Source organism: Neolamprologus multifasciatus, chromosome 17 (genome assembly GCF_963576455.1).
Source record: "Neolamprologus multifasciatus chromosome 17, fNeoMul1.2, whole genome shotgun sequence".
NCBI lineage: Eukaryota > Metazoa > Chordata > Actinopteri > Cichliformes > Cichlidae > Neolamprologus > Neolamprologus multifasciatus.
The window spans coordinates 13,038,624-13,326,981 of record NC_140455.1 but is presented as its reverse complement, the minus strand read 5'-3'; the positions used below and the strand labels follow the sequence as shown (position 1 = coordinate 13,326,981).

At 40.6% G+C, this 288,358-nt stretch overlaps 6 protein-coding genes and 4 long non-coding RNA genes across 12 annotated transcripts in view; 6 read left to right on the top strand and 4 right to left on the bottom strand.

Moving 5' to 3' along the window:
• The window catches only part of zc3h3 (zinc finger CCCH-type containing 3), a 70,516-nt gene extending 49,298 nt beyond the window's left edge, over positions 1–21,218 (top strand). The window contains exons 6-12 of one of the 2 annotated variants that reach the window (XM_085137576.1): positions 3,222–3,297; positions 3,647–3,802; positions 4,465–4,534; positions 6,499–6,630; positions 13,882–14,045; positions 14,152–14,309; positions 20,971–21,218. In XM_085137576.1, the coding sequence (XP_084993702.1) occupies positions 3,222–3,297; positions 3,647–3,802; positions 4,465–4,534; positions 6,499–6,630; positions 13,882–14,045; positions 14,152–14,309; positions 20,971–21,002 (788 nt within the window). In that variant the 3' untranslated portion in view covers positions 21,003–21,218. Of the gene's footprint in view, positions 1–3,221; positions 3,298–3,646; positions 3,803–4,464; positions 4,535–6,498; positions 6,631–13,881; positions 14,046–14,151; positions 18,335–20,970 lie in introns of those variants that run through there. The other variant, XM_085137575.1, reaches the window with a different exon arrangement.
• A 791-nt stretch (positions 21,219–22,009) lies between these two features.
• Positions 22,010–24,408, bottom strand: LOC146499058 (uncharacterized). The gene is made up of 2 exons (XR_014870143.1): positions 22,338–24,408; positions 22,010–22,164 (listed from the first exon to the last, which is right to left on the bottom strand). It is a non-coding gene; the product is annotated as an uncharacterized LOC146499058 (long non-coding RNA).
• A 15,622-nt stretch (positions 24,409–40,030) lies between these two features.
• Positions 40,031–43,899, top strand: mafaa (MAF bZIP transcription factor Aa). The gene has a single exon (XM_085139143.1). It carries the CDS (start codon positions 41,031–41,033, stop codon positions 41,958–41,960), a length of 930 nt encoding a protein of 309 aa, XP_084995269.1. The 5' UTR covers positions 40,031–41,030; the 3' UTR covers positions 41,961–43,899.
• A 104,995-nt stretch (positions 43,900–148,894) lies between these two features.
• Positions 148,895–283,839, top strand: LOC146499050 (uncharacterized). Its single transcript, XM_085137228.1, has 2 exons — positions 148,895–148,967; positions 281,900–283,839. Exon 2 carries the CDS (start codon positions 283,381–283,383, stop codon positions 283,789–283,791), a length of 411 nt encoding a protein of 136 aa, XP_084993354.1. The 5' UTR covers positions 148,895–148,967; positions 281,900–283,380; the 3' UTR covers positions 283,792–283,839.
• atpaf1 (ATP synthase mitochondrial F1 complex assembly factor 1) lies at positions 183,025–187,620 on the top strand. The gene is made up of 9 exons (XM_085137227.1): positions 183,025–183,257; positions 183,879–183,987; positions 184,201–184,263; positions 184,636–184,698; positions 184,793–184,843; positions 186,044–186,091; positions 186,410–186,505; positions 186,825–186,932; positions 187,076–187,620. Exons 1-9 carry the CDS (start codon positions 183,043–183,045, stop codon positions 187,256–187,258), a joined length of 936 nt encoding a protein of 311 aa, XP_084993353.1. The 5' UTR covers positions 183,025–183,042; the 3' UTR covers positions 187,259–187,620.
• rhpn1 (rhophilin, Rho GTPase binding protein 1) lies at positions 191,993–209,400 on the bottom strand. 2 transcript variants are annotated; one of them, XM_085137220.1, is made up of 16 exons: positions 208,880–209,400; positions 208,594–208,689; positions 204,110–204,225; positions 199,439–199,567; positions 198,796–198,871; positions 198,352–198,429; positions 198,055–198,179; positions 197,396–197,562; positions 196,180–196,367; positions 195,942–196,098; positions 195,230–195,355; positions 194,885–195,079; positions 194,725–194,801; positions 194,485–194,631; positions 193,865–194,017; positions 191,993–193,384 (listed from the first exon to the last, which is right to left on the bottom strand). In XM_085137220.1, the coding sequence occupies exons 1-16, from the start codon at positions 208,901–208,903 to the stop codon at positions 193,175–193,177; spliced, it is 2,064 nt and encodes a 687-aa protein (XP_084993346.1). In that variant the 5' UTR covers positions 208,904–209,400; the 3' UTR covers positions 191,993–193,174. The 2 variants fall into 2 exon arrangements, with proteins under 2 accessions (XP_084993346.1, XP_084993345.1); XM_085137219.1 differs by having other exon boundaries at positions 191,993–193,387; positions 208,880–209,396.
• Positions 215,536–226,130, bottom strand: LOC146499054 (uncharacterized). The gene is made up of 3 exons (XM_085138831.1): positions 224,910–226,130; positions 223,201–223,254; positions 215,536–218,833 (listed from the first exon to the last, which is right to left on the bottom strand). Exons 1-3 carry the CDS (start codon positions 225,322–225,324, stop codon positions 218,610–218,612), a joined length of 693 nt encoding a protein of 230 aa, XP_084994957.1. The 5' UTR covers positions 225,325–226,130; the 3' UTR covers positions 215,536–218,609.
• On the top strand, positions 226,190–226,716 carry LOC146499053 (uncharacterized). Its single transcript, XR_014870385.1, has 2 exons — positions 226,190–226,380; positions 226,462–226,716. It is a non-coding gene; the product is annotated as an uncharacterized LOC146499053 (long non-coding RNA).
• Positions 232,942–233,715, top strand: LOC146499052 (uncharacterized). The gene is made up of 2 exons (XR_014870317.1): positions 232,942–233,505; positions 233,581–233,715. It is a non-coding gene; the product is annotated as an uncharacterized LOC146499052 (long non-coding RNA).
• Positions 246,816–248,166, bottom strand: LOC146499051 (uncharacterized). The gene is made up of 2 exons (XR_014870316.1): positions 247,018–248,166; positions 246,816–246,930 (listed from the first exon to the last, which is right to left on the bottom strand). It is a non-coding gene; the product is annotated as an uncharacterized LOC146499051 (long non-coding RNA).
• Positions 283,840–288,358: the final 4,519 nt, after the last annotated feature.

Sequence of the window (288,358 nt, the reverse complement as noted above, 5' to 3'; positions counted from 1 at the left end):
CACATATTTAGTTTTTATTGCTTCTGGCTATGCAAGGGCACATACAGATAGCTTCCTTTCTGTCATATCTATTGTGGATACTTTGAATACTTTAAAATTACTTTAAAATTGTTAAATTTAATGCAAGAATTAACATCAGAACAAAGCATTTTATAGAATTATGGTAAACAAAACCAAAAGCTACCCTCAAATCTTCATTTATATATGTGCTGGTGTATTTATTACTAGGACGACTAATTGCTTGTACTGTAGATGGTAGACATAAAGAGAAATGGATTAGAGACAATCTTGAAGGAAGAATATGTGAATATTGTTGTGGAGGTGAAGCGTGTCAGACAAGATCATGAGTTTGAAAGGGTAATGTTGAATGTTGCCAGTTCATTGGCACCACAGATTAGATGTCAGTCAGAAGAGAGAAAGGAATTCTAGAGTAAGTTGGATGAAGTGGGAGCGAGTGGCGATTGGAGCAGACTTTAATGGACATAAAGGTTCAGGAAGGAGTTGAAACTGACTCTGGATGGTAGGGAAGACTTACCAGATAGAAAAAGTTGGAAATGTGTTAACAAGTGAAGAGAGGTTATTGAAAAATGGAAGGAATGCTTTGAGGAGCTGATGCATGACTAAAATGACAGTGAAGAGGGTGGCTTTTCAACAACAAGGGTGATGTGGAGAACTGTGGTAACTACAGAGTAAAAGGAGTTGCATTATGTCTTTGTGGCTCTCGAGATATGATAGGGTACCAAGACAGGAACTGTCGTACTGGACGAGGAAGTCGGGAGTAGCAGAGATGTATGTGAGGCTAATGCAGGACATGTATGAGGACAGTGGGACAGTGATTAGGAGTGACAGATGGGTTCAAAGTGGGATTTGATTATATCATGTTCCAAGTCCCTTCTTGATTGTTGGGGTGATGGACAGGTCAACCACTGTGATCAGGCAGGAGTCTCTGTGGACTATGGTAATTACAGATGACACTGTGGTCTGTAGTGAGATTAGGGAGCAGGTGGAAGGTGTTGGTGTGACCAAATAGAATGCTAGGGATGGAGTGAGATGATTCACTGTGGTGACCCCTAAAGGGAGCAGTTGAAAGAAGATAATGATGACAATAGATTTATTTTAGATAAAAGTGATGTTCACCCATTTTTTTCAGTTTCTAATCAGTTTGTGTGAAAGCATTTTGTAAAACAGCCAGATGTTTTTGGATTTTACATTACATTTTTATGAAAACGGTTTGATGCTGAATTCAGTTATTTTAGGTGGGGAAGTGGCATTTATACAGTGGGGCAAAAAAGTATTTAGTCAGCCACCGATTGTGCAAGTTCCCCCACTTAAAATGATGACAGAGGTCAGTAATTTGCACCAGAGGTACACTTCAACTGTGAGAGACAGAATGTGAAAAAAAAATCCATGAATTCACATGGTAGGATTTGTAAAGAATTTATTCGTAAATCAGGGTGGAAAATAAGTATTTGGTCAATAACAAAAATACAACTCAATACTTTGTAACATAACCTTTGTTGGCAATAACAGAGGTCAAACGTTTACTATAGGTCTTTACCAGGTTTGCACACACAGTAGCTGGTATTTTGGCCCATTCCTCCATGCAGATCTTCTCAAGAGCAGTGATGTTTTGGGGCTGTCGCCGAAGCAACACGGACTTTCAACTCCTGCCACAGATTTTCTATGGGGTTGAGGTCTGGAGACTGGCTAGGCCACTCCAGGACTTTCAAATGCTTCTTACGGAGCCACTCCTTTGTTGCCCGGGCGGTGTGTTTTGGATCATTGTCATGTTGGAAGACCCAGCCTCGTTTCATCTTCAAAGTTCTCACTGATGGAAGGAGGGTTTTGGCTCAAAATCTCACGATACTTGGCCCCATTCATTCTGTCCTTAACACGGATCAGTCGTCCTGTCCCCTTGGCAGAAAAACAGCCCCATAGCATGATGTTTCCACCCCCATGCTTCACAGTAGGTATGGTGTTCTTGGGATGCAACTCAGTATTCTTCTTCCTCCAAACACGACGAGTTGAGTTTATACCAAAAAGTTCTACTTTGGTTTCATCTGACCACATGACATTCTCCCAATCCTCTGCTGTATCATCCATGTGCTCTCTGGCAAACTTCAGACGGGCCTGGACATGCACTGGCTTGAGCAGCGGAACACGTCTGGCACTGCGGGATTTGATTCCCTGCCGTTGTAGTGTGTTACTGATGGTGACCTTTGTTACTTTGGTCCCAGCTCTCTGCAGGTCATTCACCAGGTCCCCCCGTGTGGTTCTGGGATCTTTGCTCACCGTTCTCATGATCATTTTGACCCCACGGGATGAGATCTTGCGTGGAGCCCCAGATCGAGGGAGATTATCAGTGGTCTTGTATGTCTTCCATTTTCTGATGATTGCTCCCACAGTTGATTTTTTCACACCAAGCTGCTTGCCTATTGTAGATTCACTCTTCCCAGTCTGGTGCAGGTCTACAATTCTTTTCCTGGTGTCCTTCGAAAGCTCTTTGGTCTTGGCCATGGCGGAGTTTGGAGTCTGACTGGTTGAGGCTGTGGACAGGTGTCTTTTATACAGATGATGAGGTCAAACAGGTGCCATTCATACAGGTAACGAGTGGGGGACAGAAAAGCTTCTTACAGAAGATGTTACAGGTCTGTGAGAGCCAGGGATTTTCCTTGTTTGAGGTGACCAAATACTTATTTTCCACCCTGATTTACGAATAAATTCTTTACAAATCCTACCATGTGAATTCATGGATTTTTTTTTCACATTCTGTCTCTCACAGTTGAAGTGTACCTCTGGTGCAAACTACTGACCTCTGTCATCATTTTAAGTGGGGGAACTTGCACAATCGGTGGCTGACTAAATACTTTTTTGCCCCACTGTATATTGTTCATATATAAGCAATTCCTGCATCTGACAACTATAATAAAGCCATGTTCTTCCTGCCCCCACGTGAGTTCTCTCCAGGGACTCTGGCTTTCTCTGACAGTTACTTTTTCACATGGGTCCAGGTAGCTTTTATCCTCCTAATGAATAAATAAATCCTAAATCATCATTTAAAAACTGCATTTTGTCATTACACGTTTTTTGTTTGTCTAATGTTAAAAATTAAAGTGTGACAAACATGCAAATGAATAAGAAATCAAGGTGGGGGAAATGCTTTTTCACAGCACTGTAGGCTTTCTTTAAATCACTCATTTGTCTCTTTCCTCCACATCTAGGAAGGTCTTCATCCTTCCAGGTCTCCCACATGGTTCCCGCCATGGCCAAACCCTCCAGCACTCGTCACTTAGCCAGGTAATGCTGATAGCTCCCATCTCTAATCATCAGACACACATATACAGAAATGGGCATGTATGCAAACCATCCTGTTTACTCGAAATCTTATCCAGCTAGGGCTTTTGCATTTGAGCCTCTGCACTCTCTCTCTCTGCACTAATATTATTTGCTTTTCATGACTGTCAACTAAGAAATGAAGCCTAATCTTGTAATATTAACATTGTATATTAAAATTGGTATATAAGTACCTTTACCCAGAAATGCTCGCAGGTTGTTAGCTGCGAGTTTAATCCTAACCTAGTTTGTTATTTAGTTACTACCAGCTGGTTATTACTTACTGTGGTTTGTGTGTGTTTCATAAATTCAGCCGTGCAGTCCAGCGGAGTCTTGCCATCATTCGCCACGCTCGTCAGAAGCAGCGGCAAAAGCAGTACTGCATGTACTACAACCGCTTTGGCAAATGTAACCGTGGAACCAGTTGCCCCTTCATACACGACCCAGACAAAGTGGCGGTCTGCACCAGGTGACTCAAACACACACTGACATCCAGGCTATAGAAATTAAATGCAAGGTAGAGTTGTGAATTACTCGCTCTGACCTTACAAATATCGTGGAGACTCGAGCACAGTATGGCAGGATGACCACACAGTCACTGCAAGAGAACAACATGACTCAACAGCAACTTGATTTTTGTGCATCATTTGTTGAGTGTTTTTTGGTTGAATTTGGATGTTTAGAGGCTTTGACGAAGCAGGTTCAGCTTTAAGTTTGTAGAGCTTATTGCTTTGTATACTGTGGATCGTGTGTCTTTTTTTTTTTTTAAATGAATGAATCCCTGCTGTAATTGGCATCTATTTTTCAGCTTTTAGCTGTGTCCATAGTGAGTATCTTTCCCTCTGCACCATCTTCTGAGCATTTCACTGGACAAGTTTACTAAATATACTCCGTAGAGAAACAGCATATGCTCGTATGTGCATCTTTTACATGGACACTGCAGTAGAAATAAGAGACTGTTTCCTTTATTATTACTGGTTAACTTGACTGTCAGCTGTGAGACAAGAGCAACCAGTGATCTCATGGTAGAAATAAATTAGTTCTGATCAAAACTGTAGTCAACAATAAAAACAAGCCTGTTCACCAATTCACCAATAATTTCAAACAACATTGTTTTTGCATTATCTGCAGGTTTCTGAGAGGGACATGCAAGCAGGCAGATGGCACCTGTCCGTTCTCCCACAAGGTGGCAAAGGAGAAGGTAACGCATGCACACAGACACATGCACACACCAACACACACACACACTCTCACTCATACTGGACAACATAATTTATAGCATTTCACTGCAAAGGGTTGGGTATAGTGTGAAACTATACGATGACACATTTTTGGTTACAGTCATCATGGATCGTATTTACACTCTTGGCATGCCTCCTGTTTCCATGGCACTGACAGGAGTGAGGAAAACCTGATTGTGGGGCAGAGTAGGGGTGGGGGGTCATGACTAAACAAGCTGCTTAAATGTTAGATGTACAACCTGTTCAACTGTTCCATCTGCAAACCAGCTCCTATCTTGGAAATCTGTGAGGGGCTGTCATGGTTTTAGTTGGATTATTGGTTTTCTCTAATGTGAGAGTGAATTGCAGTTTGTAACAGCAACATGGAACCTGAACGCCTCCTCATATGTCCAGGTTATTGGAGGAGAAAAACGGAACTACCCTGCAGGGGGGTCATGTGAGTGGTTTGATGGGTATTAGCTAGACTGATTAAAGTGATAAATGCGTTTGAAATAATTTTTTTCCACAGGTTGAGTTTGGCCAAATCTGGTGCTCTTTTTTTTTTTTATGTCTGATCTGGATCTTTTAGGAGGAAAAACAGCAATTTTATCTACTAACTACTGTGAACAGATAAAGGTTTTGCATCATATCTTCAGTACATCTAAAAATGGGGGAAAAAAATATTAGGAGACATTATCTTGATTTTCTCTTGAAAATATTACACACCAATCTGGATCCACAAACACAATTCATCTGTCGTTTGGAGGATATTGTCACCATGGCCAAGATGTGCAGTATATGAATGTTCTTGTAGCCAGTTTAAAAGAAAAATAGATACATTTTATTTGTTCACCAACACCAAACAGGGAAAGTGTTGAAACTAAAAAGGGGAAAGCTTTTTTTCCTCTCTCTTTGAGACAAGTAGCCCTCCAACAGGTGCTCTGCTGCCTCACCCTTCACACACACAAAGCTCTGCGCACGTGTGTGTTGTCACACCGCTGCCTGTAAGTGCTGAGAGCCCAGCTGTCTATTTGTAATGCCAGCTTCCCCCACACCCAGACCCCCACCCCAAGCCTTTGGCCCCTCCCTTCATGGGATACACCCGCTCTGATTTCATGCAGTTTCCTTAAGCAGGACTGTATGTGGACAGAAAGGGGGTGCAGGCTTATGCAGCTCCTCCCACCCCTCCACCCCTCCGAACTTGATCCAGGCACTAGTGTAGAATCCCAATTCCTGCACCCCACCGTCCAGTCTCCCCATTACCACAAATACTTCGAAACCAAATACCCCTGAACCAACTCCACCTGGCATGGCCCCCCAACAACCATCTCGCTCACCACTTGCTCTCCACCCTTGGCTCAGTCTGAGCACACATCCAGTTCACATAAACAAATAATGAGAGCTGGACGAGCTTCAGCCTGGATAAATATTTCTGTAGCAGTTAATTAGGTAGAACTGATCCTATCTCAACGAGGTGGAGTTCCTCTCACAATCCGCCTCCTCTCTCATCTTTCTTCACCGAATCCCCCTCAGAGGTATATTTAGACCGGTCACCACCAGGCTCACCCCTGCACCCAAATCAGTCGATCTCTCTGCACACATGCTGTCAAGACACACATTCACTCTTGCTCCGCTGCTGTCAACTGCAATTAAGGTCATTTAGCTGCTCGGTGTGACAGATCACTTGGCACACGGGACACGTCTAGTGGTGGTTTTAAGAACTGCATGTCTGTTTATAAAGTTGTATAATCTCATGTCACCTCATCAATCTTCCTCTCTGTGATGATGGTTTTACATAAAACACTGCTGTGAAATTATGTATTGTCATTGGGTTCTCTAATTCATAAACCATCCCCCACACTTTACTTTCTGCTTGTATGTACTAAGCACTGTGAACATTTGTCAGGTTCACATGGTATACACGCACATGTCTGTCTCTTCCCAGATGCCGGTGTGTTCCTACTTCCTGAAGGGCATCTGTAACAACAGTGACTGTCCCTACAGTCATGTCTACGTGTCCCGCAAAGCTGAAGTGTGCCAAGACTTTGTAAAAGGTTACTGTCCTGAGGGAGAGAAGGTAAAAACTCAAACAAATGCACAAAAACATTTTTAATTTGTTAAAGGGCATTAGATTTTACAGACTCTATGCCACCGTTTGTTTATGATCGCAGCAGGTTCTATCATGATGGTGCGTTGGTAATCTATAGATCTTAAACAGAGCTTTTTAAACCCATGTCCACATGGTGTAGGTATCTGCTGCACACTGCACATGGAGCAGCATCACAAATGTGTGAAACAACATCATTTGCACTTGAGCTGTTCATTAGTCCCTGCAGTCTAAATGACAGAAGTCAAAATAGACAAAAAGCTTCTTTCGGAGTGAAAATGAGTGTTTAAAAACTCCTCACTCCAGCCACCATGTATGCTTTTGGGATCTCTCATGTTTTTTGTTAATGTGTCACTCTCTTCATGGTGAACTTGGCTGTTTCTCTTTTCTGTTTAAGCCAATTTTTGAATTAAGTAATCAGAAATGAGTCTGGATTTGGCGTTACTGCCATCATTCTGCTTTTTTCATTCAGACTACACTGATAGAATTTGCTCAGTGGGTAAGCATGGATTCATGCTGAGTTAACTTCTCAAATTTAGATGTGAAGGTGACGTCTGTTTTAAAGCCATGACTGCCTGACCAGATTTAGCTAGGAAAACAACATCCATGAATGTCCGGTGCTTGGGGGTTATTGCCTGTCACTTTTGTACTTTCTCTCTCTTCATTGGTTGAGCTGGATGTTGTAGGGACACCTTTTGGCCGGTTATCAGTGCAGGTGAGATTAGAGACACGTGCAATGATTAGTTGAAACTCACAGGTTTAACGTGGATCACAGGGTAAGTCTAAATGAAATGATGGAAACAATAGATGACAAGTATATGATCTTGGTTTTATTTGAACTTGATGTTATTTGGCTCTAAATTTGGTTTCAGTCCTGCACTGACGCTGTTATCTGATTTCAGAGTTCTTTCTTTAAGCTGTGCTCCTCAATTTGAGCATACGGATTGTATAACATGTATAAAGTTTCCCTGAACTTAAGGCTTAGGTAAACAAGTGGTTCCACCCCCCCCCCACCCACCCAAACACACACACAGAAACGCACATGTACACACTGACACACAGGCAGGAACAGCTGCAGGGGGTGGTGGTCCATAATGGCATAACTGTAGTGTCTGAGTGACACATTGAGGGTCTGATGGGTAAGAAAACCACTTCCACAGAACTCACGATCCTTAAGTCACCACACGCACTCGCAGCCCTCGTGTCAACCTCAAACACACCCTCCACTCCTGCCCCCACCCCACCACCTCCCACCCCACCCTTGTGTTTTTGCATCCATCTCCGGCTCCCTTCTCTTCGTTGTGCTTATTTTTGAGTGTGAAACAGATGCTTTTTCACACTGTCAGACCTCATTTAAATATTGCATGGGGAAATGAGGATATAGAAAACAAAAGGGATATTAATATTTATTCTATTAGCTGAAGTGCTTAGGTCTGTGATTTTCCCCAGTGTGTGTTTGTGCCTGAGTGCGTGTGTGTGTGTTTATAGAGCGGTGCACTGCGATGCTCTGGCGGCTCTATGATGGATAGCAGGCAGTAATTATAGATGGGAAAACTGCTGAGGATGGCACTATGGGCCAGGCAGGCAGACACTTCAGCATCTCAGGGGTTAAGTCTGCTCCTGTCCTCCATCCTCCATCCTCCTCCCCCTTCCTCATCCTTCTCCTCGTAGACCCACTACCATCCTGTATCATCCCAGTGTTGTCTTATGTGCACTCCCCTTGCAGCTCTTTCTCTGCTTTCCTAAATTTCTCCACTGCATCTTACTCCCCGAATTTAATTTTTAGTTGGCTGTAGCTCCTTCATGAGGTCTATCTTCTTCCAGGTTTCTTAACACATGAAACTCACAGTCACCTGTGATTGTTGGCCGTGGCCAGTCATCCATAGTTTTTGGAAGATTGGCCAAATAGTTGGCTTTCATAGGCTCTTCTCTGCTTCAGGTGGTTGAAACAGCATCTGAGCCAGTGTGCAGCAGAGAGCTGTCTGAGCTGCTGTTTGGCCTCATGATAACGAAAGTGAATTGAGCCTTTTTATATGCACCTTCTTCCCACCAGCGGGGGAAAAACTGTATATATGCTATTGGTTTGCTCTCAGCTTCAGTCTTTCCTTGTCTGTTCAAGTGAAAATAAAAATAAATATAGGAAAAAAATGAGGAAAACAGAGAAAAAGTAGATATAAAATGTAGAACATGATGACAAAGTTAAGGGAACAAGCCCATAAAGATGAACAAACATAACTGATTTGACTTTGGTTACCAGTCAGGATCATGTTCTGTCTGTCCTCTCTGAATTCATTGTTCAGAGTGAGATTGTTGATACAGAGTTCCTCTGTTCAATGATAAAACATCTTGAAGTTTGCTGTGTGTCACCACACCTGGGTATGGGCCAGGACAGAGCCCAGTGAAAATCTCTAACATTATTTGGCAACTGCAAAACAGACTTTGCTCAAAAACTGCTCGAGGTTCAGTTTTCTTTTGTTGTTTGCTGCAAGACTTCATGTGGTTTGTTACTAATCTGCTACATAGAACCTGACTGAGTCCATCTTATAGAGGTAAGCATATCCAGGGTCAACACTTCGGTTTGAGCTCCTTGATGCACGGCCTGAGAGAAAGCTGGTTTAGTGTATGTATTTGGGCCCTATGCAGCTGCTTTAGAGAGCACAGCCTCTCTCACTGTGCGTTGTCTGTCTTGGGCTTCTAGTGGCGATGTTGTGTTGGTCTTTGAAGTTGGGCCACGCTCTAAGCTTTAACAACCCACTTTTTCTTGTACTGTGATATCCTGAATTTTTCTTTAACATTTGTTTTTCGTTAGTAAAAACTCAAAGGTTTGTCTTGATGCAGTTGTGCTGTTTATATAGTTTATACAGAGATAAGTTCTGGTCTTGGAGGACTCGCTTGAATTTCACATCCTTGCCAAATCCTGACACCAGGTGAGCAGATATTCCTAAAGATGTCAGAGCAGCTTTTATTTCCTCCTATCTAAATTATCATTTTGTAAATTAGTGAGCATCAAGAATGTTTGCTGTACATGAACGATAAACTAATCATAGGCAAAAAGAAATTAGAATTGTGCCCAACAAGTGAAGCCAGGTTCCCGTCTTATTCCTAAAATTCGATGCAACAGGAGAGCTTTGCTCGTTCTTTGGCCTAAGCCTTCTGCATCGGCACTCTCACTGCATTATTGAAATAAATTAGGAGGATAGTAATGTCGATCTGATCACAGCCTGAAGTGTAGCGACATGGTAAATTCCTCCTTTTTCTCCCTTTTTCAGTTTGTAATCTTAGTAATATGTCAACCTGTGCTCAATTATTGTTCTCTTCCATTCACTGTAAGTTGCTCTCAACGATTGTTGGCTTAATGCCCAAGTTGTAAATGCATATGATATCCTCTTTTTTCATTTTACTGTCTTTTCCATCTCCCACCCTCCCTCCCTTCTTCTCTTTCTTGCTTCTTTTGCGCCTTCTTTCAGTCTCTTGGTAAATGTGCTGACTCTTCCTGGTTTTGGCCCAGCAGAGAGCTCTCTAATAGGCCCCAGAGACATCCCAGCATTCCTTAAATCAAGTGGAAAATTGTTAACTTGGTGTGGGATAAAGATGTCCACTTTAGCTCTTTTCTCCCATTTCGTCTCTTACTCTCTCTCTCTCTTTCTCGCTCTTTCTGTCTTTTTATGAAAATGAGGATGTATGGAGCTTCAGGAAAGACGAGTGAGCTTTTACAGTCCATTTCTCTGACACTTTGTTTCAATACAACTACCTCCCCGTTTTAACTCTTCAGTTTTAACACAGCCTAGTCCTGAGGACTCTGTCCTCTTTCTTAATTTATAGATACGTGGCAGTTTTAAGAACTTTGATAATAGGGTTGCGAGCACATGCTGATGTTGATGTATGTGACAGAGACATGATCCTTTTATCACATACATTGTGTATTTAGATGTGCAGAGTTTCCCATCTCTGCATAGCTGATAACTGATCCTAGCTTTCTTTCAAATTGTTTTATATAAGCAATATGAAAGAAAGTTAGAAGGCAGTGTAAAATGTAAATCACAACACAATGCTATAATCCAAAAATTATTAAAGTCCTGTTTTTAATTTTAACTGATGAAAAAACAATACATAAATTTGATAAAAAAATTGAATTATTTTTGAAAAATATAATATATTTTAAATATGAGACTAGCAACACATTAAAAAAAAAACATGTGAGCAAAGGGAAAACAAAAGAAAACCAGTTATCCCTTTGCACAACTGGTTATTGTATAATTATTATCTGTCCATCCATCTATTTTCTCCCTCTTATTCACTGCAGTCGCAGTGGTGCTGGAGCCATCCCAGCTGTCACAGGGCAAGAAGCAGGGTACATCCTTGAGAGGTCACTAGTCTGTGGCAGGCCTAGAGACAGACAAGCATTCACACTCACACCTACAGCCAATTTAGAATCACCATTCAACCTAACATGCATGTCTTCAGACTATCGGGGGAAACCGGAGTACTTGGAGAGAATCCACGCTGGCACAGGGAGACCCTTGTCCTGCCCAGGACCCTTTGATTGTAAGGCAACAGTGCTAACCGCTGTGCCACCCTGTGTAATTATTAAAAGGAAAATATCAAATGTAATTCAGATTAGTGGGTAACAGTTCAAAGCTTTGAGCTGTCACCCACTGAAAACATTTAGTAACTTGCCAAATTAAAAACATCATGAAGCAACCTCTGAAATGTTGAGACACTGTAGTCTTTAAAAGAGGAGATGCAGCGCAGTAGTAAATATGTCCATGTTTCAACTTTTTTTTCAAACCTCTTTTTGGCATCTAAAACAAATGGAGTGCATTGATTTTTTTAAAAAAAAAATACAATTTATAGTTTTGACATTAGATTTGTTCTTTCTGTAAATGCAAATCATTTCATTTTGTTTTTATTTACGTTTTAAATAGTGTTAGAACAGCACTGAGCACTTTATCTGCTACCAAACTTTCTGAAAAATATGGAAACTCTTATTATAGCTAAAATATTTGCTCAAATTTGATGTCACAAGAGTCATCCAATATCAATGTTGAACTGAAAACATGACGTTTATATGTGTTAGGTAACTTCTGTCTCTTATAAACCAACTGTTTGCCAAATAGTGACAATTATATTTGTTTTGGGACTAATAAAGTATTTTAAAAATACAAATAGTATGCTTAAAAAGTGCATAACAATGTGCTTTTTGCAGCTACCATCTGCTTTAAGTTTTTATAAAGCAGAGACTTGTTAAATTTGGAGAGCATTAAAGCAAGTCTGTGATTAGTCAGGCAGTTTACCTGCTCGGTGCAGGTGCTCAGAATAATGCACAGCATCGCTGCAAACAAAGCTGTTGAAGTGTAAGAGAAGTTTGTGGTTTTGCAAGGCTTGTGAAGACTTGCCAGTGTTTCCGTCCATTTTGGTAATTTACGTCAAGGGAAAATGCAAAACAAAATCTGTCAAAGTCTGAAAATCTAGTGATTTGTATTTTATAGTAGTATAACTTGAATCTCTTTATGATTGCAGAATTGTTTCAGTACCCGTAAAAATGAGCTGAATCTATTAAAACGATGCCTTGTGGTACATCATAACAGGATTAGGTTTCATGGTGGCGTCATGCACCAAATGGGAATCGTCATTATGGGCCCCAGTAGAGGACCTGATTTGTTTAGAGAAATGTGACAAAACCGCAGCCCTATAAGATGATCCAGGGAAACATTTGACAGCAAGCTGATCCTGGGCCGTCCTGGCACCAAGGGGTGCAGGAACATCAGTGTGAGGATGGTGAGAGGAGCTCTGATGGCAGCAAGTCAGGGCCACTGGGCTCCAGAGAGAGTTGACCAAGAGTCCACAGTGTTCTTGGAAAATCGATCCCAAGATCCCTCACCCCTCAGCCCTACACACACACACAGACACACCAAACCTTGGTACACGCTATTTCTGGTGTGCTTCCCAGTCCTGCACTCGTCACCCCTCCACAGATGCGCACATACACACACGCGCGCGCTCCCTGCAGCCTGTACCCCCAGAGTGAATATAATTAGCTTTTCTGACAGGTGGGAGGGATCGGATCTCGTGGAGAATGAAGCTACCAATTTACACCCGTATTACACTGTCATACACACTCACTTGCAAACATGCATCGCTCTCTCTTGCACACTACTCCCCAGAATGACTCTGACCCACTTTCTCAGCTTGCACGTAAAAAGAGACGGGTGGCACAGACATAGTCTCTTTAAAAGAAGTAACTTACAAAGGAGGGTCATATAAAGCACCTAATCAGGAGGTGGGCCTCACTTTTACCACTTAAAATCCTGTCATAGGCCTGTTCAGTATATGTGAAATCAGCTGACTACTCAGAAATGGATTTCTGTCTTTTACGGTTTCCTCTCAGATATTAAGATTGAGTCATTAAAATGACTAAAAGGCTGTACAGGTCTTCATGAAGCAGTCTTTAATTACATCTCAAATAAAGTGTCATCTCTTACTGTGTTTTTATACTGGTGCTGATAGTAACTTCAATACCACTACAAATACAGAACAGTGTTGTTTAATATTCCAAGCTGCCAAAACCGAGTTTCATAATGTTTTAGATTAGTAAAATTTTGTATCACATCAGGAAGAAAAATAAACTATGGTCAGAAATTCATTACCATCCTCCAATAAGTGAAAGTTTTTGATACTTAAACCAGTCTGCCCCTTTATTTATGCCACCTGCCTGATATTGTGCAAGTCCCTCGCATGCTGCCAGAAAGCAAACTGACTTGTTGGGCATTGACGCCTGAAATCTGTGAGGGGTCCTGTGGTTTCTGGCACCAGTAACATAGGAGCAGATCTTTGGGAGGACTGAGTGGTGTGTGTGGTTCCTGGATTTGAGATGTTTTGGGGTGTAGAGTGTTTCTCTAAGAGACGTGAACCTGAGGAGTTAGAACGTGTGGACCATCCCAGACAAACTCAAAACAAAAACACCCCCTTAAATAAGTGGTTGCATTATGCAGTACTGTAGTGACAAGCATGACAGTAGTCAGCGTAATATGAATATTTAACATGTCTCTTATGTGGACAGACAGACTTAAACAAATAAAGGTACACTAGGTCACATGTTTTATAGATGTTAGACATTAATCCACTCATATTGACCATATTTGTGATCACACAAGTTGTCACTTTCTTCATGTCTGCAGTGGAACTACAAACCTGATTGTGTGTGTGTTTTATTATCACCAGTGTAAGAAGAAACACACTCTAGTGTGTCCAGACTTCTCTAAGACGGGCTCCTGCCCACATGGCTCACGCTGTAAGTTGCAGCACCGCCAACGAGTCAAACGCCGCGCCAGCAACAGTGTGACCCCTCCAGCTAAGAAAGCACGCACCAAGGATCCTCTGAAGAGGTCTAAAATTTAAATTGACCTTTATCATGACTTGTAAAACTTTGGTTATGTGACTAATTATGTTTTGTTTTGTTGGCTTCCCCCCCCCCCCCCCCCCTTCTGTCAGACCCCATCTATCTGTTGTGATGCCACAGGATTCTCAAGCATCACTGGGGATGCCCTCCACAGGTTCGTTGGTGCTGCCCTCATTTATCTCCCTCTCCAGCTCTCCAGAGGAGGCAGATGCACCAGACACACTTCCTACTGATGCAGTGCAAGTCAAAGGTATAAGCATCAACAACAAAACCCAGAGAGAGCAATGGTCACATAAGTTAACAAAGTGCACTGTATGGACAAAAAATACCGGGTCATTCATATTACAACTACAGGAGCTGCTCAGCCAAAGAAACAGATGTCATGAATCCCTCAGTTCAGTTTTTGTCGTTTATAGTTATTAAATCAGCAGAGAGTCAGTGACTTTTACAACTCAGCACTCTGAAACCCCGCTCTGTAACTTTACGTAGTGTTAGACTTCCTGTGGCTCATTAACACTTCACAATTAAACTGCTTACAGCTGATCGTGAGATATCTTGGAGAGAAGACATGTCATGACCTGACTTGTTGCAATGGTGGCATCCTATTACAGTATCAGAACAACCTGTTCTTTCACAAATGTTTGTAAGGGCAGACTGCATGGCTAGGTGCTTGATTTTATACACTTGTGGCAATGGGACTCAATTAAATGAACACCTGAATTCAAACATTAAGAGGTTTGGTAGAGGAATACATACAGTCTGACTGATGATTATTGAGGAGCCAGAAGGGACAAGAATAACCTTCTGGCTCTAATAATGCAGTCATTGCTGCATTATTTTTGCTTTTTTGCTTTTTATACCGTAACAAAGATTTTGCACTATAAATTGATGAGTAAAGGTGCATAGGTCTCAGTAAGCACTTAAGTCTTTTTTTTTTTTTTTGGACAGTTGGACGCAATTTTTGGAATTTTATCTCTGTATACCACCTTGATTGTTTTTCGTCAAATAATTAAGATGCAGTTGATTTGCAGTCCCTAGTTTTAGAGGTTCAATTGTAACTGAATAACTGATGGACACACAGTTTCATGGAGTCCTATTCTGTCATTATCTCGTGGCAAGCTGAGCAGATTAAATATCTGGAATTTATTCCAAGTGTTGCATTTGTTTGGGTCACTTTTCACTGAAGCTTTCAATATCAAGCACATATAGATTTAGATGTGAGAGAGGCAGTTCACTACACTGGAAAACCAGAATAACCATATCAAAGAGAGAGCCAAACTTTGGGAGTGGCTAAATCAACAATGTGGTACAATCATAAAAACAAGTAATGTACTGACCCTTGAAAATGTGGCCTGAATAAGAATGGGAGACAAATAAAGTAGATTATCACTGTATATTCCTATAATTAAGAAAACCCCGATCTTTTAATCTCCTGCTTCACTCCCTCACTCATCAAGAAGACCTGGAGATACATAAGTTCCTCCACTTACAGTAAAAACCTGTGCTGGATTCAAAGAGGGCACTCAAGCCTTTTCTGACTAAGAACCATGGTCTTGGTCTTGGAGGTGCTTATTGTCTTTCCCCTCACTTAGCGTTAAACTGCTGCAGTACAAGCTGGAGGTCACCACCTCATGAAGCTAATCAGAATCAGCATATTTTATTAATCCCTAAGAAAATTATTTGGGTTACAAAGAACCATATCAACTATAAAAAGCAAAGGCCATCAGAGGTAATGTCTACCACCTGGCTATGCAGGGCTCTAGACTAACATTTTGCCACGTTTGCACTGGCGCACCAGTACAAAAGTTAGGCGCACCCAAATTTTTAACCCGCATCACTTAACACCGCAGTTTTACATGTGCACTTTTTTGGGGGGAAAACTGCTGTCCATACAGACAATATGGATGTAAATGATTAACTAACAGTCTTGTCAACACAAAGTTCTTTATTTGGAGCACAGTTCTACAAGAAAGATAAGTTACTGAAAAAGTGCTTGTGCTTAAAGTGTTTTGGCACTCTTTGGCAATATTGTAGGCAATGTTAAACCTAATCATCACATCGGCCTCCTGTTACGACCTGTTTGGTGATTCGATTCAATTTTGCCTCAGACAGTCATGAGTATTATATTTCTGATCCTCTATCAGTACTGACACTGTGAGACCTCATCAGAGGTGTGAGCATCACAGCAGATGCTTTTGTGTCAAAGTAACTGAGGATAAAACAGAAAAACATGGATCAGATTTTCCTGGCCTGGCTTTTTATAGCAGATAACCTTAAAAATATTCTGCAATTTTGCATAATTTTAAAAAGTATAAATTGCTTCAGTATTGAACAGCAGAAATTAGGCTCTCTTGCCCGAGGCTATTTGAGTTCTAAAAAAATATATATAAATATATATATATATATATATAGACGGCGGCCGACAGCGCTGTAAACAACGGTAGACTGGTGTGTAATAAGTGAATGAATAATGCTGTTTTGCTTCATGGTGGAAGCAAAACAGCAGAAGTCAGAGGGAATTAATGATGACATTTATCAAATGTGAAGCACAGTTTGGATCTTCTTTTGCTGCTGGTTCAGTGAATTTTGGTTGGAGAGAGACAAAACCTGTAAATGCAAAGCGCGGACCCGCCGACACATCAGAATCAGTGAACTGTCGGCTTCCAGCCCCAAGGACGTGTCCGTGTACGTGCCATCGTGTGAGAAAGCCGAGAAAGAGAAAACTGATTCTGATGCGTCGGGTCTGCGCTCTGTGTTTACGTCTTTGTGCAGGATCTGCTTACCTGCTCTCATTTGCTGTTTGGTGGTTGTTGAAATAGTTTTGTGAGCGTTTCTGGCAAAATACATTTATATTTAAAAGTCGATTCAGGATTTAATGAATTGATATCGCTTTATTCAAGCTACTCACCTCCCTCTATCCACCTACACTTTTGAACGTACACACAAAGGACTACAGAAATATCTGGACCACGGCCAATCAGAGAGGTCCCACCGCTGACTATCTCTGATTGGTTTAGACCACGATAGAGGCATAATGTGTGTATGTTGTTGACCACACGGAGAATCGAACAGCTGTTGGTTGCACCGGTGCAACGTAGAATTTTTGTTAGTCGCACCATTGAAAAATTTGGTTGAATTTGCAATCAAATTGGTCGCACTTTAGAGCCATGCTATTCCTAGATATTCTGCCAGTTAAAAAATATGAACAGATTCAATGAAAAAGGGCAGCCTTAATGGAGTCCAAAACCCACTGGAAAGGAGTCCGACTTAATGCCAGCAACACGGACCAAACTCTCACTGCGGCTGTACAGGGGCCAAATGGTGCTTTATAACAAGCCGAAGTGCCTCCACCGGATACTGCGATGTCCAAGTCAGTAAGATATATGTAGACTGTGCAAAGTCTTCTTACAAGGATAAAGAGCTTGTCCAATGTTCTGCGACCAGGACAAAAAAACCCTCATTGTTCCTCCTAAATCTGAGGTTCAACTAAAGGATGGACTGTCCTCTTGAACAGGGAAGCCACCATTCAGATCTGCTAATCCAGAGGCACCGCCCTAGATTTGTATGCAGTGTTGCAGAGACGTGTCATACAAGACAGCCTCACAACATCCAGAGTCTTAGGGAATTGAGGGCGAATCTCATATACCTTCAGTTGAAGTCAGCAACATCCCAACCCCACTGTATGCAGTGTGATTAGAGTGCTACTTTTCACTCCTGACTCGTCTGACAGTTTGCCAGAATCACTTTGAGGTCAATCGAAAGCCTCGTTCCATTGAAAGTCTCGCTGAACTCCTCCCACACCCAAGTTTTTCCTTAAGGTACTTCCAGGGCAGCAGCCCCCTTATCCTACCAGTACCTATTAGTTGCTTCTGGAGTCCCGCAGGCAAACAAAGTTCAATCACAATCAAAAAAAGGTGGTGTACAGAGGCAAAACTGCAAAATGTGCCATTGTCCAAATACTTCTGAACCCATCTTTATGAATTATCTGAACTCAAAGCTTCTACACACTGGTTGTCCTGAATTGTCTTTTATTAATAGTTGTCCAGTCGTGTTCTGCTACAGTAATGTGCACACAATAATGTTTCATTCAATGTTGTGGTACTTCTAGATTTTTTTACAACCTTTTTACAACCATAGATACAGAGAGTCCTTGTTATTTTCTTCATATCTCCAAATGTGGTATAATGTTTAAATTAGCAGTCATGGCAAAAGGTAAGCTGTCATAGAATATTCCTTAAGAGGACTAACTGCGATTCATTTGGTGTAAAAGTGCTGACACAGAGGTGTATTGTCCACAGATGCTTTGTAGGAGGTTCTTTTTTGTCATGAATACATCATTGCTTAATTCGTGGGACTGGGGAGTGGTGGTCTGTCTGAGCTGTAGACAGATAATAATGATCAGGAGGTGAGCTTTAGAGTGTGTCTGGTGACGCTCAGTGGAGGAGTAATAATGCTCAGAGGACAGAGGTAATAATATTTCAGTTTATGGCTGGATGGCACAGCTGAGCTCTCTGTTGACAGACTTGAAAGATAGCGGATTAGGACAGAGGCCATCCCATCCCCCTCCCTTGCTTTCACCAGGCTTCACCCATCCACCTGCCCCTGCCTGCTAAACATACACATACTCACCAACTGGTTGTCACTTCCAGTGCAGCATTTGTTTGCATCTAACATCTGTGTTCAACCTGTTTGACCACACATTCCACAAACCTATCTTTTCACACAGTTTGTGTTATGATTTCACTCATTTTGTCTGATGATTTAAACAAGTAAAAGGCAATGGATAATTAAGAGTGACGGCAAAAATGACTGAAATGAGAATTGGACAGTTGGATAGTCCCCTTGCTCTAAGTATCCATTTAAAAATGACATTTTCTCCTTGATGAAGGCATCATGCTAAATAGTTCAAGTCATACAGAACCAGTCAAGACACTGAATATCAATAAGGCAGTTTTCTACTAAACAGTAGAAAACCACCATTTTTCTACTGTATATAATTTTAATATCACTCACTGCAATTCTAACTCAGCTATTCTGACTGAAGGCATGAAAAATGCTTTTGTCACTTTCACAGTGTGAAAAAACTGCTAAAAAGTTAGCTAAGCAAACTGTGGAAAAAATATGTAAAGTCTGTGTGCCACATGAAGACTTTACTTAGTCCAGTATGTTTAGAAATGTATGTCTTGATTTTTTTTTTTAACTTTTTTTTTTTTTGAATGTATGATGACAAAATGATGTTTCCATCAGTAAGTCGTTTAAGAAAGCCTAAGAAAGGTACTGCATACTCCTTTTATCAAATATAATCAAGCAACCCAGTTCATGCATAATGTGGAGACCATTTTCAGCCTTGGCACAGGTACGCCATCTCAGACTGCTCTTGCTGCCAGTTTTGATTAGCTGTTCATCATTTCATTGACTAAAGGGCCAATAAAAGGAGAAGAATCCTGCTGTTTGGGATTCTAATGACATGTCAACTTATGTCAGTAACTTTCACAGCAGCTTGTTCCTATTCCTGCTGCATATTCATAAAGCTGGTGTTTTTCACTTGAGAGAGTCTGTTTCTCATAACCATCCATCCATTTTTTTTAAAAATAATATAGGATTACAGAGGGGAGGGGGTTGTCATAGTGCAAGATGCAGGGTGTATACCTTGGACTAACAAAGTCAGAGTACACTAACATGTCTGTGTACTCTGACTTTCTCCCACAGTCCACAGACATGCATCTTAGGTTACCTGGCAGTTCTAATTTTACCCCAGATTTGAGTGTGAATTACCTGTCCAAGGTGTACCCTGCGTCTTGCTCTGTGACAGCCCCTCAAATAACATACATTTGCCACACAGAAAGGCCCCAGCCTCATCTTACTTGGAATCAAGCAGCACCATTGACTGACCTGAGTCATCTTGACCTCTCACCCTATCCAGTAATACATAGTCCCAGTCCAAATATTTTTTAATAATAATCTTGCAGTAGACACTGACAGGTTTCAGCATGGCTGCAATTTTAAGATCTCAAAATAAGTAAAGAAGTCACAACGACAAAGTGCTCAGGCAGTTGAGTATGAACTGAAGATTATAAGTTATGTATAGGTTTTGTTTTTAAAGGGGCTTTTGAAAACTTTTTGATTACTGCCTTCATATACAAGCGGTTTATATTTCCCAGTGATTAGTTACAATAAAGGTAGTTTAGGTGAATCAAAATGATGGTGTAAGATGTTTTAAGATGGCTGTCAAGACATGATTTTCGAAGGACTTCGGTGAGTATGGAAAGAAGTGTTATCAGCTGGAAGTTTCTCCTTGCAGAGTTCCCTCACATTGTAAGAAACATGTAGAATTACAGATTGAAGCGACTCAGAAACACCTGGAAACTAGAAATCAAAGAAGGTGCTGTTTTGTTTTGCGCTATGAAGAACATTTTAGACTAGGGCTTTGTCCTGTGGGTGCCAGAAAAACACACACACACAGACCATCACTGGCTCATCCGTCCGTTCCCCCCCCCCCCTTGCTGTCCAGTTGGTTTGTGCTCTTAAGTAATACTAATGACACAGTGGTCTCTCACTAACACACTGCACCACCCAGAGCCTCATTAAAGGTGGAACTGAGCCAAACAAGTTCCTCTTCACTTTGCATAAATTAGCTCAGATGCAATGTATCACTGCCAGGCTACACACACACACACACATATTCCCACCTACCTTCATTCATCGCTGTTGTACTGTTCCTATCTTCTTCCTCATTTGCTCATCAACTGAGATGTCATCACTCAATGTTTGAGCAGGATTCAACAGAGTCAGTTGCACATGAGCAAACACACAATTTGTCATTTTCTAACTGAACCTTTTTGTCATTTAATTTTTGCAAATACTCTCTTTTTTTCCTCCTAATCTTCAGGGTGGTTTTTTTTCTTCCACAGAGAAAAAACTGCAGATCAAGCCTCGTCTGTAAGATCACAGAAACCAGTGGGACTGGACACGAAAGGATTTTATCAGGTTTAGTGTTATGTGAGTTCTGAGCTCAGGTTTGTCCTGGCACATGTATCCATCTTGAATGAGTTCACTCAGGGCCTGAAAGTTTTATGCTTTTTGTCTATGAACATGTTTTGCATATCAGTTAGATGTTTACAATGCCAGTTTTGTAAAGAAATAAAGTATTAACTCTGAATTTGTGTTGTCAGTTGTTTTTTTTGGTTAGTTTTTTTAATCTGAATCCGGATCTTTACAGTCATCCCAAAGTGCTTTACAATCTAAAGCACTTTGGGATGACTGTTGTTGTGAATTGACAAGACAGAAATAAAACTGAATTGATTTGGAGTTGTGGTGTTTTGAAATGACCCTAGAGGGTTTGTGGGAGCTTGGCAGGTGGTGGCAACAAAAACGGTTTAAATTCTCGAGATGAGAAACATAAGCACACCTTCGCCACATTGTGTGCGCCTGTGTTTGGCTCCTAGCCACTACAGCTTTAACACATAAAGCAGAAAATACACTTTCTCAAAGAGGCTGAGCGTCCATACACACAGTAAATAAAGTCATGCTCAGCTCCTACAGTGGCTGCACATCGGCAAGACACTTTGCAGCTCATCTCCACCCCAGCTCCTCCTTTCATACAGTGCCTTACTTATCAAGGTTCAAGGTTCTTTATTCGTCCCATTGTGAGGGACCAAGCAGCCAAAGCAAAGAGGACACAGGCAAAAAATATCTTCAAAAAGGGTTTCCTTTATTTTAACCCTCAAAAAGTTCAAAATTAACAAAATTCAAAAACATACTTAGCAGGCCCATAAAAGAGGTCAACTAAATATAACTCTACGAAAAGTAATTTCCAGAAACTTAAACAAAACTAAATGAGACACAACTTAACTCACAAACTGACCTAATTACAAAGACACATGAGGATAGCTTTTATAATGATTTGGCCAAACCATTTGAACACAATAGGGGGGAAACAAAAACACACTAATATTAACTAAGCACAGAATAACCTAACTAAACCTAAAACACCCCTGCTCCTGGTAAGCCCATGGTTGGTCCTGCTGAGCAGGCATTTTGTTCACAGAGTCCTCAGCCACGCCTTTTGCCCAGACAGGAAACAGCCACCGCCCAAACCCAGGTAACTCAAAGACAGAGAAACATAATTAATATAACAAAACATTTTAGAAAAACCACACAATGTCATTATGTGCGCGCCTCACAATATCAGTGTTAGGTTTAACCAAATGATTAATGAATTATATTAATGAAGAAAACTGCAAAGCAAACTAATAAAGTGAAAAATGGACTAATTTACCCCTGTGTGGCTGATGCCATCACACACCCCCCCTCTTCAGGACTCTCGCTGGTACAGCGAGAGAGGAAGTCGGCAGTAACGTTGTTCTTCCCAGGAATGTGCTTGATGACAAACCGGAAAGGTTGCAGAGCAAGGTACCATCTTGTGATCCTTCCGTTCTTATCTTTCATCTTTTCCATCCACTGAAGTGCACTGTGATCCGTCTCCAGGGTGAATTCTCTTCCAAGAAGGTAGTACCTGAAGGAATCAAGGGCCCACTTGATGGCAAGGGCCTCCTTTTCCACTGTTGAATATCGAACCTCTCTTGGGAACAGCTTTCGGCTGATATAAGCAACAGGATGACGTTCTCCTTCCAAACCTTGAAGTAGCACTGCTCCCAGACCCCCACAGGAGTTTTATCTGCTGACAATGGCCTTTGATGATACATCTGGGCTGATCTGGGGCCTTCCTTTGGCATTTTATTTGCATTACAGGCCCAAGGTTGCCCTTTCCTCCTGGCAGCTACAAATACTTCTGCCAGCTCAGCTGCCTTCGCTGCAGAAGACGGGTTGTGCTCTCGAATCCAAACCTTTTGGCTGAATCCATTTCCCGTACAGATCTTTAAGTCGAGCATACAACTCCTTAGGGTTCTCATCAAGCCTGACTTCCAGTGAACGGAATCGCTGCCTGTAGGTCTCAGGGTTAACATCATACTTGGACAAAATTGCAGCTTTAACTTTGTCATAGCTGAGAGAGTCATCAATATCCATATGAACGTATGCCCCTCTTGCCTTGCCCGTTAGCAGTGGTATTAATCGAAAAACCCAGTCCGTTTTTTCCCAACGATATGCTAAGGCAATGCGTTCAAATGTAGTCAAAAAATGCTCAATATCATCACTATCAGTCAACTTTTCCAGTCTGGGTTCATGCAATGAAAACTGACCTGATAATGACTGACTGGATTCAGCTTGAGCTTGAGGAGAACTAGAAATGTGAGGTAGCTCCCTTGACTCTGGTGACTCTGTGGTAGGTAATGGTAGCTCTGGTACTGGTGATGTCCGGGACTGCACCTCTAACTGTAAAAGCTGAAACTGATGTTGCAATGCTTTGAATTTTTGTTCTTGTCGTGCAGTTACCTCTTCTTGCCTTGCTTCCCGAGCCTCCTGTTGACCCATATGAGCTTGCAATATTGACATCAGATCTGACAGAGATGGCTCCCTTTCTTCAACCTCAGTGCTCTCCACCATTTCAGAGATTCCAATTTCCTCCTCAGCATCAGCTTCCTTCTGAACAGTTACTCCTTTCTTCTTTTCCACCTTTCCTCCCCGATGCATTTTCCTTTTCCTTTTTCTGGGGGTGAAAAAACCTCAAAAAGAAAAAAAAACTGTGTCCTCAACTGGCAAATCCCACTGCTGCCACCAATTGTGAGGGACCAAGCAGCCAAAGCAAAGAGGACACAGGCAAAAAATATCTTCAAAAAGGGTTTCCTTTATTTTAACCCTCAAAAAGTTCAAAATTAACAAAATTCAAAAACATACTTAGCAGGCCCATAAAAGAGGTCAACTAAATATAACTCTACGAAAAGTAATTTCCAGAAACTTAAACAAAACTAAATGAGACACAACTTAACTCACAAACTGACCTAATTACAAAGACACATGAGGATAGCTTTTATAATGATTTGGCCAAACCATTTGAACACAATAGGGGGGAAACAAAAACACACTAATATTAACTAAGCACAGAATAACCTAACTAAACCTAAAACACCCCTGCTCCTGGTAAGCCCATGGTTGGTCCTGCTGAGCAGGCATTTTGTTCACAGAGTCCTCAGCCACGCCTTTTGCCCAGACAGGAAACAGCCACCGCCCAAACCCAGGTAACTCAAAGACAGAGAAACATAATTAATATAACAAAACATTTTAGAAAAACCACACAATGTCATTATGTGCGCGCCTCACAATATCAGTGTTAGGTTTAACCAAATGATTAATGAATTATATTAATGAAGAAAACTGCAAAGCAAACTAATAAAGTGAAAAATGGACTAATTTACCCCTGTGTGGCTGATGCCATCACACCCATGCATAGTTATACAAGTATAACACACAGTGAAATGTAACCTGACACGCTCCTCGACTTGTGCAAAAGCGCAGGGGGAGCATTATATATAACATATACATTAGGTGAATGTGCAGTAGTAGCATGTATGCAGCAATCAGGTGAATTCTGTACATTGTTTATTGTTATTTAATTCACAATCTATTTTACAAACTAGACAATATGAACATGTTTACAATTAAAGGAATTTGAAATGTACATTGTGCCAGTGGGTGTAGTGTCTAGAAGACAGTCCTGTCTTCTGGGGGGGGGGGGGGTTCTCCATGATGCGGGACCTTTTACCAGATTGCAGAAGTTGAAACAGTTTGTTGCCAGGATGGGACGAGTCCTTCAGTATCTGCGCTGCTCTAGTCCGGCATCTCCTGGTGTAGGTGTCCTGAAGCAGGGATAGAGCAATCCTGCAGCAGTGTTCTGCTGTATGGATCACTCTCTGAAGAGCTGTTTGGTCCTTAACACAGCTGTTTCCAAACCAGGATGTGATGTTCTATGTAAGGATGCTCTCCACAGAGATGTCATATCTGATGTCACTGACAGCTCCTCTGTTCTGTGCTGTGGTCACGCTGCTCCTTTTCCCACATTTAAATTCAATGTATGCGCTGAACTGCCAAATATATAATATTTCCATTTCAAATGATCTTTTGACTACAGTGGTCTTGACTGAAGTATACATGCACACTCTTATAGACCACTTTGTTAGGTAAACCTATTCTACCTCATCTCTAATCAGCCAATCACATGGCTGTGACTCACTGCATTTAGGCTTGTAGGAATGGACCTGTTTAAGTTCGAATGAAGCATCAGAAAGGGGAAGAAAGTAGGACATCGTGTTGCGGTATTACTGCTTCACATCTGTCATGAAACACTGTGGAGGAAAAGCTTTATGGACCCTAATGCAGGACTCTTGAGACGGGAATACACTTCAAACAAGCTTTAATGCTTCTTGCTCCAGAAAATCCCAAAGTCCAAAATCCAGATGATAATCGGGCACCACATCAAGGAATCCAAACATCCAGAAAATGCATTGGAAAGTCAGGGAAAGCAGAGCAAGGGAGACACACAGCAATGTGGACAACGCAAAGAAGGACAAGGGCAGACTTGGACAATATATACCCAAGAAGTAAAACTAATTACAAAGCACCAAAGACGCATGCCTTTCAAAATAAAACAGTAAGCAACTAAAAAGGAAACGCAAAGATGCATAAAAGAAAATACAATGGAGAAGATGGATTAAACTCAAAGAAGTAAATACAAATGAATACTTAAAAGTTAAACAGCAGCCAGAATATAAATGGAACCAGAACTAAAGATTTAAAATAAATAAATGAATAGGATACTAATGTTAAAACACTGGATGAAAGACTCAGGACTATGTCAGCATCGTAGATGTGCAGCCAACAAATATGCAGGAACTGTGTAATGCTATCATGTCAATATGGCCCAAACTTCTAGCTCACCCTCCATACAACACACAATCTCTCACACTCTGTATAGAGCTAAGATATTACACTTGTCCAGTATCTTATCTTCTGCACTTCTGTTTTGATTGTGCACTCTGTGCACTCTGAGCTGTTGAAATCATTTTTATTTTATGTATGTATTTATTTGGTTTTTAAAGGTACACCATCACCTCAGTTACTTTAAAAAGGTAACACAGTTAATCGCCATGTTAACCATACTCAGAATATTCCTGTAATGTTGAAATCACCCCACCTACAGTCCGAAGCCTCAACACTGACATTGTGTAACACAAGCACTACTCTAATATAGTATAGGATGCCCCCTAACACACAGTTAGGCACACTCTAAAGTATAATTATATAAGTATAATAATTATATTAAACCTGACTAAACCTATTTAGTCAGGTTTACTAAATATGGCAAAAAATTATTAACTTGAGGTCCACGTGTGTTTTCATGTTTAAGTGTTAATAGTTCCCTCTGACACTGAAACAACCTTCAGCATTTACCTTCCAGCCATCTCCATTTTTGTAATAAAACTCAGTTGCATTGAATCTGTAATACACACATTTTTTTGTGTGTGAGTGTGAGAAGTGTGGCACCTTATCCTGTGGTTTATGAGGCAAACCTGCAATTTAAACAAAGCATTGTGATGGCAACAGTCAGTGTGACACATGTACTACTTCAGCGGTCCCCAACCCCCGGGCCTCGGACCCGTACCGATCCGTGAGTTGTTTGATACCGGGCCACGAGAGTTGAGGCTCGGGTGTGAAATTTATGGTTTTCAGGGTTTTTATCGGTTTTTAGTGTTATTTGTTTAACACTAAAATGTTTATCATTAACTTGATTTCCCTGGGTCTTTTCCCGTGTGTATGAATAAATCTTCTTTTTTTTGGTACCAGTATTGGTTTTATTTTGTTGTATTTATCCGTGACACCTTGAAGGTCTGTGAAAATATTGTTGGACATAAACCGGTCTGTGGCGCAAAGGTTGGGGACCGCTGTACTACTTCATACCTACGTAGGACACCATAAATACACATACCAAAGGAAAACAATGGTGAACCTTCTGCACTAATTACAAACACTATTTCTAAACTTATTTTTTGAATTTTCAGGCACTTCTTACAGCTGCTTATGAGACTTGCACAGGACTGGGGAGGATTTCTGTAGTATCCCTAATACAAAACACTTCCCATGTTTCAAAACGGGCAAAGCAAACATGCTTTAGTCTTTTTTGTAGCTTTAATTTAATAGATTTATTTATTTTTTCTAACCAGATTTTAGAAAGTTACAGAGATTTCTGCTGGTGTTTTTCTGGGTTCTTTTTTTTTTTATCTCTGTCCAGATTTCACTCTGAGCTCCTGGGTGATCTTTGCTGGAGACCCACTACTAAGGAAAAATAACAAGAGTCTGTATTTCCATCTTTATTTGAAACACCTGACTCAAAGTAGCTATTATGAGGTCACTGAGACAGATACCCTATTATGTTTATCCCAGGTACACAACTCTGTAAGCGCAGTAGCCACACCTACATGTTGTTCAGACCATTTCTTTATGAGATACAACCAATCAGAAGAAAGCTGACTTACAGAGATATGAGCTGAAGCAACTTGTTTCAGAGGATGAATACAGTAAGTAAGGATTGTTTTAAATTGTGAATCATGAATAAATCTAATAACAATTATCTTGATGCATTCTCAATCATCCAGGAAAATAAATCTCCAAAAGTTGATTCTCTTCATCTGGACGTAGCGTTTTGTGGGAGAAACGTTTCGTCACTCATCCAAGTGACTTCTTCAGTCTCAGCTGACTGCAGGTTTACCCAATCTTATAAACAGTACATTTGCATAATGACTGACTGTGTAATAATGACTGTGGCTTTTAAACCCCAAAACACGCTGCGCCAAAAATTAGTCCACCCCAAGGATCGGGTCCCCCGACACAAACAGAGTAACATAGTGTACGCTGTTAAGTGCAGGAGGATTGCCAGGATTTATACATCGGGGAAACCAAACAACCTCTGGCGAAGCGGATGGCACAACACAGAAGAGCTACCTCGTCAGGCCAGGACTCTGCAGTCTATTTACACCTACAGGCCAGTGGACACACTTTCAAGGATGAGAATGTACATATCCTGGACAGGGAAGAACGCTGGTTTGAGCGTGGAGTCAAGGAGGCCATTTACATGAAAAGGGAAAGACCATCTCTGAATCGAGGAGGGGGCCTAAGGGTACATATTTCACCATCTTACAATGCTGTGATTGCAGCCATTCCCCAACTCTCTGTGAATGGGACTCATGGCCATTGATCAGTGGTCTTTGATCAGTGGGTTTTGGTCAGTGGTTGTTGATCAATGGTCATGAGAATTTGCATAATTATGATTAAGGAACTGACCTGACAGCCCATTGTTCCTTCAGTGGGCTGGTTTCAGTCATTATGCAAATGTACTGTTTATAAGATTGGGGAAACCTGCAGTCAGCTGAGACTGAAGAAGTCACTTGGATGAGTGACGAAACGTTTCTCCCACAAAACGCTACGTCCAGATAAACAGAATCAACTTTTGGAGACTAATAACAATTACATACAATTTTATATATCTAGTGCTATAGTAATTGACAACAATAGCTGCCCCAAGGTGCTTTAGATTGTAACAAAACCCCAACAGGTGACCCGTCTATGAGCAAGCACTTGGCGACAGTGGGAAAGAAAAACTTCCTTTTAACAGGAAGAAACCTCTGGCAGAACCAGGCTCAGGGAGGGGCATCCACCTGCTTAACTGTTTAGGAATTGCAGCCATTTTTCTACATAGTTCCCCATTTCTGTGAATTACTCTAGAGTCTTTACCTTACAATATAAGGCACCTTGAGACAACTGCTGTTGTGATTTGGTGCTATATAAATAAAACTGAATTGAAATTTAAGTCAAACTTTAATTTTTCAAGTTTTGGAACAGTGGCCTTCTTTCTTGGTTGGCTCCTTGGTAGGCTTCAGCATTGGTGGTTCCTGGGTTGTTAATACCTTAATTCTGACAGTCTAATTTAAAGTCTTACTGTAATTGAATCAAAACTATTAAAGACCATGTACCTCTTGAGCCAGTTCAAATTCTCTAAATTCTACCATACTGTTACACTCTGGTTGACTGTGTGTGTGTGTGTGTGTGTGTGTGTGTGTGTGTGTGTGTGTGTGTGTGTGTGTGTGGACGGGTATTAACATCTTCATGGGGACCAGAAATTGGTAGTTTACTATACTTGTGTGGACAAACAGTCCTTGTGGGGACCAAAATCCCAGTCCCCAAGAGTTTGAAGGCATTTTGGAGACTCAAAATGTGGCTTTAGTGTCAGGGTAACAATTAGGTTATGGTTTAGGGTAAGGGTCAGGGTTAGGCATTCATTTTTGATGGTTAGGGTTAGGGTAAGCGGCTAGGGAAAGTATTTTGTCAATGAGATGTCCCCACAAGGATACAAATACACACGTGTGTGTGTGTGTGTGTGTGTGTGTGTGTGTGTGTGTGTGTGTGTGTGTGTGTGTGTGTGGACGGGTATTAACATCTTCATGGGGACCAGAAATTGGTAGTTTACTATACTTGTGTGGACAAACAGTCCTTGTGGGGACCAAAATCCCAGTCCCCAAGAGTTTGAAGGCATTTTGGAGACTCAAAATGTGGCTTTAGTGTCAGGGTAACAATTAGGTTATGGTTTAGGGTAAGGGTCAGGGTTAGGCATTCATTTTTGATGGTTAGGGTTAGGGTAAGCGGCTAGGGAAAGTATTTTGTCAATGAGATGTCCCCACAAGGATACAAATACACACGTGTGTGTGTGTGTGTGTGTGTGTGTGTGTGTGTGTGTGTGTGTGTGTGTGTGTGTGTGTGTGTGTGTGTGTGTGTGTGTGTGTGTGTGTGTGTGTGTGTGTTCTTTACAACATAAACGTGCTATTTAACCTTGCAGGTGTGATGGCAACAAAAAAGTAGTTTGTCACTTAATACAACTTTGATACACAGCTAGATAGTGACTATACAATCACATACATATATTTATACATGTCTTGTGCCCTAACAGCCTCCATCCAGCACATGAAAAGAATCACATAGAGGCATTGAAGAGTGTTTTATTGTATGTCTGAGCACTTCTTCTTTTTCAGATCAGATATTGATATTGTGAGATGTGTTTGGCAAAACACGGCTAGGTGTCTTTTCACGTGATCCTATTATATCTGTGTTACTTTTAACTTTTTTATTCTCAACAGCAGCTCCTCTGAAAGTCAGCTTTTCCTTTTAACAAGTGTTTATGCACAGGTACTCACTGCTCTCCCCGGTTATGATGAACACAATGGAGTTTATTATGAAACAAGCCTCTAACTGAATATCTATCCTGGGAGAGTATCTGCATGACAGAATGTCACTGGACTTGATGACGCACGTCTATGTTTACACTGCTTTGCTAATTTGACAAACTAAATAAGTGATTAAGCCCCTCTGGTGTGTTGATGGCAGCAAGGGAACATGTCACCTAAGTGGTTGGGGGCGATCGTGGCTCAAGAGTTGGCAGTTTGTCTTGTAATCGGAAGGTTTCCGGTTCGAGTCTCGGTCGTTGTGTCCTTGGGCAAGACACTTCACCTACTGGTGTTGGCCAAAGGGGCCGATGGTGCGATATGGCAGCCTCGCCTCTGTCAGTCTGCCCCAGGGCAGCTGTGGCTACAACTGTAGCTTGCCTCCACCAGTGTGTGAGAGTAAATGAATAGGGGAATTGTAAAGTGTTTTGAGGGTCTTGAAAAGCGATCCATTATTAAGTTTGACAGTGTGGCTCATTTCTGAGTTTTTGAGTGGAGAACTGGAGTTGTTTTATTTTGTGATGTGACAACTTTGGAAATTAGTAGGCTATATTGAATCATAGGGTGTGACAATATACTGAAACTAAATGAATAATTCATTAAAACTATGCGTATGTGTAGTTAGGGTTATGGACACCTTCCAGTTTAGCTTTAATCTCTTTCAGTCACTACTTTCCTATAGCCTCACCGTATGTTTCTGTTGCTGTGGCAACTTGTCTAACTTCCCACAACAAACTAAGTCACTCACAGGGATGCAGCCAGGTTGCTGCTTGAGTCAAGCTCCTCCCTCCACCTTGACTCACAGATGGCTCTACAGTTGGTGCTCTGCTGTACTGTCATCATTTTTATGTGCAATTTAAGTACACCACATATTGTTGACGGTTGTGTTTATACTAGTAAAAAAACAACAACTTTTTATTGATACCATTATTTCACATTTTCTATAAACTTTGAGATCTATATCTTTTATAAAAATAAAATAAAAGAATCACTCAGTAACTCTTGTATTAAAAATCTGATATTGTGAGATGTGTTTGGCAGAACAAGGTATTGGAAAACTCTGTGTATCAAAGCTAGTTTTGCTTCGTACCCATCACTTAGATTAAATAATGTCAGTACCTTACAATAACCATTTGTAATTGTACAAAAATAGGTTGAAAAAAAACTGTAACAATGTTTTTTTTAATGTTTTTTTAATGATTACACAACAGTATTAAGTCAATACTATTTTACCCACTCAAGGTGTAATTTGGTGTTCACTATACACTGTATACATTCTCTCTTCGTCCTTCATGCTGCATAACCAGAGATTACACTATAGAAAGTATACAGTGCTAAAATCCTCTTCCCACCAATGGCAGTAGCCAACAGGTCTAGTTTGGTTTTCTTGATTTATTTCTTTATTTTTGTTTGGGGGGTTGTTTGTTTTTTATTCCTCCAAATAATTCTTCATAATAAAATTGGACCATCAGGTCCTGCTCACCAAAAGGATCATAAAAGCAGGAAGCTTACAACACAAGAAACAGATCTTTCAGATAGGATGTACTTACAATAAAACCTCCCCCAGCACCAGAGTGGCTGGAGAGGTGGTCAGAGACAAAGGAATGTCTTTGATCACACAGTTTGAAACAATGTAGAGATGGTAAGCATAAAAATGACAACATTTAACAATTCACTTTAACGCGGTTGTGTCCAGATTACAGTGCAGATGGCATTCTTAAGCTACCAAGCAGTATCCATTATACGCACAAACAGAAATACCTGCTAATTTTTGCCAAGCAACGGACCAATAAATGCATTAAAAGGTGCAAGCAGAGAGGTCTAATTCAGTCATTCAAATTAGCGGAGGTGAGGCCTAATGCAGTACATCTATCAATCAAAGTGTCCATGAAGTGAAGTGGTCGGTAGTGAAATTTTAAAATACGACATTTTTATTCCAGTTGTTTTCATTTTATGGTAAATGGCCTGTATTTATATAGCGCTTTACTAGTCTCTAAGGACCCCAAAGCGCTTTACATATCCAGTCATCCACGCACACATTCACACACTGGTGATGGCAAGCTACATTGTAGCCACAGCCACCCTGGGGCGCACTGACAGAGGCGAGGCTGCCGGACACTGGCGCCACCGGGCCCTCTGACCACCACCAGTAGGCAACGGGTGAAGTGTCTTGCCCAAGGACACAATGACCGAGACTGTTCAAGCCGGGGCTCGAACCGGCAACCTTCCGATTACAAGGCGAACTCCCAACTCTTGAGCCACAATCGCCCCACCTACTTGCCATCCAACTTACCTCACCTGCAGTGTCTCTAAGCCCATCAGTTTAAGAACCACTTATTCTGATCCACACAATAACGTGAGTCTGTTGTTTACTACTCTGGAAAGGTCCTCACTTTCAAATTTACAGCACTAGTGGATACTGAGAGTTAATGTTGAGTCCAGTTAAAAGTATTTCTATTCAAATAGACAAGAGAACTACTTTCTTTAGGACACTGTTTGTTTCATCAAGGACGTACTTGGGGTTGAGATCCTTCAGATGATGAATGTGACCAAGTTAAAAACTTTTGCTCATGTACAGATTGTCACAAACTGCCAGTCAGACTGTGATGAATACATTTTGCCAGGATAGGTATTTGAGTTGTGTGTGTGCATGTCACTTTTCACTTGACTTCTCTCTCAGTGGTATTGACAGCAGCGAGCGGAGATGGAGAGCTTAACATGTTTCTCAGAAAAAGCAGAAGAGAGGGAGCCATCACTCTTCTCTTCTCACCACACATCCCCTCCCTCCCTCCCCTTCCTCCCCCTCCTCACCCACGCTGCTCTCTTACGCTGAAGATGTAAGTGCCTTAGACAGATGTCTGCTGCTTCTTGTCTAAAACCCTCAACATGAGCTGCTGAGCTCGGCAAACTCTAATTAAGATCAATATTTCAATTTTTAGTAAAAGCGCACGAGATGGAGAGAAGACAGGGAGAGAAATCATCTGTCCATGGAGACTCGAAGAGACAAAAAGAAAGGTCAACTGTGATCCTTCATCGGGTGTGTGTTTGTGTGAGAGTGTGTGTTGGAGATTTGACAGAACTGGCTTGTGAGAAAGTGCTCAAGGGTTCTAAAAATCCTATTTATTTTTCTTCTGGGGTTTTGCTGTTTAGTTTAAGTTTCTATGCCCTGTTGCTATAACAACATCATCACTGAATGGACCGACAGGTTGAGCTGTCAAAAAGGAAAGCTGCGTGGCTGTTCTTGTACGATTACAGGAACAAGCCAGATAGATCATGAGACATGGACAGATATATGAATACACAAAATATTAAAATATATTGCAATTGTATACATGTGTTTAGACAGACATGGAATCCTGAGCTACAGTAACACATGCACTGCAGCCTGAACAGTATGCTAGCAGTACGCTAAAGGCGTGCCTAATCCAGTCAAACTGGACATTAAAAGTGAAATGTCACATACGCATACGCACTGATATGACAACTGAGTGGTAAGCAAAAGTAATTGTACTTGTTTGTTATTTGTTGGGCTTAAAAAAGTGCTATATAAGAATCAGTCCATTTACTATATCCATAACATGAATTAGATTGGTGTTAGCTCTGGTGGGATGAGCAGAGATGTTGCTTGTTTCAACGCCATAAACTGTATAAAAGATGGAATCATGTAATCATTGTGACATGGCACAACCATTAACATGGTTCTGCTAGAGGTTTCTTCCTGTTAAAAGGCAGTTTTTCCTTCCCACTGTTTCCAAGCACTTGCTCGTAGGGCATCATCTGAATGTTGGGATTTTCTCTGTATTATTGTAGAGTTTTTACCTTACAATAAAGCACATTCAGGCAACTGTTGTTGTGATTTGGGGCTATATAAAGATAACTTAATTGAATTGCATGCAGACAACATCTTGCTACAATCATCTGCTGGGATGCTGTCCATTCTTCCTAGGAGCTCTTGTTTGGAAAAGTTGCCAGGATAAAAAGGTCATGGCAGCACAGCTTTACATTGCAAAGTTGCACCTGAACAAAATGCAAAAATCAAACCATAGCACAGCACATCTGCAAAAACACTTCATACCAGAACCGTATCATACAGCAAACACGGTGGAGGAGGCTTGATGATTTAGGCTTGTTTTGCAGCCACCGTATTTGGACAACTTACAGTGATTTAATCGACTATGAACGCTTCTGCATACCAAAATACTCTAGAGTCAATTGTGAGGACATCTGTTCAGCAGCCAAAGCTTAGTTGAAACCATAACATGGAACAGAACACTGATCCCAAATACAGTGGCAAATCTGCAAAAGAAGGACCAAAAAAGAAAAGAGTGAATGTTTTGTAATCCCTCAAAGTCCAAACTTCAGCCTGATTGAAATGCTGTGCTGTGACCTTTAGAGAGCTTTGCATAAATGAATGCTCACAAACCGCAATGAACTGAAGCAATGTTATAACGAAGATTGGGCCAACATTCCTGCACAATGATGTGAGAGACTCATTGTTACGACTGATCTTAATCATATGCAAATTTAAGTGGCTGAAAAGCTAGTGGGAAAAGGTGTGCTACTACCACGAGGGGATGCGGAAAGCAAGCCAGTGAAAGGGGCAGATGGCACTGCATCTGAAGCGGATGCTAACGCAGTTGATGCGTCTGCTGCTGGCGCCGAGGCTGATCGGATTTCTGAATCCAGTGAAGGTACGTCCACTGAGGATCTGCGCCTCACGCTCCGCATAAGAGAGGTGGAGACCCGCAACAGGGAGCTGGAAGTGCAAGCTATGCATCTCCGTATCAGGGCTCTTGAGCTTGAAAAGGGCTCAGCTAATGTTTCCCCAACGTCATCAAGCACAAATGCTTCTTCTTCTGCTAGTTTTGATATAAGTAAGCACATCAAGTTGGTTCCCCCGTTTCGCGAGTCTGAGGTAGACTCCTATTTTAGTGCATTCGAGCGCATAGCCGCTGCTTTGAAGTGGCCGAAAGAGTTTTGGTCCCTCTTACTCCAATGTAAGCTTGTGGGAAAAGCCCAAGAAGTGTGTTCAAGCCTGTCTATTGAGCAGAGTCTAGATTATGAAATTCTTAAGAAAACTGTGCTGCAGGCGTATGAACTTGTCCCTGAAGCATATCGGCAGAAATTTAGGAATCTTAATAAAACTGCTAACCAGACTTTTGTTGAGTTTGCGCGAGAAAAGAATGTGTTGTTTGAGAAATGGTGTTGTTCATGTAAAGTTAAAACTGTGGAAGAGTTGAAAACTCTTATTTTGCTGGAGGAGTTTAAAAAGTGTTTGCCGGAACGCATCGTGACTTATTTAAACAAACTTTATGTCAAAGGTGTTTGCCCAGGTTTTGACGGAGTTAAGAATTAAACATCAAACGTCCAGCCCTTATCACCCGGAGAGTCAAGGTGCACTGGAACGATTTCATCAAACCCTAAAAACCATGTTGCGCAAATACTGCCTTGAATCAGGTAAAGACTGGGATGAGGGGCTTCCACTTTTGCTTTTTGCTGTTAGAGAAACCACTCAGGAATCCCTTGGATTTAGTCCGGCTGACTTAGTTTTTGGACACACTGTGCGCGGTCCCCTGCGACTACTTAAAGAAAAGTGGTTATCTGAGTCGCATCAAGCCGAACATAATGTGTTAGATTATGTTTGCAGTTTTAGAGAGCGTCTTTTCCGGGCATGTCGGCCTTTTAATAGACCTGTTAAAAGGGTATTGGCAAGTCCCGTTAACCCCCAGAGCTTCTGAAGTCTCTGCTTTTGTAACTCCAGATCATTTCCTCCAATACACTGTAATGCCCTTCGGGTTGCGAAATGCACCTGCAACGTTTCAACGTCTGATGCAGAAGGTATTGTTTGGAGTGAAAAACTGTGAGGCATACTTGGATGACATTGTCATTTATTCCCCAACGTGGTCAGAATATTTGGAAACGCTTTCTGAGGTGTTCAGACGTTTTTGTGAATCTTCTCTCACATTAAACCTCTCTAAGTGTGAGTTTGGTAAAGCCACCATTACTTATTTGGGGAAACAGGTCGGACAGGGGCAAGTGCGCCCTGTGGCTGCGAAAGTACAGGCCATTGTAGATTTGCCTGTCCCGCAGACAAAAAGAGCTCTGCGTTGTTTTTTAGGAATGGCCGGTTTTTATCGAGGGTTTTGCAGAAATTTTTCTGATGTGGTTAGTCCCCTGACTGATCTGGTTAGCCCTTTTAAGCCTTTTATTTGGTCTCCAGCGTGTCAGGTGGCATTCGAGTCCGCCAAAGCATTGTTGTGCAGTGCACCAGTGCTAGCAGCGCCGAGTTTTGAGCGCCCTTTTAAATTAGAAGTTGATGCCAGCTCGTGTGGCGCAGGCGCTGTTCTGTTACAGGAAGATGGTCACGGTGTAGATCATCCCGTCTGCTACTTCATGATTCATCCTCGGCCCAACCCGACCGACAGACCATTCACTATGTCACTGTGTTATGTTACTCGATGTAAGAGCACGTAGGGGTGGACCGCCTTTTCTTTTGATCAGTTTTCTCCTGTTTTTGTTAGGCAGGGAGGGAAGTGAGTGTGGTTTGGTTTAGTTCTTTTGGGTAGGTAAGTTGTTTATTTTTGAGATAGGTTACCCTTTTGTTTGTTGTTTTGGCTTTAGGTTCACCCTGACGTTAAGATGTGCTCCCTTCCTTGGTTTATCGCACTTATTGTAAATAAATCACTGTCACAAAAATATTAAGTGTGTGACGTGCTGCTTGGGGTTGGACGGGGATGGATCACCCCTTATGTTGTGGTCTGGCCGCGCCTAGACGGGCCATAACACTCATAAAGTCAAACAGCAAAAAATTACTTCAAGTTATTGTTGCTGAAGGTTTTCACAGTCACCTGTGTCCGCCACCCAAAAAACGTCACTATAGAATTTAAGAAGTCGACTCACCAAAACAAAAGAAAACCAGACAAGATATGGTATGCTTGTTCTCTGTCACACAAATAATGAGCGTTTGGATTTGCCACAAGAGAAATGTTTGTTTTTATTTTTATTTTTTTACTTTAAATATTAAAGTAGAAATTATAAATGAAGCAAGAGCAGAACTTTACTGTGTTTAGGCAAAAGTAAACATAACTCATTTATAAGAAAACTATATAAAGTATAAATATATAAAGTAAATTTCAACATCTTTTACCCCTTTAACTCTCAAATAATTTTACATTTTCTTAGGTATAACAATTAAACTTTAACAACAAAAAGCCAAAACTAATAAAAACAAATTACTTAAATAAATGCAGTTTGCTGGCACTGAACTCCCTCTGAAGTTGACACTCTGTCACCTTCATCTCTCCATCCAGCACCTCATCCTAATTTAGCTTTCCTTTCCTTGGTGTCTTTCCATTTTTCACACAATGCATTTAGCAAACTGAATGTTTCTGAATTTCTTCCGCAGGAAAACTAGAGTTTCTCTTTTCCCAAAGTTTCTGTGATCATCGCTAATGGATTTCTTAGTGTGCTGAGTTCACTCACTTGTTCGGACAGCAGCCATAAGAATGTGCATGCTGGTGGGAACAGTTGTGTTGTGTGATTTGGTCTTTCTACGAGTGTCTCTGGACTCAGTGATGGCACCGTGTGAAGTCTCGCACTGAGCTGAAATTCAGAGCAAAACAGATGTGTGTTACTAATTGTTGTTCTGCTTCTTTGAGACCTTTTCATCGCCGTGGGGAACAAACATGATTTCTATACATGCCAGGCCTTGGAAATGTGGCAAAACTTGCTGTCTAAAGTAAGCCCCCTATCTTCACTCTTAATGCTCATGCATGTGTGCGTGTGTGTCATATCCTTTCCTTGCACAATTAAATCTGATTCCTCTGCAGCGGCATTAGTGACAAAACCCCCAAAGGCCTCAGATAACCCTCAGCCACCTCCTGGAGCTGGTCTGGATGCTGGCTACCTTGGCTCAAAGTAACTGCACTTGCAGCGAAGTCCCAGTATGCAAAGACACAATGAAAACCCTGACTTCAAAAATTTATGTCTCAAGCCCTCGGCCGCAGACACTCCCCTTCCCCTGACAATGAATGGACACAGCAGATCTTCTTAAATGCGCTATTTCTATGCAGACTGCTTAGCTTGGCGTTTGAGGACCAGCTCCTGCTTATTAGATTTTTTTTTTAAAACCCTCTAATAATGACTTAGCACACCTAAACTTGAAATACCTTGATATGATTTCCGTCCCTTCATCTCACACTCTTCTTTTCATCGTTGCCAGCAGATTTGAGGCAGAGGGGGCGCGTATTTCATGGCCGCTTCGGACTGGAAGTTAAGCTCAGCAGCTGTGCAAGGTTTTGCTTTTCACATCTGACCAAGTTAAACTGACTGCCACCTGTTTTTCCCGCAGATCGGCACTTTCTCCCGCACATGTATCACTCAAGTGAAATGGTCCTCTGGGATGCGGCCACTGCTGAGGAGGCTAAGCGGGTCAGGTGCAGTGATGCCCCGTTTAAGTCCTATTCCCATGATGCTTATCGACATCTCATCCTGCTCAGCCTTGCTGTTATACCCCCGCCGAATTAATAATACAAAAAAAGACTTATGCGTCCCAGATGGAGACGCGCGCAGGGTTTAATTATGCGTGGATGTGCGGAGATGAGCTGAGATGATGCAATTTGTGCTTAATTGCGAATGAAAATAGAGCCTGTCCAATCTTACTTAACCCCGCGCGCAGATACTCCGCGGCCTCCTCGTGGACCTGCGGAAACGCGAATTGATTTCCCTTTTTGGCAAAGGGGCGCGCGGCCTTAAATCGATCGGTGATTGATAGATTTGGATGTGTGTGGTGTGTCCGGGATCTGGAAATGGACAGTGGGTCTGATTCATTCTTCTCATTGTTTTATGCGTTTGATGTGCGCTCCCACACGTAAACCTGGACTTTAAAAAAAATAAAAAATAAATTATTATTTTTCCAGTAGCAGTTTGAAATTCTCTCTTTGCTTTTTTTTTTTTTTTTTTTTTTAAATTATTTGTAATACTACTTAATCCATAGTTTAGCTGGATTTCTCCTGCTTGTCCTTTCTTTTACTGCCTTTTTTGAGAACTATGTTGTTCCACGTGGCCCATATTTTTTTATTCATTATTTTACCGGGTATATTCCCGGTCTTAAGGCAGTTCGTGAAATAGTCACAAACTGTAATCGATTCGTACTGGATTTATGAACTCCGTAAAAGTACTGGCTGTCAAATTCTATAAATGATTATGCAGTGATCCCGGGGAAACAGTAACACACACACCTTCTTACATTCATGAAGCTCAAATGTAAAAAGTGTAAAACGGGTATCATTACAGGAGCTCCCCGCCTATAAGGGGGTGAAACAGACCTCCATAAAGTTGCTGCATGTTTGCAGGATGTTGATATCAGAAATGAAAGAGGTGGATGTCGTTCTCCTTGCTGAGATTCTCAGCAGCCTCTTTACATCACAGACCGCTTCGCTCACAAGTCTTTCTCCTTTCTCAGTAAACATGTTTCCCTCCGAGAAACTCCGGTAGTTCTCCTCTTACTCCGTGCGCTCTTCCGTGCAGTAGCGTTTGCTCGGTCACTAGAGGGGGGGATCTGCTGCACCTGTTCTCCCCTTCGTGTCCCCCCCACCCCACCCACCGCCCTTCGGCTGCTTTCGGCTATCCTCGGCCGGCCGCTGCTAGACAATTGGGAGGCTCTTCCCTTATAGGAGAATGCAAATACGCGGCTGCCAGCTCCTCCTCATTGGCCCGTCACACCTCCGTGTGGGAGGGTCGTGGGGGCCACGCTGTCTTTATAAGTGCAGAGTGCCTTCCAGCGCCTCAGTTACACTGCGTTGTTGCTGTGAGGAGCTCTGTGAGGGCCGTCAGATACAAAACAGCTGGAATTTATCACCTCTTGTATAAAATTTCACACGAAAGGTCAACAGTGCGACCCAGCGAGAGAGAGAGAGGAGGGGGGGCAGCACCGAGGGGACCGAGCCTGTAAGTAGGCTGTTTAAATTCATAAATGGACTGACCACAAGAACCAGGGACAAGCCTCCTCCTGTCCCTGCAAGTAAGAGAACTGTTTGCAACTTCATCTCCATCCCCACGGGCTCTGTAACCATCTGCACGCGTGCCATACCGGCTCGTGGATTCCTGGGACTTTTTGGTAAATCTTTCTTTTTTTCCTTTTTTTTTTTTTTTTTACACGCAACCCCGAGCAGCTCCCAGCGCCACACTGCTAGATGTGACTGTATGAGAAAAAACTTTAAGTCCGGACCATGCTGCAGTGACTCGAGCCAGCAGCCTATAGGAGCTCGCGATCAACTTGTAAACAGCGGGCGGCGCGGAGGGATGCTTGGAAAATATTTCTAACACGACCGGAGAGCGGAGGAGAAGAGATCTGTTCCTGTCACTCGATCGAGCAGAACCGATGACTGTAAATCACAGGGAGGCAAGTGGGCTGCAGAGGTGAAGCGAGGACAGGACAGGTTGGTGGTTCCAAATTCACTGGGCTCGAGTTTCAAGCACCCCGGGGGGGGCTCCTGGTATTAAAGCGTGCATTTGACCTGGGATAAGTTGTCAACAAGAGCAGGGAGCGGAGGCGAACTGGCAGGTGTACAAGTTCATTTACATGCAGAGGTATATTCACGCCACTATATATAGAAGTTACTTAGGGACAAACAACCTTAATAAGTTTTCTACCCGCTTGCTGGCCCTGCAGTAGCCCCACGCACCGGGCGTGTGCGTGTGTCTATTTATACACCATACAACCTTTTATCCCTCTCCACAATCTGTATCCGAGAGGACTGCCCGCCGTCGGTTTGGCTGTGAGGGCAGGAGTCGTCGCATGGACTGACATGGCCACCGACCTCGCCATGAGCGCAGAGCTGCCCAACAGCCCTCTGGCCATTGAGTATGTCAACGACTTTGACCTGATGAAGTTCGAGGTCAAGAAGGAGCCGCCGGAGGCCGACCGCTACTGCCACCGCCTCCCGTCGGGCTCCCTCTCCTCTACCCCGATTAGCACCCCCTGTTCCTCCGTGCCTTCTTCGCCCAGCTTCTGCGCCCCGAGCCCGGGCGCGCAGCCGAACCAGGGCCTCGCCAGCGGTGTCAGCAGCAACGGCAGCAGCAACAACAGCGGCGGCAACAACAATCACAGCACCGGGGGGAAGCCCCAGCTGGAGGACCTGTACTGGATCCCCAGCTACCAGCACCACATCAACCCGGAGGCGCTCAACCTGACGCCGGAGGACGCGGTGGAGGCCCTCATCGGCAACGCGCACCACCACCACCACCACCAGACCTACGAGGGTTTCCGCGGGCAGCAGTACGTTGGCGAGGACCTCTCCGCGGCCTCGGCGGCCCACCATCACCAAGCGCATCACCACCACCACCACCACCACGGCCACCACGCCCGCCTCGAAGATCGCTTCTCGGATGAGCAGTTGGTCAGCATGACAGTGCGGGAGCTGAACCGGCAGCTCCGAGGCTTCAGCAAGGAGGAGGTGATCCGCCTGAAGCAGAAGAGGCGCACGCTCAAGAACCGCGGCTACGCGCAGTCCTGCCGCTTCAAGCGCGTGCAGCAGAGGCACATGCTGGAGACCGAAAAGTGCACCCTGCAGAACCAGGTGGAACAGCTGAAGCAGGACGTGGCGCGCCTGGTCAAGGAGAGGGATCTATACAAGGAGAAGTATGAGAAGCTGGCCAGCCGGACCTACAATGCCGGCGGACCCGCGAACACGAGAGATCCATCCGGGAAACAAGCTAACGCCGAGTTCTTCATGTGAGAGGGACTGCTGACCTGTAGCGCCTCACGTTTGTTCTTCGTTTCTATTTTGTTTACACTTTTTTCCTCCACTCACAAGACTTAAGCAGTAGCCGTGCACGGACGCGATTTTCAGTCTTAAACATGTTTAGGCGAAACTTCTGTAAGAATGCCGCAGCCTGTCAGGTGGGCACTTGGGATCACTGTTAGCCTGTAGACTTTTATTTGTGTATCCTCCGGTGCAGCAGAAACTAATCACGAGTCTTACTGAACTAATATGACACGTGACTGTCTTAACTCAGAGAGAGCAGCGGGGTTGGTCTTAAAAACGAGGCAAATGTGTTCTGTTTAAAGGGGGGAAAGTCTGAATGAACTGAAAAGAAGAAGCAATACACCACCGGCGAAGAAAGACTGTTTATGAGCCTGTAATGCAGAGACTTTTCAATAATGCAAGTCTAATAATCCCCCCATCCCAACTCCCCCCATCCCCATTTGCAACCCTGCATGCAGGACATGTATGGTAACCTCTCCCCGAATCTTCCACGTGTATGGAAAGCATGGCCCACGGTTCGCATCTCTCTCTTCCTCCTCTTTCTCTGCCATCAGTAAGGCCTGGGTATGCGGAAAAATAAAAAGCCAATGACCCCCTCTTCCATCCTACACCCCGAGAGGTACAAGGAGAGAAAAAAATGGAGAACAATCTGCTGTAGTGCGTAAAAACTGGATGCGTCTTTAACTGCTATTTTCAATCAATTTTTCTATTGTTTTAAAAAAGAAAAAGAAAAAAAAACATGACAAAAAGAGATTAACTGAGCCAGATTTTAGACTGTATTTATTTCCACCTGTACATACTGTGTAGAGAAAAGCAGTAACCTGTGTTATTTTACCCTCTCTCTCTTTCTCTCTTTTTAAAACAACAACTTGCTTTTTGTTGCTTGGATTCTTCGAAATGTCTTAAATACAAATGTTTGTATGTAACAGCATGCAAATCGTCTATGATATCCTCGTCCTCCTTCTACTGAACATGTGTAATGTTAAACTGCACTAAGAAGAGATCAAACTGGACATTTTGTTTTCTACTCATAGGACCTTTTGATCTGTTTAAAAAAGAACCCTGGATGTAAATTCTGTGAGGGGGAAACCCTCAGTTATTACATGGACTGCATTCGCTGCTAAAATTCTATGCACCAACCCGACGATTAAAAAAGACTTAGGGTTTCTTTTTTTGTTTCTTTTCTTTCCTTTTTTACGTTTAATATTGTAATCAAACGTCTTGCAGGGGCTGTGGGTTTAAACTGCAGTCTTAATGAGCGCTAATAGAAAAGTCTGATGGTAGAGCTTCCTGTTCTTGGAGTAACTCCATGCATTATTCTGTCAACAAGAAACCCCTGGTTCCTGCTGCATAGATATATGTGCAATATTGTGCAGAAGTGCCCGATGCACAGACTACCTGTTGGAGGGCGAACCGTGCAGGGAGAGAGACTGGAAGTGTTTGATCAGGATGTCAGGGGGAAACAACAACAAGCTGAAGAGAAAACTGAGAAAAATGTGATTCTTCCAATTTTGTATCTTTTATGGGAACCAAAAAAGGGGAGATATAAAATACAAGTCGATTCTTGCGAATTATTAACAAATTAAGCATTTCCAGTATGTAGACAAACATCAGATTCTATTCACCTATCTTTCTTATTTTAATTAGATTTTTTTTGTCTTTTGTGTAAATCTCAAATTTTCTCATATTTACCGAAAGCAACAAGAGCTTCAAAAAATGTGAAGTTAAAGAACGCGGGGAATAAATGCAAACCAACTTCTGCACAGTGCTGTAAATTTATATCTGTACATATGATTTCTATATTTATTCAATGAACGTGTCCTGACTGTCAACAAGTGAAAACCATACAAAGTGGAACGTTGTTGAGAATCTTGTTTTCATAATGTTTAATAAAAAGTTCTGTCCCAAATCCGTGCCAGTGACTGCCGCTGCCATCATTCTCTAACAACAGCTTTTATTTCCTATAAGAAAAAAAAAGAGATTTATGAATTATTTATAAAACGGTCAGAAGTCTAGCAAGGTTTTATTTTTCTCAGGTCACAATGTCCGTGTTTGTAAAATAATAATGTTAGACTGCGGGTTATTAAATGTGACCAAAGTCTCTAATTAGCGAAAGAGCAGCAAAAGAGCTGAACGATTTAATAACAATGTCGAAATATTTATAGCCGCTTAAACGATAATAGAAAAATGTTAGATAATTAAATGTTGAACAATTAAATATAAAAAAATTAAATGGAAATTAAGAAAGAAAAAATAAATATAATAAATGATTTTTTAAATAAAAAAGAAATAAAGAGGAAAAACTCATAATATAAAAGCAAAGTTGGCACTATATTCGTGCTGGAATTATTATTATTATTATTATTATTATTATTATTATTATTATTATTATTATTATTATTATTATTATTATTATTATTATTGTTATTGTTATTATGTTTTTAAGGGTAAAGTCGCAAACGTTTTACACAATTTGAGTCGTGTAACTTTTATGAATCGTTCCATAATTGCACTTCGGTGTTTTTCAGGAGCGCCGCTCTGCTCTGGTTTGTCCGATCACACAGAGCCTTGTGGACGTAGAAAGCTGCTCTTATCTCCTGCATCAGGGTCCAGATTTCCAGATTCTTTGTGTGTGTGTGTGTGTGTGTGTGAGTGAGAGAGAGAGAGAGAGAGAGAGTGGCTGGCTGAGAGAGGCCACCCTCTTCCTTTCCTCCGCTCTGCTGCACCGGCTCTGGTCGCCTGTCAGCGGGCCTCCGCGCTCCTGCTCAGCCGGTGACGGATGGATGAAGCCGGGGTCTCTGATCCTCGCCAACGACTCTTACTCACTCACTGTGTTTTGAGCGCGTCCACAGGGCAGCTTTCCCAGATACCCGGGATGTCAACGAGGTTTGTGTACGTTTATGTGTCTGCGCGTGCGTACGTTTGCGCGCGCACTAAGCAGCATTAAGTGGTCTTTTCTCCTCTCAGGGTGGAATCACCGTGGGTTTAGACACATGCCAGCCCGCGTTGGTGCTGATGCGACACGGCCGTCAGGCCCGCTGGGTATCGGCTCACTTCAAACACATATCATAGCTCTCTCTCTCTCTCTCTCTCTCTCGTGTGTGTGTGTGTGTGTGGGGGGGGGATCCACACAGTAAAGACCTGTAGATTGCTGGAGGCATAAAAAATCGCCCATCTGGATCTGCAGCTTCATCCTTAAGCATTCGGTTGTACCTGTTCGCATGAACGCACACTTTATGATTTATTGAATTTTATCTTTAGGTGTGACACTTTGTCATTTTTGGATTTCAAACACCTAAAACAGTAAAAATCTAATAGCTTCACATTTCACTGTAGCTTATAACAGCACCTGAAAGCAATCGTTACCCAGTCGTTGTGTGTTTTTGTGCGTGAGTCAAACGACTGAACAGGGACATGGAGCGCTTCTTAGTTTTTCTTTCTGAAGAGTCTTACTGCTTAAAATCTATTTTCACTTGTTCCGTTCTTTGCAGCGCAGGACTTTAACTTTCCGTCATGAATAGAATTACGAGCATTCAACCTTCTTGCTCGCATTTTGTCGCACGCTCATACACTAACTTGTCAGTTCATTAGTTATTCTTAACAGTCATTTCTGCAAATTCCACCTGAACACGTGCTCTCACTGCTGTCATATACTGTGTACCTCATGTCAGAGCCCATCATTTCTCCGCTTCCCCAATTCAGAAACGAATTAATTTACAGTCTTTTTTTCAACTCTCACCGATCAGTTCAAACCCAGCGTTTCTCTTAACATCTTTCCTTTTTCGCTCCCTATCCTCTGTCACCTTTCAGCCTCTCCATCACTCTCCTCCTCCTTCCTGTTTTTGCTGAGTCAGGGAAAACAGGGAGCAGCGTGACAGCCGTCACCTCACCGAGAGTCAGAGTGTATTTTCTGCTTATAACACGCACACGCACACACACGTAGTGGAATTGTGGGGTGTGTGCAGAGGAATGAAGGCGTGCTTTCTGTGTGTGGGTATGAGGAAGAGAGAGATATCACCATGACTACTCAGTGGGCTTTTCTTTCCATACATCAAGGCAAAGTCCATCTGAGCTGCATCTGAGAAACAAAGCGAGTGAATTGAGAGAGAGAGGTGCAGTGTGTCTCTGGCGTCTGGAGCTGCTCTGCTGCCGAGATTCAACACAGTCAGCGTCTCTTTGGCTCAGCTTACCTACAGTATACCCACACACACACACACACACACACACACACACACACACACACACACACACACACACACACACACACACACACCATAAACAGAAAGTCCAGACGAACACACTGAAAGCTGCAGCCTCCACCACCTTTACCTCATGGTGTTGTGGCCTGTGACACATCGTTTTCTTTTTCATTCTTTTATTAAACCTGGAAGAGACCTTGGACCTCAGTGCTTCATCGCAGACAGGCATTCCTGCTGTTCTTAATGGACATTAAGTCTACCTTCTTATTACACACTCAAAGTGGCCCAAATCCGATTTGCTGCATGCAGTGGCTGCATGTTTGGAGCATCGCTGCTTGCATGTCCATGAAAACTCCAGGTTAGATTTTCATAACTCAGGGATTTAATGTGTCTTCTTCCTCAATTTAAAAAGTCTTAAAATGTTAGAATATGTAGGATTTATTTCTCTTGTTGTTGATGTCCTAATTAAAGAGTTTGGAGAAACCCTCAAAGCTATTTGGTTATTTGTCAAATTACCAAACCATGTAATAAAAATGTAAATGTGCATTTCTTCTGCTCAAGAAAGGTTGTTAGAGTTTCTTTGTTGAAGTCTTCAAAGTGTTGCCTTCACTTTCCAGGCATGAGGAGATACTGAGATTAATGTTCTTTGGAGCTGCAGAATTTGTTCCATATTGTTTACAGGAGCACTTTTATAACATTGTTATAAGATCGATTTTGATCACATTGTACAAACTGATGGCTCACAGATTTGATAACTGACACGCTTAACTGACACACAGAAACCCTGCAGCCAGGTTGTGCTAAAGCATTGCAGGAATACACATAATGAAGCTGCAATGTGGTTTCTGCTGTTTCCACTATACTTGCTGGCAGTTACGGGAAGAAAACAAGTCCACAGTTAGTTGATTTTTCATTGAGAATGAAAGGATGAGGATATACCACATTCTAATTTTGGTTGTTAAATCCTCACAGATAATACTGAATTCACAATATAATAGATGCTGTGTAAAGCATAAATAGAAAAGAGACTGGAATAATTCTCCAGTTATAGGCCCAGACAGTCCAAAGACAACTTACCAAATGTTGAAACTGAGAAACTGAAGCATTATTGGAAGCATATAATTACAAATTTGATCCTAGGAGCCTGTTTCAAAGAAGTAGAGCGAGGGTCAGCAAAAGGATGTTGTGTAAAACACAGTGTGGAGTGTGCTGCGGCTAATAAGATGATTTGGTAACAGGTCAGTAGCATGATAGCAACAAACAGGAACATCCCAAAGAGGCTGAGTATTCCACCCATTCATTTTCTTCTACTTAGGCAATAGGGGCGAGAGCCTGCCCCAGCAGGCATGCAGCTTGAAATACCCACACAGACATGGGGAAGGCATGTAAAGGCCTTGATGTATGACAACAGTGCTACCACCAGACCATCGAGTCCCCACTGTGAAGCTTGCCACTCTGTGTGTCCGTGTGTGTACAGTTCAGTGATTTAAGAGTAGAATTTGTGTGTTTCATTAAAAGAAAACAAAAAAAACCCCACCCTCTTTACACAAAGAAAATGGTTCTCAGGAAACACTGTTTAGCATCCTGTAGTGAAAACCATCTATCCAGTTGATGAATCGTTTATCCGATTCAGACATGAGTACCCTGCCCTCTGCCTCTGTCTCAGTTGTCACTGGGTGAGGGGTGGAGGAAAAACCCTGGACAGGTCGCCAGTCTGTCGCAGGGCTTTTCTGAAAAACCACAGTCAGTGAATACGGGTTGTCTCTGTGTCCACAAGTGCAAATTAAAACTTCACCCTGCGAAGAAATAAAGGAAGCATAATAAGCCAAATGCTGCCTCTCTGCATTTGCTGTCATCTCACAGCAAGTAGGTTCCTGGTTCAAACCCCAGCTGGGACTCTTCTGTGTAGACTTTCCAGGTTCTCCCTGTGTGGCTTTCCTCCAGTTACTTCAGCTTCCTCCCACAGTCTAAAGATGTGTTAGCTTAACTTCTGATTCTAAATTAGTTGTAAATGTGGGGCAATAACCTATAGAAGAGCACAATGTATGGTTGAAATGTGGCTCGTAGCCCTTTGAGTTTGTAGGAGTACAAAAAGTGTTACAAGGTCATTATAATTCATTAACCCTTCATATTTGTGGAGGCCCCAATAATGCTGAAAGATATCTAGTAGCAATTCCCACAACTTAACCTCTTAGGTTCTAACAGACAATTATTTCAATGCCCTTATCTAGCTGAACAGAGTCAAAGCTTTTAATGTTCACGGGACATGAAAACTGCACGTGTACAGTCCCAGTGATTTTACAGTGATTTTAAAATAAGGTTCACAATGCGGATTCCCTCTGAAAGTACTGCTGGTACTACCAGTTTCACAAATGGGCACCTCTACTGAGCACATGCATCAACACAATACCATGACTGGTTAACACTTTTCCATTTCGACTGTTAACTGGTTTGCTTTTCACTCATTGTGCCAGATCTCCTCCTTATATAACATTTCTGACTATACCTGACCTTGCCAGGTCTCTCTTGGAAATGAGATTTTTAATTTCAATGAGATTTTTTACCTGGATAAATAAAGGACTATCTATCTATCTATCTATCTATCTATCTATCTATCTATCTATCTATCTATCTATCTATCTATCTATCTATCTATCTATCTATCTATCTATCTATCTATCTATCTATCTATCTATCTATCTATCTATCTATCTATCTATCTATCTTGAAACTGTTAAAACTGCTTAAATACTACATGAAGCAAGAGAAACTTTTACTGTCATTTTATTCACATTTTACAAAGTTAATTTTATTAGGCCAACTCAATTAAGTGTTTCCAAACATGTAAAAACCACCAACAGATAACACCTAACAGGTAAAACATCATTTCTTTGGATAAATGTGATGTTATTTACAGCTCTTACATATTTAATAAATGCTGATTCTGCCAACCTTAAGTCTACATGTGCTCTTTGTTGTTTGGTGTGGGGTCCTAACAGCATTTTCTTGGTGCAGAGATCAGTAACTTTAACCAAACCATGACTGCTGATATGTTCTTGTCTGTATAACAATAGCATCTAAACTAATGACAAATTAAAATCTAAAAATGAGTTGTCTTGCATTAAAAATCTCTGCCTCTGTGTCTTTCTTTTCATTTAGCAGACACAACCTCCATCAAGCTCACGCTCCAGTTGGACGTGCTCCCGAGGGAGGTGTTCAGCTTTAAAAAGTTGTCACCCTGCACAAAATGTAATCGACATTTTTGATAAATCACCTGCACACTGTTAACACTCATGGGGTATTAATAATTATTACTCCTGATCTGGTGATGGAGTTAGTGACCTGGGGCTGGGAGCGCCTACAGAGCATGGGTGAATGAGGGGTGGAGGTGGTGGTGGTCTCCACCGAACACAGCCAGGAAAAGCAATTTGGCACTGTTGGCGCTGTGCTTCTGCTGCGACCCCTGACTGAGCGTGTGCCCTGCCTCCACCGGCTCCACGCTGTCACACAAACACACACACTGAGACACACACACACACTGACATGCTGCATGCTGAGTAGACAAATTCAAACATGCTATCACAGGAGAAAATATGCCCAAACAGCAAATCTAACCTTGTCCTAGGCTTTGAAAATACAGTAATAAACTAACTGGCAAACAAACAAACAAATAAATGAGAGGGCTGCGATGATGTGCTGATGTCTAACAGGGTAGCGGTGGGGGTAGCGTGTCAGTAGCAGAAAATAAGCTCCTTTTTTACCTGAAAGTGGAAAATACAGACTTTAAAATGTGCCACAAAGGCAAAATTACCTCTAGATACTCTCACAGAATAACTGTTATCAAAGTCATTTGCACTATCACAAATAAGCTCGAATTCTATGCTTATGTATTGTTTCTGTGCCTTTTATTTCATACATTTATGGCCAGCAGCTCACAATTTGATGCCAGGAATTTACTTAAGGAGAATTTCCTTCACGCTATTTTATTTCCTGTTGACGCTGGTCACGAGGCGATTTACTGAGTCAACCTTTTAACGAGGGGTTGAGTTCCTGCTGAATCCCTCAAACCACCACTATCACTTCCCTTCATGCCTCACTTCCTCACCTCTGTGTGTGTCTGTGTGGGTGTGTGATTCAGCATTTTTTTGTTCTCTCTCTCTCTCTCTCAGACTTCATTTTTCATATGTCACAGGTCACTTTTTAGCTTCGATAGTAGCCGCTGGTTTGTACTGTGGTTTGCGGCCAGAGGGATTACACACATGCTGTGCACAACACTGTAAAGATGCACACATGCTGTTGACCAGATGAGTCTGTGCAGTAATGCGGTGGAGAGGACTGTCCTTAGCGGCAGTGGAGGGTCAATCGGCAATCAATTATTCCACTCAGACTGGACTGCAGCCACACCACAGATTCACTTCCTACACTGAAAGTGTACACGCACGCACACACACACACACACACACACACAGACACACACACACACACACACACACACACACACATACACACACACACACGGAGACAATGTACTTAGATTCCTTTGATCCTGACTTTGAAACTGCTGGTCAGAGTTATTTAAATGACATTACCTGCTTGTCAACATAATGTCATTACCTCATTTAGCACGCAATTAAAATAACGAGATAAAAATATTTTTTTTAGCAAATCGTTGCTTTGCTATCCTTGTGTAGCCAAAATCAGTGTTAACATTTGACCAGCCACCATGAATGAAACTCCTGTTGATTATCGTAGCTTTGGTATATGTAAAAGTATGTATAATAGATATAATTTGTTCCAGAACAACCATAAAGTTACTGTTTAGACAAGACAACAGTTATAAGGATACAGCCAGTGACTACATATGTGTGTTTGTGTGTGTGAGACTGTGTCTGGACGCAACATGAGAAACTAAAAGCAAGTCAAATGAAAGAATGAAGAATGAAGTTAAATGATGTTAAAAAAAGTTAAAGTTAAAATTCCCATTTCCAGATACCTTTGTGAGAACCAGACTCAGTTTTAGACCATCAGACTAATAAAGTGTTGATAGTTAACACTTGGTTTTAGGAGTTAGAATGTCAGCAAATGTCTTCAGAAATAATGTGTCTGCCCGTATGCACAGAGTGGAGCTGGCAGCCGTCAGTGCACGAGTAGCACGGGAAATAGTGAACAACTGAAGCAAAACTGCATTTTATTTAGAAAAAAAAGCACTATATTTATGAACCTACGTGGATGGATGACAAGTACCCTCTATTTCACTACTGCCACTGTCCCATCTGTGGTTTAGACAACCAAACATATTAAACGTTTGAACATTGTTTTTAAATTTTTATTAAAAATTATCATTTAATATCCATTTCTCTCTCACTGTGAAGAAGTGGGCTGTGTCTTATAGTTTGCTTTAGTTAGAAACACTGACATCAGCTAATTATTTGGCTTTCTGCTTTATCATGTTTGATCAGCGTTATTTTGTGAATACATTTTGCTGTTTCAGTTCTGACTTTTAAACTCTCACTTTGTCTCTACAGATTGTAATAGCTCTGTGCGTTTTTTTTATAGCACACTGACTGATGCCTGGGGAATCTGAATCTCCATGATAAAACTGTTTCTTTGCATGATCTGACAGATGCTTCTGTCTGAAATGACTAAAAATAAGTGCAATTAAAACTGGCTGTAGAGAAGAGCTGTAAACACATCTCATTTACATGAGATGAGATTGAGAGGAGCAAGTGTTTGAGAAAGTGGGTTTTTCTAATGACTCAGCTCTGGGCTTGACCATGTGTTGAGGGTAGGAAGTTTCACTTCCCATCATTGCCTTCTGGGCGAGCTCCTCATTTCTGGAAATTGAAAGGAACAAAACAGCCTAACATTGCACAACAGAAACTGATCCCCCTGAGTAATAGTTATTATTTTTTATTTATAGAGCCCTTCAAAAATGCAAAGTGCTTGACAAGAGCAATAAAATGACACAAGCCAAAAGTCTTGAGATTAAAAGGAGTGGTTCTTAAAGACCTAGACAATGAATTACAGAAATTCACTGTCTAGGTCTGTGTTTATGTTATGTGTTTAGAAAATCACACCTCACCTAACTTTGCTTATCTTTTTAAATCCATTAAATATCTTTTTAGAGACACAGAATTTCCTGTTGGACAAATATGAAGAAAATCAACTGTGGCAGATGTCACCACCCAGAGGTACAGTCATCCGACAGAATGCTGTATAATGTCAAAGGATGTGCTACGGTCCAGGAGCATATGCACTGAACATGTGTCGTTAGCAGCATCTATTAAGAATTTGTTAGTGACCTTGAACAGTAGATTCTTGCATGTTCTTAGAACTCAAATGGGCTTCTCCAGGTTCTATAGAGCTCATTAAAAAAAAAAATGTTCCAATATAAAACTGTCTCCTGTTTCTTTGGACAAACACACAGTAGTAGATCACCACAGAGATTTGTATTTGAGACTTTATGTTTTACCTTTTTACAAAAAAAGGAACTCTTTCCGTCCCTCTGTCTCTCAGCAGTCTGTTGCTGTCTCTAACCAGGAGTGTGATGTCACACCATATAAACCCAAACCAGACTTTAAGCATACTCTCATCTCATGTGGCAGTGGAGTACTTTACATCTCTAAATGAGATTTGTCTTCACTCCTAAGGTTGGATCTCATGCTTGCTTTGTGCTAAGCAAACTCTCATAGGTGACAAGGCAGTGTGAGATCCATGCCACCCTTCTCACACACCCTGTCGCCCTGTCTACCCGCAAAATGCTACGCAGGCACTCATGTTGGGGAACATGGTGCAGCTGCATAGTCAAAGTGACTGTGGTGTCACGGAGCCTGACACGCACACTGAGGACCTGGACCCAGAGGCAGACATACACTGTCCCAACTGATGCATGTCTAAAATGTGGTTCCTCCCCCGACAGACTATATCATTGTGTGTCAGTGTGATGTTTGTTAAAGTGGTTTTGTCATGTTTGTCGTGAAAGAGGACACACAGTATACTCAACTCCCCAACAATGTCTCATGTTGACTACACTGGTGTCAAAGATCAAACATTACATTATTTGCATGCTACAGCCCAATAGTTTTGGTTAGGCAATAAAGTTGCTCTTCAGATGTTTGAAGTAAGTGAAGTTGTGTCAGAAATCTCTAATCTGTTTCCACAGTCACTACACTGAACTTTATTTTTATATCGAAGTCACACAAAGAAATAATTGAGTTACAATAGGTTTTGTGAAAGTTACAACTTACATTTTGGATGCCTGGAAGGGCAAAGTTAGTTAGGCTTAGGTTACAGGGTAATAGGTTGGCATGCTCACTGTTGCCAAGTATGTTATGGTAGTGTTTAAGTGCGTGCATGCATCCATACATGTCATTGTTTCTGTTTGTAAATATGATAGGTCAAAAAGCCTTTAAGGAATTCTGATAAAATTTTGCAGGGGTACAGCGCCGGGTCATGTTAACATTCACTAAAATCTGGCTGACACCCACCAAGCTCTCAGAAGTCAACTTAATTATTTATTGGTGCAAAATAAACAAAAAGCCTTATAACGCAGAAACTATGATTCTTACAAGTGTGGTGTGTATTGCAAACATATAGAAAGTACTGTATAAAGATTTTAAATATCATCTCAAATTTGACCTCTGACCTCTCAGTCTAGGTCAACAGACTGATCTGAAGGGCAAAGTGATAATAATATTACAAAGTCCTCCTTTGCCAAAACCTGGTTATCCACAGTGTATTTTAGTCCCTGACAGCTTTGCCAGACATCTGTGTTTGGTACATAATTGCTTAAGACACCTTGTTCTCTACTATGAGTCTTGTCTGAAACAGAAATCTCAAATAACATTGGTTTTGCTGTCTTTTGTTCATGTGTGAGAGGCAGAAGCTACTGTACATCAGAAAGAATGCTCTGTCGACTAAATGTGTATGTAAGTGTAAGTGCACTGAATTGTTAATAAACATTTCAGTCACTAAAACTGCTAATGTCTCATTCTGACTCAGTTTAGGTCCATAGAAATGGTTACGCCACCCCTTCTTTCCTCCAGTATCACCAGTTACACCTCAACATCTAGAATGTTTTCATTTTCTTTTTCTGCCTTTTTAAATGTCTGATTAAAGAATTCAACCTTGCTCTGGTCTTATATCAAAACAACACAAGTCCTAGAACTTGTAGTATTTAACCAGAAAAGACCAGACCAGGATGACACACAAACACATATGCCATTTAAAGTATTCGAACCATTGACTGGTGCATGGTGACAGCTTCATTACACTGCAGTTCTCTCTCTGGTGGTAAAAGTTTGAGGTGTGTCGCTGAAAGTTTTTCTCAAATAAATTTAGAATATGATTTAGTACACAAAAAAAGAGGAAAAGGGAAAAAAAATTCCAATCACACCATGTGATAGAGAGTGCCAGAAAGCGACGGTACAACAGCATCTTCTTTCTTCTACAATGTAACTTAAACTGGGGTACACTCAAAGCTCCTGCCTTATGAAAGCATGTCCTCATTTAGCCTGTTTAATATGGAGCAGAGCAACCGTTCTGTGGGATGAGACGCACCGGGAGAAAGAAACGGAATGTAGAAGTGATTGCGGTAAAGGAGTGCAGACTCAGCGCTGCTGGCGGCAGGCGGAGGAGATGGAGACAGAGTGCTCAAACTGTCATAGCAGCCCTCGCTCGGTGACAGAGCGGTATGAGGCAAAGGCGGTGGAAACAGAGAAACTAAAGGGAGTTATCGAAATAGAGGAGCTACTTGTCTGACATGGTGCCTTTTCATTTAGAGGTAGTTTTTTGTGGTGAATGATGTTGGCAGTTTGGGGCCAGTTGTTGTATTCTTTGCATCGCATTGTTATTTCTGCAAAAGAAAACATTCTCTACCTTCATCGCCATTGTTGTGGTCGTTGTTGCTGTTGTTATTGTTCCGTTCTTCAGTTCATTGCTTTGTTGCACTGTCCACGTTGATTCAGTTTTCGTCCATTCTTTGTCAGTGTGTGCTCAAAGTAATAGTATAAATGTTTAACCATCTTCCTTTTCATATTCCCCTTCAAATCAAAGCCTAGAGCCAATAACTTCCCTTCACTCTGTATGAGAAATGTATTCCTATATTAAGCTGCTGTTGTTGGCACCAAAATTCTGATGTGTATATAAAGACAATAACTTTATACAGGTTTTGACGATATTTGGAAGGAAATACATATGTCCAGAAAATAGAACAGAACCTGATTCATTAACATTTATCCCAGGTGATAATACTGTCTCTGTACAACTTATGTTTGAGTGTCTTTTACAGCAGTTAAAAAATACTCACAACTTACCATATTTTGATTCTCATGTCCTAACATGGTTTTCCTCCTTTCTTTTCATTCAGATGAACATGGTTTTCATCAGACTGGGCCTTGAAGAGCCCCCCCACACAATTCAATTTTTGCTTTTTTCATTATTCCAAAATGGATTCGAATCATTTGTCACCTCAAAGGTCTACACATAATGACATAATGACAAAAGAAAAAAAGATTGCTTAAAATATATAGACAGGTGTGTGCCTTTCCAAATTATGTCCAATCAGCAAAATTTACCACAGGTAACACCTTTCACCTAATCTGTTAGATTAGAAAAATCTGACAGATAACCAGTGGAAACATGTGTTTTATTATTTTTATTTTTAATATATTTATATTTTTGAATTTCAAGTTTTTTCACTTTATGATTATGGGGTATTGTAAGTAGAATTTTGAGGTTAAAATGAATTTAATAAGGCTGTAACATAACAAAATGTGGAATTAAGTCGTGCTCCAAATCCTTTCTATATCCACTGTATGATCTTGGCCTTGTGCACAATTTGGGTGAAGCTCCATTAGGTAATCGCTGTTTGTGAGTTTCACTAAAATCTTAAGTAGTAATTCTTGTGAACTATAAAAGAATGAAGGTCTCATCATTGCATAAGCTCCTTGGTCCTTTGGCTGAATGAGCTGAAAATAACACTCATTATTGTATTAAGCAGCTGTATCTCTAGGTTCTAAGTACCTTATTTGGTGCCTGTCTTACAGAAAGTCATCATCCCTCGCTCCTGTTGTGTGTCATATTTACTGTACTAAAGTATGACCTACAGTACAGCTTTGCTTTGACACCACAGTCTGTAATCCTCAGAGGTGTAGATTAGCAATTAAGCATGATTACATTCATACATGATGAGCAGTTGGACATAGGTTACCCCTTGCTCTGCTGCAGAAGAGCAGCTCTAGGTCAGATTGGCCTCCATAAATAATTTATCCTCCATAGTCCACTCACCACAGCCTGTTTACATCGATTAAATTTGCATGGCCTTGATTAAGATTTAAGGATTGACTTCACATTGGACCTCTGATCTACTCCTTTTAATGCTCTTTCTTTCTTACTTTCTACATTGTAGATACATACTGAAGACATCAAATATATGAAGCAAGATATTTGGAATTTGTGATGTAGTCACCTGAAATGGTTTTCACTTCAGTACACACGTACTGTAAATATTAACATTCATTTATTCATTAACATTCTTTAAAAAAGTGTTAGAAGGCTCTGATCAGGCAGAAGTACAAACATAGGTAGGATAGGATTTCTTTGATTATGCTGAACAATTGTTCAAGAAAAAGAAAAAAATTCCATCTACTTGCATACTTTCACTTCTTGGATTCTGTTAGAAGGGGAAGTAATTAAACATATTTGCTCAAATAGAAAAAGGAGTTCCTCTGCAGTTTTTACTGACACTCAAAAATACAGCTTCATACAGAGTCCAACCCTGCGAAGTTTCCAAACCTGCCAGCTTGTCTTTGTTGTGACGTCAGATGATCATCCAACTTCATTTGATAATACATTGTTGATTCTGGTACTTATCTGTAACCCTTTTTTACCAGAAGGGAGGAGAAGGAAGTCAGACACAGGAATTGCAAACACAATCTGGACAAATTTCAAAGTAGATTGAAGCCCACACACACAGATTTTCCGATTGGCTGCTAGGCCCCTTTAGCCTAGCTTGTCCTGTCATAGGGTATACCATGGGCACGTTGCCAGTCCATCACAGAACTAACAGAAAGACAGACAACCACACACTCTCACATATACATTTAAATCAGAATCACACACAAACCTAATGAAGTTAATCATGTGTTGGCCAAACTTTACACTGATGCGGTGCAGTAAATGAAAAAACAGCTACCATCCCCATATTAACTGTTTCCTTCTTTCCTTTTCCCCTCTCAACTATTCAGAAAACATGAGCTCAGTTTCTAAAATGCAATATATTCTGCTTTACTTAAAGCATAACAGATTGTTTACCATTCTTCATTTTAGTTAATTGTTATTTGAACATATAAGTACATTTTTTCATTTACTGCTATTTTATATTATTTATATGTAGAGCTAAGAGTATGTAGCATGTATATATGTACAGTGAACCTCTCCACCTCTGGATTCTGTTGACTTTGAGTACAAGGACAAGCCACAACTGCAGCCTGTCAGGTCAAGCTGCACCAGTGTTAAGGTTGAAATGTCACAGCTTTCATTAGTGAAATTTCCCACAGTGCATCTCTAACCTGCCAAAGCAGTGGCGTGTTTGGGTAAAATCTCAGGATTTGCGTCTGGAGAACATGACAAGTGGAGATTCATCAAACCTGTCAAGGGGGGAGTGGATGGGATCCCCTCCGGAGAGGGAGCAGACCCTGCTCCTGATGAGACAGATTCATCTTCCACATCCTGCCAGACCACCAGCCATCCATGGTTACGTAAGACGACCATCGAATGAGTGACAGCTTAGGGAAATCCAGAGTGAAAATAAATGGAAGGACAGAGTGGAGCTTGCAGGAGAGTGGTCAAAAATGGCAGAGTACGGAGTACAGACAGACAGAGCTGTAAAATCAGGACAGTTTAACTGAGCAACTGCTGTTCTTGAGGTATTCTCATACTAAACCTCTAAAACAAACTTGTGAATGAAATTGGCTGGTGGTTCAAGTATCGGTGTGATTTCTGAACATATATAAAGTGCAATGGATTTCTGCAAAATTGGTGTATTCATGTTGGAGTTTCATCTGTGACATGGAGGAGCTTGTTTTCATGAAGCCTGCTGAAAGACTTCAATAAGAAAAACCCCTCCTTTTAAAAGCGAGTCAACCAGTACATGACTAGACTATGATACTTACAGTTTAAACCTTTTCTTAAATGCCCCTTCTCTGTCATCTACAGATTCACATACAGTATTTCTTGAATGGCAACGTGGCACCACTACTTGAAAGAGGGTGTTAAAGGGGTGGAAATTGAGTCATTAAAATAAAAATCTTGAGACTGGGAATTTACAACTGATGACTCAGAAATAAATCCCCATAATTACAATTTGGAATTACAAAAAAAAGATAAAATCAAGGTTGTTGGAAACTTTCTCACCAAAGCAAACCCAGCTGTGTATATATTTGTGGTTGAGTGTCGGTGTGTCCCTGTAGCAGTCTGGAGAGTTAATCATCAACGTCTGTGTGGCTCAGATGGGATGTTTCTCAGTGGTCTGATTACTGCATGTCATAAGACCAGATCTGATTAAATATTCATAAGCCATGCAGCAACTAGGTGTGTGTGTGTGTGTGTGTGTGTGTGTGTGTGTGTGTGTGTGTGTGTGTGTGTGTGTGTGAGTGCATGCGTGCATTATTGTGGGACAGGGAGTGATGGGGTGTTAGTACATTCAGTGGGAGGTCAACTTCAGCAGAGAGAGAGTGAGGGAAAAGGTGCTGAGTTACCAAGGAGATAGTTCTCACTCCAGCCAAGCAGAGTGACACCCCACTCACACCGATGCAAACGCTGCATGCATAGTCATAATTAGAACTTGTATCTAGATTTAAAAAAAATTAATAACATCTTTCAAGGAGTATTAGAATGCAAACAACATGTAAGTCAACATGTTCGCATATGTTCAAAGCTCTGCTGCCTTTTAGACATCCAGCTGATAAAGGTTAGATCATTGGACACCGGAAAGCTTCTCCTGTGAAATCATTGTACTGCTGTGATTCTGTTTCCCTCCCAGAGACTAAAAGAATGTTTTGGGTTTGTCCGGTTTCTATCACGTTATAAAAAGTCATACAAAGAGTTCCAAATCCCCATGTTTACCACTAGAAAAGTGTATAAAAATATATATATATTTGCTAAAAGTTCATTTTCTGTACCGCTGCACTCAGGCTCACATGCATCATTTTATTATCCATTAAGCTATGAAAGACTAGTCCAGACCCAGATATTCAATTGTAAAATTTAATGTCTGGTTGGAAAATCCGGAAAAAATATCTGTAAAAGATTAAACCTTAAAATTCCTTAATTTTAAAACAGCACCATTTTTGTTTTGTTTTGTGTTTATTCTTTAATTTCTTTTTTCCTTGCCTGCTTATAGCCTTTACAGGTTGTACCGGAAACCCCTAGTGTACCTGAATGTAACAGTTAAAAAAAGAAGTATAAAAAAATAGTTTATATAAAATGGCCTGCTACTGCACCCCTATTCCTGAGAGTATACGTTTTATTTTGTGGCCTTTATACAGAGAGGATTCCAGCTGCACCAGATCAACTACATGTAAAAGGGGTTTCTACTTTTCTCCAATTAGGAGTTTATTTCCCCTGATGCCCAGTGTGCTGTGAGTCATTGTGTACATTGTCCATGGAGAGTAAACACCTATGATTTCTACGTGTGTTTGAGCGTCATGTGTGTGTAACATGAGTATAGACTCTGAAGAAATCAGCAGGCATTCAATACACAGGAGAAAGTTAAAATAAGAGGAAATAATAAGAAGCAGAATGAGTTTCTCATTATTGCTCATGCACCTGGAGGAGAATACATCATAATAATGATGGTCTCAGTCTCTTTTCTCATAACTAGCCTTAACTATTAAAAACTTTTTTACCTAGCTAATGCTGAGTGATATACTGTAACAAATCATGTGTAAGTATCCAGTAAAATATATTTTGCTTTGGTGAATAATGGAACATTGGCTTCTTGGTTAAGTAGTGTTTATATTGTATTATGACCTGTCTGATTAAAGTGGCCCTATTTTCTATACAATGAAAGCGCATTTTCAGCAGTTACTTTAACTAATCAGAGAGCTACTGACTTATACATACAGTCTGTGGATTTAAACATGATGCAGTGTGAATGTGAGGGAATTATCATCCAGCTGTGACAGATTGTTGATAGACAGGCGACTCTAGACAGTCCATTTCTACGTTCCATTTTCCTGAATTAATGAAGGCGGGGCTAAATCCAGGTGCTGTGGTAGAGGGACTGCTATACTCCCACCTGAATGTGATGGATGTACTTAGATATTATTAATGCATTTTTGACCTCCAAGCACATTCACTTATTTCTAAATTTTCTAAAAAGGGGACAAAAAGTGAAGCTACTTTTAACTAAAGGCTTCCTTTGTCTTTCCCTATCTGGCTTTTACACTGATTTTAAAGTGCCAAACTGGTTTCCCTGGTTTTGAGTTCCACTGATACTTCAAGGTTGACCAGTCTCTTATTTCACTGTTAATGCCTGGTCAATCTTTTTCATCTGCAAAAAGCAATATATTAGGAAAATTTAGATTACGTAATGTTTTCGACTACTAAGATTTTCACTGTGTGTGCAACTCCTAGATTGATCCTTTACCACCAAAGATAAGTAGTAACACGTTACTGTAATGACTTTTTTTGAAATAACAAGTAAAGTAAGGGATTACTATTGCAAAAAAAGTAATTAGATTACTGTTACTTTCCTGTAAACACGCTGCATTACTGCATTACTGAACTGTGATTTTGTTTGTGAGAGTGTCTCATGACAATGACGTATGAGCATGCGACGTCCGTGGCAACAGCAGATGTGTGTAGATCAACAATGGATAATATGGAGTGAGAGAGAGACTATGGCCAGCCAGCATTTAAAGCTTGGAAGTACTGACATTACTTTGAGTGTCCGCTGTAGGAAGAAAACCTCTCTCTACAGCAAAAAATAAAACTTCAAATCTGAGCAAGCACCAGCACACTGCCACGGGAGTGTGAAATTCACAGAGAAAGCCCCGGATCCCCCCACTGACATGACTGCTGCGGCACCGGACAAAACTCCATCGGCTCCACTCCTGCTAAACAGGGGAAAATAGACATAAGAGCAACAGACTCAGTGCTGCTGAATCTTTGATTTTATTTATTGCTGTGTTTTACTTGCATTTATTTAAAAGAGTGAGTGTAAACACAAAAACTCATTTTATTTTATATGCTGGAATATGCAGAGGCTTAAATGTTAAACAGATTTCTTCAAGTCAGAGACTGTATAATTTAATTTTTGCTTGATGCAATGTGTATAAAATAAAAAAAAAATGAAAACTCATAAAACAATTTTTAAAAAGAGACTTTTTCATTTGATTACATTTTATATGATGAATTATGCAGAAAAAATAAAAACGTATTCAGGTTGCGTATCATGTTTTGAAAAAGTAACTAAGTAATAAATTTTGCTTAGTAATAAATTACTCAAAAACAATTACTTTTTGAAAATAAGTAATCACTAGTGTAACGGGATTACTTTCTTGGAGAAGTAATCAGTAATTAGAACTAATTATTATTTTCAAGTAACTTGACCAACACTGTTTGCCACTCAGTCACCTGTGACTAAATCTATTATCAGTAGCTAATTCATCCTAAAAAACTAGTCCATGCATTTGTTGTAATTCCTTACCATCAGGCTGCTCTTAAAGAATCCAGTAAATCCAAAATGAGTGACTGACTACTGTCAGGGCCAATTCAGACCAATTTAGTTTTAGTTACAAAGCACTGAATTACAACAATCGCCCAAGGCCCTTTACAAGGTAAAGAAGGTGAGACCATACTTCTTACTTGTTCATTTTCTGGAAGGGATTCTAAAGTCCTTCAGCCCACACCCAAAGTCCTGAATGATCAGATTTCCTAAACCTTCTACAGTACAACAGGAGCCAGAGCAAACATTCCTTTTTACTAAAACGTATAGCTGTGGCTGCATTGGTAGACTGAATCATTCCTTTTTAAAGATGCTATAGGCTCAGCCTGCTGAGGCAGACCTCCCATTACACAATAGCCACGTACTCTCTTCTCTTTCACTCCTGTTCATCTATATACTACCATTGCATTCCATTATGTGAGGTCTTCTACCTCCTTCACCCTGAATAACTTTCGCTATAGTTTTGTATAAATAAAAGCAAACTGAATTAACAATGCACCTTCAAATACAAAAGGCCAATCATCAACATCATAGCCTCTTATTTTAAGACTGATGATTATGATTCAAAAGTATTCAGACTCACCAGGTAGATAAAATTAATCTGTAACAATTCTGTTTTGTTCAAAAGCTGCAGAGTAAAGTTTGTCTTGGTGTGTTGGGGTCCAGTCATCTTAGACATTTTCATTAGATTCTCTGTTGTTACACTTCAGATGAAAAGCACCATTTGACTGCCACCATCTTCATGCCAACTCGTGTGTTAACATGCTCGGGTCATAATTAAGTCCCTCTGGAAAAGGTGCATGTCAGCATTTCTGGGATCTCATCAATATTAATCAGCTGGTCAGAGAATGCATAAGCATTCATTAGGCCTCATAAAAGCTAATCATGGGCAGCACCTAAGGTCACAGGACATACGGACCTGCAAGAGAACATGCAGGACAGGACACTCAGCAGCTTTCATACAGAGCTCACCTTTATTGCACAGGATCCTATTAAAATGAGCGCATTAATAGGAGCATCACACAATTAAAAGTTATCCTCACCATGTGCATTAATGCCTCCGTGCTGGACAGAACAACAACGCTATTTTGAAGCCTATCCAGTGATTTCTGTTTTCAGGGATTGGGATCTCTTATCATGTTAGGGGGAAAAATCTTCCTAAACTGGCCCAAAACTGGAACAACAATGACAGATTTCACTCACACGCCTTTCCCTCTCTGTATTTATTTGCTGAAATCAGTTAAGCCTGCAGCTAAAACGCACACATAGACAACCAGTGCATGCAGCAGCTGAATGAGAGTGTAAATGTGAGCACTTATGTCAGTGTAAACTTTGGAGACATAGAAATGAGTTTCAAGTTCAGCAATGCCCTCAGTGCTTGGTATCTAAACTGGACAGACCTTGTGTCAGCAGGTTGATTTAACAGAACACACACACATATGCACCAACGACATGAACACCCACACACACACCCACAGCTAGTGGCTGAGCAAACAACATCAGCAGTACATAAACAGGTGTAATCAAACGAACAAAGTGCTGAAGAGGGAGGAATGGGTGACGTGCATGATAAAAGGACTCTTTGAGCAACTAAAAAGCCGACGTTGAAGACCACAGAAGAAGAAGAACAAAGAAGAAGAGGCCCTGGCCTTAGGCTTGTTAGTTTGTGTCTCTAACAGCAGTTTGTTTGAACCTCTACATGGCCTGTTTTCTTATTGACAGCTTCTCCTTCATTGCCCTGATTTAGTGCCACAGGGAGGTGTGGATGTGTGTGTGATGGTGGGGTGGGGCAGGGAGCTGGGGGCAGAAGGGGGAAAAGTTTGACACCACCCCCCCATCAGAACTGGATGCTTCTGCTAAAGCGCTGATGGTTAGCTAGCACAGCTCCCTTTGTGCTGAAGCACGAGCTTTAAATTGCTGCGTCTGCCTCCGACACACACGTACGTCCGCACATGCTCAGCAAAAACACACATTCGGTCTGTCGACACACACTCGTCACCTGGCGCAGAGTAACCAGCAAGTAATGTGTGCATAAGACACATGAGAGTCAGCTAACACACATGCAGCCAGTGACAGCTCTCTGTGACATCACCTAGGCCCAGAGGTGCCTCCCTCAGCTCTTCCATGTGCACTGTCCTGATCACACACACGCACGCACGCACACACACACACACACACACAGTCTTTATATACATTCTCACAGGACACCACCTGCCCCAGCAGCTCTGATGCGGTCATCAGAAGGGTCATTAATTGTGGCGTCCCTCAGGGGACAAAAAACTGAGGAAGGACAGAAGATGTTGTTTTTGTGGGTCTGTGTTTTTTATAGGTCTGTTTTTGTGAGGACCAGTTTTACACTTTGAGAAAAGGGTACAATGGGGAAATAGAGGACATTATAAGTAGTTAAGATATGTTTTGAAAGTTAGGCTTTTGCAAAGTTAGGCGTTGTATTGTATGGATTTGGTAGAATATTTTAAATTATTAAATATTTTAAAAACATGAGTAATTTTTTTTAAAAGAAGTTACTTTTATTATGTATTATTATGTACTTTTTTAAAACAATCTCCAAGACAACATTTTTTTTTCAAAAATGGATGTTTTCAACTTCACCAATGTTTTCAAGACACTGGGTGTTTTCTATATTGTATAGATACACCTATTCAGAAATTGAAAATGTATATATTTTTTAAACCTTCATTTGATATGGAATAAAATTCTTCTGACTGGAGAATAAAACACTGATTCTTTATGATTCATTTCCTCAGCAGGAGTCGATGTAGGTCATTCCCTCCAGAATTTGAGACAACACTATTGCCCAGTTCCAAACAGTCTATGTTCATGTAGGCTGCCCTTTATTAAGTCCTGTTTCAAAGCAATTAACTGTAAATTGAAGTGGATTATAAAAGCCATCCATCACAGAGTCTGCATTGTTCCTGCTTTCTAACCACAGTCAGTGAAGGGACAGCATCCATTTTCTGTTTGTTTATAGTGAAAGGTTTAATCACTCATAGGTAAAAACATACCAAAAAAAGGGTACTGAACAGAAGAGTTATATAAGGATAACAGCTCAGGGATCAAGAACAATTCTCTAGGTTGACCCAGAGGTGGATATGAGTAGAAGCTGGGAGATGGAGTAAAGACAAAGGACATCAAAGTCTGGAGTCAACCTTGATGCCAGTTAAGGCAAGATGACTTTTCCCCTCTAGAGGATGTCTGGTAATGTCTGGTCATGACCCTCAGGTTCAAACTTGAACTCATGTGTGTTGGGACCCTCAAGTACATACAGGGGCACAGGTGACATGAGAGCCATAGGTTGAGGCTTGGGTGCAGGTGAGGTGGGAGCCACATGTACAGGCAGCTGGAGTTGGAGTTGTGCATGTGTTGGTGGCTCCTCAGGCTTTGGGTTGAGCTGCACAGGATAAACTGGACTTGCTTGCTGGGTCATCTTGGGCTCAGAATACTCTGGATTAGCAGACACAAAACATACAGTCTCTACTGAGACTTAGGACTGGCCAGCCCAGAATGGAGGAAGCAATTTCTAGGTTAACAATCCAAATATCAGAAAACATAGCTTCAGGGGCAAGAAGTGCAATCACTAGGATAGCAGTCTCTGGGGAGGGCTTGGGGTTGAATGGCAGAATGGGGCTTAGTGTTATCATACTTATCAGAGTGATGGCTGGTGTCATCGTACCCAAGTAGGAAAAAAACAGGCACTGTCAGAAAGTTGACACAGGTGGTGAACAGTGAGACATATTATGGGTCACACAGAGGAACTCCCATTGTATAGGATGGTTCCAACAAGACTGAGGTACTGGGAGGCTTGAATGGGGTATGGTTGTTGGGCATTCTATAAATGGTGAGGTAAAAGATAGAGGAACAGAAAAATTGGCTTCTAACGCCCAGACTAAATGTCTGGCCAGAAAAGTCCAGACATTGGACTGTTCCGGAAAGTGGAGATGCCTGAACCACCTCAGCTCATTCTTTTCAAGATGGAGGAGCAGTGGCTCTACTTTGTTCCCCTTCTGAATGGCTGAGTGCTTCAACTGATCTCTAATCCAATCTGTCTTTCAGTCTCTTGAACTGCTCTCCCCCTCACTCATGAACAAGACGCTAAGATACTTAAACTACTCCACTTGGTGGGGTAACTCATTCCTGACCCTGAGTGGCCACTCCACCCTTTTCCAACTGAGAAGCATGGCCTTGGACTTTGATGTGCACATCCTCATCCCAGCTGCTTTAAACTTGGTGCCCAAGTTTGAAGCAGCTGTCACACTAGGGTAGTTGTCTTATAACAACTACCCTAGTGTGAGCTTGAGGTCATTGTTTGATGAAGCCAACAAAACCATCATCTGCAAAAAGCAGGGATAAGATCCTGGGGGGCACCACTTTTTGCATGTATATTATATACAGTAGGGACAGTGCTGTACCGACCTTAACTGAGGACATAGTTGGCTGGTAGAAGGAATACTTCAAGAAGCATGGCTTGGGTTAAAATAAAGAAACTGCTGCTTTTTTCAGAGCTCAGTTTTCCTGGTTGCCAAGTTAACAATACCCTGAGAGGACTTTCAACAGCACATTTGGTGCATGACAGAAATGTTCTTCTAGCTGAAATGTATTATTCTAAGCTCTCTTTTACTGAAAGAAAAAAAGTGAATTGCATTTCACACTTTACCCTGAATCCGGGGGGTGTTATCCTACTGCATCTGGTATGGAGTGGATGTTCTCCTGGGTTCTTGTTTAAGCATGCTGCTGCTTTATTCATGTATGCACAAATAGAAAATATATGTGAAGATCTTGTTTCTTTGATCAAGTGCATTCTGAAAAAAAGAAGCCTGATAACCTTTATTTTAAGACAACTTCTGAAAAAAATGTGAAAGATATAGAGCTAGTTTTACTTTTGCACACTCTTCATTTATTTTGGTGGTTAAAAAAAATAACGTTTGTCTGATGCACTCAACTACAGTGGCTTCTCTGGAAGGTTCTGTCTCCTTTCTTGAGCACTTGTGTGTCTGTTTGTGTGTGACAGTGAAATATTGTGCATGCGTTGTGCTGTAAATCCCCTCTGTTTGTCTGGTTTCCCCCTCATTAGTGAGAGAGAGTTAACGTTAGCACAAGTGTCCTGCGCTGGACCGTGAGATTAGTAATTAACGCAGAGTCTAACGAAGGGAGAAAAAACAACACCTCGACAAAGTCCAACCATCAAGTAACCAGACTTGCTGATGGAGACAAACTTGTCCACCGACACTCACAAACTGTGTTTGTAGTGTGCAGCCACACGAGAGAGGCTTGATCTGTGTTTATGTGTGTGTTTTGAGGATTTAAAGCCAGGTTTTTGGAAGAAAAAGAAAACAGGCGCAAAGAAGAAATACTGAGGTCAGAAATAAAAATCCCTCAATCTCTCCTTCTGTGGTCTTCCACTTCCATCTCCCAGTTTCATTTTTAATTTTCAAAATCAACCACAATATCAGCTTTTCAGTCAACCACATTCTCGGATCTCTCAATCCCACAGAACCACTCCCCCCTCGACCAATTGGCCTCCCCCAGCCCTTCACTGTCTGGCTTACAGAAATCCCAGAAATCCAAGCGGATGGAAGCTCCCTCTGGTTAATGATGTCACAGGCTGATCCATTCCTGTGTCCGCTATGCTCCCACTCAAATCCCCCACAATTCCCATATGTGCTCCATGATAAGTCCCATCATGCCTTTCAGCTGACCCTCCTCAGCCCCCATATTCATTTTTCGCCTGTCTCCTCCTGAGTCCGGATTTGGGTGGACTTGGGTGGGTTTCGGAGGGTTAATAGGAAGCTAAGTGGTAGGAAATGAAGACAGGAGGAGAAGACATTTAGCTCACCTCCAAAAACAAGAAGTGTTGAATAGAAGAGTGAGAAGAAACAAGGGTTGCTCTCCAATCTGCTCAGAGCAGGAAATCTTTTTATTAGCCCAGTAAAGAAGTAAGGAGAGTGAGAGAGACTGGAAAGTTTTAAGTGATTCTTTCAAATGTCAGACTGTGGTAATATTTTGAAAAAGGGCCAAACACAACCTTGCAGCCACCGCTACACACTGTATTACTGTAAGTCATTCAGTCTAGCACAAATATTATACTGGATATCCAGTTAAATTGCTAAATGATATGTTTATGTTTTCATCTACTTGTATTATGAGAGTGGAAGAAAAAGATGTTGTGTAGTGTACTCCAAACAAGAGAAAACATGCTGAAGTGCTTTTTTCCCTCACGCTGAGGTATATCAAGTCTTCATATTATTCCACTCAGTTTTTTTCATCACTGGAGGCTTTATTGGACATTAGATGGGAGAGCCACTTGAAGAATCCTAAATACAAGTCTGTAGGAAAATTCTGTAATTCCCAAGATAGCTTTTGGCTAATACATGACCTGACTCCTCCTGCAAAAGTTTTGGAAACACGATGATATAATGTTAGGTAGAGTTGAAGAGTGCTATATAAGAACCGGTCCATGTACCATGACCTGAGCATCCAAGCACTTTTTTTTTTAAAACATATGCTTTCTATCTAACATTCACACAGATTCATAGGCCAATGGACAAAGTTAGTATCTTATCCAAGGGTATTTTGCATGAGACTGGGAGCAGCTAGGGAATGATCAAATTGCCAAGTAGAAAATGACCTGATCAACTTCCTGAGCTACAGCCCAGGCAGTGTGACAGCCACAAGTCAAAAAATCCCAAAGCAAGAAAGATATCATAGATGATAAAACACACTAGACACTAGATATAGGGCAAGAGCAACTAGAGGAGTGTTATAGAGTTTTTTAAAAAGTGTCACAGAAAATTGGCAGATGAAAAAATAAAATAAAAAAATAAAATCAATGATAGAAAATAAAATGAAAAAATAAAAGAAACAATATATGTAACAAATTTCGAAACCAGGACATTCAAAGGTAATAGATTAATTTCCACCACAAGCTGATCAGCTAACCTTAAGAGTACAAGCTTTACAACCTAAGCTGCTATTACCCTTACCTCTTTTGTCCCATCATCCTTAATGGCAATACTTTCAAAAGGCCTATCTGGGAAACAGTCACGGCAGATGGCTGCCCCTCCCTTAGCTTGGTTCTGTTGGAGGTTTCCTCCTGTTAAAAGGGAGGTTTTCCTTCCCACTTACTTACTTAGTGCTTACTCATAGGAGGTTGATTACTGGGGTTTGTCTGTATTATTGTAGGTTCTTTATCTTACAAGATTAAGCACTTTGAAGCAACTGTTGTTGTGATTTGGTGCTTTATAAATAAAACTGAATTGAATTTAACTGAACACCAAACCAATCATTTTGGTTTCAGACTTCCTGTTTTACCAACACGTTCTCACTCCCAAAGCGTCACATTTTAGGCTAGGTGACAAATCGTCAACATATTACGTTTTCGGCTACCCACCACGTTCCTACATGACGACCTCGGAAAAAAATGAGGAAATATGAGAACCATATGGACTCAATCTACACATGTTCGCTCTTTTTCTTCAGATCGCTTAGAAACACGCTATTTAACATAATTAAAGTCATGGTTAAAGTCAGGAAAAAGGTTATGGTTAGGGCTAGGGATAAGGTTAGGTTTAGGGCTGGAATACAGGGCTGGAACGTCTACTACCGCGGGAGCGTCATTGCACTGGATTTCGCCCATAACCCGCCGCTTACCATAAGAACGCCGAAGGTCTCTTTTCGCGTTCCTCGCGAAAGGACGTGACAAAACGTCGGCATGTTACGCCTCGGGAGTGAGAACGGGCTGGTTTTACTTTGACAGTCTGTGGCTGTATCCAAATTCAGGGTCTGCAGCCTTACCTGTTCTCAAGGGCCGCGTACTCAAAGACCGCTAAGGCCAGAAGTGAGAGGCTTGTGAAATGGGACAGTCTAGCCATCTGCCCAGGTTGCCTAGCAACCATGATACTAACAGCTGGAAATGTTTCATACAGCTTTGTTTGACAGAAATGAAAGAGAACACATTTTGTTCATTTGTTTCTACATGAGCTTTGTGTGATTAGTTGAGTATCTGAGGCTGAGACCACAGGACTGTAAAACATGATTGTTGGGCTTCATTTCTGTACTGAACAGTCATTTAAGATTAGCTAGTAAATAACAATTAGCTAATGTTGTTCATGAGACTAAAGTCATCTCACTTTGGTAATGTAAATATAATATGGCCAATATTATATTAATCATTATTAGTTATTACAGCAGTGAACATGAACTCTGTGCCAAACACTGAGCTTCATTTATTTATATGTCCTATCACCTTAAATCTTCACTCAAAGACAAGTATGTGTGACAGTGTATCTATAGATGTATTATATATAAGAGACAAATATTGTTCTTTTAATTACTAAATTTGGCTCAATGCTTACATATATGTGGAGAAAACAAATGTATGAGCTGTGATAACTATTTCTGATAGAATGAAGAGTAGACTAATACATTAAATATTCCTTTATTGGGTGAGAAAATCAGACCATGTCATAACTGCTTTAAGTCACACAGAATAGATATCAGAGCCTTAACCCTCTCAAGGCAGGCGTCGCCGATTTGCAACAGTTAAAAACTAACAACCTGATTACCCCACATACATATTTTATGAGTTTTTTTACTCAGAAGTACCACTGCAGGACTTAGTTGTGCATTAGCAACAAAAAGTTTTAATTTTTTAATTTTAATTTAAAGAGCCTGAGAGGGTTAAACAGGCTGACTTCTGCTAAATGGGTCAAACTGGGCAGAAAGTAAACAAACAGTGCTAACAGTGTTCCCATATGGAAAATATATATATAAATCTTATAAAGTTTTTATCTGTCTTGTATGAAACTTGTATGAAAAGCATACAAGAGTGAAAACACATATAAGATCCCTTGAAAAATTATATAATGAAACTTTTGTATACTTACTAAAAAAATATATGAAAGTAATGAGAAAGTGGCCACTTTCATGAGTAAATCATATATGTTTTTACTATTTCTTTTCCATATGGGTTATTACGAGTGCTAAACAAGAAGAGTTCCCAGATGGTACAGTGGACACATGTGTGACTGCTGTGATTAAAGCATCTTTCTTTCAGCTTAACGAGTGAACCGTCAGCTCGTTCAAACACACGTTAAAGTCCGTTTGGCTCAACACCACCGAACAGAGGCAGCAATATAACATAGCTAACATTAACAGTGCAGTGAATCCTGCTTGTGTTGTGATATTCAGGACTGCAAACCGAGCAGCATTCACTAACTTTCAGCTTGTTGTGTTTGTGGATATATGACTGACTTTCATTATCCATAAAATCATCACATTTTCTGTAAGATTAAGGTCAACTATTCTTTTGTGTTTCCCTCCGTCTTTCCAGCAATAGCCAAATTTAGATTTTCTTTGTTTTCTAGTTGAAGTTTCTTGTTTCCTGTTTCTAGTTTAGTTATTTTTCTCTAGCAATAAAAGCTGCAGTTTTGAGTATATTCCTCTGTCTAGAGTCATGCGATTGGGTCCTTTATTCTGCCTCCCAAACAGTGAAACATGACAGAACTGCTGTGAAATATCTCCAAACTCCTTTGACAGAATTCCTCCATGCTATGTTACATCTTCCACTAGCAACCATTGCTCTGCTGCGGAAACATAACATAATAAACATAGAACAACATAGGAATAGAATAGATCTTTCCCAGATCAAACCAGTGTTGCTAATACCTCAATCAGCTTTTCCAATCAGAGCTTTGATATCCAAACTAAACAATGGATTGGGGGACAGCTAAACAGAACCTCATATGATGCTCTGGTGCTCTTTAGATTTTACAGGTAGTGTGAGTGTCTGGAAAATAAGTAGACTAAAGCTAGTATTAAAAGGACTTCCTGTTTAGTGCTCAGGCTATTTGTATGTCTGGTATTGAGGTCTAAAACAGCAATTATGTGTATAATGCTACTAATGTGTGTTTGTGTGCAGACAAGCCAAAGAGCCACCCAGGAACATTTTCAGCCTCTACCTGCAATGTTGTTGGAGGAATAAAAGGGAGAAAGTGGCAGAGGGGTTTGTCTGTGAATTATTGATAATAAGTAGATCTCAATAGGCTGAACATGTCCCTTCTGATGAGCCACTTGTCAATCAGCCCACAGCTCCCTGTCATTGGGTGCTGATGCACCCTACATGGAGGGGATGGATGAAAAAAAGCACAAAAAAGAGGGGATGGAGAGATATGGAAGTGAGAAGGCTGGTAGAAATGAGTCTGCTTTCCTCCCTCCCCATCATCTTCTCACACCTGGAAAGACTTGTGTAACTTTTCCTTACAGCTCGAGGATGTCAAACCCAAAACGTGTGTGGAGTGGAACACTGTGAACCCGTGACGAGGAGCTGTATTAGAAGAGGAAAGTGGCTAAAAAGCTCTGAGGAAGTTGCTGACTGAGGCACTTGTGTGGATCAACTCTCTCAGGTGGCTGCCAGCTTTGGTATGTTCCTTCCAGGCCTTCTCGATTCTGTAAACTGTGTGTGTTCGTGTGTGTGTGTGCTTCTGTGTGCATGTGTGTGTGGATGGAGAGGCGAGCTTGATAATGGCAGGAGCGACTGGCCGCCTCTCAGACCAAATGGGCCTCAGCTGTCAGCTGTGGGAGAGCTAAACTGAGTTTAGGGGAGATTAACACAGAATGACATCCTGTTTGCTTCAGTCTAATCCTAATCTAATCTGACGGGGCTGCATTTGGGGAAATGTTGTGCTCTCACTTGGCCTCCCTGAAAAGCTTGTTTTACATTCTTTCATTGTGTCACGCAGCACATGGAAGTTATTATGTAGATGCTGATGGGTGGAGCAACATCCAGCTCAAGGTGAAGAATCAACAAGTCAGTGTATTGACATAATGGACAGATATGATGAAAAGATAGAAATTGTAAATTGATGAATAAATGGATATATTATGGCACTTAACATGTAAATTTACACTTAACTGAACTTGAATAAATAATAATTTCACTCTTAACCAACACTGACATGATAATACAATGTTTACTAATCATTATTAACATTTTAGGTTACTTTGTCATTAGTTTGAATAATCTAACTATAATTTGTTGAAAATATCCTTGTTAACAATTTTATTAAATAGTTATTGAACATAAATACTGGCTCTATAGACTGACTGATGATGGATGTCCTCTGGCATCAGTGGCCTGATGCACTGGGAGTGATACAAAACTTTTTAGACATCTAAATTTTGGGTTAAGTGGTTGGAGGGGTGATAGTTATATAAGTATTATCAGCTAAGAGGCAATGGTTCACATTCTGTTGGGATGGTATGTTGCAGTTTGGCTTTTTTCACATATTATTTTATTTTGTTTTTCATTCACAGTTTACTGATTAAGTTTAGACACCAAAAATTAATTAAGTAAATAAGACATTTACATACACTAATGCACCAGAAGGAACCCAGGACCCACAGCACCACCTTAGGGTCTGACAATTTCATCCTGATATCTAACGGCAGTCAGGGTGCCATTGTGAGGCCTGTAGAGGTCTGTGTGTCCCTCCGTGGATATATCGATTGGCACCAGTTGTGAATCTGCCAATTCTGATATTATATGTTCATTGCCAATCTGGGTCCACATTGCTGGACAGTGAGTCCAGGGCTCACTAGGGCTCGTCAGAGCTCCCAGGCCACCCTTGTGAAGGCTGTTTCTATTTGTTTGATCAGAGACATTTTGATTAGTGACCTACAGGAGGTCATTTTTGTAAGGGTTCTGGGTGGCTGCTCTGGATGTGGCACTCACCTTCTCCACCAGGGCGGCGTCTTTTGTGCTCATCCTGTTCCTCCTAGCAGAAAGGAGCAGATACCAGTTCTGCCTTCTTCCTGTGTCTTTGTGCGGGTGTGCCTATGTCTTCATACATATCTATATATTAATTAATTTTTCTATATTTTAATATCAGTGTTGGTAACAAGTTGAGACTGCAGTAAATGGAATCATCAGAAAATGTAAAATCTGATTTGACTTGGTATCAAGAATATGAAGCAGTAAAAAGACATAAAAACCATTATAATAACACATGTATTCTAGCCATTCAACATGCTTCAACTTAAGTGCCCTTCTACTGGCTCCTACCTATGCCACTCTCTGTACCACCCACATACTGGACGTGTCTCTGATATAAATTTTTCACCATGATGATCTCTGTAAGTGGCAGACCTGTAAAGCTTCTCCCTGCTGTCTATGCTGCAAGCTCATACACACATGTGAAACACTGTTAACAGTTACCCAGGGAGTAAGGAGGAGGTGGAGGGGTGTGTGTGTGTGTGTGTGTGTGTGTGTGTGTGTGTGTGTGTGTGTGTGTGTGTGTGTGTGTGTGTGTGTGCTTGTGCGTGTGTGTGTGTACACATGTCTTTTCAGATCCCTTCCTCTGAGCATGAATAAGTGAATGAATACATTTACTTTTTTTCTTAACCTTTCAAAGAAAACAGTCAGACTGGTACCACTATGTGATTTGTATCCTTCTATATTCTCCTGAAGTGACAAACAAATGTGCTCATGTGCTTCTCTTTGGTCTGCAGTCATATTTTTTCAGGTGAGTGGAGCTGAGCTGGACCTCTGTATGTCCTTGACAGTCCTATTGAAAAATTTAACTCTCTCTCCCTATCTAACCCTTCCCCTTCCTCTACCTCCTTCCTCCCCTCCTTATGCTTTTACTTCTCCTGTCATCCCACATGAGCACTAATAGGTCAGAGGTCAAGCTGCTGCTGGGATTTCTAGCTTGTTTTCTCATCTGAAGTTCAGCAATGAAATATGAAACAAAACAACATTTTGTTCACATGTATTTGTGTAGGGATCCTTTAGGTTTTATGTTCCCTGCGCCAAAAAGCTCGATGATGTTGACATCATTGTGTACAGTTAAGGGAGTCCTCATGCCATGATTTTACAGGGAAACTAAATATTTAAATGGTATAGCTGAATATTATAGCAAATATTACACACATTTGTCCCACCTAACTTATAGCTTGTTTTAGCCACAGCTTGGCAGGGCTTGTCTTGTACAACCAGGATATTTTTTAGATCTCTTAAGCAGTACCTTCAATACTCTCACTTCTTCAGTTTGTTTAGAAATTAAACTAAAACTTAGGTTACGTTTCATTTTCATGCTACCTTTTGAATTAAAGTCACTCATATACATTGTGGCTTTACAATTCCATCCATCATTTCATTCTGTTCCAACTATCCTTAACATAGTTCGGTCACACTGGCTTCTTGTCATTGACATCCAGAACTGAATTTAAAATCCTGCTCCTCACACACAAGGTCTTGATTTACCAGGTCCCAAATTATCTTAGTTACCCCATACCACCATATCACTCAACAGATCACTTCTCTCTCAGAGTGCATAAATAATTATAATTCTGCTCCATGCTGGACATCATATTTATGTGTAACCATATAAAACCATATAAAAAACTATACTTTTTTATGTCTCTGGCTCTCTTCAACAGCATGGCTTTGTGCTGTCTTCCTCTACTCTCCCCCAACCGATCATGGCAGATGGCTGCCCTTCCCTGAATATTTCTTCCTGTTTAAAGGGAAGTTTTCCTTCCCACTGTCACCAAAGTGCTTGTTCATCGGGAGTCACGTGATTGTTGGGACTTTCTCTGTTTTTTGTTTTTTTAAATTAATTTAGGGTCTTTACCTTACAATATAAAGTGCCTTGAGGCAACGGTTGTTGTGATTTGGCGCTATACAAATGAAATTGAACAGTGTCACGAAGCCTACCCCAGCTACCACAGGCAAGAGGCAGGGTACATCCTAGGTTGCCAGTCCGTCACAGGGTTAACAAACAGACACAGACAACCTCTGGGAAATTTCAAATCATCAATTAAACTAACCACTCTAATCGGAGTACCCTGAGAAAACCCATGCAAACATGTGGAAAACATGCTCCACACAGAAAGGTTGTGGGCAGATGGTGGTGTCAAACTCAGCCCCTTCTTGTTGTGAGGCAACAGAGCTAACCTCCAAACCACCAGCTTTACAATTATTCTGTGATAAAATATCTTTATGAGTGAATGAAAAGTTGATATGGGGGTGGGGGGGGGGGGGGGGGGGGGCTTTAATATCACCTTACTCCTAACTTTAAACACAGTCACTAGCAACTGCTTTCTAAATTATTACAATTATAGAGCTTTCTAAATTATTTAATGGTAAGAGCCTCAAAACAGCTGCTGTAGGAAAAAAAAATTCTTCTGTGGTCACCACCATGCCTCAAAGCAAAATTGTTAACCTTTTTATAGGGGATGCTCTTACACCAATTTTACGGAAGCTTGGTGTCAGATATTTCACCCCTTTACTCTCATCTGCATGTGCAGGTTGAAATTGACTGTATGCTGTAGATATGCATGACCTTAATTAAGCTCAGAATACCTGAGATGTTATATTGTCTCTGAAGCAATAAGCAGAGCTTCTCACGGCTCCTACACTGTGTGCGAGGAGGACCATGTGTGGTCATATACTGAATGGTAAAAACAGACAGTGGGTCAATATTAGTCAATGCACTTTGTTATAAATATCAAACCAACATTATCCATCACTTTATCACCTTTTCGGTTCTTATCATCACATGTCCACAGAAACACAATCTTCATCTAAACGCATTGTTTTGTTCTTTATCCTCAAACAAAAGCTCAAAGCTGGAGGCTGAGGCCTGATTGTGGACTTCAGACTTTCTCACATGACGTCTTTTTCTCTTCTCCTCTCAAATCTGTATCTCAAGCAGCCTCTCTCTAAGCTGAGGAGAGTGGTTTTCTTGATCCTGCAGAAGCTGTTTGAACAATTTCAGTCCCTCTGCCCATTTGAGTGATGGCCGGCTCTGTTGGCCGGCCGTGGCCTGAATCCCCCGGCTTTAGGCCTCTGCAGCCAGCTCTCATCCAGGCCTGATCCTACTGAGGAACAGAGAAGAGCTGCGGTGCAGTTAGGACAGATTTGACAGTCTTTCCTCATCCCAGGGATGTCAAAAACGCTTTCACAGAGGGTGAATGAAATGCCCCCACCCGCTACAGTCTTGTAACAAACCAGTTTGTGTATGCCAATGTGTGTTTGTGTGTAGCTTCATTCATCCATTTCACAATTGAGATCTTCAGTTCTGTGTATTTGTTATGGCAAAATACTGAAAATCCTGAAGTGTTGTTTGAACTGAGTTAATCCAAAGACTGAAAAGAATTACCAGTTAGGACGCTGACAGCCATTTAGTAGCCCTACAGTTAGAAGAAAAAGTTTGTGAGATCACTCTCTCTCTATCTATCTATCTATCTATCTATCTATCTATCTATCTATCTATCTATCTATCTATCTATCTATCTATCTATCTATCTATCTATCTTTCTGTCTGTCTGTCTGTCTGTCTGTCTATCTATCTATCTATCTATCTATCTATCTATCTATCTATCTATCTATGTATCTACTCAAGATACAATATAATAAGATGTAACTTGATTTACAAGATAAAAGTTATATTGAGCACTAAAAAATAAATTCAGATGTGCTCTTCAGGTAGTAAAAGGTGTTTAGAATGACTTTTAAATGATTTCTTAGTTGTATTAGTTTAACTGGAGTTTTATATACTAGTTAACACCATGTAAGCCTTGAATAACACAAGTAACATTTCTTTATTTTAAGCTTTTGAAATCAATAGATACATTACAGTTTTTCTCCATTGGTTTGGCTCATTTCTTGAAACAGAAATTACATTCTCAAAACTCTAAGATCATTTGGCAAAACACTCTTACAGTTTAGCACAACACTATAGCTCACCTGCAAATGCTCATATCTCTTCCAAAACTGTTCACTCAGGCTTCAATCTAAATCTCTTTCTCATTTAAACAGTCAGTGTCTCCAAAATGGCAAAGATCCTTCTCAATAGCTTTGGCTCATTTCTCGACACAGATCGGACATTCTCATCATTCTTGGTGCTTTTGTCAAAATAAACCTGGATGGTTGATCACAACAACATGGTCCACCTGCAAAAGCTCATATCTCCCCTAAAACAGTTCACTCATGTGTCAAAACTACATTTCTTTCTAATCTGAATAGTCAGTGCCCCCAAAATGCATCGTCCCTTTGGCATTGTGTGAGTACTGCCATACAAAATGTTTAGATGTTTTGTCACTATGGCAGAGGACCAACAATATACAACAGAAAAGAGTAGCCTCCAAGGTTTGACATCACAGATTGCACTCACACTACCAAGGAAATGATAACCATTTTTTATTCACACGCAAAGAAAGTTTCATACATATGTAAAAAGAAAATGTACATTACAGTAGTAAATTGTATGAACACAAAATCAAAAAACAAGGACTTATTCAGTGGTTGCTGTACTCATTCTCCCGCTGCACAGTGACTGGAATACTTCTCTAAACTGTATGAATTATGTAATTCCATAGTTTACAGTAATTTGTTCAATATATTTCTTGTCATATTTAGTATCAAAACATTCTGCTAGTCCTCTCCACCTGCTAGTATAGACCTACCACTGTAGGAGGGTGCACACAAAATCTCTACAGTAAGTTATACATTTTTTGCCTCACGCATAGTGCCCAGTCCTATATAACATATAATTCCATTATAGATTACATAGAGTACATACCTGTTTTCCCTGCGAAAGGTTTGGATAATGGAGGAGACTGTAGAGCGAGACACATTAGGCTGCACTCGACGACCTGCCTCTGACATTGTGAGGCCATGGTTTATGACATGGTCTATAATTGTGGCCCGAATTTCATTCGGGACAGCACAGTGTCTTCGTGCTCCTCGGCCTCCTCTTCCCCCTATTCCTCCACCACGCATTCTCAGTCCTCCTCTTCTTCTTCTTCTTCCTCCTCTTCCTTGAGGAAGAACTTCCCCTTGTCCATTTGCTTGGCCTTGTCTATCCATGTTCAGAGATCGGACTGGCTCTGGTCAAGCTCTATATATCTGTGTTTGGCAGCACACAATCATGGAACACACCTGTGTGTGACACCTAGTTTCACCTGACTGTCAATGACTGTCATCAGTTTATCAAATATTCAAAGAAATTCATATATGGTATTCATGGTATTATGTTCTTGACCAATTTTGACAATTGAACAGACGGTTGTGCATGCGAGTACTTATACAATGAAATCATGCTGACATGTTTTGGAGAGAATGATCATTAGACTGAGAATCAACTAATCAGTTTAGATCTACAAGATCTATTCATTTGGAAAATGTGCTAAATGTGGGCTAACTGTATAACTGTAGGCTACTTGTACTTAATCATTTGCAAAGATGCACTGAGACAATTGAGACATGTACTAAGGCATTTGCCATTTGATAAAATGAATGAGAAATGCCATTCTGTTGTGAACATTTGCCAAGAGGTTTGGAGGTTTGTCCATGTTATTTTGAGAATGTAATTTCTGTTTCAAGAAATGAGCCAAACCAATGGAGAAAAACTGTAAAAGAGGTTAATTAATACCTTTGTACAATCATTTGTAAACAATTTCTATCGAAAAAAATAAAAGCATAACATAAACAAAAAAATATCAAAAAATATTCAAACAATTTTACAGTTTAGGACTGAAGAAAAAGTATAAAAGTATATGTAACAAACATATCTACAGCTGCTAAATAATGAAATATTATTTTCAAACAGTCGACAAGCTCTTGAAACTGTCTGCAATGAGTAAATATTTTTTTCTCTCTACTCAAAAGCACTGATGAAGGTTCTTAAAGCAACTTTTAACCACCGAGTAATTATTTTGTGTGCAGTTGTGTGAGTGCAAGGAGACAGACAGGACATTGACCGGGTCAGGAAGTGGCTGGAGTGTGTAGACAGAGGAGTGGGAGCTGAGATTCATTGATAAACCTTCTTCAGTCCCAGACAGGCAAGAAAGCATAGAAGACTGCAGCCCTGGGAAGGAAGCTGCTATAGATCCACGATTGGGACAGGAGTCCAGCCACTGCCAGCCATTGATCAGAATCACAATCAATCAGGAATGCATTGAGCAGCCTGCTCCAAAAATAGAGTGAAAAAGCACCTGAGTTTAAGCAGTGAATAGGGTCAGCCTGGAGTCACAGCTGACCGCTCGAAGATGTCATCCCTCCTCGCTTTGATTGCCTGGGGCAGGAAATGGATCAGAGCCCCACTGTTAACCTCAGAGATGTGTTTCATAATGGAACGTACAGGTTTATGTCACTTGACCTCTGACCCTCAAATGTTATTGACATGTTACCTTGTTCACGGGTCAAATCCTCATCCAGGGATCTTTTAGCTTAATGCATACTGGAGCTGTTATGGTCACACTTGAAAGATGAAACTCAAGAGTGCTGGTTTGTGATTTGCTGACAGAGGGAAAATTAAAGCATAGTGCTCCACAAGTCTTTTTTTTTTTTTTTTAAACACAGAAATTACAGAAAAACTCATAGAACACCGGGCTGAGTGTTCTATGAGTACATAAAAGGTAAATTGTTTAGAGGGAATTGGCTGGAATGCTAAAGCTCTGACTGATAGAAGTCACACAGTGCATGGTGTAGCCCCATAGTTTTTGTGGTGAAGAAAAATGGGTCTATACGTTTTTGTGTCAACTACTGCTAGGTGAATGAGATATCACAGTTTGATGTTTATCCCATGACCCAGATCGACAAGCTCCTGGACTGGTTAGGCATGGCTTGTTTTTTCACTACAAGGGCTACTGAGGGCTACTGGAAGATTCCCTTGTCTGCAAAGTCCAAGGAAAAACAAACTTCTCCACTCCCTACAGATTGCAGAAATCTTTCACACTTCCAGCTTGTACGGAGGCCCCACCACTTCCCAGTACCTCATGGACCGGGTGCTGTGTCCGCATGCTCCATATGCTGCTGCCTACCTGGATGATGTCGTCATCAATAGCGACACCTGGACAGAGCATATGCTATGGGTGGCTTACGATCCTGGAGTCCCTGAGGCAGGCAGGGCTCATGGCCAACCCGGAGAAGTGTGCAGTTGAATGGAGGGAGCTACAGTATTTGGGGTACCACTTAGGGATGGGCAGCTGCGGCCAGAGATGGATAAAACAGCAGCCATTGCATACTGCCTGGGGGTGGCAGGCTATTACTGCCGGCTTGAGCCAGGCTAGGCAGGGATAGCTCCCCAGCGTTGGGCGATGGGGGCATGTGGTGGGGTGTAGTTTGGGGGACAGCTGCAAGGGAGGGGTGGCAGAGCAGGTTCAGGGACAGTGTCAGGACAGCCTGGCAAAGGCAGCTGATGTCAGTCACACTAATTACCTTTTCCCCTTATTTTAGTAGCTGCTGTGGTCTTGAGGAGGTGCATTGGACTGAGACTGAGATACACAGAGTCAGAGCAGAGAGAAACTGAGCGAACACCTCCAATGTGTGGTGCACGGAAATATAAATAAAAAGTGAGCACAGAACCCAAAAACTTTCTGCTTGTGTGTGTGTTCGAGGCTGTCATGCCATGTATATGTGGCAGAGTGCTTACACCATCCATACACTTTCTTCGTCTTATCTAATTCATGGCTGTCCCAGAAATCATAGGGCAAAATGTGGGGTAGACTCTGGACAGATTGCCAATCTGTCACATAGCCAGCACATAGAAACAGACAACTGTTCATGCACACTGTTAATTTTGACAATGACTTTTTCAAGATTTTTTGAGATGAAAGGAAGGTTAGAGATTGGCCTATAATTAGCTAAGACTGCTGGGTCTAGAGATGGTTTAAGTAACGGTTTAACTACTGCCAGCTTGAAGGCTTGTGGTACATAGCCTATTATTAGAGATAGGTTGATCATATTTAAGACTGAATCATTAATTAATGGTAGTACTCTTTGAGCAGTCTTGTAGGAATGGGGTCTAAAAGACACGTTGATGGATTGGAGGAAGTAATTACTGAAGTTAACGCAGAAAGATCAATCAAGAAAAAGACAAAATGAATATCAATGGTACTGAAACTAGCTGTAGATAATGTTACATCTGTCAAAGTCAAAGTCAGCTTTATTGTCAAAAACCATACATACCTGCTTACAAACTAGTTTGGTGACTTTGACCACGGGTCTGTATGCTGGCCTAAGCATAGACAGCAACAAACAGTATGGCTGAAAATTCCCTTGGTAGGTAGCACGGTCTGCACTTGATGATCATAAGCTAAATAATAAAAATTGGTGTATTTCAAAAATAAAACTATGAAGACACTTAAAATAAATTTCTTGTGGTGGGAAACTATTTTGTGCAACTCTTTTGTATTTACAGTTTTGAGGGATAAGCCTCTTAAATTTCTCTAACTAGAAATATATGTTAAAAAAACAAAAACGATTTTCAATTTTTTTATAGTTTATTGCACTTTATTGCAATTTATGTAATTACTATGCACTTAATGCATACATATTATTAAAATTTGGGCTATAATGGTTGTATTGATGTATAGCAACTTGAAATGCTCCCAAAAATGGCACTACAGCATGTAAAAATATAATATAAGCTCTGTTGGACTTGGTTCTATGGTAGGTCTTAAAGGGTTAAGTCTGTCAATGGAAACAGCCTCCTGCCGACCCCCCAAAGTCCGAAAGGAAAAGTTTTCAGCCTGGTTGAATAATCCTAAAGGGGCCGTCATACAGTGGATGCAGCGGAGGCCTATGAGCGTCATGCCTGCCGAAAACAAACTGTGAAGAGTCAAACCACCTCGGAACAAAAGTGTCGGGCAGACAATGGTGCACTGGGCCAGGAAGAGAAAAGGAGTGTTTTGGGGGATAGAGAGACAGCACAGTGGGATTGAAGCACGGGGGCGGGTTGTCGGGGAAAAATTCCCCGGGGACCCGGAGGGGCTGACCGAGGACAAGTTCAACAGGGGAAACCCCGAGGTCTTCTTTAACCACGCAGCGCAACCCCAGTAAAACCCACGGAAGACAGTCAACCCAGTTGCCACCTGTGAGAGAAGCACGGAGGGAAACGCTCGCACATCCCGTTAGCCTGCGGGTGGTACGCAGTGGTTCGGTGGACCTTGACCCCTAGGCCATCAGCCATGGCAGACCAAAGCTCTGAAACAAACTGGGTGTCCCTGTCTGAGGTGATGTCGGCAGGGGGACTGAAACGCGAAACCCACACCGACATAAATGCCCTGGCCACCGCTGCTGCTATAGTGGACGCCAGAGGCACTGCCTCAGGCCAGCGGGTTGTGTGGTCCACTACAGTCAAAAGGTGCATGAAACTTTGTGACTGCGACAGAGGACCAACCATGTCATGCACATGTTCAAAACACCTTCCTGGGATTCGAGGGGCACCTGCCTGTGGATCTTAGCGCATTGGCATGGGATGCACACTGCTGCCCAGTCTTTCACCGATTTACGAAGGCCCAGCCAAACGAACCTAGAGCAGACTAGCTTGACCGAGGCCCGGACGCCTGGATGAGAGAGGGCGTGTACTGAGTTGAAAACGCAACGATGCCACGAAAGGGGAACTACAGGACGTGGACAGCCGCTGGAAACATCGCAAAGCAGGCTAGGCCCGCCGTTCCACACTGGTCTGTCCTCCAGTACAAGGCCCGTTTGCGCAGACCAAAGGGCAAGAATGTCCGGGTCGCCACGCTGGTCAGCGGCCATGGCTCAAAGTCTATGCCAACATAAACGGGAGAAACAAGTGTGTTGGACAGACAGTGGCTGGACTTACCAGCCACGTGCTGAATGTCTGTTGTAAACTCGGAAATGGCTGCCAACTGGCGCTGCTGGCGCATGCTCCACGGGTCAGAGACCTTGGACATCGCAAACGTTAAGGGTCTATGATCAATGTACGTGGTAAAGCTACGACCCTCGAGAAAAAATCGAAAATCCAGCATCACGAGGTGCAGGGCCAGCAACTCCCTGTCAAAAACACTATATTTGCGCTCACTGTCCCTGAGCGTGCGACTGAAAAAGGCGAATGGTTGCCAGACACCGGAGACCCGCTGTTCTAACACTGCGCCCACCGTCACGTCTGGGGCTTCGGTGGTCAACGCAATCTCCGCCGACAGAAACGGGTGGGCCAGCAGGGCGGCGTTAGCCAGCACGGCCTTGGGTCCAGAAAATGCCTCGATGCGTTCAGGGAGCCAATCAACTGGGTCCTTAGCTGTTTTACCCTTCAAGGCAACACAGAGTGGCTGCAGCAGGTGCGCAGCTCTGGGGAGAAAGCGGTTGTAGAAATTGATCATCCCCAAGAACTCCTGCAGCGCTTTCACCGACGTGGGATGCAGAAAAACTGAAACGGCCCGGACCGTGTCTGGCAACGGAACCACACCATCAGCGGAAATGCGGTGGCCCAAGAAATCCAGAACCGGCAACCCAAACTGGCACTTGGAAGGGTTGACGATAAAGCCGTGTGCCGCCAAGCGCTGAAAAACCTGACGCGATGGGACGCGTGCTGACTCTCAGAACAGCTGGCCACCAATATATCGTCAAGGTACACGAAGACAAAAGGCAGCCCGTGCAAGACAGAGTCCATCAACCGCTGAAAAGTCTGGGTGGCGCTTTTGAGGCCGAATGGCATACGCAAAAACTCAAACAGGCCGAAAGGGGTAAAAAGGGCAGTTTTGGGAATGGCTTCGGTGTGCACGGTAACCTGGTGATACCCCCGCACCAAGTCAATTTTAGAAAAAATCGAGGTGCTAGCGAGGTGGGCAGAAAAATCCTGGATGTGGGGAATGGGGTAACGGTCATTCTCTGTAACATTATTCAAACAGCGAAAATCCCCACACGGCCGCCACCGACCGTCTGATTTGGGCACCATGTGTAGCAGAGAGGCCCAAGCACTGTTTGAGCACTGTACAATGCCGAGGCGCACCATAGCAGCAAACCTTTCCCGAGCGACGAAGAGTTTCTTACGCGCAAACACCGGGGGACTGACCATCAGGATATAATGTTCAACCCCGTGCTTCGTTGCCGTGTTCGAGAAATTAGGAACAGTCAGTGAAGGGAACTCCATGAGCAAATGCTGAAAAACATTCCCTGAAGTCACTAAATTAGCCCGATTCAGGGGCTCGATGGCCCGAGTGAGGGCATAGCGTCGAAGAAGCAGCTCTTTATTTCTCTTAGGCAGGTGGGTCCCAGAGGAGAGTCAACGCACGACGGCTGGCTAGCGGGTCGAGAGAGGCCACCACATGGTGATATTTCGTGTCAGCCGAGATGCCCTGAACTGAGCCTCCATGTGCACGAACCACGACGGGGGATAGTGAAACCAAAAATCCAGCAGCTCAAGCGCCACAGCAAACGCAGCTGCAGGAGGCAGAGGGCTGGCGGCCGCTGATGCATCAAGAGCGGAGCCGGTGCCACCATTGGGCTGCAGCATGTTTGAGTCAGGGGTCACCAATGTGGAGGTAAACTCAGACGACATTAGAGCTCTCGAATAACACTCCTTGTTTATTACTCATCTCCACACAACATAATACTTTTCCCTCCAAAACACAGCAATAACACTTCCTGAGAACTGGGTGTGAGTGGAGCCCTCCAGTGGTACACCACAATGTAAATACAGAGTCCCACAGAGTTAAATTTTTATTTGTGTGGAAGTTCATGAAATCATTACTAGTTAACGTTAAAGGAATGGTTAGCTTAACAGTGCTCTAGAAACCTGTTCTTATTTTCTGCAATCAGTGATGAATAGTAAGATGTTCTAGATTAATGGAGGGCTTTCTTATAAAGCAACAAACTATTTCTCCAGGCTAAATGATGATCTTATAAATTTGTGACATGCCATTTCCCTTCCAGATTATGAGTTATCTGCTCATAATACTACGTGTTTGAGAATTATACCAGGGAGTCAAGCAGCGGGGTGGACATGTGAAGAGGCCGTGCTGCTAGCGACTCGGCTCCGAGCTAAGCTAAGCTAATGAAACAGTAAAGAGACAGTGAATGAATACTTTGGCTATAAATTGGCAAGTGAGTACACACAGAGTGTGCTTCAGATAAAGCATGTGAAGATTACACTATGAAAAAAAAAGGTTAACTAAAAGTTGTTAATGAAATTGTTACACAGATAAGCTACACAAAAACACCACTGTGTGTTGGAACAGGAAGTGATACTCTACCGCAGAGAGAGTGCGGTATAACCAAGTGTATATGCATATGTCTTTATAAAACACATAATACTCCAGATTGGGATTCAGTTAATTCTGTGAGATTTAAGTCATAACCAGTGATGGTTCCTTTTCCTCTTTTTTTAAAAACTCTGACTGGACCCGAAGGAGAATGCCTAACAGTTTTGATTAATTCAAACTACAAACTTTATATGCTAGAAGTACGCCCTGTGATTGACTGGCAACCTGTCCACGGTGTACCCCACAACTCACCTTGCTTTGAGATAGGCTGGCTGTGACTTGGCTAAGTGTTAAGAAAATGAGTAGGTGGATAAATATGTTGGTATGCTTTTGTTAGAGTCCTGACTGTACCAATGGATTTGAGTGAGGAAGGAAAGAAAAAGTGAAGTGAAAGTAAAAGCCATGTGATCCACAATAAGTGATCTGCATTTACTATATTTTTCAGTTTATAGCCCACAGTTTTAGGCTAGAATTATCTGTGAAATGGAGAAAGGTACCCACATATTTCTGGACATACCTGTGTTGTAAAATACAAGAAATAAATACTTCCCTGATGTGAAATATCACTTTAAGCTGCTTCACTTTGTTTGGGAGCCAGCGAGCCAATGGTGGTGCCAATGTGGAGTAAATCTTCTTGGGTTTGTGTGTTAAAGCTTTAGAGAGGGAAGAAGGAGCTTGGAGGAAGAGTGAGGAAGAGGAGGAGGGCTGTGTGGGGCCAGCAGTAAGATGCCTCGGTCCTGCCCACAGGAGATAAGTCTCCATCCCCCTCAACCTCATATGCCAGACACCGAGAATATGTACAGTATGTATATGATATGGAGAAACACACGCGCGCGCACACACACACACACACGCACGCACACACATTATCCAGGTTATCTGCCGGAAAAGGTTTACACAGACCTCACTTCCTTCACCCAGTCTACATACACACATTTTTACACACGTGAACGTATCTAAAGATAGAGTTTAATGTGGCGATGACAGTGTGCATGCGGCGGTGGCTGTGTAGAGAAACGGCCTGACTAAGCTCTGAATTTACATGGCTAAGCAAAGTTGTTAACCCTGAGAGGCAGGGCCAGAGAGAGAGCTAATGGGATTTCTCTGTTAATGAAATTTATGAAAGACTGGGAGTGAAAGGGAGAGGGAAGGAGAATGAGGAACATATAGAGAGACAGAAAAAGTAGTAATCAGAGATGGAGAGGACCATGTGGTTCCTTAAAGATTGTTTTAATTAATATGACATAAGATGGATTTCCTTCCTGTGTTTTATGTACATTTTCATCTGCAAGACACAAGAAACAAAACAGAAAGGTAAAAGAAAAAACAAAACAAAACCAAAAAGCTTGAATCTGACATAAATGAAAAGTTTTATGTTTTGCTGTGATGTGAAATTCCAGCCCTGTTATATGTGAATTTACATTCACAATTAAACTTCTCAAGAATGGTCTGATGGATTTTGTCCTAGATTGTATCTGCTTGTGATGTTTAAAAAGTAAGTTTGAAATAAGCATATCTTTCATATATTATTTCTCCTTAAAGGCAACAGTCATATAATAGATGGGGCGGTGGTGCCAGCCAACATAACAACTAATGTTGTTAACATTGAACTTTCCTATTTGGACCCTAAGTATTACCTTTTTCCTTGTTCTAACCAGGTAACTTGTTGCCTAAACCCAACCAAACAGTAATTGAAAACAAAAAGTCAATTCTAGTTTTTGGCCCTAAATGACAATCACCTAGTCTCCTGGGTGAAAACTGAGCATATCTCACCACTTCTCAGTCCTTGGAATTGGAGATGAATACAAAAAAGTCATCCCCACACATCTGGCTCTAGAACTCTAGAACACAAAGGAGATTATAGTCAATTATAAACATTAACCATCTTCTTTTGTACTGTCAAAAAATGTAACATGGGGGCAGTTCCAATTCAGCTTTTCATTAAGCCAAAAAGTGCTGCTGTTTCAGAGTGAACAGTAAAGTTCAAAAGAAAAGAAAAACAATAGGATATATTTATTTCTATAGGCTTCTTTTCAATTAAGTACGTTAATAGCCCTAATCCTCAGATGAATGTTCACCTTTAATGTTAAAATTGAACTCAAAATTATCTAGATGTCTGTAAAAGTTTTTACTCAATGAGATACTGCTGCTATATGTTACTCTAGAAAATAGGTTTTCTGATAATCGAAGCTGTATTACAGTTGTAAGGGGAAATATTTAAGAGACAGGGTTAAACATTTGGCCAACTGTAAAGGACAAAGATTTGTTTGAATACACAATGACTGTACAACTTCAGCTCTTTGTACTGCAGACAAAGCATTCATGTGTCCCTGCAAGTCAGACTTCTACCTCCAACCAAATCAAAAAGAGAGAAAGAAAATTAGAGCATAGAACAGCAGTCCTTTGAATGTTACCCCTCCCCCTTGTACATAAATGGTTGAAAACCCACCAGTAGATACATTTTAATTTTAAAAAGTTATCTGATAATAAAAACTGACAGTGGTGTGAGGACGGCAACTTCAGGGACTTTTCAGTTAAATAATCTGAAGTGAAATCTCATAGCCATTGTCAGAGGGAATAAAAGAGTATGGGGAAAAAGCTTTTTTAGACCATATTCTGAGGGAAAGTCAGCAAACATGAAATTAAACAATGCTTCAAAATACCTGCCAAATTAAGTTCCCAAAGGCATTTCAACATGGTTGCTGACTGGTAAGACTTGCCTCCAGAAGGACTTTGTTTATAGCAATTATCTCACCCTAAGACTTTTTTCTTCAAAGAGAACAAAGGTTAGAGTTTCATATCTTTCTTCAGCATGAAAAAAACTGTCAAGTCAGTGTTTTTTTTTCTTTTTACCTTTTACCTTTAATCTTTATACATTATGTATAATGTATGTGTTTTTTGGTACTTGTGGTTTCATTGTTTTCAAGTATGATACAATATGATACTAAAACAGTTTCTATAATGAAATGAGGCAGCTGGTGGCATTTATAAAGCTCTGCCTTCAGGCTCCTTTAGTTAAATAACATAAACTCTATCCAAAGCTACTAAGTGATAAAGCTGACATGTTGGTTAATCAGTTTGTGTTTTTTGCCCAGGGTTCAGTGTTTGAGCAGAGCCCTTCGGCTGTGTGAGCTGCATCTCGGCCTCCCTACACAAACCCTACGGGAGGCAACAGAAAGATCTTGTTCCCCCGTTTTGCCCCAGAGTGAGTGGGCAGAAGATTGTGATGAGCGGGGAAGAAGAAGTGGAAGGGGGCAAGTGTTGAAGCGAGTGAAGGTGTGCTGATTGGGGAGGAAATTACCCCCGAGTCTGCACATTCTCCTGCACAAACACCCACACAAACACACACTTACGTTTTCCTGGGTTTTGGTTTTTGCTGTTTTAGTTTGATGCTGAGGCAGATTTCTTCGTGTCCCCCCCACCACCACCACCACCACCACTACACTAACACACATACACAGCCACCCCTCCCTTCCAACACCTCACCTTTTCGCCCCTCTCGCCCTCCGAACCCGGCACAGTCAGCATCGTCATGGCGACGCCAATCGATGCTCCGCACCCCGCTGAGCGTGTCCGCTCAAGGCCGAGGAAAGGGCCCCTCCGCAGGGGATTGTGGGAAATCTGATTTATGATGCCTGCGGTGTTGCTGACCACTAACGTTTTTTACTCCCTCTCTCTTCATCTTTCCCTTTGTCTCTCCATCTCTCTGGCTCGCTTGCTTTCTTCTCTCCGTGACTTACCTATTTAACTCTCTTCTCCCTGTGAATGTTGTAGCTTTATGAAAATGAGACAACTGGAGAAGCATCTGGAGAGGAACCAGAGACAAAAAGGTACTCCACAGTGGCACAATAAGGTGGTAGTTTGGGTAGAAAGGACTGACCAGAGGATGAGAATGGGGGCTCTAAAGGAGGATGGGATGAGATAAAGAGGTGGAGAAAGAAAAGATGATTTGATTTCATAGGGATCTGCCTGCATGAGGAGGACGATGTAGAGAGGATTTTCACGGCTGCTTGGCTGCTCAGCCTCTCTCATCTGCTGTTGTCTCTGCCCTGCTGCTCATGATGTTTTAACCAATAAACAGAGCAAGCATACGCTATGCATATGTGTTGACAAAGATTATGAAAGTTCATCCATGGGACAAAGGACTGAACTGATGACAGGTGTCAACATCACAGTAAAAGATTGGAAACATATACAGACATGTTTTGTTTCACAGTTTCAAGTTTTAACAATTCGCACCACACTGTGAGCGACACATTTCTAAGCCTACAGAAAAATGCCAAAATCAGGTTTTAGTGATTTTAGTGGTTTTAGTACAGATTGCATGGCACCATATGTCACAAAATTATTTGTCTGAAGACACACACTATATGTACCAAAGTACTGGGTCATCTACACTTTACACCCACAAGAGGTGCTCGCACATGGAAACGAATTCCATAAGCTGTCAGCACACCAACATTAATGCCAGAGGAAGTTTGGAACTCTGCAGCTGTTGAGTCAGAGTGTCAGTGACTTTTACACACTATGCACCTCAGCCCTCTGCATTCCTGCTCTGTAACTTTACATTGTCTTTGTGGCTGAGGTAATGTTTTTTCTAAATGCTTCCACTTTGCAATAACTCCAGTTATGGCTATAGTTAACTGTGAAATATCTAAGAGGGAAGAAATGTAATGAACTGACTTGTTACAATAGTGGCATCCTATTACAGTACCACACTTGAATTCACACACCCATTCTTTAACAAACATTTGTGAAGGCAGACTGCAGCTATGTTAAGATGGACAACATTAAATAACAGGTAGGCATCTTGGGTTAGCAGCTGAATAGCAACTGAGTCAATTTAAATGTAATGGGAAAAAAAGGTTTCTAATGAATTTATAGGAACTTAAAGTCTAGAGAGTCTTTTTCATAAATACCACACACAGAATCCTGTCATCACTCTGACATCACCACTGTTTTGACAGTGTGTATCACAGTAACAACACAGTCTAAATGTTTGTTGAGGCTGCAGGGGGTCTCCCAGCCCCTGCTGTGTGGGGGACTGACTCCTCTTTGGGACACTCATTTGCTCCTCCACTTCAAGAACACAGTAAATTAGAAAGTTAACGCACTGATGGGGCGGAAGATTGCCCCGATGGGCTGTTATTTGTGTGCGGGTGTGTGTCAGCAGTAAAAACAGTTCCCAGAACACCAGGAGATATGCATTAGACTAATGTGTGATTAAACACATCCAAGCATGTGATTGGATGATTTATCAGCTTTGACAGTGGTAACTGGTGGGTTTCTTATACCAGGCATGAGACAGAGAGCAGGGCAGGTTTATACATCTTTGTTAGCTTAGTAAAATCTCATTGATGTCATTTTTTGACATGCAGTCGGCTTAACTTCTAATTATAAATGGACAGTGACACTAATGCTAATGGTTTAAGACTTATACAAAGATAAGCCTATTTTCCTGTGTTTCTAGCCCTTTAAACACAAACGATGTAATAGAATATAGTAATAATTATCTTGTTTTCTTTTCACATGACTTTCAACGGTATTTTTAATATGATACAAGTATTTATTTCACTCACTGATTTAAACAACCTTGAACACAGACTTTTGCGTATAGTTGGCTTGTACATCAATCAAAAAAACATTTTATTTTTCAAACAATCCATTAATGGTATTCCAAAATGAACCAACACCACCGTAACAATTTACAGAAGCATGTTCAGGCATTGTGGTTAGCACTGTTGTCCACCGCGTCATGTTATACTCTTTATGACAAAGCAAGAACTATAGATGAATTTATTGCAAAGAACAAATTAAATGAATTTTTTTTTGTTGTTTTTTTTTAAACAATTACAGCTTATATAGTTACTGCTTGGTGGTAAGCAGACATCCTCAGAATGTCTTCACCTGTCAGGTTTTACACAAGTGAACACCAGGTGGCAGCTCACAGACAACTCCAAACATCACCATGTATACACACTGGCACTGCAATAGCAAAGTCTGTTTTTGGAAGAAATAAGCAATACTTTTAAGCTATTTTTGTATAGCTTAAAAGTACTGTATAGCTTAAAAAGTCTCTAGGTGGCCCCTAGAGACAAAGCGTGTACAAACTCCAAAACACGTACAAACTCCAAAACACAACGGAAGTTGCTCCAGGACGCTAGGGGCAGTGTTGAGCTTCTCTCTGAGCAAAGCACCTTGACTGTTAGCTAACGTCAGATTTGACTCCACCATACCAAGCATTCATAGTAATTAAAAACAAATCAAACAGACAACAGTTTGCACATTGCCTTTCTTGTAAAGCGTGGTTGTTCTATCCTTGCAGGTGTTATCCGCCAGTATCCAACTCCATGTGCTTGCAATAAACTTGCCGTTTATTTTGCAAATTGAGCTCAACACTGCCCCTAGCGTGATGTTAAGCTCAGTGAATGCCAACCCCAACCCAGCTGCCAGACCCTGAACTTCAATGGTAATGGAAACGGTGTTGCTGTGTGGGACTGTGGGCTATTGGTTTATATTGTTAAATGGTAATTATGAGACGGTACATTTCAGGTTATTTTAAAGAGAAACAGTGAAAGTAATGTAACCAGTAGTATAATGAATTACTTTCTCCTGGGAGTAATTAAGTAACATACTGTATTACTTATAAGAAAAGTTTTCTGTGTAATATGTGTAATGCCTTAATTATTTTGAGTAATGACCCCAACAATGATCACAACAAAGAGGGCAAATACCTCCAACATGCACAAACATGTGACCATACAGCATGTAATTAATTTGCTTGAATGTTTCATCTGTTGCTTAGTGGTGGTGACTCTCAAAGTGGAGCGAATGAGAAACCAATAAGAACTGATAAGGAATCAAATCGATAGGTGACATAATGGAATCGGAATCACCAAATTCTTATTAACTTCCATCCCTTCCCCCTCCCTGTCTATGATATCAGCACCACAGAGTTAGGAACACTCCTTGTTTAACATTACGTTACTTACCTCAGTAGGCTAAGTAGGGGGTTGTATGGTGTATGGGGTAGTGTGTTTGAGACTTTGGGTTGAGCTTTTTTTTTCTCATTCTGTCTAACAATATTTTCATGTTGTTTATTTGATTTTATTCTAATCAATATTGGCACAGTAGAAAATAATTCACGAAAATCGAATGAGGTCTGGACTATGTTGAATATCTAATTTGAACCAATGAAGAAATATTTGTGAAATCAACTGTTATTTCTGAACTATGTTTTAAAACATGACTAGATTTAATGAAAAGACCTGCAGTGGAGAAATGTTTACTAGTATTCTACGATAGGCAGGAATTTGTCTACAGGGGTTACATGCTAACTTCACGGGGTCATGCTTTACTCTTCCAAAGTGATCCCAAGGATTGAACTCTGGTAACTTGATGGAATTAAATGTTTACTTTGTTTAGCTGAAATAATACAAAATCAATGAGACAGAAGTCATAAACAATCCTCAATTAAACAAGCGTACCACTTTTTTGTGCATTGAAAACAAAAAAAAAGTCAGAACATTAAGTAGTAACTCCGTTGTAAAGTTAGACGCATGTTAGAATTGGAGTCCACGATATCGCAGTGACTATGTCCATTTTTTATTTACAGTCTATAGCCTTTAGCTGATGCTGGTCTGGTAGCACTCTGAAAAACTTTATGATTATACAATTGTTTTGATTTTCCCATATATTATGTTAGAATTGCATCATCCCGCTGCAAATACGATGTAACTTTTACAGTTTGTGTTTGTTTCATCTGTCACATTCAACATACATCGCCTGTATACGACTTAACTGTCACCAAAATTTGTATCTCTATTTGTATAGGCCTGCCAAAATTAGTTGTGGTAACTTCTTTTAAAGTTTTAATTATAAAACCATTAAATCGTACAAGTACAACAGCACAATCCTGTTAGCTATACTTGTGGAACAGTCAACTGTGCTACGAGGAAAACATCTTCACTCAATCAGGCTCATTTAATAGTTTCACTTGCATCTCTCTGTAATTCTATAATTACTGTGAAGGGAAGATGTATATTTAATATCTCATCTTCCTTTACTGATGATATGGCATGTTTTGAAACATTGGTTTCATAACTATATCAATAGCTCATCTCTTTTTCATGCCATTGATGATTATCTCTCCTCTGAGGCAACATCCGCCTCTGAGGCAAAGACATGCACTTAACTCTGCTTATTTCAATACCTGATTGAAATCTGCTGCTTTGCTTTATTAAGACAATACCACTCATCATAAAATGCGCTGTCATAAAGTAGTGGAAAAAATAAAAAGTTTGCAGTCAATTACCAGAGGAGTTGGATGGATTCTGCAGAGCACTATAGATATCGCAGATAGAAGCTGAAGAATTTCAGTGTAGTTTACCTGAATTTACCTTTATGGCATCATCTATTTGTGTGGTCAATTATTGAATCTGCAAAGGGCAAAAGTTTGTTTTCACAGCCTCCCTTTTGAGATTAAGTAGATGTGACATCTCTGGTACCCACAATACCCTGCGGGAAAAGCTGGCTGTTAGCAATATTTCCCTGGTGACAGTTGAGCTTGGGCTTTACACCGTGTTACAGCAATTAGATCTCAATTAGTTCTGGAGTAAACACACACAAAGGGAGAGAGATGCAGTGTGTTTGAGAGAGAGATGTTAGCAGATGTAAAAGGGCCCGGTTCTCTCTGGGGTCTTGTTTGAACCTCGGTGTCCCACATGTACATGTTGTAGCCCTGTGGGCAGGATTCAATCTACAGCTCCAAGACATCAATACACAAACATCCAAGGGTAGGAACACCAAAAACAAACAAACATATATAGACATATATACAAATACACATGGGAAACCTTCGTTAAGGTAGTAAGGTAATTTGTCTTTAAAGAAAATTACTTTCTGATTTCTTCTCATCCACTCTTCTACTATTTTTTTTTTCATTCTTTTTTGTTCCATTCCTCATATAGTGTCAACTTCAGGATCTGAAAATGACCCTAATGTGAAAGATCCAGCATCTGTAGTTCCAGAGGTCACTTGAGGCTGGTTCTATAAATGAATAAATGTCAAAGATTCTCATGTTAAAATTTAAACTTTACAGCAGAAAAATACTTTATAGCATGCTATAATAAACAAACTACAGTTGACCTTTTATAAGAACTTTTTTAAAAACCCAGCCCTTTTAAACTTCATTAAGTCTTAATAGTTTGACTACTTTGAATGACAGGTGGAAGCGGACACAGGTTACTGTAGCTGGCAGTTGTCTGCTAGGAATCACTAGATAGTTTGCCATTGAACTAGACCTGGTGCAATAAATAGTCTTGGTCACTATAGCCGATTTAATACTCCATAATGCAATTTAACCCTTCAATGCCTTCTGGAACTACTATCACAAACTATCAGAACTATCAACATGTGAAACAAAACAACCCATATTATAAAAAAAAATATGATGGCTACAAACAGTTAAGTAAAATACTCACATTTCACTAACCAGTACTATTGCTATTTTGCACTTAGCATAAATCTGTGTCACTGAGATACATATGTACAGATTAAGATTGCTAGCATCAGCGACTAACTTAGCACTCAAGTCTCTCATCTAAATATGCTGACCTCCAACATGGCAGTGACTAAAATCCTTATATTGAGGCTTAACAAACCAACATGTGGTGCCGAGGGTGACAGTGTCAGTGTGGGGCAATGAGAGGATGTACAGTGTATGGACAAAAGCATAGAGCCACACCTCTTAATGTTTCCAGTCCTATTGTGTTCTGAGAAGCTAAATGCACTGCAACACACCAGCAAACAGAAAAATGCATCAAAAGGACACAAAACACAATAGAAGTGGAATAATGCAGCGTGTCTGTGCACAGTATTAGTATCGTTTAGTCACTTCCTCAGCTTGCTTTAAGCTATTGTCTCCCCAAAAACATTTCAATTGTGTTTTGTGACATTTTTTTTGTGTGCTTTTCAAGCTTTTTCAAGCATTTGACCTCTCAAGGTCACATAACCTGAATAAAATGGTGGATAAAATATTCTAAACATTTGTTAAAGAACATGAGTTGTTCTAAAGAGCTCGCTGAATTGAGCTGACAGTGGTTTCTGGTGACACTCTATCACTGCTGCAACAGTCAGATACTGGATATCCCATGGTCAACTGTAAGTTGTATTGTTGCAAAGTGGAAGGATTTAGGGACAACAGCAAAGTGCAGCTGTAAAATTAGAGTGGGGTTGCTAACTGGTGAGGCACATAGTACATAAAAGATGTTAACACTCAGCAACTACAGCACTCCAAATTGCTACTGGCCAGAACATCAGCACAAAAAAACTACTGGGAGCTTCATGGAGTGGGTTTCCATAGCTGAGCAGCTCCTGTAGGTGCAAAGTGTCGATGACTCAGTATTTTCATCATATAGTTTATTTAGAAAAGTGCATTTTCCCTAAACACTAAACACTAAACAGAGTTTGTGTTCAGTTTTGAAGTTGGCCATATTCAGTTTTTATCTTTGTCATATGTTTGGCTGTTTCTCCTCTCTTCTCTTCCTTTCTTACACCTTTGTCCAATAATCTTTTCCCATGCCATATTTTCCTATTACAGTTTCTTTTTCTCTCCTTCCTTCCACTCATCTCTCTCTCTCCATTTTTTTAACCTTTAACCTTGTCTTCTTCTTCTCAGTTGATCACCCTCCTGCTATCGCCTCCCATCTCTTAAACTGTAATGCTTTTCTTCTCATCTTCCTTTTCTGCAGTTTTCTTTATTCTGATTTTTCTCTCCCGCCCACTTTACTTTTTGTCTCCTCTTTTCCTCTCATTTCACTGTTCAGACATCACTTTTTCTCTTTTCTTGCAGAGCATTTCTTAATCTCATGATCTTTTCATGTTGTCTCCTCCTTTCTTTGATTTTCTCCCTTGTCCTCATATTTTTCTTTATCTTCCTTTCATTTCTGCTTTCACCATTTTCCCATGTGCTTTTTTTGCTCCTTTCTTTTTTCACTTTTCCAAACTTAATATATTCTTTCCATATCAGTCCCCTATCTCCTCTCCTTTATTTCATTTACTCTCTTCTTATTTCATCTTGATTTCTGAGTTTTAACTTTTCTGTCTTGTTTCTTATAAACACTGTTTTCTCCTCCTCTAATGTATCTTCTTATGTCACTGTTCCACTTTCTCTTTTACTCTTCAACTCTTTTATTGTTCTCCTCTGCTGTGTTTTCTCTGCTGTTTTTCACTCCTCTGCTCTGTCACTTCTTACATTCTTACTGTCCTTTTCCTTCCCTCCTTTCCTTTCCTTCTATTTGTCATTCCTTCTCTCTTATTCTCTCAGACCTTCTTCTACCCTCTCATTTCTATCCCATCCAACTCTTTCTCCTTTTCCTTACTTGTTCATTCATGTCCTATTTCTCTGTTATTCTTCCTTGCTCCTTGTCTTTCTTCCCACGTTCTTCTGCTATCACTCTCTTTATCTAATCTTTTTATCATCTCTGTTTTTCCTTTTTCCTCTTCTTCCTCATATTGATTCGCTAACCCCCCTCTTTTGTCTCTTTTCTCTTTTCCATTATATTTGTCTTTTCTATTTTGTCTTTCCTTCCCCCTCATCTCCGTTGTCCCTTCTTTCCTCTTCCCTCCACTCGTTCTCCTCTCCTCGGTTCTCCTCTCCTCTCTGCTGGGTCGCCGCGCTTGTCGCGGGTGATAATCCATGTCACGGCGGCTGATTGGGGATTAGGACTAGCAGTTTATTCACGGCAGGCAGAATGATACAGCGCTTAGTGGCACAGGCTCCCGCGGCAGCCGCTCTCTGCTGAATTAGCAACATGTTTGAATGAGATAAAAGAGACAGCTTACCCCACCGCACTCCACCACCTAATCCCTATACAGCTGTGAAATGAGCCGGGCCGTACGCACCACACCTAGACCCACTCTGGCCGTCTCTCGTTCTTCCTTCCTTTCTCTCTCTCTCACACTCTTTCTCTCTCTCACACACACACACACACTTGCCAGACCGTTTATACTATACCTGCCTGCACACACACACACACACAAACACACACACACGCACACACACACACTCAGAGCAAAGTCTAATTCCAAACCCCTGAGAGCACATACCTCCACCAATACTGCACAATCCTTTGAATGGGTTATTCAGTGAAAGACTGTTTAGATTTTTCTTTAATCTGGAACTGCATCAAAATACAGTCATGCCCACTTTCTGTCAGTTTTACATGACTAAAAGTGGCTATGATTTCTGGACACTACCTTGATATGTCATGGGTTCTATGGTTTTTGTTCAAGGATAGTTGCATGAATTAAAATAAAACAATAACAAATTAAAGATTTTTATAGACAAAAATTATTGCACGAAGGGATACTCTGATTTCAAGCAGGGACTTCAACTAAAACCAGTTTTAGAACAATAAATTCAGAGTGATGAAAAGACTGAAATTCATTCTTTATGAATATTAGGCTCAACATAAATATTGCTCTCAAAACTAAATGTTGCTAAATAAATAGATCAAAAAAATGTATTTCCTAAATTAGTGTCTCTTAGCAAAATAATAAAAAAGACAGAATGATGATAAAAAGAAAGTAAGAAACATTATTCATCAGTGTGTCCCTAGTATTTAGTAAAAGAAGATTGCATTCTGTATCATTTTTGAAACGTGACAATTTATGATTGCAGAGAGTCAGTAAATACCTTTTTTGACAAGAACTACAAAGAAGGAACATATTTCTGCATATTTGCTTCTCTTCATTGGCTCCCTGTTAAATCCAGAATTGAATTTAAAATCCTTCTGCTCACATACAAGATCTTAAATAATCGGGCCCAATCTTATCTTAAAACCTTCCCACCCTAACAGAGCACTTCACTCTCACACTTTGGGCTTACTTGTGGTTCTATTTAAAAGTAGATTACTTGGGTTTCTCTGCATTATTGTAGTGTTTTCACTTTACAATATAAAGAAGGCAACTGTTGCTGTGAGTTGGTGCTATATAAATACAATTTATCTGAATTAAGCAAAATAGATTAACACACAGTAAAAACAAAAACTTTACTAAAATTAACGTATTTTACTCTGTTCTAAAGTTAAACCCATCCATCCAGGTACTGCAGTAAAGGACATGAATGCTTTGATTGACATGGGTTCCTGCAAATGGTTGCTAGGTTTTTACTTTTTTCATTTGAGCCAATGAACTGACATCTCAAGCAAGTTCGGTGAGTGAAACTAGTATTTTATTATTCTGTTATTTAGCTCTATTTAGTACGAATGTTTGCCTCTGCATTGCACAAGTCCAGTTTATAAATACAGCTTACTTGCCAAATCTGTTAGCATTGACTCTGTACACCACCACAGTGATTTATATATCAAGCAAATACTATTTGAAATTCAGAATTTCAGCTTTAATTCAAAGGGTTATACAAAGACTTTGTATTAACCCCCATTTTTCCAAAGCTCAAAAGTACTTGACCTTAGCTATCCCTCTGGTATGCTCATTTCTTCATGTCCAATCTCATAATTTCCAATGAAAATTTGAACATCTTCAGCTTTCCCACATCCAGCTCAGCATCCTGTCGATTAGTCAGTACTGTCTCCAAATCATACATCATAGTAAGTCTCACTACCATCTTCTACACCTTTCCTTTCACCTTTGCTGCTATCCTTTTGTCACAAATCACCCTGGCACTCATCTCCACCCACTCCACCCTGTGTGAGTTCTCTTCCTCACCTCTATTTTGCACTTTCCACTGCTTTGGATGGTTTTTCCAGGCATTTAAACTACTGTCGCTATCTCTACTTCTACTCACATTCAACCAGTCTCCCTCTCATTCAGACAAATATATTCTGTCATGCTTCTACTGACTTTCAGTTCTCTTCTCTCCGAAGCATACTTCCACCTCTCCATGATCTCTTTCACTTACACTCGACTCTCACTGTAGACCACAATGTCATCTGCAAACATAATGATCCAATGAGGCTCCTGCCTATCTTCATCTGTCAACCACCATCACCACTGCAAAAAAGAAGAGGCTCTGTGCTGACCCCTGTAATCCCATCTCCACACTGAACCCATTTGTCACTTCTACCGCACATAATCGGTGTCTTTCTGTCCTCATCCATGTCCTGCACCACCCTAACATACTACTCCTGACTTCTTCATGCAGTATGACAGTTCCACTCTGGGTACACTGTCTTTCTGGATATAATGAAAGCAAGTGCAACTTTTGACCTTCTCTATAATCGTTCTCCACCAACACTTCGAAAGCAAACACATTGGGTGGGTGGGTGTATGGGGGCCCGGCCCTGGCGCAGGGTGCCGCCAGTGCATCGAGCCACCTGGGGGCTCTTCAACTGGTGGTGGTGGTGGTGGTGGTGGTGGTGGGGGGGTTGTTACACCTTGCAGGAGCTCTCCTCTCTTCAGGAACTCACTCTGCAGGAGGGGGAGATACAGGAGAGGTGGAGGAAGATCTCAGCTTGGGCGTCTATTGTCTTATGTAGTCTGGAAGATGAGTGGATGACGGGGTGGGTGCAGTTTTCTCTGTGGTGGGGTCAGGTGGGCTTTCCCGGGCTCTGTGGGGCCGGGCAACGCTGCTGTTCTGGGCCCCGGTCCGGATGGGCCTGGGCCCCCTTTCCCTGGCGGGTTGCGGAGTGTGGGGGTGACTACTGGCCCCAGGGAGGGGTCACTTGCCCCTCCCTTCCTTCCCTCCCCATCTCCAGCTGCCTCCCTCTTCCTGCTCCACCACAATCACCCACACATGCAGGGCCTTGGGGTAAAGGTGTGTCACCAGCAGTGTTGGGAAGGTTACTTTTAAAATGTATTCCATTACAGAATACAGAATACATGCCCCAAAATGTATTCTGTAACGTATTCCGTTACGTTACTCAATGAGAGTAACGTATTCTGAATACTTTGGATTACTTAATATATTATCATGCTGTTTACAACTACATGAATGTACTATTGCTGTGATTTATTACTGTTACTGAAGGTCCGCGGCTCCGAACCGTAGTAAAGGGATCTCTGGCTAATACGGTGGGTTCGTGTCGGGCTCGTAGCCGAAAACTAGCTTTACTTTGTTGTCTGGGTCAACTTTGCTAGCGAGAGACAGAGAGAGGCATTGAAACTTATTGTTTTTGGAGGAAAACACGAACACGGTGTACAGTCGAGTCTTAATAGCTTACTTACACCTGGGCTCGTCAGGCACTCTCCTTGGCTGCAGTGGTTATTATTATATTTACATGTTTCCAGCTCCCGTTTCTGCTCGATGACAGCTCGTACTTTTCCTTTTTCTCCCTCCCTCGCTCACAGACACATAACGTGTATGGCAGTCCATTCTCCCTGCAGCACGGACTACACTGCCTATGATGCTACATTCTTTAGAGCTATACCGGTAGCATTCTGCCTATTAGCTTAGCACAACAACAACAAAAAGGCCTCTCTCACCCAGGAAACACACAGAGAGAGAGCATCACCCTGTAACCATGGCAACCGTAACGCTGCCGCCTGGAACAACAGAACGTAGCTGTCAAACAAAACCCAAACAGTCCTGACCCGCCACAATATGAAACAGGGAAGTACCGCCGTGTAATCCATTTATTTCAACAAAGTAACTGTATTCTAAATACCACCTTTTTAAACGGTAACTGTAACGGAATACAGTTACTCATATTTTGTATTTTAAATACGTAACGGCGGTACATGTATTCCGTTACTCCCCAACACTGGTCACCAGGGTGCAGGGGAGGCATCCCCCCTCTGTCCCCTTCTGGCTTCTTGTGCCTCAATTTTATCTCACAACTTAGACATTAACATTACTCACACTCTCATAACACATACATATAGGATCTTGGGGGTGGGCACGCTACACGGACTCCAAAAACCATCAGGGTGTACAACCTCACCCTGATGGTTGTACACCATCAGGGTGATGTAGGTTGCCCACCTCTCAATTTTAAATACACGTAGACACTGAGGGCTATCAGGAGGGGCTATGCGCTTACCTGCTGCTCTGGCAGGTAGCTCCACGCCCTCCTGGGTTTTAAATGTACCTTAGAACACACATGCATCAACACTACATATGAGCGGGCGGAGGGAGGTTTTGGAGTCTTCTCACACTCAGGTTCTCTGCGACCTGCTGGAGCGGGGGGCCAGGAGGAGGAGTTGGCCGTCCGACTGGGGTCTGGAGTGTGGGGCCTCCCTGCTGCTGTGGAGTCGGGGCGGTCTGCTTCTCCCCACCGCAGGGAAAAGAGTAACACCACCTGGGTCTGGGTGCAGTTTCCCCCTCCAGGGGCAAGGGTACCTAGACCCGGTTCTTAGAGTACGCTTGGGGAGTGTGATTGGGTGTACAGTGTCTCTCTATGTCTGTCTCCACGTTGGTTGAGTGTTGAGTAATTGCACATGAGAGCATGAGGGTGGGAATGGATGTTTGTATCTGTGCGTGCCTGTTTGTCTGTGTCTATATGTCAGGTTGGGTATCAGACACCACCTCTCTGGGGACATCTCAGGCCCTCTAAGGTATGGAGGCCTATCTCCCCCCACCACTTCCCCTGCCAGTGGCAGATGCCCTCAGACATTGGTGCGTTGGTGGTTCTTTGTGTCTTTGTGTGGGATGGGCGCCCAGGTACACACCGGCTCACTCCTTGGTGGCTGCTTATCGGGGCCTGGAGCCTGGGGCTCGCTCGGGCCACTTTGGGGGTGGGGTGCCCTCGGCCAATTGGCCTAGGGCTCAGTCACTCTGGCGCAGCTGGCTGCTGGCGGAGCTCACGGGCACGTCACTGCAACCCCCCCTGGCTTCTGCTCTGCGGCTGCTGAGTGACCCCTCATCTGGGACTCTCCTCGGCTCTTTCTGGGATAGTGGCGCAGCTGCCCCTCTGTAGGTCTTCCTTGGTCTCTTGTGTTCTGAGGGCCTCTGGATGTCTGGAGTTTTGATCTCCTCCATACCTGCTTCATGCCCTGGTGGACGGGGCTGTGGCTCCCCACACCCTCTAGCAGATCATTACATGAAGGAACCTTTTAAAAACAAGCGCGTCCATGCTCACAGGTGTACACACGGGTGCTCACACACACAAACTACACCCTTTTTGGCTCCTACCTCAAAGCACACTGTGCGCTGTCGATCTTACGTGCTGCACAATAATGTTTAATATTTAGTATTTACTGTTATATTCCCATATATCATTGTGATGTTGTTTATTGTATTGCTCTCATTTTCTTCTGCTTGTTTTCTTTTTTCTTTCTCAACAGGTGATCCAGGTGATTGATATATGTATTTTTTTTTTGTCTGCTTATTTAGTTGGCTTTTGTTTTTTTGCCCTTTATCCCCGTCCCTCTTCTCCACTGTTTTTCCCCCCTCTTCCTTTCTCCCTTTTCCTCATCCGATCAGCCAGAGTTTCGGGTGAGTTCATTGTGAAACCTGGCCCCACCTTATATGCGAATTCCTGAGGTCAGATGGCCCAGGATGTGAGTGGGCGTTAAGGCGTCTGGGAAGGGATCTCAAAACTGGATTATAGATGGCAGAGAGTTGGTGTCGTAAACCACCGCCTCTGTTCAAAGATGGTCGCTCACAGTGGACATAGATGGCTTCTTTCACTCCTCTTTCAAACCATCTGTCCTCTCTGTCCAAAATGTGAACATTGGCATCCTCGAAAGAGTGTCCTTTATCCTTAAGATGCAGATGGACAGCTGAGTCTTGTCCTGTGGAGGTGGCTCTTCTGTGTTGTGCCATGCGCTTGTGAAGTGGCTGTTTGGTCTCTCCAATGTAGAGGTCTGGGCATTCCTCGCTGCACTGTACAGCATACACCACATTGTTAAGTCTGTGTTTTGACATTTTGTCTTTCGGGTGAACCAGTTTTTGCCTGAGCGTGTTGCTGGGTCTGAAATCACACCTTGGCTCAGGCGATTAGAGGATCATCAGGGGGTCCTTTTGTCCCTCTGTGGGGGGATACTCCCACTAGGTTTATATCTGGGACTCTCCACCATTTGACCTTAGAACTGAAGAAGCTTCTCGGATGAGAGGTGAAACGTCTTCAAGTAACTTGAAGAAGTCCAGACGCTTTTCTTTGCAAGCTCCTTTGACTGTTGTCTACTTTCTTTTTCTCTCTGACTATTCCACTTTTTGCCAGCTTTTTTCATTGAAAACTTTTCTGTACTTCCTCATTCCACTACAAAATTTCCTTGTGTTCTTTCTTCTGTCCAGAGGATACAACCAATCCTTTCTTGGCAGTCTTCTTCAACACTACATGTGTAGTTTCCCAATCATGTAGTAATTCTTCCCTACCACCAAGAGCCTGTCTCAACACCTTTGTGAACTCTGTGCAACATTCTTCCTTCTTTAACATCCCCTATTTAATCCTTCCCTGCTTTTCACTCGTTTCAACGTATTGATTTTCAGAGTGATTCTACAAACTATTCTATCATGCAATGCTGCCTAGTTTCTCAACTGACACCACTATCTCTTTCAAATTGCATCTTCTACTTAAGACATATTCCATGTGTATGCATCTTCCTTCATTCTTACAAACATCACCACGTGTTCCCCCCAATTCTTGAATCCACCTCCCAAGCTCACAACCTGCTTCCTTTCATCTGGTCTCCTGCATAAACAATATACAGTATCTACGTAACGTCTCTCCATCATATCAGCCAACTCTCCCACCTTACCAGTTCCTACTCTCGCCTCCACATTCCTGCTTTTACTTGGAGGGAATTAAAAATTTTTGCAAAATAAATCCCTTGAATTAAAGCTTTAATTCTACATGCATTGCATCTTGATCTTTTAATTTTAAATTCAAATGTGGTATGGTCCACTGCAGTAGTGTACAAAGTCCAAATTTTAAAAAAAATATTATCACCAAAATACTTCTGAATCTAAGTATACTACCACAATTTTGTACCAGAATATAATAAATGTTAGTCTATAGATTGGGATTTAATTTTCAGTGTTCAGTTGTATATCCTTTAGCAGGCTACCTTAGCAGAAAGTTGTCTTGATTTGTTGTTTGTTATTCTCTACATGTGATTAAGCTCTAAAAATAGCCCCTCAATAGAGAAATATATATATAAAAAAACTACCAGGAAACAAAGTGTGGACCATTTTGTTAATGGTTTGGCCAGAAGGGATTGGCCATCTCCACCAATAAGCCCTGCCGTATATCTCACTTCATTTGGCTAGCGTTGTGTCAGCAAAATAAGGCAGGGAAATAATAATGTGTGGCTATCTACATATGGAGAAGTAATGAAGGAGAGAGGAACTACGGGGAGAGAGGAGAATGAGCGTAGGAGTGGAGAATTACAGCTCATATTAGAACTGTACGATTTGCAGTCGTCTTCTAAAACATGAGCAGAGCAAAGGTGATTCACCTAAAAAAGCTAAGTAAGCAGTTTATTCTTACCTGCCTTATCAGGAGAAGGAAAACACTGACATTTTCTGCAGTCATATTTAATTTGTACATCTTTGTGTCTCTAAATTGGTCTCCTGTAAATTCCATCCATCCATCAGATGCCAAAACAACATTGCCACAGATTGTTTTTTTTTTTTACCCTGACTGGCGTGTGGAGTTGCTGTACATTTCATCATATAAAAAACCCCAAAAAGCTATCTGACACTACTTTTGTCACCAACAGGACAGATGAGTGGGACAAGTTTTCCCAAGGGTTTGGCTTTCAAAATCTTCTTTCACTGCTGCTCATCTTTCCCCAGATCGGAAATATGCAGGTTAATTCTGACAAAGATAATACTTGGTTGCAACAGTATTTCATCAGAAAGTGTGAAATGGTGTCCTGAACTGAAGGGAATCATCATGAAGAACATTTTGACAAAAGTCCAAATGTGAAATCTGCCCCTGCTGCTGTTAATGAGTTCATGTAGAACACAGTCTGGCTGATTTGTTAGTGATTAACACGATGCTTGTTAACCTTTTAAACTGAAACAGGAACAAAAGGAAGTTATTCAAAAGCAGAGCTCATGAATGCTAATAACACGTTGTCACAAAATCATCTTATTGTGACTTCTGGGGAACAGCAACTTGCCACTTCATGGTGCTACTGCTGCTGTACTCTTGATAACCTTTTGGATGAAAGAATCCAATTATTATTCATTGATACACTTGGCTTTACGCCTTACAACCTTACCAGTTAACCTAAAATAAACTGATGCTAGCTAGCTTGATTAGCAAGCTGCATTCATATACTGGGGATTAACTTGCTTTTGGCAACTTTCCAGTGGCAACTAGAAGAACTGTCCTTCCACAGAAGGGCACAGAATAAAAGTGAGCTAAAAATACACAAAAAACAAACAAACACTGACCTGTGAGTTCTGTTTCTGGAAAAAAGTATTTGCCTTTCAGCATTAGGTATGCTGAATAGCGTGACAGTAAAGTCAACATGCATAACAAGTAGGATCCAGTGATTGATTGCTAAACAAAGAATGCTTTTATTAATATTCCATTCTACCCCTCTTTTTGTAAAATGAGTAATAAATAGCATGTAAAAAGGAGAAGATGTGGCAACATAGGAATTTTTAATGAATGTAGTTTCTTCTTTGTTAATATGTCCATTTGCTGGGTTATGAGGAAAACAGGAATGCGATGATGTGGAGCATTTGCATCCCTGTGATACCGTCACTAGAGGGCAAAAAGTGTGTGGGTTTAACTGTTTTAACTCTTCAACATATTATGTAACTAAATCTTGATTGTTAAAAATGCATATCCAGCATGTTGAGTTTTGCCTGAACAGGGTGCTACAACTCCAAAACATGTTTCAGTTTTGATATTCAAGACAATTTTTACTCAACACTTTAAAACTCTGTGGAGTGTTTTAGCGTCTTTCAACTTGCTTGGCTTTCGCTGTCTGCAGCCTTGGTGTTCCAGTTATCTTTCAAAACTGTAATCAGTGCAATTAGCAGGCTGTTTTCAGCACAAAAATCTACACCAAGTGTATACCTGAGTTAGCAAATAGCAAATGAAAATACAACACATTATGAGGAGCCATATTTTTTCCAGGGAAATCACATGAGAGTTAAAAGATGATAAGCATTGAGCTAATCTTCAAAATATAACTTTAAAGCAAGGTTGCATCTGCTGGATGTGTAGTTTACCTCATTAGCAAGGTGATAATATATCAGGGTTCCTTTTACTGCTTGTTATACTGTCCTCAAGTGTCCAAAAGGAATGGCATTTAAATTATAGTATATAAAATTGTCTCAGCTAAATGTCAGTATATTGCAGTCAGCTGAGTTATGCTTCTTACGCCTCTCAATTCAAGTATGTATTTCTAGCTACATTGCTGTAGTAAAAACATGTTCTAGTCAGCCAAGTAACTGCATCAATATCAGGAATAAAGAAACATGTTTGTGCACGTTTCCATGTGTTAGAGCCCCAACTTCTGTTTAGGAAAAAAAGTTTCAGGTGACGAGGAAGAGGATGACATTTTATTAAGATGCTGGCAGCACTGTCTCTTTCCTTTGCGTTTTCACTTCTTTAGTGAAGAGAACCCCATCTCCTACAATAAAAGATAAATATGAGCCTTCATTAATCTGAAAGTGCAAGCATGAATTTAAATGTTCCTCCATGGTACACAAACACCTACAACTTCTCTTCACCTCCATCTTTGGCCTAATACATACGTGGCTGGTCTCTAGCCACATACATAAAACATGATTTGTTTGTAGGGAGATGTCTCCCAGCCATTGTATTCAAATATTGTGGGGGAGGATGGAAACTTTCAAAAACCAGCACCCACTCCAATGTATTTTGAATGTTTTATTTTAATGTTTATGAGAATGCATGAGTTTGTTCAAAGACATAATTACACACTGTATATTTATGATTACAACATCATTTCTTATATGTTAACTAACCTAAAAAAAATACTGACTGTATCTTCAAATTAAATGTTAAATTTACTAAGTTTTGGACATTTAACTACAAAACATGAACAGTTTTCAAAACTGGAACATTTTCCAGTCATTGACATCATTAGCAGTACGACTGTGTATCACTTTATGTATTCTGATACAGATGGAAATCAAACTGCAGGCTGAAAAAACATTGCTGATTACAGCTGTTAGATGATCACACAGCCTCTATGCTGCCTTCTCATTCTTCCCTTTTATTGTTTTCTTTACATTCTCGATCAATCTGTCAGACCAAATATCCCAGAGCTCAGAGGCCATGTGAGTGTCACCTCTGTGCCGCCGCGGCTTCAGAGTCATCTTTGGTTAACAGTGGATAAGCACTTTACTCCTGATTGGTTTAGCCAGCGTCTGTTAATATCATATTGATGATAATTTCTCTGTAATGCGCCATTTGCACTAATTGTGATGCAGAGAGTGAGTAATGGCATGTGACTGCAGCCGCTCTCTAGCCACTCCTCAACACTTAATGTCCTGATTGTCCCAGAGAGACGAAACGTGACAAGATCGCCATAAACAACCTGCTTTCCATACACACACACACACACACACACACCCGTTCTTGGTTCACCCCTCCACATCTAACCTCTGTGTCACCTTACATTTCTCTGCATCCCTTCGCCACAGCTTTTCCCCCTTTTTTTTTAACCCTTTGTTTTTCTTAAGGTCATTTCTTTTCTTACTGTAAGTTGAGGAAATTAAAGGAATGACTGAAGTTTGAAAGGCATAGTGCATCTCAAAAAACTGAATATCATGAATTTGATGATTATGGTTTGATGCTTATAAAAAATCAGAAATCCAGTTTTTCAAAGAATATTTCCTCAGATCAATTTTAAAAAGTTTCAGGTTCTGAAAAGTATATTCATTTAGACACTCAATGCTTGGTTGTGGCTCCTTGAGTACAAATGCCTGCATCAGCACAAATGCGATTTGATGGCAGTCAGCATGTGGTGCTGCTGAGGTGCGATCCACTACCCCTAAACCCACCTAATATTGATTTTGGAACATGTTGTTCTAGTTTACATTGGAAAACAGCACTAAATATTTTAACTACTTGCGTTAAAACATGCTAAGAAGAGTTTGTTAATCACGTCCCAGTCAGTGTGGAGTGGTTGTTGGAGTTTGGAGTGAGTGTGCTCATATTACTTTTGTTGGCGTATCCAAAATGTGAGTGACATAATAGTTCAACTTCTCAGCTGGAAATCCAAAAACATTGATGTTTGGTTTTGTTTTTTGTTTTTTTCCTGATCTCAATTCATGTTGAAGACAAGTGCGCTATGATAAGACAAAGGATGGCAACTATAAAGACTCCATAAGTCTGAATTTAATTTTGGCGTAACCTACCTGAGAAATTATGATCACATCACACCAGTTTTAGCCAACCTACATTGGTTCCCTGTTGAATATCGTATCAATTTCAAAATTCTCTATCTTACCTTTAAAATTCTAAAAAATGTGGCTCCCAGCTATCTGAACCCTTCCATTTGTATAATCCTAATAGAGGACTAAGATCTTCCAATCAGATGCTCCTGACGCAACCGAGGTCTCGTCTGAAGTCCAGAGTTGATCGGGCCTTTGCTATTGTAGCACCCAGACTCTGGAATAACCTCCCTCCTTATATTCGTTCCTCTGAGTCCATCCAGTCTTTTAAACTGTGACTTAAAACTTATTATTTTAGTCAGGATTTTGATTCAAACCAGTTGGTTATTTCGTGGCTACTTGTGCTGTTTACTCATATTGTTTCCTGCCCTCCTTTTAACTGTTTTTATTCTAGCTGTCTTATACTATTGCTCTGACAGACTGTGAAGCACTTTGGTCAACTTTGTTGTATTATTATGTGCTATAGAAATAAATTTTGATTTGATTTTAATGTGCATTTGATTTAAAAACAAAAGGACCCATGAAGAATTTTTGCTCCTTTGTATGTTTTCCTACATGTAAGCTGAATTAATCTTGATTTGTTTTCAAAGAAGTAACCACAAAGACACTTTGTCTACTCTTATAGACACATATAACTAGATATATATGCTAATACCACTTAACCAAATGAAATCATATAATTGACCAGAACAGTTTAACCTTTGAACAGTGAATTACTGTGTCTGTGCTTCATATGCAAAGCATTTACATAAGACTGCATAATTTAACTGCACCCTTTTTCATCGTGCTACTAAATCCTCCTCATCTACCCCAGTGCCATTTGTGTTCACAGACACTGAACATACAAAAGTGGACCACCGGATTGTTTTTCTTGTCTTTATCAGAGCTTTGGGTGTGAAATAAATGTAGGTGGCCAATCTTCAGCCCATCAAGGGGGAGAAGATCAAACCGAAATAAAAAGAGAGCAGCAGGAGGAAAACCTTTAAAAATTATGATTATATATATATATATATATATATATATATATATATATATATATATATATATATATATATATATACACACACACACACGCATATATATATATATATATATATATATATATATATATATATATATATACACACACACACACGCATATATATATATATATATATATATATATATATATATATATATATATACACACACACACACACGCATATATATATATATATATATATATATATAAAAATCTTGGATTGTTTTCTCTTTATGCTTTCTTCTCTGTGAGCTAAAAAAAGAGGATGCGAGGCTGGTTGGGGGTGTGAAATGGAGTGCAGAGGGTAGAATCAGTGACTGTAACCCCAGGGGAGCCTCAGACCATTGGACCTGATTCCCAGGCCATCTCATCGTTGCTAGCACGGCTGTGATTTAAGAGGAAAGCAGTGTCAAAGCACCCATAAATCCTGTGTATGCCGAACGCGTACCAATCTCAATCTGTCAGTGAGACACTGGTCAGCTGGTAAATACTTCTTCATGTGATCACACACATGGGAACACACGCACACACAGAGTTTTGTTTGTGTGCATGAATATCTACTTTCCCAGTTCTACATGAGGAAGCTGCTCTTGCTGACGAGGCAGGTCTGCAAGATGAGTGGTTAATGCATAGATGTGCAAACACACTCACATACTGCATATGTTACTGTATGGGCATTTTAATGGCTGTTATCTTTACAGCAAAAACAAGGAAGATCAAGGCACATAATGACAGCCAAAGGAGTATAGTTTAATGAGAGGAGCTATTGTTGGTTAAACTGCAATTACTAAAACCACCTCTACATATACACAAGTCTGCCTATCGCACACCATCATGTAGCTGATAGTCAAGAGTAGACATTCTAGCAATGGAGGGGCATCAAACTCATTTTGGTTCATGGACCAAATACATCCCATCATGAAATCATTTAATGACACATTGATTTAAACAATCAATAATGAATAACCGGAGATCTTTTAAAAAATAATAACAGTTTTGGAAATATGTCTGTTTTCCCACTTTCAGTTACTCAACTGTCATTACAAGGGGACACAGTGGTAAAATAAGGAAACATTGAGCATGTCTCCTTATATTAGCAGCTTTTTAAAACTTTTCTTGTTGTTCAATACTTTTGACTTCTGGCTTAAAAGGAAAACTTATCAGGCAGCACTCTAATGATATGATCCGTTCTTAACAATATGTTTCTCGTATAAAGAAAAATCCAATAATTGAATCCTCTGTCTTTGTGACTTTCTTACTTTGCAAACCAAACCTGTGGGCCAGATAGGACATTTTGTTGACACCCTTACTTTAGTGCATTTACCACCATTCATTTGTCAGTTGACAGAATAAAAATTTTAATTCACGAAACACTCACTTATGGTTTTTACACTCTTAAACGAATCTCACTGACAACCCATGGGTTCTGGTCATCCCATTACTGCTAGTCTGTTCCTATACTGTATTTCAAATAATTTCTGGACTTGCTCAAAAACCACAATGTAAATGTAGACAAGGACACCTGATTTAAAAAACAAAACAAAACAAACATTGGTTTTATTTTAATTTTCCTCAATAAGCTCTGCTAAAACACGGGCAACCCAAAAAAGACTAAAAGCAAGAAGGGATGTCCCCCAAAACTAATTCCACAAATGTCTTTAACCACACCTAACCAGGTGTAGTCAATCCGCAATTAAAACCAGGCAACACCTGAACATTGTTGCCTTGGCACTGCAAAGAGTGTATGTGTTGCAGAGCGGCGTGACACTGAGTGGATGCCATCTTCACAATGCAATGGAAATAGTCAGACCAGCAGATATATTTTACGCAGCAGAAGTATGCGTTCTTCTGCATTAATAATGATGGTGGTGTGATGTCATGCATCATATTTACCATATTGGATGTGATATGACCACTGGTTGGTTGGAAAAAAATGTGTAGTCTCTGACTGGTTGACAGTAGTTCCTGTGGGTTACTTGCTTTCACAAGGTGAATCGAACACACACACACACAAAAAAAAACAAACAAACAATGCCAACATGTTTCCAAAGATACAACTTTTACTTTAAAAGAGAAATGACTGCCATTTCTGTTCAGTGTTACACTTTTCACAGTTCACTACAGCTTTATGAATAGCTGGCCAGTGTTTGGAGACTAGTCCATCATTTCTATTCAAACTAAGAGTCAAGGAATACAAACTTTTCCTTCACGATTGATGGTCACCAGATGGTCGTGGACCAGTCTGAGGCTTTATTTGCTTGACCCTACATTGTCACATATCCAAAATGGTTGACAACTTAATATAACATGGTTAGTGGTTGTGTGTCTGCAAAACCATTCAATAACCAATTCATTACATGTGTTCAAGCATGTTGAATTGGTGAATGTGCGGTCAGAAGTTAAACAGCTGTTTGCAGAAACCTGATGCATGATAATCCTGTAAAATTCATGAACTGCACAAATTCTACTTATTCACAGAATATTCACAGAACCACATGCAGAACTGCAGTCCACCTCAATACAAATACTCAATACTGGTAGTACTAATGGTCTGGACAATAGGTCTGGCGAGATTCAAATGCAGGACTCAAACTAGAGCAAGTCAAAGACAATTTATTAACTCACTCACACTCACGCTCAGACGGGGTCACAATGACACAACAGCCAGGAAACTTCACCTATAACATCAATAACCATTGCCTGAGGCCTCAAGGCTGCTATCACACAGTTAACAGTTGTGCCACACACTGAACTCAGGGTCTTTGTCCCTCATCTTTAATTTAATCCAAAGTCCATCTGTAGACATGCATAAACAAACATGCCATGTCCTCACAGTCAGATGTATATAGAGACATTCTCGTGTAGATCAATAACCCTCATAGATTGTCAATTACACTCTGGAAGTGGAATGAATGGGATTTGCATATATATAGAGCCAGGTTTACCCATGCGCTCACAGGACATCTTGAAACTGCTGCCCTCAGCATGCTGACCCCCATTTGGGAGGAGGGAGGAGGATAGGAGGTGACAGGAGCTGGAACAGCAACACCTGGGATATTATAGTGCAAATCCTCATTATGCAGTAGACCAACATTATGATTCCATCAAACTCATGGTAATCAAATTGCTATGAATGTAGTGTGTTAGAAAAAAAATAACTGTGCATGAACATGATCCTGTGATTTACTTCAGAATGTGGGAAACAATTTGTGATTTCGCCATAAATTACACATCAAAACTAAGGGAAGACGTCAAAAATAAGGCAGCTACTGCACTGTGGTACAGTTGTTAGAACTGCTGCTTCACAGCAACAGGGATCCAGGTTCAAAAGCAGTGCCCTAGCAGTGCCCTTCTGTGGCGTTTGCCTGTATGTAATGTGGCTCTTTTCCAGGCTTTTTGGTTTCCCCTGCCATCTAAATACATAATATGTTAATGCTTTCTATATGGGCCAAGGACCCTCACACTTCTATTAGGTTTAAAAGAAACAACAGTATGACTTAACAGACTTGATCAGAGCTGAATTGAGTCACTTAATTCAGTTCCAAGCCATTTATAAAGAAGGTCATTAGTTTAAACATGCAGTACAGTAGGAAAAAAAGTACAACTATGCTAACACGGACACATCACGTAACGAGGGTGCAGAATTATCCTTATTTATATATCTGGCCTTGCTGCCAGATGGTTCCTTGCTAAAATAGGGAGTTTTAGTCTACCTACCCCTCTCTTTTTTTAAAATTGGCTGCCTTTTATAAACAAAAAGGTTTGAATTCAATTCAGTTTTCTTTATACGCCAAATCAGGGGAAAGTAAGTCTCCAGTCTGAGAGCAAAGTGCTTAGTAGAACTGATTAATGGAAAACCTTTTACTATTGTGTTGCATAGCTGACATGGCTAGTTACAAGGAACTATTTTAGAGCCCCATCAGAGACCCATGTTGTGCTTAGAAAGATACGGTATTCAGTGTGAGAGATTGTAAGGACACAATCCCTAACATGCTGTTAACTACCCCCTTCAGAGGGCAGCACAAACTGGCTCTAACAAACACATAAAAAGGAGTGAGAGGCCCCAGTGCAGAACTGTGCAAAAAGACAAATATCTCAGTGTGTAGTTTAAGACAAACAGGTTTAAGACAAACAAGTAGTACTCAGCAACAACCAGTGTCAGCATCAACAGTGAAGAGGTGATTTCAGCTGCTGATCTTCATGGCATTATTGCCAAGAAAAAGCTATATGTCACAGAGTGGCCAATAAAAAGAAAGACCGAGATGGGCAAAAGAGCAGAGACATTGGAAGACTGGAAAAAGGTGCTGTGGACAGATGAGATCAAGCTTGAGATCTTGGGATCAAACAGAACTTTGAGATGCAGAAAAAAAGATGCAAGAACATGACTTAACAGCATCAGTCAAGCATGGTGGAGGCACCATGATGGTCTGAGGGTGTTTTGAAGGTGGTAAAATGGGAGATTTGTACAGAGTAAAAGGGAATTTGAGCAAGGAAAGCTATGACAAGGTTTTTGCAACACTATGCCATGGAATGTCCCGGGCTGACAGCCAAACCTTTTGCCCTGGTCGATACTCGGGGGGCCAGAATGCTGTGGCGGTTTGTGAAAAGCTGGTGACGCACCCTGGTTCTGAGAAGGGCTTGATGTATCTTGCACCATGTGGATTGGCAGCACTGAAGATGTCACTGTACGGAGGGGACAGCAAGGCTGAGTTCACTTTCTGGGAAGAGGGGGGGCTTCAAAGGTGATAACCCTGTAGCGGAGGAGGTAAGGGAGTTATGTGCATATTCAATCCATGGTAGCTTAGTGACCCAAGAGGTGGGATTCTGGGAGACCGTGCAGTGGAGTGCTGACTCCAGCTTCTGGTTTAGTCTCTCTGTCTGTCCATTAGTCTGCAGGTGGAAACCAGAGCTTAGATTAACTTTGGCACCGAGGGCAGGACAAAAAGTCCTCCATACTTGTGAGGGGAACTGGGGTCCCTGGTCAGAGCGTCTCGAGGGGAATTCCATGGAGTCTGAATACGTTGTCGACCAGATTCTGGGCTGTTTCAGAAGTGGTAGGTCATTTTTCTAGAGCAATGAAGTGGGCAGCTTTTGAGAATCTGTCTACTATTGTGAGGATGACACTTTTCCCGGAGGAACTGGGACCAGTAACAAAATCTAATGTAATATGAGACCAGGGCTGGTGTGGTGTAGTGAGTGGATGAAGGAGACCTGACGGGTGCTTAGTGGAGGACTTTTTGCAAGCAAAGGTGGAGCAGGTAGACACATATTCCTTTACATCTTTATTTAGCAACCTCCACCAAAAATGACGTCTGAGCAAGGTGATAGTTCTACTCACGTTTGGGTGGCACAAGAACTGTGCGGCGTAGGCTCAGTGGATGACTGCTCCCCGAGCGGCGTTGGGCACGAAGCACAGCCCAGGTGGACAATTTGCAAGACAAAATGAACTGCAGCTAGTAATCTTTTTCCTAGCCCAGTCAGTGTGAGGGCTGTGCTTTTGTAACCAGGGAAACTCAAGGATGAGAAGAGTGTCAGGGGAGGGAAATGTGAAAAAGGAGATTGCTTCATTGTGATTACTGGGTGCGATTAGCTTTACTGGTGCTGCAAATACCTGATTGTTAAGGGCTGCGGGGTCTTTTGGGCTAACTGGACAGCTTGCGATCCGGTGACCTAGTTTCCCACAGTACAGGCACTCCCTGGCCTGAAAACAGTATTCTCGTTCCTCTGGCGAGAGCTGCGACCTGCCGATCTGCATGGTGCATGGGTTCCAGTGGTGGAGACGGAGAGCAGCCTCCCATGGGAATAGAATCTGGGAGAGGTATAGGTGACGCTGAAATGTATGCGGGGTGGAACAGGGGCTTGAAGCATCACTCAGCCTCTCTTTCCCCCAGCTGATTATCGGGTCTGAGAGCGACGATTGGCGAAATATAGCAGGTCCTGCCTATAAGATATATCTTCTAGATGGTCTCACTGGGATGCATCTTCAGTGATGTTGCTGTGGTTATTGAGTGTTTCAGGTGTTTTAGGCACCTTCACCTAAGTGAGCTGATGTTGATTAACCTCTGACTTGTGTCCTAGCAGCAGCTACCAACACATCAGCCCCCTGCAGCTTCACTCACACAATTATTGGCTGCCTCCTTTCCTCTCCTGCAGGTCAAAGTGCAGTTTCCAGTTGGAGGGTGTAGAGAGAAGAACCATTCTTGCTTTTCGTTCACAAAGGAGGTCTTTTTTATACCAGCACTCCACATCTTACTATTCGTCACTGATTGAAGAAAATTAGAACAACTCTAAGTTTCTCTTTGGCACTGTAGCCAGGCTGACAAAAAGTCAGAGCACCGCTGAGCCAACCATCCCTTTAACATTAACTAATAATGAATTCTTGAACTTCATAACAAATAAAATTTTAATTATTTGAGAAAAAATTACCCATAATCATCTCACAGATATAATATTATTTACAGCTACTTTTAGTACCATTGATATTCATTTAGACCCTTTTTCTCCAATTGAGCTTTCTGAGTTAACGTCAATAATTACTTCCTCCAAATCATCAACGTGTCTTTTAGACCCCATTCCTACAAAACTGCTCAAAGAAGTCCTGCCATTAATTAATTCTTCAATCTTAAATATGATCAACCTATCTCTAATAATCGGCTATGTGCACAGGCCTTCAAGCTGGCAGTAGTTAAACCTTTACTCAAAAAGCCATCTTTAGACCCAGCAGTTGTAGCTAATTATAGGCCAATCTCCAACCTCCTTTCATATCAAAAATCCTTGAAAGAGTAGTTGTCAAACAGCTAACAGATCATCTGCAGAGGAATGGCTTATTTGACGAGTTTCAGTCAGGTTTCAGAGCTCATCACAGCACAGAAACAGCTTTAGTGAAGGTTACAAATGATCTTCTTATGGCCTCTGACAGTGGACTCATCTCTGTGCTTGTCCTGCTAGACCTTAGTGCAGCATTCGATACTGTTGACCATAATATCCTATTAGAGCGATTAGAACATGCTGTAGGCATTACAGGTACTGTGCTGCAGTGGTTTTTATCATATCTATGTAATAGACTTCAATTTGTTCATGTAAATCCAGTCTTCTTCACCCACTAAGGTCAGTTATGGTGTTCCACAAGGTTCACTGCTAGGACCAATTCTGTTTACATTATACATGCTTCCCTTAAGCACCATCATCAGAAGACATAGCATACATTTTCACTGCTATGCTGATGACACCCAGCTCTATCTGTCCATGAAGCCAGATAACACACACCAATTAGTTAAACTGCAGGAATGTCTTAAAGACATAAAGACCTGGATGGCCGCTAACTTTCTGCCTCTTAATTCAGATAAAACTGAGGTTATTGTACTCGGCCCTGAAAATCTTAGAAATATGGTATCTAACCAGATTCTTACTCTGGATGGCATTACCTTGGCCTCCAGTAATGCTGTGAGGAACCTTGGAGTGATTTTTGACCAGGAAATGTCCTTCAACGCACATATTAAACAAATATGTAAGACTGCGTTCTTCCATTTGCGCAACATCTCTAAAATTAGAAATATCCTGTCTCAGAGTGACGCTGAAAGACTAGTTCATGCATTTATTACTTCCAGGCTGGACTACTGTAATTCATTATTATCAGGATGTCCTAAAAACTCAGTGAAAAACCTTCAATTAATCCAAAATGCTGCAGCAAGAGTACTGACAGGGACTAGAAAGAGAGAGCATATTTCTCCTATTTTGGCTTCCCTTCATTGGCTCCCTGTTAAATCCAGAATCAAATTTAAAACCCTGCTCCTCACAAACACAGTCTTAAATAATCAGGGCCCATCTTGTCTTAATGACCTTGTAGTACCATATCACCCTATTAGAGCACTTTGCTCTCGCACTGCAGGCCTACTTGTTGTTCCTAGAGTATTTAAAAGTAGAATGGGAGGGAGAGCCTTCAGTTTTCAGGTCCCTCTTCTATGGAACCAGCTTCCAGTTTGGATTCAGGAGACAGACACTATCTCTACTTTTAAGATTAGGCTTAAAACTTTCCTTTTTGCTAAAGCATATAGTTAGGGCTGGATCAGGTGACCCTGAATCCTCCCTTAGTTATGTTGTTGTTAACCATTCCTCGCCGTCGGTCCCCTGACCGTGCATTGAATCGTACTTGTTATTAATCTCTGTCTCTCCTCCAAAGCATGTCTTCTATCCTGTCTTCCTTCTCGCAGCAGATGGCCGCCCTTCTCTGAACCTGGTTCTGCAGGACGTTTCTTCCTGTTAAAAGAGAGTTTTTCCTTCCCACTGTCGCAAAAGTGCTTGCTCATAGGGGGTCATATGATTGTTGGGTTTTCTCTGTGTGTATTATTGTAGGGTTTACCTTACAATATATAGTGCCTTGAGGCGACTATTGTTGTGATTTGGCGCTGCATAAATAAAACTGAATTTAATTGAACTTGGTAAACAAGATGACAACGAATATACTTTTGTTTAAAGAACAGAGTATGCTAACCGAGATACAATAGGAGTATTTGTAGTGTCTGCTTTCAGAGGCAGAGGGCCTGAAAACGACATGTTTAGAAGGTAAACTTCCATCTACATGACTTGACTTGTGCCCATTTCCACCCACTTCAAAGCCAAATGCTGAATTGGAAAACAATTTAACATGAACAAAAGCCCAGATGAAAATATGTCTAACAGCTTAATTTAAAACAATATATTTAAATTCAAAATAATATATTTTAATCTTGTGGTTGTTCCTTGGATTTAGCTAGAAAACAGACATGATTGAACCTTTACTATTAAAACACAGAATGATACCACAAAGGAGTATAACTGACACCTTAAAACTAGAGATAAGACGGGGGTTAAGAAGGGGTAAAGAAACACCGACTAGAGGTAAAGCAACAAGAGATGCACAAGGGAAACAAACCTAAAACAAAACAGGAAGGGAACACAAAAGAAGACAAGGAAAATGACAAACAGGTGAATATAAACAATAAATGACCTAAACCTCATACTGTAAAATGATCTCAGGAAACAAATAGATATTTTATTCAGGAAAAACACGTAATCCAACACAACAGAAAAAAATAAAGTACAGAGCAACCAAACGGAAAAATAGTCCAGGGATGAGAGTAGAAATTCAACATGGTACAACAGAGAACAAAACCAAACTGATCCTTTAAATAGACACATGCAGCAATTAAGGGAAGTGGACACAGGAGGGTGATGAGACACAACTCAAACTAATCAAAGACAATGAGGGCAGGGGAACAAAACGAAATATCATGCACACAAAGCAGGCGATTAACAAAAAGAAACAGGAAATAGCAAAAACATGACAACCCCACACACAAAGAATAAGATCATGGACGTGGGAGAAAGAAAGAAAAAAACAGACAGTATCTACAAAAAAACCAAGAAGCATTCTGAGTGCTCAAACCTCTGTCAAGGCAGCTCACTCTCTGAGCAGTATTTACTTTTAAGGGAATAGTCTTGTATTTACTTTAAATTCCTTTTCTTTGTCCTTTTTAAATGTACTATAAGAAGTTTGCAGTGCAATGAAAAGAAGTGAAAAGTGCAGGATTTTGTTATTTATGTCAAGTGTATTACACTTTGAGTACATTTGTTATTCTATTTTATTATTTTTTATTTACATGGCTATATTACATATATAGCATTAACTTATTGCCTAATAAATTTGTTACAAAGTTACAAAGTTTGTTCACTCTACAAAGTTCTATTACTTTGTAGCTTTTCAAGCTGTCATGTTTACAGACAGAATAATTTAATGCATGCAAACACTAACAAAACATAATCTCCTAGGTAATTAGATTACAAATGGTGGCAAAACTAAGAAAACCAGAGGATATAAATATGGAAAAACTGAACCGGGAATGTCATTAAGAACACAGAAATTAATACACCATAAGCAATAAACAAACCAAAAGTGGATAGAAAATAATAACAAATAGACTTTAAAGGTCAATAATTCAGAACGCAGAGTCAAAGAGCCAGGACAATAAGTTACAAATAAGTTACATTTCAGTTTGCTTTACAAAAAAAAAAAATCTCATGTAATAAATACAGTCTAAAAGTTCTACTAAAGACAATACACAAATTTGAGAATCTGAGATCAGAATATTGTGACATGCAGTAAAAATGTATCTATTTGACAACTTCAGGTGTGACATTTCAATCACTGACAAAAAAGGCAGGCTGATCCTGTTGACACACCGTCCGCTCTGGCTTGAGTTGTACTGCAGCTTACATTTCTTCTTCCTTCCTTTCTTCTGCTGTTAGTTTAAGCTGGCCTGGGTGATCACTCATCTATCGTGGTGTGTGTGTCTGTAGGTGTGCGTGTGTGTATTTCTGTGTACCTGAGTCACTACAGAGGCATCAGGGGCCAATTAGCAGGGTGGATTATGTGTCTGAACTCTGCTCCAGAGGGAGGGAGCCAAACCACAGTGTGAGGAGGGGTTGTGAGGGGGGCTCACCGCATGGAGCCACAAAAATTACACCCGCACCAAACACATCACTTCACTATACCAGTAATGGATTAGCTGTCATCACAGCAGTGTATGTGAGTGACAGATGTGATATCTGTCGGTTGTTCAGAGCTGCAAACGCGTGTATATTTACACTGCTGTATGAATGTGTGCAGGTGACAGACAAAGATGAACAGGGAGACAGGCAGCAGATAAACATCACTTTAAAACAACTCGATTAATACTTTGTTACAAAAAAGTGCATCAGTTTTTAAAAATGCAATATCCATCAATTATATAATTACCTTTTTGACAAAACGTTCCAAACAATAGTTAAAGACCCTGTAATAATATTTAGTGTCTGGAATGGAACTTTTTTCAGCTTAGACATTGTATAAGCTGAATGACATAATCAAAAAATAAAACAAATTAATCATGAATTAATTAATGAATAATTAATCATTAGCTCCATCTCTAAACTGCACCTATGGACTCTCCTAAACAATCAACCAGGTGTCTTCATTTTACAGCAGAAATAAAACTGGAATGCGGCCTGAATGAAATAATTGACTCTGCTTTATATTTTTTTGTTGTAACTGTTTTTTTTTTGTTTTTTTTTTTTGTTTGTTTGTTTGTTTGTTTGTTTGTTTTTTGGGGGGGGGTTGGTTGTGTTAAACTAAAGAAACACATGTTTTCATTTCAATAATCTTTACTACATACAAATAGTATTTTTCCCTAAACAGGTATAAATTACTAATGTGATGTACTTTATTCGTTAGCTTCCCATATGCTTGACTTTATGATAAACAGTGACACAATATGATGCACAATAGGTGATGAAATCCCAAACATATAAGTGAAACTTTCACTCTAAAGGCAAAAGCATCTTAGTTTTGTATCATCAAGAGGGTTTAATGAGAATTATTGAAGTATGTTGACAATGGCCATTGTATTTAAATTGTATATAAAATTGTGACAGCATGTAATAACAGCACATATGATAATATTGTCGCTGTTTGTGTAATTTGTCTTGTATTTCTATTATATCTAGTATTTTGAGTATCATTAAATAAAATTATGCAGAAATTTCACTGATAATTTGTAAACATTTTAAAAAAGAACTTTGTCTTTTAATTTAATGTCCATGTCAGTTAATTCAACCATATCCCAATTACTGAACAAATCTTACATATATGTCATACGATACTGAAATAAAAGTTGTAGCTGTCTGTAGTCATTTTTAGCTAGATATCACAATAACATATTTATGATTTCATACACCCACATAATTGTGCAATAAAAAGCTGATGTGAAGTAAAGTGCAATTACAGCTGTCAGTGAATTTACAGTATTACAAAGTCAACAAGTAGTGAAAGCAAACCTTTAACATTAGAAAATTAGAATTTACAAGATTGTGACTGCTTTTGGATCATAGTGTGTATTCCACATGATAAAAAAGTGAAGAGGTTTACACAGTTAAAAATGTCAAATATGTAAATATACAATTCTTTTTTAAGGTACACCACTTTCCTTTTTTGTGACACTTTTGTTTCAAATTTCTTTTTCCCAGGATGTGCAGACATTTGGCACATGTACTGTCCAGTTCTCACTCAGAAAGCCATGCCGTTTTAGTGCAATTACACAGGCGGTGGTTTGTGCACCTATTTTGGATTGTGGGCAAAAAAACAACAACAGTCGTTTTACAAACAGCTGTTGTTCTCCAACTCTAGGATGAGGGTTGAGGGCTGAAGGATCTGTGTGTGGTGTGAGCTGGTCTATGGGGACATGAAGCGTTAGCTCGAGCATCAGCGTGTCCAATGGGATTGATCGATTTATTGTTGATTGCCATAGCGACTCCCAGAGTGTGTGGGCAATATCTCTATTCTTCGAAAGCTGTATTCACGTTAGTTACAACACAGCAGCAGAGTGAGCCATTTTTTTTTTTTTTTTTTTGGTTTGGATTTGTTTCTTTTTCTTTCCTTTCTGGATCATGAAACTAAAAACAAATTTATTTTCCAGCTGAAAAGCCACCTCCACACAAGGTTGACATTGTGTCAGAGTTGGTGTAATGTTGTGAGGATGCTACTGCTCTGTGGCAGCATCAAGCCAATACTGTTTCCCGTTAGGAGGTCCTGCTCAGTTAAATCTGCGCAGAGCAAGCAGACGGAATCAGACTCATGGTGTCGGGGGGAGTCAGGAGGTTAATATATGTGTCTGGGAGACAGTCTTTTCATCCCCCTCCTCTCCCCCATTTCTCTTTCATTCTCCCCATCTCGCCCTCCCTCCAGGCACACCCCTCACTCTCTATCCAGTCTGTTTCTTTTTGTCAGTGTTCCTGGGCTATGATGTAGGGAGGCACTTCACAGCCCAGGAACACACACACACACACACAAACATAGTCACCATGGTGCATTAGACTGGTGATTTCCCCTCCTTCATGCCTATGCTATGGCCTTATTTATCATAATTCATCATTTTACCATACCCACTCCCCTCGCTATTCACATGGGCATTATCATATTGTGGTGTGGCTGCAGGGTACACAGCACAGAGGACTAATGTAAAAATGCGCAGTGTATCTGGATGAGAGTTCATCCCTCTAAATTCCCTCCTCCAAGAGCTTTTCAAAGCTTTACAACAAGACAGTTTTTTGTTGGGGAAATTTAGGTATGGACAACAATAAACCAAATCAGCTAAGGATATGTAAAGTATATTTCTGATCCTATAATATGCTGCCCCTCTATTACTAGAGGTTTAGCCAGCGGGAGCATCCTTTGTACCAAAATGGAACTTTGAAGAATCACATGACACGTATGAAATTGTAAGCGGCAAAAATAAGAAATTGTGCTGTACAATAAAGGTCATTTCAGTAATTCTTCAGTGTATTAAATTTGAAATATTAGCAACAACAACTACCTCTATAAAGGCAGAATTTTTGTTTGCTGATATGGAGAATTCAGGTCTGTTGTAACGTAATGCATTAAACATAATGTTATCAGGCAAGATAAGCAATGATCTTAAAGAAGAAATTGTTGCTCCCCATCACTCTGGAAAGGGTTTTATGGCCACAGCGATCATTTTTTAGCAAATTCCCCCCAAGGTCACACCGTGCAATGTGGAGAGAATTTGCAAAAAGCCAAAGAGCTACATTTCAGACTCTACAGGCCTCAAATAGCATGTGAAAAGTTAGAGTTCATGACAATACTATTAAAAAAACACTGAACAAGTATAGTTTATCTGGAAGCATTAGCAGGGGCAAGCTTCTTCTCTCTAAAAAGAACATGATAGCACAGCTTAGGGTTGTTCTTTGGACAGATGAGACCAAAGTGGAGAAAACTAGCCTTTTCACTTACAGGACTTGTTTTTAATCAGCTAGACAGACTGCTAACTGACAGCATAGTAAGTAGCAAGCAGCTGCTCGTGACACGTTCAAGACACTCTGGTTTCATATCGATGGACGGAGAGACTTGCACTTTAAAATTCTCTCCAGTGTCTCTTAACTATGAAGGTCGAGGTTCTTCATTTTGGCCTTACAATCGTGTAACTGTTACTGACAAAATTTCAATTTATGAAGTTTTAAAATTTAATTTACATTAAGTTTTTTAGGTCATATGGGTCATTCTTTATTTTACACCATCCTGGGAAATACTAAATTCACATTTTGGAGACAATTTTCAACTGTTTTCAAGCTTTCGAGGGAAAATAAACTTCACTGAATAAATTATCATCTTTCATTGTTAAACCGATGGAGAGTGCAGCAAAAATGTGGATTAGATTATTATCTCAGCTTCAGTAAAAATATACAGACGCTCTGAGCATTTTAACCTCTTAAGCCCCAAGCCTAACTGATCTCCTGCCTTTTGCCCCCGTATCAGGGGGCGTTGGGGCTTAAGAGGTTAATTCCCGATCCAACAGACTACACAGACACATGCGTATAACCTCAGTATCACTTTGCTCTCCAGATCCTAATGAGAAGAGAAAAACCTAATTTGATCCATCTCAGCCCTTCACTCACCCTGCCTGCCCTCCCTCCCCCCCTCCCCGGCTGGTCATGGGCTATTCCCACTGCTCTGATTATTGTTAATCTCATCATATGTCTTTTTCCGCTCAATAAACCCCCCCTCCTCCATCAGTGCTCCCCATTTTCACTCAAATCAAATTGTTACCGAACATAACCTGCCTGAGTCCCGGCGTGCCGCTGCAGTAATGCAGTTTGTCATAATTAAGTGCCGGGCCTAATTAATTAAATGGTCAGAGGGCTAATCAGTGCATTCTGCAGCTGAAATGCTGCATGATGGGAAATAAGTAGGGATGAATAGAGACTGAGTGACGGATATTGCTATTGACGATTCTGGATGAATTGGAATGACAAAGATAGGCGTGGAGGCATCTGAAAGTTTAGGAATTTAAGACAGCTTCACACACGTAATCACACAGAGCATTTGCAAATAAATATTCACACACACACACCACACAAAAGTGCTTGTGCATGTGCACATTGAAACCCACAAACAAATGCAGCACTCCTTTCTTTCTAATTTAACATCACATTACAGTTTTCATTGAATTGCTTGAACACACAGTGCGTATTGATTGAGTAAATGTGCTAATGAAAGTGATGCACAAAGACAGTTCATTAAAGTTGGGCTTGATTAAAAGGGAGATCCAAACAATACCCCAAACACACACACACACACACACACACACACACACACACACACACGCACACACACACACACACACCCTTGGTCCACTGACTCATGGCATTTTTAATTTTTTAACTTTTACAGCGGTTTAGCATTGTTTTGCCTCAGTTTTCACTTCAGAGGACACAACTCTTAATGCAAATGTCTACTTTAATTATTTTGAAATTTCGACATTGCATACAGCATGTGGAATAAATAAAGAACTTATTAAGTGAGGAGGAACATAAGGCAATATGCTGCATAAATATCAAGCCTTAGAAAATAATCTGAATATTGCTGATATTTAAAGAACTACGGAGACGTGAGAATCAGATGTCTGTGACGTATGCTACCCCCATCCCTCAAACTTCCTTTTCAGAAATGTGACCACTATCTCTCAGCAACCAATAATGTTGTTTCAAGAAACAAAGAACAAGACACTTTTGCCTCGTTTCCACTCGCTTTGCTTCAACTCAACTCCGTTCTATTTGACTCGATTTCGGTCGTTTTTCATTACAACTGAGTACCACTTCAATGTGTGTGGGGTCGCTGAACGAAGTCCAGTGATGTCAAACAAAAACATGACAATGGAGGACGTCAAGGTGACGGTATACCTGCTACTCGGTCTATGACTCTTTTTTTTTAGATAACAGTGCTGGTTTGTGTGGATGCATTTCTGTTGTTGTTTCTGTTGTTCAAAAATTATGGTTTTGATTTTTGTGAAGGAGTTGCTGGCCAATCAGTGGCATGCAATCTGCTGATGTCACATTTTCAAAGCGACTTGGGTCACTTGAAACCCCGGGCGAGCAGGTATTACAAAGTACCTGGTACCAGGTACTATCACCTAATGAAAATCCCTAAAAACAGAGTCAAGTCAAGCAGGGCCAAACAGATACTAGTGGAAGTCCCTGAGAATGAGTTGGTGACTCAAATGTATGAAATCTCCACTGCTATGAGTTTACACTGTGCAATGGATAGAAAAAAAATACCAGCATTTGTAAAAGCAACTCATGAACTTGGAGGTTTGCATCAATTGTTGATCCCCCCCCCCCCCCCCCCCCGCTTTAAACCCTCCAACACAAACCTCTATTTACAGTAAACTTCTATGACCATCAAATATCAGGTATTGCTTTTGGTAGTCTGGGTTTATGGTTTATTCAATATAAGATTAGATGTCAGTCCATACTTTTTCCTTGCTTCCTCTCCTTGTCCCCGCCTCTCCCCTCTCTTTAGTGAGGGCAATGTGAGAACAGTGCTTGACCACAGAGGGGAAGTTGGCTTGGCGAATAGGAAGTGCTTGGCACAGCAACTCAGGGACTAAAAACTTTGCTAAGTTTTTCTCCATCCATCCTTCTTGCCTTCATTTCTCTCTCTCTCTCTCCCCCCCCCCCCCCTCTCTCTCTTATTTCTTTCCTTGAAATTTCTCTTAGGAGATTATCCGCAGGTAAGCTTGTTACCTCTGCTGGCCTGCGTCAGCAGCTCTTCCCCCTGCACTGACCACTGAGGGATGAGCAGTTGTGGTAGGAGAGAAGCATTGAGAGGGCTTGTGTGGTGGAGGGTGCTGGTGTTGTTGTTGGTGGTGGTGGTGTGGGTCAGCGAGCCAGGGGAGGAGGTAATGAATGGCAGGGGGACAGAAAAAAGTGGAGAGGGGATGGGGGGCATAGAGAGGAGCGGATTGGCGTGAGGGCTTCACGACTTGCCAGTAACACACCGTGACGACATCATAAGACTGAGCAAATGACTCCACTGCCTCTCCGGGAGGCTGGTGTGGAGGGGGAGGGGAGATGGGGACAGAAAGCTGTCCCCTTGTGAAGGGAGCTTGATCCCACAGACATGTCTCCTAACCCCCCATGCAATGCATACACACACACACATACACACACGCACGCACACATAAGTATCCTCAGTAACGCAAGGTCCAGCTGCAGTGACCACATAGTCAAATATATTGGAAATAGACCAAAATTGATTGCACATTAATGGAGACAACAAACAGGAAAAGGATATTAGCATCCTTCAGTTAAATCACATTGACTGTGTGTGTGTGTGTGTGTGTGTGTGTGTGTGTGTGTGTGTGTGTGTGTGTGTGTTTGTGTGTGCGTGCGTGCGTGTGCGTGTGTGCTCCATTCTATTTTTATTCGGTAGTTTATTAACCTTCAGTTTTTGGGAGCCTTTTACAGATTTTTAAACAGCAGCGGTCAGGAGTGTGATTCATATGTGTACATATGCAATGCATTCACATTCATTTAGAGGTGGATATATACACAAGGTGTATTTTAGGTGGACAAAAAGAATTACTTAATTACCTAGAATTAATTAAATTAATTAAAAACAAACAAAAAAAGACAAACAGAACACAACACAACAGAAGATAAAACTAAGTGAAAATTAAACTCAAATGTATGCAAATCAATTATGAACTATAAAACAAATGCAGAAAAGTAATGCTGAATTAAACTGATTAAAATAGTTAATAGCATCAGTTATGTCAGTTAAAAACTATGTGAAGGTTATGAAATACGGGCATATTTGAAGCAAAATGTTGTGTCCTGCGCTCTTAAAGAGATGTTGGAACAAGAGGACGGCTGTGTAACTTTGGAGTCAGGATAGTACTGGAAAAGGCAAAATGAGGATATCTCAGCTATTTAAAGGACTTGTTTTTTATTTCAGATTAGGCCTTGTGATTCTTTTGTGACAACGTTTCTGCAACATTTTTGGGACATTTTTTCTGGAATAGATTCTGCAAAGTGGCAACATTTTTTTATGCATAAGAATACAATTTTTGTGGAAATACTTTTATGCTTTCAAGTTTAACAACATTTTTCTCTTTTTCTTTTCTATGATTTTTGTGTTTTCACTTATATACGATGGTCAGCATGTTCAAAAGACATCCTAACTAACCCCGAAACCTAACCCTTTAACTACCTAAGCCAATGTCAAGACTAACACGTTGAATAGCAGTCTTTAGAAATAATACGTATTATGTTGACAGCTTTTTAACTTCCCATACATGTGCACTGGAATCAAAGGAACACCCATACTTTGGGCCCTGGACAAATAAATGACTGCCTAAAGGTTAAATTATGAAGCCACTTGCAATGAAAACCATATTGTGTTTGTAGATTTCCCTCATGGGTAAGTCATTTTAAGTACTGTGTAATTTTGCAAAGAACCATGCCCCAATAACCAACCAACCAACAAACGAACGAACAAAAACAAACAAACAAAAAGAAAATAAACCAACATTTCCCCATCTCACATTGTAAATATGCTGTACAGGGTGTATTATGGAGTGACTTAAAATAACCTTTTATCTTTCATTCATTCTTTCTGTAAAAACCTGACTTGTTCCCACCTTATTCTAGTCTACCTAACTTTAAGTGTGTGTATTTAAATATAATTACAGTGTAATTTTATATAATTCGATTTACGCCCTTATTGACAATCTGTATAAAGTGTTACCCAAGGCTGTGTTACCCAAGGTTCAAATCACGAGTTAAAGAACATGAAATATGTACTCAAAGGTACAGAAGGACAGTTTGTGTCGGCATGCAGGAGATCTGTGTGTGTGTATGTATGTGTGTGTGTACACTGGGAGGCTTACTGCAGCATTCACAAACAGGGTTTCCCCGTCTTGCAGGCTTTGGGGGTGGGGTGGAGAGATTGGAGTTGCTCTTCAGAAGAGCGGAGAGATAAACAGGAGAAGTGAGGGGTTGAAAGAAATGTATTCCTCCAGACATGGAGGACAAATCTGCTCAAATCTTCTCTTGTTAGAGGAGGGGAGAGGGATCAATAAAGCCACTCTCTTCTTTGGCTGAGACTTCACGGCAGTAGAGTTGGAAAAACTCCGTCATCCAACTTGATTTCTTTTTCTTTTTTCACTTTCCTACCTGTTTTCCACATTATTGTTCTTTCGCCTTATTCCCTTGACCATTCTAAATATAATTTTCAAATCAAAGGCCCAGGTCGGTCTGTTTTAGGAGAGAACAAACCAAATGGGAGGGGAGAAAAGCAGCACAATGAAAAATACAGCAGTTAATTCTCAGAAGTTTTAATTAATACGCCAGTTTCCGTTTGTGTCACAAGGAGTCCTAGAGGAGTGAGAGGGAGCAAGCACAGAAAGAGGAGGAGAGGAGGTTATCAGTCTAGAAAGAGGCAGGGGGAGGTGGGATTAGGTCACAAGAGAGCCCCAAGGCCAAGGGAAACAGCTACCTGTCATGAATTAATCAGTCTCCTACAGCTCACTCTAGTGAATTCATTAGCAGGTACAGCACCTGCATCCTTGTGGTATCATCCATCAATTAATTTAAAAAGGTGAGACAGAGTTATGATCAAAAATAAACTCCACAGCTGGAGTGGATTGACAAAACAGACAGGGCAGGTTTCAAAAACCAGATTGTGTCAGTGGGGTTAGCAATGCTTTTACCACAGAGGAAGGTCTAGCAAGACTAAACTAAACTACTAGTAGCTAAGTGTTCCAACATTCAGAAGAAGGAACTGCTTTCACAGTTAGCGATTGACGAGGTACAACACAAAGGCGCTGTTATTTAGGACCTGAAAAGGAGAAAGCAGTCCCAACAACGAATACTGACTGGGATCATCCCTCCATAAAACTGAGACCAGGTGTTTGTACCTCAGCCTAACCCTTACACATCCAGTGTATAAAGCTAAAGCTTTCATTTTGCCTCATAGTGCCATGTTTGTACACAAACAAGGAATTTGTCACAGTGTCATGGTGCAAAACAACAGTGGTACAGAAACAGAATATATGGTAAATTACTCCTAAGGTCAGTTTGCACCATGTTTGGAACATCAAAACTTGATATGAAGGTGGTGAACACTTTTAAAGTCCCTGAGATTTAATAAAGAGTGAGGGAAACACTGCAGGATAGCAAGTACTTTTACCCATCAGCCAACATGTAGTTATTCCCAGCCTTATTCTTTAGCAACGGAGCCATACAATCCAGAATCAGATCCTTGAATTGCATCTCCACTACTAAAATTGGGTACAATGGAGCTGGCTTTTTATGCCTATTGAACTTTCCATTTTTTTCTTTACCCCTGATGTGCAGTGCTTTTATGTGATGCCCTCAACACAAGGACACTAAACCTTTAGAGCACCACTACCTGAAGAGCATCCTTCCAAACTTTTATGCCAACTACATGATTCTGCAGAATGGTATCCACCCATGAATATTAAGGTGAGAAGGCAGAGTAGACTTAAACTATTCTAAGATCATCATATTACACAGATTGTCACATTGTTGTCCTTTAGAGCAGTGCACCAGTGTGTGAAATAAAATAAAAAATCCTGATCAAATATAACATAAATCTATTCTTCCTCCCTTCTTTCAGTTTCTAAATATTTTCTTGCATGCTTTTGGAGACAATCACGTGTTTTCACAACTGCCTTCTTAACTTAATAATAAACACTATCAACACCATGCTGTAAAAAAAAATTGTATCTGTGCCCTTTTCATCAAATTTAGTTAAAAAGTCTCATGTTTTGTCTGACATCAAAGTCCTTATGAAAACCACTGGAATGAGTTCTTCTGGTGTCACTGGGACCTGGACTGCCTCCAAAAGTTTATCTGATACAGTAGGTCCCCCAGAAACACTCAGCTCAGGTTTTTGTTGGGTCTTTTCAGTTTTTGAACAGCACAAGTGTACTTCTAAATCAACCAAATCAGCTTTTGTAAAATGAGACATACTGTTCCAAGACCAACTTACTACTGTGGCAGTATCCATATTTACCAGTTTTGGAGTATAACTCTCAAATATATAGCCTATTCATAATAAATGGTTTTAATTCCTATATTAATGGATTATTGGTTTTTGTGTTATTAATTTAACATCTAGTGGTGGTGTACATAAGGTAAGTTATAAAAACTGGGCAAGTTACGAATATAAGTCAAGTACCAATACTTTAATACTGAATAATAAAGTGGACTGGAGCCACAACACTGATGCTCTTTACAGGAAGGGTCAGAGCAGACTCTACCTGCTGAGGCGGCTGAGGTCATTTGGAGTACAGGGAGCGGTTTTAAAGACCTTCTATGACTCTGTGGTGGCATCTGTCATTTTTTACAGTGTGGTAAGTTGGAGCAGCAGTTTATCGACAGCTGAGAGGAAGAGGTTGGATAAACTCACCAGGAAGGCCAGCTCTGTTCTGGGATGCACCCTGGACACAGTGCAGGTGGTGGGAGACAGAAGAACTCTGGCCAAAATAACATCTCTGATGGACAGAGTCTCCCACCCCATGCATGTAAATGTTGCTGAATTGCAGAGCTCCTTCAGTGAGACACTGCTGCATCCTCGATGCATGAAGGAGAGTTTCCGCAGGTCCTTCCTCGCTGCGGCTGTCAGACTGTACAATCAGAACTGCTCCCAACAAACATAGATGTTTACATCTGCGCTGTAACTGCAATAATTTAATCAACCAATTCACACTACAACCTGCTTTGCCTCTTATCTGTAGTTATTTTTATTTAATTTAATAACTGTACAGTACTCTCTGTATATAGTAACCACTGTCCTTAATGTAAATATGTAAGAAAAATTGTGTATGTTTCTGTTCTGTGTCCTGTGTACTGTTCGTTTGTATATGTGTCTTTCTGGCTGCTGTTACAACCAAATTTCCCCTTGTGGGACAATTAAAGGATTATTCTATTCTATTCTATTCTATTCTATTCTATTCTTCTATTCTTTAAATTTGTAAAGGTAGTGCTCTACACTATAAAGGTAGTGCAGAGAAGAGCAGTGCCTCATGATTTTGATCAGTACACATTTTTAATGACCATTAACTATATAATAAATAACAAAAGGGCCTAAATGAATACAATGACAAGTTTTACATTGTTCATATTAAGTTTTACTTATTTCAGTCTGTCATCTTATTTAAGGTCATGCTAGTTTTTCCTGTCTCTCACTGTGGCACTTCATAGCAAGATATGTGTCAGCTTGGAGCTGATAACAGACAATCAAAGCAAAAATATTAGTCATGTTGATGATGACACATTATATTAATGTGTCATCATTAATATAATATATATTAATGTAATTGCAATAAAAAGTTCATAGCAAGTGTTACTCTGAATATGACACGAGTGAAAACTAGCAAGCAAGTGACAAGTCAAGAAGGAAAGCACTGTTGTTGTTGGAAATTTTTCACAGTCTCAACTCACTAGACCACAGTTCACAGTTAGGCCACAAGCTATTGCAAACATACCGAGAAACACTGTTTATTTGGCAGGCATGAAATACCTCCAAACTGCTGACCTTTGGCTGTTAGCTTCCTCCATGCTCTCAGCTCACCTGTGAGAAACTGGTGCACTGCTGCTGCTGACGTGTGGCGTTGTAAACACAGAGTACCGTAGATTTTTCTGAATAGATCTTCCCTTATCATTGATACCTGATACAGCTTTATAAGACAGATGTCCATCCACATATGATATGCATCATAAAGCAGGACTACCTCAATTATCAGCTGCTAACAACAGTTGCTAGCAGTAAAAATATTAGTTATGTTTATACGTTGTGCTACAAAAAAACAAACATGCCTGATTAACAGTTCAGTCCCTGAGTAATGATCAGCAACGCTATGAATGAGAAGTTGTAACCACATCTGATCTCTTTATGCTAACTTCAGACTGCAACAACTACAAAAGTAAACAAACCAAAATAAAAATTTGCCTTTGACTCATTAGATCACTGCCACGGTCAAACTTATTCCCTACTGGCTCTCTTTTCGCTGACCACTGTGGTTAGATTAATGAGCGTGGGATCTAAAGCCTGTTAATTAATTTGATTATGCACTCAGAGGGGAGGGGTCTATGGTTAGGTGGAGTTGGATATGGGTGTGTGGGGGTTGTGGTTTTATCGAGGTTGGAGGGGTGGGCTTCTGTGCAAGATGAATAGGTCCTCTGGCTTGAGGCAGCTTTGCCCGGCCTTAATATATAGCATGTGTTGCCACATAGTCAATGCACTTTTAATTCACCTCTTACTCCATACACACAGACATTAACAGTGCTGTATGTCCACACACACACACACACACACACACACACACACACACACACACACACACACACACACACACACACACACACACACTCATTACCCCTTTTAACCCTTTTACTAATGGAAATCTAATCATTACTCCACCTGCTTGTTCACACGTACACACACTCTTTATTTATCATTGATATCCCCCAGTGTATTAATAAAAGAACACAGGAGGTGTTTTTATGCATATGAAGCTGCAGAGTAAAGTCTGACTAATTGTATTAAGCAAAAAGAAGCTCATGATTCTGACCCCAAGCTGTTTATGACCCGCAGATCAATTGCCCCACTCGTTCACTTTTTCCCTGCTTTTGTCCTGTTTTCCTCTGGCTTCATACATCCCACCTCTCTCCTCCACTACATTTTGGTGTGGCTAAATCATCCCTGCAGCCCACTGTCTAATTACCATCATCATTAAGATACTGTATATGATTGAGGCCTGACCATAAAAACACACCAGTAAAATGGAGAAGAGCAAACAAACACGAGCTTTACGGCTGTGGCCTGGTGATGCTGATATGGGACAGCAGTTATGGTCATTTGGTGTCTATTCCTCTGACATTTTTATTTCATATTTAATTGCACCCTGGTGATTGTGGCACTTAAGGTTTTATTTTGCATTTATCTAATGGTACTCTGGTGGCAGCGTGGTGACACTTTTTATTTTATTTGGTGCTCAATCAGGCTGAATTTACTGTCGTTTTGCCTCTTTCAGTTCTGTATAGAATATCAGCTGAATGAGTGTTATAAACACTGGATGGCTGTTTCCAGCTGTGAGACAATGTGAAGCTGAACAGGAGCAGGTGGGAGAATTTCTGCATTGGAGACAAAGTCAGATGTGTAAAAATTGCACATTTATATTTGTAGTTAATATCCAGCTGCATTCCACTGACAGACATTTTCAGCAAGTTCACACCTGCACAGCAGAGTCTCCATTTACCACAGGTAAACACCCATCGACAACAAGCTTCTTCTGACAAGTCCTGCAAAGCGCCGATGATGTTTGTTTCAGATGATGGATTATTGAAAAAACAAGCTGAAGGGATATTCAGTTCCCTGGGATAGACTGGTGATATTTTCCCATATGAGAGCTGGGAAAGACTCCATTATCTTGAATTGGACAAAAACAAACAAAAAACCCTTAAAAACATATTACAGCAGAGTGCCTACTAACAGCACATATTCTGCTTATTACCTGATTATTGATTAGAAAAGCCGTTTAGCTGCAATCAATGTTGGGTGTAACCACATTACATTTTTCAGTAACGCAGTAATGTAACACATTACTAAATTCAGTAATGACACCACAACAACGGTTATCTGCACGCCGGGAGAAGGAAAAATGCCATCAAACAAATATATCTAAACAAGAGTGCCATGGTAAAGAGCAAGCTGCGTCCAGGACAGAAAATACTGCTACAATTTTTGCTTTTTGCAAGCATCTGCAAACACAAAAAATGCTAATACAAAGCTAGCGAAGAACTCTGACCCCAGCCCAGCAGCAATAGCCTGATCTTTAACAGTTAGCAAAGACAGTGAGAAGAAGCTTAAAGTCTTAGTTTTCATCTTCACTCTTTGTTGTTGGCTTTGTGTTCATACGTAAACACTAAAAGAGAGATAGTATGTGTGTCCTCATTGGGATAGGAATTTGTTTTGGTGTGTGGGACTGTAGCCTCATTTCTTCACACTCTTGTAACAAATAATCTGGTTGAATTAAACATCTTTAGTAATATAATGTTAGATTTTGCAGTTAGACCTCCTCAACATTGTGAAAAATCAGCCCCTTGTTTTAGCACTATCCAAACCAAAAGATCCGGCTTGAGCTGTATTAACAAGAGTCCTCTGTCTAACTCTAAGACTGGCAAACATTTTCTTTTCAGTCTAAGAAGTTGCGGAGTACTCCTACAAGCTAAACTTTCAATTTTCCCACAAGATGTTGTTGAAAAGCACTGTTTAATGTATATTTGTTTCTGTGACAAATCGCTTCTCTTCTCACCAGACCCAAGAGTAGAAAAATACATGAAATGCACAGGCTCATATGGGCTCACATTGGTTACTTGTACATGTGCTGAACTTAGAGTTTGATATATTTAACAAGGGAGCAACCTCTGGAGTTGGTTGCAAACTCAGAAATGCACCACAACAAAGTCAATCCACTTCAAACCATTAAAAAAAAGTGTGTTTAAAGCTTGGTCCAAAAAAAAGAAAAAAAAAGAATAGTTTCCCCCTTCTGAGTGGGGTGTTTTTGTTTTTTTTAATAACTGAAGTGACATTGACTGCTTTGATCAGTGTCTCATCATCCACTACTTGTCACAATGTGCAACTTCATTTAACACGTGTTGTAACAAAATAACACAAACATTGTGGAGAATTTTAACATCCTTTATGAGAGTATGGGTTTGCTATGGGTTAGTGTCATTTTTTTCCAATCTTAATTTCTTTACTTTTCTTTATATTTTCTGGTGGTTTGCCCTATTTGTTTGGGTTGTTTTTTGTCGTTTTTGCTCATCTAAACTGTGATGGTCTTGTGCATTTATTGTTTGAGTACTTCTGCTATTTAAACACTGCAAAAACCACACTCATGTATAATGTCATTACTTTTTAACACGAGTTTCCATTATCCGACTTCCCAGGTTCCCTTTAATGCAGCATATATTCTCAACTCTTTCCCACACCTGTTAAGTAATAGACAGGTGGTCTTATTTTCTTACTTGCCCAACATCCTGCGACAACCCTGTCACCATGGAGATAGCCACTCACCACAAACTCTGTGTCACACTGGAGACGGGGCCAGGCAGGACCAGGACAGCGCTTGTCACATCAGCCCAGCGTCCCAAACCAGCCGAGCTCACAGTCAGAGCTCATTGCACAGCAACGTCTCCGGCAGTCAGCGGCAGTCTGCGAGAACAGACAGGTGGAGGAAAGGGAGAGAGACGAGAGGAAAGAGGAGAGGACAGGTGGGGGGAAGTGGGGAGATGAAGGAGACAGAGGGCCTCTCGCTTACTGAGCAGAGTCATTAAAACCCTTTCGCTTTTTATTGGCATTTTGTTGTTGCAGTATTCATCATTCACTCTATTTGTTTAGAAAAGCGATTGTATCTCTTGTGCTTCGTGGGGCTCGATGCTGTGATCACATTAGCCTTCCTGCTGCTGTCCTGTCGAGAAAGAAGCGCACACTGTGACAGCCACTGTTGTTTTATTAATAAAACTCATGGCTTTAAAGAAGACAAACATCTCTTCTATTGGATGGGCCATTACCCTTTTGTCTCCAGTCTCTTTTGTCTTTTTCTACATTTTGTGATGGCAGAAGTAAACAAATTCTCCTGCCTGTAGTCATAGATGAGGAAGTGAGGGACAGAAGCTGTTTAATGGAAGGATGAAAACTTCCCAGTTATCGAAGAAGATTTTTTACTTATTTTCCATCATATCTATAATGCTGTAATGCCAAATTTTCATTTGAAATGTGTCAAGTACTACACAGGTAACTGTAAGTAAAACTCAAGTGCCACAATGCTCCGGCCTGTTTAAGGTGTTCTCAACTGCTGTCCATAAATATTTGGACAATATTATAGCGTTTCTAATTTTGCATATGCACACCACTGTGCTGGATTATAAATGAAACAATTAATAAGTGAATGAAGTGCAGACTTTCAGCATTAATTCAAGGGGTTTAACAGAAGTATTACATTCACTGTTTAAGAATTAAAGCCTTTTTTATACACAACCCCCCTTTTGTCATATGTACAATTGACAGACAGGTACTTTCATGGCCAGAAGGGCCTATCCCTTTGTTTTTTTATTGAAAATTAGGCAGATAAATCTGGAGTTCTCAAGTTAACTCCAATTGTTTAACTTAGAATTGAGGTCCAAAGAGATGCCAGTGCCAGTGAAGTAGGGCATCATTGGGCTTAAAAACCAAAGTAAACTCTTCAGATAGCAAAAACATTATGCATAGCCAGCTGATACAACAAGCTGATGCATTTTTAGAATAGACTGCCAAAATCAAGCAACACCAAAGAGGCCTGAAAGACCAGAGAAGACAACTAAACTTGGATGATTGCAGATTCTTACTTTGCTTAGTAAAACTGCTTAACAACATCTGCCCAGCAAAGTGATTAAACTCAAGAGCACGAAGAAAACATGAATCAAGCAGCAACTGAAGATACCTGCAGCAAAGGCCTGGGAGAGCATCTCAAGAGGAACACAGCATTTGATATTAATTTATACTAGTTATCCAGCCATCGCCGACTGCAAAAGATTTTCATCCACTTTAAATATTTAAAATTTATTTTGATTTGTCCAATTATTTTTAAGCTTCTGAAAATGGGCAATTTTGTATAAAAATTCCTCAACTGTTAATGCAACACTCTTTTCTTCAGGTGAATGTCTGTATCTTTTAGACTGCACAGCTCTGGTTTGCAGCTACAGACTATGTGGACATTAGTGTTGCCACAATACTAGAATTTCAAACTTGGTCCTTGAGATCACATTGAATATTCTGGGGAGGATCTGACCTCATCCCACCATGGCAGAAGTAATGGCGAAGAATTCATACACTATATTGCCCAAAGTATCCGCTCACCCATAAAAATCATTGAATTCGGGTGTTCCACGGACACAGCTGTGTAAAATCCAGCACCTAGGAACGGAGCCAGGTTCTACAAGCATTTATAGGGATTATGATGTAGTGTTGTTCTTCAGGAGTTGGACTCAGACCCTTTGTTCCACTGAAAAGAACTCTTAATGCTTCAGAACATCAAGACGTTTTGGACAATTTCATGCTCCCAGCTTTGTGGGAACACTTTGGGAGACTGAGCCAGGGCTTCTCATCCAACATCAGTGTCTGAGCTCACACTATTCATTTTGCACATTCTTTAGAGCATTTCACAGCCTGGATTTTAAAAAATGACAACAATGCTGGCTATGACAAAATAAGAAACACGTGTTAATAATTTATTGTGAAATTAGAAAACTTAAAGTTCCTTGTCTTGTCCACATCTGGCTGCAGCCTTTCTCATCCAGCATTCACACTGCTCTTTACATCATTAGATGTGCTTTCCAGGCCTGAAATCTAACTAATCAGGCACTCTTTATTAACTCTAATTAGTTATTTCACACTGTGGGCTCTCTGTTCAGTTCAGCTACCATTACCCCACTGCTCTGTACAGCGACAAACTTAGTTCACCGTGTGTCCATAATCTGCTCTGTTACAGCTCAATATTTCATCCCCACCCACAGTCCGCTAGTCGTTATGTTAAATTCTATTTAGTTCAATTCAGTTTTACTTATATAGAGCCTAATCACAGCAACAGTTGCCTCAAGGTGCTTTATTTTGTTATCAATTAAAATCTAAATATCAATTTTTGGACAGGCCTGGTGGATATAGCTTCTGATTTTGGTCCCTTGGAGGTCCCTTAAACCAAAATTCTTTCAAATATCCATCAGTGAGCGCCTCCTCTGGTTTGTTTGGATACAGTTATGTGGGTAAACAACCCTTGGCTTCCTTGATTCACAACCCCAGCAAACATTCATACCCTCACTGTGATGTCACCTTTTGAAAATTTCTAAAATTGTGAAAATGCTCAGTTCAAAATGAATGAGTGATGTCACAGTGACAGCCGTCTTTTATATACAGCCTTCTAATCACAGACCTCCAATTTTAAGGTCTTTGAAGCAGAAACAAAAAGATTGAAGAATGTAACAGTCTGAACAGTGCGCCTCATGAACGGCAAACTGGCTTTGGCTGTGACATTGGTGACCCTTTGAAGTCTCAACAGGTCACCAGTTATGAATGGTGCATGCAGTTTGAAACTGTACATGGAGTCTGGCCTGGCACAATAAAATCATACAAATGTGATAGAATGATTAAAAGGAGGCTTTTAAAGAGTGGCCATCACTTTAGTGAACATACCATCAGTGAAAATCAGTGTATTAGCATTTTATGCCCAGTCGTATCTGTGTTTCCTTCTCTCTGTTCCCTCCGTGTGCTTCTAATCATTGATATAAACCCCCTCATGACTTGTGGGCTTGTGCCCTACATCAGTGCTCAACCGCATGTCTGCAGAACTTGCGATAAACGCTCCATAAGCACTTTATCAGAAACGCTTGTTCTTTTGGTCTTTTTCTGCTTTCTTGTTGTTTTGTTTTTCTCCCTCCCTCAATCCTTCCCCTGCCACCCCCTCCACCTCAGAAAAGAAACCTGCATTCTGACACTCATTAAAAGAGAAAAGAGGGGAAAAAAACATCAAGAGATGGAAGCGAGGCACTCTCCCGCTCGCCTCTCTCTAACTTGCGGTCACGTACAGCCGTCACAGCGCAGGTAGGCACGCTTGTTATCTAGATCAGACTCCACTCACAAGCCATCTCACATAAAGGCGATCAATTATGGATCAAATGAGGGCTTGTCTTTAACTCACTGCTGTTTCCCTTCACTCAGTCTGTCCTGCATGTCTCCTCCTGCATGGAATCATCACAGTCAGGGCGATCACCAGGTCTCGGAAAATATACTCAGGGTCAGCGACACCCTGCTTAAGTAACTAGTTACAGTTACTCAAGTATTTAGTAAAGGGCACTTTAAGAATACTTGTTTTTTTTTTTACATTTGCTGTTAAATTTGTTCTCAAATTCTATATTTAGCCTAAATAACACAAGCTCTCTTCTTCATGACCATCTGTCTTTGGTGTCTGTCACTTCTGTCTTTATTGAGGTTTTCTCATTTTTTAGTCCACTTTCACCACCTTTTTCATATTTAACTTTTTCCCTAAACCAGTTCCTCCATTTTCTCTTCTCTCACTTTTATTTTTGTTTTTTATGCTGTTTTCTTTATCTCTAACTATTCTTGTGTTTTCCATCCTTAATCCAGTGCACCTTATGTTTTCACCCTATTCTTAAACCTATTAATTGCATCCATTGTTTTATTTTCTCTCCATTTTTTCTATATTATTTTTTTTCTCCCCTTCTTTTGGTCTCTTGGGAAATGTGTCTTATTTACTTCCTCTATTAATTCTTTCCATCCTTCTTCATTTAATGAATACGTTCTCTTTTTTCTTTTTCTTTCTTTTCTCCTTTCTTTCCTTTCTTTCCTCCTTTTCTTTCCTCTTATTTTCTTTCTCTTATGTCCCTTCAGTTATTGCTCCTTTCCTTTCTACTGTTTTCATCTTATTTTTGATGTTTTCTCCGGTCTCCTTAATTTTTATCCTTTTTTTAACCTTTCTTTTTATTCCTTTTTCCCTCTTTCAACTCACTCAGGAGCATGAAAAGGACAAAAATTCTAACTTGAACTTTTACCTCAATGCAAAACTTAAGTTATGAAGTTTCTTCTCCGGTAATAATACCTGTTCGCTCTTCATTACAGTGACAGGATGAGGTGGGATAACAGGCCGTTGCACTGTGTAACCCTGACACTGTGTGGGTGTGTGTCACCTCTCTCCCTCTCGCCTCTCCAGCTGTTTCAGTAAAACAGAAGATAACACTATAACATCAGACCTCCTCCTTCTGTCTCCCCCTCCTCCTGCTCTTCTCCTTCTTATCCCTTCCATCACTCTCATCCATAATTTATCCGGAGGCTGATTTTTTTGCCGACACAATCCCAATGTAGAAGCGCAAACACTCTCTCCAGTTTCACTCAGGCTGCGTGCTGCATGGCCACTTCCTCCTGCAACAGGAAGCAGGTGTCGATAAGTACAGGAAGTGAAAACTGGCACCGGCTTCAGGTGAGTCTGTCCTCTTAGGTGTTAAATATCCCTTACCACCAATCACTCTGACCCCCCCCCCCACACACACACACACACACACACACAAACACACAGGATACAAACACCAAGAAATAGATCATTAACAAGGGCATCTTACATATTTTCTGTTTTAAAGTGTCTTTATTACTTTATTACTGGCGATCGTGGCTCAAGAGTTGGGAGTTCGCCTTGTAATCGGAAGGTTGCCGGTTCGAGCCCCGGCTTGGAGAGTCTCGGTCATTTTGTCCTTGGGCAAGACACATCACCCGTTGCCTACTGGTGGTGGTCAGAGGGCCCAGTGGCGCCAGTGTCCGGCAGCCTCACCTCTGTCAGTGCGCCCCAGGGTGGCTGTGGCTGCAATGTCACTTGCCATCACCAGTGTGTAAATGTGTGTGTGAATGGGTGGCTGACTGGTTATGTAAAGCGCTTTGGGGTCCTTAGGGACTAGTAAAGCGCTATACAAATACAGGCCATTTTACCATTTATTAAAATCATGTTACATTATGTACTTTTTAATCTAATTAATAATTATTATTGATTTGTCTTGTTTCTTACTTGCTCAAATATGATACTATCAGGAGTTAGTTAAAAGTATATATAAACAAGTTGTAGCAATTAATGACTAAAGATGTGAGGGTCTGCTTTTATTAGTGATCTAAATGTTAGAAAAATTTTAATTCTAGTATTTCTGTCAAAATTCCTGAGCTCTAATCATGAATGCAAATTCTCTCCCAGATTATAAAAGTGAGTAGTTATCAAACTTTATTGCAGAAGATTATTTCTGCATGCCCAGGTCTAATGGCATTTTGGGCTTTTCTCAGAAATTAAGTCCAGGCAGCTGAGGGAGGCCTGCTATGACCTCTACAGGTGTTAAATAGCCGTGCCTTGTGGGCTTCAGTCAGACAACAGTTCACAAATCAGTGGTGTTTTTATATTTTATTTTATTTTATTTTATTTAATCCTTGTTGTTTTTTGACTGTTTGTACTGATTTTCTATTAACTGAGCATCACTGACAATATTTCACCTTTACTTAGTAAGTCAAAGAACAATGGTCCTGAAGTGAGGTAAGTACTGTGAAAATAGAACAACTGCCAGCCACGCCAGAACTACATAGAACTTGTGAGCGTGCCTTCAGGCTTGTCTCTGGTGAATGAGACACAAAAACGTCTCACTTTGGAAATAATCACAACCTGCAATGCTTTCCCTTCTTGCAGTGTGTGAAGAGGAAGTATTATTTATCTTTGTCTCTAAAATACCACAGAGCTATTCATTAGATATACAATATTTGTATCTCTTTACATTTAAAATTCTCCAAGGGTATTCATTAATTAAAATTACAGTTTGTAAAATCTCACTGCTAGATGTCAATAGATTGCAGATTGCAGTCAGTTGAATTCAGTTTTCCTAAACTTGCCAATTCTAGTGCATAATTCGGGTTATGGTGGCTGCAGTAGGACAAACAGCACTGGCCACTGTTCATTTCTAATGAGTGTAGGCTGTTAGTCTGCTGTTTACCTCAGCTGTTTACAGCCATACTCTGTTGACTCGTCGAAGACAGCATGAACCTCTCTATCAGTAACCCCTGATGTTAGCTACTGTTAGCTGGCATTAGCTGCTGTTAGTCAGAGTTAGTGAAGCTTTCTTTGAAGTTGATCTTACATTGTAGCAGTGAGAGATTTTTCATGCAATGTGCAATTAAACTGTTAATCAGAGGAAAAGTGTGTAATATGGAACATAGAAGCTTCCACAAACTAGCGCCTGCTCCGATGTGTTTTTAATGTGATTATTCTAAGTTGATGTGAATGCATCAGTTTGTTGGAAGACATAATTACACACTAATAGGTGTATATGTAAAAAGATATTTTTTTCTATTTAATAAACTAAAATAACTGTACCTTGAAACAGCATCATTATATCTACTTTTTAAATAATACACTAAAGGTCCTCTTTACTTTCTTCTAAAACTGCTAGTTGTTGCCTACAGTTAAGTATTTTGTGAAGTTGTACTGTTTCTTACATTGTGCTAAGTTATATTCTTTTTATATTTTTCAAGTTGTTCAGTTTTTAACAATATATTTTTCATAAATCTGTGCTGAATTTTAGAGACATGTAAATATTGTTTGATTAATCAATGTCATAATTTAGTAATAACATTTTTTTTTATTAAGAAATGTTAAAAGAGGTGTCTGATTAATAAAAAAGGACATGATTTATCAAGTTACAGTTTACAGAGGGGAAAGTGTAATTAAGCAAGCAGCCCAATCCCATTTGCCTCCATTCAGTGGTGTCATATAACTGCTTTGTAAATGTGCAAATCAGCAGTGGTTCAGAGAATAGCACTTAGTGACCACAGCCAGAGAAACCCGTCCACTCTAATACATTCAGTACAGCTTTATTCATCCTTATGATTATTTTTTCATTTTCTTCGTGCTTTCTTCTATAACACTAAATTATGAGTCAAGCAGCAAATTGCAATCATTTGGAATACCTTAATTATATATCGCTCATGAATTTAGACGAGTACATCTGGATTCAACTCACATCCAATGATGATGCATTGTTGTTCACTCTCATGACTGAGTTGCTCGTAGCAATGAACGACTAAAGCACGACACAATTGTGTCAGATAAGGAATTGTTGATATTATATATACTCAAAACCTAAATGCTCAAAATAATTTACTAGATCCAGATTTTTTAAAACATTAATATATTTTTTCTAAATTGAACTGCATTCCAGTCCATATTAAATGTGTAGAATTTCTTTAACTTTAAAAGAATAAGATTAAGACAAACTTTTTATACTGTGTACATTCATTTTAGTTTGCACTTGTCCAGCAAAGTTCCAGCAATCCATTATGGTCAATAATTTGGCCCCTTTATTCTTCAACACAGCCTAAACTCTCTTAGGAAGGTTTCTGGTACATTCGTTTAGTGGTCTTTAAGTAGTCTTAAGGAATAATCCAAGATCCTTGAAGCTCTTTGTTGGTTGCTGGCTGCATTTTGTTTCATGACATAGCTTCCACCGTTCACAGATGGCTGTAGCTACTCACTGATTTTCAGTCCAGTTATTGTGTCATTCTTTTATAATACAGTCCCGATCAAAAGTTTAAGACCACTTGAAAAATGGCAACCAAAAAAAATCATATTTTGCATTGCTGGATCTGAACAAGGTTCCAAGTAGAGCTTCAACATGCAACAAGAAGAAATGGGAGTGAGATGAAGCATTTTTTTGAGCATGCAATTTATTGAAAACAATGCTTAAACTGAAACAGGCTGTTTAGGATGACATGCCATTAAAAAGCCAAATCTGTGCAAAAATTTGGATTCATTGTCATTTTCTGTCAGGTACTGAGTTTCAGCAGCACTAAGCCGGAGGATCCAATTGGCTGTCTGTCAAGATACTGGACGGTCCCCGACCCGAAAAAACATCTTCAAAGGCCTCGTCTCCTTGAATGCCACAGAACTTAGCGTTTGGACTTTGCAAGAGAGCAAATTGAAAGGTGAAGAAAGTTTTATTCTCTGATAAGAAAAAGTTTAATCTTGTATGTCCCGGTGGTTTCCAACGTTACATGTACACGTACATGACAACCAGATCCCACCTGAGATATTAATATACTGTATATATTCATATTTAAACTTAATGCTGCACAGAAAATAAAACAGATCTGTATAAAATATAATATAGTGTATCCGCAGCTAATAGATACTTAATGTCATGATTGCAGTTCAGATCAGATTTTCCAGTGGAGCAAATAAGTAATTCCCGGGGACATTCTCCTGCATGTTTCCATCACCCTCATTTTTGTTGTGATATACTGCATAATTTTTGCCCTTTCATGCCTCTAAAAATGTTAAACATAATAGGCATGCTTCATCATATTAGAGGGTCGCAAGCAAGAAAGGGGGACATCATTGCTTTATAAATTAAAAAACGGTAAAGAACAGGACACCACACTGGTGGAGTTCACATAAAAATATGGAGATGTTGCCAGTAGACACCATACTAAAGAAAAGGTCAGTGAAAATATTACCTCCTCTGAGGCCCCTGAAAATTCATACAGAATTATGAAGGAACCTGACCATAATTTTTGAGATAACCAGTTTTAGATCAGCTTGTCAGAAAAATGGACTCCGGCCTGACTACAGTGATATAAAATAAAGTCCTGCATATCATCTCTGTTTGGCAATGATTCTGATTGGCTCTCACCCTATGATGTCATGAGGTAATCACAGTATGAAGCCCAGATCTGTATCTCTTTCTGTGAGAGGGGCCACTAATCAGAAGAATTAAATGACATAAGTCGTCAAACTGATGGACCTCAGATGACCCATGTTTTCGCTGCCTGCAACAACAAACAGCCCCACCACCACCAGCACCCCCTCTCTCCCTTGCTGATCATGGTGACATTCCCAGGAGACAGTTTTCCGAACAGTTTTCCGTGAGCGGGATGGGATGAACTCCACATCTCTCACCCGTAAAGAGACGGAGCAAAAAGCAGCTGCCTCAGCACCTGCCGGCCCCCAGTGAAAATCAAAATATCAATAAGCTCTTATAGCATTAAGGAAAATGCCTAAATCTGACACTTTCTCTCCTTCTATCCCCTCCTCTTTCCCTTTGCCAATATCACTCAACCACTTACACTTGGCATGGGCCCACTGGAGAGTTTTACATGTACATTAAGAGAGGCTTTTTGCCTCTATTTATCCTCCTCTACCTCTTCTTCCTCTCCACTATATCTATTAAAGTAAATATACACTGGCTGGGTGGTGACACATAGTCCATCCTCATTCATTTTTGAGCAGGTGATTGACATGGCTTGAGTTATAGCCACATTAAAGAAGAGGACCGCAGTAGGATTGCCCTGTGAGTCTAGTAATAATGTTAATGCCTTATTTCATGAGGAATATCACAGGAAAACAACACAACTGTTTGCTGCATTAGAGTACAGTGGGAATCAGTCATGTTTAGATAATCCATCAATGTAAAAGCACAGACTGACCTCGTCAAAAAGTGCCTTGCCAAGGGAAAAAGGATAAAGATATGATACACATAAAAGGGCTGGAAAAGTGGGCCGAATAAGCAAAAAGAGATATCACAGGGTGAAGGAGTTTAAGTAGGGAATAAGGTGTGCAAGGGAAGAATGGCCTAGGGCAGGAAGAGAATAAAGAGAGGAAGAGCGGGATGGGGGACAGAGAAAGAGAGAGAGTGGTGGTGGTAAAGCTGATGATTGCTCTGTGAGAATTATTATTGATGATTCAGGCAGTGTGAATTATTAATGGGGAGCGAAAAGCATCTTTGAACGTGTCTCTGACATTCAATACTGACAGAGATCAATGAGCTGGCATGGACACGAAGAGGAAAGATGAAGGGAGGAACGAGGAGGAGCGTTTGGAAAAGAGGAAAAATAACAACAGAAAGGAGGAGATGGAAAGAAGGTGTGTTTGGACAAGTCGAGTCCTTCAGGTTGGGTGCTTGTCCAAAAGCTTTAAGAAGAAGGAAAGACGATGAGACGGCCAACTGCAAGGAGTCATGTGACAGTGTTGAAGGTGATTGGCTGTGACATTGTCTTAGGTCTAATGCTCCTCCTCAGACGCAGGAAATAGCAGAGCAGTTCCTCCCTCCCCCCCAATGTCTTAGGAACTGTCTCTCCTTCCTGTCTGCTACACTGCTCTGTCTTAATAAATGTGTGTGTGTGTGTGTGTGTGTGTGTGTGTGTGTGTGTGTGTGTGTGTGTGTGTGTGTGTGTTTAGGAGTGATTGTGTGTAAAAGGAGACTTTATTGTGGTCTTTCCTTGGCTAGCCTCAGTGAGCTTGGTTTCCTACACAACATTCAGGAGACATGGTAAGAGCTGGGATAGTCCTCATTCGGGCTCCCTGAAGTACCCTACAGTACTGTGCAATGATGAGCTTTAACTTTGTAATGCTCACAGCTTGTAAAATCAAGTTAAAGCTGAGGTTTAACTTTTAAACATAAAGTTAAAAAAAAAAGTATAAAAACTTCAGCAAGTATTTGAGTTGTCACTTGGGAAAGCATCATGCCAAAACTAAAAAAAAAAAAAAGTTTAGACTTGAGAAAAACAAACTGCTTGCAAAACAGGAGATGGATGTACAAAGTTACCACAACTGTCAAGAACTGGAGTGAGAAGTATCCCGAACAAGCTCGGCACATTTAGGAAGCGAAGGATTTCAAAGACTCATCCAAGAAACCAGAGAGAGATGTGTATATAGATCCTAGAACAACTGCCGACACACCTGTGAATGATTTAACCAAGCTGGGAATTGTAGTAAATGGTAAATGGCCTGTGTTTGTATAGCGCTTTTACTAGTCCCTAAGGACCCCAAAGCGCTTTACACAACCAGTCATCCACCCATTCACACACACATTCACACACTGGTGATGGCAAGCTACATTGTAGCCACAGCCACCCTGGGGCGCACTGACAGAGGCGAGGCTGCCGGACACTGGCGCCACCGGGCCCTCTGACCAAAGAAGAGAATGACAATTCAAGAAAAACTCCACTTCTCCACAAGAGACACCTTCAAGCCTGACTGAAGTGCACTGAGAAAAACCTGGAAGAAAGAATACACATACTGGATCAGATGAGACGAAACTAGACCTATTTAGCCAAAGAGTTGCTGCTTATGTTTGAAAAAGCAGGGAGAGGTGTACCATCCAAAGTACGACATCCTCACAGTGAAACATGGTGTGGATGCTGTGCGGAGGCTTCCGTGTGTCTGGAACTGGTAATATTATCAAGGTGGAAGGAATTATGGAGAAAGATTGATACGTGAAGACTTTGCAAGAAAGCTGTTGTGTCATTGTACTTAGTTTGCTTTTTCAAAATGTCATCTGGGGCTTCTTAGCAGACAGCAGACACTGCTTATTCTGACACAAAGTAATGAAAATACTTGTAAATGTACAATGTAAAGACTCCCCTCTCTGCCTCATGCTGACCTGACTGACACAACCAGAGGACTGGATACATTACACTAGACACATACCCAGGAGTCAGGAGGGAGACAATAATGTTGTAAATGTACTTGGTATTCCTTTTTTTGGTGACAAACAGGTAAACACACCAATAAAAGATAGCAAACATAACAGACTGATTATTTTAAAAAAGTAAATTATATCAATGCTAATCTGTGACATTAATTAATCTGCTTGGTTGTTGTGGTTTTAGCATGTAAAGCCACTGTGCAGTTGTTTAGTAGAAATCTCCGCCCGTGTGTGTGTGTGTATGTGTGTGTCTGCAGAGGTCAGCGGGTCATGCAGGAAAGACTGATCCTAAGGGACAAACTGCCAGTGTTACTCAGCCACTCCTCAAAAACAGACACACACACACACACACAGATGTTGTTCTTTCAGACTGTCAGTCTGACCATTGTGATGCGGACATCGCCAGGGCTGACACTAAAAGGGGACAAGGCTCAGCTCTTATCGTCACGGTAACAAGCTGATGGGAAGACAGACGAGCTCCAACCGCCACACCTGATCACGAAGGAGGAGGACAGTCTCTTTGAAACAATCCCCCCCATACACCAAGCATTCGCTTCCTCTCATTGTCACATGTGCACACACACTGGAGTAACTCAACACTGATTCATCTTTATATATATATATATATATATATATATATATATATATATATATATATATATATATATATATATATATATATTACCGCTTGAGGAGGTACACCAGAGAGATAGAAGGCAGGAGAATAAACCAGCTGTTCTCCACAGAACCAGCAAAGGTGTACTCTCAGTGGCAAGGGAACAATAAAAATGTACAGCACCACCAAGGCTGGAGACGGAGCAATACTGGAAGAGCATATGGGAGAAGGACGCAACCCATAACAGCAATGCTCAGTGGCTAGTGGATCTGAGGGCAGACCATAGCGGCCTCCCTGAACAGGGTCCAGTAACCATCACAGTGGCAGATATCCAAGAAAGGGTCTCCAGTATGAAGAGTTGGACAGCACCAGGGCCCGACATGGTTCACGCCTACTGGCTAAAGAAGCTGACTGCACTCCACGAGCATCTGGCAGCACAAATGAACCAGCTGCTAGTACCCGGAATGGCTAACCGAAGGTCGGACGGTCCTGATCCCCAAGGACCCCAAGAAGGGACCAGTCCCCTCGAACTACCGACCAATAACCTGCCTCAGTACTACATGAACAGGCACATGGGTCAATACATGAGCGGGACACAGAAAGGAATTGGCAAGAATACCAGAGGCGCAAAACACCAGCTACTGGTAGACAGAACAGTCAGCCGAGACTGCAAGACCAGACTAACCAACCTGTGCACTGCCTGGATTGATTACAAGAAGTCCTATGACTCAATGCCCCACAGCTGGATACTGGAATGCCTAGAATTGATCAGTGGGACCCTAAGAGCCTTCATCAGGAACTCAATGGGGATGTGGCGTACAATACTAGAGGCCAACTCCAAGCCCATAGCACAAGTCACCATTAAGTGCGGCATCTACCAAGTGCTCTGTCCCCACTGCTGTTCTGCATAGGCCTGAACCCCCTCAGTGAGATCATTAACAAGACTGGCTACGGATACCGACTACGGAACGGAGCAGTTGTCAGCCACCTCCTGTACATGGATGACATCAAGCTGTATGCCAAGAGTGAACGAGACATCGATTCACTGATCCACACTACCAGGCTATACAGCAATGACATTGGAATGTCGTTCGGGCTGGAGAAGTGTAGTCGGATGGTAACAAAGAGAGGGAAGGTAGTCAGAACTGAGGGGATTGAACTACCAGAAGGCAACATTGCAGACATAGAGGACAGTTACAAGTACCTGGGGAGTCCTGAGGAGTCAGTTGAACGGTAAGAACAAGATCCGGGCCATCAACACGTACGCCCTGCCCATGATCAGGTACCCTGCTGGGGTAATAGGCTGGCCAAAGGAGGAGATAGAAGCCACTGACATAAAGACAAGAAAGCTCCTTACCATGCATGGAGGGTTTCACCCCAAGTCCAGCACTCTGAGGCTGTACGCTAAGCGGAAGGAAGGGGGCCGGGGACTGGTGAGTGTCAGCACCACAATCCAGGATGAGACAACGAACATCCAAGAATACATCACGAAGATGGCCCCAACCGAGCGAGTGCTCAGTGAATACCTCAGGCAGCAGAAACCCAAGAAAGAGGAGGGAGACGAGGAACCATCATGGAAGGACAGGCCCCTGCATGGTATGTACCACCGGCAGATAGAGGAGGTGGCTGATATCCAGAAATCCTACCAGTGGCTGGACAAAGCTGGACTGAAAGATAGCACAGAGGCACTAATCATGGCAGCACAAGAACAAGCTCTGAGTACAAGATCCATAGAAGCTGGGGTCTATCACACCAGGCAAGACCCCAGGTGCAGGCTGTGTAAAGATGCCCCAGAGACAATCCAGCACATAACAGCAGGGTGCAAGATGCTAGCAGGCAAGGCATACATGGAACGCCATAACCAAGTGGCCGGCATAGTGTACAGGAACATCTGTGCCGAGTATAACCTGGAAGTCCCGAGGTCAAAATGGGAAATGCCCCCAAGGGTGGTGGAGAATGACCGAGCTAAGATCCTGTGGGACTTCCAGATACAGACGGACAAAATGGTGGTGGCTAACCAACCGGACATAGTGGTGGTAGACAAACAGAAGAAGACGGCCGTAGTGATCGATGTAGCGGTTCCGAATGACAGCAATATCAGGAAGAAGGAACACGAGAAGCTGGAGAAATACCAAGGGCTCAGAGAAGAGCTCGAGAGGATGTGGAGGGTGAAGGTCCCAGTGGTAATCGGAGCACTAGGTGCGGTGACTCCCAAGCTAGGCGAGTGGCTCCAGCAGATCCCGGGAATAACATCGGAGATTTCTGTCCAGAAGAGCGCAGTCCTGGGAACAGCTAAGATACTGCGCAGGACCCTCAAGCTCCCAGGCCACTGGTAGAGGACCCGAGCTTGAAGGATAAACCACCCGCAGGGGCGTGCTGGGTGTTTTATATATTTATATATATATATATATATTAGGGGTGCAACAATACTCTTATCGATATTGAACCGTTCGGTACAGTGCTTTCGGTTCGGTACGCATATGTATTGAACAATACAAAATCTTTCATTTATTTTATCAACTTTTCTTCTGACGATCAGAGTAACGCGTTACTGTAATCCGATTACTTTTTCAAGTAACGAGTAAAGTTAGGGATTACTATTGCAAAAACGGTAATTAGATTACCGTTACTTTCCCGTAGGAACGCTGCGTTACTGCGTTACTAAAACCGTGATTTTTTTGCGAGAATGTCTCATGACAGTGACGTAAGCGAGTGCGACGTTCGTGACAACAGCTGTGTGCAGATCAACAATGGATAATATATCGAGTGCGGGAGAGAGTATGAGCGTGCAGCGTTTAAAGCATGGAAGTACTGACCTTACTTTAAGTTTGATTCCATAAAAAGTGACAAAAACATTAGCGTCCATTAGCATTGTGCGTGGGAAGAAAACTTCTTTTTACAGCGAAAAAAAAACCCTAAACGTTCAAGCAAGCACCGAGTGTGCTACCACGTAATGGGAAACTCACAGAGAAACTCGCGGATTCTTCCACTGACCGCTGCGGCACACCTGCACCAGGATAAACCTCCGCCTACCCCGCTCCTGCTTTACAGGTGAAAATAGAGCAAAAGGACCACTAGTCTTTGACTTTATTTATTTTCTGCTGTGTTTTACTTGCATCTATTTGAAAGAGTGAGTGTAAACACACACAAAAAAATGATTTTATGTGCTGGAATGTGCAGAAAATAGGTTTAAATATTAAACAAATTTCTTCCAGTCAGAGAATGTTGCATTTAATTAAAATTTTGCTTGATGCATAAAGTAAAAGATTAAACTAATAAAAGTATTAAAAAGGGACTTTTCCATTTGATTACATTTTGTATGATGGATTATGCAGAAAAAGTAGAATTGGGCTGAAAGATCTATCGCTTTATCACCTATTCAGGTTGTAAATCGTGTTTTTAAAAAGTAACTAAGTAACTAAGTAACTAAGTAATTAATTACTTTTAAAAATAAGTAATCAGTAAAGTAACGGGATTACTTTTGGGGGGAAGTAATCAGTAATTAGTTACTGATTACTTTTTTCAAGTAACTCGACCAACACTGCTGACGATGCTGTCTGTGTTGAGAGCTCAGTGAATCTGCGTTTGACTACTCCGCCTAGGCTGCACTGTCGAGTGCAGATCCACTGAGCGCAGATCCACTGAGCGCAGGGCAGGCTAGCGAGACAGAAGCAAAGCTAGTTGCAACATGGCAAATTGAACCTCCCCCACCCTAATTCAGATCTGGCGTTTGGAACTATTTTGGTTTTCATGTGACGTATGACCCTGAATGTAAGCGCGTCATAGACAAAAGTAAAACAGTATGTCGGATGTGCCACGCAATGCTCAATTACATGGGTAGGAACTACTGCGTTAGCGCAGTTAGCTTTTTAATGTGTTGACGCCGTCCAGCCCCACACACGGGGTGATCCGCGGTAGCTCGTTAACGGAGATTTGCCGTATTGTGGCGTTAACGTCATTTCTTTTTTTTTCTTTTTTTTCATATTTTTATTGAGAGACAATTGTACATTAGTTTACAATGACAATACAATCTGTTCCCCTGTTAACGTCATTTCAACGAGATTAACGCTGACAGCACTAGTGGGAACACAACGAATATGACTGCACATTTACTCCTAGTGCAAAGACAAGTGGAAGCAGACAAAAACAACAAGCACGCATGCTACAAACTTTACCCGAGTCATTTAGACAGCCGTTAGCACATGATTCTCTATGGGGACCTGATATGTTTAATATGCTGCTGAGAATATAGCCCAGAAGAAGCGTATAATATAGCTTTTATTTTGGAAAGAGCCATTTCTCTGTAATAAACTCTCTTTTCCAAAGATCAGTGATTTATCGATCAGATAGATGTATTTTTTTATTTTGTTGTTTCAGCAACATTAAATTTTAAAACTGTACTTTTGAGTTAAAATATATATTGATAATTTTAATAAATAACAAATTAAAAAGGCATGAACATTTTTTTTGTATCGAAAAAATATCAAACTGTGACACCAAAGTATCGAACCGAACCGTGAATTTTGTATATATATATATATATATATATATATTTATATATGTATATATATATATATATATATATATATATATATATATGGTTCAGTGATTAATTGTCATAACTTTGGATGTTTTTCCTACAGTTGAAATTTTGTACATATATTCACAACTTTATCCTTGGGGTAATTTGTAATAATGGAGGATTTAAACATCATTTAAAAAAGTATTTTGTTCAGTGCTTATTAACTATGTGAAGGTTAGCAACCTAAAAAAGTGGTAAATCTTTTCCTTATCTTTATATGCAAGTTAGCATGCAAACATTATAGCATAGCATTTCATATTTTTCATTTTGTCTTAGAGTGCTATGATGATATTTTTTGCCTTATATCAACCAAGAACTACACTCTCAGTCAAAAGACACACCTTCTTATTTAGTGATTTCCCTTTATTTTTACAACTTTCTACATTGTAGATAAATACTAAAGGAAAGGAAGAAAAGGAAGACCAAGAGTCACCTCTGCTGCTGAGGACAAAAGTCATCCGCCTCAGAAATTGCAAGTTAATAGCACCTCAGATTAGAGATATGCCACACAAAGTTCCAGTAGCAGACACATTTCTACATTAACTGTTCAGAGGAGACTGTGCAAATAAGGTCAAATAGCTGCTAAGAAACCACTACTAAGGAAAAGGAACAAGCAGAAGAGATTTTTGGGGGCCAAGAAACACAAGGAATGAACATTAGACCAGTGGAAATCTGTGCTTTGGTCTGATGAGGCCAAATTTGAGATCTTTGGTTCCACTCACCGTGTCTTTTTGCAAAGCAAAAAAGGTCAACGGATGGTCTCTACATACATGCACCGTGAAGCATTGAGGAGGAGGTGTGATAGTGTGGGGGTGCTTTGCTGGCAACACTGTTGGGGATTTATTCAAAATTAAAGTCACACTGAACCGGCATGGCTACCACAGCATCCAGCAGCGACATGCAATCCCATCCGGTTTGTGTTTAGTTGGACCATCATTTATTTTTCAACAGGACAATGACCCCAAACACACCTCCAGGCTGTGCAAGGTCTATTTGACCAAGAAGGAGAGTGATGGAGTCCTGCGCCAGATGGCCTGGCCTCCACAGTCACCTGACCTAAACTCAATTGAGATGGTTTGGGATGAGATGGACCGCAGAGTGAAGTCAAAAGGGCCAACAAGTGCTCAGCATCTCTGGGAACTCCTTCAACACTGTATAAATATAAAACATGTTTTGAGTTATTTCACACTCTTTTGTTTACTACATAATTCAATATGTGTTCATTCATAGTTTTGTTGCCTTCAGTGAGAATCTACATTGTAAACAGTCATGAAAATAAAGAAAACCATTAAATGAGAAGCTGTGTCCAAACATATGACAGTGAGAAGGAAAGTCGATACTCCTATTGATTAAAACTTGCATAATGAGTTTGAGGTCTTCAGAGGTCTGAGAGAGTTCAGCTGTCTTGATTTTGAATTTCATGTAACTGTACTTTCATATAGTTCCGATTGTATCTGCTTTACATTTAACTTCATTTTTTCTGCACTAGTGTGTTCCCCTCTACGCCCGAGTGTGTCCAGGGTATGCATGATTCCCATAAGAGGCCAATGCGAATGCTGACATGTCTGTTTTTTTATGATCTGAGAGCAATTTGAGCAAAATCCAATTTCTTTGCGTCCAGATATAGTTCATTGTATGAATCCTTATATAACAGAAGTTGCACTGAGACGGAGGCTTTAACTGGAACTCAAGAGTATATTGTCCGCAAACATGTGTATTTGCACTAGAAGCACAGAAACACACACTAATACACCACACACACACACACACACACACACATATGTAGATGATACACTACAGATATTCATGCACTATTCAAACATTTTTAACACCATTAGAATTTTGTTTTTAATAAGTTTTACTTATACGCACTTACTTAACCAGATGTCTTTTTCTTGATTAGCTAAGCATTTCTACCATTTGTTGTATTGGAACTGAACTACCAGGGCAGTTGCCTCCCTCCTCCTCACCCTGCCTCTCTGGCTTTCTGTCACCTCTGAGCTTTAATACAAAGGGACGTACACGATTGACCTAGTTCCAGAGCAGTAACAGAGTGTCTGGACACTTTACAGCCGGTAAAGAGAGATGCACTATTAACCTCCATCAACCCTGCCTCCCTCACTTTCTCTCTCCTGTCATTCTCCACTCTGCCCCCCTTTCGCCCCACCATCACTACCTGGAATTGGCTGGGGGTGAGGTGTTGGTGAGAGGGACATCAGAGGGGCAAAAGAGTGGGGTTAAGAGCGGGGTCAGTGGCTTTGTGTGATATGTCACCCTGTTGGTATTACAGGCATATCCAACTGTGGTGATGATGATGTTCTGGGAAAACTGACTGCATCAAAACATGGTGTAGTACAGCGTAGTTCAGGCATCAGTTGCCTCAAGGAGCTTCATATATTAACGTCGACCCTACAATAATACATACAGAGAAAAACCCAACAATCAAAGCAAGAGACATGCTGTGAAGGAGAGAGAGTCAGAGATTAATAACAAGTAATCATTCAATGCAGAGAGGCCTATTAACACATAGTGAGTGAGAAAGCTCGATACATCACATTTTATCATGACTGGTCCTCGGGAGAAAGTCAGGGGATGTTCACATTTGCTTGCTATCACTATTTAATAAGGTTTGGTGACAAAAACTGTTGTATATTGTTAGGGTGAAGGAAAAAAAAATAGCTGTTTGAGTTTAAATTATAGTCTGTATATAAAACATGGAAGAAGTCACTTATAGATCTCCCACTGGGTTACAGGCTCCTGTGTTTGAAGCCTTGATCTAGCTTTGATTGCAAAACCAAATCAATTGCATGCTCGTATCGTAGTGACTTGTCATTCAAGTCAGTGCATAAACGCTTTATCAATCTGGACTGTAATAGGGGAAGTAATTTACAAAATCAAAGACTGAAGCCCAAAAAGGCACCAGGAAAATGTTCTGTACTGTACAGGCTATAGTGAATATATTATTCTACAACATTAAACTAATTACAAAGCTCTATTGAAGATTTCCAGGGTATAGAGGCTTGCATTTTACATGCGAGACTGTGGAGGTTGCTTAAGCTTGAAATTTAACGTTTGGTAAGAAAAACAGCTTGCACAACAAAATCTATTGGGCGAACCTATGCGGGTGTTTTCAGAGGAATGACAGGCTGTAGAAATGTGAAACCATCATTAAAAATGTTGTACAACTGCATTTTTTTTAGTTTGTTGTTTTAATAGCAGTCAAAATTACATCAGTATCTACTCTCCTAAATTGCTTTGCTCCCATGCATGACAAAGTGAGACAAACCTTATCAGCTACAGTCATGTAGTTGTTTAGTTTGACAGACAACTTTCACATCAGCATAACTTAATCAACACAAATGTGGCATCCCTGTGAGGGAATGGCCACATTAATATTATTTGGTGTAAAACACTGGTGTTATGGGACATTTTTTCTTATTATATGTACTCCTTTTCAGTTACTTTAAAAGAATAGAAATCCATGTAAAGGGAGTCCTTTTATGTTAGAAAGCAGTGAGGGCGGAACGTTGGTGGCTGCTCCAGGGTTTCGGGGTGCAGTAAGTGGAGCCCACCTTCCGCTGCTTCCTCAGACACGTTCTGGAGGAAAACAAAGACGCATCGTGTCTTCCTTACTCTTCACCTGCTTTTACTGGTAACATATTTGTCATCGTGGTCTTCATCCTTGGGACCCGTAACACACACAAACAGCGAAATTTCCAACAGATAGTTGTCAGACATGGTGGTTTCCTGTATGTTTTCAGACAGGATGAAAAATTGTATTGATTTTCCACTAATGTATTTATTTTTTCATTATTATGTGTCAGCTGTTTGTGTGGTGGGAGTAGTGAAGGAAAGGCACAAATCTTGTTTTTGAGACAACCGATGGAAAAAAATTTCCCAATTTGCAAATTTATGATCGCGGTCACATTTGTGCCTCATTGTCTCATGTTAAACGTATATTTGAGACTCTCTCTCTGTTTAACTAACTGCTTCCAGTTGAGGGGAGACAAATCACTGCTCATTTGGAGGCAATTCTCAGAATGCATCATTTGCCCTGTTCATGGGACGTTTGCCGGGAGAAACCCTTCACATGCACGCACAGGAAGACAGAAAGAACGTGATCGAGAGGAAAGAGGCAAAGAGGCAAACGGGGATCTCAGACAGCAGTGGAGAGTGGCACAGGAGTCCCCATAAAGCCAAGGTTAATTCCTCAGTCTCTCCATCCATCACTGAGCAGCTGAGAATGGGGGGTGGGTGGTATGGGGGTGACATACCACTTTCAGCCATATATATGTGTGATGAAAGGAAAGAGGGGTGGTAGGGGTGACAAGAGAAATACAGTTCAGAGAGACTGGGGGGGTGAGGGGGAGTCTGTATCGCCCCATTGTCTCCCCAAGCACCCATAAAGGGCGTAGGAGGCGAGGGATCATAAGGCTCGTTTGGCAGGAGTTATGGCTGCCACCAGAAGGCGAGTCAGAGCAGGCAGGCAGACCGGACCAATGACAAGCTCGGGATGTAATTGTCACGGTAACTGGTGGGCACTGATGCCGTTGGGGTCAGGAACGGTCCTGGGTGGACAGCAGCCAGGACATCACAGTGAGTGCGGTAGAGACATCACTGTCACTAATGATCAATGGTCAGCTGAGGCAAAGAGGGCGGTAGCAGTGGGAAGCCACCCAATGAGAGAAACATGGAGAGTAGGTAGATTGTTTTTACTGAGGTAGCAGTGATACAGGCCAGAAAGGAAAAGTGAAAAAAAAAAATCAAATGTGGGAAAGCCAGACTGTTTTAGGACTAGAAGTCTAAATGAAGATGTCAAAGCAGCTGCTGAGAATAAAACTCTGGGTAATGCATTCATAAACTCCTTTCTAGTGATGCACAAAAATACCCTAACACTGCTATCTAGTTACCAATACTTTTAGTTTATGTGGTTAGAGAAATACAGTTGCTCTGAGGGGGGTATTACTGATGCATCAAACAATTGTAGAGGTAATGTTTAGGTTAAGGTTAGATTTTTGGTTAGGGTTTCTGTAAGTACGCCTAGATGTTGCCATTTTTGTCAATGTGTAGCTACAGAAGTGTGACTGGACACGTTTAGTGTTGATCATATGGCAGTAGAGTCTGAGTTCAGGCAGACCGAGCACAGGGAAGGCAGAAGAGCTCATCTTAATGCCAGCCACATTATCTGGCGTGCTAATGGTAAATAGACTGGTTCTTATATGCATTTCTACTCAATTTGAGCACTAAAATCACTTTACACAATATATCTCATCCACCCATTCAAGTACTTTTTTTTCTAAGTCCAAGTACTTTCTTTTTAACATTGAAACAAGCAACTCATGGTTCACTATCTTGCCAAGGATAATTTGTTCATGTAGACTGGAGCAGCCAGGGATCAAACCACCAACCTTCTGATTAGTAGATGACCCATTTTACTTTCTTAGCCACAGATACCATGGGTATGCTGGTACTTGCTTGGCACAAATCCAACTGATAAAGTTCATATATAGTACCCTATTTAAGCATCTTTAGCCTACCAACTGTTGCTGTGTGTTTGCAAGCCACTATACCTCCACATCAGCTCCTCCCGATAATGTATCTGACTTATTAATGGCATATCTGCTGTCACTGATGCCCCCAGGTTTATCCTTTAAATCATAGTTCAAACATTTAAAATTTAAATATTGTTTTAATTAAAGAAATATTTGCAATTTTTGCACAAATCCGTACTTTCTTCGAGAGGGACAGACACACTCCCCTCTTAGTTATGTTCCATGTCTTTTTATCCTTCAGACCTGGCTTCTGTCAGGAAGGTGGGTGTTATTTAAACCGTGCTACACTCCAAAAACTAAAACTGACATTTACTTTTTTGAGGGAACACTTTTACACTTAAAAATATTGAGTAGATTGGAAACCAGTCAAATCTGTTCAATATACTTGATCAATTGAATAACTGAAGCTTAAACATATTAAGTTGAAAATAATAATTGTAGTTGTTACACAAACATGAAAAAATTTAGTAAATAACACTGACATGTTTGGTCAATGTAACTGAAATATAGATGGTCAGTTAATCCAAAATTTTGTTCCATTTACTTAATATTGTAAACTATTGTAATCAAAATTGTACTTAATATTAAATATGGTAAATGATCTGTATTTGTATAGCGCTTTACTTAGTCCCTATGGACCCCAAAGTGCTTTACACTACATTCAGTCATCCTGAATGTGTGTGTGAATCATTCAGTCATTCACACACACATTGGTGATGGCATGCTACATTGCCACAGTGATCAATTGAATAACATTACATGTCAGCGTGGCACATGGACAGAGGCAAGGCTGCCGGACACTGGTGCTACCAGGCCCTCTGACCACCAGTAGGCGACCAAGACTGTCAGAGCCGGGGCTCAAACCAGCAACCTTCCGATTACAAGACGAGCTGCCAACTCTTGAGCCACAATCGCCCCCTAGAATTCAAATATGAATGATATTGTATTTCACTGGTAGTCTAAGTCTGAAAAACCAAACAAACTAATATGTAGTTGTGTGTTTCATAATACATGTATGAAAAATGACCACATGTTAAACGTATATAAAAAGTATTTAAAAAACAAAATGAACAAAACAATGGAAAAGGCTCATGGTAGTCAATTACTCTACGTTATCGTGTTTTACTTACAATTGTAGTTGCTGACAATAAATATTATTGATTTGGATAATTAATGATTTTAGTACAAGATACTGATGAGTATAGATACCTTTTTCTCAAATATTTTGATTTAATTTTAAACAAAATATATTAAGTACATGCAAAGAAGGTATTCTGTGAACCACATACTGATTTTTTTTGTCTGAGATAAATGTAAATAAATACCTTAATTTAACACAAACACATACGTTAACATTTTAGACATTTATTTCAACTTATCAAACTCAAATAATTACTAAAAGGATATCCATAGATTTGATCAGGCTCATCTAACTTATATTTATAGTGATATTTACTAAGCCTCTGAATTACTTTTTAGAGTGTATGCTTATATTTTGCTCATTCTCTCTCTCTTACCCTCACACTCTCTTCCTGCCTCTCTCTTGCTCTGTATGTCTCAGAGGGTCATTTGCCTGTTCAGATGAGATTATGAGCTATAATGGAGGAGGTGTGGAGTGCTGAGACAAGGAAAAATGGCCTACCGTGCAGATAGGAGATTTGATGGTTAGTCAATAGCTTTTTTTCTGTCATCAGAGAGAGAGGGGAGGAGAGCATGGAGACGAGCATGCATGGACCTTGATTCTGTATAGGAAATGCATTATTTTCTTGAAGACTACCTGAAACGGTCTCAGAAAATCATTTTAGCATGAACTAACCTTGAACATTCCTATACTTATGTAAATGATCATTGTCAGTGGTAATCAATGAATGGAATAGCCTTGACGTTCTTAAATGTTATTGAGAACATTTTCAATTTAAACAGCATTTCTTTGTCAGGTTGGTTATAAAAGCCTTGTAGACAAGATGAGAGGTCACATTGTTACTCCATCTTGACCTTCTGTAAAGCTGTCTTACAGTTTTACAGTCTATGTGCCAGACTACTAGTTGGCCACAAACCTTCATGAAGTCTCTGCTGGCTGTCTAACATTGTCTCAGTGACCATAAAGGTCAAATAACTGGTGGTGACACAAGGAGGGTGTGAGCTGAGATTAGCTTCCAGCTTCCAGGAGAGCAATTGAAAATGTACCTGGATCAAAGTCCATTTAAAAACTTCCATTTAAAATGAACATCCGCTCTCAAAAAAACAAAAACAAAAAAAAAAAACAAGTCATGACTTTCTAATGCATTTTTCTGGCATCATTCTTTGAAATATTTATCTGTTAAAAAGGTGTGTAAGACCAGGACTGTGGTAGCGAACTCTTTCTGTCCTCTGGAATATGGACAGGGCATTTTTTAATCAGTCATACTGAGGACACTTGATAATATTGGCGACTGGTTACCTTGGAGGCCTGATCAACACCTTGGACTTTTTTCATATTCTTTCAGCATTTGCTGATGTTTTTTTCCTGTCCTGTGGCCACAGGATGCTGCCTTTATGTGTGCCATTGCCATGGACAGGACCATCTGTGGTGTTTAATAATCGATCAAACTTCTAAAGTCAACAATGGAAGTGAAACAAGGACTCTTTCCAACTGTAAAGGCAACAAGCTGGAAATGAATTATTGAATTTTTGAATTATTGTCTAAATTTGACAAAAGGCATTTTCTTTGCTGTTCAGTTTAATTATATTCATTCTGATTTATATAGCACCAACAACTTTATATTGTTGAATAAAGATCCTACAATAACACCAACAACAATTGAGCATATAAGCAAAGTGAGTTGATGCAACACTCTGCAGACCTTTAAGAGGACTAAGTTGGAAGTTTGGTCCTATTTTAGATGCTAAGAGTGCTGATGAAGAGTAGAATGAAAAAAAAGAGTAGCCTCTGTGCCTGCAGAACACGCTGAAAGAAAATCACATCACAACAAACTACCCACTATTCAATATGAAATGAAAGGTAAGTTTGCTTTTAGCTCAGTGCATGGTATGAGAACACAAGAGCAGGAAAAATACACTAGGAAGCATTGCTTGCCTGTGAGGTGTTAGTCCACATCTGGACTGGACTGTGTTGTGAGCTTTACCTTATGACTGTCCTGATAACGCTCGTGTCTTAGTGGAAATGGGAGAGTGACATGAAGCACTTGAGGGACGAAGTCCTCAGTCAGTGACAAAAAGCATGAATGACACCTGACACACGGCTGACCTCAGAGTGCTGTCTGCTTCTAACAGCTGCTCAGAAAAAGACGTGTGATTAACCGGACCTGACACAAACACAAGTGAACACACACCCACACGCTTGCACCCAGAGCCGTGATAATACAGCTGAGGGATAAATGTGGCTCAATCACACGAATTTCTTTCTGATAACAAAGATACCACTACTGCTGCAACTGACTCTTATAGTCACATTGATTTATGATACTTTTATACATTCAGTTCACTACATGAGTGTATCAAAAGAAACAAACTATATAAATCTGAGGCAGGGCCAACATGACACATGACACTCACCTCTTTTGATTCACTAAGCATTAATGCAGTTTTGTATTTAATCTTTATTATTATTAAGCTCTTGCTTCTTAACATGCTTTTTAATGCATGAGTCTAAAATACCCAAATCTGCTCATATTAGAGGAACAGCAACCGCATTGGCTTCATTTCTCAGGAGACTGCTCCTTTAAATATAACTTGCGTGTGTTTTTTTGCTTGTTTGGTTTTTGTTCTTCTTGCATATGTGTTTGACGTGCTTTCTTAACAAACTTGCCTGATGCTTGCAGGCAAACATATTCTCGCAGCTCTGACATGTACAAAAACTTTTGGGCCGACCTCTAATTTGCCCGGCGACCGCTCTCTCCTGCCCGCTGTGTAGTGCGTGCAGAGTTGTTTGTAAAGTCCTGTGTGAGAATGTGTCTAAAATGCATGTGAATGTGTGCAGTGAGCCAAGTGAATATGCATGGCCGCACCCACTTTAATGCATGAAGCCTATCTGCGGCTCATTCATATTTATCTGCGGCACATGCATGCATGCTGGTCGCAGCTGTTCCGCTGCAGGTAATCATACACTCACCGTTTCTAATGTGAAGCAGCACGGGAAGTGCCACTGCGTGTTGTGTTTGCAAACAGCTTCCATTCTTACTGTTGTTGTTCACTGTGAAGCCATGTCATTTGAGTGTGTGGTGGTTCAGCTGAAAAGTCAAGAGGGAGAAGCAGTAAGACCCTGCCAAAGCTTTCAGAGGTTGCAAACACACACACAGACACACTCAGCTCCTGTCATTGAAGATATTGACTGGGCAATCAAGTGTTATCAAGGATTATCTTAACCTTCGCCCTGCTCCTCCTCTTGACTCCACAAACATACAGGATACTCCATCACAGGGAGAACTATGGGAGATCAAAGCTGGCACTGACATTCTCACACTGTAATATGTAATATTATCTAATCTGAGCTTCATTCCTGAGCTATAAAGACATGGCAGGAGTGGATAAAGTACATCTGCTTATCCATTTATCAGCTTACCCCCCACCCTCCTTATGTTTTACATCCCCCCACCATCTCTTTCTCTCCCACCATGCCCCCCCCCCTCCTCTATCTCTCTCTGTCTCACTCCGCCTCTGACACCCTGATCAATTCCCCATCAAATCCTAATGCCACGGTTTAACTCAAGTGTGGCATCTTAATTAGAACGATAACTGCACACTGTCAGGGTCATTGACTGGGCCGGCTGCAAACCAATGCTTCTCATCGACAGGCTGCCAGCGCTCAGAGATGCTCTAAAAGCAGGGGACAGGGACGTAGAGGGATGGATGGACAGAGAAGACGTACAGGTGGAGATTGGGGGTGAGTAAAAAAGATATAAGAGTCAGTAAGGTATACCTGAGAGCACTCAATGAATGTGAGACTAGAAAAACCTAAAGGACATGTGACTAGAGTTTGGTAACAGTTCAGAAGAGATTAATAATGTTTTAGAAAAACTGTTTTTGTAGGAGATAAAAGGACCAGGAGCACTTCTATACGGAGCAATGACAAATTGGATTGGCATCTCAGGTGGTTTCTCTAAAAATGTTGTTGTCATATTAATGCAATTATGGGCAGAAGAGGGAAGAAAGAGGTTTGAACCCTTCTCACTGTCAAAACATTGTTTTCTTTTAATGCATTGCTGTACCAATTTGTGCTAATTATACACTCACCTGCCACTTTGATAGGTGCACTGGTTAACTGCTTGTTAACACAAATATGTGATCTGCCAATCCCAGAGAGTCTGTGTACTTAGGCATATGGGAATGGTTCAAACCGAGTAGAAAAGAGATAGCAAGATTTTAACTGACTTTGATTGTTGGTGTCAGAGGGGCTGTTTTGGGTATTTCAAAAACTTGTTGATCTTCTGTGATTTTACTGCACAATCATCTTGGGGTATACAAAAATGGTTTAAGGAAGAGAAAATGTTCAGTGAGTTCTCTTGACAAAAATGTCTTGTTGATGGCAGAGGATAGAGGAGACTGTTTTAAGCTCAAAGACAGGCAAAAGTAACTTAAATCACACAAACAGCACAACACATCAAGCCTTTAAGCAGACGGGCTACAGCAGGAGACAACCACATCTGGAACCAATTCTGTCAGTGGAGAACTGAGGCCACGATTCACATGGCCTTACCAAACTTGGACACTAGAAGGATGTGAAGTTGTTGTCAGGTCTGAGTCTTAGTTTCTGCTATGTCTTTTGGATGGTCGAGTTTAGAAATTAGTACAAACTACATAAAAGGATGTATCCATTATGCCTCATAGTGACAGTTTGTGTGAAGGATATGTTTTTACACACTTTGGTCTTAAGCACCTATGCAGACTGCTTCTGCAAACATTTGTGGACGAATGGGTCAACCTCAGGAAGTCAGTGATAGGCCATGTAAAATCACAGATCAGGGTCAGCAGATGCTGAGGTGCACAGTGCACAGAGCTTTCTGAGAATCAATTGCTACAACCCTCCAAACTTCATGTGGCCTGCAGATTAGCTAAAGAACAGTGTGCAGAGAGCTTCATGGAATGGGTTTCCATGGCTGAGCAGCTGCATTCAAGCCTCCAACTGCAATGCAAAGCTTCAGATGCGGTGGTGTAAAGCAAGTAGCCACTGAATCTAGAGTAGTGGAGACATGTTCTCTGGAGTGACAAATGATGCTTCTCTGACTTGGGCTCTGATGGATGAGTCTGCGTTTGGTGGTTACCAGGAGAACGGTTCTTATCTGACTGCCTTGTGCCAAGTTTAAAGTTTGGGGATTATGGTGTGGGCTTGTTTGAGTTACAGTGAGATCAGTTTGGAGATGGTCCCTTCCTCTTCTAATATGACTGCACACCAAGGTTCATAAAGACATGGATGAGTGAGTTTGGTGTGGAAGTTTTATGACCTCCACAGACTCCTAAAATCAAACAGATAACTTTGGGGATGAATTAGAGAGGAGACAGTGAGCCAGAACTTCGTGTCCAACATCAGTGTCTGACCTCACAAAAGCACTTCTGGAAGAATTGTGGAAAATTCCCATAAACACACTCCTAAACCTTGTGGAAAGTCTTCCCAGAAGATTTTAAGCTGTTACAGTTGCATAGGGTGGGCCAACATCATATTTAACACTATGGATTAAGAATGGAATGTCACTTGTGTTTATATTATGCCTGTGAAGGCAGACGAGTGAATACCTTTGGTAACATAATGTATTACTAAAGAAGTTTAAAGTAATTTGATTGAAAAAACTAACTGAAGGTATTCAGGAATGTGAGAGAGCTGTGCAAACTGTAAAAAAACAAAAAATACAAACTGTGTTGATGAGTTATGAGATTCAGATGAGAAATGCATCAACACAGTAACAAATATCTTTAGTAGTGAAATATGTGCCGAAACTACATTGAAAGTGTACACAAACACACTGAGAAACACCTATGAGGCGGGAATGCACTGGTTATTTGAGAACTTTGTGGTGAGAATGATGTAAAATTATGTCAAAGTGATTGTTAACAGCAGTCACATCAGTAAAATTGTTAGAAGTGTCTTGAGGTAACTGTTGTAATTTGGAGTTATATAAAACTGACTTGAATTTTCAACTATTTTTGATTTGGCTTGGTTTTGAGAAAATGGAATGAAAGAAAGGAAAAAAAGGAAAAGGAAAGAAAAGGATTGAATGAAGGAAGACAAGCCATCAAGGAAATTGTTGGATGGAAAGGAAAAACAGGCAGAGAAAAGGAAGCGTGGGAATAAGAGGAAGAGAAAGGAATCCTTGGAAAGAAACTAAAAGAAAACAAAAGGAAAGGAAATTTCAACAAAGGGTCTCATTAAAAACTTCTTTATCAAGTAGGGAAAATGGATCTACAGGAAGAAGGCATCAAGAAAAAGAAAACAATTAAAAATGAAAGGAAAGAAAGAATAGAGCTGAAAAATCAGATCAGGGAAAGGAAAAAGGAGAAGATGAGAAAAGGTTAGAAGACTAAAAAAAGAGGCATGAATGAAGAGCTGTAGAAAAATAAGAACAATTAGAAAAATGGAAACAAGGCTAAAGCAAGAAAGACAAAACAGAGGTTGCTGGCAGAAATAAAAACCAGAAAATGAGGGATTGGAAACAGAAAATGTGGGCAAGAAAGAAAGGACATTTAAAGAATGAAAATTAAAGATGACACAGGCATCTCAAGGAAGACAACAACAATTAGGAAAGGAGGGTAAAGGAAGAAAGAATCAAGAAAGGAAATTACAAAGGAAGAAAAGGGTAGAGAGGAAAAGAGTATAAGGAATAAAGGAGGAAGGATGGAAAGACAAAAGAAAAAAGGCTCATCTGTATATTTGCTGTAAAGCAGAGAACTGAAGATCCTTGACTACAGACACTGAACTCGCTTTCACGTGGTGATTTGCCCTCTCTGTTTGCTTTTCATTCCAGAAATAAGGAAAGAAAAAGAAGTGAGGGGGAAAAGAGAAGGACAAAAAACAGAGATGCTAAGTTTGTCATTGTATGTGACAAATGTAGAAATCAATAAATCATTGTGGGCCGTTGACAGGTTGTGGCAAGGAGGGGCCGCTCATTCCTCATCGACTATTTATGAAACTGTCGCTGCTGTCTGTCTCTCCTTCTCTCAGAGCATGTGTTGCCTGGCTGACTGGTTGGCTGCCAAGCGAAAGTAGTGTCTGAAATATTTAAATGTTTGCGTGCATTTCACACCGGACCTGTGACGCCCACAGAGGGAGCGTTACGTGCCCATATGAGAGGAGGAGGAGGACAGAGACACAGGTCCTGTGTGTCTATCACAGATTTGACCACCAAAACTCATCTTGGCACAAATAAAACCACCTCTCTGTTGTTCCATGAACTGTTCAACTGCATGCATGTCTCACAGTGGTTAGGACTGTTGCCTCACAATTCCTGGTTCAAACCCTGGCTGCTGCCTTCCTGTGTGGAGTTTGCTTGTTATCACTGTCCCTGTGTGTCCCTGTGTGGACAGTGATTACATGCCAAACTCCTACAGAGGTCTGGAAGTCACTCGAAAAGGGACAAAACTCAGAAAAACAAAAGTAAATATCTACATTCTATAAACAGCAATGTAAAATGAGACAATAACAACTCTGGCATTGTACTAATTCAATTCACTGCAGTTTTATTTATACAGCGTTAAATCATCACTTTAAGTCACTTTATACTGGCAGGTAAAGTCTCTATAGTAATACAAAGAAAACCTCAACAATCAGATGACCCCATATGAGCAAACACTTTGTGACAGTGGGAAGAAAAAACTCCCTCTTAACTGGATGAAGCCTCCAGCAGAACCATGGTCAGTGAGGGGCAGATGACTGGCCCTGGTTGGGGAGGGTGAGGATGGGGCTAAGGGAATGAGACAGGTCAAACAACACATTGTGGAAGACAAGAGTGAAGAAGAAACACACAGTACATCTGTACACAGCCTAGACCAGCGGTCGGCAACCTGCGGCTCTGGAGCCGCATGCGGCTCTTTAGTCTTTATTTTGCGGCTCCGGGTGGTTTAGGAAAATAAATTAGAAATATTTAGCTGAAGTGTATTTTATTTGTGTTTAGTTCTTTTTTTAACTTGTAGTTCTAAATTGGAAGATTATTGTGATTTTGAAATATAAAAATAAAATTATATCTTATTATTTTTTCATCGCTCAAAATAAGCGTCACACTCGTGGAAGCCGGTATACCCGCCGAAATGCAATGCATTTATCAAGACTTTCAACCCGAGGTAGGCCAGTTATGGATCTTCAGATCCACATTATGTCGGCAGCTGTTTTCCTCCGTGAACAATGTTAAAATCAAACACGGCTCACGCCTCACAGATGACAGCTTACAGTCCTGCGTAAAGATGAAAGCCCCGATTTGCAGACGCTGTGCGCAGAGGTTCGGGACCATAAATCTTATTGTAAACATATCACGGCAGACCCAACGAAGCTTTCATGAACATGCTTTTCAGCATCTCTTTATTGACCACTTTTCACACACGGTTGCTGTAGCTTTTCAGCTCACAGCCCGACAACACAACAGCAGAGAGAGCACAGACTTTAAGGCGGCGAGGCGTGGTTGTGGGTGCCGCTCAGGTGCGTCCTCCACCCCTGCAGCGGCGCTGCAGACCACGCCCCGCCACACACATTAACCAGGTAAAATACATATTTAGGCTGAATTTTGCAAATATCTGTTTTTCATCTTTTAGCAGCATAGTGCTTTTTTTTCAATTACTTTTTAAAAGTCAGGTCAAGGCTCCAGAAGCCCAAAGGCGATATAAGGGTGGCGGCTCACAACAGTTTTTGTTTGCTGGATCATTTTAGTTCAGCTGGGTGTCTTTCCTTTTGTTATATTTCTTTAAGAGTTCAAAATGTGTTAATTACGTAAATAAAATGTAATTTTCTCTGTAGCACTTCATGGATTTCATAAGCAACACAGCTTAGTTGCTCTGTGGATTCTTTTATAAAGCAGTTAAAAACTTTTCTGTTCAAACAAGCCTTTTGTTGATCTACGTATTTTATATTCTTTACATTATTTACATTTGATCTTTTACATTGTGTATAATGTCTATTGATTGTCTTGTTTATTTTAATATTTGTGTACAGCACTTTGTGACTGCCTGTCTGTGAAAAGCACTTAATAAATAAACTTTACTTACTTGTTGTTGTTCACACAAAGCATAAAGGTAAAAAACAATATATACAGTGTCATCTTCATTTTAGATTTCAAAAAGTATTTGCGGCTCCCAGTGTTTTCTTTTGCGTGGAAACTGGGTCCAAGTGGCTCTTTGGGTGTAAAAGGTTGCAGACCCCTGGCCTAGACCTATTGCAACATCACTAAGGGGAAATTCAGAGTTACCTGATCAAGCCTTAACTCTATTGTTTATCATAAAATAAAGTTTTAAGCCTAATCTTTAAAGTAGAGAGGGTGTATATCTCCCAAACCCAAATTGGGAGCTTCCACAGAAGAGGGGCCTGGAAACTGAAGGCTCTCCCTTCTATTCTACTTTTAAATACCCTACAAAACATGAGCAGGTAGAACGTGTCTGCCTGTTTGGTAGGTTTTGTACAGAAGATGTCCTTCCTGCTGTAACCTCAAATGGTTTTGTGTCTTCTCACAAGCTTTCACTTGTAAAGTGGATGTGTAATGTGCAAAAGGAATCATGCAAATTGTGATAATCTTCAGAGATAAAGAAACCTAATAAATTTGTTGCTCACATGGCTAGTCATACCATCCTTTCTGTTTCTGGAGACGACTCATTAGAGTCGGCATACATACTTAGCATACATGGTAAATTGACAGTACTGGTATAGAGATAGATATATATTTCTTCTCAGTTAAGCACACAAAGGCCTTTCTAATGCAAGTGTAATTCACCCAATCACACAAACAAAAACAACTTTTATCTATGCCTAACCACTGTCTAACCCCCCCCCCCCCCCAAACCCACACCCAGTTGTGGTTAAGGGAGGGAGACAGACTGTGATTGACAAAAACAATCAAATTCATGAATTTTTCCACATTACTTGCTGTTGAGTCCATGTATACTTGAATGGAACTAAATGGCCTACAACTCCTCACATACTTTATGTCCTGCTGGAGCAAATACTCCAGAGTAACAAATGTAGATTGATCCTCAGATCCTGTGTAAGTAAAATTTGCTAAACAAAACTAGAGAGTAGGAAGGCCAGAAATCAATGAAAGGTGGGCTAATATTCTTCGATTTTAGTCTAAGAAAATTAAAAGTATAGAGCTACACCAGCTTTACCATCTGAAATTAACTTCTGGGGATAATAATTATAGAGGGCTGAAACATCAGTTCTCAGAGCTCTGCTGTGACTCTCTCTAAGCAGGCCATGAATGGGCATTAGTTGATTAATGAATTAGACTTTATATCCAAAGGGGTGCTCTCCCAAAGAGTCCAAACTCCCTAACCTACTGTAATCCACTTATTACAGACAGATTATCCTGACTATTACACCAGTGTAGATTTAACAGACCATGAGCTCAAATTACCCAGAGGGGTTGGATGAAAAATTTGTCAGTTTTTACTTCAGGATTATCCGTATTTGAGAGTGATTGCCCTAAACCTTTACTGTGGATGTGTTAAATACCAAGTTCCTTTTACATGCAGTGCCATCCTTATTTTTTAAGCTGTAGTTGCTTTTATATGATCATCATTTATATCATTTACAAATGATACTAATAAAGGTTTGTTGATTAAATCATTTTCATGTTAGAGCATGCGGATATTTTACACTTTTTTTTACAATACTTTTTACTTTGTCACCAAATATTCCAACTACGCCAAAGCTGTCAATCATGCGAGCGATGAGCCATAACCTGGTCGGTAAAGGTTCGAAACCGGTCCACCGTATGCCTTTGCAGTGTGTGAAAACTGAGGTGAAATCAGGCGCAGTTTTTGAATCTGTTACTGTGTTTTGCACCAAGGAAGCATTGTGTTGGAGATCGTTAAGAATAGATGTGTTATGAGAGGGGCTGTCCAAATTGGTTATTTCACCTGAGTGTGAGGTGTGAAAGTGTTCCAGCATTCCTACTGACAAAGACATTGTCCACAGCCTGTCATACCACGCTGAAGCAAGACGGTTGAGCCAAAGAGCTTTGCCAGCTTTTATTTTGATTTCCAACCATACAGTAATGACAGTAGACTGGCGGAGAAAAAAAAATCATTCTGCTGAAATTTCACTGCACATTTTTAAACTAAAAGAAAAAACAATTTTTGTATAGGACATCATGCAATAGTTTTGCTTGTCTTGCCCACTTGGGAATCAAACTAGCTGAGCTTGACACCCTTGGACTAAACAATCAGATTTTTCTTATTGTCTCAAAAGAGATACAGTGTCCCAAAGTAAAATTATTCCTTTTTTTTTAGATTTTAATTATTTAAACAGCCTCTAGAGCCTGCTTAATTTTGAGCGCAACTATAGGCCATAGTTAAAATGGTAGTTCGGGGACTGACTTTTTTCAACAGTTGGTGCATGTCCCATCTGAGATTAACCAGTTTGCTTTGGTCTATTAAACTGCATCCAGCCTTATGGAATCAGAACAATGCCACCTGAGCTGCTTCTGAAAGTAGTTTAAAGCCACACAAAGCTTTTAATAAAACAACATTTTGCTTCATATTTTTGTGATATGTGGTGTAGTCTTGCTTCACAGTAAGTGTGCACCTGTGAAGTCTGATGTGTGCAGAGAGAGAGAGAGAGCAAAAAGTAGATGAGGCACTTTGAGAGCTTGCGGCAATGGTGAGATTTAAACTCATTCTGTCTACGGTTCCATCAGATAACGAGCTGAATCAGCACGCACTGTGGATATGCACAGAGTGGGACACGCACACAGACACACACACATCAGACATTTACGGAGATACAGGAGGAAAAGACAAAGTCTGGCACTGGCTGTTCATGAGCAGGAGTCCTCAGAATCAGAAACTGTCACTTTGTCATCCCTCTACCATTTCTCTTTCCTCAAAGTTTCTCTCTCCTGGTGTCTCAAAGGTCACAAAACAATTAAAGGTAACAAAATTGATTTATTTATCCTTGGTATGTAGTGTACACTACATTTCCTTCCTCACAAAACATTTCCAAAGTCAGATTTAGGAATAAGTTAATCACTGCAGTCTGTATTGTCTTCTTCCTTGCTAGTGGAGGATGCAAATGCAGTCGTGGGGAGACAGAGTGGACTGAACTAAAAGCGACCTGTTTATTGACTGTTTGCAGAACTTAAAGGGCAAAAGGGGAAAGTGAAAACTATAAACTACTGAAACATAAAGCTCTGTGAGGGATTAATGGGAAGGCAGCACTATAGACAGATGCAAAAACAAGACACAAGAGACTAAGCATCATGAAGTACTGGGACAAATGACCCGGGGCAATGACAGTAGGATCCCTTGGTTTCTTAATCGGATCAATCACCGTCCATCTTATATATACAGGTTGGAAGTTATTTAGTGTGCTCACATTGATCTACAGAACAGCTAATGGTGGAAAACTTTTACAATGCACCTTTAATAATCTTAGATATGAAAGATTTCTGTCTCAAAATCTATCTGCTCACAATCACTTTTAATAAGATGTTCTTTATTGAGCATTAATTAGTCGTTTTTAGGGTCTTCATTTGCAGGCAATATGCAATTTATTAATGTTTTAAATTAGTTATATATTAGTTAGGAACAGGTCATTTTGTCTCATTCAATGATAGTTATGCTATTATGATATTTCAGCACACTATTATTATTATTATTATTATTATTATGATTATTGTTATTATTTACACACATTAAGAATGACAGTCTATCACTTTCCGTCTTCCATCTTCCTCTGTCCTCTTCCACCACTGCTCCTGCCTCCTGCTTTTACTTTCTCTTTTCCTCCTTCTCACCCAGGCTTGTTTTAGGCTCTGTGTTGGATCACTTTCATAGCCCTGCTGTCAGTGCTAACCACACCTTGACCCCACTGACCCCTCTTATATCCTCTCCCTTATCTCTCCCAACCTGCCACAGCACCCTGCACCTCAGCCCTCACCACATACTCTGCTGCTACCTTCTCCCTGTGGAGGAGGAGGACGTGGAGGAGGAGGAGGACGTGGAGGAGGAGGAGGACGTGGAGGAGGAGGAGGACGATGAAGGAGGCGGTCAGTGACGCACTCCGCTACAGGCCTGTCCCTGCTCATTTCAGGTTAGCCCATCTGCAGTAGCACCAGCCAAAGTGACAGCTGTCAGCGCCACTAAGCGTACTCCACATGCTCCCCCTCCATCCGTCCTTGGAGCTCAGCCAGAACGAGGAGAGGAGAGGAGAGGGGAGGAGAGGAGAGGAGAGGAGAGGAGGAAAAGAAAGACATTTAAGAAAATGAGAGAAAAGGAAAGCAGATATTTTTAATAAGGCGAGAAAACAAACTGAAGAAATAAGTCAAGAAGAAAGAGTAAAATAAAGTGGCTAGAATTAGATTTTAATAAAAAGAAAATCTAAAAAGAAGAAAATGAGAGAAAATGAAAGGAGAAAGAGGGGACAAGAGGAGGAAATAGAAACAGAATGAAGGGTCGAGGACGTAAAAAATCAAGGTGAGAAAGGAACAAGAAAAACAAAAGAACATGAACGGAGGAAAAAGGAGATGAAAGGGGTAGAAGTAAAAGGAAAGGAAAGATTGAGGGATGAAACAAAGGGGGAATAAGCGAAACTGTTTTTTGTTTTTGTTTTTTAAGCTCAGCAGTTTCTCCAGTCACCGGCCTACAATAATAATAATAATAATAATAATAATAATAATAATAATAATAATAATAATAATAATAATAATAATAGAGGTGTAAATGTAAACTGAGCTTCGTCCGTTTCTCATTCACTCTGACCTCTCCAGTCTCGGCTGCTGTTCTTCGGCCTCTTCTGTGGCCTCGCAGCTGCTCCTGTTTAACGTGCGAGCAGCGCCGCCTGCTGGCTGGGAGCGCAGCAGCCTGCCGCAGCTTCTGCTCGGCGCTCCTCCGAACATCAGCGCAGCGCTGTGCTCAGAGCGAGCGCGAAGGCGCGAGAGAAGACAGACTGAACATCTAGAGGAGACAAACAAAGCCGGACTGTGAGCGTGACTTTTGCTGTTCACGTGTGTGTGTGTGTGTGTGTGTGTGTGTGTGTGTGTGTGTGTGTGTGTGTGTGTGTGTTTTGTTTGTTTGTTTGTTTGGTTGGTTGGTTGGTTGGTTGGTTGGTTTAATCGCAAGGGCTGCAAAACTGCCGCAAAGGAGAGCTGGAAATCGGGAGGAGCGGGAAGAGAAAATAAACTTATCTGCATTTTATGGCTGATGTGAATGAAGGTGATATAAGTTCAACATGTCTACGTGCACAAAAAGTAATATTCGCATCGTTCTTGAAAAAAGGAAAGCTTCTGACTTAATCTGTGCTGAAATAATTCAATTTTTTTTATCTTCATTTATACACATAATTATGCATGTTTTCATAATTTTGTGCACATATTATTTCTTATGTTCACTTTACTGGATTGTGTCAAATGTCATGTCAGTGAATATAAATTCAAATTCAAATTCAAATTTTATTTGTCACACACACACAACCATACACAGTATGACATGGGGGGTGAAATGCTTGTAGCTGCGCAATGCCCGACCATTAAATGACAGAAAAAAGATTTACAGTATTTACAATTTACTACAAAATTTACAAATTAACTTAGGAATTTACAGTAAAAATAAAAATAAATAAAAATGTGCAAACAGCAGAGAGAGATTATAAAGATTATAAATTATAGGAAATTATAGGAAATGTGTGGTGGTGCGTGTGGTGATGTGATGTGTGTGAGAGTCCAGTCTTATAGTGATGTGTGTGGCAGAGTACAGTCCTACACCTGGTTCAGGGCCCGAATAGCCTGGGGGAAGAAGCTCCTCCTCATTCTCTCTGTTTTGGCCTTAAGGGAGCGGAAGCGCTTCCCAGACCTCAACAGTGAGAAGAGTCCATTGTTGGGATGGGAGAGGTCCATCATAATCTTCCTAGCTTTGGACTTGCACCGCTTGGTGTAGATGGACAGCAGGTCAGGTCAGGAATATAATTACTTATATGACGTCATGTCTAAACTCACTTTCAGAACCAAATAAATGGACAGTGTGTATCCAGCCTTGGTTAGTTAAGTGAAGGACGACAGCATTACAGGTAGGAACAAGAAACCGAACTAAACCTGACGAAATGTTCTGTTAGAATATTGGTGGGAAATCTCTTTTTCAGATCTCTTGTTCTTTAAATGTTCCTCCCATGTCTCTGTTTGTGTTACACATTTCACAAAAATACAAAATGTTGCATTTCAGGTTTCGAGGTCAACAAAGCTACAGTCTGACAGCAAAAACCAGTCAGTGCGACAGAAACGCGACATGAAACTCATGTGCGGAACATGACTTGAAGTTGTGCAGACTGTACTTGCAGAGGTCGGAGGTTGAGTTAATGATCTTATGAAGACCCGAGACCCAGAGATAAAACAGCTACCTGCTCTCCTTTGCTTCATTCTAGATACAACCGGTACAACTGAGTGATGCCTGCCACAAGATGTTCTAATAACCGCGTACATGAATAAATAACACACACACACAGGTACAGAGCTATCGGCTGAGCAGCAGCAGCAGAGCGGGTGTCTTGATTCCTAGACAGACACACTCATGCACTTTTAATGGGATCCTGCTCTAAAACCATGGGATTCCTCTGCCAAGTGCGACCCTTTTTTCACTGAGAGTGTGTGAGTGAGTGCTTAACCGTGCGTGTGTGTGTGTGCAGGAGGTGTGGATAAGGGTCATCTCCCGGCCCAGGGGTGCGATTTCAGCTTTCCAGAGGGAGGGTAAGTGAGTAGTCCCAAGACCCTGAAAACCCCAAGGTTTGAAATGAAACCTCATCGCACACGTTGTGCACTCAGCCCGACCGCCAAGAGTGCACGTGAAAATATCACAAATATAACGTGCAGCTGGATCATTTTTAATAATATATGGGGAAAAAATAATCATCCTTTTTGCTGACCTTTCCAGTCTTTCTTTGTTTATTTATTTGCTTGTCTTTTTTTGATGCCCCTAAATTTAATTCACACTTCCTTACATAAAGAAAGTCTCAGTGAATAACAAAATCACATGTTCAGTATATGTAGATTTTTTTCAGATGATTCCTTAATATTTCTGCGTCATTCATCAAACAATGATACTTCAGGTTTCACAGGCAACATTTTGAAGCCTGGATTAGCATCTGAGTAAAAAAAGCTAAAAGCAGGAGCTGTACTTCATGCCTGTGATTTAATCTGGGATTAAACAGTTTGATGAATCCCAAATTGATCCCAAATTTGTATAATATCTCCATCTCATCAGCCCCTGACACAGAGGAGTGTTTATCCGGCAACTTCTTCAACACAATTCAATATGCATTAGAGTATCCTGAAATAAAATTCTCTGAATGAAAGCCTCACAAGTCAAACATTTTAAGATTTGCTTACCAATTTGTTATCTACAGGAGTGCATGCTTGTTTATGCATTACTGACAACTCTCAAGAGGTCAAGCTTAGGCATTCTGCTCTGTGACATCCTGTTGGTGTTCCTGGCAAAACCATCTTTGTCACCTGTCTCATCAGATGACAGAGATGATAGGATTAGAAAGTATCTTATGTGAATGAGGGGATGAGCAGAATATTTTCTGATATATAGAAATGCTCCCAGTGGTCGAGCACAGCCTCAGAGGTGGGGTGATAATATGACCTGCAAAGATGCATAAGTTCCCACAGTAAATGATTCTTCTACTGTTTAACCCTGAGTCTGCTGAACTGCTCTTCATATAATGAGGAGACCCCATCTCATCACGTTTTACACAAAACTACCAGAAAACCCCATGTGAGATGTTTTTGATGTATTTTTGCCTAAAAACCTATGATATAAATGTATCATAGAAAAACACTATTATTTAGTTTCTGCAGTGGTGACATTTATTTTCTGACTCACATTTCATGCCTCAGAGTAGTGGCTCATTCCAGGGTATTGGGGAAAATAATCAGTGTCATGTATCATGGACTCCAAGATTCTGCCTGTGAGACCACTTCAGCGTGTGAATCCAGCCCATGATCACTTTGGACACATTGTCTCAGACTCTTGATCTCACATATCCAGCAAAGGCTCAGTCTCAGTGAGGTGCCATATTTGCAAAACTACTAAAATGAATGCGACACCCAGCAACACGTCAAGCAGCTGATGAAGCAATGCCCCCTTTAACTATTTCTTGTTATATGTAGTTTTTTTTTTTAAGATCCACTTTTTTTTAAAAAAAAAATGTACATTTGACTTCTGTTATTTATTTATTTTGGCTTAATTTTATTTTGTTGATGCATTTAAAAAACATTCAAATAAACTCTTGTTTCTCATATGTTGTTTTATTGTAATGAGGAAACAGTCTGTATTGTTAAAAAAAGAAAAACTCAGTTATTGTGCTTTTGATTTAATGATGTAGCTATCACAGAGCTGCATTTTATTAATAATTAGTTTTATAATGACTGAGCCCCTTGTGAGCTGCTGGAAATAAGATTCTTTAAAACACTTACATCAATCATGTCATTTGCATTTTTCAATTAGCCTGTTAATAGGTTCATATATACAAAATGGGACAAAATAAATTACTATTGATGGAAATACTGAAGCAAAAAATCCAACACCGCATGTCGCATGTTCGTTCGACCAGCCGAAAACCCAACGCTTGACAAATCTTTGTGGTATTAAAAAATTACCATTATTTAAAAGGTATATTTTTGCAAACTGTAGACCTGCACATCTGTTTTGTTCCTGTTGCGAGTAAATAAGACTGAATTATCACGTTTGCCTATAATCTCTGTTTCTCAGTGTACATGTGGTAGTGTCACAGGTTCTGACAGCAGAAAATTGTCTTATATGTCTGTTGCTATATCAAACAACAGATAGTGCCATATCTGACTGAGTGTTTTTGTTTGTTTGTTTTTGCTTTATTATTATTTATATTATTGTCTGGATTTGAAACAAATAATTCCACTTTGGCATCTTTAGCCAACCGTTGTTCTGAAGCTCAAAAATGTTGCAACAATGTGTGTGTGTGTGTGTGTGTTTGTGATTTTCAGAAATACTTTGAGGTTGAATAAAAAATGAAATGATGGAGCAGCTGTTCCATATTTATTACGCAGAAGGCACTTAAAGGTGGAACACCGTGGAGGAAATCTGTGCATGCTGCTGTGTTGAGCACGCAGGAGCAGAGTACCAAATGTTTGTGGTTTTTGCTTTTTCTTTCTTTATTTATTCATTTATTTATTTGTTCTCTGGTGAGCGGGATTACCTCTGAATTATGGAACAGTCCCCTTTCTCTCCTTAAGTAAAAAATAACATCTGTCCGGCAAATGGAGAGCTTAGTGTTTCTCTATAATTAATGGTAAAAGCCTCCAGAGCTGCACATAAAATATACATCTTCCATGCAGGACCCCCATAACAAAGAGAGCAAGAGAGACGAGGAGGCGGAGGAGAGCAGTAGGTCAGTGAGAAAGGAGGAAGTGCCACTCTCTGTGCATGACAGCACAGTGAGTGACTGTATTTATTCACAGACCTAAAAAATTAAGTCAACACTGGCAAAAACGGCCTTTTCTCCAAGATTTGTTCTTACTTTAAAACCCTTTTATTGTTCTCCGTGAGTCTTTGAATAAAAGCACAGCAGAGAACACTAAAGACTTGCAGGCTGCTTGTTAACAAGGTGAAAATATTCCATGTATAACTCAATATACAATTTTAGATGGGTTTTTTTGTGTGTTCCTGACAGTTTGATGTAATCTAGATCGCAGTTTTCACATACAACAGTGCTTGCTCAGTAAAAAAAAAAAATATGTAAAAAATAAAAAAAACTTTATTGAAAGAGATCTCATCAATCTCAATTTTACATCTCAAACAATATTCTGTCACATAAAACATCTCACGTTGCCTCTTTGCAGACTTCCTTCTAATAACTAATGGCTGCAGTTAGAAGCTAGCTTGACTCTGCTTAACTATGTCGTTTTCATGAGAGGCCAGCAGCATTTTCTGGTTGCTTGTGCGTGCTCTTGTGGATAAACCTCTGGTCGGTTTAGCAAAAGAGCAGCTTGTCCTGGTTCTGCTTTCACTGTTCTGAGATCAGCTACAGTTTGCATGTTACTGAGAGACTACACATTGCCTGTGTGTGAAAACAGACCTAGCAGCTAAAAAGTAACCAAGCAAACTTATTCTGTGATTAATCATCTAAATAAATAAGTTTTCTGTAATGACCTTGCCCGAAATGTAGAGTGTAGAGGAATTTTATTATGTTTAGCACAGTTGTTTTGCAAATACACCACCATCAGTATTCTTTAATATTTTTAATCCCACTGCAGATATTGACAGTTAATGTGTCATTCTGTAGATTTTAAATGTTATTGATATGTTTTAATAATCAATTTGTAGGATTGTTTATCTGAATTCATTAATTCACCACTTTTATACATAATACAGGTCACCCATACCAAAAAAATAACATTTTATAGAATTGAATTCATACTGTAGATAAAACAAATTATATAAAACATTTAAAATAAGACCATCCTTACACATTTGCAACAGTAATATTAACCCGTGTAAGACTAATGGGAAACATTTTTCTGCAGAATAAGTAATTTTACCTTTAATGCTTTAAGTTACATGTACTGGGATACATGCTGAGGACTTTACATAGACTTGCAACGCTACTTTTACTAAAGGAAAAAATTTAAATCCACCAACACTCTTCATTGACTAATGAAATAATAATAGTTAATATTTTAATAACAACTATAGAAATAAGAATATTTTACAATTCTTCAGGCAAAGGAGTCTATGCAGAGTGCAGAAAGTTGCAAGATACATAGCATACATAAAATATTGAGAGATAGCGCAAAGTCATTAAATATTGTGTTTTAATAAGGTATTTAAACAGTGGCAAACGTGCATTTTTCTTCTTTTAAAGGAGGTGTTGATCGTTGCCTCTGCTTCTTGCCTTTCTGTAAAATCACAATAACACACCAATAACACATATCAAGTCCACTTCTAGCAGCGCTAAACACATGTGCTATGTGCATAAACTGTGTACATACAGTTTCCCCTAAAGACGTTCAGCAACATTGTCTTGGATCAATCAATAAAAACTTGTCCTGCAGACAAAAAAATTTCAGAATTCATCATCTCTTATTTAAATGAGCTAACCTCCTTAATAATGTTGTCTTTTATATATGTTATGCAGCATCTGCTACACATGAACACATAACCTCACAACCACACATGCCATAATCATCTGCTGTGAACTGCTCCCAACTGCTTTGTTTATTGATTAGTGATTGAAAAATGATTGGCTGTGGAAAGTAAACACAGGAGCACTCAGACAGTCACCACGGAAACACACATCTCATTAAATTTACAGCCAGCATAATACACACACACACACGCACACACACACACACACACACACACACACACACACACAAATAAATAATGCGTGTGTGTTGTATTTACAGACAGTGAGGGAAGTCAGAGCTGTAAGTGACTCCTCGGAGTTGGAGCAGTTTATTATATAGCTGATAGTCTTCAGCAAGTGAGGGCATTACAGTTTTTCTCCATTGGTTTGGCTCATTTCTTGAAACAGAAATTACATTCTCAAAATAACATGGACAAACCTCCAAACCTCTTGGCAAATGTTCACAACAGAATGGCATTTCTCATTCATTTTATCAAATGGCAAATGCTTTAGTACATGTCTCAATTGTCTCAGTGCATCTTTGCAAATGATTAAGTACAAGTAGCCTACAGTTACACAGTTAGCCCACATTTAGCACATTTTCCAAATGAATAGATCTTGTAGATCTAAACTGATTAGTTGATTCTCAGTCTAATGATCATTCTCTCCAAAACATGTCAGCATGATTTCATTGTATAAGTACTCGCATGCACAACCGTCTGTTCAATTGTCAAAATTGGTCAAGAACATAATACCATGAATACCAAATATGAATTTCTTTGAATATTTGATAAATTGATGACAGTCATTGACAGTCAGGTGAAACTAGGTGTCACACACAGGTGTGTTCCATGATTGTGTGCTGCCAAACACAGATGTATAGAGCTTGACCAGAGCCAGTCCGATCTCTGAACATGGATAGACAAGGCCAAGCAAACGGACAAGGGGAAGTTCTTCCTCAAGGAAGAAGAAGAAGAAGAAGAAGAAGAAGAAGAGGAGGACTGAGAATGCGTGGTGGAGGAATAGGGGGAAGAGGAGCGCGAAGACACTGTGCTGTCCCGAATGAAATTCGGGCCACAATTATAGACCATGTCATAAACCATGGCCTCACAATGTCAGAGGCAGGTCGTCGAGTTCAGCCTAATGTGTCTCGCTCTACAGTCTCCTCCATCATCCAAACCTTTCGCAGGGAAAACAGGTATGTACTCTATGTAATCTATGATGGAATTATATGTTGTATAGGACAGGGCACTGTGCGTGAGGCAAAAAATGTATAACTTACTGTAGAGATTTTGTGTGCATCTGCCTACAGTGGTAGGTCTATACTAGCAGGTGGAGAGGACTAGTGGAATGTTTTGATACTAAATATGACAAGAAATATATTGTACAAATTACTGTAAACTATGGAATTACATAATTTATACAGTTTAGAGTAGTATTCCAGTCACTGTGCAGCGGGAGAATGAGTACAGCGACCACTGAATAAGTCCTTGTTTTTTGATTTTGTGTTCATACAATTTACTACTGTAATGTACATTTTCTTTTTACATATGTATGAAACTTTCTTTTGCATGTGAATAAAAAATGGTTATAATTTCCTTGGTAGTGTGAGTGCAATCTGTGATGTCAAACCTTGGAGGCTACTCTTTTCTGTTGTATATTGTTGGTCCTCTGCCATAGTGACAAAACATCTAAACATTTTGTATGGCAGTACTCACACAATGCCAAAGGGACGATGCATTTTGGGGGCACTGACTATTCAGATTAGAAAGAAATGTAGTTTTGACACATGAGTCAACTGTTTTAGGGGAGATATGAGCTTTTGCAGGTGGACCATGTTGTTGTGATCAACCATCCAGGTTTATTTTGACAAAAGCACCAAGAATGATGAGAATGTCCGATCTGTGTCGAGAAATGAGCCAAAGCTATTGAGAAGGATCTTTGCTATTTTGGAGACACTGACTGTTTAAATGAGAAAGGGATTTAGATTGAAGCCTGAGTGAACAGTTTTGGAAGAGATATGAGCTTTTGCAGGTGAGCTATAGTGTTGTGCTAAACTGTAAGAGTGTTTTGCCAAATGATCTTAAAGTTTTGAGAATGTAATTTCTGTTTAAAGAAATGAGCCAAACCAATGGAGAAAAACTGTAATATAACAAAGGCTGCTTTGATGTATAGTGAAAACACTGAAGTTTGTATTGAAAGTAAACGGTGACCTCTACAGGTTACAGTGTGTCAGAACAGGCATCAGACTTAAAGCAGTTCATCTTTCACCACTGCTGTTTGATACATTTGGAGATACATAACGAGAATAATCCTCCAGCTTTTAAGGGAACGGCTGTAACATAAGGATGGAAATTGCAGGCGTCCACTTATCTCTGAGATCATCAGCCTAGAGATACAAGCATTGCAAAAATGTACACAAACCCGTATGGATTGCCTTCATCTTATCTTATCTTCCTAATTGTTATACCTATGTATATTTGAAGATGAATTTTAAAAGATTACGTGTTGTAAACTTTTTTTTTTAAAATTTTACTTAGTTTTACTTTATTTCCACATTTTATAAACACGAAGTTGCAATTTTCTATCTCTCCCTCTCTCTCTGTAAAAAGTCATATTTTGCTACTACAAAACATGACTTTGTTATTATGGTGTAAATGGGTAGTCCAAGTACAAACATGTTGAAACAAGTCGATACTTTATTTGCGATAACTGTTTGGGGGTTTTTTTTGTTGTTGTTGTTGTTGTTGTTTTTTTAGCGGAACCAATATGTAAACCGTTCTCTCCGCCGGAGTATTATAGATGTGGGACGGGAACGATGGAAAGATGGCGGCCGCAATGGTGCAAATGTCATGTTTGTACCGGGGGATGTTAGCGGTCAGGGCCACTGGCATCAGGACGCTGATCCCCGGGCTGGTCCCGGTCCAGTTCCGAGCCTTCTCGGTGCGGAAGGAGCCCGAGCTAGAGGAGAATCCGTACTACAGCAAGTACCAGGACAAGATCCAGAAACTGCGCAGGTCAGCCACCAGCCACACACCACCACAACCCCGTTACAAACGATAGGTTTCCCGTCGTTTACAGTTTCACATTAACGCTGAGGTATACGGAGTATCTCTTCAAAGATTTCACCCACAGTGAAGTTGTCTAATCTTATTTATTGATATGTTTTTAATATGAATATCTATTGTTAAACTATAATGGGTCGGCGTGTGAAAATGCAGGAGAACTCCAGCATGTAGTATATATGAAATATATATAAATATTAAAAATATCCATTAAATCCATTTCCTAAATGTAATGTGAATCTTTTATCATTTGTTTACTTTGAGAGTTGTTGCAATAGTACCCAGTGGAAGATAGTGAATGAATCTCTGCTTTTAACAGTTTACTTGTTTCATTATGTTATTATTATAAAGCCACGAAAATGGATTATAGTATAACTACAACCAGCCTCCACTGTTACCGTTGACTGATCGATTGGTTGTTTTAATGTTTTCATCACAAGTTCCTGAAGATAATAACTGTGATCAGATGATAATGATGTGTACAGTTACAGTTATGATAGAATAGTGATATTAAACACAGATAGCTAGTTAGTTAATTTGTGTTTACACTGACTTTGTCTGAATCCTCTGTAGTACCAAACCGCAGGAGTACAAGACCCGACTGGAGAAAAGGCATGAAGCCAATAAGGAAGTGCTGGGACACTCGAAGCAGGCAGAGTTCATCAGATTTATGGAACAGGAGGTGGAGTATCAGCGGGGCTCACAACTGAACAACATGACGAGACAATGGACTAGTTAGGAACTGTTTCGTTTCTAACAACCACTTGTTAACAATTGTGTTGTTGCGTAGACAATTTTATTCAGATGTGTGTAACTGGTTTGCATTAGGATGGTCTGGTTGTAGTTAGTGAATTTCAATGTCTTCCTTTCCTTTTTGCTGTGGGAATCTTTGCAGCTGGAAAAAGGGGACAAGATGGCAGCTGGTGACGCAACATCAGGAGGTTTTACAAAGAATAAGGTGAGCTAAAGATAGAAGCAGTTTAGGCCTCAGTTGGCAGCAATGGATCTTGAATAGGACACAAATGGAATACTGAGACAGGTTGCCTTCAATTTAAGAGTTATGTCTAACTGCTACAAGCAAAGCATTTCAAAAGCCACAGCTTTTATTTTGAAGGTGAATTGTCTCTGTTTCTGGTTTACATTGCACTTTCCACTTTTTTACATCACTTGGCATGTAGCGCACAAGCGTCTGCAGGCACATTAGCATCTTCCTTGCAAGCTGTGAGTGACTGCAGTAGCTGGTTAGCAACTTAAGTGATTACAGTGAGGTTCTCAAGTCACTTTCCCCTTCTGCTGTTGTCTCTATCAGACTGTGATGTGTTTTCTTTAGACTTTGGGCTCCATCCTCAACTTGGAGATGATCAAGGACAAGACAGGCGAGGAGATTGCAGAGGTGATTGTGTGGGATTGGCCTGTGCACATCAGCCTCAGACTCTCTGTACAGAAACCTTTTGAAACTGTTTTCACCTTTCCCGTTCTTCTCTCAGCTTTGGATGAAGTATTATTCTACCAAGGATACAGTCAGCGCCATCATCCCAGTGAGCTTAAAACTCTTTATGTTTTTATGTCCTTTATTGTTTGCTTGGATTTAAATGTGAAAATAATATTCACATTTGGTGGCTTTTTGTTTGTTTGTTTTTGTCTATTAGTCTTTAGAGTAAATCTGATGGTTCAATGAGCTTTGATGGAAAGATGTGCTTTTAAACACCGGATGTGACCGAAATCAAGTGACACTACATGCTCATTGGCTAAACAGTTGTGATTAACTAATTGGCCAATGAACGTAGCATAATCTATCTGTCTTTCTGATTCTAATAATGAGCTCAATTTCCAAAATGAACTTTGTGCTTTAAATAGCATAACTTGTAAATAAGAGCTGAGACCACAGACTGACCAAAAAAGTGTTTACTTAGGTCACAGTGAGTGAGTGACAAAGCTGAGGGCCATGTTCTTCCTCACAACCAAACCAAGTAGGAGGAATCACCCATACAAATACTTTTTTTTAAATAAACAAAAAAAACCAAAACTCAATGGTACTGCATGATGTGGTCAGCAGTGATAGAGAAGTATGTGAGTTGTGGTGCAGGACTGGGTGGAGACGAGCGCCAGGGGTGATTTGTGACAGAAGGACATGAGCAAGGGAAGGTTTACAAGATGGTAGTGAGACCTGCTGTGATGGTCGAACTAAAGACAGGAGGCAGAGATGAAAATGTAATATTTTCACTCGGAGTGACCAGGATGGAAACAAGTGCATAAGAGGGACAGATCAAGTTTGGAGACAAAGCTGAGATGGTTTGGACGTGTGCAGAGCAGGAAGAAAAGAGAGAAGAGTCGTGGATGTAATGAAGGATGTTTGGTGAGATGGAGGAAGATGATCTGCTGTCTGACAGGGCAAGATGATATTTTATATACAGTCTGTGGTCTCATTGCTATTTAGGTAATACTAACTCACATATGATGTACAAGCAAAAGGACAAGCTGTGCAGTGATGCAGAGAGTTCCTTTGACAGGGTGTCAGCAATAACACAGAAAAAGTTAAAGTGCTTGCTTTCCTAGAATGTTTGTTTTTGACTCATCTACACATTTAAATTGCAGATTTCTTTCTTTGGGGCTTTTCTGTGCAGTTTGGTATTGACTGATAATAACACTCTAACACTGCAATGATGCCATTTGCAGATTAAATTGTGATAAGCACTGTTCATAATGATCTAATATTCTCTCTTCTCGTGTATTTGCAGACACAGATCTATGAGATGATTTTCAGCAGATCAAAGTCCTGCCCGATGGTAAGATCAATGCTGCAAGCTCTGGAAGCTAAGCCAACGTTATTTCTGAACACTTTAATAACAACAGTATAAAAATACTGAAGATAAGAAAAAAAGCTGCAGAAAGTAATTGATGGGTATTTCAAAAGCAGCAACAACGTTTGGCTGAATAGCTGCAAAGTACTAGACTTTAAATTGTCATACATGTGATTATTCATTAACCATCTGATCATCAAGACTTTCATGATGCTGTTATTCTGTTTTCAGGCAGCCCAATTTTTTCCCTCTTTTTCTAAGTCGTCACCTCGGTGACTTTTCTGTGTTTCTCCTTCATCTCAGTTCCTTTACGCTTTGCCTCAGAAAGAGGGTTACGAGTTCTTTGTGGGTCAGTGGTCCCGACACGAGCTCCACTTCACCTCCCTCATCAACGTCCAGGTAAAGTGCTTCAGACTTACAACACCTTGACATGCTTCTGGGAAAGGTCATTACTCTCTGGATTCCGGAGCTTGTGAAACTAGGCTTTACAGAGTCATTCCTTCTGGCACCTTTCTTTTGGTATTTTTAACCATAAAAGATAGAAAGAGTCTTTTTTTGGGGGGGGTTTGTTACATTTTTGAATTTAGCAATTAAGTTTTTTGGAAATGAGTTGATCTTTTCATGCTTGACTATTTACAGTAACAGCAACTTTGCCCAAACTCTCGTAATTCCACTTTGAGTTTATCACGGTAAATTACCTGATGGTGTCTGTGTGCAGACGCTGGGTGAGAATGCTCCCAGTCAGCTGATCCTATACCACTACCCAGACCTGAAGGAGGAGAAGGGCATCGTGCTCATGACAGCAGAGATGGATCCCAAGTTCATAGTAAGTCCACATACGAGCCTATATGAATAGACTTCAGAGGTTTTATGTTCTTGAGAGATTCACAAATACAGCGATGCAGCGGATGTAGTGTGTCACACCTGATGTGTATTTAAGGCCTCAACATCTGTCCCTCATCTCCACAGACCGTCCAACAGGCTCAGTGCTTGGCTAACCAGGTGCAGCTCTTCTACGGCACCCAGAGACGGGAGACTTACCGATTGGTGGAGATGTTTAACCATCACCCTGCAGAATTCAAGCACATGTCAGTCATAGCAGAGCTGGAGCAGAGCGGTTTGGGGCCTGCAAACCCTTCCACGGGTTCCTGAGATGGACTGAAGTTGCCACCAGACAGCCTGCTGAGGAACTGTTGGTCTCTGTGTACAGTTGCAAAGATATCCAAGCTTCTTGCTCTGTGTGTGCAGTCTCCAGCAGCAGCTGTGAATTACAGAAAAAAGAACTTAAAGAAGCACAAACAGCTTCTCTCAATATTTACTGCACATCTTGTGTGTTGTCAGTTTGCCTCAATGGGAAAATAATGTTGAAGTGAGCACTTCTATAATAAATAGTTCTCACTTTGTCTTGTTCTTCATATCAGACTGTGATGTAAGCAGAAGAACATTGTCCATAGGAATCCAATTAAGCCCATATGAAATGCAATAAATATAATAAATCATCTTCAAAACTGTAACCTGTGTATATAGTCAGCGTTCTAACCAGAAGAAAAACTTACGTGCTTTAAACACAATACTGAGGGAAACGTGAAAGTTTTCACAGCCTGGATTGTGACTGACCACTTATTAATGATCAGTGTGGTATCATTCCATACAACTGTTACTGTTCCAACAGGTGTTAAATCAACGGTGTATGTTAGAGTTCACATTAACCAAATATTTATGACAGATTTTATTTATTTTTTTAACAGTGATGGGAACAATTCACGTGTGTCATTCCTTTTGACACATAACACTGATGGATTTATCAGAAACTTCCATAATAACACCCTTAACAACAGTGCAGCAGAGGTGGGCAGTCTCTGCATAAAATGACATAAACATGTGTTCTGGGCCTAAAGTGGAACTTTGCAAGTGAGGAACCAAAAGCTCTGGTGCAGAATGTAGAAATAACTGAAAGTAGAAACGAGTCATGTACAAAATTGTTTTAGCTTTACTAGATTTACTTTCTTTACATGGAAGCTGTGGGCCGGTAACCTGTGCTGCTGCTTCTGAGGTTTGGTATGCTTTGTGGATGTACCCAACTTTACCCTGTAGTATAAGAGCAGATATTACATAAGCCTTTGTGGCTGGTTTCTAACCCTCCAGCCAGAATACAGCTGTGTAAAGGTGGAGTTTGATAAGTGATACTAAAGAGAATACTCAGCAGACTGCGCGCTACACTGCATAGGAACACTTTGTATTTGCTGATATTTGTTGAGTTGTATGAAACGATTCATTTGAAAGTACAGATTAATTTTAATTGATACAGCTCCAATTCACAACAGTAACTTTAAGGTGCTTTATATTTTAAGGTAAAGACCACCAATCACACAACCCCCTATGAGCTGGATATACTTACATTTCATCTGAAAGACACACACCTGTGGTAATGAGACTGAAAACAGCTGAATTCAAAGATTAAAAGCTGTGGCTCAATGCATCATGATTCTATGATGTGTGCTACTGCATGTGTTACAGTAAATGCAACAGTAAGAATGGCAGCAGGTCATTATTCACTTTTATTGTATTTATTTAAGGAAAAAAGTACTGTGCAAATCCCCAAATGCAGTATTAGGGATGGTCACATATTCAGGCAAAAACACAAATTCATTTCTCTTAAAAACAGTCAATGCCAAGCATTTACTCAAATGCACACACACACACACACACACGGAAAGCCAGAGAGGACATAACAAAAAAAGTATTTGGGTCTAATCACAATAAAAAGATTTAAAAAGTATTTTCAAAGAGTTCAAATCTATTTTTCTAATGCTATAAACAAAGTTTTTGTAGTGATAGAAACACATAGTCAACAGACATAAATCTATGTCATTGCAAAATAATGCAGTGCGTCTGCAGGTTGCAACACCTTAAATTTAAGCTGGGAGCTGTAAACACAATTATGAAGCCAATTTAAGACTTACTTAATAATCACACAAAAAAGTACAGACAAGGAAAAAAATGAATTTCTATTAACTTAATCTCAATTTTTACTAACTCCAAATGAAACAATAGGTTAGGCCAGCGCCTCTTCAACAGTCAGCAGTGGCTTCTGGCCCTGGCAGATCCCCAAAGAAAGCAGAATGGATTTGCACGGGGTGGCTGTGATTGTATACCGACTAAATGCTAATGACGCTTTAGGATCGGGGAAGTTAAATGTAGACAGTGAGAGAAATGAATCTAATGTTGAAGGCTTGTAATGAGTAGTGACACTTTGATGGTACACATTTTAATTCACAGGAATAGGGAGTGACTGAAAATTCAGAAAAGCAGGTTTGGGATGAAATGAACCAAATTTCTAAATCTAGTCATGTTAAGTCAAAGACAGCAGTTGCTTCTGTCTAAAATGGTTATGTCAAACAAGGTTGGGTTGTCTACGTGAATGAAAATGGATCTCTTGATGATTTATGCCTCTGGAAAAGAGCCACTATTACTACCGAACAAATTTGAAAACAGCTGATGTTGGCTAGAAGAAACTTTTCTGACTGAACTTGGGTCATTTGGTGTAGAACCGCATTCTGCCATAAAACCCCCCAAACTAGCTGGATTGGCATTTGTGCAGTGCTAGTGCAATCTGCATTTCCTGCATATAAATGTGTAATCTGAAGGAAAGGAACAAGATCTCATACTGCAGAAAATCCCATCTGGTTTCCATTTGTAGTCAGAGCACTACTGATCAAACACACTTGACCACATAACTGCATGCAACAATGCTTGCAGAGAACGGAAATGCAATGATAAGACCACTGAGTAATACTTTCTGACAAAGATTTAGCTTTCGAGTGAAGGAAGATGGAAGAAAGTCGTGGCCTAGATGTACACTGGCCTTGCTTAAACTGTGAAAACAGAGAGCTGAAATCAGGTGCTGGATTGTAGCAACGTTCTTTCATTTGAACCAGTTTCCTACAGCACCTGAACTGATAAGGGGTGTGAGTATATTTCCCATACAGTAGTAATATATATTGTCCTTTCAGAAGACAGTACATGCTATATTTCATAACATGTAATTGCTAAATTTTATTGGGGCTAAACACAGTACAGGAGAATGCTCAACAAATACAAATTAAGCAGACAAATATAACAAGTAGAATAGGGAAAGTGTATCTGGAAACCTGCTGACAATGTGAACTGAAATGTAATGGAAAAAATTTGATGTAGAGAAGCATATTTGGTAACTCAGTGTCTCAACAGGGAATTAAAAAATGTTTCAAAAGCAGGATGGAGGAAAGATTATCTGGCAGCCTCGGGTCAGAAATGGGTTATCAAGAATGTTCAAACACAGGATGGAGAAAAGGAAACTGTCATCTCAGTTCCAGAAACTGGAGTAGTTGATGTTAGCGAACAGAGGAAAGAAATTAGCATCTCTGTGCTAACACAAGTGGAGAAAAGTAAATGTTAAATGGACTGGTTGTTATATAGTGCTTTTCTACTATAGCTGAGCAATCAAAGTGCTTTATACAACGTACCTCGTTCACGTCTATTCATACAAGCAATTTTTTCTATGCTTAAGTGTTTTCTTACTATCTAACATTCATACTCGTGGATGCACGAATCATGGTATCGCATCTCAAATAGTCTTCTTACTGTGGTCAACAAAAGTTGGTCATTTTCAAAGGAATGTGAATATCATCATTGTGAAAGAAGTTGTCAGACCTTTTAAAACTATATTTAAGATTTTTTAGACGAAACAAGACCCAGATAAACACTAATTTTTGCTCTTGTCCCCTCATGCTTTCCACACTCATGACCATGGACCGTCATGTCACAGTGAACACGACAAACTCAAATAACATTCATTTTAAGCTGGAACAAAATGCTACTTCAAGTTGTATCAAAATTTTACAAAAAGTTCAAACAGCATTGATTTAAAGAAAGAAACATTTTCTCAATACAGCTCTTACAACTACAGATGCAACATTGGCTGTTTCTAACATACAGTACAGTGGCTGGACATTGTTAAACACAGTGGACTTTGGTGTAATCACACCTCATGTCATGCTTTTCCTACATGATCGCTCTTTATCACATTTGACATCCAAACACACATCCTCTCAATGTGAGTACATCATAGGCATTATTGTAAAACCTGAAACTACATTTACAAAATATTTGTCACAGTGCATTCAAAATACTAAAACTACATTAGAAAACAGAGCAAAGTTCAAGTGTTTTAGTCACCTAGAAATGATAAAACTAAACATAAAAAAATGATCTAAGGATTAATTCCAACATGACACTTTTAGTAATAAATCCAGGTTGAACAGACTGTCTGAATTAATCCTAATCTATTAAAAGCTGAATGTGCTTTCTGTCAGAAGTGAACAGATTAACCGTTGGAGGCCTTCAGTGGTTAATCACAGGTGACTGCTGGTCTATTCGGTCCCATCAAGAATACAGTACAAGAAATTTTGTACTTCCTTGTTAATTCTGCTCTATCTTCTTCAACAAATATTAACATTTAGAGAAGCTACTTTCAGCTGTATTTACAAGGGATCATCACAGTGGGTAGCACCACATTGGCAGGTTTTTACACCAGATATCTCTTCTGACGCAACCCCAAAGTAATTTGTGTAAACCACTACACTCTGACAGAAGCTGTTTTTTTTTCTTTATTCTTACCAAATAACTTTGCCAACTGTATCAGGCAGAATTGTACAGTGCTTGAACAATGGGCTCTGCTAACACTGTTAACCTTGCATTTATTAACTAGAAGGGGATGTTGATCATAGTTGTTTGCTGAAAGTTCAGTAAAGTTCAGTAAAATGTATTTGTTTTCAAACAATTCCAAACAATTGAGGAAAATCATGCTTGAACCATCCCACAGTTTCCCTTTTTTCACAGGTAACACACAGCAGTTTGCTTCAGATTTGTTCATACTGCTAGAAATATTCTGATTGATAACACCCACTCACTCACTCTATGTGAATTTACTGGACAGCCACCTGAACAAATGTCACACTGTGACATAATCTCCATAGTGGAGAGCCAACAGGGTAAAAAGCATTACATGTCTGATTTAGTTAATGTCTAGTGTTAGACTTTACATTCTCATGTGCAATTCTTTCTTTATTAAAAAATCTTATGCCTGCAGGTTGTGTGTGAAAACAGGTATATTATCAAAGTCTGTGGCACCCTGTCTCACAGAGGAAACCAAGACAACAATATGGGCTGTGTGGGTGATCATTTGTTGGTATCAACAAAACGGACCAGAGTCACTTTTAGCACTTAAAGTGTGTCCATAAAGAAGGGTACTGTACAGCTGTCAGCTTCAACACAGCAAGCATGTATGTTTGTAAAGCCTTGAAATTAATTAAGAAGAAGCCTCAGTTCTGTTATTTTGCTCCCTTTATACTTTTGTGCTTTTATTTTTGTAGCTACTGCACTTATATGACATAAAGCTCAATGAAATTCTACAAATGTAGCTTTGCTAGGCCCTGTGGAAAATTTGCCTCTATTTACTCACACGCTTTGACTTTATATACATTGCCACCACATTCTTCCTAAACACACAATTTAAATTCAAAGTCAGGTTACCCCAGTGTAGGAACTGGGGACACTGTTCAAGGCCTGTACAATGTAGACAGTCCCAAAAAGTGAAGCCATGGTATCTTGGATGTGGGCAGTGCCATATTGTGCTGCTCATTTGCAAACAGATTCTTCATAGTAGTGACTTCAGGTGAGAAATTACAGACATATTTCCACTATCGACTCACCTACTGCGCAGTCGCTGTTAGAAAGATGCCAGGACACAATTCTGTGATACTTCAAATTCACTTTTGTACAATGGGTAAAAGTAATAAACATCATATTTCAATGATTAACTGACGAAGATGTCAGATATGCTGGAGTGTGAAGAAGAACCTGGCACAGCACTTGTTCCTTGACTATACATGTTTTTTCTTTTCCTTTGTCCCAGCTTTGCATCATCACCTACCTCCTCAACTCAGGAGAGGCTGTTTCTTTGTGTCTGCTGCACTTGTACCATGTGCTCCGCTGCTATTCCCTGAGTGATTCTTCTGAAGTCGTCTCTTAGTACATGGCCTCAGTGTCTCGGATGCTTCCGAATGACAAACTGAAAGCGCTTCCAAGTCTTTTTGTGATTGTGCTGCCTTCCCTCTTTTTCTTCCTGTTCCAGTTCAGCAAAGAGGTGGAGCTCTGGCCTTTAGCCCCAGACAGCAGACGATGCCGAGTGTTTTCTTTGTCGCTGCACAGCGACAGCATAACTGCCCTCCTCTCCACCTGCTAACAAACAAAAAAGCATACACACAGGTACACAACCACTGAAACAGCAGCCAAACCCCACAGATATTTCCACAATTTAAGGAATCAAAGAAGAGACTTTCAGTTTTGATTCAAGGGTTTGAAAATAAAGTATTGCATTGCCCTGAGCCATCAGGCTAATACTAGGTTAGTATAAAGATGGCTCAAATGTAATTAAACGACAAACACTCATATTCCCTTGTTTCAGCATTTTACGGGTGAGGTGTAAAAAGCAATCCATCAGAGAGACAGAAGGGTAAATTCTGAAAAAGGGTCACTGAGCATGGCCTTTTCATGCTGCTCATGCTGGAAAAGGGCTAGACATCCATGGAAAACAACAAAAAATAAATGCCACCAAAAAGGTTGCAACAATTTATTGGTCTCTACATCTCTACCAAGGAAGTTTATCTGAAATCTACATGCTTATGAATATCCTACATAGCTCATACACATATTTACCTGTGTATCATGTGAGTGTAATGTGACCACACTGATCTCCACCCCTCTGTCACTGCAGCTCTTCAGCATGTGGACCACCTCACCATGTTTGGCCCACTTACAGTCCTTTCCATCTACTGCTACTATGTAGTCTCCTTCCCTCAGTCCAGCCTCCTGAACACATCATGTAACATCATTAGTTCATCTTAATTACATGTTTTGACCTCGTTTTTTTCATGCAAGTATGCAGGCCCGCAATATATTCCCACAATGAAGAAGGAGACAAAAGAAGGAAGTGTATTGCATTTTGTCTCCTTCATGTCCTTCACAACTCTTTTCTAAATAACAAATGAATGGCTCTTTTTTGCAGTTAACTACTTAATCAAGTTCAATTCAACTGTATTTATGCAGCGCCAAATCACAACAGTCACCTCAAGGCACTTTATATTGTAAGGTAGACCCCATAATAATACAATAAGTAGACAGGAAAGCAGGTCTTAAAATATTTAAATCTTAGAATCAAACTGCAAATCAATTCCTTTTGAGAGGATAAAAATAAAATAGAAATAAGACTACAAGAATACAAGAGAAGATCTTTTCTTCTCACAGAATCTTCTCTAGATGTGCAGGGTTTATCTCACCTCTGCCCAGCCTCCAGGCACCACTCCAGCCACCAGGACAGGAGAGTCTCCTCTGAGCGTGAGCCCCAGTCCTCCTTCTCTCTTATTCAGGCAGATCACACGCATCGGGCCCCAGCGAGCCCTCGCACAGAACACTGACAGTGGACCCTAGAGCATAAGAACAGGAAACAATTTTTAATGGTTACCTAACCTGGGTAGGTATCTGCCAACTGTGTATTATTTCTTCCCTGTGGGACTTACCAGTCTTTGGAAGATATCAGTAACCTTGACTGTGGAGAAGTTGGGTGGAATGATGTCTGGTTTCTGGTGGGTATGAGCTGGTAAAGAAGCCAGTTAGTCACTATGATTTAATCAAACAGAAAATGTAATCATTGATTTTACCATTATACGTGACACTCACACTGTATCTCTGGGGCCTCTGCAATTTCATCGAAGTCGTCCTCTCGGTCGAGCTCTGAGTATTTGTCCAGGGAACGTTTGTGTGTGGCAGAGAGCACATCCTGCAAGATATCCATCTTTCTCAGGATCTTGCACAGACTGTGGACACGCATGGCCTCCTCATGTCTGATTACAGCACGCCGCAGGTGGGCCTTACCTTCATGTAAGCAGAAATTATTATTAAAAAAATAAAGGTTTCAAAGAATGGGAATATAACTATTCAAGTTATAACATGAGCATTTTGGTTCATTTTCAAGATGCTTGCACAACGCAGCTCATAGCAGCTACATGATGAATACAAACTCACCAAGTTTTCGTCTTTTTTCAGGATCTCGAAGAACCTGGCTGAGTTGTGGCCCAGCAGGAACACTGGCATGGCACTGAATAAAGGCCTTCTCAGCTTCCTCCTCCTCATCTTCCCCTCCTGCCAACACTATGGAAAAATATATACAGCTAAGATCTGTTTAGAAATGCTAATTAAGTGAGTATTATCTCTGGAAAAGAATACAATAAAGTTAGGTTTATTGGGTAAACCACTAGAAATGTCAGTTTTCTTCTTCAAAACACAGTGCTTTTGATGCTGCATAGGTGATACACAGGACAGAGGTGTACTACATAGGTGACAGAGGAAAACAGCTTTGTTGATGAATTTGCCTCATTAGGCATTAACAGACTGCTGACAAGATGACAAGCACAGACGAGATAACATCTCACACTGCCTGCTGGATCAGTCTGACACCACTCTCACACCACCAAGAATGTCAGTCTTTGATAAAAAAAAAAAATATTACATTACAGTCTGTTTATAAATTAGCAGCAAAAAGTGTCTGCTAAGTATGTAACAGTATGTAAAAAAGTATGTAACAAGTTGTTTAAGCTTCAACTTGATTTTAAGACCTTTTAAAGACACAAGTGTACTGCTTTAATTCAAAATTAAATATAGCCAAGGCAGAAGGTTATCTACAAAACAAGAAGTATGAACTCTCCCTAATGAACATGTGAGTAAATCTTGTACTTACACATGTGGTCGCAGAGTGCAACAGCAGCGTAGTAGTGGGAGAGAGCGCGGAAGTGTTCAGATTTTACCTGAACCATGGACACCCATGAAAATGGTACATAGTCCTTCATCAAAGGCTGTGTCATAGTCTGCTGCACTAACAAGTAAACATCTGACACCTACAGAAAACACACATGCATACAGTTAAACAAAGGGCATTAGGGTAATAACACAAACAAAGCACATATGTATTTACTCACCCGTGCAGCCTCCTGTGCCAGCCGGAGCTGGGAGGTAAAGTGCGTGTCCTGTGTGGTCAGGGTGATGCGCTCAAACACACACTCCTGTACCTGGGCAAGCATGAGCCGCACCAGCATGCAGAGTGATGGACTACTCATGTCCAGACTTGGAGCGTTGGAAAAATTATCTTTAAGATAATTAAATGCACCTACACATTAAAAAATAAATAAATTACCAATAAATACATTACAAATTAGCCATGTGAATTCAAACATTCTGATATCAATGTTTATTATATCAAAAGTATATAATAAAAACAACTGAACAAAAGCTTTAAATTTACAGGATTGGGTACCTCAAAATTATCAATAGCTGATTATAAACAACAACAAAATCTGTTATATTAATGGCAATCTTCTTGTTTTGGCTGCTCCTTTTAGGGATTGCCACAGTGAATCATCTGCCTCTATCTCGCCCTATCCCTAGCATTGTCTTCTGTCACAGCAACCCTCTGCACGTCCTCCTTTGCTCCTCTGAGGTCTTCTTCTTTTCCTTCTGCCTGGAAGCTACATCTTCAACATCCTTTACACAATATATCCACTATCCCTCCTCTTTACATGTCGCATTCTTCTCTGTCACTTCTGACTTACTCATGCAATACCACATTTCCTATTTTTGGTACCCTAACACATGCGTTCTCTAGATCCAACAAGACAACAGTGAAGCTGTTTCTGACCTCCGATATATACCTCCATCAATACTCTCAAAGCAAACATTGCATGTGTAGTTCTTGCCACGAAGCCAGACTGCTGCTCGCTGATCAAACCTCTTCTTAACCTAGCTTCCACAACTCTTTCCCTTAGCTTCATGTATGGCTCACCACCTTTATCCCTCTCTGCTCATGCCTAGCTACAATCTACAGAACACTGCCTTGCAGTCTCCTTTATCTTGCAGTTTGCACATTCGGCATAAAGGTTAGTATGCAGTCATTGTTAACCCAGACCCGACAAATTCAGAATGAAAAATTAATTTTTTGTGATCTGCATCTTTGATCTGGTCAAGATTTTACATCAGCTGCACTTCCTGATGCAACCCTCCCTATTTATCTGGACTTGGGACCAGCACTAGGACTATATTGCCTTGTGCTGTTTTGCGTAAAAAACATGCCCCTCGTATTTGAAGGCTCACAAAACGAGAAATCAAGTATTTTGATGTATGATTTTGCCATTGTGCTACCTGCAGCACGCTGAAAAGCATCTATAGCTCGGTCTATGCCAGCTGTTGCAGAGCGGTCCTGTCGTGCTCCGATCTGCGTGTACAGGGCTCCGATGTTGAACAACACACTTCCCTTCTCGAAGGCCAGCGCACGCTGACACGATGGAACGCCAGTCAAAGAGTCATACCTGAATGACAAACGAAAAGGGAACCACCAATGAGCAAAGCCCCTCCACAGTTTAAGCTGCTGGAACAAAAGTGTCTTCATCTACTATTAAGCTTAAGTTTTTTTTCACAGTCATGGAATGAGACACTGCCGTCCATGCTCTGCTTCATAATTACCACCTTCAAGCTCAACTAAAATTTATAGCCAACCACTTAGAAAAATAAATGAGATTTTAATTCTGGAAAAATGGTTTTATGGTCACATTACATAAATCTGTCCCTGGAAAACAACTATTGAATGCTTTGATTTTCTCCTGAAAGAGAGAGCAGCAGTAAGGCACCAGGATGTAGTAACAACACAGCTAAAGTGCACATTTAAAAACTGTTCTTTTGCCCATTGTTATTTTACTGCATATTGCACATACTGTAAAATGCATGTTAATGATTATGATAACCCTTCAGTATTTAAATTATGCTATATATATATATATTATATGCTATATATCATATAATACCAGTGGAAATGAACACCCAGATTCTTCTGAGCAGAGAAGAAGCGTTGATCCAGGTAGTACAGCTGATTGTAGTACTCCATTAGCAGCTCCAGACCGGCCTGGTTTCGACTGGGTGTACGCATGGCCTGATTGAATCAACAACAAACTAAATGTTAACACTCATTTAATGTCAGCTACAGACAGCCTAAAAGAGACATCAACTTTAAATAAATCAATACTTTTCATTCCACTTGTTTTTCTACCCATGATGAGCAGAATGTTTACTCTGGATCAAACTGTATGGGTGAATTTATTAACCTGTCTAAGTTCCATAAGCTCTTTGATTTCCTTGTCATAGAGAAAGCTGTCCTCCCCATAGTGCTCACATATGAAGTCCTGTGAAGGCAGACAGAGACACGGTGACAAAACAATTATCTTCACGTGTCCACATGAAGATGATTTTGGTTATTCTTCTGGAAAAGGGAAAGCAAATAAGCACAAAAATATGATATTTCATCAAATTACCCATCTGTGTCAAATATTTAGTAATGATCAAGTAATGAAAAGAAGTCAGGCCAACTAATGTAAATTAGCATAAAAATACAAACACTGCTTGTAAAATAAGCTTAAAAACAGTTGATTCAGTAACTTTTATTAGGATACATTTATTGCAATAATTTTTTACTCAAACACAAGTTTTTCTTGAAAAGAACAACAAACTGGATAAATAAAGAGAAGGAGGTAGATAGATGCTGACTTCACCTTGATAGCAACAGTGACATCCACCTCTTTGGTTTCTTTTAAGCCAAGTGGGATCATTGGAACATTGACAGCCTCACTACAAAAAGAAATTAACAGAGGTAGTGTAGGTTTCGACAATGACTGCTGCTGCCATCTGCTTGTTTTCAAAACCAGTGAGCACTATTCTCAGTGCTTCATCCTGCTAATCAGCAAAGCTAAAGCCAAGCAATAAGCCTGTCACCCCCCACAGTTACCTACTGCCATTCACAATAACAACAAATGTGCACACTGCCACCACAGGGTTATTGACTATACTCTAATCAGGGGATTTTTTCCCTCACACGATACGGAGCCGTGGAGGCAAAAATCTTATGGCTGTGACAGAAAGCATGACACATATGTGGATGCTTTTTTCCTTTAGTCTCTTTATATAAATGTGACTGAAACCCAACTTTGACTTAAACCCCATCCCATTATTAAAACATTTCTAAGGACCAACACATAAACTGGTCATCACAAATATCCAAGTACAAGGAGGTTATACACCCAGTGCCAGTGTAACTACAAAAATATAATGGATGCTTGTTTTCCCCAATTATAATGATCATTAGTCTAATAAGCACGGCCTGGAATTAATGGGACAAATACGCATGCATTTGTGCACCTGTCTGTCTGGTAGACGTCCATGCTGCTGTTAAGTTCCTCCAGCTCCTCTTTGAGCAGCTGCAGGTTGGAGTTGACAAAGCTGAGCTCTAGAGCCACCGTCTCCTTCACCTTGTTGTTGGTTGTCGCCCTGCAGAATAAAACACAAAGACGTCCAGGTGTTTTGTTTTGTTTTTCAGTTCTCAATACTTCTTTGTGGGCTTTCTAAAAACAGTACTTGGGTTGATTCCTAATCTGCTTTGTCGTAGAGCCCAGTATCACAATTAGAACAACACAGCTAAAAACTGACTTGTTACTTTCATTCAGTATTCGTGGATGCAGCAAACTTTTCTGAGAACATAAATTCAGGATGGGGTGAAGGCACAAAAAGCCTCTCTTTAATTTATGCAGCTCTCTCCACCTTCTCCTCCCTCTGTCAACCACTATTCATTCACTTTCTCCGGTTCACCCCCCAAAAACAATGAGAGGGTCGATGACTAATGCCAGCTCATACTTCTATGGGGTACACAATGTTCCCGGAAATCTGAAGCATCTCTAGTTTACTATGTTGTTGTTTAGAAAAGTGGTAGAGAATTCCTCCATTATTGGTCCTAAACAGTGCACAAAATTATTCGGACTTTGCAGTCATAAAGACATTCTATCCATGAAGGAGAGAAATGCATCAAAATGGGAACTGTGTCAAATTCACAGAAATGTAGAAGAAATGGTTGAGTTTAGATGACCTGAAAAAATAAAGGCCTGCAACATCAAATTTACTTACATTTCCTCTGGCACATCTATCCAACCCATCTATTCTGTATCCTGTTTTAGCGGGAATTCTGGTGTCAGTTTTGGAGATGTTTCTAAAAAATCCACGTTTGCCTTGTTTTCAAGTTATCAATTTCAGAAAACTTTCAGAAAACTTACTCTGACTTTGAGAGTGAGGTCACTGAGATTCGAACTCATCCAAGATTTTCAGTAGATGCACCTGTGGTATGAATATGAATACACTGTCGCATTCTGGAGTTATCATATTCAAAAAAAATTCAGAAAACTAAACCTCTGACCTTGACTTTGAGGATTCAAAATCCTCAGATATTTCTAGGAGATACACCGATGATATCAATTTGTAGCTCCTACGTCGCCTTGTTGTTGAGTTATCACATTCACAAGCTTTTCAGAAAACTACCCCTCACCTTTGACCTTTAGGTTGAGGTCACCAAGACTCAAACTCATCCGAGATTTTTGGTAGATGCACCTATGGCATTTGAAAATCCTAGGTGACTTCCTTCTTGAGTTATCACAAACTTAGGTGTCCAGCCTGCCCAGCTGCCCATCTGCCCACCTGGAGGGATGACTACAACACCCCATCAGCTTTTTATGGCTGAGCGGTAAAAAGAGCTAAAAAAACATATGTTTGAGTGTTTATCTTGAAATAGCACTTCATCTTCAGTTGCATATACCTGTTACCAGAACACTCACATCACTTTGAATTTGAAAAATTTGTGGCACTTTTTCCATGTTATCCTTTAACACATGACCAATCTCAGTTCAAACACACAACTGAAGCTCACTTTTGAGGACTTTTTAAATCAGGTTAAGCTTTCCAGTTAGACCACTTCAGCTTCACCTCTCTCCTCATCTGTCACTGCCTCTCCCAGTCTCACACACACACACACCTATATGTAGGATCAAGCCAGGGCCAATCTGATTAGTCAGCATTAAAAAGGCTACCAAATATCCCCTTCACACACATCCACTTACACACACAACATGCTGCAGCTCCGGAGGGGTAACACAAGTATTTCTTGCTTATGAGATGAAGAATCAGAGAAGTTTAAATGTTAGAAGTTTTTTTATTCCTGTGGCCATAACACATTTTAATTTTTTAAAAGCACTAACCAAAGCAGAAACAGAAAACAATGTTCTGATATCATTAAGAACAAACTGATCGACAAAGTCATTAAAAAACTGAACAATAGTCCTTGTCACATGACCTGTAAATAGTGTCTCTGTATGTTTTTACTAACTTGTGTTTAACACCAACCTGCCAGAGGGTCTGCAGATGGAAATTAGCCCAAGGCTATAATCTGGCATATTTACATTTGTTTAAATGTTCATCAATATCTATTGCCCCTCTTTCTAAATAAATAAATAAAATAAATTTAAAAAAGATAAGAATCACCTGTGAGATAAGAAAAATAAAATACCTCTGGGGTCAGCATGGACCCCCGGTCGCTGGGAGGATGTTTAAACAACATTACAGCCCCTCAGCTGAGTTCCTACATGCAGCACAGAACATGACGTCTTCATTAGCTAATCACAAACCCTGATTAGTGACACCCCCTCCCCTGTATTTAATTAGCATCCCAAACCCCCTACACACAAACACACACAAACATCGACCCCCACACACCAGCACTAATACCATGACACAGTTCCACAACAGTTTCACAACAAGTGAAGTGCAAGTGAAAGCTACATGTTTTTGTGTGTGTGTGTGTGTGTTCATGTGTCTATGTGTTCCACTTGACTGGAAAAAGAAGGACAGAAAAAAAAGGTCTGACAGCACCAGACAAATAAGTGGGGGATGAGCTTGCCAGAGCACCGCTGGGAATCTCTGCATGGGAACAGGACGGGGGCAGACACAAAGCTAGCTGATTACAGGCTGACGGGCTGTGTGGGGGTCTTTGTCTATGTGACCGAGCGTCCCAATAGAACAGGAGAGAGTGCTTGTTTTATATCCAGTAAACTGAGTCATCACCTTTCGGGATAAGAGCCTAAATCAGGTCAAATGTGGAGCTAGGGAAACATTGAAAAGACAAATAAAAAAAACTTAACACCCTGTTACACAGTAATTACTTCAAAGGACTGTTTCATCATTTAAAACATTTAGAAAACAAAACAGCAACAGCCACTGCAGTCAGGCCACTCAAACGACAGATAAGTCATCAAAAGAGTAATTTATTAATCTCATATCAGCTGTGGTTTTCTACACTAACTAAACTTTTGGGAGCATTTTGAAGCATCGTAATAATACAATAAAATAATACAGAAAGTACAGAGTAAATAACAAAGAAAGAAGAACGATTTTTTTCAACTTTATCAGTTGTTGCAAAAACAAGTCCTGAGACAACAGTGAGTCTGTCTTAAATTAAAAACATGGTTATTTTGATTAGATTAGATTTTAATGCGGCACCACTAAGGAAGCAGAAAGGAGCTCTTTGCTTTAATTAAGTGGCTCCTCCTACTCCTCCTCCCAAATAGTCCTGGAGCATCAGCATGCCCCATGTCTTTCCAGAGAGTTTTGCACAGCGGTCTGCTCATACTTTAGACATTGTAAAACTGCCACAGCAGAGGTTTAGAGCAAATGTATCCACATACTTCATGCATATACTCTGAGGCTCTGTACTAATTTACCTCTGAGTGGGCAATAAATATGGACATGTTGAGAATGAGTTGAGGAGACAGAATATAGAGGAGAGCAATGGAGAGACACTGGACAAAGATGATGCCAATGTCCTTAGAGACAAGACCTTGATGCTATGTGAACATTTCATTTTTAACTTCGTCCACTTTCCTCACCAGTAAAACTCTCTGGTTTGTGTACTGGCTGCTTCAAGACACAGGGCCAGCAGTCCAGAGAGTTGGGAGATTAGCTTCAGTGGTGCTCATGCTGCCAAAGTATGCAGTGTTCACTCACTGTTTTGTTTGAAAAAAGCATTAATACAAAAAAAACAAAAATTTGCACAACAGGGAGGAGATAAACCAGCACAAGCACATAAACAGCCATGTTCACACACAGTGAACACAAACAGAGCTGTAAAACTGGGTGGTGCTGGTGTGTGTGTTTCTTTAGGATGGGAGTGATCTCTGACCTTTTCCCATCAACCGACTGAACCAAAAATGTGAGGCAACCAACAAAGACGACAACACAGATGGCACCTGAATGGCATTTCTCACAAAATCAAACAGAAAAAGTTGCTGTGTGACGAGTGAATATACATTATATTTAAAGCAACTGTGATACAGCTGACAAACACAAAGCTTCACAATTTTTTACCCATGGGATTGGAAAAGCAGCTCAACACTACAGCACTGCATCACTTATTTCCAAGAAAATTCGTGTCCATTTTTGCCTCTCCAAACTGTGAAACAGACATGCATGCAGATGTTGCATTACTAGAAGGAGGAAATAATCTATTTAAAGCCATGAAGTCGGTAGTGAGAAAAATGTATGAAGTACATTCCAGGGTCCTTAATCATCAAAATTGATTAAGCTAGGCAGCTAATATGTATATACATATAACTGTTAATGTTAATAATGTCTGTTTAAATGCTTTTCCATGATTATTTTCATGTTGGCTTGAAATAAAATATCTTCCTCTGCCGTTACTGCAACTTCTGTGCGCATGTACGTGAAATGGACACCGTGGACTGCTGTGTCTATTTCACGTTCTATTGTGATATCGGGTTGCAACCACCCTACCTATGGGAGTAAGCTAAAGTTCCTGGAGAGAACATGAAAACTCCACACACACGATAGATTCAAACTCAGGTCCTTCTTGCTGTGAGGCAGCAGTGCTAACCACTGCAACACCGTGCTGCCCTCGTGTAACTTTACAACAGAAAAGTAATTAAAAATAAAATAAAAATTGTGCATGCAATGTTCTGATCCGTTGCAATGTCTCACCTGAACAGGTTCTCCGCTCCAGTTCTCATACGCATCTCCTTGTTGATCTGCTGGTTGATGCGAGCCCGTCGATGCTGCAGCTTACTGCGCTGAGTCTGAGCCAAAGGATCACAGCCCTGCAGATGAAATAAAGAAATAGAGGAGATAAAATAATTACTGACTGACCAACTACAAAAGTTGCATTTCCTACAGAATTAGACTATCTTAATTAATCTACTGACCGGCAAGAAAGCAAACCCTTTTCCAAGCAATAGCGTAAATGATGCTGTATGTTATAAGGGTGTAACGGTTATGGGGTTATTGTTTTTATCGGTAACTCGGTTTCCCTGGGTCTTTCCATTGTGTGTTATGAACAGTGTTGGGTAAGTTACTTTAAAATAGTAACTTAGTTACATTACTAGTTACTTCTATCAAAAGTAACTCAGTTACTTCAAGTTACTCGTTACTTTCAAAGTAACTAGTTACTAGGGAAAGTAACTTTGGTTTTACTCAGAATTCTCTTGTTAATGTGTTGCTTCCACAACTTTGCCAGTCTTCTAGCTTGCTTACTTGCCACAAGTGCACTGTGCCACCTACCAATAGAAAGGAAAAGATAATGTGCATATTTCCACGAGAGAAATCCCACGCCTGGACCGTCATTGACTGCTGCCATGATTCTAGCCTACGTCACAGCGTCATGTGCGCTTTTTACATTCAACACAAAAACTGCCGTCGTGGTGCTTTGATTGTACTCAGAACTCAGAAATTCTGCCTTCTGAATAGGAAGATGTAGGTAACACCAGACTGCAGATGAGCTGCATACAGGGCTGGACTGGGACAAAAAATCGGCCCGGGCATTTTGACTAGAGACTGGCCCGCCATTATAGGAAAAATCATAAAGCCTTTGAATGAAAACAAACGCTGTTTTGACAGTGATGTTCACTGTTTTGATGGTATATATGCATCAATCTATCAATCCTTTGTTGTAAGATTCAGATAATTATTTTTTAAAAGCTAGACATTTTAAATGAGAATAAGAAAGAAAAGTATTTCTTTGTGCCCCCCTCTCCCTTTTAATGCCCTACTTGGCCCCCCTGGCAAAACTTTGCTAGACCCACCCCTGCACAGTTACCAGCTGTCAGCTACCTAAAAAGGATCCTGGGGTTATCTGTCTCTCAGAAACAGTTCATAACTTCCCTTCAACTCATTTATGTCACCTAAAAGGTAAACCTGTTTCTCCATCACCTGTTCAGCTCTGATGATTCAGTAAGGACGTCTCCTGGTTTCATCTTCATGTTTCCCTCTCACCAGATAACCAAACCGATATCATGACCAGCAGCTTTTTTGCAGCTGTGGCTCCAGCAAACATCAGCTGATACTAGAAATTAATATTAAATAAATTCTAACAACAGCTGATCAAGCTTAAACGTGCTGCTGTTGTTTAACGCAACATCGGCTGGTTTCCTGTTTCTGGCGCAAAGTGGGCGATAAACAAACAAGAGAGAAAAGCCGATCAGCTGATCATTGATCAGTTTTCATGATTGCAGTAGAAACGGGAGAGGGAGGGGGGAGAATGAGAGAAGAAGAGGCAGCTGTGCAGCAAAGACACAGAATAACTCCAGCTTTGTGCCTTTTTCATTGTAGCTGAATTACGGGACAAACTGTTCTTTTTCACCTCAATAAGAAACGTGTAATATTTTCTCTGAATACCAGACGGGACGGTTGGCAACTCTAATAACTTATGAACAAAATAAAGTTCAACATCATTAACTTCATAGCACCCACCCAGCTGTATAGAAACTCCGTCATGCTAGCTAGCACGCAGTACGGAAAAAGTCAGAATAACGAAAATAAACTCCACCTAAACTTGGTTTATATCTGACCCAGATAGACTGCAGGTCATAACTTCTTACCTGAAGTTCAGTTCACACTTGGACCGGCGGCCGCCTCGGGTCTCTTTTCCTTCTGCATCCCCTTTCCCTCATCCACCTGCTGCCTCCACCACTTGCTAATGTTATTGAATCTGTGGAAGCTCCGCGATAGCCACCACACGAAGTAACGAGTAACGACCCTATCTAAATCTCAGTAACGACTAACGCGTTCCTGATTTTGGCATAATAACTAGTTACCGTGCTCGTTACCACAATAATAACGTAGTTACTGTAACGCGTTACTTAATAACGCGTTAGTCCCAACACTGGTTATGAATAAATCCATAAATCCAATCCAATACCAGTACTGGTTTTATTTTTGTTATATTTATCCGCGACACCTTAAAGGCCGGTCAATGAAAATATTGTCGGACATAAACCAGTCCGTGGCGCAAAAAAGTTGGGGACTGCTGTTCTAAGCACAACACAGGTACTTCCAGACACCAGTTTAAAAACCATCCAGTGGACTACAGGATGAGAAACTCAAGCAGCTGACTAATATCAAAGATAGCCACAAAAGAAACTGGCAAGTAGACCAGACTGTAAAGAAACACGATGGTAAGGGCATGTGAACTTCCACTAATATTGTTATCAAGTCCCTGTATGAGAAACACTGGAGTCTGGAGAGGAAGCTGAATGATATCGAGCCTTAGAGAAACACAAAGTGGAAGGGTCAGGGCTGGTTGAGTTAATGAATTTGCAAAACCGGAGCAAACTGATGTAGTACCAGTAAATCCATCATGGAAGCTGCTGAAAAACCTAAAACTTAAAAAAAGACAGCTACACTAGACTACCAAATATACTTGGTGACTGTTAATATATTTTGGCAGTCTGCCCAAGAAAACACAGAACAGCTGTGCAAATGTGACAACATTACTTCATGCTGTATGATCTGAGTAAGAAGTACTGGAAGCAGCTGGCAGACTTACAGCCAGCTAACTAATGTTTTCCCCGATGGAAATGATCCTGTCCAAAAACACGCTAAAAAAAAGAAACCGTAAGAGACACAGCCACAGTGGGGATAAGATTTGATATATCAAAAATAAAAATCTCAAAGAGACTGCGGCGCAGTGAGAAATTACTTTTTATTTTTTTTAAGCCTTCCTGTTTTCACATGACACTAACCCCAGTTTTACCATGGCACCATGGCATGTTATTACTGCCAGTGGAGAGCAGTCTGAAAGAATTACTTCACACTACAAACCCAGTATAGCATAGAGATGATGGATGTGACAACATGTGAAGGTCATTGTGACTGCTTAACATGATAATACTGTGCCACAACAAAGCAGAGGACATACATTCTAGATGATAAAAAACTTTAACAGGATCTGTACATGTGTTTGAAGATTTAACAGCTTTTTAAAATCTTGCTTCAACAGAGGCAATTTGCTCACAATACTTTAAGAACTGCCTCACAGCTGGTAATTTGTGTGCTCACTAAAACCAGACATGTGTCATACAGTACAGCACACTTTCACACTCTAAGGTAAACAAATGTACAGTTACATGACAGAATGCGGAGCTGTACTGTAAACAAGCTAAATACTCCCTTTTTCTTATGCCCTACTGCTCCTTTCATCATCTTCTCTATCCCTCTTCCAGGAATCTCAACAGTATATAGTTGTTATGTTTGTCTCTCTCTTTTTCTTCATATATCTCTTTACCTCCCAGTAAAGGAGTTTGTTTAACATGCGCACATCAAGTAACCCTCCAGTGCCTATGTGAACTGATTTCCCACGGCAGGGCAGGTTACAAAGACTGAAAATCTTACTACTGATTGCTTTGGTCACTAATAGACTGGTGCACGGAAGATGCTGACTGTCTGTAAACACTTGCTGTTTACTCTCCAAGCGTTAGAGAAACTTGGAAAAATGTGAAAAAACTGCCAACAGGAGGTAAAGAACATTTGCCTTCAACGGTGAAACTTCTGCCTCACTGCTGAAAGAAACACATTTTTAAAAACTGCAAATTTGTTGGAAGGCAAATGCTCACTCATTTTGCTTCTTGCCTTTCACAGACAACTTGGCAAGTAGTTTGGAATTATTTTATTATTTTTTTATATTCTGTGATTTACTTATTTGTTACATTTTATTTAACAATGTCAGGAAAGCAATGTTTCAGAGGATCCTGATGTCACACAGTCTCATAATAATAAATAAATTACAGACTAATAATTTAACAGTGGTATACGATCAGCACTCTGTGAACATCTACACGAAGCCAAGGTATATGTATATATAGAGCTAGATCAGTTCAGCCCTTCTCTGATGTATTGGGATGGTCACTATGTCAAAACTCAGAAAATGTGGTCAGCGAAAACATGTGCTCTTTTTCCCAATAATGTGGGTATTATCCCTGCAGCTAACTTTCTTTGTTCCCTAAGTTAAAGTTTACATTTGCCAATTTACATGATTATCGATGACATTCAGGTTTCATGTTCTTTAGTTTAATTACAGGTCCAATAAGATCCCCAAGTGAAGCCACACAGCATCATCACGTGGACTGTATTCTAATTTTACTTATCCAGTATTTTTTTAATTTGAAATGAATGTAAGAGTGTGATTGTCTGACCTTGCGGATGCTCCCACTGTGGCTGCCATCTGTGGGTAAAGTCGACGGGAATTCGTCGTCGTCGTCAGAGGGACCGTCTGACAGAGACATCTCAAACTCTCTGCAAAGATTCATGTCAGCATTTTATTACAGTCAGGCACGTTTAGACACACTTCTCACACACCACCGCACTCTTGGAACACGACTCTTAGCTTAACGCGCCATTTTAAAACGTAAATTTTATCCCAACATAAACAAAACAAAAATATCCTCCCCAAAAAGCGTTAATTTGGCTAACATTAATCACTTGCCTTATCGCTGGCTCCTCCATCGTCAAGCTACAATACCGGCGACCAAAAAGTCTCTACATGTCTCCCAACTTTCCCACCACTTTGTGAATTTCCAAGTAAGCGTACTACTCCAAAAACAGTCAACCGCAGATTAACTTTTTTACTCCTGAAAACAACTAAGCTTTCGCTTTAATGTACAACGTCGTCCGCACGACTCTTCCCGACTTGTGTGCAGCTGGGAGCGCTTACTCACAGAGGCGGGCCGCGAATGTAGAAGGTAGCCAATCATGTTGCAGCTTCTAAGACGGACAATACATGAAACAAATCATATGGGAGGTTGGGACGGAACAACGATCCGAGGTGACCAATTGCGAGTCGCTCGTGGCATCTCCCATACTCCGCGAGTCGTTGCTATGGTAACGGCAGGGCTTTGGCTTCTGTGTGTGGGCCTCGGAAAGATTACAGAAGCTCCGCCTTAACCTAGGACTGAAAACAAATTTCCACATTAGATCACTTATTCTGTTGTTCATTGTCTCCGTGCTCTTTTCTGCTGTTGTCATACGGCAGCGTTTTTTGCCTTTTTAAAAACTATTTAACTTGGAATGTATGTAAAGTTCATCAACAGGAAACGCTAATAAACAGGTTACAACATAGGTTACAACAAGGTTACAAATAAAAAAAATATTGAATATGATGTAATAAGTTGGGTTTTATTCTGTAAATGGTGATAGAGTTTTTGTTTTATACGCTAAGTCTATATCTGAAGAAGCCACGGCAGAGAAGAAGTGGGTTAAAAAGCTCAATACTTGCATGTAACAAAACATGCAGGAAGGTAAGCCAGTGCTAAGGTGGCTTAAACATGCATCCCTCCTAATGGTCAGCAGGGGGCAAATCCTCTCGATGGGTAGTAGTCTGCTTTTCAGCACTTTCCTGGTGGGTTTATGGCCTTGAGGGGTCTTTACCCTTCACAGATTTGCAGTAAGGCAAAATAAATTTTTCTTAAAACCATCGTCCAGCGGATGTCTTTTTAAAAGATTGTTACCAACCAAAGTGTATCAATGAAATAGGCTTTTTAAATATTACTGTTCTGTCTGTTATTGGTTTATACAAAAATGAAAGAACAAACATAATTTTAATAATAATGCTTAATAATAATAATGGTAATAATAGTAATAGTAATAATCGTAATAATAATGCTTTTAATAAGCAGTAACACATGAAAGGCAATCTTGTTTGTTTATTAGTCACGAGAGGATGTCACATAAAAACAGATGAAAGAGGCAAAATTATGTGCCATAGTCAGGGGTTAAAGTGGGCATGTTTTTATTTATTTGTTTTGTTTGTTTGTTTTGGCACTACATTAGAATGACTGTGGGTGTCCATAAGTTGTGGTACTTCAGCATCTATCTAGCCATGCAGAAGAAGAGTGAGCATAAGTGTGTAATTTGTTTGTGTCAGGACATTTTGAATGCAAAGGTCCAGCTGCTGTATTTCACAGGGAGAGAAAAGAAAGAGAGTTAAGTTCACTTTCTTTCAGGTAAGAAAGCCAGAACTAGAAAGGAAGAAGACTAGACTTAAAGGACTGCTCAGTGGTGTTTGATAAACTGGAAATGTAAAGCTTACATGTAAGTCCTCATGTATTTAAATCAGATACTGGGTCTGTATATGTGCGATTGTGTTTTTCAAGTTGTGAAACATGCTGCAAAAAAACAAAACAAAAAAACAAACAAAACCAGCATGGATTTAAACCAAAGAACAGTGTGTGACTAGCACACAGTGGCTGTAGTCATGGTCAGAGTTTGTTACATAAAGGGTAGCAGAGATGAATTTGAAGTTAAGCTGATGATGTTCAAATTCATTCACTGAATTCAGCTGTATAGTGCACAAATGAAATGCAAAATCAGGGACAGTACCTACAACACAAAGGCAAAAACAAAAAACACACACACATAAGCAAAACAATGACATGTTAAATGCATTTTATTTATTTATTTTACCTATAACACTGGTCAGCAGATAACTTTTTATATGAGTATATAAGACATTAAATATCATGACTTATTGTTCCTGAACCAAGAGAGCTCCAGCTCCAGTAACATTTACATCAACCTCCAGTTAGTGGTGTTGTAAAATCTGTAGCTGAGAGCATTGGGGCAACAGAATAGAGCTTTTACAGTGTGAAAAAACTAAGCACACTTTGCTTCTCAAATCCAACCCTCTGGCTTTTTGTGGGACAATGTGAAAGAGCTATAGTGGTTATATCGCCATTTACTGGATATACTTGACCCCAATCAAATTGTTTGTCTTGACAGGTGATGGTAGTCTCCATAGCTCATATTTGAAAGGCTCTTGTAAACAGTAGACAATATATGCACATGAGAATTCAAGAAAGTATAGAGAACAACCACTTCATTGATGGATATGATGCAGCTTTAAGAAACCTTTTAACAAAAAGGGGAAAATGATTAGTGTGAGGAAGAAGCTACGTATAAACACCAAACTCCAATAAATAACCAAAAAAACAACAGATTTTCCATTAATTGTGGTGAATTGTTATTACATGGAATGAAATAAAAACCTAAATAAATATAAATAAAAATAAATACTCTAAATCAAAAGCTCTAATACAATAGTTGGTTACTTTTTTTAAGTATTCCACTGTCTGTCTTTGATTTTTTTGATTAATCAGATTTTCCCTTCTCCTTGCTTTGTACCACTTTGGTCACTTGGGGGCAGTTTTGTCCCCTTTTACCCAGTAAAATACTTTCCTGCAAACACTTCTCTTTTCTGTGCGCTCTGTGATTATTTGTATGGAGGTATCTATGGTTCAAACTATGTACATTTTTACAGTTACTACACTGGGGTGGGGTTGGGGGCTGGTGATGTTGTTGCATTCAGTAAATCCAAATGCCAACACAGAAAGGTAGTAATTTCTGTCCACCTGTGGATCCAGAACACAACCTACCCTCTGTAGATTTGACCTTTTAATGATCAGTTTGCACCTTTTTACTCTTTGAATAGCTGCCAATTCAAATTTAGAAATGCTTCAAACCACTGTGATGAAGCTCATTCATGTACACTGTTCTTTACAAAGTTTGTAGAAATAACATTTTTTTCTGCTCACAATGGCCAAGTAATATAGGAACGTCTGTGACATTTTCACACTGTCAATAATTTAGTGTTGTTCTCTCCTTCACAGCAAACAATGAGGAGGACCTGCTGTCGATGGGAAAAATGTCTTCGTCCTCACATGCAGGGGGGAAATGGACATTCTGTGAAGGCCGAAATGGATTAGGGCAGAACAACTGTCATTTCAGACACCACCCTGAGGTGGCTGTCGTTGTGAATAAGAGGTATATGAATAAAGCTTAATGGAATTGAGCTGAAAAGAAAATAAGGTACTGTGCAAAAGTTCCACCAGACTTTTTGAACATTTTTAAGTGGTCTTGAGCAGTAGTTCAACAGGCTTCCTGAAGGTCTTTTTTTTTTTTGGACTTTAGCTGCTTTTTCATTCACTATTAGTCGGGTCCTTGTACCTTATTACTTTTGTTTGTATGTTTGTTTGTTCTCTGCATTAGTCAAGCATAAAAAGATACCTAACTTAAGTGATGGACCAGTGATGTGTCCACACATAACAGACAACTTAGAAAAGAACAAATTTAAATTGTAGCTTTAAGCAATTTGTTAGCAGTGACCTGCTGCAAAAATAAACGTTTTGTTCTCATTTCTTTAGCCAAATGCCACCAATAACACAGACCGGCATAAAATAGTAATTTTGCACCAGCAACATGTTTCCAAAAGAGCTATGAACCAAAAACTTGGCATATATTTGGTTGGTGTGCAGGGTGTCACTGAGGAAACTGAAAAAGTGGAGGGCAAAAGAAAAAGCGGCAACCCTTAAAAATAATCTACAGCAGATGAGCAGTATCAGAAGACATGTCCCTTAGCAATAGGGGAAAATACAGAAAAGACCTGAGACAGGACCTGAGAAATGCTTTTGACAATTCAGCCAATCCATCTACAGTACTGTTCGTCAAAGCCTCACTAGAAGTGGTCTTAATGGAAGGATGGTTGAATATAAGAATCAGTCCATTATCTGTAAAAAAATAAAAATGGTGGTGGCTCTGTCATTGTTTGGTGCCGCATTTTAGCCAGAGGTGTTGAGGAGCTTAATGGAGTTATGAATGCAGAAAAGTACCATTAGATTAGGATCCACCATGTATTGCCAACTAGAAAGGCTTACCTTTTCAGTGTGATAGTGATTCAAAACACAGTGCCAATGAGGTACAAAACATGCCTGGATGGAATAATATACACTGTGAGTTGTGGACTGCTCTCCCCACAGCCCTGGACATAAGCATTCCTGAAGCAGTGTGGGATCACCTTGACAAAAAACAGAACAAACAAGCAGCCAATATCCAAAGTAGAGCTGTGAATTTCATTCAAAAAGCCCAGAGCACTGTTCTTGATGATGCCTTAAAGAAATTACAAGAAAGCTTACCTAAAAGAGTTCCTGATGTGTTGAAGTATAAAGGTGGTCATACCAGATATTGACTTTCTAGCCATTAGAATCTGACAAACTCTGGTTTTGCCAGTTATACTGTATTTCCATTTTTCTTTGCACATAAATTACTGCACCTATTTGCCATTTTTATGGCAAAATTTAAACCGCTGAGGGGTGACTCAAGAATTGTACAAGGTACTGCATACAAACTTTAATCTTCTCTAAGGAAAGGGACACTAAAGGTAGCACAGTCAGGGGTGCTGGTTGTGAGGTTGAAAGCACTTCACTGGGAAGTGGTACTAATGAAGCAAGGTGACAGCTCTTAAGACAAAGCCACTGAGGTGACAGGAGGTCTCACAGAGCAAGCCAGGGGGCTGTTCTTTGTAACAGATGGTTACCTGAGCGGGCAGGGTGCCTGGCAGGCCTTGCTGCCCTTTCATTAGCTTGCGTGTCATCCAGTCTTTTAATGGGGGTGGCCCCTGACAACAGCTACACTCAGCAGCATTACGAGTACAAAGCTGGATTGTCCTCTGCACACATGAAGACAGTAATACTTCAAACTTAGAAGGTGCTTTGGGGTGATGAAAAATTCAGATCGGGGTAGTCTGTGATGTGTGAGCTGTCAAATCAGATCAAAGAATTAGCTCCTTTTAGAAGAAGATATTTTTTAAATCTTTTTAATCTTGTCTAGCAATCCAGCTATATATATATATATATATATATATATATATATATATATATATATATATATATATATATATATATATATATATATATATATATAGGGTTAGTTAGTTTATAAGGGTTAGTTATGGTAACTAATGCATAAGGGTGCATTAGTTTTTAAATTATAGAATTCCACTGGTAGGTTAACCTAACAGTGGATGACAGATGACCCAAACTGCTTTTTTTTTTTAACATTTCACACGTGTCTCCTGTTCTTAAGGATTAATGAACCAATCGGCATGTGCCAGCTAACATTTATCAGGCAAAATTAGCGTCCCACAAAAAGGAAAGTAAGGGTATAAGTGTTGTTGTCATTTGTTAATTTCATATGGGCTTTTTGTATAGTGTATTTAGTTGTTAAGTTCTGTCCATTGGCATTCATTAAGAACTAGATTTTGCACCAACTTAGTAGAAATAACAGGAAGTGGAATGGATGTCTCAGAGTGGCTCTGCTTGAACTGAATGTTAATGTCTGCAGTGTGAGTATGTTATCTATAATGATTGTTGATTGTTATGGTAAAATTTACCACATAGCACAATACATAATACATAGGATAGTACACCTTCAAATGAAGGCAATGATTATGGGCAATAACGTTTTCAGCAAATTTTATCTGTTCAGTACGTCTAAAGATCAGTTTAGATAAACCAACCACTTAATGGTTAAAAGAATGAAACAGGGATCTCAAAACATTCTGAAACTGCGAAATTTCATGCCCCAATGGCCTTTTTTTCCCATTTGTATTGTATCATACACGTGAGCAGCATGCTGGGCTCATTAGTATTTCCATAGCATCCTCACAGCACAGCAGTTGGTTACTACATTAAAGAACCTGAGTTATTGAGGGAGGGCTGGATTAAGAAAAATACACCCCTGTTGATGGGGTATGCTCATCACTCTGCCAGGCACAGATGTAGGATTTTGAAAGTCATAGTATAGGTGCATGTACTATGAATCTTGGATGAGTTTGAATCTCAATGCTTGTCCTGCTAGACCTTAGTGCAGCATTCGATACTGCTGACCATAATATCCTATTAGAGCGATTAGAACATGCTGTAGGTATTACAGGTACTGCACTGCAGTGGTTTGTATCATATCTATCTAATAGACTCCAATTTGTACATGTAAATGGAGACTCCTCTTCACACACTGAGGTTAATTATGGAGTTCCACAGGGTTCAGTGCTAGGACCAATTCTGTTTACATTATACATGCTTCCCTTAGGCAGCATCATTAGAAGACATAGCATACATTTTCACTGCTATGCAGATGACACGTTGCTCTATCTGTCCATGAAGCCAGATAACACACACCAATTAGTTAAACTGGAGGAATGTCTTAAAGACATAAAGACCTGGATGGTCGCTAACTTTCTGCTTCTTAATTCAGATAAAACTGAGGTTATTGTACTCTGCCCTGAAAAACTTATTAAATATGGTATCTAACCAGATTCTTACTCTGGATGGCATTACCTTGGCCTCCAGTAATGCTGTGAGGAACCTTGGAGTCATTTTTGACCAGGGTATGTCCTTCAACGCACATATTAAACAAATATGTAAGACTGCGTTCTTCCATTTGTGCAACATTTCTAAAATTAGAAATATCCTGTCTCAGAGTGACGCTGAAAAACTAGTTCATGCATTTATTACTTCCAGGCTGGACTACTGTAATTCATTATTATCAGAATGTCCAAAAAACTCGCTGAAAAGCCTTCAGCTAATCCAAAATGCTGCAACAAGAGTACTGATAGGGACTAGAAAGAGAGAGCATATTTCTCCTATTTTGGCTTCCCTTCATTGGCTGCCTGTTAAATCCAGAATTGAATTCAAAATCCTGCTTCTCACATACAAGGTCTTAAATAATCAGGCCACATCTTATCTTAATGACCTTGTAGTACCATATCACCCTATTAGAGCACTTCGCTCTCGCTCTGCGGGCCTACTTGTTGTTCCTAGAGTATTTAAAAGTAGAATGGGAGGGAGAGCCTTCAGTTTTCAGGCCCCTCTTCTGTGGAACCAGCTTCCAGTTTGGATTCGGGAGACAGACACTATCTCTATTTTTAAGATTAGGCTTTGGGACAGGACTATTGAAATAATATTTATATTCTGTTGTCTCTTCACCCAGAGACTGTCTTTCTGAGTATTTCAATGAAAGTGAAAAAAAAATCTAACACCATAAAATAGACTCAAAGAAATAAAGGTTGAACAGTAAAACATGAAGGATTTTCAATTTAAAGGCCAGTATGGACATATTCTAGTATGGGCATAGTCCACAGACTACTATAAGGATAACACCTACATTAAGCACTGCCTGAGTATCCAAAGTCTTACATGTTTTATCCCTCTGTGCCATCCAGCTCCATTCATCTAGACTTGTCTGTGGAACTATGGAGTCGTGCTCCATAGACAAGAGAATATTTTTGGCAATACAATACACAGAAAAAAGATATAATGACTTTTCAAAATACCTGTAAATAGCAGAAGGAGTGATTTCAGTAGAAAAGATGGTAGGAAGTTTGTTTTTAAATGGCATTGTAAGATTTATATGGGATTTATATATTATTTATGTCATTGTTTGTCCTCTAGAATGCTGATTTTTTTTGTGTGTGGAATCCGCCCACTCTTTTTTGCATTAATCATTGCCTAACTGCAAATTTTCTAAAGTCACCACTGTGTTTTATGTTGAAGAGAGGACACAGTTATATATTTCTGTAAATTTGGATTAATTTGACATATGAGTCGATGTATATGGATGTTCACTCATAATATGATACTTGTCTTTGTTACGTAACAAAAATATTTTTTTTCTCTATTAAAATATTAAAGAAGCACAAAACCCAAAACAAATACTTTTACCAATGAGTATTTATTTAATGATCTGAAAGGAATACAGCGATTAACAGCATGGTAAAAAAAAAAAAAAAGGAAAGAGCATGGGTTTTTTATTTGTTTGTTTGCTTTATTGCTTTTTTTTTTTATTGTTTTTTTTTTTTTTGCAGACTGTTTTCCAAACTTTTACACTCACAGATCAGTGTGATTAACATGTTTGAGGAACAAGACTCTAAAAAAAAAATACTTGCAGATTGGGGAAGGGACAAACTAAGATCTTGTTGATGTGAACCAAAAAGAAAAAGAAAAGGAAAGAAACAATGCCCCCCAGCATACAACTGCTTACCCCACAGTTCACATCATTTTTGCTTAATTTGCTTATCTTCAGACCTCCTGGCACAGCAAAATTCATGTTAGTAGTCTCACCGCGGGACACAAATTTATGATGAAAAACCTGGTAAATACAAAAACTAATAATGAGCAGTAGCGATGTACTGCCTTTGGCCTTGGATACTGTGGACCTTTCCAGTGAAAACTATTCAGTGATATTCTGAGACCAGTTCTCATCCCCACATGATCCTCCACAGGAAATTTGAATAAGTTTGAAACAGCTTGATGTTTAGTTTGTTTGTGTAAAGCTGAGACGATGATCTTGAATAGGAGACCAAATTTAAATCGGGTGAGACGCTTGTTCCTCGAACCTTTTATTCAAAAATATTATAAATGAGAGAGAAAATTCTGACATCAGTACTTTCAGGTAGAACAGACCCTTCAAAGACACCGTTTATAGTAGATCCATGTGTGCAGAGGATAAGGACCACATGCAAAGGAGAAATAAGCCCCATTATTTGTATCTTTGAGCAGTGTCATCAGCAGCAGTATGTAGCCCTTAACAGTGAGGTAATAAAGGTAAACAAAGGCTTTGACAAAAGCCATTCCATGTGACATGTAACCAATGATAACATTAAAAGCAATGCACATTTTTTGCTTCAAAGGAGTGCTTAGATGTGATTAGAGAGTTGACAACAGGTATAATCAGAGCTCTTGAAGGTGACTTAGCACTTGTTTCCTCTTACATCAAGCTAATACCATGAAACTACCAAATGATTTTATTTAATCTTTAGGGATAGACTTGCCTTTGGTAATTACAGTATCACCATATAGAAAGAGATACAAATTTATATTGATTATGCAAAACCTCATCTCGCAGCCTCAGCGAAAATGACAAAAGTGTTACTCTAACTGTTCTTATGAGGGTGAAGTTTTTCACTTTGCTATCAGAAATGTTACAATAAGCACTGACCACCATGTGTTGTATATCTAGAGCGATTAAATATTGTTTGCATTGGTGTTTTCATTTTAAATGGATGAGGGGTAACTTGGAGAAATAAAAGGGTTGGCACAATGAGGACTAAGCATGAAAAAATAACAGTTGTCTCTCCGGCTGCTTGTCCAAACAAGCTGTAGCTGCCCTCATCTGTCATTTCAGCCAAAAATAATCAAGTCACATACAAACATCAGCATCTCATGCCTCCAAGTACCTTCTGGCCCAACATTACACAGCCACCTGCAGGTGAAGAAACAGTGGATAAAGCTTCCATTTGTGTCAGACTTGTAAATCCACTTTAACACAAAAAGCAAGCAAAGATGCTGCTTGATTTCTCTCAGTGAAGATCAGAAGGTTGCAGTTAAGTCCCAGAGGGAGTGTTTGGAGGTTGCTGCTGTAGTGTCTCATCTATGGTGACCACTACCTCCTCCTGTCTGTTGGAGTTCAGATGGTTGGTATGGTTCAGGGATATGTAGCTCATTTCCACCAGCAGGGGCCTCTCACTCATCTCATTCATGGTGTTGGTGATTGAGTTAACCTCGGTCTTGTTGCGGTTGTCAGCACGGCGAGAGCCAAACACCCAGTCTGAAATAGAGACAGTCATAGTGTTGCTTTGATAGGCATCAGGGAACTTTGATAGTTCAAAGCAGATACCTGTACTACAAGGAAGAATTAGGGATCTTACTGATGTAACTTCAGGTAATATTTTCAGCATTTTTCAAATTGGCTCACTTGTACTTGTTAGTACGTCATACTGTCACTTAGGCTACTGACCTAACATTCCCTGAAGAAGGTAATGTTCACATGCAAAACCACCACCTACTGAACAATCACTTCAGTCACCACTATTCCTGGAAGATCCATAAATTAATTGAGAACACAGTAAGAGAATCTAAAAAATATGCCCAGTTCCCAAATATAATCTCTTTGCAAGCCAAAAAAAAGCTCAGAATTACAATTAACTAAATACAAATAAAAGATAAAAACTCAGTTAAAAAATGTATACTAACCTTTCAATATAAACATATTCTCTGTTTTTTTCTTTGTTTGTTTTAATAAACCTCTTATGTCTGGCAGTTTTAGCAAGCAGAATCGTGGTCTTAATGGCCTGCTGTGGCATACACATTTGCTTTGCCAAGAGGAGGTCTATAGGCTCTCTACAGGCTTCTCTTCTAAGTCTTTTCTTTTCTGTCTTTCTTTTATTATTCACATTAGTATCTGTGTCATCATACAAAGTTGGAGCAAATAGGGAGAAGTGACAGGTTAGAAAAAGAGAGGGGAGGCAAAAAAGAGAAGGAATAAGAGGAAAAGATAAAGAAAAGGTACAGAAAGAGGTGGGACCCCAAGAGAGTCGTGTAAAAACAAGCTCAACAAAGTGAAGCAACGCTGTGAAGAAGAGCAGACCAAAATTCCCCAACAATGATGTGAGAGATGGAAGTTAATATTGCTAAAGGTGGTTTTACAAGCCACAGATGCATCGGGTATACTCAATGGTTGTTTTTTACAGACCATTACACAAACTTTCTTGGATGTAATTATAATATATTAATCAACATAATATCATAATAATTTTCCTAAGCTAAGTGTTAAATAATTCCCACTCTTATGCCTAACCACCTACCATTCCTTAAGTCCTTTACCCTTCAAGGTGAGTTTATTCAATCTGGCGCTTCAATGTTAACAATAAAAACTCACAAGGTCTTTCATTTTCATTTTCAGGTAGTTTATTTCCTCGACCCATCTCCAAATTCCAACCTCAAATTGCTATCCCCTCCCCACGGCTTGCTGTGTGTCATCCCACTTAAATAATCCTGGAAATACAGCTGTGTTTATTATTGTAATTTCAAAACCCAATTTCAGGAATTTCACAGGAAGAGGTGTGAAACTTGAACTCTCCGTCTAAGTGAAGTTAAAGCTAATAAGCACTTTTCGTGCCACGGTTAGTTTATGATAAACCATCATAGATGACGCCTTGTGGAAGGGAAGCATAAACTGCAAACCCATACATTCTGCAACGGGGCAAAAACAAGCATGCTGAGCATTTATAATGTGCACTGAACAAGGCTGTAAACTTCATCTAACAAAAAGTCGTGATGGGTTCAGCCTCTGTAATTCCATTAGAGGCAAAGCACCATAAAATTGTTTCTGGGGGTAGATGTCTACTGCACAGCAGCCCCATCATGTGTGGTGGAGCCTTTTTGAATTGGAACCCATCAATCATTGTTCTGTCAGATTAGGAGCTGAGATTATAGCTGACAGTCGTGAGTGTGAGGAACGGAAAGAAGGCAGGGCGGGATTCCTCAGACCCATAGATTCCCCTCTTAAATCATGCATTTAAGACTCTGCTGCAAAGTGACAGAGAAAAAACTGAAAGTGAGCCAAAAGCATGCTACACTAAAAATTCACATTTAGATTCATCTGATCTGATCATCAATAAATTCTAAGCCTATTTTTGAACTGATGCAGTTTAGGTGTTATTTGGAAGCCTTGCATTTTTAGCAGCCAGCAGGGTAGCTGTGGATCAGGTGGTAGAGTGGGTCATCTACCAATCAGGTCAGCGGATCTATCCCCAGCCAACACGTTCTCACTCCCAAAGCGTAACATTTTACGCTAGGTGACAAATCGTCAACATATTACGTTTTCGGCTACCCACCACGTTCCTGAATGACGACCTCGGAAAAATGAGGAAATATGAGAACCGTATGGACTCAATCTACACATGTTCGCTCTTTTTCTTCAAATCGCTTAGAAACACGCTATTTAACATAATTAATGTCTTGGTTAAGGTCAGGAAAAAGGTTATGGATAGGGCTAGGGATAAGGTTAGGTTTAGGGCTGGAACGCCTATTACCGCGGGAGCGTCATTGCACTGGATTTCAGCCATAACCCGCCGCGTACCATAAGAACGCCAAAGGTCTCCTTTCGAGTTCCTCAGGAACGCTGCGGGACGTGACAAAACGTCGGCATGTTACGCCTCGGGAGTGAGAACGGGCCCCCAGCTCCTCCTGTCCATATGTCAAAGAATTTGCACAAATGATACTGAAACCTCCATCCTGCATCCATCGGAATATGTGGTTAGATAAAAGTGTTTTAGCATGATATACATCATCACTTTAAATCCCAGCTGAACAGAGATGTGGAACTGTAGAAAGGAAACTTCAGAGTGTCATGAACCTGAGAAGAGGAATACAAATACTCTAAAGTATGTTTCTTTGAGTCAAATCTCGACTGATGCAGCTGTAGAGACAAATTTTATCACAGGAGAGGAAATTATTTCATATTTTTAAGACATTTCCCTCTCATTATTGAGTTGTCATGTTCAAGCTTGTGAATCAAGTTGTGTGAGACTTGTAGACTTGTAAAAATAATGACCTTTTGGCCTTGTAAATATTATCTTGATTATATATTGAAATTCAACAAGACCTTTACTATTTTCGTGCATTTTCCATTAAAAAGTCAACTTTTATTTAATGGGTTACTTTTATCCTAAAACCACCACATGGTGAATTTTGGGGCATTCTGAATAAAACATTAAATATGTTTTATAAATCTTGGTCATACCATGGAGAAATATCTGTAGCTGGTATCAATCACAAGTCACTAGTCAGTAAGAATGTGACTTCACAATCAAAATTTGTGTGCAGCATGTCTTTAAGCAAAGATTGAATAAAAACCCATAGTGAACACTACAGCTCATAGCATAACAGCAAATATTTGAACACTTCAGAAAAGAGTCTGTCAGCTTGACTAAGATTTTAGTGTAATCATTAAACTAAGGATTAAATCTTTTTCATAGTGAGTAATCCAAACCCCACAGAATTTTAAATGTTCTCTTGATTAAATTCTAGTGTGTTTTTGTAGGCTTCTTAATGCTTATCTTATATGATGGTGTTTATCTCTGCTCATGACCCTCAATATGCACTTTTATTGAGAGCAATTTAACGCTCATCCTAAATGTTCCCGTTAAAATTGAATTTTCAATTCAATTTTTCAATTTCTGAATTGTTTTTATGTTCTGTAGCTGTTTTTATGTTCTGTAGCTAGCCACCAGGTAGCACACATTTTATATTAGCTAGCCCAACATCACTAACTTGCCTTTTTTTTAATTTTTTGGTGCTGGTGTGCTTGCCAGCACCAAAAGATGTCATATTAAAAAAAGTAAGACTGATGCAATGACGAGTTTTTAACAAGACATTGGCAGCTACGTACTTATTTACTGAAGTCAGGGGTAAAGTCATGTGCTTAATGGAGAACACATTTAACAATTTACAATTTGAAACACCATTCTGAAACTAAATACGCATGAACTTTCCTGATGGAGAGCAGGTATCACTGCTTCTGCTAGCTACAAAAGCATAAAAGACTTTTTCTTTTTTTTTTTACCAAGCTTTACATATCCAGGAATGCAGCAGTTAAGTCCAGGTTAGTGATTTCCAACAAAACTGCAAAAAGCAGAAAGCCATTCTCTGATGGAGAGTTTATAAAAGAATGTTTGGTGGACTCTACCATGCTAATATGAAAAAGCATTTAAAATGTGCGCTTCTCCAAGCAAATTTGCAAATCTGGAGCTTTAGTTGAAAAAAAAGAGAACAAATTTGACATTGCTCCTTGACTCTGGACGAGAGCTGTGCTGTCCGTGGAATAGGTAATTGCATGCTATGATAGGCTTGATGTGAAATGAGACAAATTTGAGAGCATCTGTGAGGCTTTGTAGTCTTTTTAACCTTCCTGTGGTGAGAAAGAAAATGTCTGCACAACACAGATTCTCCACATTTACACCTCAGCAAAATACCCAGGAGGCCAAACACTCTGTTTGTGTTAGTGCATGTGTGTCAGTTTGATGTGAAGGTGAACAGTTCAGGTGAGGTGATGGAGACAGAGAGGAGGGGCAGCGTGTCTCTGTGGCAAATCTAAGTGCTGCAGCGTGTGACCCATGTGGACATTTTTTTTACCTGGTTCACTGGTGTCTGTACCGTCACCTTCCCCAACAATCGACCTGCCTCCACCTGCAAACAGTGAGCAACAAAACAAATGTGTAAGATTTGGCGCACACTACCTTCTGAGTGTTATGAAATGATAAAGACAGAAATCATATGAACACAACAGGTATAATAAAAGGTAATGAAAACACACCAACATGGACACTGTGGTGCTGAAGAGCAGTACAGTCCTGCTGTACTACTGAGTATAATTCGTGACACTTAAAATGCATACAAAGGATGCAAAGAAAAAAGTGGTAAATGTTGAATAATACCTGTTTTATTTGTGATGGGAAATACCAGAACAAAAAGTACATAAAAATAGTAATATATGGTGATGCATGTTTTTGTGTTGTGACAAAAGAAAGTGATAGCTATAGTGTATAGATATGAATTTAATATACATTTGCAAACTATTTTCCTTACAGCAAGACAAATTATCACAAGAAAAGAGTAGTTGTGTTCATTTTTCTAGAAGAAATATTACCATATTAATGAAAGAACTTAAGCATATATGCTTAACCCAAAAGCTCAGAGGTTTCCGATACATATTATTGTTAATATTATAATTATGTTAACATTCAGATTATGAAAGAAATAATACCCAGATTATATCATAAATAATTTTTATATGCTGTTTTTAAATTATGACTTCATTTGTTAATGGAAATAAAGCTACCCAAACTACCTGGCCCTAGGAACTGTACACAGACATTAAATCATGAATTAACTGTGATTAATCAGATTTTTTTGGAAGCTGAGTTCAGCTTCACTAGCCATACCCAGGCCAAACTGCTGAATCAATATATATATACACACACTTGTGTGTTTTATACTCCCCTTAGGGCCCCCTATTGCTGCTTGATTAATATCCTCCTCTGTCCTGATCACTTAGTTACTAAGTGCATTTTGCTTTAAACAATTTAATGGAAGAAGCTGACTATCAGATCAAGACAGCACTGAGTGTCTGTGCCCTAAAAATAGACTCATTGTTTCATTCTTTCACATATTATGTATCAGTTACAGGAAGCTATTCGAAAATAGAAAAAAAAATCCAAAAAAACAGCAGCTTTGAGTTTGTCAGACAGTGGTTTGTCCTCCACAAGGTCAATGGCTAGGAGAGCAGAGCTACTGTACATCTGCATTACAATCATTTAGGATTTTTTGTTTGTGTGTGTGTGTGTGTGTGTGTGTGTGTGTGTGTGTGTGTGTGTGTGTGTGTGTGTGTGCGTGTGTGTGTGTGTGTGTGTGTGTGTGTGTGTGTGTGTGTGTGTGTGTGTGTCGGGGGGTGCTCTCACTAAAGCTCTTGTAGATATTCCTTTAATAAACAATGTTGCTTTTGCTATTTCAGGTAGTCCCCAAGTCACTTCCTTCATGCATTCCTTAAGATATTTTGATTCTTCTGCGCTGCTGTGTCACTTTCAAGCAGCAGTTCTTCTAGAATAAGGAAAAGTGACTCTCAAAGGGGGCTCAAGGGACAGTCCTTTAACGGCTTCTAGTGGTCTTACTGACAGAGATAATTTAGTCTAACTTATTTATTTATTTATTTTTACAAATTCATGTAATGATATTACACATGAACGTTTTTACCACCTTTCCATGCTTTACGCTCTTTATAGTAAACCCACTGGCACTGAATGTACATTCAACACACACATATAAGCACAGTAGGTGCCACATACCGACGAAGTCATTCACCACATCTTTGACCAGGTGTCCAACTATCGCATACGCCACTGCCACTACTACCAGCGCTGCCATGACCAGATAGAGCACCGCTTTGGGAAGAGGCATGGGATCTCTTTCCGGTGTCCGATAGTCCGTGTACAGCAGGTCACTCTCCGAGTACGAGTACTGAAAGACGTGCTCCATGCCCGAGGTATGGTTGGAGTCGATAGGGGGATTACTCGCGCTCATGGCGCCGTCCGGCTGCAAGGATGTCACCACAGTGGTCGTCACAGCCTCCGCCTTGTCGATGTTGACCATCGACAAAGCGGAGGCTGTAGTTTTATTCATCAAAGGCAATATCTGAGACAGAAAGTAGCTCCAGTCCTTTATGGCACTCGTATTGCATGAAAACATCGTTTCCACCGTCATACCACACCACAAGAGGGTCACCAAGGCGCAAAAAATCCACTGAACACGGACCGATCCAGTATCCTTTTAAATTAACGTTTGTATATATATTTTTTAATTCCAACAGGTACCCTCAGATGCCAAAGTCTCACTCCGACAGTAGCTCATCGGTGCCTTTGAAAACTTGCCCCGCTCTCAATGATGAAAGGCAAAACGCGTCACCGTAGCCTTACCGCGCGGCTATTACGCACGAAAGAAGGAATTTAGTGCATCCGATCTTTGGTTTATTTGCTAAAGTAAAACAAAAGGAGTGCAGTAGCAGAGCGCACCAGCCTGCAGAGTCATCGTCAAGTAAAGGAACAGAGAGTGTCCGCAGTCAGCAATCCACGTCCCTGTGGCTCTCACGTGCGCAGATGGTGACAGTTACACACTAAAAGCCCGTCCTGCTCCTGCGTTATGTACGGCAAGGACGACTGCACGGTGCCAGCAGGACACTTCCTCACCTCTCTCGGATGTGAAATAAACAGTAGCCCTACGGCTGGTGTCAGAGCACTTGTCCGTTCTTCCTCCAGACTCCGGATGGAGCGATTCTCTACAGAAGCCACAACTAGAAGTAAGTTCATATCAGTTTCCTTATTCTTCCTCAATCTGGCGTTTCAGATCTTTGTTCACTACTAGGTTTAACTCAGTATTCAACAAATCCAGTGATAACTGCTGATGTTAGTAAGCTGTGAGAACTATTCCTTCATGTATTTCTTATTTCAGAAAGAAGAAAAGGATGTCACCACAGTGGAGCTATACAAAGTTTAACCTCTGTATAGCCCCTGGTGGTGGATGATTAACTACCATTGTACCGGTATTACCATTCACGGTAGATAGCAAACATGGTCTATCTTTGTGTGGCAGGATGAATGTTATTCTTTGGTTCCACCCACTTTCAGCCTGGCGCATTAGGGGGCGCTAGTATAAATAGTGGCCCTGTGAGCATTCCTGGATCGCTTACCTGTGATCTCCTTTGTGGTCACCTGACTTCCCCTTGGTGTTGCAGAGATCATTCTGAAGCCTCCATCGCGGCTGGTAGGTGTTTACCCATCGTAGTGTATGCATTACCTTACTTGATGGTAAACGGATATTGTTTTTAGGGCATAGCTATGGAAGCCTCCTATGAGCCCCTGCTCATGTTTCATGACGCGGGGTTACTCGGTACGTAATTCAATTTCGTCTCGATCCTTGCCTTTTATTGTTTGTTTTATAGTAATTATTTATTATGCTTTGCAGGAAGTGTGGGCTTTGGTTTTACGCAACGCCACACTAACTGAAGTGCTGCTGCTTTGCTTTGCTTGGCTTTTACCGTCTGTTCCCGTTGTGAAGTTTCTTTTCCTGCTGCTGTCCGCTTTTTAACGTGGACGTCGGCGTGGACAGCGGCCATATGCACGCCGGTTATGGGAGTCAGCTGGCGTACATATTGATGAGCGTATGATTAATTTATAGTCGGGCAGACGGCTAGTTGGAGCAATACGGCGATCCCGTTTGCTCCAGATTTTAAAGTTTTATCCAGATTGTATGTTTTTCTGTTTTGATTTGTAGTTTGGATTTTTGTTACACCACTGGTGGGAGGCCCTTTTTATAGCTGCAGATCACCAGTGTAGTCCTGCAGTAGGGTTATCCCCCAGCGCTACATTAATTTTGTTATCTATTAAAATTTTCTTTGTTTCTTTTATTCAGATGCGGAGTGCCGACGTGGAGGAGACCAGGGTGCCTTGGTGGTGGGATCCCTCGAGTGTACACACCTGCCTTGTTTAGTTTATTAGTGTGAGTGTGTGATTTTTGTGTTGCACTTGTGTCTTGGTGTGTTTTCTTTGAGTTTGTGCGTGGCATCCCTGCCCCTCCACTGGTAAGCCTCAGCGCTGAATATATTTTTAAGCATATTTGTACGTGGATTTTTATGATTGTGTTTTAGATAATTGTTAATAAATTGTCAATTTGTTTTAACATTGAACCTCGTCTCTGTACTGAGTATAACAAACCTAACTGCCTTCGTGGTGATTAGTGTTACTGATTATTCTCTGGGTGAAATTCCCAGAGTGGCGTTGTCTTTTAAAACTGAAGAGTATTTACTTTATTCTCACCTCGTGCTGCCACAAACTTGGCGTTGTCGACAGGATATACTCTTTAAAAACAGAGACGTGTGTTCCTTATTTTATTTTTATTATCTGGTGTAACGTAAACTGTTTTTTTTAAAATTCATTTTGTACAGGATAAAAGCAAAGCAGCAGCTACTTTGGTGTTGGATTCCACAGGTGTGTTATAGAGATGGAGGAAGAATTACAGGAACTCAGGGACTTGATTGCGCAGACAATGAGAGGCTGCGTCAGGAGAGGGTTGTTGGGTCAGGTACAAGTGCTACACCTTCTACTTCAACTGCATCATCTGTTAAGCCCCAACTGCTAGTGTCTCTGTAGCAGAGAGACTAGTTTTTGTGCCCCGTGACAGAAAATGCCCCATGTTTAGAGGAAAATCCAGTATAGGGTTGAATGAATGGTTGGAGGAAATAGAAGGTTGTGCTAGGGCACGTCATTTGTCTTTGGCTGATAAAGCATTTTTCCTGTTTGACCACCTGGAAGGGGAAGCACGTGAGGAGATCAAATATCGCTCTAGTGCAGAGAGGACTGATCCCACTAAGATAATCACTATATTGCAAGAACTTTATGGCTGTTCAGACTCCTATGTAGCATTGCAGGAAGCTTTCTTCTCTAGAAAACAGCAGGAAGGTGAGACACTGCAAGAGTTTTCCCTTGCCCTCTTGGGTCTTATGGAAAAAGTTAAATCGAGTGCCCCTAATGGCATGCCCAATGCTGATGTTTTACTAAGAGATCAATTTGTTGAACAGGTCTTAGACAGTACATTGCGGCGGGAGTTAAAGCAGCTAGTAAGGAGGCAGCCAACCCTGACATTATTAGAGATTAGAGGGGAAGCTATTAGGTGGGAACGTGAAGGGTTGCCTAGTGGCGTTAGACATAGAAGTAGTTCTGTCCCTTCTGTCTATGGCATTCAGTATGGGGTCCATAGCGGTCCTTCAGGAATAGCCCAGTCCACCCATCTGTCTGAGATGAGTGAGATGAAGGAATTGTTAAAACGCCAGCAGGAGCAACTTAATCAGCTCACTCAGAGCATTGCTCGATTGCAGGGCCCCCATCGAATGTCTCGCTCGGGACGGAGCGATGCCATTATATGCAGACGTTGTCAGCAACCTGGACATTTTGCTCGAGAGTGTGATGGGGAACGTGTTCCTCGTTCCCGGCCTCCTTCACAGGCCCCTCAGCATAATCGCAGGCACTCTCCCTTAAATACAGCTTCGGGAAAACTAGCACCCTCCGTACTGCCGAGCCACAGTTCGGGTGGGGTGTCTATCTATTCTATCAAGGGTTGTTTCCAATGGTCCAGAGGCAGTCTCCAAATTAGTTTCATCCTGTCCGCATATAGATGTGGACATGGGCGGTATAAAAGTACCTTGTTTGGTTGATACAGGGTCCATGGTGTCTACCATTACTGAAAGCTTTTTCCGCCAGCACTTTGAGTCCTGGGGTCAAGAACATCTCCAAGCTTGTCATTGGTTGCAGCTTAAAGCGGCTAATGGTTTGTCTATTCCCTACCTTGGCTATATAGAGCTAGGTGTAGAGCTCTGTGGTAAGTTTATTCCGCAGTGTGGCGTGTTGATCGTTAAGGACCCGCCAGGTGCAGGACCTTCTATGGTTCCGGGTGTATTGGGAATGAATGTGATTCGGAAGTGTTACCACGAGCTTTTTGGGCAACATGGTGAAGCACTGTTTAGTTTGGGCTCTGTCACAGAGGCCCCTAAATCCCTTGTGCATGCGCTGCAAAAGTGTCATGATGTTAGTACAAGAGCCCCACCGGACTGGTCTGGCCATGTGAGAGTGAGAGGTAAGTGAGCATGTTGCATTCCAGGTGGTGTAATGAAAATAGTGGCCGCCACCTGTTCTGAGCAATATTCAGGCGCCACAGTGTTATTTGAACCCAATGATGTTAATTTGCCTGCTGGACTTTTAGTGTCCCCTGCATTGGTTCGAGTAGTTAGAGGTACTGCATACATACCAGTTGTTAATGTAGGGACCACAGCGGTTTTGCTTCATCCCAGGACCGTTATGGGGACCCTGGAGGATGTTCATGTTGTCAGTTTGCCTGCTGGTGTGACAGAGATACCCCCTAACATAGCAACAATTGCATCTCACACCGCCACTCCTACTGTGCAAGATCAGATGGAAGGGATTGATTTGTCTAAACTGTCAGCAGAGGAACAGGGACAGGTGAGGTCTCTCCTTAAGAAATACAGCTCGGTCTTTTCTGCTCACGACACTGATTTGGGTTGCACTAACTTGGTCTCCCATGACATTCCGCTCTTAGATGATATCCCCGTGCGGCAGCGTTATAGGCACATCCCCCCTTCAGAGTATGAGGTTGTGAAAGAGCATATTAACCAGTTACTAGGCGCTAAGGTGATTAGAGAGAGTAGCAGCCCCTATGCTTCTCCCATTGTACTCGTTAAGAAAAAGGATGGCAGCCCACGCATGTGTGTGTGGATTATCGGCAACTGAACAACAAGACAAGGAAAGATGCATTCCCCCTGCCGTGCATTGAGGAATCCCTAGATGCGCTGACTGGTGCCCGTTGGTTTTCCACCATGGATTTAGCCAGTGGCTACAATCAGGTCCCAGTTACGGAAGAGGATAGGCCCAAGACTGTCTTCTGTACTCCTTTTGGCCTATTTGAGTGGAACCGAATGCCATTTGGGCTCTGTAATGCCCCTAGCACCTTCCAGAGACTAATGCAACGCCTTTTCGGTGATCAACAGTGCCAGTCTCTGCTTCTCTATCTTGATGACATTGTAATCTTCTCATCAACAGTACAGCAACATCTTGAGTGGCTGGATGTGGTGCTAGGTCTGCTTCAGCAGGAGGGTTTGAAAGCAAAGCTTGCCAAATGTGCCTTTTTCCAGCGGGAGGTTTGCTACTTGGGCCACGTCATCTCCGATCAGGGTGTCTCCACGGACCCTAGCAAGGTTGAAGTGGTGGCTAACTGGCAGCCTCCTAAGACTGTTTCAGAACTGCGGTCCTTTCTTGGGTTTGCCAGCTATTATCGCCGTTTTGTAGAGGGTTTTGCCAAGCTGGCGGCACCTCTGCATAGACTGGTGGCAGAATGGGGAGGCAGAAAATCAAAGAAGAGGTCAGAGCATGGTGTAATGGAGAACTGGACTGCAGAGTGTGCTCAAAGTTTCGAGGCATTAAAGACTAAACTGACAACAGCACCAGTGCTGGCATATGCAGATTTCACTTTGCCTTTTATTTTAGAGGTGGATGCCAGTCATGGCGGCCTAGGGGCAGTGCTCTCCCAGGAGCAGGGAGGTAAGGTGAGGCCAATAGCCTATGCCAGTCGGGGTTTGAGGCCTACTGAGCGCAATATGCTAAATTATAGCTCAATGAAGCTGGAGTTTTTGGCACTTAAGTGGGCCATGACTGAGAAGTTTAGAGAGTACTTGTTGGGCCACAAGTGTATTGTTTACACTGACAACAATCCTCTTAGTCATTTGTCTTCTGCTAAACTTGGGGCTACTGAACAGCGCTGGGCAGCTCAGCTCGCTTCATTTGACTTCGACTTAAAGTACAGGTCAGGAAGGAGTAATAAGAATGCAGACGCTTTATCTCGCCAGCATCCACCCGATCCTCAGGAAATTAAAGCCATGGTTCCTGGTACAGCCTTGCCTGAACCTCTTCAACAAGCCTTGCAGCTGGGACCAGTTGCGGTATCCCAAGCTGCCATTACAGTTTTGCCCCATCTCACTACTCCTGATCTTCATGCCCTCCAACAGGTCGATCCAGTGATAAAAGAGATCCTGGGGTTCTGGAGACGGAAGCAGCGACCTAGCTTCGAGGAGCGGCAGCAACTTGCCCCACCTGTTCTGGTGCTGCTACGACAATGGGATCGTCTGATTGAAAGGGATGGAGTTCTGTATCGTCAGGTTCATCGCCCTGACGGTGCCGAGGTAGTACTTCAGCTTTTGCTGCCTAGTTCACTAATGGAGCAGGTGCTGACCCATCTTCATCAGGACCATGGCCATCAAGGTGTGGAAAGGACCCTAGCGCTTCTCCGCTCACGGTGCTACTGGCCAGGTATGTCTGCTGAGGTAGCTCGTTGGTGTCAGAGATGTGAACGTTGCAAAAGACACCCAACCAGCAGCTCAAAGTTTCATGGGACATTTGTTGGCTTCTCGACCAAATGAAATCTTGGCCATTGATTACACCCTGCTTGAACCTTCCCGGAATGGGCTGGAGAACGTCTTGGTAATGACTGATGTTTTTAGCAAGTATACATTGGCTGTCCCCACTCGTGACCAATGTGCTGCTACAGTGGCCCAGGTTCTCGTAACAGAGTGGTTCTCAAAGTTTGGTGTACCGGCGCGTATTCATTCTGATCAGGGTCGTAACTTTGAAAGCTCCCTGATCCAGCAGCTCTGCAAGTTTTATGGTATTGAGAAGTCCCATACTACTCCTTATCATCTGGCTGGAAATGGTCAGTGCGAACACTTTAATAGGACTTTGCACAACTTGTTGCGGACCCTGCCAGTATCCAGGAAAAGGGACTGGAATGTATGTTTGCCCCAGTTACTTTATTGTTATAACACCACTCCCCATCAGGCTACTGGGGACACTCCATTCTTATTCTTGTTTGGACAAGAACCCAGGTTGCCAGTGGACTTTCTGTTGGGCAGAGTACCAGATCCCATCAGTGGAGATGTGCACGAGTGGATTCAGGAGCATAAAGCCCGGCTACAGGTTGTACATGAAGGAGCCAAGGAGCGACTGCAACTGGCTGCCGACTGCAGGAAGAGGCACCATGATAAAAAGGTGAAAGAGGCACCATTGAATGACGGGCAGTTGGTGTTCCTGCGCGATTTGAGTGGAAGAGGGAGATGTAAGATCCAGGATTGATGGAAACCAGCGAGAGATATAGATAGATAGATAGATAGATAGATATAAAAAAATATGAATGATGATCCTGAAGGCACCTAAAGCAGGTGGGCCAGTATATACCATTGCACCTGCAGATGATCCTAGCAGTGTGAAGCATGTTCATCGAATGTTGTTAAGGGCTGTGGTAATAGCAGCTACACCATCAGAAGGGCCTGCTCCGAGCAGTAGCCCACATGGCCCAGAAATGCCATCCTCAGAACATGACTCATCAAGTGACAGTGACCTGCTATTCCTGAGCGTAGGAGCCCCTCAAGTAAATGTTCTACCATCTTATAGCCCAGTGGCAGTGCTTCCAAGTAGCTCTGAGTTGTTGCTCTCACCAGAAGACCGGTGTAGCGTTTGACCCGATAAATACACGCTGGGCGATTGTTTTGACAGCACAACGTTTTATTCAGAGACGTGGGTTTATTTGCAGCCACTCCCGCTCTCTGCAGCTGTCACGTCCGCTCTCCTCCGACTGTCACTGTCAACATAAGAAAACACACAATCAAGGTCGGAACCCAGCACACCTGTCAACGCCGCCCCGGGAGCTCACTGTGTCACCCCTCCTCTGCAGCTGGCCAGAGACCACACCCACGCCACAACCGGCTTTCCTCCGTTCCAGCCATTTGTACAGCGACCCCAAGTGCAGCACCAGTTCCATCCATGCGAAGAACAACACGGTCCACGGCTGGCCAGCATTCAAACATCCATCATCTCCCAAGACCAACAGGGGAGGTGGCACCAGGGGCTGCAAACTCTATCTCTGAGCTTAGGGTGCATGCTGTCTCTGCATTGTTTAGGCCTTGGGATTAACCTGGGTGTCCTTGTAATCCATCGTCGGGGCGACGATGCAAAAAGGAGGGGTAGATTGTGGCAGGATGAATGTTATTCTTTGGTTCCACCCACTTTCAGCCTGGCGCATTAGGGGGCGCTAGTATAAATAGTGGCCCTGTGAGCATTCCTGGATCGCTTACCTGTGATCTCCTTTGTGGTCACCTGACTTCCCCTTGGTGTTGCAGAGATCATTCTGAAGCCTCCATCGCGGCTGGTAGGTGTTTACCCATCGTAGTGTGTGCATTACCTTACTTGATGGTAAACGGATATTGTTTTTAGGGCATAGCTGTGGAAGCCTCCTATGAGCCCCTGCTCATGTTTCATGACGTGGGGTTACTCGGTACGTAATTCAATTTCGTCTCGATCCTTGCCTTTTATTGTTTGTTTTATAGTAATTATTTATTATGCTTTGCAGGAAGTGTGGGCCTTGGTTTTACGCAACGCCACACTAACTGAAGTGCTGCTGCTTTGCTTTGCTTGGCTTTTACCGTCTGTTCCCGTTGTGAAGTTTCTTTTCCTGCTGCTGTCCGCTTTTTAACGTGGACGTCGGCGTGGACAGCGGCCATATGCACGCCGGTTATGGGAGTCAGCTGGCGTACATATTGATGAGCGTATGATTAATTTATAGTCGGGCAGACGGCTAGTTGGAGCAATACGGCGATCCCGTTTGCTCCAGATTTTAAAGTTTTATCCAGATTGTATGTTTTGATTTGTAGTTTGGATTTTTGTTACACCACTGGTGGGAGGCCCTTTTTATAGCTGCAGATCACCAGTGTAGTCCTGCAGTAGGGTTATCCCCCAGCGCTACATTAATTTTGTTATCTATTAAAATTTTCTTTGTTTCTTTTATTCAGATGCGGAGTGCCGACGTGGAGGAGACCAGGGTGCCTTGGTGGTGGGATCCCTCGAGTGTACACACCTGCCTTGTTTAGTTTATTAGTGTGAGTGTGTGATTTTTGTGCTGCACTTGTGTCTTGGTGTGTTTTCTTTTTTTGAGTTTGTGCGTGGCATCCCTGCCCCTCCACTGGTAAGCCTCAGCGCTGAATATATTTTTAAGCATATTTGTACGTGGATTTTTATGATTGTGTTTTAGATAATTGTTAATAAATTGTCAATTTGTTTTAACATTGAACCTCATCTCTGTACTGAGTATAACAAACCTAACTGCCTTTGTGGTGATTAGTGTTACTGATTATTCTCTGGGTGAAATTCCCAGAGTGGCGTTGTCTTTTAAAACTGAAGAGTATTTACTTTATTCTCACCTCGTGCTGCCACATTTGTTTTGAGGATGAAGAATTTGTTGTCAAATTAGTTTAAGTCATATTAATTTACATCAGATGGAAGTGGGAGACAGGAATTATGTTCACCATCTATATTTAGCTTGTTAGCATATTAATATTTACTGATTAGAGACAGAGTTAGGCCAAATGAAAATATACTTGATCTGCTTATACCCTAAATGAAAGCATTTAACAATACTTCTGATTGATATAGGGCTGATTACAAGTCATTGTGATAGCAAAATGCAAATCTGGACTAAATTTGATTGCAGTCTATTCAAAAAAGTAGGAAACATTTCACACAAAATTAAAACATGGTGGCACGGGGAAAGTCAGGGTGTGATTAAAGCCTTTGTAAATTGTATTAAAGTTTATTTAGCAGTTCAGTAAGGACAGATAGCATGTAAGTCTATAACAATATACTGCCTATAACCAGTAGCAAATGTAGAGTTTAAGAATGATAACACTCCAGTGACGCAGATACTGTCATTCCCATTCAGGAAGAGAGAAATACATTCCCAGAAATAATGCACTATTTTCAGAGTGAGTGGAGGATGCACTATAATACAAACTAAAAAACATAATCATTTACTAAAGGAACTGAAGTAGATTCATTGAACATTACTGAAGTTACTAACTATTTCTTCACTTAGTATCCAAATTTAATCCAACTAGATGGGCCCCGCTGCTCCCCCAAATTGTGTCACATCAGTGCAACAGAAATTTACATGGTGGGACCTTCTCAGGTACTGCTGTACCCCTGACAACTTGCTGGTTTATAAAGGCACTATGGCATCATAGCCTATGTCACACCATGATTTGTTTGCTGCAAAGTTCTTCCTCACACACAGACAGTGAAAAGTCAGCACTGGCACCCTGAGGTGGTATAATGCAAAAAAAAATAAAAAAGGACAACTGTATCTGTAACTTGAACACTGTCTTCTGTTTTAAACACTATGGACTCTAGCACTGAAAACTCCTGTTCTCATGTTTGGCATTCACCAGTGTTCATTCTGGACATGAAGGAAGGGTTGACCTGACATACATAGAGGTTGATGTTTTGCTCTCTACTCGAGTGTAAGGCCTGTGATGAAACTGTACATGTGGAAATTCTGTGAAGTGATCTAAAAAAAAGCAGATGTGCTGAAAGCGGTCCAGGGGTGTACAGGAAAACTACTTTATTAAGGAGATCTGGCATATTTAAACCATGAAAGGTATTTCTATGAACAGAGTTGCAGAACCTTGTTATCATACCTCTGTATCTGTTCTAGACCAAGCTGATGACTTTGTGTACCTGTAATTATATAATATATTTTGTATCACAATAGTTACATACATACAGGTATCAAATACATCAGTTGTCATGCTACTGCAACATTTTAACAAACTGGATATAGTCAAACAACAGTACTCTTGTTTGGAACCAGAAGGGAACAATGTAATACTGTGAGCATCAATTATCTCTGTGATGTTCCTTATACCTCTGAGGCCTGTGTATTTGTCCTTCCTTCTCTTTTCCTGGGAAGATGTAACAGACTCAATTAAGATCACATCAGTTCTTCAGAGATCAGCTCAGATGAAATGTATTGGACTCACTGACCCTTAAATCAATCATGGTGTCCAGTGAGGCACTGACGAAGCCACTGTGGCCTTCAAAGGTTCAGCTGTCACAAATGAGTGTGACATTTCCTTTAAGATTTTTAACATCAAGCATCATCAGTCTCAGAAGGTAGGTCATTTTCTTTTAGCTTTGTTTGTAGTGAAGCTTTTAAATGTGACGTGTGCAATGTAGAATCAAGCAAGTCAATATAATAACAAAATAATAGAAAACTAGAGCAAAGATGCATTTTAAAATACCATGAACCAAGATCACACAAGATAAATTTTTTTATCTTAGATTCCTGCTGTTATTGGCCATCTCCAGGGCTCAATGAACAATGTGGAAGTGACAAAAACTGCATTTTCTCATTCACTTAAGAGTGTAACTGCTTTGACTAACAAGTGTCCCAACACAAGCAACCACTAGCTAGTGCAGTGCACACATTTTCAATGGGGTTTGAGTTGGGACTTCGAGAAAGCCATTCCAGAAGTTTAGTGTTAGACTGCTTCATCCATTACAAAACTAGCTATTTGTGTTTGGGATCATTTTCCTGGTGGAACACACAAATGTGTCCAGGTTTTAACTATTTAGGTGTTGATTTGAGGTGAAGTTGAACATTTCTTTCCTCATTAAATTCTATCCACAATCTCTCAGTATCATATCAGCGAGACAGCCACAGAGCATTAAAGTACCACCACCATACTTGATAGCTGACATTAACAAGATCTTTGCCAAATCAAACAAGTGGATAATTAAGAATGAGATTTCCAAACTGGACCCTATTGACCAACAGGATCTGGTGGAAAGTGTGATACTGTTGACTGAAAATGAAAGAAGAGGAAAGGGGGAAGGTGGTTTAGGAGGCAGAGAGAGAGAAAAAAAAGCAAGAATGTCAATGTAAGGGACTGTACATAGGGACTATGACTGGTAAAGAGAGAGATAGATATATTGTGCACAGAGGAGTCCAGGTGGAAGGAAAACAAAGCCAACAGCAAATTGTTCTACCGCTGGTACAGTGGTACACTGTCTTAGTAAAGTAAAACTCCCTGTGGACAGTGACACTGGGTTTAAAACAGTTTCGAATTCATGCCAGGCTCGAGCATTGATGGTTCCTGGGTGGTTCCTAGATGTCTTAACTAATTTACTCTCATCTGAGGGTGACAGTTTGGGTCTTCTTTCAGACCTTTTAAATGTACACATCAGAATAACTTATATTTATGAACAGTTGTTTAAACTAATGACCTTTGAATCTGCTGTTGTTTTGCTACAAGAGAACTTCCCAACTTCTGTAAATCCAAGATGCTCACTGATGACAAATTAAAGTCCTTGGTCTTGTCAAGTTAAAAGATACTGTAGAACCAATTATTAAAATTACTTATTAAAAGATTTAAGTGAATGTATGTATTATTTTGACCCTGTACAGATTAGCAAAAATCCAAAAATAAATTCAGACTTGACCACCCAGTCTGTGCTTTTTAAAGTCATTAAAGGTGCATGCTTTACAATGACTATCCTGAAATAAACAAAACAACAACAATTAAACAAAAAAAAAAAACTGAATATCTTAAGGGCAGAATATCTTTCTGATATTCATTCCCTTGATCTGTGTATGCAACTTTTGATCATAACTGTATGCATCTCCGTGCATTCAGCTTATCTGCCAAATATAGTCACTAACTGGTTGCAAAATCTTGCATGGACACTAATTAACATCAAAATGTAAAGTTCAAATTTGGTGGGTTTGGTCACCCAGTTTTTTTGTTTTCAGTTTATAGGTGAAGCCTGAACTGATCAGCTTGGGCTATTTTGAGGAGACATGGGACTAGGCAAAGTAATAATGGTTTCAAAATGTTACAATTTTTCATAGATGAAAGACTTTTTGTTATGGAGCTTTGTCAGGGATCAATTCAATTCATTCATTCATTGCCCATGTGAGCATTGAAGTCTCCCAGAAGGACAACAGAGTCCCCAGGGGGAGCACCCTCCAGTGCCCCACCCAGGGACTCCAAGAAGGCTGGGTACTCTGAACTGCCACTCGACGCATAAGCACAGATGACAGTCAGGACCCGTTCCCTGACCCGAAGGCGAAGGGAACAAACCCTCTCATCCACTGTGAGAAATCCCATCATGCCAGCAGCAAACCGAGTGGATACCAAGATACCCACCCCAGCCCGACGCCTCTCACCAGGGGAAACTCCAGACTGGGACAGACTCCAGCCCCTCTCCAGGAGACAGGTTCCAGAGCCCAGACCATGCGTTGAGGTGAGCCCAACTATATCTAGCCGGTACTTCTCAACCTCATGCACTAGCTCAGGCTCCTTCCCTACCAGAGAGGTGACATTCCATGTCCCAGTTGCTAGTCTTGGTAGCTGGGAATCACTCCTACTCCTACTCCTACTACACTCCTGGCCGCTGCCCAACTCACATTGCACCCGACCCCTACAGTACCTCCTGCGGGTGGTGGGTCTGCAGGAAGATGGGCCCATGTCCCTTTTTCAGGCTGTGCCCGGCCAGGCCCCATAGACTAAGGCCCGGCCACCAGACGTGTGCCCTCGGGCACCCTCCCCAGGCCTGGCTCCAGACAGGGCCCCAGTAACCCTATCCTGGGCAGGGTGAACTGTTCCCTTGATGGTCTTTTCATAGGGGTCTTGTGAATCGCTCTTTGTCTGGTCCCTCACCCAGGACCAATTTGCCATGGGAGACCTTACCAGGGGGCAAAAGCCCCCAGAAAACATAGCCCCTGGGATCCCTGGGGCACACAAACCCCTCCACCACGATAAGGTAGCGATTCGGGGATGATTAAATTCAGAGTGGTAAAAAAAGAAAGTCATGGGAAGCCCTTCATAAAAACTGAGTTTCTTTTTATAATACATTTATTTAGATTCTGATCACAGTATCTAGATAGATGTGCAAATATAGTCCCTAGCAACATGAAGTACTCTACCCTATTGTAAAACGAAACAATATTGAGCATTTGTTTAATGATAATGAATGCATCTATATACCCAACACAGATATTGACAGTGGGGGGAAAAAACCGAAAACCGGAAACTGGAAACTAAGAGTGGCACCGATGTCTAATGACAACCACGTTTTCAACTGAGACCAGTTCTGATGAGGCTTCAGAGAGCAGTGGAAGGACCAACTGAAGGGCAAGCTGCATCTGTCAGGTCCTGTTTCAGGCCTTTACTGGGGTTTTTTTTCAGTTTCTTCAGGGCACGACATTACAGTACTATGTCACATCTACTGTAGTTTATCCAAGGGTCCCCAGGCTATGCCCCCCAATGCTACCCAAGCCTAGCTTGGATATGAGCAGCAGACATAATTTAAGCCATACATTATATTATCTGTGATCAATTCATTTTTTATTGTTTTCCTCTATAAGATTTGTGAGTTTTAGCAATGGTGCCTATGTGCACAAAAATCTCAGGCTGATAGCTGTTACATACATTTCATCAATGAAAAATGAAACAGAGGTTATTATTTACTGGAATCAAGCCTACCTTTAGATTATATAAACATTCATCCATAACTGAGCCAAAATCACAGGCAACCGTGTCAAATGTCACTTGGGTGGCGCTGTCACTTGGTGTTCGCTCGCTCGCTCTGTGGTATAGTATCGCTTCCTGTTCCTGCTCAAACACAGTGGTGTTTCTGAGTAGCTTATTTGCTTAGCAGTTTAATTAACAACTTTTAAATACATTCTTTTTTCACAGTATAATCTTCACGTGCTTCATCCGAAGCACACTTTCTGTGTACTCACTACCTAATTTATAGTATTCACTCACTGTCTCTGTACTGTTTCGCTAGCTTAGCTCGTAGCCGACCCGTTAGCACCATGGCTACTTCACCTGTCCCTTCTGCACTTTCTTGCTCATTGTGTCAGATGTTTAGTTACTCCTCGGCCTCCTTTAGCAGTAATGATATCTGTAACAAATGTAGCATATTTGCAGCTCTGGAGGCCAGGATTACTGAATTGGAGACTCGGCTTTGCACCCTGCTCTCACCCTTAGCTAGCCAGGCCCCTGTAGCTGGTGCAGCCGAAGATAGCGTAGGCCCCGCTAGCTGTTCCCCGGCAGACCCCAAGCAGCTGGGGAAAGGCTGGGTAACGGTGAGAAGGAAGCGTAGTCCTAAACAGAAGCCCCAGGTACACCACCAACCCGTTCATGTGTCTAACCGTTTTTCCCCACTCGGTGACACACCCGCCGGGGGTCAAACTCTGGTAATTGGTGACTCTGTTCTCAGACATGTGAAGCTAGAGACACCGGCAACCATAGTCAATTGTCTTCCAGGGGCCAGAGCAGGCGACATTGAAGGAAATTTAAAACTGCTGGCTAAGGGTAAACGTAAATTCAATAAAATCATAATTCACGTCGGCAGTAATGACACCCGGTTACGCCAATCGGAGGTCACTAAAATCAATATTGAATCGGTGTGTAACTTTGCCAAAACAATGTCGGACTCTGTAGTTTTCTCTGGTCCCCTCCCCAATCAGACCAGGAGTGACATGTTTAGCCGCATGTTCTCCTTAAATTGCTGGCTGTCTGAGTGGTGTCCCAGAAACGATGTGGGCTTCATAGATAATTGGCAAACCTTCTGGAGGAAACCTGGTCTTGTTAGGAGAGATGGCATCCATCCCACTTTGGATGGAGCAGCTCTCATTTCTAGAAATATCGACAAATTTATTAAACCCCTCAAAACATGACTATCCAGAGTTGGGACCAGGAAGCAGAGTTGCAGTCTTACACGCCTCTCTGCAGCTTCTCTCCTCCTGCTACCCCCCCCAAAAACCCATCTCCATAGAGACTGTGTCTGCTTCCAAAAAGACAAAAAACAAACAACTTAAACAATCACAAAGAAAGAATAATACAGTATCCACATCTGAACCAAAGAGTAAAACAGTGAAATGTGGATTATTAAATATTAGGTCTCTCTCCTCCAAGTCTCTGTTAGTACATGACTTAATAATTGATCAACAAATTGATTTACTCTGCCTTACAGAAACCTGGTTGCAGCAGGATGATTATGTTAGTTTAAATGAATCAACACCCCCGAGTCATTCTAACTACCAGAAATCTCGAAGCACAGGTCGAGGGGGCGGTGTGGCAGCAATTTTTCACACCAGTCTATTAATTAATGATAGACCAAGACAGACTTTTAATTCATTTGAAAGCCTGATGCTTAGCATTGTCCACCCCAGCTGTGAAACTCAGAAACCAGTCTTACTTGTTATCATCTATCGTCCACCTGGGCCTTACACAGAGTTTCTGTCTGATTTCTCAGACTTTATATCTAATTTAGTTCTGAGCTCAGATAAAATAATTATTGTGGGTGATTTTAACATCCATGTAGATGCTAAAAATGACAGCCTCAACATGGCATTTAATCTGTTGTTAGACTCAATTGGTTTCTCTCAAAATGTAAAAGAACCCACCCACCACTTTAATCACACTCTAGATCTTGTTTTAACATATGGCATAGAAACTGAACATTTAACAGTGTTTCCTGAAAACCCTCTCCTGTCTGATCATTTCTTGATAACATTTACATTTACAATAATTGATTACGCAGCAGTGGAGAGTGGACTTTATCAAAGTAGATGTCTTTCTGAAAGCGCTGTAACTAAGTTTAAGAATATAATCCAGCCACTGTTATCATCGTCAATGCCCTGTACCAACACAGAGCAGAGCAGCTATCTGAATGCTACCCCAACAGAGGTCGATTATCTTGTTAATAATTTCACCTCCTCACTACGTACGACTCTGGATACTGTAGCTCCAGTGAAAACTAAGGTCTCTAATCAGAAGTACCTGACCCCGTGGTATAATTCTCAAACACGTACCCTAAAGCAGATGACTCGTAATCTGGAGAGGAAATGGCGTGTCACAAATTTAGAGGATCATCATTTAGCCTGGAGAAATAGTTTGTTGCTTTATAAGAAAGCCCTCCGCGAAGCCAGAACAGCTTACTACTCATCACTGATTGAAGAAAATAAGAACAACCCCAGGTTTCTCTTCAGCACTGTAGCCAGGCTGACAAAAAGTCAGAGCTCTGTTGAGCCAACCATCCCTTTAACGTTAACTAGTGATGACTTCATGAACTTCTTCACAAATAAAATTTTTATCATTAGAGAAAAAATTACCAATAATCATCCCACAGATGTAATATTATCTACAGCTACTCTTAGTTCCATTGATGTTAAGTTAGACTCTTTTTTTCCAATCGATCTTTCTGAGTTAACTTCAATAATTACTTCCTCCAAACCATCAACGTGTCTTTTAGACCCCATTCCTACAAAACTGCTCAAAGAAGTCCTGCCATTGATTAATTCTTCGATCTTATATATGATCAACCTATCTCTAATAATCGGCTATGTACCACAGGCCTTCAAGGTGGCTGCAGTTAAACCTTTACTCAAAAAGCCATCTCTAGACCCAGCAGTCTTAGCTAATTATAGGCCAATCTCCAACCTTCCTTTCATATCAAAAATCCTTGAAAGAGTAGTTGTCAAACAGCTAACAGATCATCTGCAGAGGAATGGTTTATTTGAAGAGTTTCAGTCAGGTTTCAGAGTTCATCACAGCACAGAAACAGCTTTATTGAAGGTTACAAATGATCTTCTTATGGCCTCTGACAGTGGACTCATCTCTGTGCTTGTCCTTCTTGACCTTAGTGCAGCATTCGATACTGTTGACCATAATATTCTATTAGAGCGATTAGAACATGCTGTAGGTATTACAGGTATTGCACTGCAGTGGTTTGTATCATATCTATCTAATAGACTCCAATTTGTGCATGTAAATGGAGAGTCCTCTTCACACACTGAGGTTAATTATGGAGTTCCACAGGGTTCGGTGCTAGGACCAATTCTGTTTACATTATACATGCTTCCCCTAGGCAGCATCATTAGAAGACATAGCATACATTTTCACTGCTATGCAGATGACACCCAGCTCTATCTGTCCATGAAGCCAGATAACACACACCAATTAGTTAAACTGCAGGAATGTCTTAAAGACATAAAGACTTGGATGGCCACTAACTTTCTGCTTCTTAACTCAGATAAAACTGAGGTCATTGTACTCGGCGCTGAAAAGCTTAGAAATATGGTATCTAACCAGATTCTTACTCTGGATGGCATTACCTTGGCCTCCAGTAACACTGTGAGGAACCTTGGAGTCATTTTTGACCAGGATATGTCCTTCAACGCACATATTAAACAAATATGTAAGACTGCGTTCTTCCATTTGCGCAACATCTCTAAAATTAGAAATATCCTGTCTCAGAGTGACGCTGAAAAACTAGTTCATGCATTTATTACTTCCAGGCTGGACTACTGCAATTCATTATTATCAGGATGTCCAAAAAACTCACTGAAAAGCCTTCAGTTAATCCAAAATGCTGCAGCAAGAGTACTGACAGGGACTAGAAGGAGAGAGCATATTTCTCCTGTTTTGGCTTCCCTTCATTGGCTTCCTGTTAAATCCAGAATTGAATTCAAAATCCTGCTCCTCACATACAAGGTCTTAAATAATCAGGCCCCATCTTATCTTAATGACCTTGTAGTACCATATCACCCTATTAGAGCACTTCGCTCCCGCTCTGCAGGCCTACTTGTTGTTCCTAGAGTATTTAAAAGTAGAATGGGAGGGAGAGCCTTCAGTTTTCAGGCCCCTCTTCTGTGGAACCAGCTTCCAGTTTGGATTCAGGAGACAGACACTATCTCTACTTTTAAGATTAGGCTTAAAACCTTCCTTTTTGCTAAAGCATATAGTTAGGGCTGGACCAGGTGACCCTGAATCCTCCCTTAGTTATGCTGCAATAGATGTAGGCTGCCGGGGGATTCCCATGATGCATTGAGTTTTTCCTTTCCAGTCACCTTTCTCACTCACTATGTATTAACAGACCTCTCTGTATTGAATCGTATCTGTTATTAATCTCTGTCTCTCTTCCACAGCATGTCTTTATCCTGTCTTCCTTCTCTCACCCCAACCGGTCGCAGCAGATGGCCGCCCCTCCCTGAGCCTGGTTCTGCCGGAGGTTTCTTCCTGTTAAAAGGGAGTTTTTCCTTCCCACTGTCGCCAAAGTGCTTGCTCATAGGGGGTCATATGATTGTTGGGCTTTTCTCTGTATCTATGAAGCGCCTTGAGGCGACATTTGTTGTGATTTGGCGCTATATAAATAAAATTGAATTGAATTGAATTGAAATGTTTATGACACATAGATTATGGAATATGATTGTATGTTTAGCTTAATAAAAAATAAATAAAAATCACAGCTTCCTTTTTCAAACAAGTCAGTCACAACAATATGTGAACCAACTGCCTCGTTAAGTTGCTCAGGCATGGATCTATCTTGTTTGAATATTTACTTACAACACATTTGCTCCTGAAGATATTTTCAGTCTGACAATCCAGTGGGACTATGAGGATGGCTTATGTAAAATATAAATCTCCTAAATATATTGCTAATTCGCCCTAAGGGCTTGGTGGTAGGTTACCAGGTGCTCAGGTGAAATAAACACACTGCAGATAGATTTAAGGAACATAAATAGAGCTGAGCCTGTGTCTCTTGAAGGGTTGAACAAATCATGATTAGTAGGTGATGATTGGTCACTAGATGCCTTTGAATTCAGAACATTTCTGCTAGGGTAAAACCAACTAAGGTTTCCATTTGACGTTTTTCAAACTGAGTCATTCTTTGAACCACCTGACAAACATTTAGGTTCACTGTGAGGTCTTGCACGGGAAAGACACTCATCAGATCACTGCATCACACTTTTGTTCAGACCATTTTACTTCAACAGCTGAGTCAGCAAACACATAGAGAGGAATGGCTACAGCCATGCTGCAGATGTGAGTCACTAGGGATGAAAAGCCACACCTGTGATTTCAGATGTGGAAATGTGTAAAATTACGTACACCAACAGAAACACATCTAACTGCAATTTGTTTTTTAACCATTAAAAATGGAAAAACTTTGCTTTGTGTATACAAATCATGAAAACTTCCATGAGACTGCCTTGAATAAATGAATGACAAAAAACATTAATTTGAGGTGACCAAATAAATAAGACAATTAAGACGAGGACAGAGAAGTTGATATCGTGAGTTTTTACCAAAAAAAGTTTTTAAAAAATGTGTCAAAGAAAGAGAAATAACAGTGGAACACTCTTCCTACTCCTAACTAATCAGCCGGGACTGTGATAGCAATGGAGGACACATGCCTATGATTGAGTCTTGCTGAATAACAAAGAATCCGTGTCTTTGTGATTCTGACTTATCTGGCTGCCTGATGAAAATTACCCCTCATACTGGACTCATATTTTAGTCAGATATAACCCGAGCCAGACAAATGTGTGATTCCACCTCCCTGCTCATCCTTTCTCTTTATCCTCCATCCCCTCCATCCTGCAGACTGAATTAAGCTCTCTTGTGTCACTCAGCACCCTTCATCTTTACAGCCAGCCTGGATGAAAAGTCATTTGCTCTCCCTAAAACCATCAAGGTCACTCTCTCTTTCCCTGTCATGTCAGATCCTAATCCTCAGCAACTCTTAGGTGAGCCGAGTCTCAGAAAGTGGATTCACTTTCAGCTCGTGTTCTCCGTGATCCTATCTGCCGCTCTTCACCCTTTTTCTTGACATTTCCCTTCAAATGAACATGTTAGAGTTCAACAGCCGTTTTATTTGTTTTAACATTTTTGCACTTAACAAATGTCATATGTGTCAGGGGAAAACCTTAAGAGTGCTTAAAAAGCAGTTATATAAAATAACTTAGGATTTATTGTCAATGAAGAGTCACAGGACTTTTGGTGAATTGTGTTAGCCTTATGGCTTTAGATTAAAAAATCTTACAAAACCTTTAATTTGGTGTACCCTGAAGACAAAAAACTGGATAACCAGTTTGATAAATCTTGCCTTTATGAAACTGAATGATTACACAAAAGAAAGAAAGAATACCTCATCACATATTGTGTAAAAATTACTGCTCTGAAAATACATTCAAGAAAGAAAAGTAAACAAACCTGGGCTCATAGGGGAAAAAAGATATTTAGGAGGATTTTGAGATACAACGTGTCTTAGTCCTCATCACCACTCCAGGCTCTGGTTGTGTATCTAATCCTCTAAAGTAGTTACAAACCCATCATTTGTCAGTCAACACACTCATTACGGTAATCAGAAATTATTCTCACATGCTTTGTCCTGTGGTCTCAAAAGCAGCATAAAATTATCGAAGAATCCTGCTGTCTTTGTATCCATTCATTTTGCCTGTCACCACTGCATGTCACTGAATTTCATTAACATTCCTTGGTTCTTGATCATCGTGTGCAGTGAACTTATGATCTTGTTGCCTTTGAAATAATTGTTTCAAAGATGGGGATCAGGTCTGTAAACACTTGTAATGCATTGCCATCTATAAGGTAAGTTTATATGTCAAGGTGGCAATAAGAAAAATCCGATTCTTTTATGAATCTGATTTTTCCGAGACAGAAATTCACATTAAATAGAAATTCCCATTCACTACTCTTGTAAAGTTCCTTCACAAACAGGGACATAGTTTCTGCAGGACAGCATAAAATGGCAACTTTGGCATCTCCTCTCATATAGGAAATACCATCAGAATGCAACCATTTGTAAACCAGTTGAGTCAGTTCTGTATTGCAAAGATTGCAATTAGACTTTTCCCTTAAATCTCTTAATTAAAAAAAAAAAGAGGTCATATTGTCATAAAACCGAGCGGTTTGCCTGAAATGCAGACACACCAGGAAACTATTTATAGAGATTTTATTTAACTGAAATAATCAAATGGTTCTGGAGAGGGGATCCTAAGGGCTGGATCACAGAGGGGAGAGTGGCAACGAGGAACAGAGGAATGAGGAGGGGTCTGCAAGAAGATGGAGAAGCATTTATTGTCATAAGGTAAGGAGCTGGTAACAGAAAGGAGTTTGCTGGTGAGTTTTTTTCTTCATACTTACAGGGCTCTGAGGAGGGGAGGTCTGTGGAAGTGTTCAGAGGTAGTTGAGCAGCCAGATTATCTGGGGTGCAGTGGCAGGCAGGCAAGCAGGCAGGGAAGGCAGCCAGAGATTCCCAGAGCAGAGGAAAGGAAGTTCACTCCCGGCAAGTCCAAATTATGGAAGTGACACCCTCTGTACACAGGGAGAATAAGGTTACATGAGGAAAAGTCAACTACCACAGTTACACAAGTGAGCTGTCCAGTTACTGCTGGAAGGCACATAACGAACTGGCGAGGAATGGCAGACTGCTCCGGGTTTAAAAAGCCCTCCTGCTGATTGCACGTAGACGAGGCCCAGGTGATACGTGGGAAGCTCCACGCCAAAGGGGTGGACAGCCACAATTGGAAAAACCCCAAACAATCCAACTGACCATGAAACATATAAGGTAGTGAGGGTTAAACCGTGAATTATATCAGGACTGTCAAAATCTCAAGTTTGTCACATAGATCTTCTGGGATCTGAACACCAGATTACTCTTAGCATGTTTAAAAAACAAAACAAAAAAACAAGCACATCACAAATATGTTCAAGTCCTTTAATTACAGACTAATTAATCAGCTACAAAAGTTAAAAAGTTGCTGCTTAATGCTGTTTCCCTGTGTTGCTCACATGGGAAGAGAATTTGAATTGAATGCAAATTTGTATGGAGTATCTGTATAAGTAACATAACCAGCGTTGTTGTCAAGGTCACAGATCCTAAACCTCAGCAACTCTTAGTTGAGACAAGTCTCATAAAGTGGATCCACTATCAGCATGTGTTCTCTGTGATCCTTATCTGCAACTCTTTGCCCTTTTCATTGACATTTCCTGTGAAATGAACATCTTAAACCTCACTTGCAATAAAATTGTATGCATTTAAAGCACACTGAGAATACTTTCTATTTAACATAGACCACACTGGATTATCATTGCCTTCTAAGCCTACTATCATGTAGATGAAGGCACCTTCCGGACATAGCTGTGAGACTGGTCACATTTAATTCTATTTAAATCCATTTAATCTAACAGAAGGAACCCTATAATATCATCAACTACAAAAAAAACCTTTCTTCCTTCCTGACACCACATGTCCTCATTACTGCATCTTATACATCTTTATATTCAAAATATTGTTTTTATACTTCGCAAAACAATGGTGACTTACAATATCAGGTCCAATTAATCCCAAATAGCAAAGAGAAATTAAAGATATCAAAAAACAAAACAAGTTCAGGGCCCTATACTACAAAGCTTGTTCAGGATACCAGGATATCTTTCCATTATCTGGATTCACTTACCCTAATTGTCGGTCAGGATAAATGAAACTGGTCATTAACTGGCTATTTAACCCAGGGATTCAATTGCGCATTTACACAAAAGCCGTGGCATTGGCAGCATTTGACCATTTCATTTCATGAATCTTATGACTCTTCCACTGAAAATTATCCCTGTGACATCTACAACAAAAACATAAAATGGTCATTAAAAGTCAATAAAGAACATAAACTATACTAATAAAATTCGACACTGTCAGAAGGACAAGACATGATCATTAATCTGGTGATTTAGCACACAGAGTCGTAAAATAAACATTTAAATTCTAGTTAAGTATTTTAATCACTGAGTGTGCTCTCTGTGCTGCTATTTATTTCTAAGGTGTTCTTTAAACATTAAAGCTTATTGCGTCAAATAAAAGAGACGTTGGAATCATTGCCGTTTGTCGCAGTTTAAAGTGAAAGTATTTTGATAGGTTGAGCAGATAGCCTTGGTGTCTTCTGTAGCTGCAATTCAAGAATCAAGCATGACATTTTAGTGCATATTAAAATTTTGCATTGCTGTGGTGTCAGATCCCAGGTAAATATGCATATGATATGATAATAAACAGTTTTGCCAAATTTTCTTCAAGGTGACAAGGTGTAGGTTTTTCAAGGTGCAGCTTGGAAGAGGTTCATTGGTATTGTTTTCACGAGTCATGAAAATTGAACTGTGTTGTACAATTTAAGATTTGTTGGAGTTGTTATGTGATTGTGGTTGTCCTATGGGTGTTCAACCCTGTTGGGGAACCAAGGTTGCTGCATTTATTAAAGAAGCTGCCTGGTTCAAATGTATGTTGCATTGCTGTGCTTAAGTTTTGTTGTGCCATAACTTACAGAACTGCAGTTACGAGTTTTTGTCTGGTGAGCAAAGCAGACTTACTGTATTTCAAACTTCTCTCAAGTTTGTTTTATCCTGAGCACAAGGTTGTTTATTTTTGCCTCAAAGTTAAGTTCCCACTCTTCATTACAGGGTGGGCCATTTATATGGATACACCGTAATAAAATGGGAATGGTTGGTGATATTAAAGTCCTGTTTGTGGCACATTAGTATATGTGAGGGGGCAAACTCCTCAAGATGGGTGGTGACCATGGTGGCCATTTAGAAGTCGGCCATCCTGGATAGAACTTTTGTTTTTTCAATAGGAAGAGGGCCATGTGACACATCAAACTTATTGGTAATGTCACGAGAAAAACAATGGTGTGCTGTACATCAAATCCTAGGATTGGCTAATCTTGCTGATTTGATAGCTTATTCGATTTCTCATAGCCACAAGACAGTTGCATTAAGTGTGGACACATTGGAATCAGCAGTTAACCTGACATGCATGAATGGTGGTGAATTTTTCTGCTTTACTAAAGGTCACAGAGCAGTTAGTGTTCTCTGTTCTTTTAAAGCACATGCAAAGAGAATAGGATAAAAAGAGCAGAAAACTGATTAGAATATATGCAATAAATATATATATCAGTTGATTTTAGCAGGTGATTTGAAAGACTGTCACAACGCAACATTTGTTTTGGACCAATTCTGTTTACATTATACGTGGTTTTCTTAGGCAGCTTTATCTGTCCATAATGTCAGATAACACACACCAAGTAGCTAAATTGCACTGTGAGGAATCTTGGAGTCATTTTTAATCAGGATATGTCCTTCAACGTGCATATTAAACAAATATGTAGGACTGCTTTCTTCCATTTGCATAACATCTCTAAAATTGGAATCATCCTGTCTCAGAGTAATGCTGAAAAACTAGTTCATGCATTTATTACTTCTAGGACTACTGTAATTCATTATTATCAGACTGTCCTAGAAACTAACTGCAGCGTACTGACAGGGACTAGAAAGAGAGAGCATATTTCTTCCATATCGACTTCTTTTCATAAAAGCATAAAAGAGGTGGCACTGGTATTTTTATGGCCAGTCACAACAGAGTGCCATATTTTATGAAGATGATCAGACGATACTATTAAAAAGCTAGTCTCAGATTCAGTGCTGCTTTGACTACAGTTCAGTCAAAGTACGATCATGTGTGAGAGTAAGAGTGCAGTACGCTACATAAGTATTAAATCCTCGGTGTCATGGTTCTGGGTATTTGACCCAGCATTTTGAGTTTATTCTGTTTTGTGATTTCTTTGTGTTGTAATGTTTTAGTTTTCTAATATTTAGTATTGAGTTTAGTCCTGGTTTTGCTTCTATGTTTAGTCATATTTTTGTTTCCATGGTTTCCTGTCGATGTGTCTCATCTCCCTTTTCTGTTTACATGTTTCCATCCTTGCGACTCATTTGTTGTCTCCCCCATCTGTCATGTGCATTCATGTAAGTTGTCCCTCTCCCTTTCTTTCCGTGTCCCTTGCTTCCCCTCTCTCTCTCGCTCCCTCTTTGTTTGCGTCCTGTGTTCAGCGTGTTCAGTTTTGCTCCTGTGTCACTATGTTTATTCGCCCCACCTGTGTTTCCCATTGGTTTCCTTTTCTCTTGTCACCCTCTTCTGTATAGTGTGAGTTGTCATTCGTTCTATGTCAAGTCATCTGCTCACCATGTTTCTGTTCATCACGAGTCAAAAATAAACTGCTTGCTTTTCATTAAGTTATTCCTGTTTCGAGCGTCTGCTTGTGCGTTCACACCACAAACCAGTCACCCGGCCGTCACACTAGGTTTGTAGGTAATGCATTTCTATTTTGGGGGGGGATTTATTTTTGGACTTTTTAAATAATTTAGGTTCCAATTCTCACATTTAGTCTTCCTCTTGTGCTTCCTTTGTGCTTCCGAGTTGTGTTATTTACATTCTTGGTCCTTATTTTGGTAACAGTGTTACCTTGTCTTCTCTGTGAGTACTCAGTCTTTGTCTCTGCGTTTTGTCTCTGTCTAGTTTATAGTGTCACGTCAAATTCTTAGTTTGTATCGGTGTATCTTCTTAGTTTGTGATATTTGGGTATCTTCATCTGTGTCCCCTGTCATGTCTCTGTGTGTGTCTCTCTCTCTGTACTCTGTATGGTTGTGTGGTCTCCCTGTTAGTTGTATCAGGTGAATCTTGTGTCCTCTGTCAGTTGCGTCTCTGTGTTTGTTACCTTCTTCTTGCATCATGTTTGTGTGTGTTGTGTCTGGATCTCTGTCTCTTTGTTTATATTTTCCGTGTTACTTTGATAATCCCTTGTCTCATCTGCATTATGTTTGGTTTTGCTTCCTTTGTCTCGTCAGTTAGATTCTGCTCAGCCATGTTCTCCAGGTGTGTCCATTCTGCTCCGATTCCCTCCTGTGTATATATTGTCCGAATCTCCCTCTAGTCTTTGGCATGATCTTGTTATATGTTTCCACGCATGAACTCTGTGCATTCAGTTATTTATCCAGTATTTGCTTGAGTCCTGTTTCATCTTGAGTTTTGTATTTCGCTCCCTGATCTCCCTCAGAGATCAGTCTCTGTGTCTGCAATTGCAGCCACACTCTGCTACATCCTAATATTATACACAGGAAAGTTAGTAGACTAATCAGTATCACAGCTGGATCATGCATAATAAAATGTGAGATTTTTTTTTAAGGGGGAAAAAAGGAATTCCAGGAATAGCGAACCTATTTTCCTGAGAACTGATTGGCCAGTAGGTGGTGGATATGAACTTGCTGACCTCATATCTGAAACAAAATATGATCTGAAAAAAAATAAAACAACACCGAACAAGACGAAGTGGACTACATTTCTATAACTGTAAAAGACAAAAAGTTACCTCACTAAGACCATAGTCCTGCTTTGTAGTATAGGCCTCTGCTTCAGCTATGTTATTCTGACAACCATACAAGGAATTCCTTCTAAGAACCAGAAAATCTGAATGTTCTTTACCCATTTCTCTTTGATGTCGAAAAATAATTGTATGTAGATACATTTCTGGAAGGCATTATTCCAGAGTTTAAACAGCAGTATATTTCTATAGTTTTATTTGTTGTTGTCAGTAGCTATAAATAATTTTAGGGGTGACATTGTTGCTCTTATTGATTTTACAGTGACCCACTTTATCTGTTTCTGAAGCTCAGAGAATTGCAGAGTCATCTATAACATGCATTGTTAGACCTTAGGCGACAATAAATAATTATTTACATTTTTCATTAATTTCACTATATGAATATGGAGATTGATACTGATTCATATTCTGGGTAGCATGTACATAATGAAAGTGCTTATGTGTGTCTTTGTGACAGCACATGCCAGCTCTAAAAAGCTACAGGTGACGCAAAATCTGGATTTACCTACCATGATCATTATCCTTTGATATGTCAACCAGTCACTATTTCCACAGCATTAATCACATCAGAGAAATCCCTGTTCTCTAGGAGATTAATTTAAAAAATTGACTTTACTGTTTGCATTTTGCTCTTAATATTCCAAATGGAAAAAGAAAGGTGTACATGAATTCAGTGAGTGAATTGTGCGTATTTTTATCTCTCAGGTCACGGCTATCAGTCTGAAAGCAGCAGTTTAAGGCGTTTCTACGTTCAGGACGAACATGTGCCTTTGTGTTTCTGATGGAAACTGCTTTTAGTGGTGCCAGCTGACATTTGGGACGGACTGACTCGCTGTTCACCTTTAATGTATCATTGCAACGGCTGCATGCTGAGGGATCACAAAGTTACAACAGAAGGATCATAACCAAAGCAGAGACTGTTTAAACTTAAATGCCTACTGTCTCATTACACTCAAAGGGCTGGGATTTCCTTAGCTGACTTACTGAGACACATTTTAGAAATATTATATATCTAAAATGCAGTCATAGATTTGGACCTTTTTGGATGTTTTTTGTTTTTGTTTATTTTTTGCCTACTCCTTATGTGACTGTCTCTGTGATCCCTGCCTGAACGAAAGGTTTGCATTATTTGGGACTTTGATTGTGCCTTATGTATCTTGTTTTCAGTTCACCTTCCTTGTGGAGTATTATGTTCTTTTTAGTGTAATTACTTTGAGTCACACATGTATACATGTGTATATATATACAAGTAATGGATCAAGACTCTATGCTGCGCTAGCTTCTGAAACTGCTGCTGGGTATTTATGGCTAGCCTAAGCAACATGCTAATTACCCTTTTAACTGCATCTGTGTTCTAAAAATAACATCCCAGTATATCTATATTATATTTTGAAGGTAATTCTTTTTCCAGGTTACATTTGTGTCTCACATATTACAAGTTTCTCTACTATAGTTACTAGCTGTGTTTTTTCCAGCAACCAATAAACTGTAGTTTTCAACAGGACTTAGCTGTTCCCTTCTTTTGTTAGATAACAAATACAATACCAAACAATAGTTCATTATTATTGAACATCGGAAAAGGAGATAATCTAGTTTAAGGTTAGTACTGGTTAGCTATAGCTACTTTAAGTTACAGTAATTGATTTGTTAAATTCTGTGGTGGTTTAAAATTAAGCTATGCAGTATATAATTATTTTCCTTTATAATTTTGGATTCACTGAAAAATTATCTCAAAATATGTGTCACCCAGACACATGTTAACTATTACATTTTGACATTGTTGGTAAAGGAAAACCTTTCTGTCCTTCCAGCTTTAATGCAAGCTACCAGTTAGCAACATAACATAAGCCAAGTTGACAATTTGACATTGGTGCTGACATTATTTAATAAACAAGACAGTTTGACAGAACCCAAATTATGTATGTATGATCTGATTTGAAATTGCATATAATGCTGCTAGATCCCACAGATACTTTAGTTCAGTATTATTCCAATTATAATCATGTGTTACATTAAATTGTTTATTACATTAGTATTATTTATAAAGTCGATTGTTCTCTGAACTTAGTGTTTTATTTTACTTCACAGGTTAACTCTGATATAGATAGGTATAGGAAGTATAAAAATCCGATGTATTTTGTTTCTAATTGAACTATATGCAGCTTCTCGACCATATTTAAATGTAATCTGTTTGTTTTCCATCTAATTTGATAAAAAATATGTCTTTTACATGTTATTCGTGTACCATTAAAATACAGTATAGTGCTTCCTAGGACATTTGATATTGGTGCACCTAATGGTTAATTTATGATCAGCATTTAACATAACATTTATGATGGACTGTTGGAGGAGTACACCAATTGGAAAGACTGCAATTTCCAGCTGACCTGTTGCCAGATTAAATCCATATCAGTGACCACCACCACGTCCCACCCCCGACCACAGTCCACAGTATTCTGATGCTCACCTCAAAGGATTTATGGGGCAGATTTTTACCAAGACAGTAATGGGGATTCATTCTGTATTCACAATCAAGTCCTAGAGGCTTTTCTAGCTCAGCTTAGCTAATTACTCTTCTTAATGAGCAATAAAGTGAAGCTGTCACTGTGTAAGTTAATGTTCAGATGTGTCTGTCCCACAGCTGAACTCACTGGCACAGCACATCTGGCACAGGGAATTCCCCCAGCAAGTGTAATGATCCAAACTGTTTTTATTTAATAACGGATTTGTTGCTTTGTTTTCCTGCACTAAATGACTGATTAAGGGTTCATGGTGAGCCGCTGTGTCATTTCAGTTTGAAAGACTTACAGCGCAACCTTACAGCGCAGTTCATGTCAAACTGATTTCTTGAATATCATAAAAAGTTCAGTGTCCTTGAACAGCCTCATATTCACCAGATCTTCAGTTCAGTACAGGACTGTCGGAGTTTTGTGTCATAGATATGTAGTATAGTGAACAGATCTGCAGCAACTGCTTAACGCTATGATGTCAATATGGACTGAAATCTAGGAGGATTTTGTAGCCTTGAAGAATTAAGGTAGTTCTAAAAACAAAAAAGGGGTTGCAAAGTTTTCCCAACTGACACTCATCCAGAGTAGCCAGACTGCTACCAGTCTGGCGTCTAGCTAGTGCTGTCATATTCTCCACAGCCTGTTTAGTTCACTGCCTCGATGTCAGGTTTCTGCCTGTATGCAAGTATCAAGTGAACCATGGAACGGTCTGAGAATCTGAATGCAGTTTGAGGAACACGGTGACGACAACTGGAGTAGACAGAAGAACTACACTAACAACAAAAGATGGAAAGCAAACATGGAGAGCCTGATTACCACCAATGAGATGAAGACAATCTGTCAGAGATACTGCCCATCCAGCCTTCAAATACTGCACGGCTGATGAGATGGAGAGGGTGCAGGAAGGACTGTCTGGCTGAATACTCTGCCCAAAGGCAGAGCATACAGCTGCACTTGGAACTTCAAGGCAAGTTAGTAGAAAAGGGAAAAAACAGTAAATCTAATAACAAATAACATGAAAGGGAGTTTGTGGCTGAAGTTTCAATTAATGTTTCTGTTGCCACTGATCCAATATCTGGGATGGACAGGGAGCATCTAGTGTTGAGCCGAACAGCCAAATATGGATTACTCTTGACAGAACATAAATTCTGTTTTGACTAAAGTGGACCTTTTGAAAGTGCTGTGAGTTTACAGTCGATCATTTTAAAGAACCAGCTCGTTTTTGGTGTTCCCTCAACAGCTGTCAGTGTCCCTGTGGATTACCACAATTTCACTGGAGGATAGTTTCTATGAAGCAATTGAACACTGGGGGATCATTTATGTTTGTCATTTGATAAACATAACATGCAAGTGATGTCCCTCAAGTACTATGATGTACTACACCTGGAGTATTTTGGATTCATAGGAAATCCTGTTTTATTTTAACTTCCAAAACATATTGTTTATACAGTATACAGTAATTTTTTGTTCTTTATAATTATGCTAGTGAGTGGCAAAAAACAAAAAAGTGCCTAATGGCTTGACATTAAACTAATTATAATTTAAATTCTGATGTAGTTTTATTGGTGGACTTTTTTTTAAAATTTGCACTCATGCACATTTTTTTTTCTCTCAGTGTGGGAGTTCTTCTCAGGGAGTGACTGCAACCTTTTTGTTTGCATCAGCTGATAGTAACGTGACTATGATCAATAGAAAATTAATGCATTCCCCTTGTGCTCTCTCCTTCCCATGCACTCCAGGGGTACCTGTCTGAATCCAATCAGCAAAATCACTCAGTTCCTCAGTCACCACCGCCATGAATCATTAAACAATCCCACTCTCTGCTGCTGCCATATTCTAAACATGTCAGAAGTTTACCTGGTATTATCAGTTATGGAGTGATTCCATTTTAAATTGATCACATAGAAATCAAGGTTTCAGTTCCATTTTTTTAATTAAAAATGTTAATAAAGACAAATTGTTGCTTGATGTCAACAGATCTGCATCTCAAATGTATTCATAAGTACTACTAGCCAGCTAACCACAGATTAAAAAACAGACCAACTCTTTAAAAGTCAGCATTTTTGCAGACCAGATTTATTACTTTAGATGAGATTTATTTTGTGATCTTCTCTCCCCTGCTGGTGTCCTCCATCACAGATGTGATAATGGAAATCTCCTGCAAATGGGATTGTTTTGAATAGCCTTTCAGGCTGTCTCTCCCCTGATGAAACACATTTGTTTCTGCTACTTTTCCCCCCTCAGATGTCTTCGCTGGGAAAATGGTCTTTTCACAGCTTCCCTTGATGTGTCAAAAAGACAAAATCTGCTCTCTGAAAATTTAATTATCACAAATGGTGAGCTTGAGGAGCCAGGGCTTGCACAGACAGGGCCACCCTGTTCAGTTTCAGGAAATTCCCCCAACCTCAGCACATGCAGACATCATGCTGAACCTGTGCAGTACTATCTACTAACCTTTCCCCACAGGTCCTGGTGATAACACTGGCTAACAGTCAGCCACTTTAGCACCTGGACTCTTAGCACCCAAACAACACCTTTATTATTAGTACTTTCAAATTATTAAACAATAAAACAGAAAGAAAAGGAAATGGACAGCAAATAACTCTTCTTATTGATATGTGTCAGTTGCAATCCAAAGAACTCTCTCTCCCTTTACTTGCATGATTTTATTTTTCTCCAATCATATCAGATTTCAATAATTTTGTATATGTTTACAAGTGGAATTAGGAGTCTATTTTGCTTCTTTCTTTCCTGTGACTTTATTGTAATATTTAATATATTCTAAAATAATCTTTGTTTTGTGTTTAAGCCAACATCCATTGAAGAGCTTTCGAAAGTCCTTCATGACGTCAAAAGACCTTGTCATGGCACTGGGTCTGTGACCCAGCGTTTATGCAATATCAGGTTTAAATTATCCTCTGTGATTTAGAATTGTTTATGGTCCTGTTTCCAGGTTTTTCCTAGTTTAGTTACTTGTATTTCTAGTTCTTCTTTTTCTTTTCTTGTTTCTTTTAGTCTTTTTGCCCTTTTTGTGCCTCCATGTGTACCCTTTCTTGTCTCTCGTGCATGTTAATTTCTGTCTCCATGGTTAGTCATACATCTCCCCAGTCACTGTGTTAGGCTCGCATGTCTTGAGTCTGAGTTTCTGTCTGCGTGTTTTCTGTTTTTTTTACATATATATATATATATATATATATATATATATATATATATATATATATATATATATTTCCCTGTCCTGTGTCCTTGTCTCATTGTGTGTGATCTCTCCCAGCTGTGTTCCCCATGTGTTTCTGCTTTTCCCTCATTACTCTCCTGTGTATTTAAGCTTTTGGTTTCCTCTGCCTGTTGTTGTGTTGTCCAGTGTTGCTGTGTCTTTGCTCTGTGCACCTCGTGTTCCTGGTAGCTGTGTGTTTCCTCCACGCTCCTATTACTAGTTTCCCAGTTTCGTAGTTTTGGTTGTTTCTTGTACTTAGTATTCCAGTTTTTACAGCATAATAAAGCTGCCTCCCTGAGTTCACTCCTTGGTTTAGAGTCCGGCATATGGGTCCTACTCCTGTCTGCCACAGCACTAAACATGACAGAACGACGCGACCACAACATGGTCCCAGCAGCACTCACTCATTCGGATGAGCTCCAGGAGGATATGGTTTTCATGGTGCAAAAGTAATGTGAGCAGTGGCTGTAAAGGCCCAATTGGGAGTACCAGAAAGCAGTCGCTCACAGGCTTCAACGCCTGATCTCTGGCCTCCTCTGGTTACTGGACTCCTTACATCTGCTAATATTGGACTTTACTCCACCATACTCATACTCCAACTTCTAACAAACCTCTTCCCAGGATTATTCCTTCACAGACTGTGTTTCCTTTTTTTGGGCCTGTGCTCGAAAAATACTGTTTTTCTCCCACACCTCCTGAGCCTGGAATAATAATTACTAAGACTGTTTTGTCAGAGTGCTGAGCCAACCCAGCCTCCTACGTCATCTGCTGGGACCTTAGGCAAGCCAATCTGACTTGCAGCATAGTCAGCTGAGAGCTCAGCTCAGCCAAGTCATCCCAGCCACTTGTCTCTGCTGGAAGCTCTGGGGAGCCGTCTGTAGCAGCATCTGCTGGTAGCTCGGGTCAGCCATCCCAGTCTCCTCCTGTTCCCGCTGAGAGCTGAAGCAAGTCGTCTCTGTCTCCTCTGTTGTCAGCTGAGAACTTAGGCGAGTTTATCCAGCCAGCTACTGACCCCACATTTCTGCCTGAGCCGGAGAAGCTACCTGTGAACGCTGTGTCCCCTGCGCAGCTCCAGCTAGCTCTGACTCCGCCAGAGGTTTCCAGACCATCTCTTTCTGATCCTGCCTCCACCAAATATCAGCACGCCTGCACATCCTGCTCAGCCATCAATGAAGCTACGCCGTGGCCAGCCACCTGAACTGAGTTGTTGCCGCTGCTTCTCATGCAGTCAGCCTCCCGAGCTGTTGTTGCTGCCGCTTCCCACGCAAGCCACTCCCAGAACTGATGTGGACTTTGTTGTTGTTGTTGTTGTTTTGCTTCCTGTTCATCCTATTCCTTAAGACTACATAAATAAAGTTTGCCAAAGAGATTTCAAGCTGTTGAAGAAAAAGGGTGTTTATATCAAATGTTGACTATCAAGTATGTTCGAATTTTACAACCTCTGTTTCGACTTGTATATTTTCATTGATATTTGTACGTGCTTCAATAAATTCCAATTTTTTTTCTGACAAAATGGGAAAAAAAACAAGCGCCTTAAGACTTTTCCACTTTGATGAATGACAGTATCTAGAAACCATTTGATTGACAACAGTTTTTTTTTTTGTTTTTTTTTAGCATGACAATGATCCCAAACACCCTATCAATTCAGTAACAGCATACTAATAGAAAAACACACAATGGATCACTCTCAGTCATGAACTGTGTTTACTGTGATCCTGCAGAACCATCTGCAGAGACTTTACATTGTACTAACTGCACATGTGTCTAAGGTGGTTCAAGTGGCTCCAGAACCCAAACCTCAACATGCAGAGTGCAGAGAATGAGACAAAGGGCTGCCAACATCCAGAAGCTGCTTTGGGATGTCCTTCAAGCAACCTGGAGAACGACTGCTTAAAGAAACTACAAGAAAGAGTGTCTATACTATGCTAGAATAAATATACATGTTTAGACTGTATGTTTTTGTCTATACTATACTAGAATTAGAGTGGTCAAATACTGACTTCTAAGCTCGTTAGAACTGTATGAACTCAACCACTAACTTTGCCTTACGTGCTGTGTTCCATGTATGTTTGCCAATTTTTTTTCATGTTTTCTCAGTGAGGAATATTATTGATTGAATGATTTTGATTAAATTAGTAATTGAGACCTCACCTCTACTGCTTATTTAGCCCATGCATTTCAATCAACCATGATCAAAAGTCAGGTATCTGACTCAGGTCTATCTGAAACCCCCAAACAGTCTTTGAACCATCAAGAACAAATCTTTTTCTGTGATATTGCAATTGATTTTTACTATGAAGCTATTCTGTTGGAATTCACAAAGAAGGTGATTTTGCATTTGTCATTCCCAGATGTGGTCTTAAAGAGACACTGTTTGAATGGCAGTATGTTTCTCCAAAACCTGTATGTATCATTCAGCATTATTAGGGCCTTCACTAATGGCTGAATTACCCATGCCAAATTTGTGAGGAGGAGGCAGATTTTTATAGGATGAGAATGTTTTAATACTCATAATTTGCTTCTTGTTCATTATCCACAGTGGTGGAAGGCTGAATAATAAGGCCTGTTGTTGTTTGTGAAGCTATAATGCAACTGTGGTGATTGCGACAGTTTAATCTGCAGGAACATCTATCCCTTCTGATGTCACTGTACCTCGTTCAGAATGGGTTCCCTCAAGGTTAATAGTGAACTCTGTACTCTGGATCCACCGTTAATTTCCTGCAATTTCCCATCTCATCTCTGCAAACAGATGTAGGATAACAATGGGAAGAGCTGAAACAAGGAACGTGCACTGAACAGGATGTCAGTGCGGTAACAATTATGCTTAGTAATGTAGATTTACTCATAACAATCATGCTGGTATAATTTGATTACCATGACACTGATGGAAATAACTTGCAGCCTGCATAAAAAAGTCACTGACCTCACAATCAAGAACACAACTAAAATTGGATCTCCTCCTCTGTGGCAGAGCCATAAATGGCAATAGCTATAAATTGCAATAATTTACCCAATAGCTATTAACATCTAAATGTGATGCATTTGGTGTCATGCCAGAGCCGTGTTTCATTGTGACCATCAGGGTCACCCTGCAGTAATGCAGAGCTACATTTGCATTAAATAAACAAAAAAGGCCACTGATTCTTTCTGTTAAATATAAAAGGTGCCATGTTGAGAACATGACATACAAACCACTAACTATAGCTGGATCTGACATAAGTATGAGGGCCTATGTGCTTGCCAATTTTTTGTGATCATGTAGATCCATCTGCTTTACACTACATTGCACTAACTGCACACACACACCATGTGGTAGACTTCAAAAGGATTCCAAGTGGCTCATCACCCTCAATAAGTCTAAGTAGTTGTGAGTTTGGAATATCTTCCCCAATTGAAATTTTGCTTTGAACAAACAAAAGTTGTACTGTTGTAGCCAATTTTATGGATATAAACTGTTATGAGTTGATGATGTGTTAGCACAAATACATTTTATCAAAGTACTGGCAGAGAACTTCTAATTAAAATGAATGAGAATGAAAAATACTTCCATACATCCAGCAGGGTGATTGGCGGCGTACATTTGTGGTTTTATATCAGGTACTTGCGAGATCCTCCAGAATCAATGGAGCCCTATAGAGCCATTACTCAAAAATGTAAATTGCATGGGGTAATTTTTTCTCCTCATATTTTACTCCTTTTTATGGTGAAGACCATAGAAAATATAAATGATTAACATGGCTTGAAAAGCAGAAGTTAGATTACATAGAAGTCAATAGGCTCACTTTTCTGTGTCCTTAGTAAACGATGTCCTGATAAGTTTGTGGCATGAATCACTAATTTAAAGTCATACATGGTATCACTACACTGCTAACATCATGTTTATGGTGATTTTTTTGACCATTCTTTCAAAAGCACATTTGTGAGGTGAGACACTGATGCTCACTCAAACTGGTCACGGTTCCACTGGAGATTTCTTCCTATTAAAAGGGAGTTTTTCCTTCCCACTGTCATCAAAGCTCTTGCTCATAAGGGGTCATATGATTGTTAGGGTCTTCTCTGTTTTCTTTCTATTATTGTAGGGTCTTTACCTTACAATATAAAGCACCTTGAGGCAACAAATGTTGTGATTTGGTGCTATGTAAATAAAATTGAATTGAACTGGACAAAAAGGCCTCGCTAGTATTCTCCACTCTAATTAATCCCAAGCTCTCCTATCGGGTTGACTTCAGGACACCCTTCCAGGTCTTTATGAACCTGGATGTGATAGAAGAGGAAGGGGCCAGAATGCCTTAGTATGCTGAAGCATTAAGAGTTCCTTTTACTGAAAGTAAGGGGCTGAATCTAACTCTACTCAGGCCTGACCATTCACTCCTTTGAAGATTTTTCACTGTAGCAGTCCCAGGACAATAATCAACACTCAGCCTTTGACCAAGTGATGAAAATTTATGGTTACATCTAGCACTGATAGTGCTGCATTTTGTGTATATAGCAAGTCATAACACTTGCATGGAAGAAAAACACACCCATTTTCTTCCTTTGAGTTACTGTTTTGTCAGAAGCCATATGGCATGTTGGACCTTTTTAAAGAAAACTGGGAGGAAGGTCCTAGCCTAGTAAATTAATGTAAATACGATCTAGATGTGAGAGCAAAGCTACATATGTTTGTTTCAGTCCCTTGAACATCAGCAGTGCCTGCACGACAGAGAGGCTAGGCGCAAACAATTTTCACCAGGAGACAAAGTGCTTCTGTTGCTCTCTTCACTCAGCTCAAAGTTACTCACCGGGTGGCAAGGACCCTTTATGGTCATGTGGCGAGTGGGGGACGTTGACTATGAAATGCTGCAGTCGGACTGGGGGGAGCGACACAGGTATATCACCTCAGTCATTTCAAAGTATGGAGGGAGGCGAAACTGCTTCTCTGGTTAGCCAGGTTTAGGAGCTGGATGAGTTGGGACCAGAGGTACCAAATTCCACCGTTCCCACCTCCCTCCATTATGATAACCATTTTATACTGGCCAGCAGAGATGGGCAGTAACGCATAATCTGATTACTTTTTTCAAGTAACGAGTAAAGTAAGGGATTACTATTGCAAAAAAGGTAATTTGATTACTGTTACTTTCCCGTAAGCACGCTGCGTTACTACGTTACTAAAACCGTGATTTTTTTTTCCGAGAGTGTCTCGTGACAATGACGTAAGCGAGTGCGACGTTCGTGGCAACAGCTGTGTGCAGATCAACAATGGATAATAGGGCTTTGGAGTTGACGCCGCAATGTATTGTGGGAGCGTGGCACCATTTTACTTGTCCACAAATCAAAACAAACACACTGTGTTGGAACGACAACTACAAGAAAGATGCTTAAAAGCATCATATTAAGTGATTCATAATTGTCACTTTATGCTTTCTCCATCTTGAAAGTGATGACATCCTTGCATTACATACTTTAGGTTCATTTTCTGCAGGCAGGTTTCTGAGAGAGAACAGGCAGATTTACACTATAACATGCAGCGTTCTATAGATGGATACATAAAAATATGAAAAATTACATGTATGTGCTAACTTTCTAAACACTTTGTTACATTTATGATAAAGTAGATAAAACACATTTATGTCAGCCTTGGTTCATAGTTCTTGTCTTTAAATTAACGTTGTCTGTGTGTGTTTCAGGTACTGCACTCTCAAAGACTGAATGAACCAGCATTGCAGCCATGGGTCACTGTGAGCATTACAGGGAAGGTTGAAGCCGCCCACTGCACCTGTATGGCCGGAGTCGCAGAGACCTGCAGCCATGTCACTGCTCTTCTGTTTAAAGTAGAAGCAACAGTGCGGATCCGTGGCACAGGACTGTTACAGATGAACCTGCATACTGGGTTGTGCTGGGTAATGTAACCAAGATACAGCCAGAGGTTGGCCATAAGATGGACTTCTCCTCTTCAGCTGCCCAAAAAAAGGCTCTTGATCAAAACATAAACAGACCATCCGTATTGAAAGGTAAAAGGAGCCGTCCTCAAAAAAGACAAATTCCACCTGCTACTGTGGAGGAGTTGTCACTGGTATAATGCCATAATGTTTTATCTAGGGTTCTAGATATGTTCTAGCCTGTAGTTCACTGCCGTGTAAATAATTTGCATTTACTGAATATGTACTGAGTCCCACTGTTCAAAAGTTGAATAAAGAAACAAACTAATTTTTGCCTCTTTTTTTTTTAATTAAAACCACTTTATAGAACATCACATCAGTTACAATGTAGAATCCATATCATTTAAAAGTTTACAAATGACATAATGTTTACACAAAATCATGAGTGTTTACATGATATTACCCACTACTAACATTACTTTATTTACTGTATCTTTTGAAAAAAAAATACCGCTATTTATACAGCAAAAGACTTAAGAATATTTAACAGGAGCAGGTTTCATTTTTCCCTGGTTTTACTACCACACTGTTCATGTAACGCAGCAAACCTTCACCATCTTATCCAGGAGGGTCACCTCTTCACCCTCACATTAGTGATGGGATTTCCGGCTCTTTTTAGAGAACCGGCTCTTTCGGTTCGGCTCACTGAAAAGAGCCAGCTCCGAACCGGCTCTTCAGGTTGTTTTGTTGCTTTAATTAATTTATTATTAACAATAATATAAAATTATGCACAAAAGGAATTACTAATGTAAAAAAAGTGGTTTTATTTATATATGTTTATATATAAATATATGCAGTGGCCCCTAGAGACAAAACACGTACAAACTCCAAAACACATTTCTAGCATGAACTGAACTTCCAAAACAGAGCTACCTAGATCACTTAAATTACACAATTGAAAGCATGAAAGCATATGTGTGTTGTTTGTGTATTTATACACAAGCATTCATATATAGTCAAGTAATTAAAAAAAAAATGTTCATTTACCTGTTATTACCACACACCAAATCCGGTCGTTGGTACTTGCTGGCTTGTGTAGCCACTAGGTAACAAAAGCTCAACACTGCGCCTAGCATTCTGGAGCACTTCTGTTGTCTTTTGTACGTGTTTTGAGTTTTTATATGTGCTTCTGAGTTTGTACGTGCTTCGGAGTTTGTATGTGTTTTTACGTGTTTTGGAGTTTGTACGTGTTTTGGAGTTTGTACGTGTTTTTTATGTGTTTTAGAGTTTGTACGTGCTTCAGGGTTTGTACGTGATTTGAAGTATGTACGTGCTTTGGGGCCACCGTAAATATACTTTTATTTATTCACTCCACATAAAATGTAATAAATAAATCATATAATACAAAAATCAACTATTCACATTTCAACTTTTAACTATTTAAATTTTCAGCTTTTTCCTTTTACAAATTTAAAGTGAAACAACACAAAACACTGCAAACCACAACACAATTAAATATAAATTATAATGTGAAAACAAAAAGAACATGCATATTCTCTGTCATATGGGCCTGCATGAATAAACTTTCTGAATCCTTTGTCATCTGCAACTGAAAATAGTTGTGAATGATTACTATACCTTTCTAATGTGCTGTTGTTGTCCCTGGCTCTCTTTCTCTCTCTCTCCCTCCCGCTCTCTCCCTGTGCTACTGCTTGTGGAACTACCGCCCCTCCCCCCTCTGCCCAGCGTAAAGCACAAGGCTCGCATGGTCCCTTGTGTAGCGCTGGAACTCAGTCACGATGTGTTTCATCCATTTCATAGGCTGGTTTGCCTGCAATAATGCCAAATAATTAGCAACTTATATAGAACTGAACTTAAATAGAACGTAGTTTTGCAAAATCACTCAGTAGGATGTTTGTTCTCATTTGCTATGAGCTCAGAGCGCATCGAAAACAAAACTAATAGGCTATAAAGAGTGATATGAACATATTTAGAACTTTCCGGAATGGAAACGTCTGGAGCACCAACAGATATTTGGAGATGGAAGACAACTGGATATCAGCTCATCTCACAGCTGCTATCCAGGCTAGACGCCTTCGTTTGGTAACATCGATACACGAGCTGCCTCATGTTGCTTCCAGGTTGGGAAAGAATGAAAAGATAAACCATTTTCAAGCTTATTCTCTTGCCGGTCGTGCGATCGAACATTGCAGCCGACCACACAGCAAATACGAACCATGGCTGTTGAGTGTGCCTTCGCTCCTTTTTTGCTTGTGCTTTGTTTTGACCTCGAAAATGGCGCATCGGGCCAAAATCCTTTCCACGCCCACCCCCGTGACATCACGCTCCAAAACCCTATAACGAGTGCAGGAGAGCATATGACCGTGCAGCGTTTAAAGAGTGGAAGTACTGACCTTACTTTGAGTTTGATTCCGTAAAAAGTGACAAAAACATTAGCGTCTGACAGTACGCTGCCACGGGAATGCAAAATTCACATAGAAACTGCCGTATCCTTCCACAGACCGCTGCGGCACACCTGCACCAGGGCAAACCTCAGCCTGCCTTATTCCTGCTATACAGGTGAAAATAGAGCAACGGGACCGCTGAGTCTTTGATTTTATTTATTTTCTGCTGTGTTTTACTTTCATCTATTTGAAAGAGTGAGTGTTAACACAAAAAACTATTTTATTTTATGTGCTGGAATGTGCATAGGTTTTAATGTTTGCTTGATGCATAAAGTTAAAAGATTAAAACTAATAAAACTAGTTTCAAAAATAGACTTTTTCATTTGATTACATTTTATATGATGGATTATGCAGAAAAAGCAGAATTGGGCTGAAAGATCTATTGCTTTATTACACAATTTCAGGTTGTAAATCATTTTTTTAAAAGTAACTAAGTAACTAATTACCTTTGAAAATAGGTTTTTTTGTATAATATTGATAAGCTCATATTTTGTTTAAGGTTTAAATGAACCATAGGGAAAAATATGGTAGATCCCTTTAAAATAAACCTTTGTGCAGTTAGTGAGCAGCTAACTTAGTAGAGAGGCTGCTGTGAGTAATAGTACAAATTCTGAGGCAGATGGAGTCAGCCATCAGTGTTCAGCCAGGGGGCCTAGCTTATTCGAAGCTTGTCTATCGGTGAGGGGCTTTTAGCATTTCCTGCTTCTTAATTCTGATAAGACAGATTTGATGGTCACTGGACCACAAAAAATGCATTACTTGTCCCATAAATTCACCTTGAAAATTCTGGGACAAGTAATGACTATCATAAATTGCAGGGACAAGGTAAAGAACTTGGGTGAGTGGTTTGTGCTGTCCTTCAAGTCTCATATAAAACAACCAACAAAGACTGCCTTTTATCATCAGACAGGTTTTATCAATTGATACTGCAGAGGTTCTTGTCCATGCATTTGTGTCTTCAGGCATTGATGATTGTAACGCTCTTCTTTCTAAGTTACCAAAAACAGTTTTAGAGGTTTACAGATGGTGCAAAATGCAGCTGCTAGCATTTTAACAAAAACTGGGAAATTTTAGCACATTACCCCAGTACTCAAATCTCTTTACTGGTTGCCTTGTCAGGTTCAAACCTTGTCAGGTTCAAGCAGTTCTGTTGCTCACCTACAAGGCTTTAAATGGTGTGGCGCCTTCATATCTCTCTGACCTGACTCTATGTTCCATCCTGTGCTCTCCAATCTCAGAATACTGGCCTTCTAAAAGTTCCTAAAGCTAGAAAAAAGACTATTGGAGAGATTGTGCTTTTTCTTTTCGTGCCCCATTTTTATGGAACAACCTCCCTCAAGATATTAGGCAGGCATGCTCTGTTTTTAAAGCTAAGTTAAAGACCCACTTGTTCACCCTATCATATGTGTCTTAATTCTATACCTATTAGTTTTTAATTGTATTGTTTTTTTTCTGTATTGCTTTTATTTACTTATCTTTTTTTTTATCTTCAAATAGCTGTTCAGCACTTTGTTTGAAAGCATTTATAAATAAAGGCCTTAAAAACCTGCTTGTTCAAAAGCAGCAGTTTCAATTTTTATCCTCTCCAATCCTACTGAGGACAAAGTACAGCTGCTACATGCAGTACTGCCACAGATTCCAATCTAAACTCTAATGAACTGTCACACTGTGTATGTTTGTGTTTCCCAAATGGATGTGAAAGGGACTACAGAGATTACATTCTGTGCTGGGATTTTTATTTTTCAAATTATGCTGATAGAAATTTTTGAAAAGCTTGCAGTGTAAAGTGAGCTGTAATCATTAAATACTGATGAATGAATTACTTATATGTATGATTTTTAAAAAAAAAAAAACAAACCCAAAGCGTTTTAGACCATTAAATTGTTAATATATGAGAATGAAAGTGAACATTTTCCTCCTGTTACCTAAACTGAGAAAATTTGCCACAACAGAGACATTTTAGTTAATCCAAGGACCTTGGTTGCCAGCATCCATCATAGCAACTGCATATTGACATTGTAGGATGTAAGCAATTGCTGTTTCTCAGGGAGAAAAAGGTGCTATTTGGTCAAGAGAAAACATGAATGCACCCTGCAGACGCAGGACAGCCCCACCCCAGTTCTAGCCATCATTGGTTCAGTACAGTTCAGGTCATACACTACCACTAGCATACACTACCAGCAGCTTGGCTGTGACCAAAGGGCCCTACTCTCCTAAAAAAAAAAACAACTCTCCCGCACCAAGCTTTTCTCCATTCAGCCCTTTTCTTATGCTTGTAAATCAAACCTTGCACTAACTCAAATACACTAACCTAGGGGTGATGTCACTCCTGAGTTACAACATCCGAGGTATGCATTTGGAATGCAGCACCTGTTGCTACTGATTTCCAGTTCAGTTCTTGTGTAATTTGACACACCTCAGCCTTTGTTCCCTGTTTCCCTGCCTTAAGAGTGACAGCCACCCTTCTATTGATACTGAATGGATCAACTGAAGGGCCAGATGGTCCTGTGTCAGGTCTGTGGTGGGTTTTTTTGTGTGTTTCTTAAGGAAGAACAACAGGACACGGAGAGGATCAACCAGGACTTAGTGCTACAGTTTACATGAGAGAGTCACACTACATAAGACCAAATAATTGGTCTGGAGGAAAAGTGCTCGTCATTGTGATATGCACAGAATTAATCCAGAGATATATTTTTCTTCCTTTCTTTTTTATTTCTCATTTTATTTGATCTTTGTTCACATATATTGGTTTCATTCCAGAAAGTATCACAACCCAACATTAAGGTTTTTTTTGTTTTGTTTTGTTTTTTTCATTTTAGATAAACTAAAGTGTGGATATAACAAGGCAAGGCATCAGATAAGAAAGTGCTGCTGATGGTTATCACTTTTTCCTGAGATAGTGACAGTGCTGAAGGAGAAATGGAGGTACTGTGTCTTCTGTCTGGCTCTCAGCCACCAGTTCACAGCTCTGGAGTGCAGTAAAAAAGAGTTATAATGTTATTGAAGACCTCCACTCATGTGCTTCATTGACTCTCACCTCCAACGTTGTCGTAAAAGTCACTTCCCCTGAGGTAAATCACTAAGCACCAGGGTGCAGAAGTGAAGTAAACTTGTAAATGAATGTCACTTTTACAGGAGAACATCAGTTTGTCAACCTCAGGAAAACAAGCTGTCAAAACACAAACACACACAGTTATTACATAGAAAATGACTTATAAACTAACATAAATGTGAATGAATGTGCACTAACCTGGGATAGAATTATTCAAAGGCCTTAAAATATATATTTTCTAATCATTAATAACATGAATTTATTAAGTGTATTACTGGCAGATCTTGGTCTAAGACAGAATTAGCTTCTTCCCACAAAATACAATCCCTGTTTCACAAAGTATATTTCAAGGCTTTGGTGACTTGATAACAAAGGGATATATTGGACTCAAATGCAGAAACTCTTCCAAAGTATTTAAAAGTGGAGTATTAATGTAAAGTTCTCTTTTTTTGGTAACAAATTCAGTGATGGTGCTAACCTATTTTTTGTGTGTTTTTGGCAATAGCATTTTGATAGGCATCCTCAAAAGAGTGTCCTTTGTCCTTTAGATGCAGATGGACCATTGAGTCTTGTCCAATCGAGGTGGCTCTTCTATGTTGTGCCATTTGTTTATGAAGTGGCTGTTTGGTTTATCCAATGTAGATGTCTGAGCATTCCTTTCTACACTGTACAGCAGGAGTGTCGAACTCCAGGCCTCGAGGACCGGTGTCTGCAGGGTTTAGATATCACCCTGGGTCAACACACCTGAATCAAATGATTAGTTCATTTCCAGCCTTTGGAGAATGTTCAGACATGTTGAGGAGGTCATTTAGCCATTTAAATCAGCTGTGATGGATCAAGGACACATCTAAAACCTACAGGACACCGACTCTCGAGGCCTGGAGTTCGGCTCAAGAAATTTCATACTTTGCTAACGAAAACTTATATTTCCCAGTCAATACCTACAACACAGAGAAGAATAGGAGCTCTGTTCATTTCCCAGCTCATCTGTTTATAATGGCTTAATGTTTCCAAACAATCTGGATTCTTAAAAACTAAACTGCAATACTTAAAATAATTGTGTAAAGAATTTTCAGTAATTAAAGACTTGTAACGCTGACCTTTATTTTTTCAATTAGACATGGAACTATTACTAAACTCTGAGTAGTAACTCAGGGAAAAAATCCCTATTTTCTGGCTGTTGGAGCGCCATAATCTATCTAAAGGCTGAGATTAGATCAGATTGATTAAACTAAGGAACATTAAATCAGTTTATTCCATGAATCTCATTAAGCATTTTTATCCAGTAATTGCAGAAATTATTGTTACATTCCATCACAACATACATTTTTTAGTGAACAATTCCATAAACAATGAAATGGTCGTAAACTCTTGCAAAAACAAAACAGCTGAATAATTAGATTTAAAAATCAAATGTAATCTTTGATCCCTTGATGAAACTTGACTAACTTTTCTTTGTCTGAGTATCCATTTTAACTGTGACTGGCAAAAAAGATCACCTCCTTGACAGTGTACTGTAGTTTAGACATATCTATAGCTATCCATTATTTTTAACTCACTGCACCGATTAATAAATATATTACATCAGATCTTTGAAGTGATGAGCAGACTGACACTCATTGCGCTAATAACTGACAAAAGACAAGAATATATAGGATAGCTGAGGACACAGCATCTGGCCCTTTCACGCCTCATTGAGTTGATGGAATACTAATAAAAGCCATATGACAACAGCATACTAAGTGTGCAATTAATATTCTAAAATATTCCTGCGCTGTATGTGGCAAAGACCTGTTTGACGCTTGTTTGCAGGCAAAGTGACAGTGCTGTCTTTCCAGTAAAGAGGAAATATCCTTATTAACCTTTTTCCCAGAGCTGTGTCGCAGACAAAGCAGCATGTTCTGCTGGATGCACAGAGTACACATGGCGACTGTTTGTTGTCCTGCTGCCTGACAGCTGTCCTGTCTACACATAAATAATCTCCTCTGTAGCTTTTTGTCCTCTGAACTCAAATGCTAACTGATTGAGCTGCAGATGAATCTAAGTCACTGCACAGCTAAAATGAAAATCATTTTCTTACAGCCTGGGTGTAAAGGTGAAGATGTGTTCAAATCAAGCAAAAAAAGAAATATATGTATATATATTTCTACCTTAATCAATTTAATTTTACTCAAAAAACAAAGTGGGACATAATTGTATGTCATATGTAATACTGCTAATAATAATATTTCTGCTGTTGTACAAAAATCATGGATACTGGATTACCTCACCAACTAACCACAGTATGTCAGAGCTAAGGGCTGTGTGTCAGACAGGGTTGTATGCAGTACCGGGGCCCCACAGGGAACGGTTCTGGCTGTGTTCCTCTTCACCATCTACACTGCAGACTTCTTGCAATATTGCTCCTGAGCACTCATTTCCAGTTTGGGATTACGTTCCCTTTGCATGTAATTGAAAAAAGATTTATATATCCATCAACAGTGTCATCAGTAAATATATTCCTTAATGTACCATATAACATCTCTAAGCTTGTCATTTGAAATTAAATGTTATGATGGTGCCTATACTACTTGAAATTATAATTTAGTTACTAATAACGCCTTTTTGAAATGTTATTTTAAATAAAATTAAAATGCTATGTATTATTTGTGACAGTATTGCATTGTCTTATTTACTCCTTATTAAAATAAATTCATTACCTGTTCTGTGTTACTCTGCAAGATGTTCTGAGAGCCATAGGCCCGCATGATTACCAGTTAACAGTGTTGGGGCGTAACGGAATACATGTACCGCCGTTACGTATTTAAAATACAAAATATGAGTAACTGTATTCCGTTACAGTTACCGTTTAAAAAGGTGGTATTTAGAATACAGTTACTTTGTTGAAATAAATGGATTACACGGCGGTACTTCCCTGTTTCATATTGTGGCAGGTCAGGACTGTTTAGGTTTTGTTTGACAGCTACGTTCTGTTGTTCCAGGTGGCAGCGTTACGGTTGCCATGGTTACAGGGTGCGTGTTTCCTGGGTGAGAAAGCGCCTTTTTGTTGTTGTTGTGCTAAGCTAATTGGCAGAATGCTACAGGTATAGCTCTAAAGAATGTAGCATCATAGGCAGTGTAGTCCGTGCTGCAGGGAGAATGGACTGCCATACCCGTTATGTGTCTGTGAGCACGAGGAGAGAGAAAAAGGAAAAGTACGAGTTGTCATCGAGCAAAAATGGGAGCTGGATGCATGTAAATAGTAATAACCACTGCAGCCAAGAAGAGTGCCTGACGAGCCCAGCTGTAAGTAAGCTATTAAGATTTGACTGTACACCGTGTTCGTGTTTTCCCCCGAAACAATAAGTTCCATTGGAGCAGCCTTTCAACGCCTCTCTCTGTCTCTCGCTAGCAAACTTGACCCAGACAACAAAGTAAAGCTATTTTTCGGCTACGAGCCCGACACAGAACCCACCATATTAGCCAGAGGTCCCTTTACTACGGTTCGGAGCGGTTACCTTCAGTAACAGTAATAAATCACAGCAATAGTACATTCACGTAGTTGTAAACAGCATGATAATATAGTAATCCAAAGTATTCAGAATACGTTACTCTCATTGAGTAACGTAACGTAATACGTTAGAGAATACATTTTGGGGCATGTATGCTGTAATCTGTAATGGAATACATTTTAAAAGTAACCTTCCCAACACTGCCAGTTAACAGATAAACCTTTGGCACACTGATACAAATCCTTACGCTAATGAGGATGCACAAAAGACACATTAATTATTTCAATTTCAATCTATGTTCAGTTAAAACACAAACATGTTTCAGTTGAGGCTATCTCTGAAAAAACAAAATTACAGTAAATAAAATTAAAAGTAACCACAAAAAAGCAACACTTTTCCTATTAGAAGAAATGCAAGGTTATCTGAGATTAAGTGCTTAAATCAAAGTTGTTAAAAAGTTGAAAAACAATTATTCTTCAGCTAATCAAATAGTTTAAGTTCCCTAAACATAACTTGCCATTGGCAACAGACTTGTAAGTCCATTGTGATGTCTTGAGAAATGTTTTAAATGTTAGAAATTTTTTAAAATGTATCAATATCATGTTTTGTTGTATGGGTATTACCCTGTTGGGTAATTGGTTTTTATAATAATTATCAAATCAAAAACATTGATTGAGAAAACTGCTAAAACAGTTAGACTTGATGAATAGAAAGAGCACAAGAGGCACCAGGGGCCTAAAGGGCCTTTCATATTGGACGAGGCATGCTAGCTAGAGCGAAGAACCCAAATTTCGTGTTGCGCTGGCTGCTCCACTCTCCTTGTATGTCATTGTTTTGAGGCCACTCTACGTGTACTAGATGTGCCTGCTCTTTGTCTTTTCAAAACATGTATCTCTTAGACTTTATATCCTCTATGAGAGTTTGTGTTGTATTATGTTCAAATGCTTATTAAAAAAAATATATCACTCATTCATAAAGAAGAAAGTTTTGTAACTATCTCGACTAAGAGTGTGTCTTTTCCACAACACTTCTTCTTTCTAATAACTATAATAATTTTTACTTTATTAATCCCATAGGAAATTACTTAGTCTTCTGGGACGATTGTGGCTCAAGAGTTGGCATTTCGCCTTATAATCAGAAGGTTGCCGGTTCGAGCACCAGCTTGGACGGTCTCGGTCGTTGTGTCCTTGGGCAAGACACTTCACCTGTTGCCTACTGGTGGTGGTCAGAGGGCCCAGTGACGGCAGTGTCCAGCAGCCTCGCCTCTGTCAGTGCGCCCCAGGGCAGCTGTGGCTACAATGTAGCTTGCCATCACCAGTGTGTGAATGGGTGGATGACTGAATGTAGTGTAAAGCGCTTTGGGGTCCTTAGGGACTAAGTAAAGCGCTATACAAATACAGGCCATTTACCATTCTGTATTTAACCCGTTCACTCGGTACACTGTACCTTATTCAAGGTACCTCAAGGTAATCATTCAGTTGATTTGAACTTCCAATCGTGGGGCAGACACTCTACCTACTGAGCTATCCCTGGTTCTGGTTTTACTCTTATTAATTCTCCCTTTTAGTAATTTTTTTCCTTCAACACCTCAAGATGGCTTAGTTTGGCATTTGCATAGATAAAAAGTAGACACGCACACATATTTATTATATATGTGTGTCTCCTGGGTATCTTCTAGAAGACAGATAAGAGGCGGGTGAAGAAGCCCCAGGTGGGCTCTCGGCTACATGATTGTCAGCTCCAGTAATTCAAACCAGATTTATGTCAGCTGTGAACTAGGATGTTGTTTACTTTAATATTTCATTGTGCAATCTGGACTATATTCATCTGAGGAAGGTTACTCTATTTATGTAACTTGGTGACTTTCCTACTTGTAATATATTAATGGACATTAGTATGCAGATGTACTATGTATATGAACTACGCATTAGTATTGCAATACCGGGTCATATTTACAGGTTTAGATTTTTTTAAAAAGACACCAGCTGTAACTACATAGGTCCAATAAAACAATGGCCATGCATCATACTGATGTCTGTGAAGGTTTATTTTTAGCTCAGTCACTCTACAATATTAAAAGAAAATAAAAGACAAAATCCCTTTATGTTGGTGTAAATGGTAAATGGTCTGGTTCTTATATAGCACTCATCCACTCTTTCGTTTAGACAAGCATCATTTTTCTACAGCTAAACGCTTTCTATCTCATATTCACCTTCTGGAAGAACTTGGGGTTTAGTATCTTGCCCGAAGGACACTTTACATCCTTTGACATGCCAGTCTCCGGTAAGTCAGAGCAGTTTGGGATTAAACCACCAACCTTGAGTTGGTAAAACTATACAAGATTTGTGTGAATTAAATTATACCTGTGAGGAAATAAAGATTAAAGATGTGATATTTTGCTATTTTTGCCTGATTTACTCACTGCTGTATTACCATGCACAACATTATCTACCAAATTGTCTTGTCCTGCCAGTGGCAGGTTGCATCATCATGTGCAGCCTTTTAAGGCAAAAACCAGGTCATGTTAAAAGCTACAGGTTGTCCCTGTCCACTGCAGAGGGGTCAGGAAAAAGCAATTTGCATTTTAACACGGGGAACAGTGTGAGTGTGTCACTGGTGCTTGAGCTTTCTGAAGATTAGAGTCTCTTCATAGAGTCATGGCTATGAAGCTTTTGATTTATTACACTTCACTGAATGTTTTCATATTTGTTTGCGTATACACAGAGTGACTTGGAGGCAAGGAGGCCAGGGTCTATAGCCAAGGATCTAGAGTTTCAGACATTTAAAAAAGTGATTAAACTTTTAGCTTATATTTAACCAAATTATACAATCTTATACTAGATATTCATCATCTGATCACATTGAGCAGTACAGCTCTCAGTTTGTTCTGTATCAGGCATTTGTCTACATCATAACTGAGATTGCAAATGGAGAACACAAAGGTTTTAATAATACAGTCATCATCAGTGGCTTTTTTTATTCAAAAATAACATTCTCCAAATATTTTCCACTTTTGGTATGTACAATATTTTGTGTAGTTGTTGTTTGATAAACGTACATAACATAAGATATGGTTTGATGTGTGCCTCTGCATGTAACTATAGCAGCTGTACTCACTATATAATAGTGACTTGTAAATATGGATGATTTACAGTCTGACTGTTTAACCCCATCTTTATTGGCTAATGACTTGTGATTTATTAAACTAATTGAATTCAATTTACTTTTATTTATATAGTGCCACATCACATCAACAGTTGCCTCAAGGTGCCTTAAAGTCTATAGTTATATGAAAGTAAATATACAAGAATATCTAAATCAAAAAAACAACAAAAGAAGACTAGTTGAGTTTTAATAAGGTAGTTAAACAATTTTATGAACATATGGTCTTATGTTAAGCACCTTATAAAAATGTGTAAGAAGCTGACTACCTATTTGCTAAGCCTTACTAAAAGAACCTACTATAACACATTACATTGTCTTATCTATTCAACTAATCTGTTTCTTGTAACATAGTCTCACACATTTTAAAGCATTGCTAAATGTTCCCATGTTTTTTTGTCCTTTGGTGACTTGTGAAGGACATCATAATGTAACATATTTCCTGAGCAGGTATCCCAAGCAGAAGGCATTTATAAAAATGTTAAATGACACTGCCATCAGAACTAAAGTAGGCACTGGTGATGGATGACTCAGAGCACAGCAGGAGTGCTGGGGATCCTGTACGTGATGATTTGATCAATGTGTCTCTCCACGCAGCCGGTCAGGAGATGTAGTGCCTGCCATGTTCAGACCCCATTGTTTAATCCAACACATCATTAGCACGCAGGCAAAGGTTAACGAGACAGAGATAACCCATTAAATAATCAATTGATCATTCTTCAATTTACCTAAACTCTTGTCCTTTTCTTACCAACGCAGATCACATAAAGCTACTCTAAGAAAAACACAGAGGCACAGTTATTCACAAGACATCTAGAAACACTTATAAACTTCAGATAAACCCTTCAGGACTTGTTCTGCTTTATTTATTTCTTGTACTTTCCTCTTTGTGGATTTGTCTGCTTTATCTCAGCTCAGGAATTGAGCTGGCTTTTGGGTGCATTTTCAGTTAGCCTGGACATCCATTATCAGTCTGAGGCAAACCTGATTTAGAACCTCAGAATTGTTCGGCGGAGAAGAGGACATAGTCATTCTGTCACCTTCTTCTCTACTGTCAGTCCCATTGCTGCTCTTTAATAAGGCTGCTAATCAATTAAGGCATCTGTGCAAAAGGGTCATCTCAGCCTAGTATCCAAATGAGGCCAACGGTCAGATCAGCGAGACACTGCAGGGTTATTGAACAGAACACATACCTGTCTTTTTTTTTTTTTTTTTTTTTTTTTTTTTTTTTTTTTTTGCCTGTCCCGTTTGGTTCTTTTGCCATCAGAATTATTGTCTAAAGGCGAAGAAAGATGCCCAACGGATTTTCTTTACCAAATTGACCATCCCAGCTTTGCCGTAATGGTCCATTTGATTCACCTTTTATTCTTTATTTTATTTTCACTTGCTGAATACGGGACAGACTTGACTGGGGGAAAGAAAAGGGAGAAAGAAAGAGGGGAAGAAAAACAGTTGAGAAGAGGGACGGGGGAGAAGGGCAAAAAACAAAAACCAACAGAATAAGCAGAAGAAGAAAAAAATAAATAAATAAATAAAAAAAAAATAAAAAATACATATATCGATCACCTGGATCACCTGTTGAGAAAGAAAAAAGAAAACAAGCAGAAGAAAACGAGAGTAATACAATAAACCACATCACAATGATATATGGGAATATGACAGTAAATACTAAATATTAAACATTATTGTGCAGCACGTAAGATCGACAGCACAGTGTGCATTGAGGTAGGAGCCAAAAAGGGTGTAGTTTGTGTGTGTGATCACCCGTGTGTACACCTGTGAGCATGGACGCGCTTGTTTTCTTAAAAGGTTCCCTCATGTAATGATCTGCTAGAGGGTGTGGGGGGCCACTGCCCCGTCCTCCAGGGCATGAAGCAGGTATGGAGGAGATCAAAACCCCAGACATCCAGAGGCCCCCAGAACACAAGAGACCAAGGAAGACCAACAGAGGGGCAGCCGCGCCACTGTCCCAGAAAGAGCTGAGGAGAGTCCCAGATGAGGGGTCACCCAGCAGCCACGGAGCAGAAGCCAGGGGGGGCTGCAGTGACGTGCCCGTGAGCTCCGCCGGCAGCCAGCTGTGCCTGAGTGACCGAGCCCCAGGCCGAGAGGCCGGGGGCACCCCACCTCCGAAGTGGCCCAAGCGAGCCCCAGGCTCCAGGCCCCGATAAGCAGCCGCCAAGGAGTGAGCCGGTGTGTACCCGGACGCCCACCCCCGGACACAAAGAACCACCAACGCACCGACGTCTGAGGGAGTCCGCCCCCGGCAGGGGAAGTGGTGGGGGGAGATAGGCCTCCAAACCTTGGAGGGCCTGAGCTGTCCTCAGAGAGGTGGCATCTGATACCCAACCTGACATACAGACACAGACATACAGGCACACACAGATACAAACATCCATTCCCACCCTCATGCTCTCATATGCACTTACTCCACACTCAACCAACGTGGAGACAGACATAAAGAGACGCTGTACACACAATCACACTCCCCAAGCGTACTCTACGAACCGGGTCTAGGTACCCTTGCCCCTGGAGGGGGGAACTGCACCCAGACCCAGGTTGTGTTACCCTTTTCCCTGCAGTGGGGAGAAGCAGACCGCCCCGACTCCGCAGCAGCAGGGAGGCCCCACACTCCGGACCCCAGTCGGACGGCCAACTCCTCCTCCTAGCCCCCCTGCTCCAGCAGAAAGCAGAGAACGAGGGTGAGAGAAGACTCCTAACCTCCCTCCACCCGCTCATTGTAGTGTTGATGTATGTGTGTTCTAAGGTGCGTTTAAAACCCAGGAGGGCATGGAGCTACCTGCCAGAGAGCAGCAGGTAAGCGCATAGTCCCTCCTGCTAGCCCTCAATGTCTACGTGTATTTAAAATTGAGAGGTGGGCAACGACGCCGGGGGTGAGGTGTACACCCTGATGGTAATTGGGATTCCGTGTAGCGTGCCCACCCCCAAGATCCTATATTTATGTGTAATGAGAATGTGAGTAATGTGAATGTCTAAGTTGCGGGATAAAATTGAGGCAGAGGCAGCCAGAAGGGGACAGAGGGGGGGGGGTTACCTCCTCTGCACCCTGGTGACACACCCCCACTCCAAGGCCCTGCATGTGTGGGTGGTTGTGGTGGAGCGGGAAGAGGGAGGCAGCTGGAGATGGGGAGGGAAGGAAGGGAGGAGCAAGTGACCCCTCCCTGGGGCCAGCTCCCCCGCTGACCCCAGTAGGCACCCCCACACTCCGCGACCCACCAGGGAAGGGGGGCCCAGGCCCATCCGAACCGGGGCCCAGCGCAGCGGCGCCGCCCGGCCCCACAGAGCCCGGGGCAGTCCACTCAACCCCACAACAGAGAAAACTGCACCCACCCCATCATCCACTCATCTTCCAGACTACATAAGACAATAGACGCCCAGGCTGAGATCTTCCTCCACCTCTCCTGTATCTCCCCCTCTTGCAGAGAGAGTTCCTGAGAGAGGAAAGCCCCTGCAAGATGTGACAACCCCCCCCCCCACCAGTTGAAGAGCCCCCCAGCTGGCTCGGCGCACCGGCGGCACCCTGCGCCAGTGGCGGGCCCCCATATACCCACCGGCCCACAACCCCGGCAACACACCAACCAGGACCCAGGCCCCCGAGGCCCGGCCAGGCCACATACCTGTCTTTCACATTGTCCAGCTCAACTTAAATTAAGCTGTACATTGACCATGCACATAAAACATTATTTTAGTCTGCAGAAAGTTTCTGTTTATCTTGAACTTAGTTAAGGATCTTATGATCACTTACATGTTTGCCTAACAAACAAAGATGCCTGGTTTGACTCTTGGAGGAGCCACAAATTGCGTGGGGGTTGTGTCATGAAAGGCATGTAGCATGAAAATGTAGAAAATCAAATATGCAGAGCTGCATGCTGCGGTGACTGCTCAAATTAAAGTAAAGCCAACAGTCATTATGGCATTTAAAACTTTATCTGTCAAAAATTAGTTTATTCAGTAGAAACAGTGTACTCAAACCAAAATTTAAACCAAACAGCAAATCAAGCAATTAAATTAAATGCAGCCTGCATGGCATATGCATGGCTGTTGTGAGTCAGCTGCTGCTTGCAGAGTCAATTTTTTTATTTGTTAATTTTAGCTTCTATGCCCAAAATATTCCCAAAGCTTAGATTGTGTCACCTCTGCTTTCATTGATGTGCTCATCACTTTTAGATCAATAGGTCAGATGTTGTCTTTGCATTTTAGTCAAATATTTATATGTTGTTGTTGTTGTTTTGTTTTTTTCGGGGGTGGGGGGGGGGGTGTTTTTTATTTTTATTAACACCAGTATTTTAAAAGATTGTAACACAACTCCTGGTTGCTTCTAACAGGCTGTGCTCTTACTTTTTTTTCTGAAAGTGTTCTGTCAACATTTGTGAGCAGCACAAAAGCTCAGAATGAGAAGACACAATTTCATAGCTCTCAGTTTTGTGTGGATGCGTCTCTACTCATGGCAGCAAACCTTTTACAGCTGCTTTGTTGCTGCTTGCTCGATCATACAGATCCGGACATTGTGTTTGACTTTCACACTTCAGCTGTAGCAGGACAGGGTCTGTGATATGTAGAAACTGACAATGTCATGAAGAATAAGCAGCCATTTTCACACTTATTAAGACCGTTTAATAAATTAATTCCTGCAAATCTAACAGAGAGACACTGATCTCCTGTGGCTGTACCTGGCAGTGTGCCTGGCTTAGACTCAGTCTGTACAGTGGTCCACCTCCTCCTTATTCTACGAAAAGATTAGAGGGTTGCAGGACTTATTGACTCCTCCAGGTATTGGAGTAATTAATGTAATTAGGCACTGTATCTCTGCTTAGGCCTTTTATCAAAGCTGTTTCTTTATCACTTCTGGAAATTTAATTAGAAAAATTGTTCTAATTAGAGATTTTGTAAAAATAAAATTAACTTCAGTCAGATGATTCCCTTGTTAACTGTTGGCCAGAAGTATATAAAAAGAATTTTTGGGAGTTTTGTATTAACCACTTAAGTCCCACACTGTTTTCTTTAAAATTTCCATCTGAGAAAAAGTAATAATATTATTCAAGTGGCAAAAACAAAAAACTGTAGGTTTTTGATTTCAGGGCATTTTGAATTTTTTTTTTAAATAAAAATAATTCCCAGTTCTAACATAATCAAAACTTTCTTTTGGTCTCGGGAAAGAAAAGACAAAAGCAGCCAAGGACAAAATAACAGAGTTTTATGAAAAAAGTAAAACTCAGTTTAATGACACCCAGTAGTGATGTGTGTGTGTATATATATATATATATATATATATATATATATGTATGTGTGTGTGTGTATATATATATGTATATATGTGTGTGTATATGTATATATATATATATATATATTAGGGGTGCAACGATACACAAAATTCACGGTTTGGTTCAGTTTGATACTTTGGTGTCATGGTTCGATATTTTTTCGATACAAAAAAAGTGTTCATTCCTTTTTAATTTGTCATTTATTAAAATTATAAATTTATATTTTAACTCAAAAGTACAGTTTTTAAATTTAATGTTGCTGAAACAACAAAATAAAAAAAATAAATCTATCTGATGGAGAAATCACTCATCTTTGGAAAAGAGAGTTTATTACAGAAAAATGGCTCTTGGGTCATGCTTCACATGAAGACCAAAATAGTTCCAAAGGCCAGATCTGAATGAGGGTGGGGGAGGTTCAATTTGCCATGTTGCAACGAGCTTAGCTTCTGTCTTGCTAGCTTGCGCTGCACTCAGTGGATCTGCACTCGACAGTGCAGCCTAGGCGGAGTAGTCGAACGCAGATCCACTGAGCGCTCAACACAGACAGCATCGTCAGAATAAAAGTTGATAAAATAAATAAAAAATGTTGTATTGTTCATACATATGTATACCGAACCGAAAGCACTGTATCGAACGGTTCAATATCGATACGAGTATCATTGCACCCCTAATATATATATTTATATATTTGCTTAGGCTGCTGCCCCCGCGACCTGGCCTCGGATAATATATATATATATATATATATATATATATATATATATATATATATACACCAGCAAAGGTGTACTCTCAGTGGCAAGGGAACAATAATAAGAGAACAGCACCACCAAGGCTGGAGACGGAGCAATACTGGAAGAGCATATGGGAGAAGGACGCAACCCATAACGGCAATGCTCAGTGGCTAGTGGATCTGAGGGCAGACCATAGCGACCTCCCTGAACAGGGTCCAGTAACCATCACAGTGGCAGATATCCAAGAAAGGGTCTCCAGTATGAAGAGTTGGACAGCACCAGGGCCCGACATGGTTCACGCCTACTGGCTAAAGAAGCTGACTGCACTCCACGAGCGTCTGGCAGCACAAATGAACCAGCTGCTAGTTAACGAGGGACACCCGGAATGGCTAACCGAAGGTTGGACGGTCCTGATCCCCAAGGACCCCAAGAAGGGACCAGTCCCCTCCAACTACCGACCAATAACCTGCCTCAGTACTACATGGAAGCTCCTGTCAGGCATCATATCGGCTAAGATGAACAGGCACATGGGTCAATACATGAGCGGGACACAGAAAGGAATTGGCAAGAATACCAGAGGCTTAAAACACCAGCTACTGGTAGACAGAACAGTCAGCCGAGACTGCAAGACCAGACTGACCAACCTGTGGTAACAAAGAGAGGGAAGGTAGTCAGAACTGAGGGGATTGAACTACCAGAAGGCAACATTGCAGACATAGAGGACAGTTACAAGTAGATCCCGCAGGCGAATGGGAACCATGAAGAGGCCGCTAGAAAAGCTGCAACCACCAAGTACCTGCAGAGGGTCAGGCAAGTCCTGAGGAGTCAGTTGAACGGTAAGAACAAGATCCGGGCCATCAACACGTACGCCCTGCCCGTGATCAGGTACCCTGCTGGGATAATAGGCTGGCCAAAGGAGGAGATAGAAGCCACTGACATAAAGACAAGAAAGCTCCTTACCATGCATGGAGGGTTTCACCCCAAGTCCAGCACCCTGAGGCTGTACGCTAAGCGGAAGGAAGGGGGCCGGGGACTGGTGAGTGTCAGCACCACAGTCCAGGATGAGACAACGAACATCCAAGAATACATCACGAAGATGGCCCCAACTGACAGCGTGCTCAGTGAATACCTCAGGCAGCAGAAACCCAAGAAAGAGGAGGGAGACGAGGAACCATCATGGAAGGACAGGCCCCTGCATGGTATGTACCACCGGCAGATAGAGGAGGTGGCTGATATCCAGAAATCCTACCAGGATTGGACAAAGCTGGACTGAAAGATAGCACAGAGGCACTAATCATGGCAGCACAAGAACAAGCTCTGAGTACAAGATCCATAGAGGCTGGGGTCTATCACACCAGGCAAGAGGTGCAGGCTGTGTAAAGATGCCCCAGAGACAATCCAGCACATAACAGCAGGGTGCAAGATGCTAGCAGGCAAGGCATACATGGAACGCCATAACCAAGTGGCCGGCATAGTGTACAGGAAAATCTGTGCCGAGTAAAACCTGGAAGTCCCGAGGTCAAAATGGGAAATGCCCCCAAGGGTGGTGGAGAATGACCGAGCTAAGAGCCTGTGGGACTTCCAGATACAGACGGACAAAATGGTGGTGGCTAACCAACCGGACATAGTGGTGGTAGACAAACAGAAGAAGACGGCCGTAGTGATCGATGTAGCGGTTCCGAATGACAGCAATATCAGGAAGAAGGAACACGAGAAGCTGGAGAAATACCAAGGGCTCAGAGAAGAGCTCGAGAGGATGTGGAGGGTGAAGGTAACGGTGGTCTCCGTGGTAATCGGAGCACTAGGTGCGGTGACTCCCAAGCTAGGCGAGTGGCTCCAGCAGATCCCGGGAATAACATCGGAGATCTCTGTCCAGAAGAGCGCAGTCCTGGGAACAGCTAAGATACTGCGCAGGACCCTCAAGCTCCCAGGCCTCTGGTAGAGGACCCGAGCTTGAAGGATAAAAACCGCCCGCAGGGGCGTGCTGGGTGTTTTCACTAAAGTTTTATTGAATTGAATTGAATTGAATTGAATCCTGGTTATAACTTTTTCAAAAGGAAACCTTGAAGGCTAATTTTAAAAAGGGAGAGTGTCTTTTTTCTGAATTCAAACTGGGAACTGGTTCCATAGGAGAGGAGCCTGATAGCCAAAGGCTGTCCTTCCCAATCTACTTTTAGAAACGCTGCAAACAAGTAAACCTGCAGTCTAAAACAAAATGCTCTGCTGGAATAATTTGATACTACTGTCGTCTCTGTGACGGGGGCTGATTATTTAAGACCTTAGATGTGAGGAGAGGGGTTTTAGATTCAATTTTGGATTTAACAGGGAAAAGCTAATATGGGACAAATCTTTTTCTAGTCTCTGATACTACTCATGTTGCAGAATTTTGGAAATTTTCGGGGAGCTTTTAGCTTTTACAGCCTGATACCATTGAATTAGAATAGTCTAGCCTGGAAGTAACAATTGCACAGGCCAGCTTATAAGCTTCACCTATTTCAAAGAGATTTAAACAAATTATTAAACTAAATGTTAAATTAATAATTTCAGTTTGTGGTCTTCTTTGTCATATTTTGTTTTTGTTTGTTTATTTTGTGCCAGAGTGAGTGTATTTTTAGTGAGCAACACACTTTCACACCTAACCCACTTATAGTGGCCACAGTTTCTAAAGTGAACCTTATGTTGTGTTCAAGAACACTTGGAGGATCTTGTCAGAAATGATGACTAGCTGATCACTAGAAGGAGTGTGTCTTTTATGTGCAGTAAATGGATGCAACAGAAATTCAAATGCCAAATTTTTAACTTGGGGTGAGCTACCGGTTGAACTTACCTCCAAGGCTCCGGTGCAGTTTGGAAAAAAATGTGCATAGTGTGTGTATGGCATGTAATCAGGTCGAGCTTCTCCTTAGCCACCGGCTCACTGGATAAAGTTACTCCCTAAATGTCAGTGAACTTATATAACACGAGAAATGATCCTCTCTTGCAGTACCTGCTGCAGTTATGTTATACGTGCTTTGTAATTTAGCATATGTTGAATCATATTATCTACATTTGTGCTCTTTGACTGACCTATTTTCAGAATTATCAATAGAAAATAACAAAATAAAACAGTACATAAAACTGAGGAAGAACTGAGGGATGAAGGTGGTACTATTCTCAAAGAAATGGACAAAGTAAAAGATGGACTTTTTAAAATCAGTGAAACTCTGAAACTCTACCTGTGTTAATCCAATTCAAAGAAGAGCACAAAATCTGCTCTGTGCAGATGTAGGCACACTTTATTTAAGGTTTCATTTGGTGTGCCACAGAAAGAAAAGATCACATGGGCATCATTTGAGTTTAAGTACAGTTAATAAACTGTCTGAAATGATTTGTTAGGCAAATGGGGATTATGAAATTCTTTTTGTTTACTATGATATTTCAGAAGGTATAGTCAACATCTAACATGCCGAGTAGATGGTGGAGTGCAAATAGCATTTTTTTTCCATGAAATGTAGTAGAATAAATGCATAAAGTAGTATCATTTTTTTGAGAAACTCAAGGACAACATGAGTCTCTTATAACAGTGCTCTCCTCTTTTTTCAGGACTGGGTCAGCTTGATTTCATCTGTCAGAAGTTTCACTAGTTTTTCAAAGACATCCGCTCTCTTATGGTAAGCTCTCAGCAGAAGTACAATTCTGCTGAAACTATTCATCAAATCAGACAAAATCTGCCAAGAGAATAGGAGCATTTCACTTGCTGAGATTTTTAAAACAAATATCCTGTTTCAAAGCACTCACTGATATCTTAAAGTTTGGCCAGCCTAACAAGACAGTTAAATCAATAACATATGTGTGTATATATATATATATATATATATATATATATATATATTTTTTTTTTTTTTTTTTTTTTTTTTTTTTGACTCGTTCAACCATGCTGGTATTTTAGTAATGTGTATGCGCCAAAAGCAGACACAGTGGATACACTGAGGTTTGGCTTCACTAACAGTGACCGTCTCCATGTTTCCAACAGGCTGTGTGTGATGGTGCCCTCTGGTGATCGCTCACTGCATCCAGAACAGTTGAAGTGGATATAACAGAGCAGGTTCGACTTGTAGCAGGTTTCTTGTCTGAAAGTGGTATGTCATCCAGATAGGGGCCAGGCCTGGCGTAGATGGCACTGTTTATGTAATGGCATGCCACATCTTGGCCTGATTGTGGTTTGGTGTATGTGGCCCAGGCTCATAGAAAACGGCATCAAGCTGGCACTTCTGACTGACTGGTGTCATGGCAAGGTGTATGTTAACCAGATGTAGGCCAGGTCTGGCAATGATGGCAATATTTATGTTCCTATTTTCCTATTTGAGTTAGAAGATCCAAATGCCATGTTGCAATACTATACTGCTATGGTGGCCAACGTTTCAAATGCAGGTTTGACAAGTTTGTGAGTGTACATTTTATCCAAAACCTAGTGAGGGTTTACTCATATTTGCCACTGGGTGTCTGTAGCTCAGGAGGTAGAGCAGGTCACCTACTGATCGGAAGGTTAGTGGTTTTATCCCTGGCTCCTCCAGTCTGTGTGTCAAGAGTGTGAATGTAGTTAGCAAACACTCTGTTTAGAGAAAGTGTGTGATTGGGTGAATGTGACGTGTTGTATAGAGCACTTTGAGTAATATGGGAGAGTAGAAAAGCGCTATGTAAGAATCAGTCTATTCACTGTTGTCATGTTACTTTTGCACTATTATGTTCCGGCACATGTTGTTATTACATGGCTTGATTAAGATACACATTAGGCTGACATCTGGGGCCAGAGCTGAAAGTGTTCTGGGCCAGCACAGGGCCAGCAGTGTGTCTGCAACTGGCCTTGTGCTGACCCATGTGTGGGTTTACCTCTGGTAAACCAGATCTGGGCACCAAAGGTACGTCATTCTTTGCGGTATGCGGGCCATGTATAAGCACATTGTGTGGGACAGATCTGGGCCATACCAATTTTGCTATGTGGGATGAATTACGTAAAAATGGAAACATCATAAAACTGAAAATGAACATAAAGTAACATCTACTGAATAGAACATCAGTATGGCCATCATTATTTGCTTGGAAAGTCTAAAGTTCCATGGCTTTGAACAGCCAGAGAACACAATGCCCAGCTTAGAGCGACTAAAAGTAACTTCTTTTAACATTCTGTCCACTAAAAATAGTTATTTGAAAAAATAATATTCGTCATTTTTCATCAGTTTGGGTTCCTCTGTTTATAGTAATTAACCCAAGTTTTAGAATAGAATAGAATACCTTTATTGTCACTATACAGTTGTACAGTGAGATACAGAGCATCTCATACTCAGTGCAAACATGCTGGGGGAGGGCTCTATCCACCTTAGTGCAGCTTCCGTACCATACCGTGATGCAGTAAGTTAGCAGGCTCTCAATGGGCGAGTGCTGGAAGGTCAGCAGAGGATGTCTGGGATGATTGTATTAAAGGCTGAGCTGTAGTCCACGAAGAGCATTCGGACGTAGCTCTGCCACTGTTCTAGGTGACTCAGCACAGAGTGGAGGGTGATGGCGTCTTCTGTGGATCTGTTTGTTCTGTTTATGTGGTATGCAAACTGTGGGGGGGGGGGGGGGGGGGGGGAATTCTGGGGGGAGGTATCTTGGTGTGCTGCAGACTAGTCTTTCAAAGCATTTTCATGATACCAGCGTGAGGGCCACAGGGCGATAATAGTTCAGGCTGGTGATGGGAGACTTCTTTGGCACTGGGATGATTGTGGCTGATTTTTAGACCGGATGGGATGGCTGCTTTCATCCAGTGAGAGGTGAATATTCTGGTAAAGATTAGGGTGAGCTGGTGGGCACATGCTCTTAGCACTTTACCAGGTATTCCGTCTGGACCGACTGCCCTTCCTGGGGTTTCACTGCTAGGAACACATGTCTGACATCGTTGCTCCGTTACAGTGAATGGAGCGGTGCAGGAACCAGGTGAGGATGGGAGCAGGGCTGAAGCAGATGAGTGCTGCTGTTGTGGTGTTTCAAAGTGGGCGAAGAAGCTGTTTATTTGTCTGCTAGCTGCACACTCAGGTTTTTGGTTTTCACAGTTCTGACTCTGTGGTTTATGATGTCTTTTATTCTCTGCCACACCTCCCTTGTGTTGTTGCTGGACAGGTGGGACCCCTTTTCAGGTCAGCTCAAGCAGCCCTGTACAGAGCTCTGTCACCTGACCTAAAGGCGGCATCGTGGGCTTTGAGGAGTGTGCAGACCTCGCTGGTCATCCAGGGTTTTTAGTTTAGGAAAACCCGAATGCTTTAGTCCACAGTCACACTTGCAATACATCTATTAATCCCCATATCCAAGTATCAAAAATTGTAAAAACAAATTACGTTCTTTCCTCAGTTTCTATTAATAAGACTTAAATTTACATGAAATTATTCAACATTATATACATTATTCACAAGGAGACAAAGAATTCAAAAACAACACGGAGAAAGTCTTGATGCATGCTCAATCATCCAGGTAATTAAATCCCCAAAGTTTGA

What these genes read in the sequence shown, in the direction of transcription:
- rhpn1 (XM_085137219.1), bottom strand. Translation starts at nt 208,903, where the DNA reads ATGGAGGAGCCAGCGATAAGGCAA. An exon ending in ATGTCACTGTTGCTATCAAG is followed by an intron (nt 198,430 to 198,795) that starts GTGAAGTCAGCA and finishes CTGCCTTCACAG; the next exon opens with GACTTCATATGTGAGCACTA. An exon ending in AGAGGCCCCAGAGATACAGT is followed by an intron (nt 194,802 to 194,884) that starts GTGAGTGTCACG and finishes CTTCTTTACCAG; the next exon opens with CTCATACCCACCAGAAACCA.
- LOC146499054 (XM_085138831.1), bottom strand. Translation starts at nt 225,324, where the DNA reads ATGACGGTGGAAACGATGTTTTCATGCAATACGAGTGCCATAAAGGAC. An exon ending in TGTGGTGAATGACTTCGTCG is followed by an intron (nt 223,255 to 224,909) that starts GTATGTGGCACC and finishes CACTGTTTGCAG; the next exon opens with GTGGAGGCAGGTCGATTGTT. An exon ending in TACAGACACCAGTGAACCAG is followed by an intron (nt 218,834 to 223,200) that starts GTAAAAAAAATG and finishes TCTCTATTTCAG; the next exon opens with ACTGGGTGTTTGGCTCTCGC.
- atpaf1 (XM_085137227.1), top strand. Translation starts at nt 183,043, where the DNA reads ATGTGGGACGGGAACGATGGAAAGATGGCGGCCGCAATGGTGCAAATG. An exon ending in CAGGCGAGGAGATTGCAGAG is followed by an intron (nt 184,699 to 184,792) that starts GTGATTGTGTGG and finishes TTCTTCTCTCAG; the next exon opens with CTTTGGATGAAGTATTATTC. An exon ending in GATCAAAGTCCTGCCCGATG is followed by an intron (nt 186,092 to 186,409) that starts GTAAGATCAATG and finishes CCTTCATCTCAG; the next exon opens with TTCCTTTACGCTTTGCCTCA.
- LOC146499050 (XM_085137228.1), top strand. Translation starts at nt 283,381, where the DNA reads ATGCCCCCAAGGGTGGTGGAGAATGACCGAGCTAAGAGCCTGTGGGAC.
- mafaa (XM_085139143.1), top strand. Translation starts at nt 41,031, where the DNA reads ATGGCCACCGACCTCGCCATGAGCGCAGAGCTGCCCAACAGCCCTCTG.